At 43.9% G+C, this 288358-nt stretch overlaps 1 protein-coding gene and 4 long non-coding RNA genes across 18 annotated transcripts; 3 read left to right on the forward strand and 2 right to left on the reverse strand.

Annotated features, from left to right (window-relative positions):
• The first annotated feature begins 60351 nt into the window (after positions 1-60351).
• LOC144379243 (uncharacterized) lies at positions 60352-66927 on the forward strand. 3 transcript variants are annotated; one of them, XR_013441895.1, is made up of 5 exons: positions 60352-60617; positions 61426-61446; positions 64589-64980; positions 66026-66470; positions 66771-66927. It is a non-coding gene; the product is annotated as an uncharacterized LOC144379243 (long non-coding RNA). The 3 variants fall into 3 exon arrangements; XR_013441894.1 differs by having other exon boundaries at positions 66026-66927; XR_013441896.1 differs by lacking the exon at positions 66026-66470.
• An 8437-nt stretch (positions 66928-75364) lies between these two features.
• On the reverse strand, positions 75365-76975 carry POU3F3 (POU class 3 homeobox 3). The gene has a single exon (XM_036096549.2). It carries the CDS (start codon positions 76934-76936, stop codon positions 75437-75439), a length of 1500 nt encoding a protein of 499 aa, XP_035952442.2. The 5' UTR covers positions 76937-76975; the 3' UTR covers positions 75365-75436.
• Positions 76976-77149: 174 nt separating this feature from the next.
• LOC118538546 (uncharacterized) lies at positions 77150-79186 on the reverse strand. Its single transcript, XR_004918674.2, has 3 exons — positions 78898-79186; positions 78612-78671; positions 77150-77865 (listed from the first exon to the last, which is right to left on the reverse strand). It is a non-coding gene; the product is annotated as an uncharacterized LOC118538546 (long non-coding RNA).
• Positions 79187-79922: 736 nt separating this feature from the next.
• Positions 79923-188964, forward strand: LOC118538545 (uncharacterized). 12 transcript variants are annotated; one of them, XR_013441900.1, is made up of 14 exons: positions 81065-81200; positions 121566-121743; positions 122316-122545; positions 124891-124995; positions 125100-125344; positions 127458-127637; positions 129717-129859; positions 131590-131713; positions 159677-161441; positions 161591-161712; positions 163615-163676; positions 186350-186524; positions 186985-187184; positions 187616-188964. It is a non-coding gene; the product is annotated as an uncharacterized LOC118538545 (long non-coding RNA). The 12 variants fall into 12 exon arrangements; XR_013441901.1 differs by lacking the exon at positions 81065-81200 and adding an exon at positions 79923-80263 and having other exon boundaries at positions 161591-163676; XR_013441898.1 differs by lacking the exon at positions 81065-81200 and adding an exon at positions 79924-80282 and having other exon boundaries at positions 161591-163676.
• On the forward strand, positions 133586-136960 carry LOC144379244 (uncharacterized). Its single transcript, XR_013441909.1, has 3 exons — positions 133586-133797; positions 134205-134407; positions 135539-136960. It is a non-coding gene; the product is annotated as an uncharacterized LOC144379244 (long non-coding RNA).
• Positions 188965-288358: the final 99394 nt, after the last annotated feature.

The following is a 288358-nucleotide window of genomic DNA, read 5'->3' on the forward strand; positions in this document are numbered from 1 at the left end:
CCAAAAAAAAAAAAATTTTTTTTTTTTTTAAATCAGAAGTACTTTCCCAATTCATAAATCAACCTGAAATTGACCGTTCCCTACTGTTCACCTTTCCTGAGAACAGGGTGGGCTTTTATCTCAAATGTATGTACGTGTGTGTCTTATATTTCTATCAATTAGCTCCTAGTTGTAGAGAAAGATGATGTTTTTTTGGCTACAACCATCAGAACATTGACCTTGTTGCCTTGTGATTGTTATATTCATGGCTTTAATTTGGGGGCTACGTTGATACCAGCACTAAAAACTACTACTGATGACGTGTGGTTGAATTTCCTAATTTCAATTTCCTGAATCCAGTCATTACTACTTTTGAGAAATCAACAACCCATCGGAGTTGCTGGGCCCACTTGGCCCAGATACCGGTCATGGGGGTTCTGTCGCAGCTTCGCGAGGGAGGCGGTGCCAGTGGTTTGGAGAGAAACCCAAGCCCGTATCAAAGGTATCAAAGTAACAGCCTGAAAGGGTCAGCTGCCCCCATGCCGGGCTCCCCCGTTTGATTTCCGCAGGGCTGCTGGCTTGTGGTGGCGGCCCTTTCCCGGTCTCAGCTGACTGGCTTTCCACGGGAAGCCGCATAGGAAGAGTGCTCAGTCTGCTCCATTAAGTCTCCCCTGTGGCTGAACAGCAGTGCGAGCTGCTGTGGAGGGAGGGAGGCAGAGCTCCCCGAGTGCAGCTGGGTGCGTAGGTCGGAGCATGAAGCATCCTCAAGAGGAAAGGGAACAAAGATTTGGTTAAAAATGTAGATTCATGCATATACATCGGGAACAGGGCAAAAAAAACAGTAGCCCAACGCATACAACCCTCCTGCTCTCCTCCCCGCCGGCTTGTGATGAGCGTGCACGTTCACGACTGAGCAAGGTACACCCTCCCACCCTTCATGGTGTGGGGGGAAGCTTTCACCGTGCACATCCTTTCTATGTGGGAACTGGGTAAAAATGAGGGATGATCTGGGAGCCTTGCTAGCCAACATTCTTTTGAAATGCTTATTTCCCTTTAGAGATAAATATATGTGTGTGCATGTATATATACATACATACACATATATATACATACATACACACACATATATATTTATTTATTCAGGCTGACAATTCTTTTAAAACAATATAAAATTCCTACCTCATGTGTATTATCTATATCTTGACTGTATAACTTCCATCAACCAGTAAATTGAATAACGCTAAGCAAAAAGTGTGGTCCATTGGCTCATTTAAAAAGACCAGTTAGAAGAAGCCAGATAAATTCACACTCCCGAGAATTTAACTAAACTCCAAATTTCAACAATCTTCCCTAGATTTCCCTGAATCGCCACCTTTCCCACCGGCTGACCTTTTCTCACTTGGTCACACTGCGCACCGCCCCCCCCCCCCCCCCCCCGCCCCGGCCTTACCAATGCTGCTTTCTGTTCCCACTCTCGTGTTTGGTCCCGTTATTTAGGATTCTACAATGGCCGCACTGTAATCATTAGGCTTCTGACTCCAGTAAGTAATTTAAAAACTCAGATGAAAAATGACGCATTCCGCATCAAGCAATATTTGGAAGATATATTTACTAAATAGACGAGTTTGTACAATTTCGACCTGTTCTTCATGTCCCATTTTTCTGCCGCCCCCAGAAAATATATTAAGAGCTGGTTTTAAAATGAAATGATCCGATTTCTGGTCTTTGACTAAACAAAGATCTTAGTCCTTTTGGTTTGAAAATGGGTTGTTACTCCCATCCCTTGCCTGTGGAGAGTTTGCAATACAAAACTTTTCAAAAATACTTTATTTAAAATAATCTCCTAGGGGCTACCCTAAGTCTTCTATGTTCAGATATTAGAGCGCACTCAAAAAGTGAGTTGGCTTAGTTGAAAAGGAAAACTGGCCAAAGGTAATAACAACACCGTAAACAAAAACAAACACAAAAACAAAAAAAGGAAAGAATATGGGGAATAGAAAATACGCACGCACTGCTTTTTCAACACCTTTGAGTCCCCCTAGCTTTCAAGATAACTCTAAAAATATTGTCAAGACCTATAGTTTCCTGCAGACTTTCTCCCCATGAACGCCAAGAAGAAACAGTTAGCAAATGTGTGTTTCTGGTTTGTGGCAACTCCGTTCCAAAAGAATAATGAGGCATTGCTGTCGTAATGAGGAAGATTTACTTTAAAGGGGGTCGTCTGGGTAGTTGTCCCCGTCCTTACTTGCTCTTTGGGACTGCCAGCGCCGGGCAGGGCGGGCTTCTGGGCCGAGTGAAAGGCTCTGATTCTCGGCGGAGCCCAGCCAGCCGCCCGCCAAGTTGTAGTCCCTCCCTGCAGGTGTATGGGCCACAGCCCTAGGCAAGGCTGTCCCTGCCTTCCCCCAAAGGTCTCGGAGCCCTTCTGCAGCCCAGCTGGTTCCAATTTGAGGCCTACACTCAGTGTTGGAGCTGTATTGAGTTTCTTCCCTGAAACCAGCAAAACCTGCTTCAGCATTTTGCTTGGATTAAAATATTTGTCCCTTTTTTTACAGGGCAGAAGGAGGACTCCTGAAGCCTCCGAAGGAAGGAAATCATTACAGGGCCCTACAGAAGTAGGTCATGTGCTACAGCTGCTCATAGTTTAAGAGGAAGAAACATGGGACCTCAAACCTGGAACACAACTCTTTCAAAATGCTTGAGAGCAGCCCAAGAAAAACATCCTCCCGAGGCTTATCTAATAACCATGATCTATAATCGTCTCAATGTGTGCTTGCGTTTCCTTCGGAGTTTGCACCTACTTCCCAGAGCTAACGAGATGCTGAAACAGAACACAGAAAAGTTTAATGAAGGGGATTTAATAGTTTGTGTTAAAGCTAATATGGTCCATTAGGAGCTGTCATTTTTATAAACAATGAAGATATGTTACCCTCTCCTTTGGTGTAAAGTCATTCCATGCAGGACCTGTAAACATTCAGTAATGATCTGTAGAACATGCATGAAAGACAATTAAGGCGCCACTTGAAAAGCATCTTTTCCTCACATATTTGGTTTCTTGCTAAATAAACTCGTAAAGATCATACATGTGTCAGCTTACACTGATATTGTACAGAGGAACACGTGTGCGAGTTGCCTTCACAAAATCAAAGAATAGATGCCTTATAAAGTGTGTTTGGTTTCCATAAGCTTGGGAAGTATCAGAGGCGATTAGTTAATTTAGGATCGCAGTTTCTGTTCTTTAGTTCATGCTACAGTAAGAGAACGGCTGCTATGTTCTGGTGGTGTAGGGAACATAAAATTAACAGTTCACAATGCTATTAAAGGCGCAATGACAACCTTCGAAAGCTGTAAATAAAAAAGTTTCTGTAAAATCTACGTATTGCAAAGATAGTACGTTCTGCTAAGATCCAAATACCTTTCGGAATTTATTTTTTAATTGCGGCCGGCACCCGGCAGGGGCAGGGCTTTAGGAGTTGTATGCTTTTTGGAGACGAACTGAATGTACTTGAGAAAATGAAATCTACTTGACTCTCTCTGACTTCGTAAATAGAATTTGCTCCCTTGCTCTCCCTTTTCTTTTAAAGACAAATGGCTCCTTCTTATAGGTTTTCTGTTTGGCAGAATTTGATGAAAAATTCTTCCGACTCCTTCGCGTTTCCTTCTGTGGACAAGAGGGAAAGGTGGGGGGAGCGGGGAGGTCCAGATTAAAATTATGCTACCTATTCAGAGACTTGAAAGCTCCCGTGAAGAGTTTTGAGAAGTAGCCTCAGGCAGAACTTGCTATCAATGAAGGCCAGGAACAAAAAACATTTAAGAGCAGATTACAAATCCCTCCTAACAAAGCAAAATCAAATCACTGATCGATAAGTGCAGCTGGGTTTAAATTGTTTCCTTAAAAAGGCTTTAAAAACTTTTTTGAATGATAGGCTGGAGGCTGAACCTTTTATGCTTTAGAGCAAGTTCCTTCTGGAAAAGTCTTTCCCCTCTCTTCCAGGGAGGCCTCTCCTGGGACCAGCCAGAGTTCCTCTCTTCTTGCTAAACATGGCCCTGTGGCTGGAAAAGGCTGGCCACATGGTTTTCAAGAAAGGGAAAGATGTTCTTTGATGTATGTCAAGTGCTCTAAGATATTTTAGCGATTCGTCCCAATAGCCTAGCTCGATTCCCCATGGTCATCTCTGAACTATTTGTGAAATGCCCGAACTGGGGTGTCTCCTGTTGCTATAAAATCAACCTGAAGCCTAAAGAAAATCTTTAACAAAGAAAGGCCCCAGACACTAGGTCACTCAAGCCACAAAAATGTGCCCGGTAGATGCGGCGTGCTGTCTAGATCAAGGCCATGTGGGGCATGTGGAGACGTACCTCCCAGATCCACACTTAAACTCAGATGCCTAGCTCTTTGGGTGACTGAATTCAGAGTTTTTAAAAAACAAGGGGAGAGAGAAAAGAAAGGAAACCAATGAGCAAGTGGTGTTCAATTTATTCCCATATGTTCCAAATGGCACAGAGATAAGCAAAAAGGGTTCTGGTACATTTTTTAATGATTTCATTATCACCAGACAAGAATTGAAAGATTGTCCAGATGCTATTGGAAAGATAGAAAAATGAGATTAAAATGTAAAAATAATAATAATACCATGAATGGCTCCCTGCCCCTAGAACCGGCCAAGGCCAGACTTGATGTGATCTTTGAAGTCAGGCCTATTTGCAAAGCAGTTTATACAAAGGGAAAGTGGAGATTAGGTAGAAAAACTTGATTCTGGCCTGGCCCCCTCTTCTCTCCATGAGCGTCATTTGACTGGGGGGCGGGGTGGATTGTAATTTTAGCAGAAGAATCAGTGGGGGCAAAAGGTAAAGGGAGGCTTCGTTGTTCACATGGGCCTTGCCAGGCTGAGCAGTGTGTGGGTGGAGGGCGGCCCGGCCAGTGGCCTCAGATAGCCCGTGTCACACACACAAGGATCTGTGGAGGACAGGAATTACCCTGTTACAAGTGGGTCACAGACCTACTCCTTCCCTTTTCCTGGGCTCCTCCTCTCCCACAGTATTCACCTTGAAGCAACGAGTCCTGCACCATTACAAAATGTCCTGGCCACTCTCGTCTGAAGAAAGCTCTCCCTTTTCTGAGGGCTCCTTTCCTGCTCATGTAGAAATAAATGATTTACTGCCTAGCAAATGGTTTTATTATTGCTTCATGGGTATGCATGTCATCTGTCTAAGAAGAGAGTAAGCTTCCTGAAGGTGAGGACTGAAGTTTTTTTATTCCTGCTCTGGGCTCTATCGTCCCAATTGCTCAGTAAAAATCCATCTGTTAGGAACGTCTGGGTGGCTCAGTTGGTTAAGCGTCTGCCTTTGGCTCAAGTCATGATCCCAGCGTCCTGCTCAGCGGGGAGTCTGTTTCTCCCTCTCCCTCTGCTTGCCACTCCCCCTGCTTGTGCTCTCTCTCTCTGACAAATAAATAAATAAATAAAATATTTTTAAAAAATCCGTCTATTACTGGATGGTTGGTAAGGAAACTGGAAACAGACGGCCAATTAACATGCCCAGGAAAAGTACAGGAAAGTTAAAATCTTACCCAAGGACTCCACGCCTGTTTAGTGGTAAGACTTCTGCAAGTATCGCTTGAAGCCGCCCACCTGTGGCAGGATGGAAGAAGACTCTTTGGGAAAGAAACCTCCCTTTCACAGCACCGCCTGTCCCGGCAAGCCTTCCTCCAGAAATCCCCTGAGAGTAAGAACTTCGACTCCCGAGTCTGGATTCCAGGCCCTGCCGCCCTTTTCTTCCGTTAGGCTGAGACCTTCCACTACCTGGCGGAAGGAGCAGAACTCCCAGCTCCCTGAAAATATTGGAGTTGTATATGCAGGGGGCTCACTGTCATCTACTTTTGGTACGACCGCTACTTTTGGCTGCTCCATGTTTATTTGTTCTGCACGACAGATGCAGAGGACACGTTTGTCTCATGGCTAAAGCACTATCTGACCTGCCTTGCAAACCCCAAGAAAATTTCTCTGGCAACAGAGTTGTTTTCTAATCTTGGAAATAACCTCCCTCCACAAAATGTTACATGAACACAATAGAAATCAGTATGGCTATCTGGGTTTTATAGTTGAAACATTTTAAGGGATACTTGTAAATTAGGTTCTCAAAATTCTAACAATATCTACTTGTCTTTTTGCTTAGAATTCTTTAATTTTCTTTTATTTTAAAGATTTTATTTATTTATTTGAGAGAGAGCGAAAACACGATTGCGGGGCGGCGGGGGGGGGGGGGGGAAAGCAGACTCCCTGCTGAGCAGGGAGCCCAATGTGGGACTCGATCCCAGGACCCTGAGATCATGACCTGAGCCAACGGCAGATGCTTAACTGACCGAGCCACCCAATAACCCCAACTTTTACATAAGATTTTTTTTAATTTTAGATTTAATTTTTAAGTAATCTCTACATCCAACATGGGGCTCGAACCCACAACCCCGACATCAAGAGTCGTGTGCTCCACAGACTGAACCAGCCAGGTGCCTCTATAATTCTTTCACTTTTACCAAAAGACTTCTAATTTCCTGTTTCTGGGAATGGAGACAAGCAATATATAGAAGTGTGTTTATTCTGTTAAAGGTTGATCGCAGGGCTGCTCGTGCCACTGAAAACTTTTGCCTTTGTTCTTGGTGCATCTTGAAGGATGAGTCTCTTAGCCGTTAACTGTCTTCCTTAATTGGCGTGCCACGGAAGTTCTTTTTGCATGTAGTACAAATCACATTGTAAAGAGCAAGTTAATCTCTTTAGTTCAAAAACCATCTATTGAGTCGTTCATATGTACAAATACGAGTAACAGCAAAGCTGCACATAAACCCCATTAGTTGGGAATGTGGTTGTGTTCAGCTTTTCTTGCTCGTGCCAGTAACTGGAACAGAGTCTGTGGCTCCCATTTACACAGCTGGGGTGCTGCTTCCCTCAGCGGTTCATCAGGTGTGTAAAGGCAAGGTCATCCCCAGATTACTGCGGTTTTAGGCAGTACACAGAATTCACTAACACGGGGGTGGGAATTCGAAATGTAAGTTTGTGCATGGGTTTTTAGTCTATATGTGTCAGATAACTGCTTATTTTCCACTAAATAGACGTGCTCTGAGATCCTGGAGGCAGCTGCTGGACACCCATCATGATGGCATGTCTCATTTTTACTACTCTATGGCTTGGGCGGCCAGCTTCAAGATGTAAGTGAGAACGTCCATAAAGGGAGCGTGACCAGGATGTGGAAATGCCAATGAGCTCCTTAGGTCCCCAAGGCCTGTTGGAGCAGTTTTACCTGACTTTCAAAGCCCTCCCTCCCTCCATCAGTGATCCTCATGGAATTATCTGCCTTGTCTGTCCGTAGTCCAACACAGATGATTCGGTGTTTTCACCAACCTCGGCATCCTTTTGCTCTTGGACTTGCTCTTTGTGGCCTGGAAACTTTTTCTTGTGTCTGTCCGTCACCCTGGAGTCTCCCCAACCAATAACCTTTTACCTCTTCCAAAACTAACTTTTTAAAGTTTTCATGCAAGTAAAAACTCTAGTAAAGTACTGAGAAGCGTTTGTCAAATACCCCTTGTCAAATAAAAGCTGTTTAATCAAACTTGAGATGATGCCACCTGATGACAAGTTCTCACTTATTTCACTGTCTATTAAGGAGCTCTCCAAATGAACTCCACTGTAAGTCTGGTCCTTCGGGCTTTCTGAGATCCTCCTGGTTCTTCAATACTCAGTTCTTCAGTTTTTATTGTATTCTTCTACTTATTCCGAACAAGTGCATATGTATGCGTGCGTGCCTGTGTGCACATGTTATTTTGGGGACTATGAATTCCTTCAGGAGGACAAGAATTATCATCTTTTTAAAATTTTTTATCCTAAGTCATCTATAATCACAGAAGTCCTTCGATAAACATTGCCAAATTACTGGTAATTTTTTTAGGCAAAATTCTCATGACTTCAATAAAAACTTTACTGGGGAAGAAAGATAAGATAGAGCAAAAGATTGTGCTCTAGTTCTGGATTAGTTCTGGACTAGTTCAACTCTAGAGAGTGCATATTTAATAAGAAATCTTAATAAAGAAGAAGTAATGAAAAAATGAGTAATTTTATTTTATTTTATTTTTTAAAGATTTTATTTATTGGGGCACCTGGGTGGCTCAGTCAGTTAAGCATCTGCCTTCGGCTCAGGTCATGATCCCAGGGTCCTGGGATCAAGCCCCACATCGGGCTCCCTGCTCAGTGGGGAGTCTGCTTCCCCCTCTCCCTCTGCCTGCTCATACTCTCTCTCTCTCTCAAATAAATAATAAATAAAATTTAAAAAAATAAAAATTTTATTTATTTATTTGTCAGAGAAAGAGAGAGAGGCCAAGCAGGGGGAGTGGCAGGCAGAGGGAGAAGCAGGCTCCCTGCTGAGCAAGGAGCCTGAAGCGGGACTCAATCCTAGGACCCGAGATCATGACCTGAGCCAAAGGCAGACGCTTAACTGACTGAACCACCCAGGCATCTCCAAAATGAGGGATTTAAAATGCAGATTTTGTTCAGTGTTTCTAATTTTAAATAGGTTTTGAGGTGGATACCAGCATAGTTTGTCATCAGATAATGTAGTCTCAAGTAGAGCTGAAGAATTCTCTGTACATGTCCTATGAAGGTTATTCAGGCAATGTTTACCAAAGCTACCTCTTGATTGTTTTCTTTCATAAGCAGGAATAGGATTTTTAATTCCATTCTTTTTTTTACTTAAAACTCTCTTGTTTAGGGCGCCTGGGTGGCTCAGTCGGTTAAGCATCTGCCTTTGGCTCAGGTCATGATCCTGGGGTTCTGGGATTGAGCCCCGCATCGTGCTTCCTGCTCAGCAGGGCATCTGCTTGTCCCTCTGCCTGCCCGTCCCCCTGCTTGTGCTCTCTCTCTCTGTCTGTCAAATAAATAAATTAAATCAAAAAAAACAAAAACAAAAACACTCTCTTGTCTAGGAATTGGACTATCACACCAAAAAAAAAAAAAGAAAAAAAAAGTCAGGAAAGAAACAAAGGTCATCACCATTTTCCTGACCTTCAGGAAAACTTATTTTATTCAGGAAATAAAGAATTTCTGCCTACGTGGGTAAGAGATCAGAAAAAAAAAAATAATGGAGTTGTCCACAAAGATGAGGTGGAGATCACGTGTTCTCATCAGATGTCCTGGGACGGCTTTTGAATTTGATTTTTGAAATTCATTCAGATATACAAAGGCCCAGTGGAGAGTTCATAGAGCGCTGCGGTTTAGTGATCCAGGCGACAGTTCAGTGTCTAGTTTGGGAGGAAAGCAACTTACAAAGTCTGAATGGCGTTGGGAATGGGCTACCATTAATCCACTAAGAGATTTCTGTAGGGGAATTTCTGCAAGCTTCAGCTCATTATAATGAAGTAACAAATGCAGTTCTGCAGGGATACTTAGTAAAATTCTCGATGAACTAGTAACAAACCCAGCTCCTTGTACATCTGATACCATTGTATTTACCTAGTAGTCAGCAGAAGAGAAAAAAAAAAAAAACACAATGTACTATTATTTTCCTAAGTAAAAGCAAATGAATGAAAATCTAAATCATCCAAATTGTGCCGTAAAAAGGCATACTTTGACAGAGAGTAACAGTGGGAACTGCCTAGTTTGTTGTCTGAATTAAATACAAATTTACACACCCAAATGACTAAAATAATGAAAGTGATAGATTAGTGTATTGATGCATAATCGCTGTCTAGAATGCAGAACTTATGAGCAGCCTGATTTTGAGAACAATTACATGTAATTAAAGCTGTGCCGGTTACAAAAAAAACCAACAAAAAACCAAAAAAAAAAAAACAACAAAAAAACAAAACAAAAAAACCCTAAGAGAAGTCCTTTGTGTATACAATTAATTACTTTTTTTTTTTTTTCAAGGACGATAGCTCTTAAATACCTGTTCTGCTATTTATATCTGAGCCCATTCAGGAGGGATAGCGATATGAATATGGATTGCTTAGCCATGTTCTTAGAATGTGATTTGTAACTCATGCTTTTCAGTCAGTCTTCTTTAAACACCTTTATAAAATGATAACATCCCTAAGACTCTAACATAAGAAGGCTATTAAGATTCCTGCTTTCTTCATCATTAATAAAAACAAGTATCTAAGGGTCTGTGTGGCTCAGTTGGTTAAGCACCTGCCTTCAGCTCCGGTCATGATCCCAGGGTCCAGGGATCGAATGCCGCATCGGGCTCCCTACTCAGTGGGGAGTCTGTTGCTCGCTCTGACTCTCCCTCTGTGCTCTCTCTCTCTCAAATAAATAAATAAAATCCTTAAAACAAAACCAAAAAACCCCAAATATCTAGACCCAGCTAGGCAGTTTGTAAATCAACTTTTCTAGCTATGTCTCTGCTATCTGAAGGGTGATTCATGGTAAATACAGTGATTCTCCTGTGTGACTATATTCTTTTCCTTGTAAGGCCCCCAAATATGATTGTATTTAATCTGGACTCATGACAGTCCTGAAGTTCTGTGTCAATCTCACATAAAAGGTTGTGGTGGTTGGTGTCCGTGTCACCCAGACCCCCTTCCTTGCCTTTTGGTGAGGTGTAGGGTCAGCCAGCTGTCGGGGCTTTGGGAGAGGTTCTGCCACTGGTGTCCAGCTGCCTGCCAGGCTGCCAACCACCTTCCAGGACTGCCCTTATGGAAGACCAGGTGCAGTGACATCACCCATTCCCCCCGCTATCCTAGTTACAGAGTCAATTCTCGGTTTTCTAGAGCCGTTCTTTCAGATGCGTTCATCATTCAGAGTATAAGCAACAGCAGTTAGATTCCTTCCCTGTTGTAGAATTTTCTGCATGTGAATAACCTCACAAATCAGGGAGGGGGTTCTATGTCTAGATTTGGAGTGCAGGGAAAAAAGTCACCGGAGGAAACACCAAAATAAATGAGAATATGGATTTTATTCGGGCGGGTGACCTCTGAGTGGTGTTTCTCTTGTTTTCTGTTACTCGAGGTGCCTGTGACATTTCTGGAATGAAAGGGGATCTGTCATGCTTGACCATGCAAGATGGGAGGTGACACTGTCCAGGGGGCAATTCCTGGCTTCAGCCCTTAGTGCTCTAAGACCTTAAGAGACTTATCTTCTCCCAGGTCTCCACGGGTCCTATTGGAAAAACTACAGTAATAGCTACCCCATAATGCTATTGTGAAGATGAGGAGATACACATACTGGAGCCTTGCCAGTGCTGGACTCAAAAGAATTGAGTCAGCCTTAGCTGTTGTCGTTAATTAGTTGTATGTAAGGAATTAGTAAAAACACAAAAATGACTGATTACTTCATGATTATTTTACCTCAAATTCTCATCATAGTGATCACTCCTTTGGTTTAGGATATCGTGGCAGAAGGTCCTTACTGAGTATCGACCTGGTTATATGCTGAAGACATTTTCCTGGAAGGGCATGCAGAAAACTATTAATAGCAATTTCCTCAGTGGAAAGGATAGGTCAGGAGAGGGAAGAAGAACTCTTCTTCATCTTGTACATGTTCCTGTAGCATTTGAATTTTTACTATGTGCAGGTATATATTTTACTTTACCATAACAGACATTAACACCAAAGTGGAAATGCACTTTTCAGATTAACTAACGCTGCACAGGATTCTGGGAGATAAGAATGGTGTAGACGAAAGGCACTTTGGCCCACCTCAGGGCACCATGGGGACATGTGGGGGCCCCACACCCATTACTGACCTCAGCACACCCTAATACAGGGATTATGGTACATATGATCTGGGCTCGATCAGACCTGATATTGAACATTGGTCTGGATACTGGGGAGCTGTGTGCCCTTGGGAAAGCTACTTAATCTCTCTGTGTAGCAGTTCCCTCACCAGATATGTTTTAAAAGGAGGATCATAATGTCAAATTCTCCATTTCTCCACTTCTACATGTGTTGTGAATATTAATAAGCTCTGCCATAGGGTACGGTGGGGAAAGTTGGTAAATCTTTTTTTTTTTTAAGATTTGATTTACTTTATTTTTAGAGACAGAGAGCGCGGGGGAGGGGCAGAGGGAAAGGGAGAGAATCTCAAGCAGACTCCATGCCAAGTGCAGAGCCCAACAAGGGGCTCGATCTCATAACCCTGAGATTGTGACCTGAGCTGAAGCCAAAAGTTGGGCGCTTAACTGACTGCACCATCCAGGTGCCCCGAAAGTTGGTAAATTTTAGCTTCTTTCCCTTCCCTGATTCCTTGTCTAGTTGATTCATGAAACTTTTTTTTTCGAAAACATGGTATTTTTAATGAACTATTGGGACTTCGTCAAGATAAAAAGCTTCTGCACAGCAAAGGAAACAATCAACAAAACTAAAAGGCAGCCTACAGAAAGGTAGAAGATATTTGCAAATGACATATCTAATAAAGGGTTAGTATCCAAGATCTATAAAGAACTTATCAAACTCAACACCCCCCAAAACAAATAACCCAGTTAAGAAATGGGCAGAAGACATGAATAGACATTTTTCCAAAGACGTCCAGATGGCTAACAGACACATGAAAAAATGCTCAACATCACTCATCATCAGGGAAATGCAAATCAAATCTACAATGAGATATCACCTTACACCTGTAAGAATGGCTAAAATTAACAACACAGGAAACAATAGATATTGGCGAGGATGCGGAGAAAGGGGAACACTCCTACACTGTTGGTGGGAATGCAAACTGGTGCAGCCACTCTGGGAAACAGTATGGAGGTTCCTCAAAAAATTAAAAATATAAATACCCTAGGATTCAGCAATTGCACTACTAGGTATTTACCCCAAAGATACAAAAATACAGATTCAAAGGGGGTCATGCACCCCAATGTTTATAGCAGCATTATCAATAATAGCCAAACTATGGAAAGAACTCAAGTGTTCATCAACTGATGAGTGGATAAAGAAGATGTGGTATATGTATATACAATGGAATATCACTCAGTTATCAAAAAGAATGAAATCTTCCCATATGCAACGACGTGGATGGAGCTAGAGTGTATTATGCTAAGGGAAATAAGTCAGTCAGAGAAAGACAAATAGCATGTGATTTCACTCATATGTAGAATTTATGAAACAAAACAGATGAACATATGGGAAGGGGGAAAAAAGAAAAAAAGAGAGAAGGAAACAAACCATAAGAGACTCTTAAAGAGAGAAAAAACTGAGGGTTGATGGGGGATGGGCTAGATGGGTGGTGTGTACTAAGGGGGCACTTGTTATGATAAGCACTGGGTGTTGTATGTAAGTGATGAACCCCTGAATTCTACTCCTGAAACCAATATTGCACTGTATGTTAACTAATCAGAATCTAGATAAAAAATTGAAAAGAAAAAAATATATATATAATGCCTATTACCCCCCAAATCATAATAAATATTATATCTTGATTTAGAAACAATCAAACATGGTATTTTTAGAAGAATTCGCTCCCTGTCTCTTTCCCTCCCCTCTTTTTTCTTTCTCTCTCCCTGTCCTCTCATCACTGTGTTTGGTGTCTTAAAAATCTACCAAAAGAAGCATTCCCAGCCTAGTCCAAAATGTTTTGTTTTTTTTTTTAATTTTATTTATTTGACAGAGACAGAGAGGGAACACAAGCAGGGGGAGTGGGAGAGGGAGAAGCAGGCTTCCCGCTGAGCAGGGAGCCCCATGCGGGACTCGATCCCAGGACCCTGGGATCATGACCCAAGCCGAAGGCAGACGCTTAACAACTGAGCCACCCAGGTGCCCCAAAATGTTTTTTTTAAACAAAGGATTCCCCATCAGAAAACTCTACCTCAGAGCCGAACCCCACTGTGGCCTGGCTAACATCAAAATGGTTTTTTTAAACAAAGGATTCCCCACCAGGAAACTCTACCTCAGAGCCGAACCCCACTGTGGCCTGGCTAACGTTCTCTGATTCTGTCAGAGTGGAGGCTTGGAATGGCTGCCAGAAGCTACTCTTCCCTCTAAATCTGAGGAAAATGAGTAGTCTTTTTTTTTAACCTCCATTGGAGGCTAAATCATTACTAATCATGTGGCGTTCCTTTGTGGCCTTTCTTTTTGCAGTTTTAAAATTACTTTTGGGTTCAGGGACTTTTCTCGTATGCCTTCTCTGGGCTCTGCAGGGCACATGGCTGGAGCACTCAATTCTGCATAATCGATGGAGAGTCTGGTTGGTAGAGTCCATCCTCCCTGACTTCTTTTGCTTTTATTTTGAGGATTAGAATAGGGTTCAAGTCCAGGGAGCCAAAGGAAACTTGGCTTCCTTTTTCCTTTCTTTAATTTCCAATCTCTCCAGCACATCCCTTCCAACACCTGGGAGAGGAGTTAATTGTCCAGTTGCTCCAATCACTTGTACACATGACTACAAAACCCAAAGCCAGAAAACCCACACTACTCCAAGGTAGATCAGGAGCATTTGTGCTCTTTCAGGAATTACTTTCTTATCAAAGGGTTTCATGGCAGGACCTTATACAGCAAGTTCCCTCTGTGCACTTAAAGCTCCTGGATCAAAACATTTTGTGGTGTGAAAGTTGCCATATCTGTAATGTTCCATTCTTTATGCAAGTGTGATGCACTTAATAGATATACAAGGCTATGTTCACAATGCCTTAGGTTTATGGAGGAAGGTGTGTTGAACTAATCACCTTTTACAAACTGGCAAGTTTTGGGTATGGTTTGTGGAACTAGTGAGTAGTGTGGGCACTAGGGGCTGCATTTCATAAGCAAACAGACAGTTCTGTGCAGCTCAAAAGTGGGACCAACCCAAGTGTCCATTGACTGACGAATGGGTAAGAAAGACATGGTATATATATACACAATGGAATATTAGCCATGAAAAACAATGAAATCTTGCCATTAGCCAAAATGTGGATGGAGCTAAAGAGTATTATGCTAAGCAAAACAAGTCAGTCAGAGAAAGACAAATACCATATAATTTCACTCATGTGTGGAATGAAAAAAACAAAACAAATGAGCAAAGGGGGAAAAAGAGAGAGAGAGGCAAACCAAGAAACAGACTCTTAACTATAGAGAACAAAATGATGGTTCCCAGAGGGGAGGTGAGTGGGGAGATGGGGGAAATAGGTGATGGGGATTAAGGAGGGCAGTTGTCGTGATGAGCACCAGGTGACGTATGAAAGTGTTGAACCACTATATTGTGCACATGAAACTATTATTACATAGTATGTTAATTAACTGGAATTTGAATAAACACTTTGAAAAATGGGACCAACAGATGCAAGACTCCAGGAGAATGGCAAATTCAATTCAGAAAAAGAGATGGTTGGATCAAAAGTCGGAGAGTTGAGGTTCTGAAGAACTGGAAGTGGGAAATGAATTTAAATGCTTTTGGTTAAAGATTTTAAAGGAGAAGGATCAATAATTATTTCATATTTTTGAAACGTGGCACTTCTTGGAAATGAATCTTCCTCTTAACCCAAAGTGGTGAGAATAAAGGCATTTGAGTGGCTGCAGGGAAGGTTTGTTGGAGGCAAATGAGCATCTATGTCCCTTTAAAAAATTATTTTTGAGTCTAGTTAACCCACAATGTTACATTAGTTTCAGGTATGCAACAGAGTGATTCAACTTCTCTATACCTTATGCTGTGCTCACCACAAATGTAGCTCCCATCGGTCACCGCACAACACTATTAAATATCATTGACTATATTCCCTACGCTGTGCCTTTTATCCCCGTGATTTATTCAGTCCATAACTGGAAGCCTGTATCGCCACTTCCTTTCACCCATTGTGCCCGTCCTCCACCCCCCTTCCCTCTGGCCGCCATGAGTTTGTTCTTTGTATTTATAGGTCTGATTTGGCTTTTTTGTTTGTTTTTTCATTTTTTTTACATTCCACATGTGAGTAAAATCATATGGTATTTGTCTTTCTCTATCTGACTTATTTCACTTAGCATAATACCCTCTAGGTCCATCCATGTCGTCACAAATGGCATGATTTCATCCCTTTTTATGGCTGCATAATATTCCATCATATATACCTTCCTTATCCATTCACTTACTGATGGACTCTTTTTTTTTTTTTTTTAAGATTTTATTTATTTATTTTAGAGAGAGAGAGAGAGTGAGCAGGGGGAGTGGCAGAGGGAGAGGGAGAGAATCTCAAGCAGACTCCCCACTGAGCTTAATGCAGGGCTTGATCTCATGACCCTGAGATCGTGACCTGAGCTGAAATCAAGAGCCTGATGCTTAACCGACTGAGTCACCCAGGCACCCCTACTGATGGACTCTTAAGTTGCTTCCATATCTTGGCTATTGTAAATAATGCTGCAATGAACATAGGAGTGCATCTATCTTTTTGAATTAGTATTTTCATTTTCTTTGGGTGACCACCCAATAGTAGAATTATCCAGATCATACGGTAATTTCCATTTTTAGTATTTTGAGCCACAGTGGCGGCACCAATTTACATCCCCAGCAAGAGTTCCTTTTTCTCCACATCCTCGTCAACACCTGTTCTTTCTTGTGTTGATTTTACCCATTCTGACAGATGTAAGGTGATATTTCTTCGTGGTTTTGCTTTGCATTTCCCTGATGATAAGTGATGCTCAGCGTTTTCTCATCTGGATGTCTTTGGAAAAAAGTCTCTTGAGCTCCTCTGTCCATTTTTAAGTGGATTGTTTGTTAATAACCGACTGTGTTTGGAAGCAGAAGACGGGTTTGAATTTACCCCCCAATCAATTTTCTACGTAGCCGCCAAAATGCTTTTTTAACAACTCAGTTGTGATTATGTCCCTATCCAAGGCAGAATTGCCCAACAGCTTCCCATCATCCCAAAAGCCCCATGTCCACAGTATCAACTATATAGAGGACACCTATGTCTAGCCTCACCTGGGACAGTCTGGTTTGTGCTCTTATCCTGGTGTGAGTTTGATAGCACAACCTTCGCAAACACAAGCATCCAGTTTGGGCACTACCTGTCACCGCTGCACCACAGGTCTCACCTGGTGCCCTCCCGCATCCATCTCTGCCGCCCAGCTGCATGCGGGGGCAGGGCCTGCTGGTTGCCTCCATGTGTGTTCTCCTCCCCTTTCTCTTAGTAAGGGATTCCCTCAATTGTTAGATCTCATAGATTAGAGCCCATTTCTCCTCCCTAGCAGCAAGAGGCGACCATGTGATTAAGCGCTTGGCAAAAGGATGTGCGCCAAAGTGATGGATGCAAGGTCCAGAAAAAGTTCTTAAAAGGAGGACATGTGTCGATCTTCTTCCCTTTTCCTTATCCTCCTGCTTGAAACATGGATGTGGAAGTGAGCCTTCTTGGACCATAGACCCTAGAGATGACGAGACAACTGGGGATGACCAAATGGAACAGAACCACACAGCAGGTCCGGGTCACCTACCAATGGACAGTTACATGAGTGAAAATAAATGCCTACTTCACTTACATCGCTTTTAGTTGGGGTCCCTTTTACACACAGTTATACATACAGCATATCCAAATTAAACAGAATTTGCTACTAGAACTGTCTAAATATGGGTGTTGGCTTTGTGGTGGAAGCCGGTCCTAAGGATTTGGAAACTGCAGGCTGAGGGGAGAGCGACCCTTTTCGCAGACTACCTTGTGAAACCACCTCCTACAATAACCTGAAAGTCACATCACGTACCGGTCAGGTCTTAGCTCTGGGGGAAAGGGTGGAGAAACTGGGCACTCTGGTGGGTATTGGCTGCTTCTAGCAGAGGCCCTGAAAGGGAGAGATGAACTCAAGCTCGAGTTAGTCCGCTGGCAAGCAGTGATCGGGGGGGATTTTGTTCTGCAAATGGGCAAGACTCTGTCTGTGGCATAAAATCGGGGTTGATGGCGAGACCAAGTTTAAAAGCTAACTGTCACTGTGCCCCTAAATGCAGCTTGCTGTAAGCAAAGCTACAGGCTTAGGAGGAGATGTGGTAGCCCAAAGTCTTTTCCGGCATCTCTGAGCAATTTTTTTATTTTGTCAGACAGTGTGAGAGAGAGAGAGGAAAGATGAAAGAGGAAGAGGAGGAGGGGGAGGCAAAAGAAGAGGAGGAAGAGAGGGAGGGGAGGAGGAGGAAAGAGAAGGGAGAAAGGAGGGGGAAGGGGAAATGCCCCAGTCCGGTGTCAAACATGGGATCGAGAAGGTCTGGGCTCCCTCTCAAGCTGATCACTTCAGAGGATCTCAGATTGCTGTCATGAGGCTGAGAGAAGGAGAGGGGGTGGATCCGGGGCTAGTAAGTACAAACCAGAGGCTTGGGGCTTAGAGACCGTTGCTAACTGACCAAGGTGGCATGCACATGGCACTGACCAGAAGCAAATAGACCAGGGAATGACTGGGGGTTTTGAGGCAACTGTGTTGCCAAAGGAGTCAGATGTTTGGTTTGCCAAAACCTGGGACCGCTCAACCCCTAAAGCCACTCCTGGGCCCCCCAGATGGCTTAGTCAGGAAATGGGCTGTGGAAGCTGAACGGCTGTCAGGAAGGATCACCAGTGCTCATCTCAGACGCTCCACGGTGGAGAAGGACTGAGGCACGGAGGACGGAGCCCAGGAACCCAGGAGACAGTACTTGGGCTGCCTTCCAGGGGGTGGGAGCAGGCTCCAGATGGATTGACAGTACACGTGCACCCGCATGCATGTGCACACACACGTGAGCATACACACACACACTTTACTCCATGGCCCGGGCAGGTTTTTGTAAACTGTTTTATGAATAGGGGCCCCTGGGTGGCTCAGTCCATCTGAGCGCCCGACTCTGGATTGTGGCTCAGGTCATGATCTCAGGGTTGTGGGATCAGGCTCCACGTCGGGCTTGGCACTCAGCGGGGAGTCTGCCTCTCCCTCTCCCTCTACCCCTCCCCCCCTAAAATAAATAAATAGATAGATAGATAAATAAATAAATGTTTTATGAACAAGTGACCACTGCAAATTTCCAAATTTCCCATCTTTCTCCTTCAAATCTGAGTGGGGGTGTTATTATAGTTACTCCGTGTATTAGTTGGCTAGGGCTGCCTGAAAAACAGCACAACAGATATTTACCGTGTCACAGTTCTGGAGGCCAGGAATCAGATCAGGGTGTCGGCGGGATCGGTTCCTTCTGAGAGCTCAGAGGGAAGGAAGGCTCCATTCCAGGCCTCTTGCCCGGCCTCGGGTGGTTTGCTGGCAACCTGTGGCTTCCTTGGCACGCAGGCTCAGCCCTGTGTCTCCACCTTCACGTTCACATGGTGTTCTGTGGATTCTTAGGCCCCTGTCTTCCTTCCGCCATACTCTTACAATATCCTATGTTCTCCTTCATAGCACATAAATCAGTGATGACTGGTTGTATATGGAATTGTAAGTGGAACTGGATAATAGTTGTTCCTAGGGCCGTATTGTAAGCTCCTGAAAGGAAGGCAGAGTATGACTTGCTTGGTGGGTGGCCTCTGGGACAGCCCCAGTGATGCCCGCTACCAGGGACTCATGGTCTTGTGGAATGCCCTCTTCTTGAGTGTGGGCTGAACGTATTGAGCAATGTAATAGAATACGACAGAGGGAATCAGAAGGCATTGCTGAGATGAAGTAATAAGAAGGCTGTGGCTTCTGTCTTAGGTGCTCTGTCTTGGGTCACTCCTTCCGGGGGAAGCCAACCGCCATATTGTAAGGCAGCCCCACACAGAGAGGCCCACCTGGGTAAGCTCGGGAGCCGGTCCTTCAGCCCCATTCATGACTTGAGATGCCTGCAACCTTGCGAGAGATTTTGAGCCAGAGGCACCCAGGTAAGCTGCGCCTAGACACCTGAGCCAGGGAGCTGTGAAAAAATAAATGTTTGTTGGGCAAAGCTGCTAAATCTTATTAGCCAGCAATACATGAGCCATACACTTCCTCACAATGACATCCCCAGTACGTATCCCAAGGACACCGTCAGTAAATACTAGTTGAAGGAATGATGTATACATTCATGGGTTCTCTAATCAGGAGCTGTTATAAATCACTCCAGCTCTCTAAGTCTCGAGTTCTTCATTATTTTTTTTCTAAGATTTTATTTATTTATTTGAGAGAGAGAGAAAAACAGAGACAGCACAAGCTGGGGGGACAGGCAGAGGGAGAGGGAGAAGCAGGCTCCCCGACTGAGCCACCCAGGCACCCCTCGAGTTCTTCATTATTAAAATGAGTTATTCCTCTTAAGGATTAAATAAAACCTTATGCAGGTGTGTCTTATAAACCGTAAGAGATGGCACAAATAGTGGACTTATTTAAGTATTTGTGTCTCGTGTATGTTCCAGAAGTGACCGAAGGGGACCGACTGCTTGCTTCACGTGATGGCCACCTGGCTGTGGGCACACACTCCAGCATGTCCCCTACTATACAACCTGTGTGGTAATTTACCTTAAATACTTCACCATCGACCACGTAAGGCACTTGTACACATTTGCTTTCAGTGAAAACACCGTGAGTGCCTATTTAGCATTTGAAAGACCCTAATCAGAAATCCACACCCCAGGGGTGATGAGTTATAAGGTGGAGACCTTTTACCAGGAACCCACACTCCAGAGGCAAACACTTCAACTATCATTCTCTAAATTGCTGGAGAGAGTCTGCCAAACAGCACGATCGATTTTAGAAACAACTTTTTGTTGGTTGTTTCTACTGGGCAGCATTTAAGTTTGTGGTTGACTTGAAAAATGTGGGGGCTCTCCATTGCCTTGTGCCAGTAAGGATCTGGAGTGCTTTGGGCCCTGGTCATCCACAAAGGAGGACCCTGTCTGCTAGGCGGCCTTGGAGGACCAAGGGGCTGCATGAACGCCATGGCTTGGTCGCAGAGCGAACCTCCAGTCAGAGCTGAGGACAGAGAGCAGGGACTTCCCTCAGCTTATCTGAACGGGCCTGTATGATGTATTTTTTTTTCCAGCTTGTGTTTTAATAAGTGTTTGTGTGGCATGGTTTTGCCTGAGACTTGCTTTCTGTGTACAAAAGGTTGTGGGGCAAGAGACAAACAGCCTTCACCTACCTTGAATCACTGGACATGACTGAAATTCCCCCAGAGGACCTGACATTGCTGGACCACTGACACGTCTTAGGTTAGCTCACAAAACCCAGCATCGGTATGGCCTCACGGTCCGCTACCTGAAATGGGACACTGTCAAAACCTGTAAAGACCAATACAAGTTGGAAAGTGAATGCATTATTATTGAACTGACCGCCACCCCCCACCCCCACTTGCCCTCAGTCTCCTCAGATGGCGAATCCTGGTGGGAATTTATTTGCTAAAAATAACTCGGATTTCATCGCTCTTGCCTCTACCTTTATGTAAGACCTCTGCTTGCTGTCAGTCAGCCCCCCTGGCCTGCTGACCTCCCGGATGACTCTGCTGCTGGGCCATGTCCACCACACACCCCACATCCACTGGCCACAAGCCGTGTCTGCTCCCCCCATGGGCACAGGCCGTGTGGGCACCTCCCCACGCCTGAGGGGGTTCAGGGCCCCACCGATAGGTTGGCAGTCTGTCCCTTCCCTCAACTCTGTGTCACCCTCTGTCACCAAGTCCTGAAATAGCAGTGCTCCCAATTTGTAACTTGTCCCTCTAGCCACACTTCTGTGGGGGATCGGAACTTGTCTTTGGGTGGGAGAAGGGGCAGGAGACAGACGCTGTCTCTCTCCCTCCCTTTTCCACTCCCTCCTCCGGAGAACTTCACACCAGAACTTCACACCACTCTGCCTCCTCCTTCAGCTGCAGCCAAGTCCACGTGCAGCCTGGCTCCCGTCCGCCTGTCTTCCTTCTGATCACCAGACTTATCAGGACCCACAGACCCCTCACTGTGGGCACAGCCTGGCCTCCAGCTGAAATCTCTGCTCTTTCATTACTGTGATTTGATAGATAATACTTTAAAAACGTCAGGTCCAGAAGGGTCCTTGGTTATGCAAAGATAGGGAATTTTTGCCCTAGTTTTTCCTCCTAAAAAAAGCAGCTTTGCTTCTCAGTTGCTTCTCCTTTCAGCTTCCGCGGTACAGGCTTCTGAAGCTTGGGAAGAAATTATCAGCTCCCGTCATGAATCAACCCAGCACAGGAGTCAGGAAATACAGTCGAGGAAGTTCTTCAGAAATGTCAATTACACACAGGATCGTGGCAATAAGATCTGACGTCAATAATTAGCCCTCTGTTGAGTTAACAAGTGGATTACCACCATTTACAAGTATGAACCCAAGAATGTGCTGGAAGACAGCCTCTCCAAGATGTATTGGGACAGAGCCGCTACTAACAGATTAACAAATTCTGGCCAACAGACCAGATATTCTGTTGTTTGACAAACTTAATAAAACAGAGATGCTCATTGATCTTGCTTTCCTACTAAACAGAAGTATCCCAAGAACATATGCAGAGAGGATAAATAAGTATGTGGCTTTGACAGAAGACTCGGAATGAAAGCAGAATGTGAGGGACAATAAAAAATCCGGCTAGCGTCTCTGCACCATGGATAGGTTTCCTAGCTTAACACACTGGACATTCACCGTAATGAGACTTCATTCAAAGACAGAAGTTCTACGTGTATATATACAGGAATTTTTATTCTGTGTTAATGAATGATGGATAATGAAAATGTGCCTAGCTTTTGTTCATTTTTGAAGTACATATAGATCTATTAATCCAAATAGCAAGAATAAAATGATGATGTGAAAATTTATCAGACTATACACTTAAGATATATATGTGTGTGCGTGTTTTTGGTAGTATGTTATGTCTTGATTAAAAGTTTTTATTTATTTATTTTTTAATTCTTTTTTTTTTTAAGATTTTATTTATTTATTTGACAGAGAGAGACACAGCGAGAGAGGGAACACAAGGAGGGGGAGTGGGAGAGGGAGAAGCAGGCTTCCCGCGGAGCAGGGAGCCCAATGCGGGGCTCGATCCCAGGACCCTGCGATCATGACCTGAGCCGAAGGCAGATGCTTAACGACTGAGCCACCCAGGCGCCCCGAGGCAGAACTCTTTAAGAGGAAACACTGTAAGGGACGCCTGGGTGGCTCAGTTGATTAAGCGTCTGCCTTCGGCTCAGGTCATGATCCCAGGGTCCTGGGATCGAGTCCCGCATTGGGCTCCCTGCTCCGTGGGAAGCCTGCTTCTCCCTCTCCCACTCTCCCCCCCCCCACTTGTGTTCCCTCTCTTTCGCTGTGTCTCTCTCTGTCAAATAAATAGATAAAATCTTAAAAAAAATAAAATCACTCTTTTAAGTGGCACTCACCAGCTTTGGCATGGGAAGATGGAGACTGGTCCTCAAGAGTGGGTAGAGGGCCAAACTTCCATGAAGACAGAGTGGGCAGCGACGTAGGTGAAGAGATGTGAGCTCTGGTGAAGGTTTCCCAGCCCCCAACCCCTTTCTTTAATCAAAAAGCAGGCTTTGAGCTGCTACCTCGAGCTATGCTCTGGGCTGGGTGCCTGCCCTACCAACCTGAGCAAACACGGTCCCTCCTCTGTGCAGTGACAGCCATCAGACTCAGCGCCCTAGAAGGGACGGCTTCCCTGGCAGGGCAGGCCGTGGCTGCCATGGGGCTCCAGGCGCTGAAGCTGAGACCCAGGCAGCGAGGGCGTGTGGATGGTGTGAACATCCCAAAGGGCTGAGAACAGGAATTTCTCGATCACATGTACATGGAAGTTGGCTCTTAAATTATAAATATAGTAATATTATATAACAGCTTCCACTAGTATATTAATTAAAAAAAGTCTTATCCATACTTTTCTAATATGTTGATTACAGCTTTTCCCTCCCTTGCCTCCTTCCCTTCTTCCTCCTTCTTTCCTTCTTGCTTTCCCTCCTTCCCCCCACCTCCCACTTTCCCTCCTTTCTCTTTCCTTCCTTCACTCAAAGTAGAAGAGATAATATACCCCAAACCTAATGGCCGAGCACTCCGTGTGTTTGGGTCCCTGATAAGACCGGGTCCCCTGAATCAGCTGTTCCTGCCCTGGAGCTTGGAGTGGCTCCCCTCTCTATGGCTGTCCCCCTTCCCCTTCCACTTTTTTCCTTCCATTCTCCTCCTAACCTTCATTTTCAACCTGACTTGAAACACTGGGGATAAGTTGGGGATAAGCTAGCTACCACCTGCTGGGAAATGCACTTCTCACACGCATCCAGGGCATGGGTCCTACCATACTCCTCACCCCAGCACCCCAGCGTCCCCTTCATGCCTCCTTTCTGCCCCTTCCACCCCTTGACCATCACAGAGCATGGGCCCTGCCCCTTCATGGGCTCTCACAGCCAGCAACCCCCTTTCAACCCATACGTGACCACTCAGCACGTTTTAAACATGTACAGTTTATGTACAGTTTCTTAAAGTCGACTGGATCTCATTTTGCAAAAATAAATAAATAAATAACCATTTGTTAAGCTCTGAATGAATTCAAAATCCTCCCTCCATTTGGAGAGTTTTAGCCTCTCCTTCTGGTGCAATAGCAGTATTCACTAACCATTTCCGGAATACTGACTATATTCAGTATTGGGCAGTCTACTAGGCATTTCCCTGTCGCAAGAGTTGATAAGTAACTTCTCACTTAATCCTCACACTGGTCCTATGAGGCAGGGACTGCAATTTTAAAAATGAGCAGAATAAGACCCAGAAAGTTTAAGTGACTTGCCCACATCGCCTGGCTGTAAGTGAAAAGGAAGAAGAAGGCCTCCCAAGAGTGTGCTGAGAAGGGGGGGAGGGGGGGTAAAGGTATTTTCTCTTCCTGCCCACTTCTTTCATACCATAGAGAAGACACTGCTTGTAGATAACTTCGCTCCTTTAAGTCTTAGAGAAGCCTGAGAGAGCTGGAACAATGGTCATTACCTAACTTTGACCTTGACCTTGACCTTGACTGAAACCCCAAAGAAAGCAGAGCAGCCCAAAGAAGAGAAGAGCTTCAACCTCCCAAAGAAGCTCGCAGTCTCTATTATGGCATATGTTTTAGCCCTTAATTCTCTCATACCAGTATTATAATATTATTTTCCTCAGATACTTTATAATTACCCAAACCAACCTTTTATTGCTAATTATGTTATTTTTAGACCATCCATACAGTAACAAAAACCCATGGTGAAAAATTTAGTCAAGCACTTGGTTGGACCTTTTCTTCTTGCTTATGTAATGTCCAGTAATGTCAAATCTAATTTTTACAGAATGAGTTGGGCCCAAGTTCTTCTGTAAAAATAGATTTTTCAGGGAAAATGGGAAATTGACAATTTCCCTAAGAATCTTATATGAAGAAGTGCTCTCTTCTATTTGAATAACGACATGAGATTAAGCACTCCTGTATTCTTTCTTTTCCCCTTTATTAATGAATTAGAATACACAATTGATTTAAAATTAAATAAAATTCTCATCAGCATCATTCACGTCTTCATTACTGGTCACTTGTGCTTTGTAAAACTGGATTTCCATTTAAATGGTTTCATGTCAAAATGGGATTTGGCTGTGGCTGCCGGGGGGCCCAGCTGGGCAGCAGCCTGACCCGACCTGGTCCAGCCTGCAGTGAGGGCAGCCGGGGCAGGGGGCGGCCACAGGGAACCGGTCCGGGCAGCTGTAACAGGGTGCAGCCAGGCGGGGGCAGCGACAGAAGGACAAGCACAGATACAGAAGGCCATGGCCATCCGTGGCCATGAGCAGTCAACAACCACTTGGGTGACTCCCGATCAAGGGCTCCTGAGACAGTTCATCTAATGGCACCTGGCTTGAATCGACTCACACAGCGCCAACTGGTCCTCCCTTTGTATCCCGGCCTAGCATCTGTGGGTCATTTCCCGCATGTTTCTGGGCTCCTGTCCAGATTTTCAGGAGATCTCCTGGACAGTGGGGACCTTAGATACCCCCTCGACAGGCAATTTGGGAATTCTCCTTCCTGTGGAAGACAGACCCCTGGACTCATTTTAGGGCTCGGGGGCAACCGTTTGAAGGGATTTTTGTCTGTTGAGTCACTAATTGTGTTGAAAATGTGAGAACACAATGCTGCATGACTAATTCTTTTCTAATTCTGATGCTGTTTTCAAAAAGTGACAGGTTTCAGAATAACTAAATAATTTCTAGCGTCATTTTTTTCTCCCAATATTAGTATTACATGTGAAACCTGGTATTCTGAGACTTTCCATCACCCATCTGGTTCTCTAGGAATCTTTAAAAAGTGCAAGTACTAAAAAAAAGAAGGAGGAAGAAAAGAGAAAAAAAGAATGTTTTATGGGCTATACGTATGTCCATTTGGCCAAACAGTATTTTCTAGTATTATCAGCAGGCTATAATGAACTCAGCATCATTATCTAGTCTTAACAATTTAGGAAAGAAGTTAAATAGTGCAACATAATTGACGTCTCCATGCATTGCTTAGATTAGGGATTGAGTCTTGCATTCTTTGCTGTAGACCATTGGGAAGTCTTTTTAGTGAAACCACATTTAAACTGGATTGAAGCAAACCTGACTGGTTATGCTGTGGGTAAAAGGGAAATCCTCCTCCTTCTTGCTTGATTACATTCAATCTGAGCTTCCACTCTGCTGATACACCACCATTAGCTTATAGAGGATCATGTGATCCCAGTGGACCCAGATCATCACTTGGGAGAGCTATGCTCGTGGACACTCTTGCTGGCGGTCACATGCTCTTAAAAGATCACTCCAGTCTGTCTTCTGCAATTCTGTACTTTTTCTGTTAAACAATGACTGTACCTTCTCACCTTCTGACCCAGAGCCATGTTTTGAAATGAACGTACTAATTCTGCAGAGCATTTTATCAGCTGTGATTGAACTTCAGGTGTTTCTACAAAATTATCAAATTTTTACCATATTATAAACCAGTGTGGGGGCACCTGGGGGGCTCAGTGGTTAGGCGTCTGCCTTCAGCTCAGGTCATGACCTTATGGTCCTAGGATGGAGCCCCAAGTCGGGCTCCCTGCTAAGTGGGGAGCCTGCTTCTCCTTCTCCCGCTCCCCCTGCTTGTGCATTCTCTCTCTGTCAAATAAATAAAATAAAATAAAATAAAAAACCTATGTGATGATATGATTCTGAATCCTGTTTTTTTTTTTTTTTTTTCCCTCTTCTCTATCTTGACTTCACTTCTAGAGATGTTCTTTTTCCAAAGTGTATTCATCAATGACAGCCCTGGAAAGTGAACCGTATACGAGGAACCACCCACATGTATGGGTGCTCATGCAGATTGCTGCAAAGATTCTGAATAAAATATTAGCAAATAGAAAAGGCAGTCGATTAAAAAAATCAAGTGGAGATCACTCAAGAATGCAATAGTAGTTCAATATTAAGAAATCTGTTAATATAAATCACCACTTTAATAAATTAGTCACCAATCATTTGTTGATCCGAATAAATGCTAAAATATGTCTAAGAGGTAATTCTGATCCTGATTTTTTTAAAAACCTTCCTGTAATGGGTCTAGATTGACACTTCCTTAACATGATAAAACTACACATACATTCATTTCGATGTTAGTATCATAGTGTTGTGTGGTAAAGCCCTAAAAGACAAGTACTTCTGTTCAAGTCAATAGCAGGTCAAGGGTCTCCATTATCACCAATATTATTTAAAATTATTCCAGAAGTACTAGTTAAAGGAATTAAAATCACAGAATAAGAGGTGCAAATAATGCACCTAAAGAGGAGGCAACATTTTTATTATTTGCAGATGATATGATGTGATTGTACACCTTGGAAACCCCATGGGAATTAAATAAAATCTTATTTAAAAGTTGGGGCGCCTGGGTGGCTCAGTCGGTTGAGTATCTGATTCTTGATCTCGGCTCAGCTCAGGTCTTGATCTCAAGGTCGTGAGTTCAAGCCCCACATCGGGCTTTGGGTTGGGCATAGAACCTACTTAAAAAAAAAAAAAATCTTATTTAAAAGCAAAAGAAGGGGTGCCTGGGTGGCTCAGTCGGTTAAGTGTCTGCCTTCAGGTCAGGTCATGATCCCAGAGTCCTGGGATTGAGCCCCGCATAAGGCTCCTTGCTCAGTGGGGAGTCTGCTTCTCCCTCCTCCCCTCCCCCAACTCGTGCTCTCTCTCGCTCTCTCTCTCTCTCGAATAAATAAATAAAATTAAAAAAAAAAAAGCAAAAGAAATAGGTGGCCACTTAATGAAAAAAAAATTAACGGCTTTTAACCAAACCGAAAACAGAAGGAGAAAAGGGGAGACAGCATTCTTTTTATTTATTCAACACATTTTTCTTGAGGGATTCCTTTGTGCCAAGCCCTGGGGCCCCAGCTATGATCAAACAGGGTCCTCATTCTCCAATACCTGCCTTGTAATTAGAGGAGATAAACAATACATAAGTAAACAAAGAAGTAAATAGACAAATCAGACTTTTCAGACAGCGGTAAGTGCTGTGAAGGAATCCAGGAGAAGGATGGGATAATAGAATTAGGGACAGTGACAGAGGAAGGTGTCCCCTATGAGGTGGAATGTGAGCTGACACATGAAGGAAGAGAAGAAGCCGGTCATGCAAAGAGCTAGGGAAGGAAATGCAAGAGGAGGAAGGGAAGGAGCTGTAGGCAAAGCGCTCCCAGGGTTTGAGAGACAGGATAGATGCAGCACGGTGAGGAAGGGGCTCAGAGCCGGAGCATGCAGGACACCTTCAGGACGCCATTGAAGGACGGGCTTTCAGGAGAGTATCAGTGATGTCATTCAGTGCTCCCTTGAGAAGTTGACTCTGGCTGCTATGTAGAGAATGGATGGCAGGAGGTATGGGTGGAAAGAGAATAATCTTCCACCCAGATGAGAGGAGCTGGCGGTGGGGTGGTGACAGGGACACGCGCGTAGCTTTGCCATATATTTCAGATGCAGAAAGAATTGCCAGTACTTGTGAACAGATTGGTGTGGAGAATGAGTAGGAGGAGAAATCAGGGTGTAATTCAAAGATCCCATTCACAACAGAAAACAAACAAAACATGAGATGTCTAAAAATAAATTACACAAGAAATGTCCAAAACCTATGTGAAGAAAACTATAAAAAATCTGCTGAGGGACTACAGAAAAAAGGGAAAAAGGATTTGCATAATGGAGAAACAATTTTGTTCTCCCAGAGGGTATCAGTGCAATCTCAACAAAAGTTTTTTGTTTTTTTTTTAATATGACAGAATGATACCAAAGTTCATCTGAAGGAAATAATATTTATTTGGGAATAACCGCTACATCTGGGGGGAAAATAAAGGGCAGTGACAGAAAAGGTCTCTACCAGCTACAAAAACGTGAATAAAGCCACACTGAGGAAAACAGGGAGATCCTGCAGGTAGAGGAATAGACAAGCACATGAAAGGACCGAATGCCCAGTCAAGGAATTGACCCAAATATATCTGCACATTTTCTATATCATAAACCTGGTATAACCATGATGAAAATTTGGATTATTAAATACTTATTGTTAGGCTAGTTAACTAGGCCTTTGAAAAAATAAAGCCGGATCTCTATTCTGCTTTTGACAAAAAGAAATTCAAATGGACTAAAGCTATAAAGGGGAAAAGGTGAATACCTTTGCAATCTCAGGGTGAGGAAGACTTTTCTATGCATGCTACAATATTTGAAAGGAACGTTTGTCAATTCAAACTACATAGTAAAAAGTTGTTTGTGTGTCAAAGAAGCAAGAAGGCAAACCAAGTTAAAGTTTAAAATATAATTGAACTCATAGAATTCTGTGGGTTTATATCCCATCTATTTGCTCGCAACTTCCAAAAGATATCTCCAGCCAAATATTTCCACATTGTTGTGGGTTGAATTGTGTCCCTCCAAAACTATGGTGCAGCCCTAACCCCCGGAATCTGTGAACATGACCATATTTGGAAATAGGGTCTTTGCAGATGTCATCAAGTGGCGGTGAGGTCATCTGGATGAAGGTTGGCTCTAATTCAGTGACTGGTGTCCTTAGGAAGAGAAGAAAATGCAGTCGCAGTGATCGGCAAGGAAAGGCAGCCGTGCAAAAGCAGAAGCAGAACGATAGTGAGGAAACTACAAACTAAGGAATGCCAAGACTTGCTGGAAGCCTCCAGAAGAAGCTAGGAGAGACATGGAACGATTTCTTCTCTGGAACCTCAGAAGGCATGTGGCCTTGCTGACACCTTGACTGCTAACTTCTGGCCTCTAGAACTGCAGGAGAATACATTTCTGCTGTTTTCAGCCACCTGGTTTGCTGTAATTTGTTATAGCAGCCCTAGGAAACTGATGCACCCATTGATGTCTAGTATTAGGGCGTACCGAGCTTTGTTAAAATGAAACTTATCTGCATAAATAAAACATCGGAAATAACATACATCCAACAGTAACAGTGGCTAACTCTGGAGGGTGGGAATAAAGGGGACTTTAGCTTTATATATACTTGTATGGTCTGATTATTTTGCAAGCTGCATGTATTTTTTTTTTTTTTTAGTAGGAAGAGATTTTTCAGAGAAAAGCCTGCCACAATGCCATGAATGGAATCCAAAAATTCAACTGTGTAAAAAGGAAAGGTCATGTTATTGGGGGATTAATAGACCAGGATGGACATGAGCAGCTAGCCAGCTAAGAGTTCTGGGTGTCCAGCTGCTCATTCCAAGCCCAACTTGGTCCCAGCCGGGCCTTGTTGCCGTGATGGTGGTTGTCTGGATATGTTGCTTAAATATCCGTGGGGCTGATTTAAGGGCTTGGGCTGGCTGGGATTCCTGGAATAATGGCTCCATTCCTGGAATCTCCCAGTTAGTTAGCACCTGTTTCATGCATCCAACTGGGCAGACTGAGCCTGAGGACCTCAGCGGACACAGAGACCCAGACTCTACCTCTCTCCTTCCCAAACTTCACTTCCTACCATTGCCCATTGGCTTGGCTCCCCGATCCCTGCACTCCTCTCTCTGAAGCCACGGGTGCCAGGGCCTTAAGAACCTCAGCCTATCCCCTTTGGGAAGTTGGAATGCCTAAAAGTCAGGAACCAACAGCCAATCTCAATACATATCTGAGTTTGAACTTCGACAGGAAGTGTGTGTACTGTGTTATATATTGTACCATGACTTGGATAAAGAATAATATAAAATAATAGGAAATTATTGTGTCTCATATGATTCTAAGCCCCAGTCCCACCATCTTAATATTTTAGGATTCTTGTTTTAGATTCACTTTTCTTTTTTTTTTTTTTTTAAGATTTTATTTATTTATTTGGCAGGAGAGAGAGACAGTGAGAGCAGGAACACAAGCAGGGGGAGTGGGAGAGGGAGAAGCCGGTTTCCTGCTGAGCAGGGAGCCCGATGCGGGGCTCGATCCCAGGACCCTGGGACCATGACCTGAGCCGAAGATAGCTGCTTAACTGACTGAGCCACCCAGGTGCCCCTACACTCACTTTTCACAAATCATTGGTTATTAACTGGATTAATTTTACTGGATTACCATTTGCCTTATATGTTCAATACTTTACCATTTGAATTTTTTTGGTCAGTTTGTATATACATACATATACATACATACATATATACACTTATATATGTATATACATACACACGGTATATATGTGTATATATGTATGTGTATATATATACATATATATTTTATATATACATATATATTTTATATATGTGTATGTATTTTTTATATACATATATAATGTATATATAGATATGTATGTATACATTTTTTATATGTATGTCTATATATTTATATATACATATATATGAAAGTATATGTATGTGTATATATATTTCATATATATGTATATGTGTGTGTGTATATATATATATATAAATAAATACAATCTCATGTTCCAGAATTTTTTGTTTATCTATTTCAGTTTTGTTGTACATACACCTTACATTGAGCCAGTCAGCAGCGTCCGATAGACGATACACTAATAGGTTTGGATAAGTTTTCAACCTACTATAATTAGTCTTAAGTAACTGACCGTCCAACCGCCCCTCAACAGCAGCAGAATAAGGGGTGTTTCTTTAATGTGCCACTTTGGGCTACCTAAAACCCTGAGAATTCCAACTGCTGACAACTCACTGTTCTTCTGATGGAAATACCAGTTTTGTAAAGCTCTGTGAATGCTTTCCCGCCACAGTTTCCCACCCCATTTTATTTCACATAGCAGGCTCTCTGGAATCTTCTCCACCCCCAGAAAGCTAAGGTCATTTGTGCTGGTGAATTTTATGTGTCAATCTGACTGGGCCACGGGATGACCAGAGAGCTGGTAAGACATCATTTCTGGGTGTGTCTGGGAGGTTGTTTCTGGATGTGATTAGCATTTGAATTAGCGAACTGGCTACAGCAGATGGCCTTCCCCAGTGTGGGGGGGGCATCATCCAATCCATTGAGGGCCCGAAGAGAACAAAAAGGTGGCGGGAGAATTCACGCTGTCTGCCTGAGAGCTTGAGCTGGGACATCCGTGTCTCCTGCCCTCAGACTGGGCCTCACACCGTGGGCTTCCCTTGTTGCCAGGCCTTCAGACTCAGCCTTGGAGCTACGTCATCGGCTTTCCTGGGTCTCCAGCTTGCAGATGGCAGATCATGGGACTTCCCGGCCTCCATGTTGCATGAGTCAATTCCTCATGATATACATATGTATCTTCCAGCGGGTCTGTTTCTCTGGAGAACCCTGACTGATAAACCATTCCACAGCTACGGGCCCAATCCTTCCTACAACGTTCAAGCATTCCAACACTTCTCAGCCTTTCCATGTAGTCTTTGAACAAAAGGGAGCCAGAAATACTGGTTCCACCCTTCACCAGGCCAACTTGAGTGTCAAAGCCAAGTCAGAATCCCCAGAGCATCTTCCAAAGCTGAGGTAGGCGCAAGGCAAAGACTGGAAAGCCCATCCTGCCCCGAGAACACACAGAGTCCCCAACAGACAGCCGGTTCTCTAACAGAGAGGGGATAGGAGGGAGAGACTGCATTTATTAACCGTCCCCTTGGCCTGCTGCTGCCTGACTTCCTCTGGGCTCACCAGACGTGGTTGAGACGCCAGGCATATATGCATGCATGCTGCCATTTGCATGTCTGAGTTAAAGTGGACTTAATTAGGAGGGCTTACCTCAAATAAATGCTTAAATGAATTCTCTGAGCGGTGTAACATTTTTGTCAACTGCCTATCGCAGTGCCTTGTGGCTGAGAAAGGACAGGACGTATGAAGAGTGCAGCCGCTATGAAGTCATGTTTACACGCATTGATGTGCAGGAGGAAGAGAAAATGGGACTGGGGTCGAGCGAACTCCTGTAGGATAAATAGAGATAAATAATTCAGATTCTCATTATAATAGAGGCATATAGCTCTGGTGCATGGGAGCGCCCTGCCTTTGTGTGAATTGGTATGCAGTGGCTGTTCAAAAGCTATAGCATGTAATCTAGCATTAATATTAACATAAATCAGAGGCAGGAATTAGCAATATTTCCAAAGTCTTATAGGATAACTGAATTCACACTATATTGTTTAGTCCTCCTGGGCATTTTAGTAATCGTGTAATAGAAATGTTGAGGTAGTTGAGATATTCTTTATATGACTCTATGAAAGGATCTTTAACACAATGTCTTTCGTAGACAGTTTTGATAGAATGTGTTGAACAAAAAGAAATATGCCTATTTTGGTAATATGGGTATGTTTCATTAGCTCAGCCTGCAGCGATACGACATTACATTCTAAAAGGAATACAATTAATAACAATGAGAGATTTTTAGCTCTCAGAGTGTAGCTGGAGGAACCAAGCACGGTGTCAGGGCAATTAAGTGGAGGCCCTGCATTACCTTTGTCTGCACACCCTTAACATCACCCTGTCTCAATGTGTTGAATAGTTATTTCTTGAGCGTCGAATTTGTAATTTATTTTGATGTTTCCTATAATTCAGGCCAGCATTGTAAAAAAAATGATTTTTTTCCCCCTCTCCTTTTTATTCAGGTAGGAAAAAAAAAAATCTTTTAAAATAACCGGCTTGAAGAAATGAACATTTCTTTGGATTGGCACAGCATCCACTTTTTCTTCTATAAGGGAAATGACTGCAAGGAAGATGTACCGAGTACCCGCTGGGGACGAACCAGGATGGAGCAGCCCTCTTGGTACCAGCAGCAAAGTCGAGAAACACTTTAGAAGCAGGTAGAGTCCGTGCCTTATATAACAGCAATCCGGGGGAAAAAAGTTGCACTTTGAGACGATTAAAATAATCAGCTAGGATATTATTTTATTCAGTGTTAACCTTTATGTTTTATGTTAAATGACAGTGAAGGTTCTGGAACACGGTGATTCCCCAGAGTCTCGGTAGCCAAGATTTCTTTTATTTCTAAAGAGGTTTCATTTCACTCTGCAATGCTGAAACCGCTCTTGGCTCCATTCACTGGTCAGTTTTAATAGGCATAGCAAAAGATAAAATGCTTTGAAACATGAAAACTCTGGTTTTTAAAAACAGACGATGAAGAGGCTGGTTTAAAATCCCATTTCTGTGCGTCCTGTCTGCTTCAAGCTTTCGGAGTCACGGCTCTGTTTGGGCAAGGGGGGAGCTTGCAGGTAATTGGTGCTGAGGAGAGAGTGGGGGGAGAGGCAGAGAGAGAGAGAGAGAGAGTGAGAGAGGGAGACAGACCCCCACCGATCATTCTCGCTGCCCCAAATTTATCCTGACGGACTTTTCTTGGCGAACATCTACAGTCTGTAAGCAGGTGTCTAGAAATCCTGCTGCTGAGTCTAAGCCTTGGGGGGATTAATACGCAACTCCATTTCCACTCATGAGTAATGTATTAAAATTTTGTAGCTAATAAATTCTTAATCTGAGCGGCTCCAGGTTATTTCTTACTTACACAGCGGCTTGGTTAATGTAACACCAACCTGGCCGAGGCTCTGGCTACCCGTGATTCTCTTGTGCTGTTTTCCCAAGGCTTCCGAACGCAGTCGGCCGGAGCGCCGACTCCCCCTTCCTGTGACCACTGCTTAGGTCCTGCATATATGCAGAAGCACACGCCTCTTCAGACAATTAAATCACACCAAACTGCTCGGGGACTGTAGACCTGTGAGCGTTATGTGAGCAGTCCCCCTCCCCGGCTAAGTATTATTGACAAATCCATCAAGGGCAGTGATGCATTGGTTTCCACCTTACCTAGAAGGACACTAGGGCAACGGTGACATGCTGTCACCGTGGTAACTGCAGCCGAAGTGAACAGCCTGTTAGGATAGGTGACCTCTCCTGGCACAGCGCCTAGAGATGGAGCACTCGCCTGGCTGCCATGTCATGGGGACCCCAAGGAGCGGCCCAGTGCCCTCAAATTGATTCATTAGGCCCTAAACGTATCGATCGCTCCAATTTGCAGGAATTTATTATATTGATATTGGACTGATTAACATTTTGTGCCAGACTGGTTCGATATGTGCTTGTAACAGCTTTTAATGATTAATTGACTTTTATGATTCCATCTCAGGGCTGTCAGTGAGCTGTGAACTGTGGGCAGGCTCACTTCTGGGCTGTCTCTCAAGTGGCACAGGGCAGTGATTGAATACCTCGGAAATTAGTGTCCTTGCTGTCTCATTTTATGAAAGATAAATGCTATGACATTTAACGCAGACCTTAATTTAGAACAGAACTAAGCAGATCATTTTGCAATTTAATCATAAACAGGTAAATATCAAAACTTGTTTAGCATTTTACAAGTAAAGCACACAGAAAACAGAGGCAAAGCAGAGCAGGCGACCGGGAAGCCAGCAAAAGGCAAAATAAAATCATATGGGCCAGAGCTGCGCGGCATTTTAATAATCACGTAATTTATGGGGACCAACATCCGAGCCCATTTTTCAGCCCAGAATATACTGCTCTCATTCACTCAGTGGTGAGCCCAGGGCGTGCTGTTTGGCCCCGGGCTGAAAAGTTAGCATTTACCTTCCTGGCCGCCGGCGGCCCTGCAATATTGCCTGGTGAGTCGAGGAAAACGCGCTGACTGATGTGTCACAAAAGCAAATAACAGACTAAGGGACAGGCTCTGGTTGAATATGTGCCCCTGACATGCAATAAGGGGAATATCACATTCGGCATGGTTTATGTGTTACCTAAAACAACCATAAACATTATGAAAAGGCAGCCCGGGAAGATGAGATTTTATTGTGCTCTCTAACAACAGAGAGAGAGGAGCGCGCAGGCTGGGGGCTGCCAACTCACACCTTCTCGCATTCATATTTAAAGCATATTTCCTTCCTTTCATTTTAATTAAAAGACTTAAGTTAGGGAGAAACTGTCTAAACATCACGTCAAATTATTCATGTTTGTACATATAAGGAATAAAATAAAATGGTTCTGTGCACGGTTCTTTCTTCTTTTCCCCAACCCGTATTTTTCTATCAAGTGGCGCGGAGCGGAAGGACACTTCTACCTGACGTGCAGTCGCCAGCTGCTAAGGTGTGACCCGACGTAGGCCGTAAACATATTTTGTGGCCCTCTTCTGAGATACGCTCAAACCCCAGCATTGTTATTTGACCCACCCTCCTTGCCCGTGAGAGACATAGGGGGTCAGGGGCCAGGCACCGTATAGACACCGGGAAGTGCATCTTGTTGCTCCCTTCGCTTCCGGCCAAGGCCAAGGCCATCCCTCGTCCTGACCTTGCAGACAGACTACCTGACATCATTTCCACTTGTGCGCAGAGCTGTGGTTTTGTTTTCCTGATTCTTTTATCTGATGGAAAACAGAGCTTAACTGGGCTTCGTGATACGTGCGTATCTGCACACACACCCATACGGGCAATCTTTCAATGTATGTTCTTCACCTCCGTGGTCTGGAGCGCCCTCACTTCACTGTCTGTCCCAAATTCTGAGCCTTGCTTGTCATCAGTGGCCGTGGGCTATGCGTGGCCTCGCGATCCTACTGTTCAGTGCCCCAAGTGCAGACACGACCAGAGCATGGGAAAACCTCAAAGAGCCTCTCTCCTGTTTGGAAATTGAGAAAGCAGAAACATAATTGCTTTTGTTGGATCACAGTCCTGAATAGCAAAAGACGTTTTAAACATCTGCCCTTCCTTTGATTGGCTTTACGTCTTCTCTCTTTTTTGGCTACTGTTCATTATTCTGCATTATATTCATTACCAAGAAATCTTTTCCAAGCCAGTATTTTCATATGCTGAAGGACGACTTGGATTTGGGGTATTTAATCCGATCCAGCCCCACACAAACTCATAATAGACTATGACACACCACATATAGATAAATTCTATAGTGAGGGCTGTGTTTCATGCTTACGGATCTGGTTCTCTCCATTGTGCCAGAAATACCATATCCTCAGGCACAGCGCGGGGGGACATGGATCTCTTTCCAGTTTCTCCCTTTTATTGCAAAGGGGGGAAAGCAAGAATCTGGTGCTGTCCCAAAGCCCTGCTCTGGGTTCGTGCTGTCGTGCTCCGTAGCGGGGTTTCCTCCGAGTGTGTAAACACACACACACGCCCAGGCACACACTTCAATACCTCTGATCCGTCACTTGTGTCGGTTCTGCCAATCCCCCTCCATCAGGGAGGGGTTTGTCCTTTTGGTGTCACGTCGGCATCATATGCTCACTATGCTTCTCAAATTAGAACTCAGATTTCTTAACTTGGTCGAAACCCACTGGTTTCATCTGACTTCCATTCGTTCCACAAGGAGAATTTGCAGAAGCCGCTCACTACGCCCTTGCCTTTTTCCTTCCAATCACTAATCGAATAACTTTCTGTGTCTATTTTATCTTCTGTTTCTGCTGTCAGATACCTGTCATACTATTAGCAGGAATTCCATGAAAAATTTAACAGGAAAAAAAAATGTTGATTCCCCCACGTGGACTACTGGAATACATTCTCTCCACATCCTGTGGTTATTAGCCTTCAAAATGCTTACCTTTTAGTGAGCATTTTAACTCAGGCAGAGGAAGGTACAAGAAGTGTGGGCAATGGTCTTATGCTAAAATCTAACAGCTAAGTAAAATATTCACAAGTAGAACACATTCAAAGTTTCTTATTTAAAAACACACACACACACACACATACATTTTCTCCTCCCTACATTTTATTAGTGAGAGTTACCAAAGAACCACGAGGGTATGCTTTCCTTCACAGTCATGCAATTTGCAAACAACCTGTATTAGACATGTAATAGAAATTCTAGTACCAACTATTTTACATTTTTGATACTAGAATTTCAACGAGGTATTGACATTTTACTTAGCAATCATTGCCTTTAAAATTGACGGCCCAATCCATCACAGTGGTATGAAGATTTATTGTTTTACTCTATTCTGTAATCGTATTTGTGTGTCTCTCACATAGGTCAACAACACCCCCAGTGAAAGGTGCACATGTAGGCATATGTTTACTTCGTGTGTCAGTCAGTCTGGGCCACTCTGACGAAGTCCCCTAGACTGGGGGGCTTATAAACAACAGGAATTTCTTTCTCACAGGAGGCTGGAAGTCTGCCGTCAGCATGCGTGCTTGGTCGGGTTCTGGTGAGGGCCCCCTTCCATGCTGTAGACGGCCAACTTCCTGTTCTCCCATACAGTGGAAAGAGAGTGACCCAGCTCTCTGTCCTCTTCCTGGAAGGGCACTAATCCCAACCATGAGGGCTCCATCCTCATGACCTAATTAATGATCTCCCAAAGGCCCCACCTCCAAACGTCATCACATTGGGGACTGGATTTCAATGTCAGAATCTGGGGACAAGGGGACACAAGCATTCAGTCCACAGCACTAAGGAAAACATACTTTTTCCTGACATAGTTCACTCGGATTTTTAAATCTAGCAAAGTGTAGCTCTTCATCCTCAGAAGGCCTCAAGAGGGAAGCCTTTGTCTGCTTCCATGTTTTGCTGTCTGAAGGGACCCTGAAAATGTCAGTACACGTGCAGTGTGGCTGAATGTCTGCACATTTGGTTGAGACGCATACAGAACACGGGTTTGAGGTGACGTTGCACTTTTTATCTATGTGTTTTGGTGGTGTGCAGACAAAAAGACCCACTTCTGAAATGTCACTGACCGACCCTCTGCTCCTCGCTAGCGCCAGGGCCTGCTTTGCCTGAGGCCCCAGAACATCTGGTCACCTCCATGGTTGGCAGGGCCAGGCCACCCCGGCTCTGCGTTAGTTCTGGCCTTTCGAGGGAGTTTGTGGGTTGACGTGTGGCACTGTGGGTCGGTTTGGTGGCTGTGCGGTGGCTTGCCCCCTCGGCTCCCCCCCACCTTCTCCCTCTTCCCGGTGGGAAAGTAGGAACGGGTGAGCAAAGGGGGAGTTGAGGTGCCCCTTTTTTTGTGCCTCTCTCAGGTGCATCTCCATGAAAATGAAACAATCCTAAGCATCCTTTCTTTCAGCCATGAGTCCCGTCAGCCCTAAGTGCTCCGGCAGCCTTGTCGTCCCCCTGTGGCTCTCATCTGGAGTTTCTGACATAGGGATGCTGGAATGGGAATGGCAAGCTTGTAAGGAGAAAGGAAGAAATGGGAACATTGAGTCCAAAGCAGATGTAGGTCTGGCCCTCAGAGAAGGGTGGCCACCAGCCAGAGTCCAGGGCGCCTGACACTTGCACTCCAGCGAGCCAGTTCGGTGGCCCAGCTTTCGTGGCCTGAGATGATGCCCGAGGGGTGAGCCCCTCAGAATTCTACCCAAGTCCATCTTCGTGGAAACAGGCCTCCTTCTAGGAGGTTTTGGGCACAGATCCGTTTCCAGGAGGACGTGAGGGGGGAAGCGGGGAGGCAAGAGCAGAGCACCAAGATCAAAGTGAGCAGAGGGGCTGGGGAAGAGATGGACCTTTCACCGGGTCTTGGCTGTAAGCTGGGCTCTGTGCCAGATGATTTGCCAACATCATGTTTCCCGCGGTGTGCTTCTTGTGTCGCTGATGGATGAGCTGGAAAGGTAATCAAAAAATTAAGTAAAATACAGTTAATACAGAGATGTGGGGAGAATGATGCAGGTGTTATATAATTGGCTGAACTTCGAGAGCCACTACATTAGCTCCTGTCATCATCAAAGCTGTTGGCATCCAGGGGTCTTTGACTTGGGATCATATGGGAATCTTCAGTCCAGCAGGAATCCAATCCCATCTGGCCTCGGGCCCACATTTTTGGACTATACTGTGCCACCTGGGCAATACCCAGCCTGAGAAGAGCAGGTGGCATGGGTGTGCGGGTGATGGGGACCAGCATTCCCACGAGACACAGGCCTGAGGTAGCAGGATGAATTCAGGGACTCCCTACCCAGTCGTTTTGGGGTCTGGCATGAGGACTGGGGAGGGCTGAGCCACATACAGCCAGAATATCCCCAGTCCTTAGGTCACTGACGTCCTGCCTGCTTCACTGCATAGCAGCCTGTGACTTGTTCTTGCCTTACTCTTGGAACGGACTCTTGCCTTGGCTTTAGGGTTCCTGTTCCCAGCTGTCCAGTCTTCCTAATGCCGACTGTCCATCTACCAAGCTCTCCTGTGCTGAAAGCCAGCATCCCTGATAATCCGTCCTAGCCACCTATCTGCCAGAAGACACTGAGCTGCCTGCCTGCCTATAGGTCAGGGCCGGCCCCCTGGAGACTGTTCTGGAAGCTTCCTAGAGATGCATCCATACTCCCCAAGATCATCTGGCCTTCAGCCCTGTGTCCTGGGTCAGAGGCTTCACTGCCTGGCGAGTGCCGTTTCTGACACGGCAACCCTATGTGGTTATGAAAATGCTCAAGACCCCCGAATGGACAAGCTTTCCCTCCAATGTGTTTATCCAATACATCCAACCTTTGCCTCTGAGGTTAAAAGGAAGTGGGAATTGACATGAAGAGTGGCAGGAGCCGAGTAGCAGAATTTCTCATTTGAGTTGTTTATCTCCCGTGGCTCTGCAGCTTTTCCCTGGGTTTGGATATCTGGGAATAAATTCTTCAAATTGCATGTTAATTATCACATTTGTGGCTTCCGTAGTATCAGACATTTGCAGGAAATATTACAGTTATAATTTCCAGATTAATAAAACTGAAGACAAAGTTGACCCAGTGGACATAATTTACTGTACTTTTCAGAAAGCCTCTGATAAGGCCCCTCATAAAAGGCTATTAAGGAAAATAAACAACCATAAGGCAGAGAGTAAAATCCTATAAATTGCAGCATCCGAAGGAACTAAACCAAGTGAAGGGATTCACAGTGACCTGGTTGTATGTATTGTGTTATCGAAAATGCATGGGCAATTGGTAGTGAAGAAATAAAACAAAACTAAACTAAACAAAACAGAAAAACAACCTTGAATTTCCACTGAGTCTGATTGGGTTTGGAAATTGTCAGACCCTGTAGAGAAATAAACAAAACAGAGGCTCTGAGAAGAGCTCGGTACAGAGGTGCGTGTGAAATAAGAAAGATGCCTGAGGGACGGGGCCAGGGGAAAAAGGGTGCGCGCGCGTGTGCGCGCGCGCGCGCGCGCGCGCGCGCGCACACACACACACACACACACACACACACACACACACACCGTGAAATATCTGTTGTCTGTTCTGTTCTGTACTGGTAGGTTTACTTATTAGGATTTTTTGGTAACACTCTAGATAAAGTCCCTCCAGAAAATAGCATTAACAGAAAAAGAAAAGAGCATCTTCGGGTGTAAAGATGAGCACAGGCACAGAAAAAAGAAAACCTGAGACCCACAAACCGACTAAATAGCCCTGGGGGAGGCGCGGGAGCCTCCACGCCCCTGATCCTGCACACACCTGGCGGGGGCCGGGGGTGTTGCTGAGGCAGAGTCTCTAGGAGGACACAAGATAAGGCCGGCCCCCATCCAGCTCGTCTACTGTGGTAGGACTTTTGGAACCATGTCTCCGTAGATGTTTTAGACAGTCTGCTTCTTACTGAAATGGCCAGATGTCCTCTGTGTTAATTCTGCCAGCTACCCAGCCAGCGCCTTGGAGCACCTAGATCAGGAAGTGACCAAAGGACTGAGCAGGACGAACACCCCTTCCTTGCCCCACATGGAGGCAGATCCAGCTGGTGGCCAACAGAGTGCAAGAGAGGAGGTGGGAGCGGCCCTATGAGCTCTGTGACCAGACAGCTCTCCAGAACTCACCATCTTGGGTTTTCTTCACCTGTAGGTGGAAAATCTTGTTTCATGTGTTTCACAAAAGAGATGGGAAAAAGTAAATTAATCCCTTCCTAGCGGGACGTGAAAGCTCTTTTAAAAGTTAAATCCTTTGATTAAAACAATGTGACAGGATGGCAAATGCAGAGAAGGGTGTCTATGTAAAATTTTATTATTTAATAACAGTGCTTAACATGTATTGAGTGCTCTCTGTGGACCAGGTAGGGCTAGTGTGCTGTACATATCTGATCCCATTAAAACCTCAGAGATTTCCCCAAAATTCCATTGTACACACAAGGATGATGAGGCATAGAAAAGCTGAGGAATGGCCCCAAGGCCATGGAGTTAATTGGCAGAGGCAGAATCCCAACTCGATAGTCAGCTTCCGGAGCCCACCAGGTGACCTACCATCCTCCACAGCAAACATTCAGCATAATCAATATGCTAATACCTATATCCATATAATTTCATATAATATGTCCTATATATCGTATATGTAACTATGCTGTAAGAGCTAACATTATTTAAGCATTTGTAATTTACCTACTTGGTGTAAATTCCTTTCCATGCACATTTTTCAATCTTCATTCAACTTAGTGAAGTGGGTGCAATTATCATTATTGAAAGCTGTGCAGACAGTCTGTTTGGATAAATCTGGCCCAAAACATTTTCTTTTCCCTAGTTGAAAGGTCAACCATTTTCTCGTGCGGCTCACCCAGAGACGACTTGATTTCCCCATGTGGTCATGCCCCAGCAGCTCTGTTTTGGACTTGCTCTGTTTTCTCTACCACCCAAAGAGCAGGTCTGAGCAGCGCTGTCTTGTGGGTTTGGCCCAGGCCTTTTCAGGGTAAAATCCAGAGCCAGAGTGAATGCAAGGGCAAGCCATCCCACTAATGCCATCATAATACCACCCACCGCTGGCGATCATAATCATTTTAGGAGTATTTCCAACTCATCTTTGCCAACATGTGTTTATTCCATTTTCAGAAAGCGAGTGTGAGTGTGGGGACCTGTCACCAAGTACCAGACTCCTGAGCACACCGCTGAGTGACTCAGAGGGCCCTGAAATTCAAGCTGTAACCTGGCACCTGTGTGAGTAGGTGTATACATTGTCCGTTGTCTATAAAACTTAAGTCTTCAGGGCCACCCTCTCCTTACACATTTGTTATTTCCTATGAATAAACATACCATTTAAATGTAATGACCTCACTCTTATGTGGATGACCAAGCCCTGGATCTGATCACAGAGTGAAGATGACGCTTGCCGGTAAACTTCTCAGAGACAGCTGTCCTCTTCTGTCTTCATTGTCCTCTTCCACTACCTCAGTCTAAATCTTCACGACTGAAGGTATTAAATGCTGAAATGACTCGAAAGGCTCAAACGCTGCAGCTCCTCTCTAATTCCGGCCCTGGCTAAACCAACAAGCGGGAGGAAGCCAACTTGGCACAGTGCAGTCTGTTCTTCCGGTGGCCCTGGGAGGTGAGCAGGCGTTTCCCAGTCCCTCCTCTCTCAGAGGGGCCATCTTCACCTAAGACCTGGTGACAAAGTCACAGAGTGAGAACGTTAGAACGTACAGCTCACTCCTCCCAACCTTGCCATTGGATAGGTGAAGAGTCTACCACCCAGCAGCTTACAGAAGGCTCCGGGCACAGTGGGGCGTCCAGCCCAGGGCCTCATCTCTTGGCCTAGCAGAGTCCAGATGGCTTTGACCTGAGCAAAGGCATGTACTTCATTCAGTTGCCCAATGGAGAAACGTTGCTGGGGATGATTCTCTCTTTACAGCTCAGCTCAGGAATGCTGTGTTCTTCGGTGAGACATGTGCATAATGTGCTTTAGGCTGTGTCTAAATGATGTATTTCTCCAACCAAAAGTGAAAAATTCAGATGGTTTGTACCATATTTTTGTATATTTAGAAACAGCTGGTTGATTGACTGAATTTTTAATTTTTCACAGAAATGTTTGATGTTCGGGAGACTGTGCCTTTAAAGTCCTCTGAGGAAAGAAAAGATTTATATGAAAGTTTCTTTTTCCACAAATATTTTATACTTCACTGAATGACTATGAACAGAAGTTCAGTGCCTGAGATGATCCTTCCTCCCCTCCCCCACCACCTAAAGGTTTGTTTTCCAAAGTCATGGCCACCCACTCCTGCTTTGGGAATTTGCTCCTAAACCCTTCTTCCCTATTCAGCTGACATCAAACCTTTCTATAACATTTTGGAATTGGCTTTCCAATTGTTGCTACGGTAATTTTGAATAAACAAGCCTGAATATTCTGTCAAAATACTTACGTCACCTGGGCTGCAAAAAATAGGTCATTACCGATCTTCATGCCTTGCACATAATAGACACCCAATAGATATTCATTAGGTATATATTTGGATCAATATTAAATATTAACTAATTTGGGGGAGCACTTGGGTGGCTCAGTTGGTTAAGTGTCCGACTCTGGGTTTCAGCTCAGGTCATGATCTCAGGGTCCTGGGATGGAGCCTTGCCTCAGGCTCCACACTCAGCAGGGAGTCTGCTTGGGATTCTCTCCCTTTCCCTCTCCCAACCCCTCTGCCCCTCCCTCAGTCTTGAGCGCATGCACACGTGTTCTCTCTCTTTAATAAATAAATAAAATCTTAGAAATAATAAATATTTATTAATTGTTAACAGACTAAGATATTAACATATAATTACTTGTATGTGGTACTATAATATTCATATAAATCAATATATAATTAATAATATAAAATACATTAAATTGAATCTAATTGCATCCCTCAGGGCTAATATATATAGATAAGTAAAATGATTCAAAAAGCTACAAGACCCTGAATGGAATGGAGCTCACATTTGCTGAATACTTAAGTAGATGCTAAGTATGGTGTTAAATGATCTCATTTAGTCTTCACAAAAACCCAGGGGGTAGAGCCTACTGTCTCCAGCTTTACCCATTGGGAAACTCAAGGCTCAGAGAGGGGAAGGAACTCACCCAAGACTTCACAGCTAGTAGCTGAAGTAGTCTGAAAGTTAGTGGAGACTCTGGTTCTAAAGGCCATGTCTTTACGTCCTAAATGCTCCCTTGACCCAGCCCTTTCACAGGTCTTCAGTATTGATTTGTCCCCTCTTCTGGAGGTTTTACATTAGGTTCCCTTGGCTGGATTAGAAAGCAGTGCTTGGGCCAGGCCTCCAGAAGTCCACGAGGAACATGCACCCATGTGGCCTGTGAGTAGAAGAGGTGGGACGGGAATCTCTTGGCCTCTTGCACCCTGGGTATTGGATTAACTGGCTGTCCTTGCACACTTGCCAGCACCCAGCAGGTTTGAACTGATGGGATCATAACTTCCCAGAGTAATTTAAAAGGCACAGGATCAGAGGTCACGAGACCTAGTCCAGCCAGAGTGAAGGAAGTGTGAAATATCCAAGTGTCTTATACCAAATACTATTACTTAGAAGTCTTTGGGTGGTACAGGAGCCTGGGTGGCTCAGGCGGTTAAGCGTCGGACTCTTGATTTCAGCCCAGGTCCTGATCTCAGGGTGGTGGTCGTGATCTCAGGGTCGTGGGATCGAGTCCCGAGTTGGGCTCCGCACTCAGCGGGGACTCTGCTTGTCCCTGTCCCTCTGCCCCTCCCCCACAGCTCTCTCTCTCAAATAAATAAATAAAGTCTTTAAAGAAGTCTTCGGGTGGTGGCACTTCTTTTCCACAGGGGTGCTTGATGTCACTTACCCATCTCTTGTGAGACTCAGGCTGTTCCTCAGACAGGAGCCGGGCTAATGAAGTCCCTCCTCTCTGATATTTTAGTGTGGTCATGGAGAGGACAGGAAAGGGAGGAATGATAAACCTTGAGATGTGAGAGCCCCGCAAGAGTCAACCACTAGTGCAACATGTGCAAGGGCAGCCCCTCATAAAGCAGGGAGGGTGCTCGACACAGTGAGGAGAAGTGCTGAGATGACCTGTCTCCTTGTCTTACCTGGACAGGCCACGAAGTTCCAATTTCTTACCTTCCCTTGGGCTTCTGATAAGTTGGTGATTAAAAATCAAAACTCGGGGGCACGTGGGTGGCTCAGTCGGTGGAGCATCTGCCTTCGGCTCAGGATTCCGGGGTCCTGGGATGGAGCCCTGCGTCGGGGCTCCCTACTCAGCAGGGAGTCTGCTTCTCTCTCTTTCCCACCTCCCCCACTTGTGCTCTCTCTCACACTCTCTCTCAAATGAATAAATGAAATCTTTAAAAACATCAAAATGTAAATCAAAACTCATGAGAGAAGATGATTTAAAGATGAAAAGTTGACCCTTGCACAAGGTGGGAGTTAGGGGCAGTTGAAAATCCACATATAACTTTTGACTCCTCCAAAACTTAACTATGAATACCTACTGTTGGCTGGAAGCATTACCTATCACATAAACAGTTGATTAACACGTATTTTATATGTTATATGTATTATATACTGCATTCTCACAGTAGAGTAAGCTAGAGAATAAATATTATTGTTTTTTTAAAATATTTTATTTATTTATTTATCTATTTATTTGAGAGAGATGGGGAGGAGCAGAGGGAGAGAATCCCAAGCAGACTCTGCACTGAGCACGGAGCCCCACATGGGGCTCGATCTCATGACCCTGAGACCATGACCTGAGCTGAAATTAAGAGTCAGGTGGTCAACCGACTGAGCCACCCAGGCGCCCCTAGAGAAAAAAACATAAAGAAAATTATAAGGAAGAGAAAATATATTTACAGTCCCATATTGTATTTACTGAAAAAAAATCTGTGTATAAGTGGACCTGTGGAGTTCAAAGCCCTATTGTTCTCAGATCAACTGTATATTTGCTATATGTTAGAATTCTCTATTAGTTTGACATTTCCAACTTCTTCCTCACACTAAAGACTTAGCAGTTTTTGTAGAAGTTATAAACGCATTCAGTTTAGCATGCCTTTCCCTGCTGCTTGCTATGTGTCCTCCCATGGGTCTTGGTACCAGGTAGAGACAGGAAGGTGAGAACAACCGCTTCCTGCTAGGCAGTTTCATCACAATGGGGCCCCTTTCCATGTGGGTCTCGGGTTTGAAAGTGCGGATCATCTTGTTAGAGGGGAGGGGTCCCCCGTATGGAAAGGGTCCCGGCCCGCATGACTAGCTATGGGACCTTGGTCCCAGTCCTTTAATTTCTGACTTTCAGTTTTCTCATTTATAAAGCATCCACATATTATTTCTTTTTTGCACGTACATTCGAGATCACGAGTAAAAACAGTAGCACGCTCTCTGGCTCCTAGTAGGTGCTCTTATTATCACAGCTAAGAAAGCGGGGTCCTTCTTACACTGAGCTCCACACGTATCAAACTGAGAAAGGCTTCGACGTATTTATCAGAAGCCGGTTCGGTGTTGTCTTACAGAGCGTTATCAGAATTTGATTAAAGGTTACCGACGAGGACATCTGAAAACAAACATTTCAGGCCTTTGCAGCATTGATGCAAAGAGGATCCTCCCCCTCCCCCCGCCCCCATGTTTTCAGTGGCATAATTTGGGAAGCGCTGACTCAAAGTGTTTGGATCTGCGAGAGGGAGGTGGCATTGGGGGAGAAAAGAGGGAGGTCTCTTCGCCAAGATTTGCAGGTGTTAAATATAAACCCCAAATTGGTTACTGTGACTCTCCTGAGATTGGGGAAGGAAGTGGGTGGGTGGACGGGTGGGTAAGGAGTGGCAGAATCAGGCTGGGAACCAAGGAACTCCATATGATGAGTCTTAACAGATATTCCTTTCATATTTCCTTCCTTCTCCTGGGGGTGGGATTTACATAAGCATTTTCTTGAGTCCAGATCACAAAACCATGCCTTAAAAGACATGTCACTTTGCCTGCCCGTCATAAGAGGCCGGTACCTTCCAAGATGCAGAAATCCTGGATCAACAACAACAAATGCGCTCGCCGTGTTCTGAAAGCCTTCCAAATCACGGCACGAAAAAGAACGAGGCGATGGCAAACCCCACTGCCGGGCTGGCATCCGAGCTGCCCTTTTAATCAGGAGTGCTGTTAGCCTGCCGCGTAGCTGTTCACACGCGTCCTATTCAAACCCCGCATCAGCTTCGTGATTCCCTGCACAACAGAAAGTGATCCGCTAAGCCTTCCTAATAAACCTTAACCTTTGGAGAAGTGGTTAATGTTTGCCCCCTAAGAGCCTGTAAAAATATGCCCATTTCACACGCATCACGGGGCTGCCCATGGAAAGACTGAAGGGTGTGCTTTTCAGATGAACGGTGTCTTTTTCAAGTGCAGCATTGTTACGAAAGGCATATTATATCTGAAATGGATGCACTTTTGGTAGATAATGAATGATAGCACTTCCTTATTGTTGGTACCCACTCTCCACTCTTATGAAAAGCGGGTGCTGTAGAGCTTTTGCAGTGATCCTACAAAAGAAAAATTTTAGATGATTTAAATACCTGACTGTTCCTAATTGTTATTCAGAATAAAAGGTTGCACTTCTTAAGTGTTCCCCCTTTTAACACTGTTTTTAGTTCCTCCATTTAAAGCCTGAAAATAAAAATTCTTTTGCATGTGAATTCAGAGCTAGGTGTTCCTGGGGGCTCTGTCTTGGTGGCTGGGGGCAGGCCCTAGTGGGAGGGGGGCGGTCAGGAACACTGTATATCACCCTCAGAGAAGTACGTTGGCCTGGGGAAGGCCTTGGGGGACCAGGCACTTCGGCCCACATTTCCACATTTACTGGGCATCTATTATGTTCTGGCTGTTTCGAGGCTCTGCAGGGCACTTAACTAATATGAGATTTTTCTGCCTAAATTTCAGGTTTCGCTGGCAAGATATGGTGGAATCATTCCCCTGGTTGTGCTGTCTGATCCAGGCTTGAGGCACTGAGCAATTCCACATCTGAAAACAGCCCCACCCCGGTGGTTCCAGCCTACCTTGAAGGCTTGTAGATGAAAGTTTCCAGAGACTCTTCACCCTTACGTGGAGTCCCCTAGGTGCCTTATGATGCACCCCTATCCTCAGCCGCTGGAGGGAAATTGGGCTGAGTCTCTTCAGTCCAACCAAGGGTAGCTTCACCAAAATGTGGTTAGAGCAATCAAGAGCTAAGAATATTCTACTATTTAGGTCCCTGGACTGCCAGTTTTTAGTAATATATCGTTTGCCCTGAATCCCTTATGCTTAATGCTTATGTCAGTTTTCCTGCCCTAATTAAGGATAGAAACTCATATTTTGTTTTGTTTTGCTTTGGAACAGCCCGGGATGTGCATTCTTCCTGCATTTCATGTCTGCTTTGCTGCTCTCCTACCTTTCACTTAGACCTGGCAGTTCTCAGCACACACTAGGAATTTAATAAGCATGATTATGCGTCCTGAGCTGCTCAATTTTCAGTGATCCTTAGCTTCCTTGTTCTGCACCAGACATCCTCCATTTCTAGTTTATTCGCCTTACTGTCCCTTGGAATACCTTTAGGCTTTTCCTGTCTTTCTGGAGTTGTGGCTTCCGGGAGGGAAAACCCTCCACAATGAGATAATGATGAAGACTTCCTACCTGCAACCCTTTTAATACATTCTAGAATGGGGCTGGGTCTTTCTGCCATAAAGCAAGGCACGATGGCAGTCTCCTGTCAGCCCTTCTGAATCAGACAGGAGTTCATTGCTAGCTTAAGGCACCAAACCCTTGTGGGTTTTTCCAGAGATAACCAGTTTTGCCCAATTCAGCTGAGACATGTGTGCCCCGAAATTATCTCCATTAGCTACTGGGTGCTGGGTATGTTGAAGCTGGGCAGTGTGTTCTAGACTTCCTCAGCAAATGGGTTTCCAAAATACTTCAAGGGCTGGTTTTAGGCTCACAGAGAAGCTCTTGTTCTGTTGGCCCACAGTCATCAGTGGGATGCTTCGAGAACAGGCAGAGGGGCTGGTTCCCTGGGGTGGCAAGATGTGCCCGACCACCTTCAGGAATCAGCAGGGGACACACAGAGAGAAGCTTCCCTTCCAGCCTCTCAGACTCAAGAGGGTCTCTGCAAGCAGCTTCACGGTTTAGCAGCATTGAATTCCACAAGTTCTTACGCAGCCAGGCATCCTCTACCATTGGGTATTTTTATCCTCTGGTATGCCCCTGAATTGGCTCCCAGCAGAGTTCGGATATCACCCTCAAATAAATGTGTTTGGGTTTTCATTACTGTTCCAAACTAATTTTGAACTTAATTGTATACCATCTCTTATATACTCACATTCTTCTCTGTTAGCCCTTCCAGAATCCTCTCTCTACCGATCACACCGGATTGGTGTCATCCCTAACTTAATGAGCATGATCTCTATTCTAATCAGTTCCTACAGGTAAGAGCAATTCGACATCATCTGCAGCAATTTGAAACGGACCACTGAGGAGTCACCTAGGGAAGTGAGAGCTACAGAAAATGTTCTTTCCACCTTCCTCCCATGCCCTGTTTTTTTTTTTTTTTTCTTAGCTCTGTCCATCAGCTGCTGGCAAGCTTAGGGATTCTGAGAAAGGATCTCTTTAGGAACTGGGCTCTTTACTAGACCTAGTGAATTCTGACTTCTTATTAGTGAAGGGGCAAACATCCCCCTTACTCCTCCCCTCCATCTCCTTCCCAACAGCGAGAACCCGGATAATATTCATTCTCAAATGTTTGCAACTTTACAACACAACATGCCGATTTTCTGACAAGAAACATACGGTTGGTACGGGAGGTCCTGGAAATATGTTTCCCCTCTGTATTGGAAGTAGAGAATTGCATTCGTTAGAGTCTCCCAGGTGCTAAAGGAAGAGAGCTGGGCTGAGAATGGAGAGCTGGACAGAATCCAAAGCTGCTGTGTTATCTTCCTGACTCGCCTTTGCCAGATCTTCCGCAAGCGATAGCACAGTGCACAAAGCTCCCACCGAGGGCGGATCTGCTCCTTCCAGCCCTGCCTAATGACAGACCAACGTGCGTTCATGCCCAATTTGAAGGGGGAAAAAAAACAAACAAAAAACCAAACCCAAAGCTGTCAGTGTGCTGTTTCTATGGCCCAAAGGTAATCCAGGGGTCTTAAACTGTTGCACAAAGCCCCAGGGCCAAGGCTGCCACGGGCCTGGGGAGGGTGTTGTTCAGACATGATGCTGCGTTGCTGGGGCATCACACACCAGGGGAATTCCACCTCACTAACGGCCGGGCCCCTTGGGCTGTGCCTCTCACTGCATGCGGGTTGAAAAATGCAGGCTATTTTCCTCCACTACTTCCCCTTAATCCATTTAGGAGTCATCCCTGCTATTCTCCACAGGAAAGACCTGCTTTCCACAAAGAAGCCAAGCCCATCATCCCCTCCTCTCTGTGAGGGCCTTTGCCTCAGAAACTGATGTGGGGATAACTTTCCCCCCTAGAACCTATCTAGGTACCAAATTACATTTCGATAGCTATTATTTTCTGGATACTCAGTAGTCTTCTTGTTTACTGCTACCTGTCATTTTCACCTGCTGTTCTGGTATCCAATTCTTGCCCTAATCCACTTTGCAAAGCCTTCCCTTTATTCTGTGGTATTTCTTCTTGGTTCTTTCCTAGAGGGAGAGAGTTAAATTAAAATTTAAAAAGAAGAGAAAAGAATCGTGTGAGAAGGTGTACGCACCTCTCAAAGTGCTTTCCATGCGAATATGTTTCTGAATTCAGATTTTGAGTGTTTAAGTCACACAATGTCAGATGAAGATGATGAGCTCCCCTGGATTACTCAGACCATCAGTGAGTAGGATTTCAAAAGTCAGTGCGGACAATGTCCTAGTTTCAATATCCACTCTACAGAGATGAGGCGAGGTTGAAGGAAGGAAAAGGTAAATGAGACCATCCACGTCTTCTTTGCAGCCAGAAAGGTTGTGCTTATTAAGTCAGGCCAATATCTGAAATTTTAAACTCAGATAAGACTTAAAAAAACATACAGACAAACAACCTTTCACTTTGAGACGCTGCATATTTCTTAGAAACCCATTCCCTAACAGTAGATTTTATCTGCTCTAATAATCTTTTGCTGAGTCAGTAACTCTACCAACTGGACAGTAAGCAAGGTGTCAACGTGCTTCATTATTTCTCCTATAATTGTGGATTTTATTTCTTCTTCTTCCATTTTCAAAGGGAGAAGGGAAGAACAGCAACCTTGAGATGTAGTGGAGTGGAGTGAACAATGATTATCCAGGGACAAATATCCCAGGTTTGAGAATCCTCCCGTCCTAGCCCACAGACCAAGGGACTGGGGGACCCAGACCAAGGGACTGTTCTTTCTTCCTTAGGATATTGTGCAGGCAGCACTGACATGGAGGAGCTCACTGATTCCTGAGAACGTTGGGGGTCCCTCCCTTGGAACCCTCCCAACAAATCACTATAGTTAAAAACTATAAATCAAGATTATTTTACTGAATTCAGGCCAATTTATTGGTTTCTATAGACACACCCACGGCTATGTCAAAAGTCAAGGCAACTGGTTGAAGGGCCGGCGTGAATTTTATGTCTACATGGTGGGGAATGGCACACTGAATTTCTGTGTAACCACTGTATATGGAGAAAGAAGACTAGACATGAATAGAAGATGCGTGAATATCTCTTATGTAAGAGAAACTAGATGTGCTTCATCTTCTAAGAGTCTAAAGCGGACAGGAAAAAATATTTTCGCCCTATTAATATAATGTTGTTTTTGACACACACCCTTTGCCTCATTGACTTTTTAGAGCATTTAAGTGCTAAACTGATAAAAATCCCCCAGTCTTCTGCTCAGGGTCAAGGGCAGACTTGTACTAGTGTATCAAAAGGAACAGTACCCAGCCCACTGGTGCCCAGAACAGATGCATCCTGTCCCCAAGGCTTGGCTCAGGGCAGAGGCAGGTACGCTGCTCGCAGGCATCACTCCGGAGCGCAGGATAGTCACAGAGTTCTCAGAGGACAGGGCCAACCCAGACACACTCTGATCTTTAGGAGAAAAGAGGAAGGCAGAGGGAAGAGGTTTTCTTTCTTTTGTGGGCTCCGGTCCTCATCCCTTGGTAGGGAGAGGTGAACAAATCAGAATGGATTTGATGGCACCACCTTGAAGAAGCAGTACTAGACTGATCCGAACCCTTCCAGGGGAGAAATCAAGGGCACCAGCAGCGAACACAAATGCAGCAATGTATCTTGTATCTCGGTGGGGAGCATGGTCAGGCGCAGAGCCTAACTAGGAGCCTGCAGGAAATGGGAAGGGGTTGGGGGCCCTCAGCTACACGCCCTAGAACAACAGGTCTCTTATGGACGTTCACGGTCTCCCTCCAGCCAGCCCCACTGAGTTAATCATGCAGACTACACTCGGTCCAAACACAGAACCTGGAAGCAGAGCCAAGGGAGGGCTTTCTCCTCCCATAACGTTGGAGAGGGCATTGTTGTAGACAACGCAGGATGAAGGAGAGAATCTGGCAGGAGGAATCTTTTCTATCCTCCTGGCTGTGGAGTGAACAGGTGGCCCCAAATCTGTCTATGTGGTGGGGGGTGGAGGCGAGTGGGGAGAGGATGAATCTGAAAATATAATGTCCTGAAACTGAAATCCGAAACACAGAAAGGAGGGGGAATAAGTTATAAGGTAGTAGTCTCAAAATTTTCCACCAAAATATCACTAATGTCAGAAGAAAATGCACGTGCTTGGATGAGAAGGGGCAGGTATGTGTCCAAAGCCACCATTTCCAGCCACAAAACACATTTGAAGTCTTGGTTTTCGCCACATGCTATTGCGTAATAATAGATCCATGCTCATTTTAATATAAAGGTATATTTTGAAAGTATCTATCAGTTAAATTACTTGACTTGTCCCCCAAAGAATCACACAGTAAATGGATGCTCCGGGAAGACACACTGTGCTCGTCTGTGACTTGCTTTCTGGAACCCAGACACATCACCTACACCGCTCAGTAGGGGTGAGTTGAAAGGGCACAGCCACAGGACAGGGTTTCTGTTACGAAAACAAAGTCCAGGGGCCACGGTGACAGGAGGGGAGTCCACAGAGAGCAGGGAGACATGTGCCCGCTTTCCCGTGGCTTCCTCTCGCTTCACCACTCCTGCCCTGTTCTGCTCGCCAAAGGGCTATCTTGAAATGTCAGGGCCCGAACGTGGAAACAACTTGCTTCTGATCATTTCTCTTAGCCTAGCTGAGATGGGTCATTTGTTATTCAAAAACAAGACTGGGAAGGGGCGCCTGGGTGGCTCAGTCGTTTAAGCGTCTGCCTTCGGCTCAGGTCATGATCCCAGGGTCCTGGGATCGAGTCCCGCATCGGGTTCCCTGCTTGGCGGGAAGCCTGCTTCTCCCTCTCCCACTCCCCCTGCTTGTGTTCCCTCTCTTGCTGTCTCTCTCTGTCAAATAAATAAATAAAATCTTAAAAAAAAAAAAAAAAGACTGGGGAAAAAAATGAGAGAACAAATAGGAAATTAGGGATAAGAAACACAAAAAGCCGGGTCTCTCAACCCTTCCTCAATCTCTCACTTGAGATAATCACACTTCACCTCAGAGGACTGGTGGGGCTTGGCAGCCACTGTTCCCCTGTGGGACCTGGTCTCCCGGATACCCAGAGGAGAAGGAACTGGGTCAGAGCCCAAATGTGATTTAAGATGTGTATGTGTTATGTGTGTGTATTGTCCGTTCTTTGTGTGTTCTGTATCGTGTGTGTGTGTGTGTGTGTGTGTGATACGGTCCCCATTTGGAGACACAGTGCAGTGAATCTTGAGATCAAACAGAGCTCAAGTCTGATCTCTGCCACCCACCTAGAACCCTCCCACTTAGTCATGCAATCTGAGAGGTCTATTTTTCATCAGGAGATGGTGAGGAGAGGGTGGCTGGCAGATTAAAGAATCCCAACTCTTAGACGAGATGCCAACGCCTGGATACAGGATGTCTCAGCCCTGGAGTCTATCAAGTGTAAATAGTACTAGGTTCATGCAATAAATCCAACACTCACATAAGAATTCTAACTGTTGAGTAGTAAGAGTGCAGCCTTATTACAAGAGCACAATGCAGAATAAAAGCCTCGAGCTGCCACTGAGAATATGGAGGAGGTTGAGAATAGTTTGATTTAATTATTTCATTACAGTCTATACTATGGAATATGCAAGGACACAATATTTATATAACAATATCGATGATGTTTCTTAGGCTTTCCTTATATCACAGTAAAAAAAAAAAAAAATGGCAGAGAGGAAAAAGAATTCACTTAGTTGGAAATAACTCATCCTTATTTCCAGACCAAACCCTACAATTGAATTCAGTCTGGGTAAATTGCATGATTTTGTTTCCACTCTGACCTTTGGAATCTGGCTGATTAAGGCTCAGTCTGCAAGTGCAGCTGGTCCGTCCTTATACTAAACTGACCCACTAGAAGCCAGGCAACCAGCTAATCATCCAGTATCTGGTTAATTTTTACTGCTTCCAAGTTCTCAGATTGTTCAACTGCCTACATTCAGGTGCGTGAAGGAGCTTTTCCCTCTCCTCTTTGTCCTGCCGCACGCGGACATGAAGGACAGTCTTCAGTGGGGAAGGGTTGCTGTACAACTTAGAAAAGATTCATTGGCAGCGATTGAGCCTCCAGGCAATGGCCTCCCAGCCAAGCCCCACGCAGAGGGCACACACCAGCTTGCCTCTGATTCTCCTTCTCTCTCCTGTGACTAGAATGGAACCGTGGGAATATGGGTGGCCTTAGCCCACACTGTACCATCAGCGGAGAGCCTCATCGCAGACTATAAAAGGAAGACACCAAAATTAACCACAGGGTCCTGTCTGTGGTCTCTGGGTTTATGGGAAGGACATTTTGCAGGGTAACTGTGTGTTAAGGATGTACTTTGGCTATCTCCCCTGGCAGGGTCAGTTGGAGGGAGAGCTAATCACTCAGTAAACAGAAAGAAGAGAGATGCTTATACTTAATAAGCCATTGCAAATGGAAAAAGCAAGCTCCTACCCAATGTGATTCTCTCTAGAAACAAATGGCTTGGATCCAAACACTACAAAGCCCTTTCAGAATGCTGAGGGGTCTCCTGGTCCCAGCGCCCCCAGGACGTAATCCTTCTGCCTCGTCTCTTTCACATGGAAGTAGCTTTAACAAGGCAAGAGGAAATGATTGTGTGTGCATGCGTGTATCACAGCCGTGATTTTTTTCTTTTGTCTTAAGTTACGGAGCTCCTGATGTGCAGCGCATCCTTCTCTCTGGGGAGCAGACACAGCAATTAAAGGGGAGTGGCCAGACGAAGCATCGAGCCGAGGTGCTGGGGACTGCCTCCGCAGCACCCTTCCCCAAGGGGTTGCCCAGCCCCCTCCCCACACCCCCAGAACCCGGGAGAGCCACGGCGCTGCCGAGCTGTAGCTGTTCAGCAAGTGGCAAAGTTGGCCTGGTGGCAGAAGGGACGTCGCGGTCTCTGCCAAGCTTGCTGCTCTGGTTTCTCTCATCTCTGGCCTGTGCCAACCCTCCTGTCAGATGGAGGGAACAGTGTGCTTCAGTGGGCCGAGGAGAGCTCCGGCTAGGAGCCTCAGCCACGACCCTGCCACCACCGTCCCCTCTCTGCAGCATCTTGAGCTCGCTCTAGATATTTCCACTTAAAATGTGGGCAATAAAAACAGTAACCTGGGGGTGCCTGGCTGGCTCAGTTGGTAAAGCAGGCGACTCTTCATCTTAGGGTCCTGAGCTTAAGCCCCATGTGGGGGGAGGGAGAGTTTACTTAAAAAAAAAACAAAACCACTAGCCTGTTTCCCCAGGCACTACTGTAAAAAAAGAAGAAAGGATAATAGAGCACTTTGTAAATACACTACACATAAGTAATAAATAAGGCTGGCATGAGGTTACTGGCAGACAGGGCCAGGGAAGGAAGTGGAAGGATGCTTTGTGCAAGAGAGAACTCCCAACCAAGGAATTCTGGGACTAGAATGGCAGCTCCCCTGCTTGCACACTTGCTTTTTTTTTTTTCCCCCTAGGAAAAAGGACTTCAAAGATTTCCACCAGTCCACATGGCCAATGTCTGGGACACTAGCATCTCTTTCAATTGGAAGAAATCAAAGAATCCAGGAGGAAGACAAGCACCATTTCCCCCCTCTCGCCTCTCTACTTAAAAGAGGGTGATTCTCTGGTCTCCTTCTGGAAACAAAGAAAGGAACAAGGCTTACTAATCTATATCCCCTCCGTGTTCTAGCTTGTGATAAGAAAGTGATGCCAAAACATGGGCATCAAACAGTGTTCGTTTTGTGAGCTCCTCTCTCTTGGCCATTTTTAGAACTGGACTCAAAACTAAAGATCAGAGATTTGAAATAATTACCTGGATATTTGCACTCTGCTAAAAACCTGTGGCTAATTTGTCTGATTAGTGTTATTTCATTATGTGTGTATATTTACACTTGAAAAGAAGTTTTAAAACCACAGTGATATACCATTTCACACCCATCAGGATGGCTATTATAAAAAAAAAAAAAAAAAAAGAAGAAGAAGAAGAAAAACCCAGAGCATAACAAGTGCTGGTGAGGATGTGGAGAAATGGGAACTCTTGTTCACTGCTTTGGGAATGCAAAATGGTGCAGCCGCCGTGGAGAACGGTATGACTACTCCTCAAAAAATTAGGCGTAGACTTACCATATGACCCAGCGATTGCACTTCTAGGTATAGACCCCAAAGAATCGAAAGTAGTGTCTCAAAGAGATATTTGTACCCTTATGTTCATAGCAGCATTATTCACAATAGGCAAAGGTGGGCACAGCTCAAGTGTCCATTGATGGATGAATGAAGAAACAAAATGTGGTCTCTCCATACAATAGACTATTATTCAGCCTTAAAAAGGAAGTAAATTCTGACACGTGCTAGGATACGGATTAACCTAGAGGACACGAAGCTGAGTGAAGGAAGCCAGTCACAAAAGGACAAATACTGGATGACGAGGTACCTAGGGGAGTCAAATCCATAGAGACAGAAAGTACAATGGTTCCCCCAGGGCGTGGAGGAAGGGGGAATGAGGAGTTAGTGTTTCAGGGGTACAGAGTTTCAGTTTAAAAGATGAAAATGTTCTGCAGATGGATGGTGGTGATGCTTGTACCCAATTAGAATGTCCTTAATGTCACTGAAATATACACCTAAGAACGGTTAACAGGATAACTTTATGTGTATTGTACCAGAATAAAAAAATATTAGTCCATCTGATGTCATACTACTCTCATAACATAGTTGAGAGAGGAACAGGCTCTCTGATCTCCATTCTATAAACCCAAGGAAGGCAGGACAGGGGGCTGGTCACTGAGATCTACCACGTCCTCCTGGAATCTGGACTCCAGCCCAGCTACCTCCTGTCCGAGGCTGTCCACAGACCCTCCCTGCTTCTGGCCCTTTGCTTGGAGGCACTGGGGACAGGTCACCCCCATTGTTAAACCACAGGATGGCTGGCAGCTGTGGGATCTCAGGAGAGGGTGATCAGGCCTGACGGGCACCTCTCCTCCTCATCCTCCTTGTTTCACAGCGGGTCAGAGCTATCAGCCCCTCTGCCACCTTTGCAGACTCTGCAGCTCTCCTGACCTGGCAGGAGAGCATGGTCCCCGTTTCTATCTCCTGCGACTGAGTTCCTCATAGTGGCCTGGAACCTTCAGGAGAGGCCTGGAGCTCCTCAAATGCCAGCCACCTCCTGGGTACATGGGTCCTTCCCTTCCACTCTCCTCCTGCCTTCCTGGCCTTCACCACTTGCAAATTCTTCCCACTCTCCGGGACAGCTCTTCAGAACCCAATCCCTCCCTCCCTGGGGACATTAAAGCTCTCCTGAGGCCACCGCAGAACCAAACCTCCCTCACTTGAGCACTTCTTTGTTGTCGCATTACCGTTACCCTCTCTCACCTCCTTTCCCCATACCTCTGGAAGCTTCTTTGGCTGCTCTTCATTACGTGGCTGTTCTTTTCAGAAAACAGGTGTGCCCTCCCAGGGCTTCTTGGGACTTTCCATCACAGCCCAGAAGGAAAAAGAGAGAACTTGAACAACACCAGGACCCTATCAAGGCAGGTGCAGGACGATCCGTCCTCTTCTGTGGCCTGGGGGAACCCGGAAGAGAGGAGAGGACAGGGGCGCTGGGGACAGTCGCCGCCCGGCGGCCGGCAGACAGGCGGGCGGGCATCGCTTCCCTGGGAAAGTGGGCTTCAGAGGGGGGCTCCGGAGTTCCAGAGCATGTATGTCTGTGTGGTGCGGGGGTGGGGCGGGGGGATGTCTAGCCCCGATGTACGAGGAGGGTGGGGGAGAGGACCCTCCACGCCAGGCCCTCCCGAGCCTCGCGGGTCCTAACCTCCACCCAGCGCCAACTTTTTGCTGCTCCCGTTAGATGGCGCTCAAGACTTTCTAACCACTTGTGAAAGTGAGCCTGGTCCGGAACAAAAACACCGCGGGGTGTGAGTGTGAGTGTGAGTGTGTGTGATTGGGAGGGCGCGCGCGAGGCCGGGCACAGGCGCGGGCGTCGCCCTGGCACCACGCGGGGCCCCGTCGCGGGTCAGCCGGGCCTCGGGCGGGAGCGCGCTCCCAGGAGGGCCTCCGCACGGCCAGCCGAGAACTTTCGCCTTCTCCTCGCCCAAGTGGGAAACACTTGGGTTCGCTGCTGGGGCCCTGGCTGCGCTCCCCGAGAGGAGGCGGGCGCCCGGCCGCTGCCTGGGGAAGCCGGCGCGGTGGGCCTGGGAACGCGGGTGCTGGGTACGCGGGAGGAGAGGGCCGGGGTCGCGCCGCGGGGCGAGCTGGGGCGCAGACACCAACCTCGGGGCGAGCTGGGGCGCAGACACCAACCTCGGGACGCGCTCATCACCACCCCTTCCTCCGCCCGGACTTACGGCCCCAGCTCTCGTTTTAAGAGAAGAGGGCAGGTGCGGGGTTTGTCGTCTTAGCCGTTCAAAGGCAACCGTTTAGTGCAAGGTTTAATAAACTTAGTGCGTGCGTACGTCACCAACAACCAAGGGCAAACTTTCTTGCTGGCCCCAATGCAGGTTGAGCCCGAGTGCTGCAGTCTAACAGCCTCCGTTTTTAAAAAGGCCCTGGGTACCCTAGGACGTAAGATGCGATCGCTGATTTTAAAATAACCGATTAGTGATCCAGGTGGGAGCTTTGTCTCCACCACCGAGTGCATCTCTCCTTCCACGCCCTCCAAGAAAAGTGACTCGACGAGAAGGCGCTCCCGTCCCCTGATCCTCTCCTTCAGGTCGGTCTGAGCGGGCCCTGGAGGCGGAGAGGGGGATACGTCGCCCCAACCTCGAGAGCACACAGGAGCCGAGACCTTCCTTTGTGCCTCCCCTCGGCCGTGAACTTTGCCGCGCGGTCCGTTCTCCTTTAAGAAAGTAGCGATCTCTGAATATAACGCCAGCGGCGGCCGGCCAGGCGGAGGGGAGCCGGGGAGCCCACCGGCCCGGGTCCCCGCGCGCGCCGCGACCCAGGCGCACGGCGAGCGCGTCCACACCCGCGGGCCGCGGCGAGAACCCGGTGCTGGCAGGGCGGGGGCTAAAGGGAGCATAGGGCTGGGGAGCAAAGGGGCTAGGGCCGGGGAGATGGGCGCGGGGCGAGCGGGCTGTCGCGTTAATTTCCATAAGAAAGCTGAAATCGCGGTTGGAGGGAGGATTTCTCGCCCCTACCGCCCTCCCCCTAGTCCCGGTTTTCTGCAAGAAGCGGGCTTGGGAGATCAGAGCCCTACGTGTGCGCGCTGGTCTTTGATGGTATTGATAAAATGTGGTTTCAAATGTTGCCCCGACTGCGGCCGGTTTCCTGTCGGTGTGCGGAGTGGAAGGACCGCGCCGGGTGAGTCCAAAGCGCGGGGGAACGGGCAGGAGGAGCAGGGGAAGAGGAGAGGGAGAGCGGCCAGGAGGCGCAGAGCAAGTTCTCCGGTGGGGTTCTCAAAAGGAGAGCCAGGATGAACGAAGATCCCGAGGACAGAAGAGTGTGTGTGTGTTGGGGAGGGGGGGTGATCTGGGAAGAGGGGTCGCGAAGCCGCCAGCCCAGCCGCCTGGCTGGTGGGAAGGTCTGGCCCGCTCCAAAGACCGGGGGAAACTTTTCCTCGCCGCCGCAGACCCTCTTCCTGAGAAGGAATAAAGTGAACTTGCTCAAATACTCGATTCCACGGACGGTTCCGTTGTTCCTGCTTTCGCCTTGAGTCTCTTTTCGGCTTTCTGTGAACAACAGCCATGTGTCCTCAATTCTATAGTGTGTATATATATATATAATCTCCTAGGTACTTTATGATCCCATCTGGAGAAATTAAAACCCAGATCTGTAATGTTTATTCTTAGATAGTTTACAAAAGGCAGGGGAAAAAATGTGTGAGACGCATGTCTGCAAATATAACAAAAGTACTTTCCCTTCTGCTTGAAAAAGTTGCCTGCAAATGGCCTCCCTTTACTGGTTCTGGACCACCTGTACTTCCCTCAAGAAACTAAATGGGGTCAGGGAGAAAGCACCAATCAGATCAAGCAATTCAATACCAGTTATGTCTATTAGTGACTTTATTCCTCATGATGGGAGTGGAGGACTCCAAACCTGCTCAAGGTAATCAAACTGTTTCAAAAGTCTGCTACCTAAGGGTTTGTTTTTGTTTTTGTTTTTTTTACAGCACTGCACCCCAATAAAGGAGGTAAGATACAGGGAATATTTTCAAAAAGTTCTCCAGTAGGTATCCCATAGTCGATGCTGAATATATTTCTTTCAGTAAAGTTTATTGCTACTTCTGATAAATAATGGAGTCCACCTTTCTGGTGGGCATCTAGTTATGCGATGTGTGATAGCTGATGGGGGTTACAAGGTTTGGATGCAGAATTAGGGTGGGAAGGGTGTGTTCTCTCAACAGTTACTCTAGGACTGCTAAAAGCCCTAGAAGATTTTAAGGAGCAAGTGTTTTAAACCTTCAGATGGGGTAATGGATATTGGGATGGCTGGGAGGTGAAGAAGTGAGGGATGGTGAACTCAGGGAGCAAAGGAGAAATAAGGAACTTGGCCTAGGTTTTAAGTTTTCTTTTTTGCTCATGGGTTGAAATGGTTTGGGCCTGTCGAAAGCTGAGCGAGTGTTTGAAAAGTAAAGGTTCGTGAGAAGAGTCTGTTGGTGTAAGGGCTGCTGTGGTTCGGTTACTTTATTACTGGAGAAGGTGGTCAGGATTCCATAGCAAGAAGAAAGGAGGGGGCAGCTTGCAGGGGCTCTGGTCGCCACCATGAAGCAGGTGGGCAAAGCAGCCAGACCATTTTGGTGTGGGTCGCCTCCACTCATTGCCCTAGAATTCAGCCCCTGATATGGGCCTGTCAGGACGTTGGGTGAGTTGGGGCAATGAATTTCGGGTCTGTCTTGTTTGGGCCGTCTCCCCAGCACCTTGGCTCGTGGGGGGAAGCCCACAGCAGCAGCATACATCTGGTTCTGATGTATTTACCAGACTGGTATGGAAATGCCCAGGCTGCGTGGCCGAAACCTGAGCTGCTTGTGACAAGCAAACTCCTCTGCGAAGCGGCGTAAAAGTTTGGATGGTTTCAGAGTGCTGGGTGGCCCCTTCTCTTGATGTGAAGCACATGATCACCCCCTCCCCGTTCTATTTTGTTAGAATTAATTGCCCAGCAGTTAGGGCATCTCACACCTCAGCCAAGGAATACAGCCGAGAAGGACTCCTCCACAGGTAACAGGAGAGCGTGGGATTGTCTAGGACACCTGAAAGGTCCAAAAACCGCACCCGAGTGAAATGGGCCTGGGGTGGTCTCCTTCCACTGATGTGCATGCCTCTTCTGCCTGGCCCTGGCTGTGAGCAACCTACAGAAGACCCTGAGTCCTGAGAGTAAAACTACCCTGGCTTCCTTGAGTGGGCAGCGGACCCCAGAGGTAGATCTTCACAGGACAGCCTCATATGTCAACAACAAATTCCCTGCTGACCCCCAGGACACCATGAAAGAGAAGGCCAGGGCTGGCATGAAGCTCCCCTTACTCTCAGCCATTTGGGCCCTGCCTCCCACTGAGCCTGGCAAGGGGGAGAGGGGCAGGGCTTGGGGACAGGGCTCAGAAAACCCATTGTTCCCGGGCCTTGGGTCAGCGGCAGACAAGCCTGAGACAACAATTCCTGTGAGGAGGGGCAAGGGTGGAGGGTGGAGCTGGCCCTCTGGTCCTCTCTGGCTGTACTACCAGGAGTTCTAGGGCTCTGTGCTAGGAAAAAAGAAAGAGAGAGAAAGAAAAAAAGGAAAAGACCAGAGCTCTCTCCCCAAGTGCCCATGTGAACCATAGGAGGTGGCTCGGGGCCGGATACCAGAGGCCCTTTGGAGCTCGGACCTGCCCTGCCTTCCTTCCCCTAACCCCGCAGGAGGCTCACATCACTGAGGTCTGGTGGGACCTGCTTTCTCAGCAAACCTAGCTGGGGAGTCTGGTCAGATGTGGAGGCAGCTGTTCAAGATGTGAGGTAGGCTGGGGGAAGGAGTTTGATCTGTCTCCTGCACCCCACTAAATACAGAGAAATCTTGTTCCTTAAAAAGAAATGTTAGAGCTTTAAACTTTTCCCAGCCAGAAACCCACCTAGTTTCATCAAGGTCGCTTGTCAGCAACCATATCCCTTCCTGCCTCTTTTTTCTTTCTTTGTGGCCTAAGGTTGCATTTTAGGGGGCTTTATATAATGCTGCTCATGTCAGCAAGCCTCCCTGTCTCCAGCCTCACCCCATCTCCCTGCATGGAATTGTAGTCGGAAACCACACGCACACACAAATTCTCGTTAAAATTTTCTGCTATTCTTCCTGACTGGAAGAGTTGACAAGACATAGACATTAAGTTGCATAAAATACAGTGGACTGATCAGCCAGAATGCATCTCATTTGCACTTGTACGGAGCCAGGGGTAGGAGCTGGTGTCACTCACTGTCTCCAGTCCTCTCCGCCATGCTGGGCTGCCTGGCTGGAATTTTCTAGCAGGCCCCACTGCGGAGGCCATTTGTGAGGTCTGAGCCTCCGTCCAGCCCAGGTCAGCCAAGGGGGTGGGGGGTGGGGGCAGGTTGGGGAGGCAGAAGCCTCTGGAAGCCTGGCCTGAGGGCTTGAGCCAGCTTGGGAAGATCTCCCTCTCTGGGCTGCTCAGGGGGCTGAGAGGCCCTGCTGGCTGGGCGCGGGATGCCCCAGATCTGCAGGGGCTCCCTCTGGGTTGAATGAAAGTAAGGGACACCATGAAGGAGAGGGATGGTCACTGAGCACAGTTTCTACCCACTTCTACCCCTTTCCCCAAGTTTTGTTCTCATTTCCTCTTTTGTCCCCAGTGAAGGGGCGCCTGGGCCTGATAGGTTCCTTCACCTTCTCCTCCTCCTGACCTCAGAGCCTGGGGGCTTCTCCCTTTTCTTTAGTCTCCCTGAGCTCCACTCCTGGGCCCCAGAGTTACCAGAAAAAAATGCCTCTCTCATCCGCTCCCAGGGGCATGTGGTAGCTGCATGGAGAACCTCAGGATCCCTGTGGGGGCACTAGGGTGAAGTTTGGGGTCTTTATGCTGTTTCCCCTCACCACTCACAACCACCCTCCCGCTTTGGTGTCAACTTTTCTGGCCCAAGATGCTGGGGCTTCAGTTCCTATCCACCAATTCCTACCCAGCGCTTGGGCGCTGGGTCACTGCCAGGGTTTGGTGGCGGCAGGAGGCCTGGAGGTCATGGTGATAGAGGGGCCAGAAGAAATGGGGTCCTCTGGGAGCCTCAGTGGGGGTGGCGGGAGGCCCGGGAGTGTCCAAGCTTAGCCTCCGTGAGCACCCCCAAAAGCGTGTCCTGCTTGCTTTCCTTTCAAAGGCCATGGTGACTCGGACATCCTCCAACCCCAGAAGCTCCCCTTTCCTCCCGTGCTCTTCTTGCCCAGCAGGGAGGCTTATGGACTGCTTCTGGGCCTCCACCGCCCCGCCCGACTGCAGCCGGTGACCTTCTCGGGGAAAACCAAGGGCGAAGGATGTTGCCCAAGGAGACCACCGCCTCACCGGGCCACGGGAGGAACAGCCATCGACCAGGCCCTGCGGACCCAGGCGCAGCCACCCACCCATGCCCGCGGCTGCCTACAAGAGCGCAGGGGCCGAGGCTGTGGGGCTGGGCAGCCAGCCCCGCACCATTGACAGCCGCGGCATGTCTGTGGAGCCCGGGGGAACAATCAACGGACTCTAAGTCCCGGGAGCTGGGGACACGCCTGTAAGGTGTGTGATAATTTAAAGATCCTTGGTACTACTTTTGCATGAATCCTTTGTTACAGCTTTGTCAGCTCGCGCGCCTTCAGCAGCTCCCCCTCCCGGGCCCTCCCCCCATCCCCTCCTGCCCCCCCACCCCGCCCCCCTGCGGAGGGGACCTGGCACCAGGGATCTGCCCAGATCCACTGCCCAGCTCCACAGCCCCTCCTGCAAAATGCTTGTCCGTTGGTTGCCATCTCCCCTTCGCGCTTGGGGCAAATGAACACGGTTCCAACCGCCTTTGCCTTGGGAGGCTCTTCTGGAAGAACAGGCTTTCTGACTGTGACCTCGGACTGCTGCAGTGGTGGACTCCTGCTGCTGGCGAATGCGTGGCTCACCTGGCAGGGGCACCTGGGGACTTTGATGGGCACAGCAGGGGGCATGGGGGAAAGGGGGACCTGCTCTCCCAGAGTAAGTGTTGGAGGATTCCTTCAGAAAGAGCAAGGGTGAGGATAACACAGAGCTCGGAACTTACGGCTTCTCCTGGCTTAGGACCACCGGATCCCAGCATCCTTGGGTATGACTGCCCTCCCCTCCAAACCCCAAATTAGGCATGAGTCCTCTTTCGGCCAAAGCACAGCTCTAGGTAGGGTGTAGAGGAGGTGCAGATAAACTCACATGCTTCATCATATATGGCCACGCATTTCCCCATAGATTTCCTCTTTAATTTGTCTTCATTCCTCCTTCCTGGGCTGTTCTGCCTGCGCAGAGCCACTGGGAGAAAAATCAAGCATAAGCACCTCTCCCTGCAGAAGGTTCTGAATGTTATGTAACACTCACACGGGGTTCCTCAGGTTACCATTTTGCCGCAAATCAGCCGGCACATGGTTTTCTGGCCCTGAGGTGGGGGTGAGAGTGTCAGGGTGATGCTAATAGAGAGGTGGGGGGGGGGGCTTCATTCCCTGGAGACTTTTATTCCCCTCCTTGAAGCCCAGTTCAAGGCCCAGGAACAAAGTGGGCAAGTAACTGATCTGTCTTTTGGTCTCTCCTCTCCCTTTTACCCCCTCACTTGCAGGTCCTCCTCTTTGATAAATAGAGGAAAGCCGGTGGGATCAGGTACATATGTAAATAGTGCTGACCTCCGTGGCCCCTCCTCCTCATTGAAAAGCAGAAAGCCCATTTCAGGTGCTGGCTGCCCAGTGGCACCACTGATACCCCCCCAGACTTCACTGGACCCAAGACTCCTTACTCTGCATCCTTCTCTTGTTGAAAACATCCAGGACAACTATTAAATAGTTCTCAGAAGAGTTAAAGACATTTCTCGGGGTCGAAACCTTTTTAAAGCCCTGGAAGAATCTTCAAGGAGTACAAAGTATAATCAGTAGGCCCGCCTGAGCAAGTTTGAAAGACTCCCACCCCCCATCAAATGTTAATGTTCATTAAAAATACTTTGTAGATGATATTGTGTTCATTAATGGGTTTCTCCGCAATGTAACCTACAGATTCTCAAGAGCAAGCTAGTAAGACGTTTATTTTCATTTTGTTAGTTTCTGGGTGATACTACACTTTCTGATTAGACTTATTTAATTTCTTTTTAAAAACTCTGCTGGGGAGTTTTCAACCTTGGAAGTGTAAGTGAAACATAGATGCTCTCCCTCCCAGATTCGTACAGGGGGTGGGGGAGTGGGACAAAACCGACTCACACCTCCGAAGTTGGCCTGTCTGAACCTGGGTAGAGCGAGGACAGCAGGTTTTGGCACCTTTTATTTTGGTGCTGGCACAAAGTGAGCTCTTTGAAATGAATATCTATTCTATTTCAGTGTGCAGTGTTCCAGCCGACTAAATGGGCTTGCCTTCTGCCGAGAGGCAGTCCTGGAGGACACAAGTAATGTGCAATCTCCCAGGAAGCTCTTCATCAGAACATCCCTTGTCCTTTTGTTTTTGTTTTTGTATTAAAAAGATATTTTTGCTTTCCTCTCAGCGTCCGTCCTGTTATTTTGTAGCGACAACAATGAAACATGAACAGTTTATCATCCTTTTTGTCCTTTGTAAACATGTCATGTATTGGGATGTCACAAAGCCCCAGACACACCTCAGCGTGTCCTGTGCTTTTGATGTTTATTTGCTACTCACTGGGTCACCCAGAGACCCACACATGATTCTGCCTTCCCCCCAGATGGTTCTCTCTCCCAAACAAGGCCCCTCTTCCCAACTTGCAGGGACAGGGGATTCACTTAAAGGTAGCTTCTCAAATTAGGAAGGACCAAAGTCAGGTTCTCCAGGGAAGTGGTACTGGTTTATACTGGTATCTGGGCAGCCCTGTGCTAGCATCTCCCCAGGATAACTCCTCTCAAGAAGGAGAGGGAATGGCAGGCACGTTTCCACAGACATTTCTAAAACTATGGCAACTAAGTGAGTTTTACGGATAAAATTCTGATATATTCCCAGCCAGCTCAAGTCATTTAAATTTTAGTTTTGCTCACATGTATAGGCACGCACACGCCAACTAGGATTATGTTACCAGCACATTTCCACTGGACAACTCTGGTGACAGCAACCACGGACCAACAAACTTATTTTCTGAAGAGTGAAGAAGAAAAAAAAAAGCACTCCATACCTTTTAAATGGTTGTTTTATACCGTTTAACACCCCCACAAACAAGAATTGGCTAGACTTCCCTGCTTCTTTTTCTAGGAACAGGTAACTAACCATGCTCTTTCCCCTCCCCCAAGACCCAGCTATTTTTAAAAGCTAAAATTTCTCTTTTCCAAAGGGAGGAAAAGGAACGAATTCCATTAATGAATTACGTACATGGAATGTGGCTTGTCTGGGGCAATTGTATTTGTAAATAAATGGCTTCCTGTTTATTATGTACGTTTTACTGAAAAAAGGAACTCTAATGCCTCTGAGCACTTAACACAGCAAATATTTCAACTTCTGGTTTGATTTCCACTTTTTTTTTTTTTTTTTTTTCTATTCACTAGAAAGAAATCGGGTAAAACTGAGTCAGTGGCGGGGGGGCGGGGGGGGGGTGGTATCTTTACACTGACCGGGGAACTTTACACCTTTGAAGTTCTCACGTTTGCCAAAGCGCAAGGGGGTTTGGCTCCCGGGGAATGTTACTGGAACCAATCTGGAGAGTTTCACTTTTGCCCCTGGATCTTTCTAAAGCGGACCACCGCCTCCTTTTACCGCTTCAAAAGCAAAGCCGGCGCGCGCTCGTCCCTGCCGGCGGACTGGGCACCGACCTGCCGCCTGGCACCTCTGCCTTCCCCTGCGGCTCGCGCTCACCCGCCGCCAGCTCGGTATCGCCGCGCAGGCCCGGGGCCCGCAGTCCCCGGCCGGAGCCGGGGCCGGGGCCGGGGCCGGGGCGCGGGAGGTGACCGGGCCGGGGCCGGGCACACGCAGCCTCCTCCAGCGTTCTCCGGGCGCTCGAGCTTCCCCACACGCGGGAAGCCGAGGCGCGGGCCAAGTGCCCAGGGTTCATCAAACACTCCACCGCCGGGAGCGGCGCGCAGGGCCTGGAGGCCCGAAACTTCCACAAAGCCGCCAGCCTCCTCCTGCCCTGCCCCCGCTCCACAGCTCCGGCTTCCTGGATCTCGGCGCAGTCCCAAACAATGCGACCTACCCGCGCACCAGGCCAGTCCTCTCTGACCCCTATTCCCCCCCGCCGCCCCCCCCTCCACACGTTCGGACTGTATGTAGCAAAGGGTTAGAACCTCATTCTGAGCCAGCGCGTCCCCCTCCAGGCACGGCACCCTTCGGGAAGAGACACAAAGTGCCCCCCCTTCTGTAAATCCCAGGCTCTGGGCTGGGCCAGAGTCTTTGAAGACCCAGGGGGTCCAGCTCCGTCTGTACTTTTCTTCCAGGGTTCCGGGGCTTGGGGCAGCAGGGAGGTGGATCTCCGGGAGAGCCGGGGTCAGCAGGCCCTGAACTCAGCCCCTCTGAACTCTGCGGTCCGCGGAGGGGGAGGCGGTAACCGAATTCCGGGGAGAGGAGGCTGGACCCCAGCACGGAAAATCCGCAAATGTGGAACAGAGGTCGACGGGCATTTCTACCTTGAATTCCCCTATGCGTTCCAAAAAGTGTTCGCCAGGACCTCTGGAACCTGAGCCGACCGACCATCCAAGGAAACTTTCGCAAGTTTTCATTTCTCTCTCTCCTCAGTTTCTTAGGTTTTCTCCAGCCACCGGCCTTGTCGATTGCTCCACCAAGTGCCCTTTAGTCTCTAGGGCTCCCAAGGCCTGAGTATTTCCAGAATTATGACAATAATTGTTATTATCAGGCTGGGGAACGAGCGCAGGATCAGAGGACAGGGGACTGAGGGAGAGAGTAGAGATGTTGATGAAAAGAGATATTTCAACCTGTGTTTCAAAAAAGTTTCAGTTGACAATTATCAGGAACCCCGATAGACAACTCCATTAAAGAAAAAAATTTACTACTGCTCTTGAAAAGCCGTTATTTTTTACATCGCTTTTAGGAAGATAGATGAACAAAACATCGCGTTTCAAGCCATTTTGATCTGTAATTAAATGGCAGGATCGGTTTGTATTCTCCTACGGCTTTTACAGAAGTTGCAGTGATCCAAAGTCGGGTTGCTGTGTCAGAGTGGCATTTTATTAATGAGAATACAAAAAGCTTGCATATTCTTAGCCCTGCTTGAATTTAGTTGCTAAGCAACCGGTGTATGGTAATTCATCCGCGAAATTTAAATCTTTGAGAAAGGATCGTGCGTTTTGCTGAATGGTCGCCACGAGGAAAACAACTTGTGGGACTGGCAGCAGCTGTTACGGCCGGGCCGCCGGCCGGGCCGGGCCGAGCGGGGATCGGGCCACCCCACCGTGACCGCCACCGCCCCACCTCGGCGCCCGGCCGGCCCTGCGTCCCAGAGAGAAGCTGGGCTTCTGCCGCCCGCTGCCCCGGCGCTGCCCTCCTCCGCTCCTCGGGTCCCCATTTCCACTTGAGGCAGGCCCTGCACCTGAGCAAGCCATCTGCATCCCTAGGGCTTGAGAGTCCAGGACGCGAATTTCCGCAGCCCCCCTCCCCTCCCCAGCACCCACAGGCACGCGTCGCGAGGGCGCGCGCGCGCGCGCACACACACACACACACACACACACACACACACACACACACACTAGTGCGCACACACCGTGCGGCCGCGAGAATGCCAGTTGCCCTCTTCCCAGACCCCTCTGAGGTCACTTCCAGAGCCAACTCTTCCTTGAGGAAGATCCGACACATAAGACTCATAAAGAACGCAGCCCACAGCCCTCCAGAAGGCCAGGCGGCCGCCGCTGGCCGGCAGTGACATCATAGGCTCCTGCTCGCCACGCTCGCGCCCACATTTTAGGATACAGGAACAAACACGGATGTGAAATCAAGAATGAAAGAGAGCGTAATCTAATTAATAGGCCATGAGCCAGGCTAACAAAATCAAAGAATCTGATTACACAAGTACCCCTCTTGCTATCTCCGCTCCCCCACCCCCACCCAGGTCTTCCAGCCTTCGCACTATTTCCTTTCCTAGACTGGAAAGTTCAGGCAAACCCAGAGCCCTCTGATTTCCTTATGGAAATCAAGATCAAGCCCACGGTGGGGCTCCAGCAGTCGGGAGGTCACGTGGGTGACCTTCAGGCCCTCGGAACAGCCGCCCTGAGGAACTGAGATGACCAAGTGAACTACAGAACCCGGAGAGCTGGAGAGGTGGTCCCCACACTTCTGACGCGCCTCACTCTTACCAACATCAGCAACAGCAACACCTGTACTGAATGCTCATGCTGTCAGTAACGGGACTAGCAGAGAGAGGTTCTTCACTCACAGCCATTTCAAGAAGAACTATTTTTGAAAAACAAACATAACACAACTCTTTTTTTCTAATCACCTTGCTTCCGAGTGACTGATAGCCTCGAAGTCTTAACTCTCAACACCTTTCCCCCAGCATAGATGTCTGAGCACAGCCAGGTATTAGGTTTTATCACTGATACACAGCATCTGTCCTAAGCAGTCCAGTCAGTCACGTGCAATTCATGAAAGAAGAGAATTCTTTCATTTCTATCCTTCTGCCTTGAAAAAAACCAGGTCCACCTCCTAAATAATTAATTTCAAGTCTGCATCCAGTGCCAATACTTGTTGCATCCATTTTAGAGTTTGATTAATTACCCTGGAACTTGGGCAAACTAAACTCCATGTGGAGAGAATGTTTCTTCCTTCAATTTAGTTCTGAAAGCTACAAGTTATTGATGGCTCTTACTCTATTTACATACAATTTGGTGCAAATATGCCCATATCTTAAAATGCATTTTGTATAAATATATAAAAGTGTCATTTTTGATTTAGCTTGAAGAGGTTGATCATTTATTACAAAAATAAACGAATAAATACAACAATATATTGTTGCTTCCAACAGGATAAATACTTTACAAATATATAATTTAAAAAACAAATTTAATTGTTAAAATTATTTAAAATATTACACTTATCGATAAAACTATCAATTGTATATACTGCATTTAATATTAGAACCAATTATTCTCTGAATGTTGAAAACCATTCATACAAAACAGATTATGAGCATGGTAATAAGCAAACACTGGAGGCTACAGGGAAGCAGAGGGAATCTCTAAGATCAATAATGAACAGTTCTATTTTGGAACAAAGAAGTAGTCCTTGGCTAAGTACTTAAAAAAAAAAAAAAAAGGCAGAGCAACAACAGTAAAGTGACTATTTTTAAATACACCTTGAATGATTTATCGCCCAGACTTGCAGGGGAAGATGGTTGGGTGAATGAGGTGACAGGGGCTTGGACAACTGGTCAGGAGCCACAGGACACTGCAAACTATAAATGGGCCTAGCTCCGGATTAGCCAGATTGATGGAACAGAACTTTGTCACTTTCCTTTGGGTTGGAAGGGGAGGAGGGGGTGGATTGAAATGGAGGAAACAAATGGGCACTTTACGAAGCACAAGACACTTGCGCTGCAAAGGAACACAATGACCAAATTCATTAAAAAGATCTGGTGATATATAACAATATTTTCATTATTTACATGTGTAACAATATAAGCCTTAGCACAAAACCTCTCAGTTATAGCTGCCCTCTTTTGTTTTTCAACCATGAATTTCATTTTGTAAATACATTCAAAGGGTTGATTTAAAAAAAAATATGGTGTGCAAGTATGAGCTCACTTTTAAAAACGCAAAATGATGAAATAAAATGGGCTTTCTTTCTCATCTTCTCCAGTGAAAAGTTACTCTGCTACCCCTAAATCTGGGCTCCTTCCAAAGTAATCAGCAAAGGTTGCTTTTTAATAGAAAACAGTGTGAAATCTAATGTTAGTTCTTTTGTTGTCAGCCAAATCAAGTAAGCAAATACCTCCTAAAATTTTAAATAGACCCATTCTCTCTCTAATCAACCACTACCATTCCTGTAGGGAAAATAGGATTTCATCTCACATGCCAGTAGTATCCACCATATAAAAACCACCACACCCAATCCTCAGCTTTCTCATAAGGCCTTCTTTGCTTGCCCCCGTAGCCCCTCAAAAAAATGATGAAGTTTGTCCCCACTCCCGAACCCCACTCCAGGTTGTAAATTTGCTGGGCAGAGAGATTACAATAGCAAGAGAAATAGGAAACAAGAACGCAAAGAAAAGTAAATTGTGGTTTCTTGTTTTCATTTTTTTCCTTCTCTCTGTTTAATAAATATGGCCTTTTTCAGATTTCACAAATCAAAATGATTGTGATTTTTAGTACGATTTGGTGTTTAAAATAATGCAACCCAATACATGGCCATCTGGCTGGGCTTCATTTATGAAAGTGACACAGGGTCTGTCTGGAAGAAATGACTGTTTCTTGTTGCTCTCACAGTTTTCCGGGTTTTTTAACCCCTGCATCGATATCAGAGGAAGAGAGAGGAAGATGAGAGAAGGCAGAAAGTGAGTGACAGCCAAATGAGATTAAGAGGAAATTAATCCATAAAATCATTGCTTTATCACTCCCAAATACTTTTTTTAAGTACAATACGAAGGGACTCAACTGAGCAGAGCCTTTTGAGTCTGTCTATAGTACTCACAACCTGAGGCATTATACTTTCATTTTCCCACATTGTAAATATTGATACATTAACTTGATAAATGTGACCGCTCTGCAGGGTGTAGCTAAAGAGTGATCAAAAAAAGCTCAAAGCCCCAGCACCAGTAAAGAAGATACAGAATCATACTGGGGAAAGACCGGAACACAGAAATGTGGAGTCTTAAGTCTGAGCTGGTAATCACACTGAGGGTAATGCAGTGTGGCCCATAGTCAGGATTTTAGAACTACATTCTTCCAGTATAAGAAAAACAAACAAAACAAAACAAAAAACCAAAACAGCTTAATAATTTAAACTGAATTGCATATAGTTATTAATGGGAAGTAATTAATATAAAAATATTTTATAGACTTGTAAGCTTTTCTTTACAACTATTAGTCTTCAGAAAAAGAGGAAAGAAACTTAGCAGTACGGTTGGGGGGACGGGAGAGAAAAGAGAGGCTAAACTTGGGTGGGGGGAGAGCTCTGTATTAACCATTAATAACCAGTTGGCACATTTTTACTGGTGCTGTAGTCCAATCTTCTGGGAAAGATGATAAAGGACATCTCCAAGAAAAGGACTAGTCTTTAGACAATCTCACCTAAAAACACCCACTGAAACCAAGGGAGAGAAAAATGTTGTGAGATTTATGGATTAACAAGGAGTGACAACTATGTTAAAGTACTAGCGGTTTCTGTCATGTCTGTCCTTTACTCTCTATTTCCAAATATACCTTAGGTGGTGCTAAGTGCTATCACTTAAGGATTTGCATTAGTAAAAAAATATTTTCTAAAGAAATCTTTTCTTCCCACATAGCGTTTATGCATCAGACACAGACTATTTCATTCTAACAAATTTATTTTCTCGATCAGCTCTTACGGAATCACTACTCAAATTAAATTACAATCAAATGATCACATCAAAAGATACCCTTACTACCTAGCAACTGTCCATATTTTCATTTCATTTTGATTTGTGCTCGTCTGAAAAAAACACGTAATACAAGATCTGGGGAAAAATAAATTACCGTTTTGCAGCAGTTCATAAGTATTCTGAATAAAATATTAAAAGAAGTCATTTAATGAAAATATAAAGCAAATATTTTTAGATCAACAACGGATCTAACAATTCTATATTGCCGTCTTTTGAAAAGTCTGTTTATTAAAACCTACCAAAAACACTGCTTGGAAATGGCAGTATTATATAATCACATCCACAGCACCCATTCAATCAAAGTTGGCAACGGATTGAGGAGAGAAGTCCAGAGAAGTGCATCAGCTGGTGCTCAGTCCTTCTAAATCTCTTTATCTGAGTCAGTCCAGAAATAAAAAATAAAAAATATTAATAAAAAAAATATTAGCGGTGGAATCTTTAGGCCTCATCCACCCGAGTGACCGCCATTAAAGCCGGGGTTGGTGGCGGGGCCTCGCTCCGCGCCCAGTCCGCCCGCCCTGCCCAGGACTCGGCCGGGCCTCTCCCACTCCTCGGAGGACAACCCCTTCTCCCTTGCCCATCCCTCTGCTCTTTCGTGATGCTTTATTTCCAAGGTTACTTTGAGGATACTTTTTCTTTTGGCTTTGCTATTCAGTCTGTTAATTTCAGAAGCTGTGAATATTTCCTTTTTTTTTTTCTTCCTGAAGACTGTTCTTTGTTTTCTCCTTCCCATTTCATAGTCAATTTGTCCCCAAATGACTTTAACATGGCCAAGAAAAACAGGGCCCCGAGCACAGAGTCAACCCCTGATTAAACCCGGTGCCTCTGCTTTCTTTCAGGTCGCTCCCAGGAAAGAAAGTTTCGGTAGATCACTTTAGGCAGCCCTTTGGAGGGGGGAGTGAGTGAAAAGGAGAGAGGGGTGCTTTTTTTTTTTTTTTTTGCCTTTTTTTTTTTTTTTTTTTTTAAAGAGGCGAGGACGAGGCAGGTGCTAGGTGCTGTCCACCGTTGCCGTGTAGGACTTCCTAGGGTGGGAAAAACCCTCATGAGTGCAGTTTTGGTGCGCTAGGCATCTTCACCCTTCTTTAAAAAGAAAAAGAAAAACAAAAAGGAAACACCACCACAGTATAAACGAGATCTCATGATCGCCTCCTTTTTCTCTTCCGGTTTTGTTTGTTATATATATGTATATAAAACAGTCTGGGTATTTATTACGCTTTTGTTTTGTTTTGCCCCTCCTTCCTTGGACTTGAGAAATGTCTCCTTGGTTCGTCTCTCTCTCTCTTTTTCCTCCAAGGCCGGGCATGTTTGTCTTTGGGCGGAGGGGAGGGCGGCGGACCGGCCCGGGCCCGGTGCGGCCCCAGTGCGGGGTTGGCGCTGCGGCGGCTGCGGCGGCGGCGGCGGCGGCGGCGGCGGGGGTTGGTGGCGGTGCTGACAGCGGCTGCGGAGGCGGCGGCGGCGGCCCTCTTTGCGCTGCGCCCCTTGCCTTCACTGCACGCTCGTCTGCAGTCCGTGGTGCGGCGGCGGCGTGTCGGCGCTCACTGTGCCCACCTGCGAGTAGACGTCGTCGGGCGTCTGCTGTTGGATCCCGGGCGGCGTCATGCGCTTCTCCTTTTGGCGCCGGTTGCAGAACCAGACCCGCACAACCTCCTTCTCGAGCTGCAGGCTGTCGGCCAGGTTGGTGATCTCCTGCGCGGAGGGCTTGGGGCACTTGAGGAAGTGGCTCTCGAGCGCGCCCTTGACGCTCACCTCGATGGAGGTCCGCTTCTTGCGCTTGCGGCCCTGCGCCGCGATCTTGTCGATGCTCGTGGGGCTGCCGGTGCTCGAGTCCGCCTCCTCCAGCCACTTGTTCAGCAGCGGCTTGAGCTTGCACATGTTCTTGAAGCTCAGCTGCAGGGCCTCGAAGCGGCAGATGGTGGTCTGCGAGAACACGTTGCCATACAGCGTGCCCAGCGCCAGCCCCACGTCGGCCTGCGTGAAGCCGAGTTTGATGCGCCTCTGCTTGAACTGCTTGGCGAACTGCTCCAGGTCGTCCGACGTCGGCGTGTCCTCGTCCGAGTGCGGGTCGTGGCTGTTGAGTCCGGGCCCCGCGCCGCCGCCGCCGTGGTGCGGAGGCCCCTGCGCGTGGTGCGGGTGAGGCGGGTGCGGGTGCGCGTGGTGGTGGTGGTGGTGGTGGTGCTCGGCCAGCTCGGGCGTGTCCCCGCGCACCAGCCCCGGGTGCACCAGGCTCTGGGCGCCGCCGCCCGCGCCGCCGCCGCCGCCGCCCGGACCCGGGGGCGCGCTCAGCATGCCGTTCACCGTGAAGCCCCCGGGCTGCGAGTAGAGCAGACTCTGAGGCGGCGGCTGCTGGCCTCCGGCCATGGACGGGAGGTGTGCGGCGGCGGCGGCGGCGGCGGCGGCTGCGGCTGCGGCTGCGGCGGCCCCCCAGCCCCCCGGGTGGCCCTGGTGCGGGGGCGGCGGCGGGGGCCCGAGGTGTGGCGGCCCGCGGTGGTGCAGCGCGGTGCCCGCGTGCAGGTCGTCGCGTCCGGAGCCGCCCTTCACGTCGGGTCCCTGCGGCGGCGGCGGCGGCGGCGGCTGCGGCGGCTGCTGGGGGCTGCCGGCCATGCCCACGGCGCTGCCAGACCACGGCGAGCTCGCCTCCACGGCGGCGGCGGCAGCGGCGGCGGCGGCGGCGGCGGCGTGGGGCAGGGCTGTGACCCACTGGTGCGCGTGGCTTAGCATATGGCCGCCGTTGCTGGCGGCCATGGCCCCCTGCATGAAGTCGCTCTGGACCATCTTGACGGAGGACGGGTCCCCTCGGTAGGCGCCCGAGGTCACGGCGGCGCTGCCGGGCTGCATGCCGCCCCCGCCGCCTCCCGCGCCGCCGCCGCCGCCCCCGCCGCCGCCGCCCCCACCGCCGCCGGCTCCCGCCGCGTCCGAGTGTACAATGGAGCCGGCCGCCAGCAGGCTGTTCCCCGGCAGGTAGGGGTTAGAAGCCGCCGTGGCCATGCCGCTCCGCTCCCGCCACCCCACCGCCGCCACCACCGCCGCCGCCGCAGCAGCAGCCGCGGCCGCCGCCGCCGCCGCCGCCGCGCCCCCCCGCCTCCCGCCTCCTCTCCCCCCTCCTCCCCCGCCCCCGCCCCGGGCCCCGGCCGGCCCCGCCGCCTTCGCCGCCGCCTCCTCCTCCGCCGCCTCCGCCCCCGCCGCCGCCGCCGCCGCCGCGGCCCCCGGCTGCAGCTGCAAGGCCGCTCGGCAGGGCGCGGGGGTCGCCGGCCGGCCTTGGTCAGCAGCAGCAGCAGCAGCAGCAGCAGGAGCAGCGCTCTGGGGAGGGGGGCTCGCTTCTCGGAGCGCGCTCCGTGGCCGCCCCCTTCAGGGGGGGTCGTGGCCGCCCCCCAGCCCCGGCGCGTTCCGCTAGCTCCAGCGGGGCTCACCCGGCGGGGCGCGGGCCTGCGCTCCGGGCTCTTTGGCGGGGCGCGCCGGCTCCCGCTCCTCCTGCTGTCCTCCGGCGAGTGCGGACTCTGCCCCGGCGCGGGGCTCAGTCCACCTGCTAAGTGAAGATTTCACGGCAGACAACAAAGAAAGCAGCCGTTCCTTTCTTCCTTAACCAAATTATGGATGACCAGCAACCGGACCGCTCCTTCCCTTGCCCGCTCTCTTCTCTCCTCCTCAGGAACACATTTCACTGGTTTTCCTTTAGAGTAGTAAAACTTTTTTCGTCCTTGAAGGCGTGGTGATGCTGGCTGCTCGCGTGTGCGGAGAGGAGAGGCGGGCTCCTGCTCTCCTTCTCTGGTCCTTTCAAGTTTTGTTCTGTCCTAGGAAAACTTCTTGCGATGGTGCATTTCTCTGAAGTTGCTATTGCCGGAGCTCTTGGTTGCCTCTGAAACAAGAGTCCTTTTTCATTCTCCTCGCAACAGTCACAGTCTGATGCGACATCTTTCCTTTTGGGCAGAAATTAGGAAACAAATATAACAAGGAAAAAATTGAACAGGAGAAAAATGAGGTCGAATGGCTCTGTTACCTTGTTGCTGACGGTTGGGGTTGGTGTTTTATTTTTTTCCCAGCAGTTGTCTGGAGGAGGAGGAGGAAGAAGAGTGCATTGGTGGAGGTGGAGGTATGTGTGTGCATATAGGGGATCCTTGATACACAACCAACTCCAGCGGGCACGTTGCACGGCTCGTAGAGTGCACCGACGGCGCTGGCGCTGGCCGAGCCGGAGCGGAGTTGCAGCGGGAGCTCGCTCTGCGCCCTCGTTCGCGCTCTCTCTCCCTCTCTCACTTTCCCTCTCCCTCCCTCTCTCTCTCTCTCTCTCTCCCTCTCTCGCCCGCCCGCTCTCGCTGGGATCTGACAGTTCGCTCTCTGTCCCTCCCTCTCAGAGCAGGGACTGTCGAATGTTTACCCTCCGCCGCGAGCGCGCACCCACCACCACACTTTCCCAAATACAAGGAAGTCGAGCACCAGGGCCCCCGCTGATTGGCTACCCGCTGGGTGATTGGCAGGCCCAGAATGACTGGCTCAGGACGCGCGGCCCCCCTTCCGGCCGTTCCGATTGGTTGCTTTTTAATTTAGGCAGAGCGTCGTAGAAGCTGGAAATCTGTCGTCCCCCCCACCCCCGCCCAGCCTCCCTCCCCCTCTCCACTTTCTCCTCTCCGCCCCTCCCCCGCCACCCCCTCCGCCACATCTTAACTCTTAGTGTCCGGCCGAGAGGTTGGCGTTCTCTCCGCGGCTCAGGGCATTCGTTACCAGTCTGGGAGGGGGGATGAAAGGGGAGAGAAAAGGGAGGGAGGAATGGGAGAAAGGGGGGGGGGGTCGGGTTAGAATCAGAAGGAAAATGAAGAGGGGAAAAAAATCATGAAAAATAGCAACCTACCCACTTCACCTAGTACTGCGTTGTGTTGCCGCCCTCCCCGCCCCCCACCCCATCCCAGAGATTTGTAAAGCGCGCGGCATGGATGCACCATTCACGCTAATACCTATAGGCTGATGTATCCCCAGTGGTTTCAAAGTTTCCTTTTTCCTTCACCAGCCGGCCCCCGTCTCTGTCTCGGCGGGGGTGGAAAGGGAGAGCTCGCATCGTCAAGGGCTCGGGTCGTGGCCACGCTCCTTGGAGATCCGCCGCCGCAACTTTCCGCAGCCGCTTTGCGCCGGCGGCGTCCCCCTTTGTTTAAGTTCTCGGATGCCATCATCTGGGAAACCTGCAGCCCAGGACCAGCGCGGTGCCCGCGCGTGCGAGACGGACCGCTAGCTGCCGCGGCTCGCTCTCTCCCCCACCCCCTCTCTGCCTCTCCGCTCTCCCTCCCTTCTTCCCTCCCCCCTCCTCTGGGATTCAAGCAAGTAGCGAGCGTGTCCTTGTGTGTTTGGAGGGTGCCGGTCAGCAGAGCCCTGCGATGTATTTGAAAAGCTATCAGCTCGACCTTTCCCCATAGATCCATCGTAAGTGTATTCCACCCCAATGGCTCCGGGAATTCCCACTGCAGCAGGAGCCGGCCTAAAGAACCAGGATCCACTAGCCGCGCCCTCCACCGCTTACATTGTGCGTGTGTGTGCATATGTGTGTGTGTGTGTATATATATACATATATATATATACATATATATATATATATAGTGTGTGTGTGTGTATATATATATATTTTTTCTCCCTCTATGGTTATTAGTGGTGTTTTGCTTGCTCGCTATTCTTAGACACAGTGGTGCTTTTTCTTTCTTTTCTGTTTCAGATGGGTTTGCGTAGTGGATGGGCTGGCGGCGACAAACGCTTTCTCAGCCCCAGCCAGGCTGAAAGAGTTAAGGGGGACGGGAGGGGGCGCGCGCAGGGTAGGCGGGAGAAGCGGGGGTGGGGGGACGCGGCCAAGCGGAAACGCTGCACAGAGGAACCTCAGCGAACCAAGAAAAAAGAGAAAGTGGCAACGAAAACAAGGGCAAATTGAACCCTCCTCGGGGATTTCCAATGAACTAACCCAACTCGGACATTCAATAAATACATCGTTCCTAATGAGTGTGCGTGGGCGTGCGCCCCGCACCCCTGGCTGCGGGTGCGCGGGCCCTGCGCCCACCGCCCCCAGCCTGCTCCTGCAGCCCGCAGTCCCGAGCTCCAGCGGCGCCCGCCGCCGAGCGGCGGCCCTGGAGGTAGATGCGGAGCCGCCGGTGTGCTCCGATTAAGCTGTGAACGGGGCTGCCCTCTCCCGATGAATAATTCCTCTGGCTGAACGCAGTTAGGTGAACTCAGTTAAAGCCAGAGCTCTCCAGCCCAGCCGCAAGCTACGCCTTTGCGTGATCTCAAGATTAACAGTAGACGCGTAGGATTTCTGTAGGATCTCGTCCAGCTCCTGATTGCCGGGTGAGAGATACCGCCGTAGGTAGGTTTTTAGCAAAGCCATTATTGCTAAGGTACAGATCTGAAAGGCAGCGGTAACCAAACCCCAAACACAACGGATTTTCCCCCCTCTACGTCCCCCTAACGTTCCTTTTTTATATTTATGTATGTGTATATGTATATATAAAAGATGAAACACAGATTTCATTGAATAAATCTGAGATCTCCAGGTGCAGACGTTTGAATAGTCGGTGCCAGCACCCCGTGTTTTCCTTTCCTGCCGATTTTGCTTGGATCCGGCTCAAAAACCGAGAGAGTCTCGTGGTTTTGTTTACACTGAATGGGGAGGATAGGAACAGAGCCATGGGGCCGCCTTTCATTAATATACAGTGAGGATTTTGTCTAAATTACTGCTATGAATTTCACAGTACACGCTTTCAAAGGCAGTCTCAGGTGGCCTGATGAAACGTGATAGCGCCTCTGCAAACAGATCCACTTTCTTTCTTTTCAAGGAGGGTGTGTGTGCATATGGGAAGCCCCCCAAAACGTTGTGCTCCTCGATAACAGAAATACACTTCTGTTCCGAGGTCTGTCCCCTTCGTCCTCCCCCCTTTCCGCGTACTTAGTTCTCCCGAGCTCCCCAGCCTCCCCCCACCCAGCCCCACCCCATCCGCCCCCTCCCTTTGCCGAGTGTGATTGTTTTGTCTGGAAAAAAAATCCAAAGTATATAACAAGGGGAGAACAGTTAGTGCTGATTTTCATTTGCATACATTTTCATATATTTTGGTGAAAATAATAGACTGGTGGAGAGCTGGGTTTAGAGGAGTCAGTGTAAAGGGAAGACTAAGGATGCATCGGTTCTGGGGAGTTGAGAATATGCCTCCCCCCCCTCCCATGCACCTTTAAAAAAATAATAAAACATCTTCTTTTATTTTAAAATCTAACCCTGGAAGTTTGCTCGGTAAGTGCTTTTCATTTTCTTTACCTGCTTTCTCTCTTTCTCCCCCTCTTTTCCGGGTTATTTATGCTCTTGTAGGTTTGGGAGCTTATTTTCATTGCTTGGGACTAGAGAGGGTTCACAGAGCAACTGTTTTGAAGGAAGGAAGGGAAAGTGTGCTGGGGGAGAGTAAAAAAACTCAACCCTGCTAAAATATTACATAAAAAGATGGACTCATTCCAAAGCTCCCCACTGTGAGGCATTTCACTTTTTGGGGGGTGGGGGAGGAGAGTGCTATTAATTTTAATTGTTGATTGTGTGTGTGGGGGGGAAGCCCTAGAAAAAATGATTATAAAGCACGCCATATTATACATATTTCTTGCTTTGGGTTTTTTTTCCTAGCGAATCAGAACTGGAGGGGAAGATACCCCCTTTCTGTAGCCAGGGCTGATGTGGTGACCCGTGTGTGCTTGTCTGGGATTGTGGTGGGGGGATTCCTGCTGGGAGCAGGGGGATGGGGGGAGGGCTTGGCAAAGGGAGGGCAGAGAGCCGCAGTGGAAGGAAGCAGGGGAGGAAGAGGAGGCAGGAAGTCAGTGCACCCCTGGTTAATGCCGAGTCTGGGGAGCAGTCTTAGTTGCTGCCTCCCAGCTCGGTAGTGAAAGTCCATCAGAAAAGAGGGTGATCAATCAAAACTAACCAGGACATCCTACACTTTATTCCCAAAGGAAGCGGGACCTTTATTATTGAAAACTAGATTTTACTTTGTTTTCCATTTTGACAGCCAGCTTTGCACCCCCCCCCCTTGCCACTGTCCCTGGGTTTTGTAAAAATCGAGGGGGAACTTACTTGTGAGGTGCAGTTAATTAGATAAATATGGCTGTAGGAAATAGCTAGGCCAAGGCCAAGCCTGTGTGGGCACCTTACCTTAGTGAAATAGGCTGGAGAGGATTGTAAAAGCTTCTTGGTTTTGTTCTTTTTAAAGGAAGCCGCGTCTGGTGCGATGAGGGGGTAGAATCAAATGGCTGGAATTTTATTGCACTTTTGCCTCCGGAACACCTTACAATTTAAAATTTGTAATTTCTTTGGAAACAGTTGATGCCAAATCAGTGAAATGGTTTGTAAGGAGGGAGGAAGAGGTTTCAGTTGGGGAGGGGGGTAAGAATCGCCAGTTTTCCACTCCTTGTTTACGTGCTTGGCAGCATTGCTTTTGACTGGGGTTAACTCTCTGTGCTCCATTGGACCAGATGCCATATAGAGCTGCTCCCTGAAGATCATTTGTTTCCTTGATGGGGAACATTTCTGAGCAGAGCATATTGGTTGCCATAGAGAAAGAAATAAAAGGAAGAACACTAGTCACATTAAGCTATATGTTTGTGCACTGGGCTTTAGATAAAAGGACCTTGGTTCAGCCAAAGAGAAGAAGCCAAACTAGAGATTTCTAGCGCCACTAAAACTAGCTTTATTTTGTTTTGGACTTTTACAGTTGAAACATATAAGCTAATTTTATTGGTTGTTGTTAATTTTATATGACACGGTTTACTGAACAAAATAAACTTTGGAAGTGCTCAGGAGTCGCACTATTGACTTGTCAGCAGGGGGCGCACTGACTCGTCTTAGCAGGTAAAATGTAGCTGTTTGAAAAGCAAATCTGCTCCTCCAAACTTGCCAAAGGAACAAACACCCCTACCTTTCTATGCATATTCACAATGAGGAGTGAATTCATTACATAACACAGGGTTTTAAAAATGAGGACCGTGACCTCTCCGTCTCCCACCCATCCCTGTCTGTGAAATGGCCCTGAAGGAAATACAGTTAAAAAAAAAAAAAAAAAAAAAAAAACAAAACAAAAAACCCACAGAAAAGCCAAAAAAGCATTTGTCCATTTCTCTCAGTGAAGTGTATATAGGACTGGAAAACAGAATTGGGCTGTGAAAGCAAAAACATTTAAAAAATTATCAAGGGCATAGAATAAGTTACTTAAGATGCTACATTTCAGGTTGTATTTTTGGGGAAGCAAGTCAGTCAAGAGAGCAAAAATGCGTTCTAAGGTATTATCTGTTAAATAATAAACGTTCTTCAACTTGATACATGCTTTGACTTCTAAATAAAACTCAAGCTCTTGGAGATTTAGTCAAGGCTTCCAGGAACCCTTTTACTCCATTTGATATTTAATGGCTACTTCAATTCTTGCTAGTTCCTATAGTTGTAGAAGGATTTTGGATTTACCCTGGAAAGCCTCGTTAGGGAAAAGAAAATACAAAATAGCCATTGGTGAGAGGTAACTGTGGACTTGAAACTTTTTAGGACAATATTACTTAACACAGTTGAAGAAAAGTTTTAGTAGAGCACAAGGTTTCTGCCTCAGAGATTTTTAGATACTGCCAATGAAGGTTGGACTTTATTGTGGCAAAGGATGAAAAAGATGTGCGGAAAACTTCCTAAAATAGTGAAGGGCAAATCCTGACCGGTTCTGAGGAATTAGTCAGTTTGTCACTAACAATTTTCCCAAGGAGATTTAGAGACCATGACTAAGGAAGGGAAGCCATGAGTGACTGGAAGTGAGAAGCTGGCTTCCACGGTTCAGTGGTTCAACGCACCTGTGAATGTGTCACAGAGCCTGTTAGGAAGGGGGCACGTTTCGTGAAAGCCCCAATGTCCCTCTGGAAGAAGGGAAAAGACACCTTATTCTTTCAAACTCAACTCGAAGTCAACCAGGTTCCAGCCACCAGAAGTTTTTCCTTGAAACTAACTTGAAAAAGTCAAGGTTTGGATTTATAAATGGCATTTAATTCCAGGAGAGTTGAGAGATTATAGGAATAATATAAGCAAAGCAGATACTCTGAACAACATTTTAATTCATGATTTTCAAACGCGAGCTCTCACATTTGGAGTCAGGAAATGTACTGTCAGATTTGTGCTAATAAAACAAGGTGGAAATTTGAGGAAACTGTGTAATCTGAGTCCAAACATTGCTTTTTCTTCAGCTCTCCGGACTTTTCAGACAAAAGACTTCTGGGGGAGATTCACGTGAACTGGACAAATGCCTCCAAGCTCTAGTTTACTTTGTGCGCCCAGGGTCGCTAAATGCATTTAAAAATTATTAAGGAGAAAGGAAACTTTTTTCTATTTAGCCAGACAGTTTGGGGGAAAAAGCGATAATTGTACATATTTAGAGCGTGGTATTTTTTTGGTTTCAGGAGATCTGTGATTGTAACTATCTTGGCTGCTACTTACTTTCCTTTCTTGCAAAGGTACTTAAAGACACACACATACACACACACACATATGAAAAAGAATGTTCGCTCCTTGTGATATCTATAGTCTTAGGTTACCTAAAGTAAAAGAAACAGAAAATAATAATTCTGGGTAAAGCAACAAGTTAATTTGAGAACTGACATATTATAGAAATCTATAATGATTTGGAGGTGGAAACGATCAAGCTGGGTATGAATTATTTTGCTGGGCAAAACTACAGACTTTTAATTGTTGGGGATGGTGAAATTGCTTTTGCCAAACAAGAGAATGAAGAACATTACCTGGGTCAAACGTACAAAACACAAAATGGGTATTCACTCATTTGCTTCCATTTGAGAATGATAAGGTGCTCTGACACCTTAGCAGAGTAGAAGCACATTTGGCATTATCATTTACAAATTAAAATGTTAAGCATACTCACAACCCACACTGTGTGCCATATACAAAGGAAAGGGCTCTTCAACAGCAGCTTTTGGGTGGAAATGAGTATTTGTCATCTTGGCAGTGGATGAGTTGTTTCTTGGTCTTGCTAAGTTGTTTTTTTTTTTTTTTTTTTGAAGCCTGCTGATACCCCCCCTACCCAGCCCAGTTCTTTGTATCACTTTGATAACTGATTTATCTGATCTATAGGAAAGGAGCCAACACTTAGTTTTTTTCTTTTTTTTTTTTTCTAAGATGGGTTTGGAGGAGCAATTTTAAATGCAGACACTATAAATTCTCACCCTAAATAGTAAGAAGCTTTACTTCTGATGCTCGTAGGACTGCTTTAAACCACAGGCCATTTCAGATTGTGGAATCTAAATGAAAAAGGCACAATAAGTTGGTTATCGAGTGCATGCTTTTAAAACAACCCATTTCCAAGTGTTTGCCCACTCTAGCTGCATGTATGCACCTGACAAGTCTGGTAATGGAAACTACCAATCGCTAGGGAAGCCGTAGCTGACACAACGTGATGGACTATTCTTGCCTTCCCCTCTCACCTCCCACCCCCCCCCCCACTCCCAACACAATGGTCTTCTTCAAATTTAAATTCACAGGGCTAGGTAACATAGAACCCAGCTGATTGACCAGAGTGATGATGATGATTTATTAACCAAAACATGTGGGTATGTACTAGCTAGAAAAATATTCCAAGGTCAACTTGGGGTGTGTGTGTGTGTGTGTGCGTGTGCGCACGCGTGCGCATGCATTTGTGTCTGTGTTTTTAAAAACAAAACCCAGAAATATTAACTCAGCCTTGCCAGAGGGGTGGTTGGATTTTTGGAGCTTGTGGTTCTAACAGAACTGAACTCCTCTCTCCTTTGGGAGCACCCTCTATCCAGACCGTTCCCTATACATTATACAGTGTCTCCTTTCTGCCTTGGAACTGAGTAGTTTTGTGATGGGTAAGAGTCATCGTGGCACATCAAAAAACAATTCTTGCACTTTGGTGTCTCTGTTTTTTATTATTAGATTTTTTGGCATTTGAACTCAGCTATTGTCTGAGGAGCTGGGTGCAGCTTACCAGGCTGAAGGCTGCTCCTTTGGACATTTTCCCCAAATGGTCCTTAATGCAGTGCCTCTTCTGTGAATGTGGAAGTTCCCACTTCATGTCAGTCTCCCTCCTTAGGCCCACCCTGGACCCGTCAGCCACAGGGGGTCTTCCAGAAAGCGTAGCTATTTTGTTCACCTTTCAAATACATTCCCAACTTTAAAATACATTATCAATGCTTATTGATATTTGATACTTCAACCCCTATATGGTTTGCAGCAATATAATTTCAGCCCTATATCTGGTAAAGAGACTTTGACAGTAGAACTAAGTGACCTTGCTCACTGTAGCTTCATGTACTGGGGTTTGTCCCAAGTTAAAAGTGACGTATCCCCTATTTCTTTGAAGGCTCCCCTTCTCTCAGATTTTCTGTAGGGAGCCTGCTTACTCAATAAAGCCCAAGGGGAGGATCCCAGGCTTATAGTGATGCTTGAGAGACGTCAAATCTTAATTTAGCATTATATCAGGGTGCAAAAATCCCCATAAGTCACGGCATGTATTGTCCAAACGGCCTAGGCTGTTCCCTTTATTTTTCGTTCACAACGCAAAAACAAGTAAAACTTGACTTGGACAAACACTGACTATTGAAGTATCCTAAGTTGGAAAACACTACCATTTCCTTGCAGGGGTCTGACAGGCGATTCCTTGCCAGGGTTATAAAGTCCGATTGGAACTTTCCCTAGAAACTAGGTTTGCCTTGGGGGACACCAACACTCAAGGGCTCCATTGCACAGCAGAGAGATCTCGCACCCCCTCCCCACCTCGGCCCCCCATTTGTGGCTGTCAGAAGTGACTTCTCCCGAATAGGTGGCGACTTGTGGGGGCCCCAGGGCTAAGCTCCTCTTCCTTAGACTGCCTTTTATTTTTTTTAGATCACAGTGTGCTTAATAAAATTAAGAGGATCCCATTACTCCCTTTCTCCCTAAGCACTGCCCTGTAAGGTCTTTCAAACTGTCGTTTGGACGCCCACAGCGGCTTTCAGAAGTCAAATTAGCATTGCTTTTCTATGGAAAAGAAAAATGGAAAGAGATTTAAAAAAAAAAAAAAAAGAGGCAAAGGCAAAGGGAGAAGGAGAAGAGGTAAAAGGAGTAAGGTGGAGAAAAAAGCAGGGAGATTGGGGACCGAAAGGGACAAGACAGAGGGAGATAAGGGTGCGGGACAGCGAAGAGGTGAACGCTGAGTCACCCTAACAGGTCATTGGGTACGCAGGAGCAAGAAGGAGCAGCTCAGGAAAAACAGGGTGCAAATCGCTCCCCACCTTTCAGGCCTCCTTCCCGCTCCGCCGCAGGAGCGCAGACTTGGAGCTCGGCGCCGCCCGCCCGCCTTTGTCACGGGCTCGGTGCGCGGCCGCGGGCTCCCGCGGTGGGCTTTGTTCTGGTGGAGCAGGGCAGGACCCCTTCGCACCGCCGCATCCCCGCCCTCCCCGAGCTGGGGACAGTGGGGGTGGGGAGGGGGCGTAAGGGAAGGGGACCAGAGAAGCAGCAGCGGGCGCCTCCGAGCCTGGGATTTCTTTCCTTCGCTCCTTTCCGTAATTGAGCTGTTGTTCTCCCTTCGGGAGGGGGCCAGGGCTGCGCGGGAGGAGGGAGAGCGGGAAAGGGGGCGCCCGTTCTCAACCCGAAGCAAGGGTGAGGTGCAGCTCTCCGTGCCTGCGTCCGCAGATTTGTATGGTATGCATGTATGCATGGGTGGATGGAGACATGCATGTATGCATGAGGAGAACCACTGGATGTGATCCCACATTCTAGGTTTCTAGCCGAGGTTTTGGCAGCTGCAGGGCACCTCAGGTCGGTGCCTGGTTATCTCCTAAGATCTGCTCTCGAGGTGTTTTGGGGCCGCGGGTGGGCGCTGTGGACGCGCCCTGGGTCCGGGGACTGCCCACGGAGAGCGCGCAGATCCCTGTGGCGGAGGCCTGAGGCGGGGGACAAAGAGGCAGACACTGGGAGCAATCAGAGGGCAGGCGCGCACATGCACCCACGCGCGCACCCCACCCAGAGTCCCTCCCCATGAGCCCCCCGCGCCTCGACGCCCAGGGCTTTGCGTCTGGAAAGTTCGCTCCTTGCAGAGCCCGCTCCCTTCTCTCACCATTGCATTTGCAAACGGCGTTTGAACGTGTGTCACCCTCTCCCCAGCCACCCCCAAAGGTGTGGGCAGATTGCAAGAGTTACTGCTCTGTTATTGTTTGTCAAACAGGCCCTTTCTCTTGGGAGAGAGGCGAGGGGCATGTGGCGGATCCCGGGCCAGGATTACATTAATCAAAGCATTATTTCCCCAGAGAAGTGGAGCACAAATGAGAGTAAATCCTAATAAAATTGGATCGCGGAGAAATGGTACGCTTTAAGTAATCTGTACTGCCTGATAAAAATCTCACATTTATAAGGTGTGGGTCTTTAAAAAAAAATTCGCACACCTCTGGCCTTGGCTTGGCTGCTGGGTCCCGATCAGGACGGGGGACAGTTATTATCCAAAGCTCAGCTGAACTTCTGGAATGAGAAAGGGACGTGGACACCCCAGAGTTTGAGGTTTCACAAAGTCAGGTTTACTCCAAAGGCACTTTTGATCCTGGGCGCCCTCGTGGGGTGTGTGCAGAGTCCCCGGGACGGATCAAGCTCCCGCCTCGGTGGCCTGTGAGGACTCGAACTCTGTACCTCTGGGAGCGTGGCCCCTATTCTCCTCCCTTCCAGCGATGCTGCAGGGTGGGCAAGTCCCCGGGGGGGGGGGGAAGTGGGGGCGCAGAGCCCCGCCGAGCGAGAAGGCGGGCACGGCCCGCGAGCTGGGCAGGGGCGGGCGCGGCGCCGGCAGCCGATTCCCGGGTCTCCCGGTTCCCCAGCCCAGGACCCGCTGCATCCGCGCTCGGCCAGGGAAGGGGCGTGCATTTGAGGTGACTGCTGGGGAAGCCAAGGGCGCAGCTCGCGGGCCAGACTTCTGGTACTTTCGGGTCGTCCCAGCCAGGAAGCAAGGCTCGAACTTGATCCGCCTTCGTTCACCGAGTGGTGGGAAACTTTGCGACGCTTTGCGCGGCTGTGCGAGGAGAGAAAAGAAAGGCTCCCCCTCCCAACTCCAGAGTAAGGACTGAGCCAAGCCAAGCCAAGCAGCCAGGTGGCAAACTCCCCCTGCCAGCTCGTGGCTTCCTCCAGCCGCAGAGACCCGAGAGCGGGCTGCGACGCCCCGCGGCCTCTCGTTGGTGACAGCGTGCAATCACTCAGTCCCGCGTCGGGTGAGCCCCGGCCTCAGGACTCCGCCCGACCCTTTCCGCGAGGCGCGGGGGAAACCCGCTTCTGTCCGGGTCCTCCGCCCGGTCCCTCCTCGGCGCGGGGAGGCTGGCTGCTGGTTCCCCCACCACCCTACCTCTCCGGGGCGCCAACGCGCGGCGCCCCCTGCAGGCCAGCGCCGGGAGGAGCCAGCGCGCAGCTAGCGGGGGCCCCCGGGCCGCGTGGGTTCCCCGCGCTACCCACGGCCACGCCCACACGCGCGCGCACACGCGGCGCCACCGCCTCCTTCGAACGCCAGCTCCCCGCGGCGGAGGCGCGGCGGGGCGGGGCGTGAGGAGGGAGCGAGGGCACGCCGGGAGGCGCGGGGAGGGAGGCGGCGGCGACACCCCCCTTCACGGCCTGCTCCCGCCTCCTGTCCGGTCCACGCCGGGCAGCCCCCGCTCGTGCCGGCGGCCGCGCGCCTCGTTGCGGGCGCGCGGGCTCCGGAGCCCCGAGAGCCGCGCGGTGCGCTCGCGGGGGTCAGTGCCGGGCCAGGCCGCCTCACCTCCGGCGAGCGCGCCTCGGAGGGGCTTCCTCCTCAGCAGTCCGGCGAGCGGAGCGGCTTGGAGCGGTGTGCCGGTGCGAGTGTGTGCGTGTGCGAGGGCGTGCGTGTGAGTGCGGTGCGCGCGCAGGGCAGGGCAGGAGGCGGTACGGGATGCTCCAGTGCAAGCGTAACATTCTCAGCCTTGAGATCTAAATCTGCAAGCCTGGAGTTCACCCACAACCCCCCCCTTCCCAACACACACCCCATCTCTGCACGTGCGTCTCCTTCTTTTGCCTTCGTCCCGTCTGATTCCCAAAGAGATCCCTCTTGTGGTCCGGGGATATTCATGGACGCCCCGACTCACGTGAGCGAGGGTAAGACTGAAAGGGACAATGTTCGCTGAGAAATGCCACCGAGAGCGTTTCCATCATCCAGCCTGCTCTGAAGACTGGATTTCACTCACCGGGAAGCCACGGTTCAGGGGCTTGTGTATCTGCTTCCTCTCTGTCTTGGTCTTAAAAACTGCTTGGAGGTTGTTTTTATTTTTGGACGCTTAGGGAGGAGGTAGCAATCAATTGAAAATCACATGCTGGCTGTGTCTTTAGCTGACTAGTTGTGCTCCTGTTATGTGCCACTGTCCTCAGTCCCTTTCCAGTTTACTGGCTCCTTTCCAGTGATGGGCAATTTTGGGGGGAACTGAAGACACCCACACCTTTTCAGTTCTGAAATAATGACTCCCCTTTCCTCCAGTCTGTGATTTCCATAATTTCATACAAAACAGGGCTGTCAGTTATCTCTCATTAGAGAAGAGAAAAGCAGGCTAGCAGAAGAAAACTTGGGCCAGATGCAATCCCTCCTCCTTAAAACATTAACCAGTCCCATCCAGATTGTTCAACTCTCAAAGGGAAGACAGGGCAGAGAGAATGCAGAAAAAGGCTAAATATTCTCTCCATTACTGAGAATATGAACCCAAACTGTATTTTAATAGCATGAGATTCAGAGGAGAAACTTTATAAATACTTTTAATTGTCCTCTTTTTGGCCTCATGTTTGCATCTGAGGATTTTCAGTAATTTGGAGATACCAATGGCACATATATATTTTTTTATTTCTTGGATTTATTAATATTAGGTGTTTTTCCTATTCACCACAATTCTTTATAAGACCTCCTGTCCTGGAGAAAGGCTGTAAGTGAAATTTACAGATGCTCACCTCAAGAGACCTAAGCAGCTAGTATCTTGATAGAATTTCAGTTATTCCTTTTCACGGGTTAATTTATAGACGGCTAAATTTTAATAATGAACGTTAATGGTGAGATGTTAATGTTTAACGAGATGAGTTTTTGTTTTTGGAAAATCAGAATTTAGCTTTTCTTTGAATTATTTATCAAGCTGTTTGCCCATAGGCTTTCCTAAGAGAAGGGGAAAGTGCAGGGGAGGGTATCACTAATTTATTTAAAGCTTATGTTGACATACGATTATACAACTAGCCTTTTGGAAAACAGTAAATATCTAAACCATGTCTATAAACACCCACCTTTGGGACTGTGAAAAAAAGGAGAAGCTAATTACTTCCATAGAAAACAGCACTCAGTTAACAGTTAACTAAAATATTGTTTGGCAATCCTTAGAAGCTCCTCCTCCTCCTTCAGTATAGTACCCTTTGGTAATATACACATATTTATACATGATGTAAATATACATATGCACATGGGTAGATGTTTATGTACATAACATAACAACATATATACATACCCCAACTGAATGCATTTGCATATAACATGTCCATGTGTAATATAGCAAACTTCTACGATTAACAATACATTCTACAACAGATAGTCTTAAAATAGCTGGGAGAGTGAGTAAATCGTATTCCTATTGAAAAAACGTTCAAAATTTATTTTTAAATCTGAATTGAGCTAACTGTAGATGACCCCACAGAAATCAGTAAATAATACATGCATAGTATTAATATTTTAAGCACACCCCATTTAAAAGTACTACGAACTTAAAATAACGTGTTTTATGTAGAATAAAAAGGCATCATACTTTAGAATGCATATTTAAAATAGAAATAGTCTATCTAAATTCAGGTATTTTTTTCCCCCCTGCAAATTAAATACTGTTGCTTTAGAACAAAAATTAAATTCTGGATGCAATGAAAAAGAGCATTAGTTTTATTTTCCATTCTACTGTAAAGAAAACATTTTTAAGTATTTTAATTTTATGAGCCTTTATATCATCAAAAGACTTTCCGTAGTCTAGTGATAATTCAGAGCGTAAACAGGAAATTTGAAGCATATATTTATACTTGAAATGATTTGTGTAACATGGGATGACATGTTACCTATTTGCTTCTTGTTAGATAATATTCTGAATCTTGGCATTTTCAAAGGTTTTTTTTTTTTTTCTTAAAATAAGAATTACAGTTAAAATGAATACATTGGCAAGAATCCAAATACACTTTTGTGCCTTGTGCCGAGCAAATGTAAAGAAATGTTATATCTGAATGTTATGCTTTAAAAGCTATTTGTCCTAGTTAATAAAGAAATCAAAATGATAAAGTTTTAAAACTTTCTTGAAGACCATGATAGGAAGAGCTTTCTCACATAAGCTTTCTCACATAATGAGAGTTGCTTTTACTGATACCATAAAATATTATTTTGGTTTTTCTATGTTTATTTAAATGTATATTTCTTTCCTGAAAAACATATTTATGGTGCTGTTCCCTCATGTAATTTGTCACTTATTTATTTCAGAGAGAGTATTTCAAAGACTAATATCTCCTCAGTGGTATCTAAGTATTAGCGGTGAGCTTGTGTAAACAAAAATCAGTTTAGTAAGCTGCTTTTCCAGGTTTGTTTCTTAGTCTTTTTATTAAAAAGTTTGAAGTCAAAATGATGAAAATACCACAAGTGAAAATTTTTAAAAAGGAATATTGCTTGGAAAGAGGCAAAAAACATCTTACTCTAGATGGGGTTTTGAAATCAACTGCAAAAATAAGTTAGTCTTTTATTTTAGAAAGTTTTCTGTGTGATGGTGTGGCGTGATATGAGTAGACACAGGCTACGTAACTATTTTAAAATGCGCAACATTCATTCAAAAATTTGGACCAAGAGTCATTCACTACCAAAATGTAAAAGAATCTTTTCTGTCGATTTAATTAATGAAGTGGGTAAAGGACTATTTTAGTAGGCTCAAGTTACACATATAGAAAGATTTGTCAGAATAACTACTTTGGCATTCTGGGGCCTAACAGCAGACAGAACTATAATATAGCAAATAAAACACCCCAGACTGTAGGCATCCAAGATTCAATTTTATTAAAAAATTTGGCAGTTAAAGAAAAGAAAGAAAAATGCTTATTAAATCAGGGCAACTATAAAATGTTGACAGATCTCAAGTTTCATATCCAACGAGGCTCTTAGGAAACAGCTAGGATGTTGGTGGACTACAAGTTATTCTGTCAAACCATTTTTCCTAGCGAATTACCTTTTCAGTCCCCTCGAATTTAAACTCCCAACTTCATAGACTAATCATTTCCTCTTTCCCTCCCCCCCTTTCCTTCTCTCTTTCTCCTTCCCAAGCCTGTAAGCATTTGGGTGAAGCTAATGCAGTAAAGGTTCAGAGAGACACCCGAGAGGGATTTCAGGTAGTCAGCCTCAATGTTTAGACACTTACCAATGACACACATCGAGGGGAGATGTATCTGTACTCTCTCAAAACATTTATTATTTTTTTTCCTCATCCAACTACCAGCGTCTTTTAAAGAGAGAACCAGGCGAGGTCTACCGAAGGCAAAATAAATCAGAGAGTTGAATTAATTATCTGGAGAATTCAGGCTGCTCTCCCTTCTGCCTTAGCTATTAAGAAAAAAAAGAGAGAAGACATAGTGAAATTTCAACAATCTAGATTGGCTATCTGTAGTGATTAAATTTGTAAGATCACAGCTAATTCTGTGAGATACTGCTTGATTCTTCATTCTACCAATGTAATGAGAGATGGAACACACACCTGAATGGATCTCCGGATGAGATATTTACCAGATTCAAATAAAAAGTGTTGAGAGGCCTGACTTGCCAGGTTTGGCTGAGTGCGTTGATTGGATAATTGTTCACCTTTCTACTTAGCCGCACGAAAGGAGACACATACACATATTATAAAATATTTTAAATTAATGTTAAATAGTCCAACTGGGATCACTAAAGTTATTTACATCTAGCAATGGATTAAAATGTTAGCATTATATATGTAATGAACTAGAATTTTAGTCTCCTCGTCTGCTCTCACTTGGAAACATTTGCTGAACACATTTTCAAGGATCTTGTAGGGAGGGCAATTTTCTCAGTGTAATTTGAAAGGTGGTCTCCTTTTACTTTCTTACTTTACTTTTTCGGGGGGAGATGGGGGACAAAAAATCGAGAAAATATGAGAGGGCAATGTTATGTATTGTAGGTGGTAATTAGGCCCACAGACTATTTTAAAGTAGTTGGTAGAGTAGGCTAAGATTGAGCATGATTTGGGCTTAATCTAAAGAACATGAATAAACTCTAATTACTGGTAATTTTTAAAAAAGATACCTAGTTGCAAATATGATTTTAAAAATAGCATCTAAGAATCTCTATTAATAAGCTTTGCTTTCTCAAAAATTTCTGGAAAATTGTCACTATATTTTGCATTCATGTAATTAAACATGCTTAAGTATTGTTCTAACACATAAAGCATGAATACTCCATGAACAAATAAAAATGTAGGCTAGATAAAAATAAAATATTGCTGATTTCGTATTTGCTATAACTTCAGGAGGGAGTGGCCAGGTAAAAATTAGGGGCTAGTAATGCTTTATATTTATTCATAAAGTTTTATTACCCTGACCAAAATGATATTCTCTGGATTACTCCTAGAAAATTGAGATCATCTTTTGAAATTTTTAATGATTCCTATTTCTAGATGCACATAAAGATAGGGAAATACTTAATAGCTTTCATGTTTGCTTGCACGGAAATTAAACATACAGAAAGATTTAGCGAGTAAATGAATGATGCTTAATAGCTGGGCAGTTAGACCTAAGATTGTACTTTTGTTGTTTACAGCTATTAGTCATCCTACCCTATTTTGTTCCCTTGAGCCTCAAGAACTTATATAATGTGAAATTATTACAGAATCACTAATTATTCCTCACCTCAGACCCTTTTCAATGAAGTGAGGCTATCCACTAAAGATTTATGGCCAAACAGGATGATGAACTTATTATTAGGGAGCTCTCCTGTCATAAGAATTTGCAAGATTTTTTGGAAATAATACCTATAGGGACATTTATTTTGCTTCTTTCCTTTCTCATTTAAGAGTTAGGGCCCAATGCTCCATGTTGGCCGTTGATCACGGTGGAGGCTGTTGCGAGGTAGGCATGTAATTTCTTTATCTTTCACCTGCAAATTACACACATTATTTTGCAGCTCAAAATAAGCATTCCCAATGAGTTGCATTCAGTAAATGTCTTTCACGGCATTAGTACAGAACTGAGGTACAAAAGAATATTAATCTAATACATTCCAAAATTCAAATACTTGTGATTAATAAGCATTATTATCTATAAATAAGGCCCTAATGATACTTTGGCAGTGTTGTAAACACAAGAATCAGAGGCAATTATTGTCATTATTGTTCAGCAAGTACTTGCCATGAATACCAAATGGGTTTTACTGTCCAGCTACTTGGCAAAGAAAGGTTCCTATAAAGAAACAGATGTTGGCCAATCAGGACTGGCTACTATTAACAGCCCTTAGCCCAAAATGCAGAGTCTTTAAATAAAGAAAAAAAACCTCAAGACATCAAAACGGTTTTGTCGTGATTTTTTAAAAAATGCCCTTTTATAATAAATATAAAAGCATCTTGAAAACAATGCTGTTTTCCAATACTGACTTTGGTGAATTGGATGCGTTAGCAACCATTATGCTAGCCGGAAGTAAAGGTCTCATTTGTGAGGCTCTAGACCCAGTGGGATGAGGTGCCCTTGAAGAAAAATCAGTGGACAACAAAAAATAAATTGCAACAACATGAATAACCCTTCAAAGAGCACAGGCATGGCAATGTTTCTCTTTTCCCCTTCCTCAGGTTACACAGAGCTCATTCCCTCACTCTTCTCTGTTAAACAGGACCAGCACACCAGGCCTAGCTCCAACACGTGTGTGTGTGTGTGTGTGTGTGTGTTGGGCGGGGGTGGGGGGCTGCTGCAGTATGAGTTAAGCAAATTCCTCACGCTCACAGAGGAGTCCACACAGGCCCCTTGCCATACATTTTCACTCTGCACTCTGGGTCCTACAAGCCAATGCAGGACCAGCTTTGGCTGTGCCAAGGAGCTGATTTTAGCTTGCAGTCTTACTAAATTCAATGGCACTGGGTAACAGCAAGATTAGTTTTTGTGGAGGAACAAACAAACAAACAAAAGTTCTATATACATTTTGTATATAGGGATAGATGCATTAAGCATTGAATATAGATTTATTGTCTATTTTAAAGTTTACCTGGGCCAAGCCTTACGCTTTAAAGATGTTATAGGTCTGTACGGTGGGGATTGAGAAAGGATTCAGTTGGTTCCCCATGGCACTGGAGAAACTTACAGAAGAGTGGGGTGGCTGTGGGGTAGGTGATGTTTCGAAGAAGCAACATGTTTTTCAACCATTGTCACTGGCTTTCAGTTTTAGTGTGAGCATGTTGTTTGTGGAAAATGCACGATGGGATGGGACACTAGTGCACTGGAGGTGAGTGAGGGTGTTTTGTACGGACTCTCCTCTCCCCCAAGCCCCCAAAAGACACCTCTTTATCAGCACTTCCAGTTTGATGGGATTTTTCCCTTCTTGCCCTCAGGAAACTGAAACAAGGGATTCCATTGTCCTCGCAATAAACTGGATGGGGAACCAGGGAGAGTGTCAACCTATGAGATTTTCCTCTGGCTCCTACTGAGAATGTTCTTGCTGCCCTTAGCCCTTAGCCTGGACTTTTGTTATGGGAGGAAGGTCGCCATGCTCCGGGATGCAGGTGGCTGGACTCCAAAGCCGTTATTGACAAGAGGTCCTCTCTTCTATTTTCAGTTCCTCTAAATGGGCTGGAGGGAGAATGGTCCACCAGAATTCAGCAGCCTGTGCTCACTCTCTGAGCGAGCAGCAATAATAATAATGACCCAATTTTACTAAGGACTTAACCTGCGCCTAATGTGCATTGTCCTACTTAAGCCTCTAAGTGCCTGTTGTATTCCGATTTGACAGAGGAGCTGAGGGAGACATCTAAGGGGCCTAAATCACCTGTCCAAGGTCACGTGCTGGTGGTACCCCGTTTTGGTCCTGTCTCTTAGAGACAGTGTGTTTCTACCAGCAGTGCTTTACTGCTGTCCAAATTCTGGGGGACCCTGCTGCTATCTCCCCTTCTTGGAGTTCCCCAGATGTCCCCACTGGCAAAGCAGTCCTGTGACATTTGTGAGTGCAGCTGACACCCCCCCGCCCCCCCAGCCACAGGCTCATATCAAAACAAGGCTGGTCAAGGCTCTTAAGGCCACCTAACACAGCATGGCCAAACTCAGCCGCATCTCCCAGCCCTGTGTGGTATGGGAACAGAATAAGGCTCAGCCTATTAACCTGGAATGATTATCACAATTTGGTTTGGATGGCCCACTTCCACTGAAGTATAGCAAGTTATGATGAGGGTCTCAGAAAGTGCATGTGTGTCTATCTATAAATTCCTGCGCTGGATATACATAGAGCGATGTGTCAGTTTCTCTGTGTATGAACACCCTGGGGAAGAAAATAACCCGCTGATGGGAGGCACCGTACCCATACACGAAGTTGACTATGACTCTGGAGATCGTCTCTGCTCCCAAGCTGATGGAGGAGCCCACCGGGCTGTTTTGGCTGGTCTGTTCCGCACTGTGCACAGCTCACGGACACCTTCGCAGGGAGTGAGTGGATGCCTCGAAGCCACAGGCAGAACCCCCGTCTTAAGCCTCCTCACTGGTCTTGGCATCATTTGGGAGACAGTGGAGCTGTTTCAGACGAGCCTGGGCTAAATCAGGGGGGCTGGACTCTGTGCCCCCTTTCCCGCCCCCACAAGGGAGTGCTGTGACTCTGGGCATTATTCCTCATTACACTGACCAGGGGGCAGAGTGTGCAAATGCTGGTTCCTGGCGGGAGGGAAATGCGTGCTTTTGCCTGGGGTCTAAGAAGAAGTACAGTCCGTGGAACTTTGAGCAACACCCGCGCTCTACTCACAGCGACAGTGATATAAAGGTTGAAAAAAACCCTCAATAATGATTTCGTCCTAAATGAAATCTTCATTGCTACCACTGGCCCCCAAAGGGCAAAATGTTATCTGTAAAGGTTAGAGTGAAAAGGTTACTTGGCTTTTGGAAAATGACTTTCACCAATTAATTAATTAGCTATTAATTAGTTAATATTCTGCCTCATTCCAAGAGAGAATTTGACGCAATTTATAAAAATACATGACAGGCAGAAACTAAGGTTGGAAAAATGAGCCAGGGGAAAGGCAGCATAAACTAATGTGTACCCTCAAATTCTGTGCTCTGCTTAGAGATGCTAGAAAGTCACATAAAATGACACGAGATAGCATTTGCTTTCTCCATAGCAAAAAAATAGAAAAAAAAGCTATCAATCTGTGTTAACTTTTATTTGAAAAGACACTGCTTTCAAGATGAACTATCCATTGCATATGACTAGAATATATTTCCTAAACATCTTTGCTATATTTAACCTCAAAGACGGTGTTCTAAGAGAAATTTACTACGATCGCTTTTGTATTCAAAACAGAAAAGAGAATCTTGAGTCCATTCAAAATTTATATTGGAGAAATAGCATTATGATACTCTTTGGCAACTTCTAATGTTAGCAATTGGCATTTTACTTCCTATATTTACTTCCCATAAGATAATTTGACAGTTTGCAAAATATAGATCATGTCTGCTTCTTCCCAGTGAGTCCCAGGAAATCAGTGAATGATATATGTTTTTACTGTTTCTTCTGTTTTTGTTTTTGTTTTTTTTTGTTGTTGTTGTTTGTTTGTTTTGGTAGTCAAGAGGCAGATAGTAGAAAGAGCTCAGTGAAGCTCCTTAGATTTAGGGGTATCTCAATTCATGCACTAAGCCACAACTAGTTTAGTGATTTGGTTGTCTCATGTAACTCTTTTGCTCTCTGATTTCTCATCTGTTAAACCAGGGTAAGGGATTTAGTTGGTCTTTAGCTGCCTTTTCTAGTCATAAAATTCTGTTGTTTTGAATTTTCTGTCATCTAGAGAATCCATTAATGTAAGCATGATTTTTAAATATCTAGTTATATTTCAACTGCTATAGAACTTGCATGTAAAGAAGAATACAGGGCATTCTATTATGTGGGGTAAATCAATAAAATGAAAATGTATCCATTGACAACGTTTGTATTTTCACCTATTACAGAGCTGTGCCATCTCTTTGAATACAATACACTTTTATGCCCCATTAAAGCATGCTTGACATAGCTTTCAACTACTTGCAAATGCTGAGGAGTTGAAAAACATAACATTTACAAAAGATACATCTGGTGCATATTTATATGACTTGGAATAAGGAATCATTTAAATACTGCTGAGCCATCTCCATATTAGGAGAAAAGATATTCCATGTCCATATGTGAAATCGGTAGTAAAATACATGTAGGTTTAAATTTCTCTTATGCATTTTTTTTTACTTGACACATGTTAAAAATATGGAAATATTGATTAGGGCTTAATTCATCTATTTGAGCTGCTGCGATTGCTTTTCCCTTGAATTTATAGATCACATCATTAAGTCTAGTTTATATTCTAGAGGAGATGAGTTTTGAAAGGGGTTAAAAGTAGCACTTTCTACTTAGAAAAGTTGCTTCTTCAGGTGCAGGAATTGTTAATCTGGGGATCACGGACAAGTTCAACATCCAGAGATAAGCTTCAGGGCTCTCTGAACCTCCTGGATTTAAACGCAAACATTTGTGTGTGTATATCTGCATATGTTTTTTTTTTTTTTTTTTTCCTGGTAAAAGCCTAACTCACAATAGTGTCTTAAAGAGGTTTATGATCCTGGTATAGTGGAAAGACTTGATATCCTAAGAAATACTTGGGGTTACCTCTTACTAGTTGTTTAACCTACCTTCCGTGGCCACCTGTCTTCTGCAGGTCTTATCTGTAAAATAAAAGGGTTGCACTAGATAATTTCTGATGCTCTTTTCAGCACCTGTATTCTGTAGTTCTAAGTGGGAGACTTACCTCCATCTACCTAAATACTTAAGTTCTAATGCCATCAGAATTTGTTCTACTCCGTGCATTTATTTTTAGGTTGTTACTGTGGAGTTTCTGGGTGGAGTAAAGGTGAGTTATGCTGAGCAGTATGCGGGGCTGCATACATATCAAGTTGGGAAAAAAGAACACCTAAATTGTACAGCTTTTCTAGAATGCCATGTGGTACAGCATATGAAATATAACTTGTACCCTCCAGCTCACACACACTTTAATTAATGTTATGGGCTGTGCTTTAAACGGAGAGAAGTGAGAAAACCAAGGTTAAGGACGCTCTGTTCTTTACTATGTAGAAGGAAAAAAGAGACAGCTATGTAAATTAAGGATTTCGTATCTCCTTGTCAATTTCTTATCTGTTGTCAGTTCGAATGATTTCTGAATCAGAAGAATGCTGAAGATCTGTTTTCCCATCAATTTTGAGCCTAAGGAATTTGGAGCTGGAGTTCTGAGCCAGGAAACAGTCCTGTTTTGAATTCAGAGGCCCTACTGCTGAGCAAAGATGCCAGGCTGATGATAAATTCCAAAAGGTTCAGCTTGATATTTCAACCCCAGAGGTCAGAGAGGATTCTTGGAGTGGGCAAAGGGAGTAGCAGGGAATCTGCAGTTGCAGCACTTGGGAGAAGCGCAGCTCAGGCAGACTTGGGTGACATGGCCCACTAGGAGAGACCCACCTTTCCTAAGTGGAATACTGCAGTGGGCACTGCCGGCCTCAGGCTAGAAGGCGTCTCTACATTTTTATATATTTGACTTGGTGTATCTCCAACATCTAGAAGGCTTTCTAAATTTCTCACTTTACAGTTAGTTATTATGATGTTTCACAGGCCAAACCTCCAAAGCTGATGTGATCTATTGTGCAAAATTTCTTAATTTGAGAGGTATTGATTGGGCAGATTCTCCCACGTTATTATTTTTTTGAGCCCGTAAGATCAATCATATCAGTGTGGCCGCTGTGTGTGCGGACTAACTCCACAGGCACACCACAAACCAGATTCCAACCTCGGAGGCAAGCGCTGACTCCCACCTTTCTATCCTTGTCTCTTTCCCCAGATATTTTTCTCTATTGCAGATCTATTAAAACTCTTTCAGTATAGCAAGAAGCGATAACTTTTTCTGAGTTCAAAGCCCCATGGAGACTCTTTTTCAGGGAGGATGGCTTGAAAGTGTCCTGTAGAACCAAGACGGCTGCAGTCATGAACTTCATATGAAGTCCGATTTAGCTCATATGCATTATGATGTATCCTGATGACACTAGGAAACCAGAGATTTATTTATTATTAATTCGTATATCAAATGGTTGACAGAACTTTTCACGACCAATTGAAACGACAAAAAAAGACACGATTAAGGATTGAAATATCACAGACCAAATTTCGACGGGGAAGGAAACAAAAAAATTTTTTTTTTTTCTAAAGGACCATAACTCTAAAGCTCCAAAGCATTGTCAAAACCAGAAATACATCCTGCCCTGAATGTTTCCTTAAGCAATTAAGTTATTTATCTGTCTCATGGTTATTTACCTTGGTGGAAAGATGCGTTGACTCACCTGAGTACCAAGCAACCCCAGGAGGTGGGAGGGAGGTCAGAGTAAATTTGGCTAATGATATTGTGTTTTCGTCTTTGGAAGGAAGGGAAATAAAAGGCTGATGCTTAGTACTGATGCCATTGCGTCTCCACTGCAGAGATCTGAATGACTGAAGCTGTCCTGACCGAGAGCTCTGTGTTCTGTCCTCTCTGCTTTTCCCGAGTCCTGTCCCCCAGCCTGGTGCAGCAACTCCGTGGTTTGGTAAATGACACTTGAGCTTTCTACTCGGAATATTCTCCCGGGAGCCTTTTTGAGCATATCGGTAAAGCAAACCACAGTAAAATTGAATGACATGCCATTGATGACGTTAGCTGGTTTAGGTTTAACTGTAATTCATTCAGTCAATAATATATCTGTTTATTTTGTGTGCATAGACACAGAGTAAATCGTATTTTACTTCAGTGTCATAAGGACCTCGGGAGATGAAGTGTGTCCAAAGCACCTTAGGAAAAGCTGCCTTCCAGGTCAAAAGTATCCTTCCCTTCACAGTGACTCTGTTGCTGTGCAGCAGGAGGTCATAAGACATCCCATGAAATGGAAGGTGACAGAGAAACAAACAAAAAAAGATCTCTGGCACTCTTTTGCCGTGGACTTTTTAAAGTCCCTTTCCTGAGGTCCTGGTATTCCTACTGTAATTAACATACATTGTTTTGATTCAGAAACACCATTGGTTTATCACGATTTTTTTTCCAGTTGGATAGTATTATTCAGGGGGGATGTAATTCCATCTTGGAGAGGTGATGATTTGCAGAGGTGAGAACTGAAATCTTTCAACTTGGGTTTCTTAGGCTGGTGTCCACCTAGAGAATATTTTCTTATGTCTCTTGAACTTCTGTATTCATTTCATTAATTAATTAATTTAAGTGAATCACTGGGCAGTTTTTTTCTTACCCCCCCCCCCAGTTTTATTGAGAAATAATTGACACGCATCCCTGTCTAAGTTTAAGGCATATAGCATGATGGTTTGATTTACGTATATTGGAAAATGATTACCACAGTATCTTCAGCCAACATCCATCTTCTCATATAGATACAATAAAAAGAAAAGAAAGAAGAAAAAAGGAAAAGACTATGTTTTTTTTCGCTTTGTGCTGAGAACTCTTAGGATTTACTCTCTTAACTTTCTTATATGTCATACAGCTGTGTTAGCTTTAGTCATCTTGTTGTGCATTGCATCCCTAGTACATATTTATATTATAACTGGAAGTTTGTGCCTTTTGACCACCTCATCCAATACCCACCCCCCACCCCCCATGCCAGCCTCGGGTAACCACAAGTCTGATCTCTTTTTCTATGAGGGCTTTTTTTTTTTCCTTTTTAGATTCCACATGTAAAGGAGATTGTAGAGTATTTGTCTTTCTCTGTCTGACTTCCTTCGCTTAGTATAACGCCCTCAGGGTCCATCCATGTTGTCACAAGTGGTAGGATTTCCTCGATTTTTTTTTTTATGGCTAAATAATATTCCATTGTGTATATATCACAGAATTTCTTTATACATTCATCCATTGACAGGCACAGGATGTTTCCATGTCTTGACTTTGGTAAATAACGGTGCTATGAACATGGATGGGGGTGCAGATATCTTTTCGAGTTAGTGTTTTTGTTTCCTTTGGATATATTCTCAGAAGTAGAATTGTTGGATCATATGGTAGTTCTGTTTTTAATTTTTTGAGGATGCTCCATACTGTTTTCCATAGTGGCTGCACCAATTTACAATCATACCAGCAGTGTGCAGAGGTTCCCTTTTCTCCACAGCAATGCTAGCATTTGTTATCTTTTGTCATTTAGATGATGGCCATTCTAATGAGCATGAGGTGATATCTCCTTGTGGTTTTAATTTGCATCTCCCTAATGACTAGTGATATTGAGCATTTTTTATGTATTTGTTGGCCTTTTATATATTTTCTTTGGAGAAATGTCTGGTCAGATCCTTTGCACATTTAAAAAAATGGGTTGTTTTTTGTTTTTGCTATTGAGTTGTATGAGTTCTTTATATACTGTGGCTATTAACCCTTTATCAAATATATGGTTTGTCAATATTTTTCCCATTCTGTAGGTTGTCCTTTCACTTTGTTATGGTTTCTTTTGCCGTGCAGAAGCTTTTTAGTTTGATGTAGTCCCACTTGTTTATTTTTTATTTTGTTGCTTGTGCTTTTGGTGTCATATGCAAAAAACCATTACCAGACCCATGTCAAGGAGCTTTGTTTTCTTTTAGGAATTTCATGGTTTCAGGTCTTACATTTATGTTTTTAACTCATTTTGAGTAAATTTTCGTGGGTAGCATAAAACATGGATCCAGTTTCAGTACTTGTGAATATCCACTTTCTCTGGCACCATTTACTGAAGAGACTGTCTTTTTCCATGATTATTCTTGGCTCTCTTGTGAAATTTTAGTTGACTGTATATGCATGGGTTTATTTCTGGGCTCTCGATTCTGTTCTGTTGTTCTATTTGTTTGTTTTTATGACAGTACCATACTGTTTTGATGACTATAGCTCTATAGTATAGCTTGAAATTAAGGAGTGTTATGCCTCCTGCGTTGTTCTTTCTCAAAATTTTTTTTTTTTTTTTTTTTTGTATCTGGGATCTTTCATGGTTCCATATAAATTTTAAGAGTGTTTTTTCTACTTCTGTAAAAAATGTCATTGGAAACTTGATAGAGATTGCATTGTATCTATAGCTGGCTTTTGGTAGTATTGACATTTTAACAATATTAATTCTTCCAATCCATGAACACAAGATAACTTTTTATTTATTTGTGTCTTTGATTTCTTTCATCAATGTCTAACATTTTCAGAGTAGAGATATTTCACCTACTCAGTTAAATTTACTCCCAAGTATTTTATTGTTTTCAATGTTATTGTAAATGGGATTGATTTCTTTATTTCTCTTTCAGAAAATTCATTGTCAGTGTATAGAAATGCTACAGAATTTTGTATGTTAATTTTATATCCTGCAACTTTACTGAATTCATTGATTAGATCTGACAGTTTTTTGAGGGACTCTTTAGGATTTTCTGTATATAAAATTATGTCATCTGTAAATATAGACAGTTTTACTTCTTCCTTTCCAATTCTGATACCTTTTATTTATTTTTCTTGCCTAAGTGCTCTAGGAACTTGAACAGGAGTAGAGGGAATGGGCACTCTTGTATTGTTTCTCATCTTAGAGGAAAAGCTTTCAATATTTCACAATTGAGTATGATGTTAGCTGTGGGCTTGTCATATATGGCCTTTAGTATATTGAGAGATGTTTCTTTTATACCTAATTTGTTAAGAGTTTTTATCATGAATGGATGTTGAATTTTGTCAAATGCTTTTTTTGTGTCTCTTCAGATGATCATATGATTCTTTTCTTTCATTGTATTGATGTGATGGATTGCATTAATTGATTTGTGTATGTTGAACCATTCTTGTATCCTAGAGATAAATCCTACCTGATCATGGTGGAGGTGCTGCTGAATTCTGTTTCCTAGTATTTTATTGAGAATTTTGCATTTATGTCCATCAAGAATATTGGCCTGCAATTTTCTTTTGTAGTAGTGTCCTTTTCTGGTTTTGGAATCACACTGGCACTCATAAAATGAGTTTGGGAATGTTCCCTCCTTTTTGATTATTTTGGAAAAGACTGAGAAATATTGGTGCCTCAAAAATTGATTTTTGTAATTGGTCTATTCAGATTTCCTATTTCTCCTGATTCAGTCTTGGTAAATTGTATGTTTCTAAGACTTTTCCCATTTCTTCTAGGTTGTTTAGTTTGTTGGCATATAGTTGTTCATAGCAGCCTCTTGTGATCCTTTGAATTTCTGTGCTATCATTTTGTAATGTCTCATTTTTCATTTATGATTTTGTTGATTTGGTTCTTTTCTCTCTTCTTCTTGGTTAGTCTAGCTAAGGACTTGCCAATTTTGTTTAACTTTTCAAAGAACAGAGTCTTAGTTTGGTTAATCTTTTTTTTTTTTTTTTTAATTTTATTATGTTATGTTAGTCACCATGGTTAATCTTTTCTATTGTTTTTCTGTTCTCTGTTTTATTTATTTCTGCTATAATCTTTATTATTTCCTGTCTTTTGCTAACTTCGGGCTCAGTTTTTTTTTCTTTTTCTAGTTCCTTAAGGCATAGAGTTAAGTTATTTATTTTGGGGATCTTTCTTGCTTCTTAATATAGGTGTTTATTGTTACGAACTTTCCTTTTAGAACTGCTTTTGCTGCATCCCACAAGTTCTGATATGTTGTGCTTCTATTTTCATTTGCCTCAAGAAACTTTTTTATTTCCCCTTTAGGTCTTTTTTGATTCATTGGTTATCAGGAGAGTGTTGTTTAGTGTCCCTGTGTTCATGAATTTTCTAGTTCTCCTCTTGTTCTTGGTTTCTAGTTTTACGCCATTGTGGTCAGAGGAGGTACTTCATATGATTTCCATCTTCTTGCATTTGCTAAGATTTGTTTTGTGGCCTAACACATGGTCTATCCTAGAAAATGTTCCATATGAGGTTGAGAAGAATGTGTATTGTGCTGCTGTGGATAGAATGTTCTGTATATGTCCATTAGGTCCATTTGGTCCATAGTGTTGCTTAAATCCTCTGCTTCCTTATTGATTCTCTGTCTTGATGATCCATCTATTGTTGAGAGTGGGGTATTAAAGTCTCCAACTATTATTGTATTACTGTTTATTTCTCCTTTTAATTCTGTTAGTTTTTGCTTTATATATTTAGGTGCTCATACGTTGGGTGCATAAATATTTATAATTTTTATATTTTCTTGATGTATTGACCCCTTTATCATTATGTAATAACCTTTTTTGTCTATTTTTTCCATTTGTAGTTTAAAGTATATTCTGTCTGCTATAAGTATAGCTACCCCACTTCTTTTGGGTGACATTATTTGAAATGTTTTTTTTCTATTCCTTCAATCTTCTTCTAGCTTAAGGCTAAGGTAAGTCTCTTGTAGGCAGCATATTGTTGGATCTTGTTTCTTTCTTTCTTTTTTTTTTTTTTTAAAGATTTTATTTATTTATTTGACAGAGAGAGACACAGCGGGAGAGGGAACACAAGCAGGGGGAGCGGGAGAGGGAGAAGCAGGCTTCCCACGGAGCAGGGAGCCCGATGCGGGGCTCGATCCCAGGACCCTGGGATCGTGACCTGAGCCGAAGGCAGACGCTTAACGACTGAGCCACCCAGGCGCCCCTGGATCTTGTTTCTTTTTATCTTTTAAGCCATTCTATGCCTTTTAATTTCAATGCCTTTTAATTTCATCTATTTGTATTTAAAGTAATTACAGTTGATATTTGAACAATGCAGGGGTTAGGGATGCTGACCCCCTGCATAGTCGAAAATCAGAGAATAACTTTTGAAATTTCCAAACTTTGGGCACCTAGGTGGCTCAGTTGTTTAAGTGTCTGCCTTCGGCTCAGGTCATGATCTCATGGTCCTGGGATTGAGCCCCACATTGGGCACTGCACTCAGTGGGGAGTCTGTTTCTCCCTCTCCCTCTGCCATTCCTCCTGCCTGTGCTCTCTCTGTCAAATAAATAAATAAATAAATCTTTTAAGAAAAGAAACTCCCAAACTTTATCTACTAATAGCTTACTATTGCCCAGAAGGCTTACTGATAATTTAAACAGTCGATTAACACGTACTTCATATGTATATGTATTACATAGTGTATTCTTACCATAAAGTAATCTAGAGAAAAGAAAATGTTATTAAGAAAATCATAAGGAAGAGAAAATACATTCACGGTACTGTACCATATTTATTGAAAAAAAATTGTGTATAAGTGGATCCTTGCAGTTCAAACCTATGTTGGTCAAGGGTCAACTATATTGATAAGTAAAGACTTAACTATTGCCATTTTGTTAATTATTTTCTGGATGTTTTGTAGATCTGTTGTTCCTTGTTTCTTATCCTGCTATCCTGTTCGTGTTTTGATGTCTTTTGGTATCATGCTTTGACTTCTTTATTGTGTTCTTTTGTGTAGTTACTATAGGATTTTTCCTAGTGGTTACATGATGCTTACATGTAATACCTTAAACTTAAAACAACTTATTTTAAACTCATAAAAACTTGGGGTACCTGGGGGGCTCAGTTGATTAAGCATCCAACTCTTGGTTTCAGCTCAGGTCATGATCTTAGGATCATGAGATTGAACCCCATGTCAGGCTCCATGCTCAGTGCAGAGTTTGCTTGAGATTCTCTCTCTCCCTTTTCCTCTGCCCTTCTCCCCACTCATGCTCTCTCTCTCTCTAAAATAAGTAAATAAATCTTAAAAAAAAAACAAACTCATAACAACTTAACTTTAATGGAATTAGTAAACTTTACAGTTTTATTTTTCCTCTCCCTCACATTTTAGGTTATTGCTGTCATAATTTACATGTTTTTTTTCATATTGTATAACTAATAACAGATTATTGTAGTTATGGTGACTTTTACTACATTCTTTTTTTTTTTTTTTTAACTTTTAACCTACAGGTTTTTTTAGGGGGGAAGGGCAGAGGGAGAGGCAGATAGAGAATCTTAAGCAGACTCCATGCCTAGCATGGAGCCCTATGTAGGGCTTGATCCCACAACCCTGAGATCATGACCTGAGCTGACATCAAGAGTTGGATGCTTAACTGACTGAGCCACCCAGGTACCCCTAACCTAGAGTTGTAAGTGAATAATGTACCACTATTACCATATTGCAGAATCTAACTATGACTATATATTTACCATTACCAGTGATATTTATAATACCTTTTTATGTTTTTATATTGTTAATTAGTGTTCTTTCACTTCCACTCAAAGAACTCCCTTTGGTATTTATTGTAAGGCAGGTTTGGTGGTGATGAATTCCCTCAGCTTTTGTTTGTTTAAAAATGTCTTTATCTCTCTTTTGTTTCTGAAGAACAGCTTTACCTGGCATAGAAATCTGGGTTGACGGTTATTGTCTTTTGGTATTTTGAATGTCATTCCATTCTGTCCTGGCCTGAAAAGTTTCTGTTGAGAAATCCACTGATAGTCTAATGGGGCTTTCCTTGTATGTAACCTCTTTCCCTTCTTTGTTGCTCTTAAAATTCTTTTTTTAGTTTTGACTTTTGACAATTTACTTATAACATGTCTTGGTGTAGCCCTATTTAGGTTCAACCTACTTGGGATCCTTTGGGCCTCTCATGGATCTAGATGTCCATTTCTCTCCCCAGGTTTGGGAAGTTTTTACCCATTATTGCTTTAATTTTACTTTCTGTTCCTTTCTCTTTCACTAATTCTTCTGGAATTCCTATAACGGGAATATTGTTTCTTTTCATTGTGTCCCATAATTCATATAGGCTTTCTTGACTCTTTTTTATTCTTTTATCTTTTTGCTCCTCTAATGGATAATATCCAATGTCTTATCCTCCAGGTCACTGATTCTTCTGCAAGGTCAGGTCTGCTTTTGAAACTCTCTATTAAATTCTTTAGTTCAGTTATTATTTTTTCAACTCTAGAGTTTCTCTTTTCCTCTCTCTTTTGATAGTTGCTATTTCTTGTTGAGCTACTTATTTTGTTCACGTTTTGTGTTCCTAATTTTGTTTAGTTGTCTGTCTGTGGTTTCTTGTAGTTCACTAAACTTCCTTAAGAGGATTATTCTGAATTCTTTACCTGACAGTTCACAGATGTCTGTTTCTTTAGGGTCAGTTATTGGTACTTTATTAGTTTTCTTTGGTGGGGTTATTTACTCAATTCATTATGATCCTTGATTCCTTCTGTTGGGATCTTCACATTGATTGTGCTCTTGCTCCAGACTTCACAGGTTTGTTTTGGCAGAGACAGTTCACCAGTCAGCTCAGTTTGGGTTTCTGGGTGTGTCTACTGGTAATGTCCTTGGGAAGGTGGGGCATGCTGTTATGGTCTATTTTTGGGCAAGGCAACTGTTTGAGCTCTTAGGAATTGGATGGGGATGTATGCCCCTGGCTAAGACCAGTCAGCTAATATGACTAGCTTGGTTTCCTACTCAAGTGAGGCTGTAGGATGTAGGATGGGCTTCACGGTTGTCGGGATTCTCTGGTCGGGCTTACTAGATGGTCAAGACTGGGTATTATATTCAGCCATCGATGAGGCTATGAATTAGTTCCCTGGACTGGCGGGGAAGCAGGACTGAACCTAGAGCCTGTACAACTCATTGTTTGGGTGCCCAAAGCAGGTTAGAGTGTACACTGAATTCCCTGGGAAGGTGGGGCCACCAGTTTTGCTCTGCTGAGGGTGGAAGCCAGGACTGTGCCTTCTGTTCAAGTACCGTTCTAGGTCGGGCTGTGGAATGGGCTCTGCTGCTTCCTTTTGGCTCTGGTTAGATTTCTTGGTTGGACAGGTTGAAGGTTGTGTTCAGGAATGAGTGGGGCTAGGAACCATTCCCTACTCTGGTGCAGCAGGAGCAGCAGCTCTAAAGCTGGTAAAGTTCTTTGGTTATTGTCTCAACTCAAGCCAATTGACACCCCAAGTTCCCTGACCGAACAGGGTCACTGGCTTTTCTCTGCAAACTATTGGCTTTGCCAGGACAGTTTTGCTAAGTAAATATGAAAATGGCATCTGGATGAAAACAAAACAACACAAAACACTGATAGATGTTCTATCACCTCCAGTGAAGGCACTGAAACCAGAGATGTGAATGATTCTTCTAGAGACGTTATGTAGAAAACAGGACCATGACATTGCAAAAATGAGCCACGATACTTTTCTAAATGATATCTTTATGTTCTAGGTTGGAGAGTATTATCATTTAAAATGTAGAAACATTTTATTTTTTACTATTTGTTCTAAGAATACTGTACAGTGTCTGAAATTTCCTCTTTTCTTCATATTATGAACCAGGGAGATTTTTTTGATGGAGAAGATTGCTAAAAGAGGTTAGGAAATGTGCTTTTTCGAGGTTCAATTCTCCATAAGAAAAGGCATAGACTACTAAATTATCCAAATAAAGTGGCATGGGCTATTAAATTATCCCTCCAGTTTTGGGAATTTATGGGTGAACATTCACTATGCAATACTGAATGTTCATACTGTAGATCCAGAATTTTTTAAAAAGCCATTTTGCCAGTAATCTGCTGTGAGGAAGCAGTGCAAATTCATTAAAATTTAGAAAAGTACATCATGTATCTATATCCTTAAATGACTGGCCCGTTTGGACTGAAATGAGTGATAATTTAGCTATAAATTCCAGTTAAGGTGGTGAACCAGTTAACGCAGTAAACAAATTAAGTGGGCTAAATTTTAAAAAATAGATTGGATGATTAAAGTAGATAGATCAAAATCAAAGAATGCATATTCCGGACATATCCTCCAAAATGAGAAATTTCTTGTGCTGCCATTTCCAAAGAAGTGAAGAAAGAGATGACAAACATATTTTGTAATTATTTGAGACGAATGTGTAACTTTTGGGGTATATAAAATAGGAAAGTAAGTGGAGAAAAATACTTGAATACAAATCTAGAGGTTTACAACAAAAATATTTTTTAAAAGCCTGCATATGTTTTGAATATTAAAAGGTCTTCCTTTCTCTTATTTTGGTTATGCCTTTTTAAATGGCTAATGGATTTATCAGTATTCTTAACCTGAGTCAGATGATTTGGCCCCTTGGTGATTTTTCTAGTGCCTCTGATACTTATTTCAACTTGTTGTCTAAGGAGACGGTATGTACTTAGTTTTTGCAGAAATAATTTGGAGGCTTTCAAACTCTTGAGTTTTAATATTTTTCATTTTGTTCCTTGGTTTTTCTTCCCCTTTGCCTTTCCCCCTTCATCTTAAAGTTTAAAATTAATCTCCCATTCCCACTTCTGTTTTTTTCTTTTTGCTTTCCTTTGTGGTTCACTTCTTTTCCAGTGATATTGCTGGGATTTCTTCTCTGCCCCACTGTCGCGTTTCTCTTTCATTTTTCTTTTATGCATTTATTGACTCTCCTTTATCCATAGCATCTTCATCTCTCCCTGTTCCTTTTTCTTTTATGGACATAGTCATGTTGTCTTCTTTCTGTGGGGATTTCCCAAGCTATTGGAAGTTTCAAACCAATATACGTTGATGGACAACTGATCTTTCATACAGTATGGGATTTCTACTTGGTCTTCCTCCTAATTTCTTGTCCACAGTTGCTCGGGCTTGCCCTCTGTCTTCCTCATGGATGGCAGCCCTGTCTTCTTCACTTGCATGTTTGGACCCTCCTTTGTCTGGCCGGCTTTGGTTATACCTAAGAAACTTGAGGTTGAGAGTTCTGCCTTGCCAACTTAACATGGGCATTTTATTTTATTATTATATTTGTAGATTTAGTTCTAGTTAGCTAACATACATTGTTGTATTAGTTTTAGGTATACATGGACATTTTAGTACATTCTTCTCATCAGCTAAATACATGGTACCTCCCCACCCATCCTTTTTGGAACAGACCTGGCTGGTAGCAAGAAGACCCCTTAGATGGGAGGCACTGTGTGCATGTTGAGTCGACAGACAGACAGACAGACAGGGCTCAGACAGGGGCCCCCCGCTTATACTGTGTGTGTCACCCTGGCTAAGCCCCTGGATTCTCTGCACTTCTTTGTCTTGTTGGAGAGGAGGGTTTTTGTATGAATTTTGTACCTGGAGTACTTCCAGTAAGTTTTCATTCCCTCTGTCCTCACCTGTGGTAGCGACCTCAGAGAACTTCAGGCAGTACAAGTTGGACACAGTGGACACCGTGGATGTGGCAGAAGCGAGGGGGGGTAGAGAGAACGCCATTGCCCTTGCACTGTCAGTGTGTCCAAGCAGTATTACTGCCCATTTCGTTTCAGCTTGACACTGACCCTGAGGTCTGGTGAAGACCACCGGCCCCTCAGCAGGGAACTGGGGCATCTCTTTGGGCCACTGCCGCCGTGTGATTAATTTGGGAGGGAAGAAATGTGCACTAAAAAGCCACGTGGATATTATGAAGGTAATGGCTAGTAAGAGATCATCCTGAGTGTGGAAAATTGGAGCCATTCAGCCTCGTAGAAAGGAGGAGTTTTATGTTTCATTCCCCAGTTCAGAGAAAAGAAAACCTTTCCTTTTCTTTTCGTCTTTGTTGTTGTTGGCAAGACTCTGTAAGACTGCAACTCACATATAAGACACACTGGGCCAACTTTTCAAAGAGCCTCTATACTTTGCATGTGTTAGATTTTTCATGCATAGCTACAGCTCTGGGTGGTGGTGGAGCTTGTGGGGTGGAGGGGAGGGTGGGCACAGATGGGTTTTTCACATTTGCCACCTCACTTTGAATGTGTAAATGTACTAATTTTGTGAGATTTGGTTTTCTGAAAAGTGGAGTTCCTGAAGCAGACTTATATCTAGAGCACTGTCGTCTTTAAGTGAACAGTTCTGAAAACGATCAGGAATCTGCCTGTCTGCCTGGACAGTGGCAAGAAGGTGGTGGATTATTTGAAAGAGAAATCAGCCAAACAAGAGTTCCGAAGTGTCTTGCAGTTTGTGTGGGCTAGACATTAGTCTTGCAGTTGCATGTCATGCCTTTTTCCTGGGCACTTTTTGTCTCAGACGGACCTTCACTAGGGAATGATTAAATGTCTCAAAGTTAGTGATTTGATAACAGGAAGCCTGGCAGGTTTGATTTATTATCAGAAAGACCTAAATTCCTTCTTTCCGATGTGACCCCCAGTAACTTTAAACTCCCTAGTTTTGTCAATCTGCCATCAATGTCTGTTAGGATAGAGAAGGTTATGTTATGGGAGAAAATACCCATCAAAATCTCAGTGGCTTAAAACTACAAAAGTTCATTTCTTTTTTCTTTTTTTGGTTCTGTGTCTTTGCTATTTTATTTATTTATCTTAGCTTTCATTCCAGTATAGTTTCTAAAACTTTAATTGCAATATAGTTAACATACAGTGTTATATTAGTTTCAGATGTATGATATAGTGATCCAACCCTTCCATCCATTGCCCAGTGCTCATCACAACAAGTGCCCTCCTTAATCCTCATCACCTATTTCCCCCACCCCAGCCCCCACCCCAAAAGTTTATTTCTTGATCCCATTGCATGTCCACTGTGAGGCAGAAGGGGTGACAGCCAGCTGTAGACAATTAGGGACTCAGAATGATGGAAGCTCCTCTCTGCACCTGTTTCCACACTCACCATAGCGGGAAGAAGGGGACATGGCGAGGCTTGCCCTGGCTAAGTCTTCTGCCTAGAGGTGACACCTGCCACTTCTCACATTTCATTGGTCAGAAAGTCGCATGACCACACTTCACTTCAAAGCAGCGGAAGGGACATTCAATCCTACATCGAGCCTAGGAGGAGAAGAGAAATTAATAACTCGCCTATGACTACCTCATCAGCCATTAGACATCGTCATGCAGGGAAGGGATTTGTCTTGTGTTTATGGTAATTAGCACGGCCAGTGCTGATTTCTCTGCCCCGGACATTTCTGAGCGTTGGTAAAAAAGTGTTGTCACATATTTCCACAGTTGTCCTCATGAAGTGAATGTTCTGCATCCTTGGAAGCTTATAATACAGCAGCTTCAAGGACTATTGATACTTTGAAATGCTTTTGGTGACAATGTTTATGATGAAAATAATAGTGAAGAATAAAAACTTACCCACAGAGAGAAATCCATCCCTTAAGCAGTGCTTTAACTCACTCTTTCTTTTGAAAGTGTCTTTCAAGTCTTAATCAAAGGACAACATCTTTATGACCAAATTAATCAACATTTGATGGATAAGGAAGTTAAGGATCAGAGAAGATAAACTTCTCGGGTCTCTACGATAGAAGTTAAAGAGTTGAATTCATGTTGGGGGATTTTACTGTAGTCATCCAAACCACCTCCACCACCACCCTCAGTACAGACCACACTCCCCACCCCCCCACCCCCCCCACCATCACCACCACCCTCCCTACCCCCACCATCACCACCACCCTCCTTACCCCCACCATCTTTACCACCTTCACACTACAACTACTACCACCATCTAGTGTTATAAACGCAAACCGTATGACCCAAATAATGTTTCTTTTCAGACCAATCAGGGGGACCATAAAATTAGGTAAGATTTTTAGCAATTAAGTTTTTTTTCCTTATACATTTCATGATCCAGGAATTAAAAAGGTCATGGAAGAAGAGTAGCAACTTAGAACTACCTTGGGGACTAGGCTTGGACTAAATTTGTCTTTCTCCCTCTTCAATTTGTCTTCTTATTTTTCCCTTTCAATTGTCTTCCTGGGGTACTTTTTCTCACCCCTTTATTTATTTATTTTTTATCTATTTAAAGATTTTTATTTATTTATTTGACAGAGAGAGACACAGCGAGAGAGGGAACACAAGCAAGAGGAGTGGGAGAGGGAGAAGCAGGCTTCCTGTGGAGCAGGGAGCCCGATGCGGGGCTCGATCCCAGGACCCTGGGATCATGACCTGAGCGGAAGGCAGACGCTTAACGACTGAGCCACCCAGGTGCCCCTCTCACCCCTTTAAACTTGAAAGAGAACCAGCACTAAAAAATGCCACACTCCATAACCCTCAGGACCCAGAAAGGGGCGGTGTGGTAGTGTATTATGGTAGCACTTACTTTACTTAGGTATAGCCGTTTGAAGAGCACAGATGTGACCAGGATTTCTAAAGTTGGGGCTATTTTTCCTAGCAGACTCTGCTTAGAAACCAGCACGGGGAAGCTAGAAGGACAAGTCCGAAGCAAAGTGGCACAGTTGCCCAGTGAATCAGAGGGATTTGGCAGAATCATTGCAATCAGCAGGTCTCACTTCATGAATTCACCTGTCTGCCTTGATTTGGGTGTGATGCTCCAGGCCTCTGGAATAGTGTTCAGAGTGGGCTTTCTTTGGAGGTGATTCTCACTGGCCCCTGAACTGTGGAGATCAAGGTTCTGTCTTAGCCTGTCTGGCTAATGTGGGGAAGGATGGCATCTTGGACCCTTGCCCATGGCCTCTGTAGTGTTACCAACCTTCTGCAAGGCCTCAGGCATTTGTGTCTTTAAACACCCTTGCTGGCTGAGGTAGTGAGGGAGGGTAGAGAGATTCTGGCCCAAAGCTAACACCCTAGAGCTTTACTAACCCCCTTCCCCCCACCCCCAAATATTAACAAAACAAGAACGTTATCACATTACCAATCTGGGCTGCAATTGAATATTTGCCAAGAATTCCATGCTTCCACCTCACATAATACATTTTATTTTTCTTTTGGGGATATGTTTTCTGAATCAGTTTACTTCTTCGTGGTCCAATAATCACCAAATGGAATTCTCTCCATCTTTCATCTTTCATCATTAGGGGAAAAATACAGTATCATTTTCTGGCAAGAAATAAATATCTCAAAATGAAAGACAATATTTAGTGACCAAAAAAAAAAAAAAAAATCCCTGAAGAGCACTACTTTTCTGATGAATCAGAGCTGGAAGTGATTAAGGGCTCAGTGCATTAAAACAATGAGCACTCATGTCCATTCCTTCATTTTCATAAGAAAATCAAACATCCTCTTTTAAGGAAGTGGGGGGTTGCTTAACGAATCTTTCAAGTGAGCTATAGATAAGTGCATTGGCATGGTTTGAGGAAACGCATAGAGAAAATTAAAAATATTTATTTTATTGAACTAATATTCCCAGTTGGAGATTAAGGTAGAAAAATGGAGCCTACAACTATAAGGTGGATGCTATTTGGCCATTTAGTTTCCATTTATTTTGTTCCTAACTGTCAACTTGAACTTGAGTAGAAGTTTTAAATTGTAACTTACTAAGTGCTTAGAAGAGTGTTACTTGTATATGAGATGGGGTTGTCTCAGATTGTATTTTCAGGTAAAAATATGTGTGGTTTGATTTGATTTGAATTGGTGAATTTTTTTTTTTTATATGTCCAGAATTTGAAATTCCTGGGTATCTTCAGGTTGAGTAACATTTTGCTGTGTTGTAGAGAATTATGATTTCATGATTGTGTGAGTTTGGAAAGTTTCTTATGCCATTTAGTCATGGATTTCAAAAGAAAACATTTTAAAGGCATTATTTGGGGCGGGGGGAGCTCAGTGGTGCAGTCGGTTAAGCATCCGACTCTTGGCTTCGGCTCAGGTCCTGATCTCAGGGTCATGAGATCGAGCCCTGCGTCAGGCTCCACACTCAGCAGGGAGTCTGCCTGAAATTCTCTCTCCTTTCTGTGCCCATCCTGCTCTTGCGCACACACACTCTCTTTCACTCAAATAAATAAATAAATCTGTAAAAAAAAAAATAAAGGCATTATTTAGGAATCAGGGCTAGCTGTTTTCATTTCAGGCTGCTACCTCTTAGCTATTGGATCCGGACATATTATTCCAACCTGGTTGTGGTCAGTTCAGTCATCAGTGTCTTCTTCCCGGATGGACAAATGTAGTACTCTTTATTTTAGATTTATAAGGAAAGGGATATCTGGAATGCAGACCTGTCACATTGAGACAGTCACGTTTGCTCAAGAGGCAGATAGTAGCTACCATAGTTAAGCTTCCATCAGTAGTTACTATGTTCCAGGCAATAGACTAAGGAATTTATGTCCCTTATTTCTTGTGGAGACAGTTACTGTTTTGTAGTAACTATAATTATCATCATTTTACAGGTGAGGAAATTGACCTCTCAGAGAGGATACCTTACTTTCTCACGAGCCCCTAGCCGGCAAGTGCCAGAGCTGGGGTTATCCTGGTAGGTGCCCCGTTGGGCAACCCCCCCCCACCCCGGCCCCTATGTTGTGGGGCTTCTCTTCCAGTGGCAGAGACCCAGGTGTTTCAAGATGGTCTTAAAGCTCCTGGGGCAGAAGGTGATAAATGCAAAAGCAGGGTTACATCCCCGTCCTCTTCCAGTTCATAGAAATTCTCCTGCAAAACAACCATGCATTTGCAGGCCGGCTTGTCCATGGAAAAGCTGGAGTGGGCACACGTTCAATTCAATTCCCACTGTGCTTTCTCAGAGGTTCTTCCACAAGATTACAAAGACTGGGAACCTAGCCTATTATTATTAATAATTTTTAAAAGTTATTCTGGCTTCTTTCAGGGCCATATCAGTTTCAAAGATCACTGTCAGGGTGGGAGCAACAGAAGTTGAAATGGCCTGAATGCTAAATGTAGCCTGAGAGCGGAAACTTTGTTCTTCAGAGTTGAAAAGTCGGTGGAATATTCATAGAAATGTAATATGAGCACAGGATACCGAGTCAGTGTCAAAACTTTGTTCCAAACCATATTTGCTATTTGTAAAACTGGCTCCTCAGGGCCCGGCTGGGGGATGAGAGGGCAAATGGATTACAGCATGCCCTGAGTTGGGGCTGTGGGTCGGGGGCTCCCTTCCCCATGGGACTTTTCTCCACAGGAATTAGGGTTCAGGGGGGCAAAGGTAATGGGGTCCAGCCCTTCTAGGAGGACCATCTCTGCCTCGCATACAGAAACCATCCTGCCTCAAATACAGAAACCTTTCCACAAAGGAAAGATTTGTGCCTGAGTTTGAAATAGAAACTGTGGAGGGATCTATGTAATGTTTTGTACATGCCGAAGTGACACCGTTTGCTTTTTCCTTGAAGTTCTCCTGATCGAGATATTGATTAAAAAAAAAAAAATCATGGTGGCATAGATCCCAGTGAATATCATCTTCAGATGCTGGAGTTGTATCTTAAAACTAACCAAAGGACTCATCTACTGATGACCCAAATTTCCTTTCAAGAATTAACAAATTCTTTCTCGATTCCCAGCCCCCCCCCCACCCCGTGGAACTCTACTCATCTGTAGTTAATCTAAGAATTAACATTTAGCAAATTACTGCCTTAAATGAGGTATGTGCCTGGTGGCTTAGTTGATGAGAACCCTGTGCTAATGAGATCATGAGTTCAGTCCTCAGGAGAGCTGGTTCCCTTCACCATGGTCCCTGTCTGAACCCCAGCCAGGCCTCCAAATGCACACTGCTCACAAGTGGCCTTTTGGGGGAAGAATCAACACAAATTCTTCATCATTTGTGGGAAAAAAACCAACTCAAAGCAAATGCCTTGAATTAACTTAGGGCATGACAGCGATCCTATGGGCTAACGAAATGGTACCCTAGAGGCTGCGAGGGCTTCTTGCAGACCGTGGAGGTGCCACACTTCCTGGGGATGGCTTCCGGGCTGGGAGAACAGATGTGATGTGTGCAGGAGGCTCCAATCCTGCAAAGTTAACGGGGGACTGTCATGTAGGAAGGGTAGGAGGCTGGATGCTTATCCGTGGGGCAGACTCAGAGGGACACTTGCAGCGAGGGGGAGTTTTGTTGAACTTCCACGAATCACTTATTTAAAAGACAGATCATTCGGGGCCTTCCTTTTAATGTCAGTAGTCATGCAACCCATGGGACCATTTCTCCCACAGCCAGGCCACTCCAGCCAATTGTCTCAGGCAGGCAGGAGACACAGTTGCTAAGAGCTTGAAGAGCAGGGGTGGTTCTCACTCTCTCACTTTCTCTCCATTTTCCACTCTCACAAACCACCTTTTCAGAGCCAGGTCCAGGTCTGAGGCTAAATCTCACCCAAGCATGACCGGATGCATTGATATCCTCTGAGGCCATTTCTTGGGGTTAGGGAAGAATAATGCCTAATGAGCTCCAGCTGTGCCCGGGGGCATTGCCTGTTGAAACCAGCAACCCCCACTGGCTTTCTTCCATTTTCCAAGAATACCTTCTTCAGGGCAGTGGCCACCTCTTCTTCTTTTTTTTTTTTTTTTAATTTTTAAAAACTTTAACTACTGCATCCTTATCACCTAGCAGATTTCTTTGTGTATAGAAGTTCAATAAATATTTGTTGAATATTCAATTGTGCAACTGTTTCCATTTAGACAAAGGCAATGTTTTAAATGTTATAGTCTTATTTTTCTCTTTGCAAAATTATATGTGCTTGCTGGAAAAAAATTAGAAAATAGAGAATAAATATCACCCATAATGTCATCACTTGGAGATAGCCTTTCCTGGCATTTTGGGGTGCATGATATTTACATCTGTATGCATATCTATCATCTACGTGGGACTCAGACAATACGTATTATTGTGTAATCTTTTTTTTTTACTTATCTAAAAATCTTTGCATGACATTATATATTGATATTATATATTCTTCCACCTTATTACCTTTAATTTTTTTTTCAGAGCATTTTATTGCATGACTGGACTTCAGCTTAATCAGTCACATATTAAAATCTCCTTGTAGCTTAAACTTTCTGCATAGCTTTGTTTATTTCCTTGGGACAAATTCCGACAGGAGGAATTGCATGGTTCCACGGTTTTCTAATTCGCTGTGTGTTGGCAAGTTGTGGGTCAGAGAGGTGCCCCCAGTATGAACTCCTGCTTGCAACAAACAATGTAGGGTATTGCCACTCTCCTCCCTTGCTGAACAGCATTATCAGTCTTTTGTATATTCGCTAACTCATAGGCAGGAAGATATCAGTGTGCTATCCTTTGCTTTTCCTTTATCAGTAGTGAAGCTGAGTATTTTTTCGTGAGACCATTTTAAAGTCTACTTTGCAAGGTGACTGTTAATGTCTTTGAAAACCCATGTATTTTGGGGGCTAGTATTCCTCTCTGTTTCAAAAGGTTACTGTAAGAATTAGTTGAAGCAATCTATTTGAGAAAGTTTGCAACCTACAAAGCAATACACAAATATGTTGATCAGATTTGTGACCCAGTAGGGTGAGGGTCAGAAGGAATGGTCACCTGAAGGCAAATGGGCTGAGTAAATGGGTTCCAAGCAAAGGCCTGGGTGAGCTTTGCCAGAGGAGGGCGGGGGGAGGGACACCTGTGAAGAAAGGGAAAGGGAAAGGGAAAGAGGACGTGGCCTGAAGATTTGTTACTTTGAGAAGGTCACTGGAAATAGACAAGGTCAGAGATAGTACAGGGCTGGCAGCTCCAAGCGGGAGCCAATTAGACACAGAAGGGAGCCAGATGGGCGGGAGAGCTATAGGAAATGAAAGAGATGGTTCCCAGGGGTGGTCTGTGGTCTCCCTGGGGGGTGGGGTGCAGGCATCTCCTTAGATGTCCCTAAACCAGCAACGGAAAAGAGAAACACCAGCACACTGGAGTCCAGTGTGACCAAGACAGGCGTGTTTAAGAACAGGAAGGGAGACCGGTGCCACTGCACACAGGTGTGGTCATCTGCCCGGAGCACACCTGTGCTTTCCTGTAAATCCCGGGAGTCACCACACCTGAGAGAGGGAAGCGAAATGCACAAATCAGTGGTAATTAAATAAAGATAAAATACGGCACTAAAACTGCCCCAGCACGTATATGACCCCACTTATGTAAAATTATATATAAAGATATGTAATATATCATTGCAAATATAGGTTGTAAACATATGTATTACTATATAGAGAGCGTGTGTGTGTGTGTGTGTGTGTGTGTGTATTACTATATACATCAAATACATGGATATAGGCATATGTATGCTTGCCCATGGTCATCTCCAGAGAGTGGTAATGAGGCGAGACAGGGAGAAGGACTTATTTTTGCTTTTCCTCACATTTTTAAGTGTTTCACTTGTTCCAACAAATATGTATTCGTTCTCTAACTTGTACATGGTCGAATAAAGAAAAAAATGGTTAAGCCGAGAAAGACGTGTGAGGTGAGGATGGCCTGCCGCTCTCCCCTGGGCAGCGTGGGTGGGGATCGGTGAGGGCAGCAGAAGCTGAGGTCCCGGGCTGTCACCGGAGCCCCTGCCAACCTGGACAGAGGAACCCCTGGAAGCGCCTGAGAGTCATGCTTGGGCCCGGCAGGGCGCCGAGCTCGCTGGCATGTCACACTTAGATGACAGGGAAAGCCGTGCCTTCTTGGCAGGCAGGACTCTAGCCAACAGGTAAGACATTTCCAGGCCACCTGTTTCCAGATCAGGTGAGCATGGCCACCTGGCAGGGCGGAGGCACGGGTTCATTGCAGGGGAAAGAACTTGAGCTTGGTGCAGGAGGAAAAATGAGAACTTTTCTCCTTCAGTTCAAGGGCTGCCAGTGCAGCCATGAAACAAAGTATCTGACTGGGACTTTTTGTTATTTGACATCAGGTAAAGCTGCTTTAAGGCAACACCGTTTCCTGCCTCCTTTGTGTTCCCCTGTTCTGCGGTCTGGAGACAAAGTCAGGGAACAAGACTGAGCTGATCTCTGACTTCCTAGAGCTACACTTGAGTTGGGGAGATGGATGGATGGCACACGAGGGACCGAACAGAGAGAGTGTCACACATGGTAAGATTGCTCTGAAGGAAACCAAAAGGCGTGGCAAGCTCGGGGCTGGGCTATTTTGGATCTGGAGGCAATGGAAGGTCTTTTGGAGGAGAGGACATTTAAACTGAGTCAGGAATGAAGAGAAGGGGTCAGCAGTGAGTAGCCAGCTGGCAGAAGGGGGACCGGAGAGGCGGGACTCCAGCTCAGCCTGTTGGCCGAATGTCTGGAGAGCAGAGAGTGTGGGGAGCTGGTGAGGATGAGGTTTGAGAGGCCAGCAGGCATCCGATCATGCCTGGAACCCATAGGTGGGTCATATCTGGATGTTTGATTTTATCCTCAGTGCGAAAGCAAGGTAAAGTGTGCTTAGAAATCTGACATAATGATGCAGCACCCAAGCTTCACCTCAGCATGTGTAGATTTGTTGAATGAGTGCAAGATAAATAAATGGATTAATGTTCCAGGGTCAGAAAATGTCCCATGTTCATTTTATTTTATGATCTTTTAAATTTTATTTTATGTATTTTATTTTAAGCTATGGTTTTGACTTCTATTACATGAGCAATCACCCCCATTTCGATTTATTTTCACAAAAGACCAAGCCACGGTGATGTGAATGAAGTCTGATGCTGCGGAGCGTGCCTGAAATCAAAGGAAAGGTTAATGAGACGCCGTCTCCACAGCATGGAGTGTATGAAGCGCTTCCACAAATGGGATGCCGTCCATCTTTGTCATCCCCCGGCATGCTGGGCTGAGCAGGTGCTCCTGCTGTCTCCATGGTATCTCCAGATGAGGAAACCATCTCAGAGAAGTGAGACAAGACTGGGTAGGGCCATATCCCTGTGAAGCCAGCAGGCATCTGGGAGTTAATGTGAGGTAGAGAACAAGAATGGACGTTGAGCTTGGGCGGATCTGGTTTCCAGACCAGGCCTGCACTTAGCCGTGGTGGGGCTCTGGAATAGACACCCTACTGTATGATTTCCATGAGGCCCACTTTCCATTTTTAAAATGGGGGTAATACCATTTACCTCATAATATATTGGTGTGGATTAAAAGAGAAGCATTAGAATATCTGGCACGCAAGCGACACTCAAGAAATATTAGTTTCTATGTTCCTTTACCCGCAAAAATTTATTGAATCCTTCCAAAAATAGAACATCCTTTAGAGTAGAATCTTACCCATTTCTTTTTTGTTGTTGTTGTGGATGGGACATCCAAAAGGATGTTAGGGTTTTTTTTTTGGTTTGTGGTAAGCTGACTCTGCATTTTAAAAGGGAAAAGAAGGAAATCTGTAGTACCTCAAACAATGAGCCTTTTTAAAGCCTGCATTCGACTCCAATTTCAAAGAATATTCTTATTAACATACTTTCTTATAAATGGAGCGCTACTCATCAAATATTTATAAGTAGTAGCCCGAGAAGCCAGCACAGTGCTTGGCAAACCTGGGGACATTTCCCACGTGCGCTGTGGGATGGCGTAGGCAGGGGAGACCCTTTAATTTTGTGACATGGTTTGGGGGCTCCAGCGTGAGCTCCTCTTGGCATGGTTTCTTCCTGCTCTGGGCCTGTTCTGGAGCCTTTCAGGACTCCCACGTAGACTGTCCTTGCAGGCAACTCCCTTTGAAGTCCCCGGGAGCTCTTTGAATGGAAAACATACAGAAGGGGGGTGTTGATGCAAATAAGCATCAGACCTGATACACGTGGGGGAATAAAAGGTGCTTCTCACCCCAAATATTAGCTCTTTAGCCCAGAAACTGTGGTTTGATCATTAAATAAAAAAATCATCTCCCCCCCCCCCAATCTACCACCAAAGCTCCATCATCTGCCTTCGCTCAGGAAATGATAAACCTGCTAATTACCCGAGAGTTTTAATTAAGCAACAGATATAGACAGTGCAGGGCTCTGTTTTTACTTTAAACCTATCAATAAAATAAAATTCTCCATTCCAGAGCAACTTGCTAAATGAGAAAAAAAATAAACATTACTATCTTTTGAAATATCACTCATCGAGTGTGATAATTTAGAAAAATATCTCTATTAGAGATAGTTAGAGATATTTTTTGGTTGAAATTGCGGTCGCCGATGTAGCACAAAGCTGCAATTCGTAGACAGGTTAAGTAAATTAAATCACTCACTGTCTTTTTTTTTTCAATGGCTTTAAAAGTTAAAGGTAATTTGCAAAGAAAATGCTCAGTTTGAATTGGTTTGTAATATCTGTTAATGATCTTTAAAAAAATCCACTTATTCACAATCCGGTCCCTGAGGGAATTCCAGCGTGCTATCAGAAAAATTTCTTAAGTCTGAAATGTCATTAGCTAGTGATTCCTTTGAAGTAAAAAGCCCTGAAAAAATAAATTATATAAGGTATACAAGTGCACAGGACAATCACTTTGATGAATAATATCTGTGTTTTTCGTACCTAAAAACGCAACAATTGAAATCCAAGCTGCTAAATTATAGAGCTGTCTTCTGAATTACCTCGGTGGAGGTATGCCTGCTCTGTTTATTTCACACGTATATCGAGTTCTTCCATGTATTTATAGATTGTTGATGTAAAAACAGTAGTGTTGGAACAATTTTGATTATATTCATTGTGTTTACCTTTTGGAAACACACGGTGTTGCCTAAATACAGCCCCACAGGTGTTGCCGTCCAGAACTGAAACAATAGCCTGTTTCGGAGCCAGGTGCTCCGCACGGCGGGGCGAGTACCGCACAGCCCCGCAAATTGTCCAATATTGGATAACAGAGCTGTGAAATACTACACCGAAGGGGACATTTTCTTCCTGACCCTGGCTGGCTATCGTTTTTTTTTTTGCCTGGAAGCAGGGGAGTCTTTGTAATACGATATTAGTCAGTGTACCTACAGATGCTGGTGCGGCTGCTATAAATAGCTAATCTTTTTTTTTTTTTTTTTTTTTTGAGAGGAGTTGGATTTGAGTAAACCATTGGCTACAGGTTAATTATACATTTCGTAAGAAGGCATTTCCTTGTAGCCAGCCTAAATTTGTTACCTTTTAACCCTGCTTTTATATAAGGCTAGCCATGTATGAGCCCCCAGGAGGACCTTCATTAAGTCTTTATTTTATACATCGGGACTTTAACTTTTTGTTCTTCTCGCCCACTACTTGCCTCTTAGCCAAGGGACCCAGTTTTATTCATTTTTCCTCCAGGGGAAGGCATTCTGTTCTTCCTCGTCCAGCTGATTTATAATCACAGGCATGGTACTTCCGGTTTTCTGCTCTGTCCCTGACATCCGGAGAGCGCACTGAACATAGGTAAGAACAAGCCACTGATTGATTTTAATTAAGATATTCGGTAATATTTAGTCCATTTACTTCATCTAAGAAATGGAAATCAACACTTGAAACTTTCTGGGAAGCTTTCTTGGCGTTCTGTGTATGGAAGATTACAAAGAGTAGAAGCATTGGACTCAGTGTGTCATCCTGGAGAAGGCACGTCCTGTAACTACCTCCCGGGACAAGAAAGAGAATGTAGCCAACATTCCCGACTGCCCCCAGGACGGGGAGTCCCCTTTCCTCCTCAAAAATAACCACTCTCCTGATGTCCCACACCATAGATTTGTTTTTTGTTTTTGTTTCAACTTCATATGGATGGACTCCTATGGTAAGTGTTCTTTTGCGTCTGATTCTTTCTTTCAACATTGTATTTGTGAGCTGTATCTATGTTACTGGGCACAATTATATTTTCCTTGTTTTATTTCATTCCATTGTATCAATAATATACCACAATTAACCCTTTTGCCCTTGATGAACATCTGGGTTGTTGTCGGTTTTTGGCTATTTCAGAGAGCCACTATATGCTTTCTCATGCACGTTTTGGTGGGTGTGCATGCATTTCTTTTGGGTATGTAGACTCAGAGGGAAGTTACTAAATTGTAGGGCATGACCGTGCTCAGCTTTAATGATGTCGATATTCCAAAGAGGTTGTATCAGTTTCCACTCCCACCAGCGGTGGGTGAGAGATGTTCTGCTCTAATTCTTGTTAACTGGTATTCTTCAGTCTTTTTGATTTTGGTCATTCTGGTGGTATGTAGTTGAATCTCATTATGGTTTTGATTTCCCAGATTATTAAGAAGTTGAGGATCTTTTCATATACATTGGCCACTTGGAAATTTTGTGAATGGGCTTTTCAAGGGTCTTGTTCATTTTTCCATTACATTGTTCATCTTTTCTTACTGTTTTGTAGGGAATATTTATATATTCTGGATTATTATTCTGGATATGATCTTTTTTTTTTTTTAGAGAGAGAACACGCAAGCAGGGGTTGGGGGGAGGGGCAGAGGGAGAGAGGGAATCCCAAGCATGCTCCACGCCCAGAGCGGATCCTGATGCGGGGCTCTATCTTACAACCCTGAGATCATGACCTGAGCCGAAATCAAGAGTTGGATGCTTAACCGACTGAGCCACCCAGGCTCCCTAAGGATATGATCCTTTTTTGATTATATATATTGCAAATATCATATACCACTCTGAGTTTGACTTTTCACTCTCTATATGGTATCTTTGGATGGATAGAAGATTTTAATTTTTATGTGGCCTAATTTCCCAATATTTTCCTTTATAGTTAGTGCTTTCTATGTCTTATTTAAGAGAGCTTTGCTTATCCCATGGCCACGAAAATAGCCTTTTATATGATCTTCTGGAAGCTTTATTGTTTTACTATTCACATTTATCCATATGTCATTGATTTTTGCATATGGTGTGAGGTTGGGATCAAATTTGTTTTTTCCTCCATGATATCTACTTACTCTACACCATTAATGAAAAAGACTTCTTTCTCCAGTGCTCTGACATGATACATTGTCATAAACTAAGTACTCACTTTCTTATAGAATGATCATATGACACCCCCCCTACTTTATTCTGTCAGTATGGTGAGTTATTTAATAGGTTTTTGAATTTTTTTTTAAGATTTTATTTATTTATTAGAGAGAGAGAGAGAGCACAAGTGGGGAGGAGAGGGAGAAGAGGGTTCCTCAATGAACAGGGAGCCTGATGCGGGGCTCAATTCCAGGACCGTGGGATCATGACCCGAGCTCAAGATAGATGCTTAACTGACTGAGCCACCCAGGCACCCCAGGTTTTTGAATGTTAAACCAATCTTCCATTTCTGGACTAAACCCAACTTGGTTATGATGTATTATTTATTTGAAGTATTGCAGCATGTTTTGATAATTTTTACAACAATGTGTATGCGTGAAACTTACCTGTAGTTTTCCTTGAGTGTAATGTCCTTGCCAGATGAGTTATCAAGGTTTAGCCAGCTCATAAAATGAGTTGGAGAGGTGTCCTCTGTACATTCTTTAAAAAATTAAAACATAAGTAAGTCTAATCTAATATAGTTACTTAAAATATATGTAGTTTGTCCTGAGTATATTATTAGTCAAAGTTCTCCAGAGAAGCAGAACCAAATGTGTGTATGTGTGTGTATTTATTTATTTATTATAGGAATTGACTAGCACAATTATGGAGGCCAGGAAGTCCTACAATGTGCTGTCTGCAAGCTGGAGACCCAGGAAAACGGGTCATGTAACTCACCTCAAGTCTGAAGAACTGAGAGTCACAGGGGTCCACGTGGGGAGGAATTATGTAAATTCTAATTGGATTCTGAAGGCCCAAGACCCATAAGCTCTGATGCCTGAGGGCAGGAGAAGATGGATGTCCCAACTGAGTCAGAGAGAAAACTCACCCTTCCTCTGCCTTTCTGTTCTATTCAGGTCCTCGATGGATTGGATGATGCCCAATGCATTGGTGAAGGTGATCTTCTTTACTCATCTACTGGTTCAAATGCAAATCTCTTCCAGAAATACCCTCACAGACCATCCAGAAGTAATGTTTTACAGCGGTCTGGGCATCCCTTAGCCCAGTAAAGTTGACACATAAGAGTAACCAGCACAGTAAGTGTTTGTCACAATTTCTTTCATTCCAGGTTTCTGTATATTTTAACAGACTTGTGGCAGGAGACTGCTTTTGTGTGAGTTGCTTGGGGAAGAAAATGGAAGTTACACTACCTTCTGGGACTTGCAATCTGCTCGTGTGCCCAAGGCTGAAATTTGTTATTGCATCTCAATCCTGGGACCCACGATCAAGGCTCATCCTGGGTTTAAAGGAGGACCTGTAAGATGAGAAGCTTTTGGGACCTATGACAAGCATTCAGCTAAAACTCCTGCTCCCCCACTGAGAAACTTCAAAGCCAATTTCATCCACTTTTGACTCTTCAGTTACTGTTCCACAAAGGTTTTTTTTTTTTTTTAACTTTAATCCCCTTCAATACTGTTTATCTCATACCTTACCCCATCTCTCCATTCCTACTTGCTACTGTCCAAGTTCAAGGCCTTATCACCTCTTGTTTGGGCTATGGAATTTGTGGGACACCTAGTGTCCATTTCATCCCCTTCCCAGCCATCCAAGTGCTCACTCTAAAATGGGCAGCTGGCCATGTCAGTCCTTGTTGGAAACTGCCTGGTGGCTCTCCATTGCTGCATGTGAGGCAGTCCTGGCTCATGAACACGGCACACAAATTCTCCCCAAGACCTGGCTCTTGTTTACCTCTCCAGCACCTCTCTTGTTCCTCTTGGGTCTTTGCCTCACATTCCAGCAGCTCTACCTGCTTGCAGTTCCCAGTGTTTCCCCTGGGGTTCTTTGTGGCCCAGCTTTTGTGTGTGCTGATCTTTCTCCTGGGGATGGACTATCCATGTCTTTCTCCTGGGACATCCATTCTTTCACAATCAACTCAGGCCAGAGAACCTCGATCCCACCCAGCTGGGGCGGCACGGTCTCCTTTTTCATCCATGCCTCTGGCTTTGATTAGACTGTGAACTTCTTGAAGGCTGGGTTCAGATCTGAATCATTCCTCCATCTATAACTTGCTCTGTGCTGGAGGGTCACAGGTGTTCAATAAACAAGGATAGACTTAAACAGAAGGGGCAACACTTACTAGTTGACTAGTTTGGGATTCATTTCATCTTTTTTTTGGAAGCCCGAGATGGAACGCAATAGCCCAATGAGCAGGAGGGACACAGGGAGGCGAAGACTATGGAAAATCTGCAGATAGCTATCTCTTCCTGAACGACTGCATTCAGTTCAAATGATTAACACCCTTAGGATGGGATTCATTTTTTTGTAGAATGGATTAGTGACAAGGATTTTCTATAAAGATAGATTTTTTCCAGAGAAACAAATTTGAACACTTTAGTCCAAGAATTTAAATGAGGAAAAATAATCCTACTTAAAAGGTAATTTGACCAATATCCTTCCTCTTTTCTCTTATTAATAAAAGAGTTTACACAGAAACTCTATAAGGAATTGTGTAAGAGATTCACAAGGATCATTAAGGTCTCTACTAGACATTCACTTTCACTTTGTAAAATTGGCTATACCCTCAAAATGGTATCACATAAAAATGGACTTTCTGGGGCTCTTATATATGAATGGGTTTTAGTTGCACAGTGGTGCCATTCATTTTATTTGGCCCATCTATTGCAAGTACATTCTAAATTTGGCCTTAATTATTTTTCCTTTCACAAAAAATATTTTGTGGGATCTTTTTGAACCCTGACTACTTCCTTCTTGCCCCTTAAGACAGAATCCAGGAGTGTTACTTTTGTTCTCTTCTAATTAAAATAATTGCTTGGTTCCTTTTAACTAGATTCATGCAGTTATTAGCCTAATACATGGATGGGTGCCATGGGGTGCTTGAGAAACAAAATGAAAAGTGATCATGTAGCTTCACATGAAAAAGATTCTGTGGTGCCAAGGAGCATTATTCCTTTCAGCCAGCATTTTATAAGGGCCTTTAGTAAACCTGCCCCCCCCCATACCCTTACTAAAAGACTATTAAGTGAAAGAATGGTTCTATTTTCTCCATTAGGTAGACAGTGAACTCACTACAATTTGAAGAGGGGCACTTGATATGCTGGGCATGGCACAAAGACTGGGGGGCTGGTTTTAATCTCTGCCCCTGCTTTGTCTTTCAGAATAACTGCAATTGAAGGATAAATGCTCCATGTCTTCTCTGCCAGTTGGCGTTTATCAGAGGACACTGGAAGAAGAGGGACAAAGGTGCCTGGATGTATGTGTTCCTCAAGAGTTGTCACGACCCTGATTCTAAAAGGAAGTGGTAAAGTAATGTTTTTGACATCAAGATGATTCTGGAAGTGGATGCAGTTCAAGAGTTTGGCAAACACAGGCCTGCAGACTAAGTCTGACCTATTGCTGGTTTTTGTAAATAAAGATTTATTGGAACACAGCCACACCCATTAATGGATGGGTTGTTTGCCGCTGCTTTTGCGCTACAACGTAGAGCAGTAGCGACCTAAAAGATTTACTGTCTGGTTCTTTACAGAAAAAGTGTGCTGACTCTTGATATTGTTTATCCGATTCGCTGAGTACCTGTGAACTCACTACTCCCTGCCGAGAACGTATTTATAGGCATTTCGATGGCAGCCCTCATTTGATGAGATGCTGAGGGCCTTTCGTAATGTGCTTAGGTTATGGGTATTCGGTACTGGTGTATAGACAGCAGGAAGTGAGGCGGATTTGGGGCAGGACGTCATGGTTTGAGAAAGAGGCTCTGCCATTACTGTCTCAGTGGCAAGTCGCTGATCGTGGCTGGGCTCTTCCTGTTGGACAACAGGATTACTCTACTACTTGGAGAAGGTGCTGAGACTTCTGACGTGGTGTGCACCTTGATTTACTACTTCAAGACCTTATGGTCAACATTATGGACGTCTGCTTCCCAGCCAAAAGATGGGCACCCTTTGCCACCAGTTGGTAGTTGGATGGGTCAAGTGAGAGAATGTGAGTCCCAAGTGTTCCCTAAACCATAAGTGCTGTATTGGTGACATACAAAAACATCAGGATAAGTGTTGTTTCTCTTTGGCATGTGAAGAAATGAGACAGGCTACCAAGATCAAGTAGTCAGCCAGCAGAGGAGCTAGATGCTAGCTCTCTTGCTTTAGGTCACCGTTCTTTCTAGTATACCATGGGCTTCTTTCCACCATGCTTCTTTCCATGGTTTCAGAAATGCTCAGTTCTTTTGTTCATTTCTTCGTTCATTCATTCACTACTGAGCATTCTTTAAGAGCCTGCTATGAATGGAAAAGGAGCTGGGTGTTTCAGGGAGAGTGAGGACTATGTAAAAAGAGTTGCAAGACTCTTAGAATAATTCTGTTCTTGGACCCCTGTGGCTAGAATCCTCCAGAAGGATATAGATTCTTCTCTTGAGTTCCCCCGTCCTGCCCAAGGAGTTGGCCCTTATTTGTGATACGGAAAACAAGAAAGTAGATGGAATGAGAAAGGGAGAGCAATCCTGTCATCCAGCAGGGTTGCCTGACATGTCGTTTTATGTAGTGTGTGTGTGTGTGTGTGTGTACTGTTTATGTGTGTGTACATACCATGAAAGCAAAGAGAAAGAGGGATGCTGAAGTGTTGATAGCAGATTGTACCAGCAACTAAGGGAGGGAGACAATCTAGGTTTGGAGGATTTGCAAGTTAGGATTTTGTATATAAAGTCCAAGGGAATCCATATCAGAGGAATTTTCCAATATGAATTGTCCAATTAAATGACATAAATTAAACATGCCAGATGTGGACTTATTTTACCACACTGTTAAATACAGCTTTCATTCAGATTGTATTCATTCCATGATGTGTCTTGTAAGTTTTGAAATGATGATTATCAAATGTGCCTGGAGGAAACAGCTTCCACCAAAATATTAAATTTGCCTTGTCATGGTAGGAGAAGTGAAATTCTTGAAAGTTTCTGTTTTTGACCCTCACTGTTTTAACAGGGAAGTTTGCCAATATTTTCTTCATATTCAGTGTTGTTGGCTACTTGTTTTTTTTCAGGGTTGTCTGTGAGCCTAAGTCTATAATTTTCTGAAGCAAAGGTGCCGGTGACGTTGCCTCATAAAAAAGCAAACCTTCCAGAATCTTCCATTGGTGAACTGTCACCTGCAAAGACCTCTGAGAGGTACAGTAGAAAATTCTGCCTTATTCTCCTCTCTCTCCCTTTCCATAAGTCACTCACAGCCCTGCCAACTGAATTTGGAGGTGGTGCTATCTGATGCTGCAATTCATGAATGAAGCCATGTTACTTCTGGGATATTCCCAGGACCCGGGACGCTGCTGTTTTAAGAAATGTAATTTGGTTCAGCACAGAGAAAGCATATTCATAGCAGGTCTTAGCAGTGATACAGATAACACTTTTCATCTGTAAGAAATTTGTAAGCATTAACTAATTTATTTAACTTCCCTGTAATTGAGCGAATCTTCTTCCGTTTGCTGTGGGAAAACTCTTCCTTTTCTAATTCTAATCTTTTAGCAGATATTCTCCTGAAACCTTGTCACCATGCAGGAAATGTTTTGTAGAGGGGAAATAAGTCTTTGAACACGTGTAAAATTTCACTGAAATAGATGACCTCCATTTCCTCAGAGTAGAGCCTATTTTTAAATGATTAGACAATGCTCTGGGAAAACAAGTGCAATCTTGCAAACTGTGGGAACTGTTAACTGCATTACTCCAGCCACCATTCGTGCCACGACTGTGGGCAGTGCTCTCCAGGGCTTGCAGGTATTACTTGGGGTTTCCCAGAAAGGAGAAGTGGAAGAAAACCCATGTGCTGTCTCTCTCGCGAAGAGCTCAGTCCCAGAGTGGGATGGTTGGGGAGAATGGTGGTCAGGCTGAGACGAAAGGAGCAAATACAATGGTGTGTTATTGATGTGGCCCCAACTTGGCGTGAAGCATAACCGACTGCTCCATCCTTGGGATAGTGGTAGGCTAGATAGTGGCCCTCCAAAGAAGTGTCCGCATCCTGATTCCTAGAACCTGGGGATGTTACCTCTGTGCCAAAGACTTTGCAGATGTGATTAAGGATCTTGGGATGGAGGGATTGCCTTGGATTATCTGGGTAGGTCCGAAATCCAATTGCAGATGTCTTTAGAAGACGGAGGCACAGGCAGAAGTACAACTGACAGAAGAGAGGGCAGGGTGACCGTGGAGGTGGGGCTTGGAGTGATGGGGTCACAAGCCAAGGAATGTGGGCAGTCACCGGAAGCTGGAAGAGGTGAGGACGAGACCCTCCCCTGGAGCCTCTGGAGGCCTCACAGGCCCTGCCGGCGTCTCCGCCATACTGACTGCAGACTTCTGCAGTCGTATATCCCTGTTGCTTCAAGCCACCATGTTTGTGGTAATTTGGTATAGCAGCCATGGGAAACGAATGCAGGGACCATCCTCCCAGAGCAGAAGCTGTGAGGTCTCAGGGGAGACTAATAGAGGAAGGACAGCAAAAGAATTTATTTGCTATTTCCAACCACTGATTGGTGAACGGTTTTCCTCATGGAACATTAACAGACCGTTATGTCCCCCTCTTACCTCTGGGTTGAGTGTGGTTGGGTGCAGAATTTCTTTGGAGTATCTCATGCTTCAGGGGAAGCTCCAGGAAAGGAGGGCAGAGGCCAGCCAAGCAGACATGAGAAGGGGCTCCATTGGGTTGTGAATACTGAAGTCTGTGGCCTGGAAGTTGGGTGAAGCAAGCAGCAGAGAGTCCAGAGCTGTGTGGCCAAGTCACTGCCTGAGAGGTGGCATATAAGGGGGTTGGAAACAATGATCTCCTTGGTTCTCACCACAGCCCCATGAGGCAGGTCTGGTATGATCTCCTCAGCAGGCACTCATTCTCCAATCTTGAATAGCATGAGCTTCTGGAACTCACTGTTGCTCAGGGTTGCCTGTCTCATCTTCAGATTCGGTGACTGAAATCCTTTCCTTCAGTTGAGTCAAGACCCACCTTCATGGACGACTCCACGAGTGGCTCTAGTTTTACTTCTTGAGGCACATAACCTAAAACTCATTCTTGCACATGAAAGCTCTCTCCAAATATCTGAAGACAGTTTTTATCCTTTTTCCCCTCTACCAAGCAGAGGATGCCCCATTTCTTCAACTCTGGCCCTAGTGGAGGAGTTTTCTCTTTGTGGCTGGTGGCCGTCCCTGTCCCTCCTCTGAACATGCTGCAGTTTGTCTCCCCATAGGGAAGCTCACAGAATACACTGCGACTTCAGGTATGGTCTCCTCAAACACCCAGGGGTCTTTCCTCCTTGGTTCTTATGTCACTTAATGTAGCCAGAGATTGTTTTTATTTTATTTTTTGCCAAGCACATCACTTTTAGTTGTACTAAGCATAATTTTGGTTACAGTGCTTCTCACACTTGTGTACGGATGACTATGTAGGAGCATATGTTAGTGCTAAAAGTGCCCCCCAGAGCTCCAAAGAATGAATCAGTTTGCAAATGGTGTTACTGTATGGTAGAGATCAAAATGCCACCCCACGTCATGGCACATAAATATCCACAGTTTTATGCAGAATTGAGGTCAGTCGAGGGTTCCTATAGGCCAGTACCAATTGGCCATGTGAGATTGGGGGGGGTATTCTCAGCCATCCTGCTCTATCACCATCTTTCCTTCTCAGAACAACCAACCAACCAAACCCAATTCTGGAGCACCTCCTGGCCTGGAGGAGATCTACGCAGGTTGAGCAGGCAGAGTTCTACTCCTGGTCCCATCTAAGACCCCAGGATCTTCTGCAAGAAGAGCTATTACCATGGGCTAAGAAGGCCAGAGGACAGGTGCTTTTACATCCATTACCTGCCATCTTCACAAGAACCCTGCAAGGTAGATAGTACAGTGTTCGTTTTACTGATAGACCAGGCTCAGTTCAAAGGAACTTTCCTGAAGTTGTAGCATAGCAGACCTACAGTTGAGCCTCAGGTGGGCCAGCCTTTCTTTATGGTGGTCAAAATGATTTTGAAGCTGTACTCGAGGGGAGGGGGGTCCTTGGACCTCTGCAGGTGCACTGAGCCTTGAGCTGATCCTTCCAGGCCACCCGAAGGAGCTGGGGAGCACCGTTGGCATTAAAAGGCTCGGCCTCTGTAGGTTCTCCCTCAGTGACTGGGCCTTCTGGTGTCGTACATGTTAGGAAACGTCCCTGCTACATTCTGGCCGAGCCTCCACAGTTCACAAACTTGGGACTTTCTTTGGCTCAATATCCATTCACTAAGCACCTTCTGGGTCTCTTGCACAAGCCAGGGTAGAGATGGAAGAACAGAAGCCCTTGGCTTAGGTCATGCAGACTGGGAGTGCAGGGGTTTGAGCGAGGGCCTCAAATGTCTCGGTGACTCAATCTGATCCTGCAGATCTCAGTAGCATTTGAACTTCCTCTGGGCATCTACCCAGACCAAGGTGCTCTTGACCCCATGAGGTGGGATAATAGTTTATGAAGCGTTAGCCAACCTTTTACCTCTAGTATTTTTCTTTTCACTTTTACCTCATCCAAGCAACTAGGCCAGTGCCCACTTGTTTTGAGGGGAGGGAAGTGACCATGAAAAAAGGGCTTCCCCTGGTCGTGGCGGATTCTTTAGGTTGGCCTCCTCAAGCCTCTCCTAACTGGCTCTTTCCTGTGATGGAGGCTAGACACCCAAAGCTCACCTTCCTACCACCCTACAGATTGGAATGGGCAGACGCCCCCAGTGCTGAGTGTGAAACACAGACCCCTTCTTTCCTGGCCGGCTTTGTCCTGCTCCCCTGGCGTGGGATGCCCAGGGGCAGCTGTCATTGTTGAACAGGGGCCTGGCTGGAGGCTGGGAAGAGCCTGCCCGGTTGCTTGGCTGCACCCCTGAGCGCTGTGCCGGATTTCTGCTTGGGTCTCACAATAAATTTCTATTTGGCCAAGCCTCTGTTGTTGGGTTTCTGTGATGTCCTTCCAGACGTTAGGCTTACCCAGGATATTGTTCTGTTTTCTTACAGCCATGGGGGAACAGAAACACTTAGGGCCCTGCCGAAGAGTGGAGAGAACAAGTCTGTGCGGACGTTTCACACTCATGATGGTGGGGGAGGGGGCCGGGAGGAGGAGATCTATCCTTGGTCTCTTGACACCTGAAAGGGGCTGAAAGAGTGGACCCCAAGGGTGTCCAGGGTGGCTTGGGCCCAAGATGTGTGAGGACCAGGTAGGGGGACTGAGTGACATATCAGAGGCTGCCTGCACAGACACCTGGCATCAAAGCTTGCCGGCCGCTCCCCTACCATGTCTTAGAACCGAAGAATCCCGAGACCGTGGCCACGGGTGAGGCAAAGGTGGAGACCCCACGACCGAGTTTCTGCCACCCTGAAAGAATGTGGCTTCAAAATAGACATGACATTAAGTTATTAAAAACTTACCTTTTTAATGCCTGAGTTGTGGACCGGGCTGAGCACCAGCTCCGTGTTAGGACAGGTAGAACCCACAGAATCACTCTTTGCCAGGTTGAAATGGATGAGTCACGCTGGGTGAACCCTGGAGTCGGCCTGCCTCCACTCCTGCATGGGGGCCCAGTCTAGGGCCGGGCTGAGCGATGGGGCAAGGCTGCTGGGGTTCAGTTTCTGGGGTCTCGAGCTGACCTCTGGGATGGAGCCCTTGTTCTCTCTCGCAATCCCTGAAGTGCTTCTCAGTGCCCGGCAGGTGGATTCAGCCTGGAGACTCAGGGAGGGTGCGCAGAGAGATGTTTGTCTCTCTGTCCTCATGGAAATGCTGCCCAGCACTGCGAGGTGGAGGGGGGACAATTCAGCAAATCGGTTTTGATTCTGGAGATGATTATAATGAAGTCAAATCATTTCCTGCCTCCTTTCAAGGCTGCCACTTTTCCAACTTTCCATTCAATTAAATGCAGCTCATTTGCACAGCAGCACCGTGGTTCCTCGGTACTCTCAGAGCTGGCTGTCTGGCTTTGAGGGCTTCTGCACCATGTGACCTTGGGCAAGTCACTTCGTGTATCTCTGCATCATCTGTAGAACGCGCTGGATGATGGGACTGCCTCACTGGGCTGGGGGAGGGGTACAGCCCTGGGATCGGGGCTGGTGCTTAGCACACAGTCAGTGTGTGCCCGAGCAGCGGCTTGCCGTCTGCCACGCCCGGCGCTCAGCTTCCTCCCCCGAAGCCCCATCGGTCCCCAGGTGACAGGGACACTCGGCATCACTAGGAAAGAGCTGCGTCAGCAGACGCAAATCTGATGCTTTCCTTCCGACAAGAGCAGCGAGCAACAAGTCCATGTTTATAGCTCTGCCTAGGTGGCTACTGAATAGCATTACTTTTTTGGCTTTTTGTTTGAGAGGAGGGTGTTTGCTTCAGTTCACTCCCTTGTACTTCCTGGAAAGGTGATTTCTTTTTCTTTTCTTTCTTTCTTTCTTTCTTTTTTTTTTTTTTTTAGAGAGAGAGAGAGAGCAGGAGGGGCAAAGGGAGAGGGAGAGAGAGAACCCCAAGCTGACTCCCCATTCAGCGGGGAACCTGACAAGGGACTCGATCTCATGACCCTGAGATCATGACCTGAGCCGAAATCAGGAGTCAGATGCTGAACTGACTGAGCCACCCAGGCGCCCCAGGAAAAGTGGTTTCTTTATCACTGAAGGGAACCTTCTCCTCCACCCCTGTAGGGGCTTCCAAAGATTGCTGAGTTCTATGGCAGCGCTGAACTCCCCATCAGAAAGTCGAGTAGAGTTGGAGTAAGCCTTTAGAAATAAAATTCCTAATTGCATCAATTATGGTTACACCTTATTTCCTTTGCTTGAATTCTAATAGTTGCCCTATTTTGGATGATGATGATCCGTTGCTCCTTATCATAGCAACCCCATGCCCCCAATGCCCCCCGGGACAGGGTTCTCCGTGATAGTTGGTTTCACTCTGTTGCTCAGAAAGGCTGTATTCCAACGAGCTCCTTCCCTTCATTCATTATGCTGAAATCATATTTCTAGAGGACAGAGATGAATGCTGTGTACTTACCTGATTAAACTGCCTGTTGTTTTAAATCTATTTTCACCGACTTTTTTCCTCTGATAGACATTCAGTGACACAACACATTACAAATTATATCTGTATCAGTGGTTTCTTCTACTGTAGTTATGTAGCGCGTGCACGCACGTGTGCCCGCGAGTGAGCAGTGCTAACCAGTGGTCCCCTCTTATGATGGGTGTGAATTCCACAATTACAGAACAGTTGCGGCTTTGAAAAAAGCCAGGTTAGATCCTGTTTTATTGATCGGTTAGAAAAATTGCACCGTTGTGTGAACACCAAACATATAAATTACATTAAAATGAAAACGTACAAGGAAATGCTGTTTACCAAAGGCTTTTTACTGGAGATGCAGAGTCTCCATTGTCATGGGCAGTTTGGCAGGTCTTGCTTCTGGGTCATTTTCCGAGTATTTGTGCTGTTCAGCAGGGCCTGGGGATCAGGACTGCCTGTATTTTAGTCCTTGCTCGCTGACGTCATCAGAACCTCCATTAATCTCTGAGTTCTTTGCCCCCACTTTACCAAAAGAATAATGCCTCCCCCAGAATTACGCAAAAATCAATGGCAAAGTTAATTGAAATCTGGATCTCTTAATGTTTTCCTCTTTCTTAAGTGATGGCTTGGTTTCTGAAAAGTGAGGTTTAACTCAAAGGACGGCTTTAATTGAGGGTGAGTGAATTGGGAGGAGAGCGAAAGTAGAGGTAGATAATTTTCCAAGAGACTGAAAGATAGTGTTTGCATTTAGGATTTCATTTCCTTTCAAGTTTTACACTGGGGCTTAAGGAATGTTACCAGATGAGAAGAATGACCAGGGCCGCTGCTCTGTTGTCTCCTTAGAGGGCTGGAAATGCTTTGAAGGAGGCCGGCCTCTTCCCTTTCCTCTCAAGGGGCCAGAGAGAGCAAGAGGGGAGAGAGAGAGAGAGAAAGAGAGAGAGCGGGGTGGAGGACTTCCTGCCACCAGAAAGGGGTCAGCTCTTTTATTTTAAAGATTCTCCACTTTTCTGGTGATTGAGGCATTCGTATTATAGGGGTACAGGCCTGTAATTTGGCTTAATGCTGGCCATACTTGTTATATTTAAAACAGCTTATAATCCGCAGAGTAAACTCTTTTGCTGGATTCTCACACCAATTTGCGGAGGCAAATGCGACTGGTATTTTAATCTCTACTTTGCGGAGGAAGACGCTGAGACTCCAGTGGATTAGAATTTGTCCAAGATGACCCAACTGGTGAGGGGGATGCAGGTCTTTAGGCTCTTAGGGGAAGAGATAGGGGGTCAAGGCCCAGGCACTTACCTTGATGGAGCTCCTGACCGTGGGGTGGACAAGGCTCGTCTTCAGCCGGTGGGGACGCACACGGCATCCCTATAGTGCCCTCGCTTAGTGCCAGTCCGGCCACTGGGCTTTGCAATTCAGCATGCTGGTTCTGACTCTCATTGGGATCTTCCAAAATTTTCAGACAAAAGACTCGGAAAGGCATCTGGTCAAGCTTTGCAAGGGGAGAAAACTTATCCTCTGATTCCCGAAGCCCTGAAGTCAGGGATTTGATTATGCTTATCATGATCTCAGCTTCCACCGCTCCAAATGTGATTAGTTTTGTAATTAGTTAATGTCATTACCTGTCATCAAATCCAGACAATGTTGGACTCTAAAACCTCCCGTGGCAGAGAAACCCACAACCTGACATCTTTTCACTATTTAACACAGAGTTTCTTTAAGAATTCTGGCAACTGTCCCCTCTTTCCTAGACCACAGGTCTGAAAGTTAGGGGAAAGATGTATTTCTTGTGTTTCTTTAAGGCAATTTAAAATTCTTCGGTCTGCTTCCCAAAACTTTTCTTCACTCCAAGCAAAGCATAAATATAATCTTTTCAGCAAATCTTCTACCCCACCATATTTTCCTTCTTATGTATGTTGGCTATATTTTGCTTTGGGCAGAATGGCCAAAATAAGAACCAGTTTACCGTAGGGAAACACCCCGTTAAGAACTATTTTTACCTTATATAAAATGCTGTTTGTCTTATTACTCACTTGCTGTTCAGTACTGGGCAAACGGTTTTTCTTCTTTGCTTCTATTCAGCCATTCAACAAATTTTCTCCGAGTGTCTGTCATGTGCAGGTACTTGGGAATATGGCAGAGAACAGACGAGCTAAAATCCCTGTCCTCTGGGAGCTTACGTTCTAGTGGGGGAAGGTGGATAATAGGAAATGAATATTTCAAAGTCAAGTACACAGTATGTGGGCTGCACATTTTCCATTTGCCCCTCTAGACCCCCTCCTTCCCCTTTTACACCCCGCTCTGTGGAGAGTCCTGGGAAACGAGGTCGCTGAATGTGGCCTCAGTGGCTTTTTTGCCTCCACCATGGTCTGGCTGGGTCAGGAGCTGGAAACTGAGGCCCAGGAGAGTGAGGTCGGGGTACTGATGACCAGTCGGGCCCCCCCTGCCGGCCCGAGGGTGACACAATCGCTCTTCGATCCTGTAGGAGTCACCCCTTCCCCAGAGCTGCTTCAAGCCCAGGGGGGTATCTGCACACCACAGTTTTGGTTTTCTTAACCCTCGTGACACCTCTGTAAACAGATCCTTCGCTGGCCTCTCCCCAGTCACCCATTTGAATGAGCCCTCTGTCTCTCACCGGGACCCCGACTGCCACAGTAGGTCAGAAGACAATGCCACGGAACAGTGCCATTCATCAGCTATATTGCTGGCTGTCACGTGTGTATTTTTGGACTAAGTGTCATCAGACTTCAGGTTGCATTGCTCCCCTCTGACCCAGCACCTCCTGTAGTGTGAGGGGGCCCCCCAAAGACCTGCTCATTCCTAGACCGGTCCAGCAAGCCGCCGATAGCCTACAGGAAAGTGTAGGTCCCTGAAATGTGGTCCTCAAACCCTTCCCAGCCCTGCCTCCTGCCCTGACAGCCCTACTCTTTGTCCTGTGCTCACCATGTACTTTTATTCCTCTGTGATAAAGAGCTGGTTCAGGAGTCCTCTTAGAAGACTTTGCTGGCTGCACCATTTTGAGGAAGGAAATATATGTAAATATATAGAACATATATATATTTAAAGGTTGAAGTTTAATTAAATTTTCTAATTATGAAAAAAGCTCACGCTGACCGTAGAGAACACAAAGTACAGGACTTAGGAAAATTCATCTTACTCTCATCTGTAGGTACCACAAACATGTTGGATGTATTCAGGAGGCTTCAACTTTAGCTTTGAGGGGAACACATTTATACATTGCCAGGCCACCTCTGTTGACCAATGCCTTTTTGTTTTCTAAAGAACTTTTATAGATTCTTGGACCCTTTCGCCTGCCCAGTTCACACTGGCCTGAACCGTCCACTTAAGCCAAACCAAGTATTTTCCTTGTCTGTATTGAAGCTTATTGCTCAGGTTTGGGGAGTGAATCTGGGCTCCGTGCTCCATGGTTCATGGCGTCTCCTCCTCTTGAAAACAGGGTCCAAGGATTCAGAGGGCCTGGAGCGTGCCCCATGTTTGTGGGTGGTTTATATACTTATCACCTTCCTGCTGGAAACCCCTGAAGGATGCTGTCTGGTCAAGGAGCTTTGCTCCTTCGTAACACCCCTCCACCCCATCCCAGAGACTTCAGTGTGTGCGTGAAGGCCACATTAGGGTGCCCTGTGCAAAAAGCCCTTGAAATATGAAGTCCCCCACTTCTCTGGATAAAAGTGATGCAGAGAGAAAAAAAACCATAACAGCTTTGTTACCTGATGGTACTTATTAGTTAGCTTCCCCCAGAAACAGTACTGAGAGATTTCATGTGGATTTAAGTTATACTCGGGGAGAATTCGTCAACAAAAGCCACTGATTGAATACCATTCATATGTTCCTTTTTTTTAGTCTAAAATAGATGAAATAAGGATACTATTCTTCATTTGATAATGCACTCAAGAATCATTCAATATAAGTTTTCGTTTAAAACTCCCAGTTTCCAGCAGCCCTATTTAAAACATGTGCGTACGCACACACGCACACACACACGCGCGCGCGCACACACACACACACACACCCCAGTCTGGCTAAAAAATATCCTCAGGAAACCAGCCTGGAAGAACAGAGGGTGAAACATGAATGAGCTATTTAGCTTTTCTTGGAAAATGGCATAATTCTCAGAGGAATGAAAGGCCAAGCATTCCCCAGATTTTTGACAGGCACATGCGCCCGTCCACAAAATGCTGGAACCCCAGACACAGAATCTGGATTGATTTCAATCTCAGTAATTCAGGTGTTGGTGGCAGAGAATAAACACCACCCAGAAGGCAGCATCCTGAGTTACCAGAAGTTTCGGGTGCAATAAAATTTTCGGCAACACTTCCAGCTTCTTCCACATAGGGATAGTAAGTCAGTCATTCAGTTCACAGAAGCAGAACGCTTTTACTATTTGAAAAAGAAACCCCGAATCAACCAACATTTGGGACTAATATGCTGAACTGATTTATTTTTCTAAGGTCCTGTAGATCTAGCTTCAATCTGCTGGTATCCTTCTTTCGGTAACTCAGTGGAGTGCTTGTTGGGTGTTTGTTTGACTGACGTTAGGCAGTCCCAGTGCGTTAGATGTCGCTGGTTGTGGGAACGCACATTGCGATCTCCTGCTTTCAGGGAGCTTGCGATCCAGCCAGCCAGACGGACAAATACTTATGAAACAATCAGTGGATAGCACAAGGCATTAAATAGAAGATGTGGACAAGTGTGATGCAGGAATTGAGAGGAGAGAGACAAAGTGTACTAGACTGTTACAGACAAGGCTGTAGGCATGGGGTACAGGCTGGAGGAATTTGTATAGGGTGAGGAGGAGAGATGGTTTATCAGGCAGAGAAAAGCCACTAACTGAAAGAAAAATAAATTGAATATCCAGGTGCCTGGTATTTCTTAAAAAGAACTAAGATCTTCACATTCATGAGCTAATTCTAATAATAACCACATGACAAGGCATTGTAGCTCCCATTTTGGACATGAGCAAAATGAGACTTAAGGATATTAAATAATTTGCTCAAGATCACACTGAGGGAAGCTGCTACACTAGGATTGTCTCGGGGACACCGAAGACGTCTGCCTATTTATTTCCCTCGCTTCCAATTAGAGCAGCAAACACTCTGGTCAATTGCGTTTTGCATCTTCTTGCACAGCCAGTGAAGAAATGGATGGGAAATTTTAGGTGTGAAAACAGAAACCCATCTAGACGTTTGCTGAGCTTTGGAGCCAAAGAGGAAGGGAAGGATTGAGCATGTTGGAGTCTCAGCGCTCGAGGTAGCTACAGTGACTGCCCCCGGGGGGACGTGCGACCCCCTGTAGCTCCCATGTGGCAGTGGGGATCCTGGCAGGCGGGACGGAGGTCTTCTTCCTTGAATCAAAGACAGTCTGCACACAGGTTCTGCTGCCCTGGGGGAGAGGCCCCAGAAAGTTTTCTACTCAGAAAGGAGTCGAAGAACATATGGCAGATGGCTAGTTTTCCCTAAATCTGTCCTTCTTTTCTCCCTGGACATGAAGTCATTCAGCTGGAGACTCTACTTCCCAACCTCCCTTTCTGGACGTAAGATTAATTTATGTAGGGCCTATGAGATGTGAGCAGAAGCGATGTGTGCAACTTCTGTTTCTGGTCTTCATTGGAACTAGCTCTTCCTAGGCTTCCTCTCTTTCTCCCTTCCTGTGGGCTGGAACTTGGGTGTGCTGGCAACCCCATTAAGCCAAGCAGATGCTCAGTGCCCTGCAGGCTAGGGGGCAAAAGGAGGGAAGAATCTGGATCTCTTCGTCACTGTGTAAAACAGAACATCCCACCAGCCTCGACTGTCCAACTCCTGAATGTGAAAGAGAAAACAATTCGATCCTAGGCAACACTGTATTTCGGGGTCTGTTTAATAGAAGAACTGAGGTTTTCACCCTGAATAATACAGAACATTTCTGGGCTGGAGAGCAGGGAAATGATTTCAAGTCAATATCTTGTCTTCCCTCCTTTTTTTCCTCCTTTCCCTCCTTCCGCAAATATTACTGAGCCCCAGCTCTGTACCAGCAATGCTCAAGTGACAAAAGCATCATGTTCCTCCCATGCTGGAGCCTCCATTCCAGCAGGGAAGAGAGACAAAGCAAGCGGACAGACATAAAATTAAAACACCGACAGATCGGAATACATGTTGGGGTGAAGGACATACACTCGGGTATGGGATACAGATGACCGGGCGCGAGAAAGCCACTCCGGACAGCACGGTCAGGGGAAGCCTCCACGGGCAGGTGGTGTTTCAGCCGAACCCGAAAGGAAGACAAGAAGCCAGGCGTGCCGAAAGTGGGGACGGGAGTGGGCGAGGGGACGGGTGCACGTGCAAAGGCCCCAGACAAGGAAGAACTTGAGCACAGGGAGCTGCAGACAAGGAAGAGAGTGGAGAGAAAGTTCCTTTTGGCAGCTTGGCTGGGGGCTGGTGTTCCGGTGGCTCCTGAAGGGTTTTAACAAGAAGTGTCTTGTGTGTGGGGGAGGAGAGAGAGTGCACTCAATTGCTGTTTAAGGTCATTTTTTTCCCTGCTTTATAGACAAAAGGCTGTGAAAAGGTAAGAATTCCTACAGTTGGCACAGCCTATAGTGGTCCTAGCAGTGGAGATGTAGGTAGGTTAAAAAAAAATTGCATTCACATAGATGAAAAATGCAGCATAGGGAATGCTAAAGAAATCTCAGAATAATTTCTCTGATCATATAATATTTGAATTCAGGTAAAAAAAAAAAAAATAGGTAGAGGGGCGCCTGCCCGGCTCAGCCTTTAGATCACATGACTCTTGATCTCAGGGTCGTGAGTTCAAGCCCCGTGCTGGGCATGGAGCCTCCTTAAAATAAAAATAAGTACAGGTCAGTCGTTTGAAATTCATTAAAGGTGGAAGAGGGTTTCGTAAGCAATATGCTGTCAGTTCCCAGCAGGTTGGGAAATGCTGTTTTAGAGTTTAGAGGTGCTGTCATCTTTGTCAACATTTGTAGTTTGGGGTTGTGGGTAAGGTTGTTGAAAAGGGGATCTCCCCAGAGACGCTGAGCATTGCCATTTTTGGGGGTTGTAAGGGTTGTTGCCGTGGTGGGACTTTTGGAAGCTCCTGTGCCCTGGCCTTTGGAATTTCTCCCCCTGGTTTAGAGACAGTGAAGAAGGAAACGGGCACATTTCAATTTATAAAACTTTGCAGACCATTAAAGCTACCTGTTTTTTCTTAAACAAGTGAGGGCTGTATTTAAGATCACCGTTTCCTCCAAATATTAATTTTTCTGCGTGAGATTTTGCCTCTTAAAGAGCAATATCCTGACTCCTTTTGAAATAACTGTTCACAAGCAGGCTCCTTCAGGAAGGAAATAACAGTTCTCAGACTTGCAGAGGTCAATGCTGTTATTACTGGGGTGTTCTTTCTAAGGTTTTATTTCTCCCCAGCCTTATGGAGATAGAACTGACATATAACACTGTGTAAGTTCAGGTGTACAGCGTGTGGATTTGACACACTTACATACCGCACAGTTCCGAGGTTTTTCACAACTGTCTTCAGAAATAGGACATTGTTGTTTATCCTTTTTTTTTTTTTTTTTTTGGACAGAGAAGTGCTATCGGGGTCTGAAACAGACCCAATTAAGTATATTGCAAGACACTCTTTTGTTGGGTGAGGCTTTTTTTGAGCATCTAAGAAATCTCACCAGAAAAGAAGTCCAAGTTCTGGCTTCTGCACATCAGGAAATGGTTAGTGTGCCCCAGGCTCGCCTTACAGACCTGCTGGGGAGGAAAACCTTTCTTTCTCTTCCCTGCCCCCCATCCCTGCCCATCTCTTACCCCAAAGGATTCTCCGAGGGAACCGGGGTACGCTTGAATGCCCCTGGAGAATGGCCACTGTCTGTCCAGCTGTTCCCGGAATCGGCCTTGGAACCCGGCTCTCCTGGGGGCAGGAGGAGGGAAGAGGGACGCGGGGTCAAACATGGCTGGATTTCCTATGGCAAGGCTTCCTTGCGGGTGCTTTCTTCGTCTGCTCCAAGAAAAAAAAAAAAAGCTCCCCTGGAAGAGGGCTGGGAAGTCAGATCAAATGTACTGGCTCAGAGCCAAAGCTTGACTTGTCCCCGCCTGAGTCTCAGGCCAGGGACTCCACGTTCTCAAGTCTTCATTTCTGTCCCGTTGAAACTGATAGCGAAGGTTAATGAGATTAACGTGGCCAAACACTGCGGGCTTCTGAGAAAAGGAGCCAGATCGGTGCCGGCCACTGTGAACATAGCGGTGGGGCCGTTCCCGTTGGGGACATTTTCTTGAGCTCTCCTCGAGGAAAACTTGATTGTTGTGATTCAAAAGGGCTAGTCACACCAGTGGCTACTCCGTAAATGCCTGAATGAGTGCCTGTCTTATTTTATTTTATTTCGCTCCTGACCTTTTCACCAACTTGGCCCAACCCTTGCCACCTTTGCAAATATACAGTGATTAATATTTTCCGGGATGGGTCCTTTTATTCAGAACAGCCGTTGGGTCTGTGATGAAATGTAAAAGGAAGACCTAGTTGAGAACGAACCCCAAGCGCCGTATGGGGCCAGAAAGAGGAGCTATCTCTTTGGTTGGAGGCTTTCTGAATAAAACAGTCTCGAGAAAGGTGGGGAGGAGGGAAATGTTCGTGTGTGTGTTTATAAGCATTTTTAAAAAAAATGAAATAGAAGCGAAAGGAGGAGAAGGAGGAAGAAATTTTGGTAAATCTATAAAGTCGCCACAATTTATGAGAGTTTAAAAGGCAATTTCTTCTTAAGGGGCAAATTCCTAATTTCCCACATAAAAGTATGGGAATTGAATGGTAAATCCTTCTGTGCCGACAAGACCCCTGAAAAGAGGTATGAAAAAGAGTTACTGTTCCTCTTCCATTCATGTCTCTTGAAAGCCCGTGGATGTGAAACTGCCCTGAAACACACAGCGCTGGGTTTCAAAGCTGCCCGGATGACTTTTCAGAAATGATCTATTGTGGTGCTTTGTTTTGTCCGGGTCGCCCTCGTTTTGTTCTGCTCGGGCTGTATCGCTCTTCTGCCGCTGTCATTAATCCACCCTGTCTACTCCTCCCCATTCAGAGGCACATTTTACCCCTGCCCCGCACTGGGAGCCCTGGGACGACGTGGCTGAAAGGCTCAGCGTCGCTGCTGTGGAGCGACCAAGGCAGAAAGGCAAGGGGGCAGGGCGGGGTGGGGGGGGGAAGGAGCAGGTGGGGTGCTGGGTGCACAGGCTCACCTGGGTGGTGAGGGTGTCTGGGAAGAAAAGCACAGGGAGTGGGGGAGGGAGGGGAGCCCGCAACGTGAATAGGATTTATCCGTCTGCTGGGAGCCTGCGCGTGTTGGGAAAACCTTTTGCTTGCACTTGAGCTGTGCGGCTGAGCTGCTCGGGGAGGCCCTGGGAATGGGAGCTTGGGTAGCCTGCGAATAAAACCGCCCTTCATTTTCAGTTTTGCTTTGGTTAACTTGCTTGCAGCTAAGTAAATAAGCTCCTTGTCGCTCCAGGGTGGGCAGACTGGGATAAAATGGCAAAGGATACGATGATTCATAAAAAAGACAATTACAGCTGAAATCCGTTGTTTGGGTAGTCACTCAAATTTGGTTCCCATCCTTGTATTCTCTGGGACTTATCATTATATTCAATTATATTCTAAATAGGGAAGATATTTCTTTTTTACTTCTTCTCTGTCCTACACATCTCTCACTCTTAAGCGCAAGGGGGCTGCTCAGAAGTCCTGAAGGGTCCTGTGATATGCTGGGTTATAAAGTAGTAACAAACATCCCCCAAATATCAGTGGCTTAACACATCAGTTTGTTGCTGTCACCACACATCCAGTGGGGGTCAGCAGGGAGCTCTGCTCATCATGGTGGTTCAGGGACGTGGGGTGTTGGAGGCTCAGTCTCTACACCTTCATCCATGATCTCCGTGGACAGAAGTAGGTACCTCTCTAGGCTCTCACACTGGCAATTAAATTTCTGGCTCAGATGGTGCTTCTCCTAACAACTAGGTCCAATAGCTGCATCCTACTGGCTGGGGCCACGCAGCTCCCTCTTTGGTGTGCAGGAGAAGGAGGAGAACCAGCCATCTGCCAGGACAGATCCTGCATACGTTCTCAGGAGTCAGCAGAGGGCTGCATGAAAGAACAAAGAAGAGGGCAGCGAACCATTTTCAAAACTTCAACTGAATGATAAAGGTCAGGAATTAAACGTATCGAACACAGTATGATTTGCCCTAGCCTCCACTGCCATTTGAGCTGTGTGTCCTTAGGCAAGTTACATAACTTTCATCATGGATGAAGCGAATCAGTGGGTTTGATCGGTGGTTCTCAAACCCGAGTGGGCTTTAGATCACCAGGATCTTTTTAGGGCATTAAGGACAGGCCCCCACCTCCACGGTCTCTGATTCAGCGGGCCTGGGGTTGGGCCCAAGACTGCGCATTACCGACCAGTTGCCAGGAGCTACTGCTGCTGCTGGTCCAGGGAACACATTCTCAGATGGTCTCTAGATGCACTCTAGAGTCGGACGTAGAGAGGAAACGGAATCTTCCCTATAGGGAATGAGGTAGAATTCGTCGATGAGTTGACTAATAACTACAGTAAAGTTTTCGTGTTGCAATTTGACTGGAAAATGATTCACGGGAGCCCCACCAACCCTTACCCTTCTTGGAGAGCACATTTGCATGTTGGGTTGACACGTATAGTTTAAAGACACATCTCAATTACAAGATGTGGTCCAGACAGCTGTCCTTGTGGGGACAGAGGCGGCCACTCAACTCTGAGCAATTACTTAAAATTAGGCTTGTCAAATTTGTTTAGGGTGACCAGGCAAGTACATACGTTGACCTAATGTCACTCTTCCTGGAGAGACGTTGTAATGATTTTGTATATCAGTCAAACTATTTAAATACCAATGCCGTCTTCATGCCGTAATCAACATTCTGGTCAGATGTCATCTTTAGAAGCCCTTGGGGATTTGCATCCCTTAATTATTCTTCAATACCCAAACCAAGCATTCTTTAATTGGTGTAAATTGAACGGTGTTCCAGTGCAAACAAGGAGAGGGCACACTGATCAATGATTCCGTGCATGTCTATTGGAAAAAGCCATTGCCATTAGATCAAGTCACAAATCCGCAACTCCATTTGCTGCCGTGGAAACACCAGCTCACGGAGCCAGCAAATACTATTTCTACTTAAGCCATCACGATTGGCAGGCACGGAGTAAGTTGTGACTCCAAAAATCTCATCTTTCAGGGAAAGGGTTAAAAAAAATCCATCCTAAAAATACTTTCCTGTTCCGATGTCAGAAACCGCATTCGGGAGCCTTTTATTGAGAATTCAACTAGAAGTCTTTCTATCCTCCTGCGATTTGGCGTCTGTCTCTCTCTTTCTAAATTGGAAACAATATAAAATTTTTGTTAACTTGTCAAGCCGTTCTCTCCCATGATATCTATATTTTTTGTTCCTGGTAGTGCATGCTCCACCTAATCATACATCGGAACTGTGGTCGGGTACGTGAAGCAGGTGCTCCCTCCTACTTCTAATATGATTGAAAAAACTTAAGGCACGATACTTAAGAAGCCCAGGAAAAATCCTTCTGGTAAATGTGTCATGCCCACTTTTCACTCTTGTCTCTTTCTATCAGCTCTCTCAAATCGATTATCACTGGGCTGGGAAGAAAAAGAAGCAACAAGCCCATCACATGCCCCTGGCTCGGATTTGCCAGTCTTCCGCTCCCTCACTCAGAAGGCTGGGCTCTGATACTTGAGGTGTGGTGGCTACATGTGTTCATTTTTCATCTCTCTGGTTTTTGACAAAATGTGCTGGTTCTTGGGGCGGGGGGCAGCCTTTCAAGTTGATTTGAGTTTTAGAGTGGTCCAGGGCCAGATGCTTCCAGTGAGGAGAGAAGAGGAGTAGAGAGCTGTCAGCTTCCTCGATGATCTCTGTTCAGTTGCTTAGATGTCAAGGGGGGCTTCTGGTGGGTAAGCTTGTTTGGGAAGCACATCTCCATGTAGGGTGCTGTCATTTACCCACATCTTAACAGAGAGCATATTGCTTGTTTTCAGCAATCTAGCCAAAGGTTTTGAGGGCCTTGCTGCAGGCGTTATGAGGGGGTCTTAGACTCGGGGGGGTTCACTATCGAGGTCCACTGGAGGGTATCTGATGGCCATCTTCCTGTGCCTCGGGTAAGTTTCATGGACCAGAACAACACCCTTAAAATAAAAGCGCATTCATGCTGGGAAGCCGAAGGAGATCAATGTTCCTTTATTTGGATCAACGTTGAGAGTCTGAAAGAGCGGACTTGTAAATGGGCAGAAATGATCTGCCCCCTCACAGTTTTGAGGGACCCCTTAGCATCTGCCATGGGGTAGCTCCCCACCCTCCCTGCTTCATTTTTCTCACCCTTCCTCCCACAGAGACTGTTGCCTGGCTTTCTTCAGCCCTACGATGGGCACATGGGACTTGAGAGTAGAATCCTCAGTTATTCCCTTAGAAGTCATGTTACCTCCCTGGGTTTTGAGTTTGTCACTTGCAAAATGAGGGGGTCAGATGAAGTGGACTCTAATATCCCTTGGAGATATAACAGCTGAAGAGCTATTTTTTCCAGTACCAACTCCTGTGGAAGCCAAGGGAAGGGAGACCATGCTGCATTTCTTTGAAATCCATGGTCTGGCTCCCATTCGTGGAAGTGGGCATCATATGGCCTGGGATCACGTTTAAAACGGAGACTCTAGTTCAGGAGGTCTGGGGTGGGGGCTGTGACCTCGCTTTTCTGACAGCTCTCAGGTGATGTAGCAACTTGGAACAGTAAGGCCTCAGACAATAGGCTAAGTGAGGCGCAGGGGTGGGTCTGATCTGCTCAGCACTAGGGGCCCCCGCACACCCTGGCTCAGGTTCTATGATGTTTGAATAAATGAATGCTGTGGGGCATTGGGAGAGCAGGATAAGCCATGGACTGCTGATCCTATGCTCAGCTCTCATCCTTCCCATCTCCCATTTGACTTGTGACTAAACGGGCCCGATGCCTCGCTGGGCACTGTGCTTTGTGGGAGCGGGAGGAAGGTGGAGACCTAGGGGAGGCACTGGTGGGAAGAAGCAGGTGCCTCTGCTCCACGTTTGGCTCCTGACTCATCACCCAGAGGCTACAGCTCTCAAGCGTATACTCTTAGTGCTTTCTTTCCCTCTTGTTGGTTTCCCTTTGATGTCCATTTCAACCACTGCAAATTATTTAGAGGGAGTGCAGTGTTCCACATAGCATGACTGTGGCTCCAAACCTCACTGTTTTATGGAAGGAGCACTGGTCCGGGAGGCAAAGTATATGGGTAGCATTCTGGCTGGCCCACTAACTAGGGCAGTGAACGGCAGTCCGTCAAATGCTCTGAGCTCTGAAGTAGGAGGAGCCTTTCCAGCCTAATTGTTCACAGGAGATAATGTTTGTGAAGGTCCTCTGGAATCTGCAGCAGGTGGGTTAATGTGAGTTTGACTTTTCACTCTACTGTACCAGGGAGAGTCCTCTCTGGGGGCCAGAGCTCATGCCTCAGGCTTCTCTTGCTGCAACCCCAGACTCTCTCAGGTGTGAGCTTAGAGAAGAAAGTTCTCTTTCCCTCTCTGCCTCCCTCTCTCTCTTTCCCCTATTTCTCTCTCTTTCTCTGACACATGCGCGCACAAACACGGAAATGTTTGCTTTTGGTATGTAATCTATTCTTAGGGCAGGATTCTCCAAACTTGCCTGCTAAGAATCAATGTGGGCCCTTGTGGAGCTCCTCCGTTGCCAGGGAACTTCCCTGAGTCAGCAGGTGTGGGGTGGGCAGTGGGAATCGATCCTTCCACCCCGCCCTCTTTTCCTCTGTCGTTTAAAAGAGTTCCAATGGATTCTTATTTTCAGAGATGTTTAGGAGTGTTTAGTGCAGGGTACCTGGTGTGGCTGCCTTTTGGAAGCTTTCAAAAACCTTTGTGTCCAGGTTATACCCCAGATCAGAAAATCTGGGGATGGGACCAGGCATCGGTGATGTTTACTATCCCGCAGGGGATTCTAGTGTGAAGTCTGGTATGGTTTCTGACTTACTCCCATAGCCCAAGGAAGAAATCAGGGGAGCGCATCACTTTGTCTGTAGGCCAGTGATTTCCTAATGTGACCACACATTAGAATCGTCCAGACACATTTTAAAAATCCTGATGCCTAGGTCACACTTCATATCAATCAAGTCAGAGTTCTGGGGGTGGGAGCCTGGCGTCAGGATTTTTTAAAGATCCCAGGTGATCCCAACGTGCAACAGAGCTCAGATTCTATTTGGATGTAAGTTTCAGTGATGAACCATACGGCCCCTACCCTTCAGCCTTGCTGCTGCTGAGGACGTGCTACCTTTCACCCTTGTGTCTTTAATCACCCCCAAATCTGCTGGAGAGTCCTCTCTCATCTTCGCAGGCACTTCTTAGCAGTGGACCCCCTTAGCACCAAGCAGGAGGAAAATCCACCTGTCTCTGGCCTTCTTCCCCTCCTGTAGACACCCACATGCTGACCTAGGAGAGGGGGTTTCTTAGTGTATAGTGTTTTGTTTAATTAGGGTGAAATTCACATAATATGAAATTAACCATTTTAAAGTGTAAAACTCAATGGTCCAATTCACAATGATGTACAATCGCTCCCTATCTCTAGTTTCAAAACCTTTTATATTTCCCTGGAAAAACACATCATACCTGTCAATTACTCCCCATTTCCCCCTCCCTCTGGCCCCTGGCAACAACCAATTTGATTTCTGTCCATATGGATACCTACTCTGGATATTTCATGTAGATGGAATCATAAAATATGTGACCTTTTGTGTCTGGCTTCTTTCACGTCACATAATGTTTTCAGGGTTCATCTATGCGGTAGCATGTTTCAATACTTCGTTCCTTTTTATGGCTGAGTAATATTCCACTGCATCTCTGCCTGTTTTTGGAATGAAGTTTTCCCGGGCTCAGCCACGTCCCTCGATTTACATACTATCTGTGGCCACTTTTGCACTCTAACGCCAGAGCTGAGTGGTCATGGCAGACTATACAGCCCGCAAAGACTAAAATATTCACTATTTGGCCCTTTACAGAAAAAAGAAATTTGCTGATTCCTGTTCTAAATACTATTTTGGGGCAACTTTAAATATCATAATCCTGTGTATGGAAATTCTGAAGTTTCAACATAGTTGATTTTTTCTCATGACATAATTTATAAGTTCAGCTGGATGAACAAATGTGATAGAAAGGCTATGACAATTCTGAAAAAGATGGGTATTCGGCGACGACCTGCCCTACAACATAGTACATATGTCCTGGGGCTATATTAGCTAAAGGATGTGGTGCTAGTGCAGAAATAAGCAGGTCATGGAAAAGACTGGAAGCTAGGAAAGGGACAGAAACATATGATCAAGGTGGCATTTCAGGTCAGTCGGGAGGAGATGGATTAGTCCATAGAGGGTGTTGGACACGTCTCATTGAGACCAACCATGTAGAAATCCTGAAGCTGGATCCCCTTCTATTCCTTTGAAATAAATTCCAGAGGAATAAAATATTTATATGTATAAGAATGCATAGAAGTATCAAAAAAATTGGTGACTACCTTAGTAAGTTTGTAGTAGAAAGCTTCTTCTAAGCTTGATAGAAAAGAGACAATAGAAGGCAAAAGATTGATTAACTTGGCCAAAATTTGATAAAATTAGCTAAAATGGAAAACTTTTGGACTAGAAAAGTAATGTAAGTAAAACTTGAAAGATAAAACAAAATTAACCTCAGAAAAGTATTTTTTTTGTTATAGTCAAATGGTTAATGTCTCTAAGAGTAAAAAAATGAAGGAGAATCTGAACAGAACAAAATAAATAAGGGGGAAATATACAGACCAGTAATAATGCAGTGAATGCAAAAGGCCAGTAAGCATGATACTATGAGTATTCAACTTTGCAAATAGTTAATATCAATGCAACATTGGTTTAAATAAGATGTCATTTTTGTTGGTATTTATCCGATTGACAAAGATAAGAGCGTGGGGAAAAAGGCTCTGTGATGCCTTCTTGGGTTCAGTATTTTTGGTGGTACAGATCACATTTGTAAATGTAAATACCTTTGTAAATAACATGAGCAACCTGACATCTTGGACAGTTAGTATATAGGAAAACAACATAAAGATGTTCCTTGTGGATCCCATGAGTAAAAATTAGCATCACAAACAACAGAAATAGAAAAAAAAGGTGGTCTCTGATGCAGTGAAAAGCTGGAGACCATCTTAGTTCTCGCTAGCAGGTTTTTTTTATTTTATTTTATTTTAAAATTTATTTTATTTAAAAAAAATTAAAGGTTTTGATTTAAATTCCAGTTAGTTAACATACAGTATAATATTAGTTTCAGGTGTACAATATAGTGATTCAACACTTCCATACATCATTCTGTGCTCATCAAGCAGGCTTTTTTTTTTTTTTTAACCCACTTTATGGAGGGTGACGTGTACAATCTGTGCATATGTAATGTATACAACTTGATGAGTTTGAGGACAAGTATACGCCCATGAAGCCATCACTGACATCAGGATCATGGCCACAGCCACCACCTCTCAGAGTTTCCTCCTGAACCTTTTATTATTATCATTGTTATTTTACTTCTTTGTGATAAGATCACTTAACGTAGTATCTACCTTCTTAACAAGTTTTAAGTGTGCAATAAAGAATTGTTAGCTATAGGCATTATGCTGTATAGTAGATCTCCAGAATTTATTTATCTTGCAAAACTGAAACTTTGTACCCTTGAGCATCAGCTCCCTATTTCCCCCACCCAGTAGGATTTGATAAAATAATTTGTGATATATCCACATGATGGTTTTCCAAAAAGCCGTTGCAAGTGAGGTAGCATTTTCAACACTGATATAGATTCTAAGTACTCTGTTTTTTTAATCAAGTTTGTAATTATGTTTGCTTTCCTCTTTTATTAAGAGATTCATCTTCTGGATCCACTTAGGGGCAAAACAATGTACCTCATTGCCAACCTTGTCAAAGCGATGGCTATTACATACCTTTGAACATTTTACTTCTTTCTTTCTACCAGAGACATTACATTTAACATGTAAGACTTGAAACATACAAATCCATGTTTTAGGACCACGGACTTAAGTTCGTGTGTGTGTGTGTGCATGCGTACGTGTGTGTGTGTATGCACGTACACGTGTGCACGCGTATATTTGTGCCTGTGAGTGTACAGTCCTTGGAAAGCCTAGCATCTAGCGGAGGATGCTCCCACACCCCAGCTACCTAGCACAGTTCTGTTCCCTTTAAAGACAGATTTGGGGAATTAATAAACCAAGCGAAGACGTAAACTGTCTCTCTGAGGATAAAATCTTTCTGCCTGTAGGACTCCTTTATCTTCCGAGTAGAACAGCCTGGGCTGTGGATGCCAAGGGAAACCGTACATAAGTCTGAGAAAATTTGCCATTTGGCAACAAGCTCCATACCATTACTCAACCCTTTGGAAATTCTTGCCTTCCTTTTTTGAGTTCTTCTGGGGCCTTGCCCACTTATCTGGTCCTTTGGAATTAGTTCCACGTGGTAACCATGTCGCTGCCTGCCCACCTCACTCTCCACTTTATGTCCCCACTCCTTCCATCCACTTGGGCTGGTACAAAAGGCAGTGGTGTGCCCAGAGGCCTGGTGCTCTTGGTCCTACTTAGACATACAGGACAGGTTGCCTGAGAGCAGTGACCATCGAGCTTTTTAATTGCTCATCCTTATCACGACAATATTTTGAGCATAGGCTTCCAATACATGCTTATCTATCTACCTATCATCTATCTATCTATCTATCTATCTATTATCTATCTACCTACCTATCTATTGTGCACCTCTACTATTGTACTAATAGATTATATACATTATAAAATTTACATAAATGTGAAAATTCAAAACAATGGCATTAAAAAATGGAAGTTCCAATATTTTCTCGTCATGTCGCATGACCAACAGACCAGAGGGGGAGAAGTCTAACTTGGGGCCTCAAAGGCACTGCAAACACACGTCCAGGGCAAAGCTTCCTTCCCAGTGATCTGCCTGGTCCGAGCTGCCCCACTGGGCTGCTGTGAGCACGGGACACAAGGTGCTGCTGCAAGTGACTTGAGCTAGTTTGTCTCTTGGAGTTTCTTCCATGCCCTTCCCTCACTTGCAGGTCTTCCCCTTGCCCTTGAAGCTACACTTGTGTTGTCTCTCAAGAGCTCTGTTTCTCAGGACTCGTACTTGGCCAACGAACTCCTAAGCCATGCAGGTAGATCCAGCCCCTCTCCTCTGCCTTGTGGGCAGAGCCCCTGTTTGGAAGTACACTGACTGCTTCCTTAGCCGTCTTGAACTTGAACTTGTTCCATCTGTACAAACGCTGGCTTGGGTGGATGGATGGATCCATGGGTGGATGGTCTTATACGATTGGTCCAAAGCCTCAAAGAGCTTGAAAAGCAAGGATGCAGAGCTACACAACATGGGCTGGATGTGTGTGCTGGAATGGAGCACAACGGCTGGGTGCCTCTGAGATGCAAGTCCCATGGGAGCAGAGAATTTTCCTGACACGCTTCTATCTCTTCTGTCCTCAGCACCTAGAGCAGTGCCCGGCACAGAGGAAAGACTCTTTGAATGAATGAATGATACAAATGTTATCTTGGAGTGCTATCAGTCAGGAGAACTCTTCCATTGCTTGCTTTGGTTGGGGATCTAAAAAAACATCTCAATTCACACGCAGGTTGTTTTTCTTCCAAACTGGAAGAAATGATGCAAGGAAGCCAAGGTTTGGCTTTTGGGGATAACCTCGCTATTATTCAAATAGGCAACTGGGACTATTGGGTAAGAAAGGTTTATTTATTTATTTATTTATTTATTTATTTATTTATTTTTTCTGCCTTCCTTTTATTTATTTATTTAAAAAAAATTTTTTTTTATTGTTTTGTTAATCCCCATACATTACATCATTAGTTTTTGATGTAGTGTTCCATGATTCATTGTTTGTGCATAACACCCAGTGCTCCATGCAGAACGTGCCCTCCTCGATACCCATCACCAGGCTAACCCATCCTCCCACCCCCCTCCCCTCTAGAACCCTCAGTTGGTTTTTCAGAGTCCATCGTCTCTCATGGTTCGTCTGGGTAAGAAAGGTTTTAATGTCATTTCCAGCAGTTTCTCTAGCCAGCTTTGCTTGTCTCCATTGGCAGTCCTGGCTTCCTCTGAGACTTGATTTCATCATTATGCTTTTTTTCCTGGTATCTCTGGACCCATTTTTTTTCCCTGCTGACTTTCCCCCTTCTGTCTCAAAACTCTCTTAGTTCCTCCTTACCCTGCCCCCCTACCTTCCCTCACAAATGAACTTTTGCTTTGGGCTTCCTTTCTACTATACCCCCCTCCTCCTTCTAAAGGAATTAAAAATTAAGCATATTTTTTTATTGTGGTAGAAAACATAACTTAACCATTTTTACTCAGTCAATTCAGCAGCCTCAAGTATATTCACATTGTTGCGAAACAGATCTCCAGAACTTGCAAATCTGAAACTCTATACCCATTAAATGACAACTCTACTTTTTTCCCCTTCGCCAGTCCCCTGGTAACTGCCATTTTTAAAAAAGATTTTATTTTACTTATTAGAGAGAAAGAGAGAGAACACAAGCGGGGGGAGTGGCAGGCAGAGGGAGAGGGAAAACAGGGCTCCCCACTGAGCAGGGAGCCTGATGCAGGGCTTGATCCCAGGACCCTGTTTGGGTTATTGTTACTTTTTTAATTAAAAAATTTTTTTTAAGTTTTTACTTAAAATCCAGTTAACGTATAGTGTAATATTAGTTTCAGGTGTATAATATAATTGTTGTTCTTCAGTAGTAGTTCTTTATGTATTCTGGCTATTAACTCCTTATAAGATATATGACTTATAACTATTTTTTCCCATCTATAGGCTTCCTTTTCACTCTGTTGATTGCTTCCTTTAATGTGCAGAAGTTTTGAAGTTTGATGTAGTCCCAGTGTTAAGTGTAGTCCCAATTGCCTATTTTTGTTTTTGTTGTCTATGCTTTTGATATCATATCCAATAAATCATTGCAAAATCCAATGTCATAAAGCTTTTCCTTTATGTTCTCTTCTGGTAGCTTTATGGTTTGAGGTCTTAGAATTAGGTCTTTAGTCAATCTTGAGCTAATTTTTGTATATGTTGTAAAACAAGGGTCCAACTTCAAAATTTTGCATTTGGATATCCAGTTTTCTCATCACCATTTATTGAAGAAAGTCCTTTCTACCTTGAGTGGTCTTGGCACCCTTGTCAAAGATCATTTGACCATATACACAGAGTTTATTTCTGTTTTTTTTAAAAAAGATTTTATTTATTTATTTGAGAGAGGGAGAGAGAGAGAGAAACAGCATGAGACGGGAGAGGGTCGGAGGGAGAAGCAGGCTCCCTGCTGAGCCAGGAGCCCAATGTGTGACTCGATCCCAGGACTCTGAGATCATGACCTGAGCTTCAGGCAGTCGCTTAACCAACTGAGCCACCCAGGTGCCCTTTTTCTGGGCTTTTTACTCTTTTCCATTTGTCTATATGTCTGCCTTTATGCCAGTATCACACTATTACTATAGCTTTGTAATAGTTTTGAAATCAGGAAGTGTGAATTCACCAACTTTGTTCTTTTTTTCCAAAATGGTTTTAACTATTTTAGATCCATTGAATTTCTATCTGGATTTTAGGATTTCTAAAAATTTCTTTAAGTAATGCTTTTGGAATTTGGTAGGAATTGGGTTGAATTGGTAGATTGTTTTGGTTAGTATTGACCTCTTATCAATATTATCTTACAATTCATGGACATGGGATGTCTTTCCATTTATTTGTGTCTTTCATTTCTTTTAAAAATGTTTTGTAGTTTTCAGTGTATAAGTCTTTCACCTCCTTGGTTGGGCTTATTCCTAAGTATTTTATTCTTTTTGATGCTGTTATAAACGGAATTGTCTTCTTTAATTTACTTTTTGGGTTGTTCATTGTTAGTGTATAGAAACACAACTGATTTTTGTATATTGATTTTGTATCCCACCACTTTGCTGAATTTGTTTATTGGTTCTAACAGTCTTTTGTGTGTGTGTGTGCGTGTGTGTAGTCTTTAAGGTTTTCTACATATAAGATCATGTCATCTGTGAACAGAGATAGTTTTACTTTTTCCTTTCTAATTTATATGTTTTTAATTTTTTTTCTTGCCTGATAGCTCTGGCTAGCACTTCCAGTACTATGTTGAATAGAAGCAGACAGACAGGGTATCCTTCCCTTGTTCCTGATCTTAGATGAAATGCTTTCAGTTTTTAACCATTGAGCTGTGAGCTTTTCATTATGGCCTTTATTATGTTGAGGTAGTTTCCTTCTTTGCTAATTTATTTAATTTTTTTAATCATGAAAGTATGTTGATGTTTTTTCAAATGCTTTCTCTGCATCAATGGAGAAAATCATTAATTTTTGTCTTTTATTTTGTTAGTGTGGTATATTTATGCTGTTCTTTATGAAGTTCCTGGATCCTGTTAAATATCTCTTCCCAATCTTAAGCACTCTGATAATACTGAGTCTTCAGTAAAACTGTGGGTAAAGATTTTTGTCAATGTGTTATATGTTGTGATATAGTAATTTTTAAAACATATTTGATCCCTCTAGCACTCGTTATTCTGAGTTTTGTTTAAGAGAACATGACTCTGTTCTTATATGTTCACCTGGCCCTCAATTTACAAAACTTCTTTCTGATTTTTCTTTGGATTCTTCCCTATTTTTAATCTCTTCTCAAATCCTTAAGTAACCCCCAAAACATCCCCCAAAACCTTATTCTGAAATCTTTTCCTTTTCTGTGAAACTGCTCAGTATGGTGACTCACCATGGAGACAATGTTAAAATAATAGGAACTGGAACTTGACATTCCCCCTGGATGCCAATACTACCTTCTCATTTTGGGTATTTTCTGAATCTCTGCAACTTAGATGCAGGTATTAAGCATATCTCTGGTTATTGGGGCAAAAGAAAAAAAATCAAACAATAAGACAAAATAGGATGATAACAGGGCCTAGCAGACATTTGGTAAGATAGGAATTTTATTTTTAAAGTCAAATCATACTTTAAAACTTAAGGTTAATTTATCAATGCTTTATTTACAGATGTAATCAATTCCATTTGGAGAGACATGCCTAAAGAATTAGGTCATAATGAAGGGAAAACAACATGGAACATAATGTAAGAGCATAAAGCATGAGAACTGTCTTGTCCTCTCTGATATTTGTGATCCCCAAGCTCTGGGTTTTTTTTGAGACGTTGCAAGTAGGTAGAAATGATGGTAAAGGGGAGTAGCACAAGCTCGGTCACAAAATGCTGTCTTATCATAATTATTTTCTAAATACTGCTATAGTTACACTTACCTGTTATTAGTTATATATCACAGTGATGTTAATGACAATGGCATGTCTAAAAGGGACAGTTTACATAAAGCTTTCTATTTGAGGCCCATGAAAGCCAGCTAAAAAAATTTCAAAACTGCAGTTTAGACATTTTTAAATTAGGTAATTGGCAACTGTATCTTATTTCATCTTTTTGAGAGTTGTTTTTGAGAATCAGAAGGCTTTTCCCCCTCGTTAATGTCAAAGAAATAAACGTCTGCTTAAAACTGTTGTTTTGTGGGTAAAATAGTTCAGTCTTTGTACCAGTATTATAAAATTCTGGTCTGAATAATTCAGTTATGGGTCCCACATAGAATTTCCTATGAGAAACCCAGTATCTTACAAAATGATTTCTATTTCATTCATGTTTTAATTTGTTTTTCAGTAAAATTTGATCATTGGTAGACGTCAATGGTACCATGAAGCCTCAGTCAGTATGGAATACGTGATTTATCATTACCTACAGCTCTAGAAACTCTTCATCCCTTGAAAACTGGGCTGGAAAAGTGAAATAAGCAAGGCACCCCAAATTCCTGTCTTTTGTGACATTGCCAAGCAAGTGGGAATTGGCCGAGTTCTCTGAAGTGTTGTTTATCTCATTCTAATTTCCTGTGTGAACCTGGGTTTTCTGCCCGTCAGATGGAGTCGCGAGCTTACTGTGCTCCCTATTTTATGCAGCCAAGCTATAAGAGTATTAAATTTACCTTCAAAATCTTGGCTTTGTAGCTTCCACAAGCCGCAAGCAGGAATTCTTCTGGAATAGCTCCTTCAGGAATCTTTGCTTGACTGGTCCGGCTCCGAGGGGTTAGTTTGTGGCAAGATAATCTCTCGTAAGGGTCTTAGTTTCTGTCTTATTCGCTGTTACGTCCAAGCTCTTTTCTGGCAACAGATTAGGTGTGGGTGCAGCCACCGTGATCACGTCCAAGGAACTGAGGGGGTTTAAGTGCGCTAGGTAGAAGGACAAACTCAAGTCCTACTATAGGTGCCAGCACCTGAAACATTATAATCAGTAAAATGAATTTAGAAAGTTATGCTGACAAGAAATAACACGAGCATGCGGGGCCCCATGGTTACAGAAAACCATGGGGCTGTATTGCTCGGAAAGAGAAGTGGGAGAGTGGGGCCCCCAGAAAGGACCCCCGAAAGGCTTGTCAGACTCTTGCCCAATATTTCTTCGCTCCACATTATCTTTTCGGGATTTCTGTTGACTTAGGGAAGTGGGGGTAATTAGTTCCCTGCTGCTTCAGGAACTCTCCACGCACGTGTTCTCTGACCATGGCAATTTGCCACAGAGTATAAACCCGGGCAGAAAGGCTTGGTCAATCATTGGTCAATTAACCCAGTTGAGGAACCGGTTAAGTGGCCTGGCAGGGTGGCCAGTGACGTGCAGGCCTCTCCCGCAGTGGGTGCGACCTTCCCTCTTCTGTCTCTTCCTTGACAGCTGGGCTTCCAGAATGCTGTTGCTGGGCCACCTCCCTGACATCCAGTGGTAATTTTGGCTGGAAGGAGAACATCTGGGGAGGCTTCCTGTAGCAATCTCTGGGGGCTGAACGAGATAATCAGGCTTAGCAAATTGGGTTGACTAGACAATGAAATATTTATTGTGATTCCTCCCTTTTTTTTTTTTTTTTTTTGAAGTTCAAAAATCCTTGTCATCCCTGGGCTGAAGTCTGTGTACTTGACAGGAATTCACAATTAGATTAGAAGTGGCCTCTGCTACCACTTACTGACGACCTCAACCTGCGGCAGGCAGAAGGCAAGTGATTGTATCTGCATACGGGTTCCATTTAATGGAGTTTCCCCCCAATAAATCAGAAAAGTCCATGAAACAAAAGAGAGCAATCCAGAAAACCAGCCTGTGTGATGGTCTTTCATTAGTTTATGGTAGATGAGATATTTTCTTACATGGGTGAAAAGAGAGGCAAATAACTTTGATATTGTTCTAAAACAGACCTTTTTTACATGAATAATGTTCAGTCTTAAAGGTCCTTGTTTTAAAATTTACCTTGAATGTGTACCAAAAGCACATAGAGCATTGTCATTCAGACCAAAATGCTGGTTTCCCTTTAAATATTTAGATAACGGCAGAAAAATCACGCTACATCTGCCTCGTGTGGTCCGTGACCAAGTACTCTTTTCGAGTTAGTTGATTAGGTCTCGGCTGCACCCTCAAGCCAAGTCACATATCAGTGGAGAAGCATTTAGATTCGGCATCAGAGAGGGCTCAGCTTTCTGCCCAAAGTGGACAACTCTGTTTCTTCTATGCTCACACTAATTAGTAATTTGGCATCTAGAAGTTTCAATCAATCAGCAATCAACACTGATTACAGAGAAAGATGAAGACTTCTCATCCGGGTATAAGATGATGTCTGCTTGGGGCCTCCCTACCAGTTCCTGCCATTCCCCAGGGGATTCCGTGCTCCAGGGAAAAACCCTGGAATTCCCAAACCTGCCCAGATCACTTCTTCCTCCATGGCTTTACACCTGCTGTGTGCTCCTAACTTCGCTCATTGGGCAACCTCCTGCATATCTGCTCTTGGAGACCCCCTGCTTCCATCCTCACCTCTTCCTCAATACCTTTCTGAGCAATCTACTTTCCACCACGTTCTAAGGTGAGAAAGGCGTCTCTCTTTTGGCCTCCCATGTCATCCTCTTCATGGTTCTACAATATCATTTTTCTTCTTTCAACACCTCCGGATATTTATGGAGGGTCTCCCTTGCGGTAGGACCTGCTCGGATGGTGAAGATATAGACCCAGTTCCTGCCCTCATGGGGCTCACATTCTAGTTGAGGAGAAAGATTATAAATAGGAATATAAAATGACACTAGGGAGTATGATGACAAAATATACAGAGGTTTTTTCCTGTCTGACTTTCCCAGCACACTGTGAGCCAGAGCAGGTGCTGGTGAATCTAGCAGGGAGAGGTGCCTTCGTGTACATGAGGCATCAGGAGATATGAAATAAATGAGCAGAGGAAAGGAGCATTCAGTGGACCTTTATCTATGTTTCCAATCTTCCCAGCACTGCAGGATGTAAAAGGAATAAAAGCTAATTTTTCTCGTGTTTACAGGTGGAAAGTTTTCTCTTCTCAAAGAATATCTTTGTGACCTTTTCAGAGATAATAAGAAATTTTTCCTCTTACCAGGAAACAGCAGCTGGTCCATATAGAGAGGCAGATTGCTATAAACATCTCCTGCCTGTCATTGATTCATCATTCAGATAGATTACACACAAGACACGTAAAAAATGATGGTCTGCACCACAGGTTTTTATTTCTATTAAATTCTACAGCATATGATCTTGAACAAACATTTGTAGTCAATATTTGATAAAAGGTCCGATTCAATCAAGTAAATAAAGCATTAGAAAAAATAATTTCATTCCTTTGCTAAACTAAATCCATTAAGACTCTAACACAAGTAGAACTGAGGACAAAGAATATTTAAAACAAACCAAAACAAAACAGTGAGATCCATTGCACATTTGCATTTTGAAATTAATTGCTGCCCTAATTATTTGTCAGTAGAAGCATAAATTAAGCAAATATAACTTACAGTAAGCTTTTAGACACCCACAGGATTCTCCCCTCAAGAGTAAATTGTCATAATGGTTCAGTGTGATGGTTTATTTTTGCTATCTTTCCATGATTGAGGGAAGAGAGAAGATTGGGAATGGAGCTGTGGGGAAATGAAACAGGGACTCCAGACGAAGACGTCGACACAGGTAGGTACTTTTAATTTTCCCCTGTAAGGTGTGAGAAGGTAACAACCAATAAAGAATGTCGGGGCCAAGGGAAACCTTTGGAAACCCTACTGAAGTTGTACCTCCATTAATAGTAAGTGCAACTCCATGACCCCAACACGGAACCAAAAGGTAAAAAACGCAGTTAAGCGTGGCGCTCTTATTCATCGTGCCTTGCATAAATAGGATTGATTGGCTTGGGTATTTGCTCCATCTGCTTTCCCTTACACCATGTCAGTGGAGCTATCAGGATCTAGCACAGCTGGAATATTTTTTCTAGCCCACAATCAGGCATACATTGTTGGTGATCTCTCTGAAAAGCTTCCGAAACAACACAATGATGCTGAATAACAAACAGCTCCAAATCTCAATGACTGAAATTAACCACCATTTACGCCTATGCTTCCTGGGCTGCAGGTCAGCTGTAGCTTGGCTGATCGAGGCTGGTTCAGGTAGGTGACTCTCCTGCGGGTGGGCTCTGCAGGTGCATGGGCCAGTTGGAACAACTCCTTCATGCTGCAGTTCAGTTCCATTCTGTTTCATCTGACTCTCATTCTGCAAGGGTCATCTGACAATTATCTGGCTCATGATCTTTTCAAGGTGGAAATGGAGGCTCTCAGGGGAGAGTGCCTTACAGCCTAGGCTCCAAATAGGCATCGGGTCACGTCTGCCCATCTTTCATTGGCCAAAGGAAGTCCCATTGTCAAGCTCAACACCAGTGGGGTAAGACAGTAAATTCTTCCCGTGGAGGTCAGTGTGAGTGTGTTGGGGGGGGGGCGGGGAAGTGAGTATTTGCTGAGCGATAATTTAATCTACTACGACTATCCATATTGAAAGGAAGACCTTCATTTTCTGATTTGGGCCTTTACACATGAATTACTTGAAGTTTGCCTTTTTTTCCCCCTCATGAGTTTGTTAATTATAAATATGTTAGATTAGCTAGAAGGATCTTTCAGTAAGATAAAAATGGGGACGATTTAGAAAGACACCTGAATGAAACTCCAGGAAAAATGGCCTGATGTGGCCCAGTGGAGTCTTACCCTGCCGTTTGGAGAAGGGGTCCGTTGGATGTCGGTCCACAAGTCTTATCTGGCTTCGAGGCCATGCACTGAGCTGCGTGGTGTAGACCAGACAGGCAGAAATTTTGCCTCGGCAGATGTGTGCATGACTTCCCTGCTCTGATTACAGCATCACCTCTCCCCTGTCACCAACTGGCAACCCACGGCAAAGGATGTTTTTCTGATCATTTTGCACTCATTAAATGCAGCTGTCACAACAGTGGATGCGAGGATGCGTGCAAAACTTTTCTGCCACGTCAAAATAAAGCTGAAGAGCTTTTTAAAGAAGAGCTGAAACCTTTGAAGCCTATTCTCAAGGAATATTGGAAATATTGCCTTTTGTCGTTGACAATTGAAAGTGTTCCATCGCAACACAAATTAAATGTTGGCCCAGGCTAAGGAAGCATCGTCCATCAAAATTTCGTAGCAGAATGCATTTGGCCGACCACTGGGGTTCCGTTCCTGGGTCTGAATGACCTAGAGGTGCCATACTCATTGGAGTGGCTGATCCCTGCTAATGGTTTTAATGGGGTGGAGTAGTTCCCTGATCCTTGAAGAACTGTTACAAGATTGAAATAATCAGATGCCTCCTACATACCCTATTAGAGAAGTGAGACAAACAAGTGGATTCTGGATCCATAACACAGACCTGTTGATTAGACTCTCAGGGTGGAGGTGAGGGCCTTCTTTGGTCTTGGCTCACTCATCAGAATCCATTTCACTGATCCACAGACCTGCAAAAAGGACTATACCCTCAGTAATGTGCTTCTTGATGTAGCATCTCCTGAGCTTTCCTTTGTTTCCCAAGCACCAGTCTTATTTAAAAGTTGACTCTGGGTTTTGCTCTTCTAAGAAGCCTTCCATCTGCCCCCTCCATTGGGTTAGTAATGGGGCCATGGACGGTGTTCCCTCTATACCACGGCCCAGCTCTATTTCAGAGTAGTGACCCCTCTGTCCCTGTGGCAGCACCATCTGTTCAGGGATCCCCCACTCAACTGGGATTTTGAGAGTCAGGACTGGGTTTGTCATCATAGGTGCGGCCCAAATGGGGTAATACAGGGCTGCTCCCCCCGCAAATGGTGAAGGGCAGAAAGGAGGAAAGAGGGGAGGAAGGCACGCGATGGCATCAGACAATTTCAAGGGGTGGCTAGGCGCATCTTGCCTCCTGATGTTGCTTGTGCACATCAAGTAACAGAGATACAGATGTTTTCGCCTCCCCTCCTCCACCTCTGGGTGCACAGTACAGGTCCCTGGGTACATGCACAGTAATTATGGGTTAAGTAATAGGAGAAGCACTTACCCCCGGGGTGAGTGTGTCTGTCAGAGTCTGGTCAGGAAAATCTACCTCACAAGATATTTCTTATCTCCGAGTCTCCACCTAAGTTCACCTTTGGACAGAGACTAAAGGGAGCAGGAGAACGTGTCCCAGCCCCACAGCCATGAAGCAAGGAGAGAAGAGCGGGGGCTTGGTGATGGGCACGGGAGAGCCAAGTGGCCGAGCAGTCTGCAAGAGTCCAGTTCACTCCTCCGTCACAAGATGGGACACACTTGAGTGACCCGCTGCAGGGTCTGATGACCGCGTCCGCCTCCCTCGCCTTCTCGTGATAGGGGATGATGGCACAGGCGACTTCAGGGAACAAAATGTAAGGAATTGAGATGCCGTCTTCTGCGTGATGCCTCACTGGTGAGGGAATCCAAAGACCAGAGAGAAATGACGAGTTGAAAGGAATGGTGGATGAGAACCTAGCATCTCTGGTGTATGGGTCACTGTACCAGCGCTGAGCAGAGATCTGAAGTAAGAGCCAGGGGATGAGGCAGAGGGTAAGCAAGTGCGGAGCCCGGAGAGTGTTTCGCTGGCTTCGGTGAGTCCATGAGGGAAAAGGAGCCCCTGGTCCACACCACGCTCTACCTCGTCCTGGAGAGTGAAGAGCTCACTTCCCAGTTGCTTTTGTCTATCCGGAAGTATATTTTGATTAGGTTTTCTTACTAATTTGAATTTATGAGATCTCCTTTATAAACACTGCTCAGCAAACCAAGAAGCACCAGTTGTGTGTCCGCCGTGTGCAAGGACCGCTGGTTGCAGAGCTAGCTCCTTGCCTTCCTTCTGCGACTCACCTTGAACGTCCCCTCCACAGAAGCCGTCCTCACACGCCCACTTTGAAGTTGCTCTTCTCCATCATTTGCTATCTTAGGCGCTGGTGATTTTCCCTGCCTAACGCTAATTATAATTTATAATTAGTTCGTTTACCTGTTTAGTTATTTGTTTGCCTCCTCCAGAAGGGCAAGGCCAGCATCTATATCCTGATGCTAGCATGGTCCCTGGCGTGCCGTAGAAATGACGGACGAGCATAAACTAAATAAATATGCAGAATGTGTAGTAGAAAATTAAATAAGATCCACTGCTTTTTTTCTCAGACTTCTTAATATTGGGAGGAGACATAGATACGGAGAAATAACAAAACCGGGCATTGCAAGACAATCCCTTTTTAGACAGACACGGCGATGCATTCTAATAGAAAGCACTGCTGGTGATCTTGGCCATGGTGTGAGTTGCGTTGTTCTTCAGCTGAGGAGAAGGGTAAGCAGAGAAGCAGAGTGGGCTTGTGGGACTGGGTTCGTGGTAGGAACGGGGCCAGCATCCCTGACTCCTGAACGATGCACTTCTCACTCACTGTGGTTTGTGACCTCTGGTCTGTGTGTGTGTGTGTGTGTGGGGGGGTATGTGTGCATGGTCTTAGCCTGAACTGTCAGGTAATTTTGGTGTCACGGAGATCCAGCCTGTTTGGCGGGAGTTGCCCTAGATATCTTCTGGTCTGTCTCCCCATCTCCCTAAAGTCAAGCGGACTGTGCTATTTTCCTCCTCTCTGGTGGTCCATGTGCCTCTGTCGTTCTCAGGGAATGACAGTAGCTTCCATCCATTCCGTGGACGGCAGACAGTATTTAATTATTATTATTCATGTCTCTTGCCTCTCTTAACAGTGCTTTCTCCACACCTTTCATTTTAATAAGAAAGCGCTCACAACTCAGTATCAATAGCAACATTTTTGAGTATTTCCTGAAAACTCTTGAGGATAATTCAGAGGGCTCTGGGGTGTGGCAAAACCAAGACTGGAGCTCAGAGGGTTAACAGTGTTTGCCTGGAAGGGGACCCTGGACCCTGCAGCTTATGGGAAGGAACTGGCCCAACCCAGAGAGTCCCGGCAGGCAACCACGTCTAGTCGGGGGGACCACCCGGAACTCGGGAGGCTTTAGAATTGATATTTTCATTAATGAATGCTTCAGAAAGTGTACTGTCCTTAATTCCCTTCCTTGAAAGATGGAAACTTTAATGTGCAGTTAATTAAATGTTGTGTTGATTTGCAAGCCCTGAGCTCTCAGAGGCCTCGGGGAGGTGGAGGCAAGTTTAGAAATCAAACAACGGGAGGACTGGCTGTCCCCGACCTGACCACAGAGCGAGTGGCACTGTTTGCTCCAGACGCCCGGGAGGCGTTCGAGGCGCCCCTGTGGCCAGGACCTGCGTCCCGGCCCGGTAGTGCCCGCACGGTCTGTTTACCGTGGAGAGGAGCAGACCGGGGCCCGGCTGTTTTCAGGGGCATTCTGCCTCCGCCCCCCCCCCCCCCCCCCCCCCGCAATGCTCCAGCACTTCTTTGTACTGAGAGGAGCTGTGTCATGCTGGAATTCTTTTCACAACAAACTAAAGAACCCAGCTGTGGCGCTGGATGCAGCCGTGGAAGCCGCCGGCTTCTGCGTGCAGTCACGTAGGGGAGAGCAGTTCAGCTGCGGAGGTGGGCTCCGTGTCCGACACCGTGCCAGCCGGGCTGGGGGCGGGGGGCCGCATCCGCTCGCGGGTGGCTGGGGCTCGGCCGTCGGAGGACACCGGGGGCCTGGTGGATATTCAGGCACCGAGGATCGGAGGCTGAGCGGGGCAGGGCCTCGGAGCTCGCCCTCCCTCACTGCCACTGATCGACGCGGGGAAGTGTGATCGGGAAATTCAGTGGCTGGATTTCGCGAGCGGAAGTAGGGTTTGCTCCAAATAGCTAGCACCTGTTAACAGCGACAACCTTATCATCTGTTTGGCCCTGGCTAAAGGCACAACTTCCGCAGTTACCGAATGACATCTTGCAGGGTTATCTGCCACCAGAGCACGCTTTCCTCGACACCACGCCTGGCAAGAACAAAGCGCCCATACCTGATTCAGAGACCCTGGCGTCTCGTGTTGGCATCCGAATTCCTGCCTTGTAACTCTTCTGTGCGGTCATCTCGCTTAGGATGCCCTGAGAAGCTGCCAGAGTTTCCAGGATTGACTTTGGAAAGTGTTGGCGGTGCTACTATATTCTTATTATGAATAAAAATTTTAAACCCAAGCTGATAAACATATTTTTTTTCACACTGAATTCATCAGGAATACATTAACATTTTCTAAAAGGTAAAGACAGGAAAAAAAATGAAAGAATTAAAAGGAGAACATTAGGATGTATTTGGCCATTAGGATCCCCGTTTCCATCAGCTGCTGTTTATGAGCCAGAACCTCACCCCATGCAACTAACACTTGGGGAATTAGCCTATGGAATAATTATCACTCCTGATGAACAGAATAAGAGCTTGTTCCCGTGTGTGTGCAGAGCCATTCATCCTAAGGAAGAAATCTGGAGTGAAAGCTCACAGCATATTTTGCATAGGTCCTGTAAAAGGATCCAGGCAAAACAGGCTTTGCAACATTAGTTATGATCATATATGGAAAAAGCAGTTACTTTCTGTGGTGACATATGGCTGAGTTGGTACGATGCCCAGGAATCTCAGTGTCCCCCCGCCCGAAGAAGGGTGAGCCCCGGCTTCATCCTCTGCCCCGTTGTCACCAGGACCAACTGCACAGGCAGCTTGTGGAGACATCACCGGTGAAGTAAAATCACATCCACCTGTGCCAAGCCCAAAGCTGCTGTTGGGCTCTGGCAGTCAGCAGGTGTACTGTCCCCGTCTGCGAAAATGATTTTTCCTAAATCAGGGAAATTATGAATGGAGCCCATACCCATCTGCTTAAAATTCAAGCATGGTGACATCCCACAGGAAACAACACTGGCCAACAATGATAAAAACACACTCTTCTATTGTAACGGTGATCCTATCCTTAAATGATGGGAATTTAGACTCTTTCTGATAATATTCCATAAGCAGTAAACTCACTTCCGAAATTTCTGACATGGCCAGGCAAATAAATTGAGTCTTGTTATGGAAGAGACAGAGAGATGTGACCACGTGAAAGCGTGATATTCATTAAGCCACTCAGTCATTGATTGGACTGTTACTTGATTCAGTTAAGCCTCTGTGAGCAATAGGTCTTGCTTAGAACTGGGGACACGAAATGATCTTTAGCTTCAGGGTATCCAGTCTTGTAAGAAGGACGGTGATTCACAAGAAAGCTCCCGAGTGGTGCTTGCTTCAGTTATGGGGAAGCCTTGAGAAACCCCTTCCCCTTGGCTCTGGGGTGGGCCGGGAGGGACTTAAACCTTCTAAGTGACCCTGATTGCTGGGTACAGGTGGGGAGGGCAGTGCCACTGGGACGGGCCCATCCGGCCGAGACTCCTGCTCTCCTGCTTCACAGCTACACGTGATGGAGACCTCCAGATCTTGGCTTCCTCCCTCCCGAGACGGAGATGGCAGAGCCCTGCTGCTGCCCGATGTGCTGGGGCTTCAGTGGGGGAGTTTAGTGGAAAGAGCTTCACGGGACGCTGGTGGTTGTGAGCGCTCAGACAGTGTCAGCACCCTGTAACCGGGGGTGGGGGCGTGGGAGCTGGGCTTGGAGAGGCAGCCCCAGAGCCGGTGGGGGCCCCCATGGGCGAGTTCGCAGCACGGGGAAGATGCTGTTAGGTTTGTGTTTCGGGGGGAAAACTTTGGAGAGGTTTCTGTATATGAGGGTGGAGGGCGCTGAGCTGTGGCCAAAAGACCAGTCTGGAGGGTGCAGAGGCAAACTGGACGAGGCATTGTGAAGGCCCATCTCCAGGGGTGGGGGGAGGACCAGACAGGGGACACACTTGGAAAGTCAAATAGGAGGGAGGGACTGAGGAGAGAGACAGGGATGGGGAGAGGGGAGGGACCTGGAGGGGGAATGAGAGAGACAGAGACACACACAGAGAGATACAGATATAGAGAGGTAGAGAAACAGAGGGAGAAAGACAGAGAGAGAGACAAGGAGAGAGGGAGGGAGAAGGGACAATGGGGGTGTGGTAGGGGGGGACCGAGAGAGAGACTGGGGCAGAGAGAGAGAGAGATAGAGAGAGAAACACAGGGAGAGACTGGGGAAAGAGACAGAGAGCGAGATGGAAAGGGGGACATGGGGGAGATTTTGGTGATGAGGCTGAGGGCCATGACACTGACTGAGATTGCGCTGGGGAGGACGCTGAGTGCAAAGGGTGTGGGGAGGGGCGCCACACCCTCATCCAGAAGAGGAGCCGCCCCCTGACGGTGCACAGGTGTGTGTGAGGCGCTTGGCTTACCCCCCCATCCAGAAAGTCACCGCTGAGGTGCTTCCCGTCTGCCTGTTTGAGCATTCCCAGCTCCTCAAGGCTGACATGTTCTCGCTTTCACTCCGCGGCACTTGTTGCAGAGCTGAGTGCCCGGATTGGAGCGAGGCTCCGGAGGGTGCGAGCAGGCGGCTGTCCATGGAGCAGAAGACGAACGCTGCGTGGTGTGGGGCTGAACCGAGTCGGGGGATGGAGAGCTCAGCGACAGGTGCTTCATTGGCCATTCCGACTGCGGGTCTGTGTGGGCACAGCGGCATCCGCAGGCTCCATGCAGCCCCCCAAGCACCTGCTTCTTCCCTCCGTGCCCGGGACTTCCAGGTGCCACCAGACTCAGTCCTCAGTGCCTGCACACATTCTTCAACACCCGAGGAGCACCTTGTGCGGGGCTCTGTCTCGGGCACAGGACACCGGGATGCTCCAACCAGATGGGGTCCGTCCTCTCTGCGCTCTCGGTTAGGAGAGGAGCCTGGTGTTCTCATCTTTTCCTCCAACTGTGGCCTGAGGGGTTTGATCTCTCACTAGAGAAATTCCAGGCAGGCAGCAGGGTGTGAGTTGAGTACAAGGGGCTCATCCTCCCACTTTGAAGCCACAGCTGCTCTGCCTTCTGGTAGCACTTCCCTCGGCCTTGGCTTCAGAGGCCCCAGGGAGCTGTTTTCAGGGGAGTAGCTCCAGGTTCTCCCACAAACAACATGTTCCTGGGGGAAATGCAAAGAGTGTGGCCTCCAAGAAGAGATGAGGATATTGCCATCTCTTCTACAGGCTGGTGCAGACTCTTTAGGGATCGAATCCGCTGATTTCGGTAAGGAGTAGGTATGGCTTTAGCAGAAATGTCTCCAGCACTTTGCCATAAACATTCACGGAGCACTGTGTATAGGGACAGGGCCTGGGAGGGGGCTGTCAAGTGCTTCACCTCATCTAGGCCCCACCGCGAAGCCCTGTGAGGGCAGGGAGTACAGGGGACCCTTGAATGACATGAAACTGAACTGACATGTGGATTTTTTTTTCAATAAATGTATTGGAGATTTTTTGGAGATCTGCAGCAATTTGAAAAAACTCGCCGACTGACTGCGTAGCCTAGAAATACCAAAAAAAAAAAAAAATAATAATAATAAGGAAAAGGTATTATTGTAAGAATGCAGTATATAATACATATAATACACAGAATATGTGTTAATCCACTGTCTGCGTGATTGGTAAGGCTCCGCACCCACCAGAGAGCCCGACACAGGGCTCCATCTCACCACCCGGAGATCATGACCTGAGCTGAAATCAAGAGTTGGATGCTCAACTGACTAAGCCACCCAGGCGCCCCTGGAGATGGTTTTTGAACCCCAATCTTTGGATTCTGAGAACAGAATCCATTATGTTATAGCCTATTGCCTCTTCCATAGTTCTTGATTTTCAATGATTTTATTTTCTGCTCTTGCTGGGCACTTCAGTGGAGGAATAGGAGTTTGGGCTATTTGTAAATCAAATGAGTCCTCTTCTTGCATTCAAGTGGTATACTCCACGCACCTGGAATATCTTTCCTCTAAAACAGTGACGAGCAGCATACAGTCCTCAAGCTTTAACAAGACAACCCTTCATCTAATAATTTCAGGTACAAAACCCTTAGTTCAGGTTGTGGGGTCCTTTGGAATGCATACTCACTCCTTCAGGGGTGAGCTGGTCCTCCAGCTGTGGCCGACCCTGGCAGCCTGGGGCCCAGGATGAGCTCTAGACAGAAAAGTCTCACCCCAGAGCTGTGACATCTGAGGTCATGTGCATTCAGCTAGTGCCCCAGTAATGAGTCAAAGAGACACACACTTCTCTCCTATCCACACACATCCTTAAGGAAGGGTCTAGCACGATGTTCCCTTTTCACCATTTGATAAGTCATTAGTGGAGGAGGAAATCCCACCTGGAAATCATGTTGTTAGTCCTCCTTCCCTGTGCTGTTCATACTTCTTGGAATGCTCCTAAATCCTCAGCCAAATGATAGGTCCCCTCTATCTCCACTTCTCTAGCAACTAGAAGTCAACCATGAATCTCTGGGGTTGGACTTTGGTGCTTACCTCTACTTTGTTTATTCCTTAATATTTATGGAGAGAGAGATCATTCTTCTCTAAAATTCCCCTGTCTGCCCTCCCTCTTCACTGGTTCTTAGTGCACAAAAATGTGTTTAAAACACAAACATTTTCAGATTCTGCATTTAATGCTGCTCTTCACCAAGGTTCCCCTCCCCTGGCCTTCCATCCCTTCCCAACAAGTCCTTCACGAAGAGGGCAATAGTAAAGGAGTATCTGAAGTTTGGGCATACGTGTAGACACTGAAAAGTATTCTACACATGTGTATTTATATATGTAATTCATAAATCTACGCAGACCATACACGTTCCCCCCCCCCCCCCGAGTTATATTTCATGCTAAAAGCACAGGAGTAAAAAGAACTACCCGTGAAGAAAGTTCACTTCAAATGGCCACCAGCTCTTGAGGAAGTTTGTAGGCTGTATGTGCATTCCAGAAACAAAGGCCTGCCTCTGTCCATGGGTTAAGGGATGTTGGGAGGGCTGTTCCCTCCTCCCAGCATGGATGTGTGTCTTGTGCCTCCTGCCAATGGGAGAAGGTTCTTTGTCATCGCAGGGTCTTGGGCTTCATGGGACTAGAAGGCCCCAGTGGTGGGGACCGTGATGGTCAATATGAAGCAGCCAACCCAGACCAGCTTTTTCCTTGGTTCCATCCCCAAGAGGGCAGCAACAGGCTTCTTCACCCTCCTTCGTCTGTATCTCTTCCATATACAACTCTTAGCTCTGAGATTATATCCCGAAAAATATTGTTAGAGAACAAACCCTTGCCACCTTCTACCATTTCTGACAACTTTAGGTTAATGATCCGGGCCTGATAGTATCAAGTGAAATTCAAAGGAAAGTCACAGATGAAGAAAGACAGCCAGATCTTGTCCTCACTGTATGTGTGGTGCTCAGTTCACTCAGCGGCAACTGGGAGGAAATCTGAAAAGCGTTCAAAAGGGAAGTTGGTGGTGACGCTCACTTGTGAGGTCCAGGTTGCTGGATTTGCCTTGCCTGTAGTTAGATTTTGAGAGGCTGTTGCATCACGAGGCAGGAGCTCACTCTACCCCTCCTTTTCCGGGCTTGAAGACCATGATGGATCTGTTGGGCTTTCTCCCTGAGGAAATGCTACTGAGGGATTTGAGCCATGGCTTGGTCAGGTAAAGCTCATTGACGTGGTTAGGGTGAACAACACTCGGGGCTTTGGCCCTCTGTGGGACAGATGCTGAGTCGATGGCTACCTGGGGGTCACTGCTCAGATGGACGCTGTGGCCTTTCTTAATAAGAGCATGGGAATTGGCATGACATTGAGGTGGTCCTGGAGAAGATGTGTGGGATGGGGGGACTTGGAGGGTTGTCTCATTGCTTTCCTCTTAAGCTGGTGCTTTTGGGGGGGTTGGCAAGCCTAAGCCCGCCCACAGAGATGAGAATCTACAGAAATGGTAAGGCCCTCCAGGGAAGGATGGTACAGCCCTCTTTGGCAACCTCTGCTAATGTCCTAACAATCCTCATTGTCAGGACCTCCTTTCTTCCTATTGAACTTAAATTCTTCTCACTCCAGTTCAAGCCACTAGCTTCTCACTCCTTCCTAGATGGGGGTTAGGAACAGCTGGTTACAATCTTCTGTGCGGAAATCCACAGTTCTTGGAGAAATGAACACACACACACATGCACACACACACCAAAAAGCTCAGAGTTCTACCTTTAGGATTGTGTTTTCCCTCTGGAAAATATTCCCCAGATTAAATATAAATTAATTTTCAATTTCTCAAAAATCTTATTTCCTAGCTGATACCATTTCCATATGGATATTTTAAGGAAAATAGTGGACCCTTAAGTTCTGGAGTTTTAGAAGTCTTGCCAATAAACTTTTGAAAATATGAACTAGAAGTCTTCCTATGGAAAGACATGTCATAAATAAGAAGTTCTTGGAATGAAAGTGTCCGTGAACTTAAGGGTTTGTGCGATATTGTCTCCCTGAATCTTACGGCATCAGGAACTAGGTTTTTAAATTTGGAAAAATGTATGCACCATAGCAGCTTGTACTGTGTAAGAGGATAAGCTTCAAGGCTTGGCTCTGCTCTATTTTTTTTCCCATTTTTTTTAATTATGTTATGTTAATCACGATACATTACATCATTAGTTTTTGATGTAGTGCTCCATGATTCATTGTTTGCATATAACACCCAGTGCTCCATTCAGTACGTGCCCTCCTTAATACCCATCACCAGGCTAACCCATCCCTCACCCCCCTCCCCTCTAGAACCCTCAGTTTCTCAGAGTCCATAGTCTCTCATGGTTTATCTCCCCCTCCGATTACCCCCCTTCATTTTTCCCTTCCTGCTATATTCTTCTTCTTCTTTTTTTTTTAAACATATAATGTATTATTTGTTTCAGAGGTACAAGTCTGTGATTCAACAGTCTTACACAATTCACAGCACTCACCATAGCACATACCCTCCCCAATGTCTATCACTCAGCCACCCCATCCCTCCCACCCCCCACCACTCCAGCAACCCTCAGTTTGTTTTTGAGATTAAGAATTCCTCGTATCAGTGAGATCATATGATACATGTCTTTCTCTGATTGACTTATTTCGCTCAGCATAATACCCTCCAGTTCTATCCATGTCATTGCAAATGGCAAGATTTCATTCCTTTTGATGGCTGCATAATATTCCATTGTATATATATATACCCCTTCTTCTTTATCCATTCATCTGTCGATGGACATCTTGGCTCTTTCCACAGTTTGGCTATTGTGGACATTGCTGTTATAAACATCAAGGTGCATGTACCCCTTCGGATCCCTACATTTGTATCTTTGGGGTAAATACCCAGTAGTGCAATTGCTGGATCATATGGTAGCTCTATTTTCAACTTTTTGAGAAACCTCCATACTGTTTTCCAGAGTGGCTACACCAGCTTACATTCCCACCAACAGTGTAGGAGGGTTCCCCTTTCTCCACATCCCCACCAACATCTGTCGTTTCCTGACTTGTTAATTTTAGCCATTCTGACTGGTGTGAGGTGTTATCTCATTGAGGTTTTGATTTGGATTTCCCTGATGCCGAGTGATGTTGAGCACTTTTTCATGTGTCTGTTGGCCATTTGGATGTCTTCTTTGGAAAAATGTCTGTTCACGTCTTCTGCCCATTTCTTGATTGGATCATTTGTTCTTTGGGTGTTGAGTTTGATAAGTTCTTTATAGATTTTGGATACTAGCCCTTTATCTGATATGTCATTTGCAAATATCTTCTCCCATTCTGTCAGTTGTCTTTTGGTTTTGTTGACTGTTTCTTTTGCTGTGCAAAAGCTTTTTATCTTGATGAAGTCCCAATAGTTCATTTTTGCTCTTGCTTCCCTTGCCTTTGGCGATGTTTCTAGGAAGAAGTTGCTGTGGCTGAGGTCGAAGAGGTTCCTGCCTGTGTTCTCCTTTAGGATTTTGATGGACTCCTGTCTCACATTTAGGTCTTTAAACATTTTGAGTCTATTTTTGTGTGTGGTGTAAGGAAACGGTCCAGTTTCATTCTCCTGCATCTGTCCAATTTTCCCGACACCATTTGTTGAAGAGACTGACTTTTTTCCATTGGACATTCTTTTCTGCTTTGTTGAAGATGAGTTGACCATAGAGTTGAGGGTCCATTTCTGGGCTCTCTATTCTGTTCCATTGATCTATGTGTCCGTTTTTGTGCCAGTACCATACTGTCCTGATGATGACAGCTTTGTAATAGAGCTGGAAGTCTGGAATTGTGATGCCACCAGCTTTGCTTTTCTTTTTCAACATTCCTCCAGCTATTCGGGGTCTTTTCTGGTTCCATACAAATTTTAGGATTATTTGTTCCATTTCTGAAAAAAGTGGATGGTATTTTGATGGGGATTGCATTAAATGTGTAGATTGCTCTAGGTAGCATTGACATCTTCACAATATTTGTTCTTCCAATCCATGAGCATGGAACGTTTTTCCATTTCTTTGTGTCTTCCTCAATTTCTTTCATGAGTGTTTTATAGTTTTCTGAGTACAGATTCTTGGCCTCTTTGGTTAGATTTATTCCTAGGTATCTTATGGTTTTGGGTGCAATTGTAAATGGGATTGACTCCTTAATTTCTCTTTCTTCTGTCTTGTTGGTGTATAGGAATGCCACTGATTTCTGTGCATTGATTTTATATCCTGCCACTTGACTGAATTCCTGTATGAGTTCTAGCAGTTTTGGGGTGGAGTCTTTTGGGATTTCCACATAAAGTATCATATCATCTGTGAAGAGTGAGAGTCTGACTTCTTCTTTGCCGATTCGGATGCCTTTGATTTCTTTTTGTTTTCTGATTGCTGTGGCTAGGACTTCTAATACTATGTTGAATAGCAGTGGTGATAGTGGACATCCCTGCCATGTTCCTGACCTTAGGGGGAAAGCTCTGTTTTTCCCCATTGAGAATGATATTCGCTGTGGGTTTTTCATAGATGGCTTTTATGCTATTGAGGTATGTACCCTCTATCCCTACACTCTGAAGAGTTTTGATCAAGAAAGGATGCTGTACTTTGTCAAATGCTTTTTCTGCCTCTATTGAGAGGATCATATGTTTCTTGTTCTTTCTTTTATTTATGTATTGTATCACATTGATTGATTTGCAGATGTTGAACCAACCTTGCAGCCCAGGGATAAATTCCACTTGGTCGTGGTGAATAATCCTTTTAATGTACTGTTGGATCCTATTGGCTAGTATTTTGATGAGAATTTTTGCATCCACGTTCATCAAGGATATTGGTCTGTAATTTTTCTTTTTGGTTTTGGGATCAAGGTAATGGTGGCCTCATAAAACGAGTTTGGAAGTTTTCCTTCCATTTCTATTTTTTGGAACAGTTTCACAAGAATAGGTATTAATTCTTCTTGAAATGTTTGGTAGAATTCCCCTGGGAAGGCATCTGGCCCTGGGCTTTTGTTTGTTGGGAGATTTTTGATGACTGCTTCAATTTCCTTAGTGGTTATAGGTCTGTTCAGGTTTTCTATTTCTTCCTGGTTCAGTTTTGGTAGTTGATACATCTCTAGGAATGCATCCATTTCTTCCAGATTATCTAATTTGCTGGCATAGAGTTGCTCATAATATGTTCTTATAATTGTTTGTATTTCTTTGGTGTCGGTTGTGATCTCTCCTCTTTCATTCATGATTTTATTTATTTGGGTCATTTCTCTTTTCTTTTTGATAAGTCTGGCCAGGGGTTTATCAATCTTGTTAATTCTTTCAAAGAACTAGCTCCTAGTTTTGTTGATCTGTTCTACTGTTCTTTTGGTTTCTATTTCATTGATTTCTGCTCTGATCTTTATTATTTCTCTTCTCCTGATGGGTTTAGGCTTTATGTCTCTGCTCTATTTTTATTTCCATTATGGGTTACTTTTGTGTATTTTGACGAGATTCTACTGATGGAGGAACCAAGACTGTCCAGGTAAACGGTTGGCTTCCATTGGACCATGTTAGAAGCAATGGGCACGGGGTGAGTGGGGGTGACTATCCAGGTAAACGGTTGGCTTCTGTTGGACCATGTTAGAAGCAATGGGCACGGGGTGAGTGGGGGTGAAGAAAGAGTGCCCGGACAGCAGTGGGTGTCCCTGGAACAAACCAAGACCTTCGCACCCCTTCTTGGCTGCCCTCCTTCCTTTCCACTCCTGACACTGCCCTTTATCATCGTGGCCACCAGCAAACCCCAGAAATGAGAGGAAACCTGGAAGATGTTTGGAGAGTCCCCCACGGTGGGTGCAAATTTCTTGGGGGGGAGGGGACCACTTCTGATTTTGCTGCATAGGAGAGAAGGTAAGAATCATTAAGAGGAGAGAAGAAAGGGGGAGCATGGTGGAGAGAAGAAAGGGGGAGCACGGTGGAGAGAAGAAAGGGGGAGCGCGGTGGAGAGAAGAAAGGGGGAGTGCGATGGAGAGGAGAGGGAGGGGCAGAGGGGGAGGAAAGGTGTCCGGGGAAGGGGAGGGAAAGCCAGGGAAACAGCTCTCAGTTTCTGGGACTAGAAGCCAAAAGTAACAGTGACATCTGAAGGTGCAGCAGCCTCAGGGCTGCTAAAAACTTGCTCATTGCATTTGGCCCCTCAACCAGCTGACAGCTCGGCACCCCTCCCGCTCTGCCACCTCGCTGTCCCCCTAGGCACAGGGTCGCACAGGGAAACTCCACTTTCCATGTCCTTAGTGACTTCCCGTTCCCTCTCCATTCCCATCCAGACAGAACTCATTCAGGACCTCCCCGGCCTTCCCTCCATCTGGCTCCATTCCACTTCTTGAGCCCCAGCAGCTCCCCTAGCTCACAGCAGCACCCCGAACGCTCATGCTCTGGCTTCTAGCCTGCACCTGCCTCACCAGCTGCCTCTCCCACCACCCGACATTGAACCCAGTGCCTCTGCCACCCAGAGGTATGGTGCCCCCCCCCGGGGCCAACCAGGCTTTTCCTCAGAGCGTTGCACAGGTTGCGCCCTCTGTCTGGAACAAGAAAACCACCACCACGGAGGAGCTCATGTGAGCACAGGCACAGGCTAGCCTTTCACCCTTTGAGGTAGGCACCAGGATCATCTCCGTTGTTCCAGAGGAGTAAACTGAAGCTTTGAGGGGTTCACGGGCTTAGGGCCATCTGGCCTCTGTGGGAAAACCTATTAGATAAGGGAAGAGTGAGGGGGAGAAAAAAGAACTAGCCCACACTGAGCACCTACTGTGTACCAGAGCTATGCCAGCCATGGATGTGTGTTCCGGACCTAAGATGCTATGACTTGAATGCCAAGCTGCCCCATTTTTCTAGAATAGAGATTTTTGATCTGTGTTTAGTTAAAGGAGAGACATCCTGTCTTCTGCAGACTTTGTTAGCTTGTTTTTTATCTGGTGTGATAAGGTAAAAGAATTTCTCTGTCTGCCTCTTTCCTCATTGTCAACCTTTTTTGTTCCTTTGCTTGCAGCTGTTGTCTGTCTTTGAGGCTCACGAACCACTGGCAGGAAGAGCTCTAGAGAATTTGGGAAGAAGGGGGGGTGGGGAGGAGAGACAAAGGTGTGTGGTTTCTCAAGAAGCAGGGAGACATAAGGGAAGTAGAAGTGTTCTCAAGTGTGTCGCCTGCAGCCTTGTCAGGGAATATTTCTTTAGATGGCTTCTTCTTCCCCTCCCTCATGCCCAGCTGGTTCTTCATCATTTTTTAACATCTCTTTGGGGACAGGGACATGAAAGTGAACAGCAGGTCAAAGTCAGGAATTCGGGGTTCTGGGGTGGTCTGGTCTGATAGGCTCCCTTCGTCTGCGGCTGTGCCCTTCATGGGGGCAGGTGAGGCTGGTTCACAATTCCGGTCACATCACCCACGGCTGGATGACAGCATCACCCCTTCATCTGTCCATTTACATTTCAAACCAGCACCTGCCTGCTCTTGATTAATTATTTAGTAACTCTGGTCACTTGTGAGCATTTCTGAGCTCATATTTCACATAAAAGGTCCATTCCTTTTTTATCCAAATCTTTTTTCCCTGGATCCTTGTGTAGTTTTCGAAATGAAATGGTCCGTATTCCTTTTGAGCCCCCAGCACCGACGTGTTGGCTCCTCTTCTTGGCAGCAGTACACCTAGATATTGGGTTAACCGGGGGGAGGGGATCTCCCGTCGGGCTCCCCCTCTCTGCCTACCTCTGACCTTGGCCAACTCCCCCTCATGGGAGCTCCATTTTTAAGTAAGTAAATAAAGGGGCTTGGAATGCTGAGTCTCAAGGTCTTCTCTATCTTTAATTATTGAGGGGATCTATGAGAAGTCACAGAGGGACATGGGCTTTAGAATTCAAGAGAATTTGTGGGGGTCTCCACTGGCTCTGGCACTTATTTGCTTATTTCTGTGAGACATTGGATAAGTTAGGTCATCCATCCACGTCTTACTTTCTTTACTTCTACAATGGGGGTGGACATATATAGGTGGCAGGGTGGGGGTGGGGTTTAACAGGAATGCATGAAACGACACCAGCCACAGGTACTGAGTGTGGACTGTGAGGAAGATGGCGTACTAAGGAGTTAAACTTGACCTTCTCAAACAATGCAAATAAAACAGTTGGCACAGAATCAACCTTCAAGAAGAGTTAGGCAGTTTATTATGGGGTTACCTTGACCCCAGGCAAAATTCTTAACCATACCAGCTTGGGGTAGTGGGAGCACCACATGGCCAAACCACCTCAGTTCTCAGAGTTCGAAACAGGAGGTTTGTCCTCTGAACTTTTGAATTCTGGTTCTAACACTTATTAGTTGTGTGATGTTGGAAAAATTTAATTTTCCCCAGCCTTAGTTTCATCATCTGCAGAATGGTTCCGATTCAACCTAGCTCAGAGGGGATATGGTGAAAAAATTAAATGCCAAAGGTGGAAACATCTGGCAGATAGTAGGCATGCAACTGATGACTTTGCTTTCTTAACATCATGATAAATTAAGGTCTGTTCATAAATGAGTTCCGATCAAATCTCAAGACAAAGAAGGAAAGTCCAGATTTTTTCTGATTTGTCACCAAAAGTATTATTAGGCTTTCAAGAAAACAGAGGGCATCCTTCATCACATAATAAAACTGAATCTACTGTTTTTCTGGCCAGAAAAAAAAAAAAGCATAAATACAACTGACGTTGATTCTCTGTGCATATTGCGGCTTGTCTCCCTGTTTGATAGTTTTCGGAAACCAAAAGTCCATCTGTCTCGAAGACTTTCCTAGTCTCTAGAAGAGAAAACACGGTCTCGATATAGTCGTGCTGTTTCATGTGGCTGCCTCAGAGCCCCCTTGTACACTCCCCTTCTGCTGGCAAGGGCATGAAGCCAGGATGCTGATTTATGGCTGCCTCTGTCCCGGCAGGTTAACCCCTATCACCGGTCACGCTGCTGTGTTAATTTCATCACGGCCTTCCCCCGGCTCTTCCGTGGTGAGAGCACAACAGAGGACACGCAGCTCAATGCACACTGCTCATTGATGCCCATGTGAAAAGAATAGCTAGAATGTCCTGGACACCCGGGCCCTTCCTTCCACAGTGTTTATACAGTCCCGAATCAATCAGAGAGCCACCAATCTATTAAGCCCATTAACACACAGCACACTGCATTACTTGATGGAGAGGCTTGTGCTTGAGAACGTTAAAATCTTGACTTATTTTTCCAGTCCTGGCCCCCCTTTTACTCATTAGTTCTGAGCTACACACTTTGTATTTCAGTTCAAATGTCCCCTTACTCCATAAGAGGCAGAGAGAGAGAGCAGACTCTGGGGAGGTCAGCAGGGACCTAAGTGGCAGGAAGGCAGAGTGGAAGGTGGAGCCTGGGGAACCCTTCCTCAGGACTCCTCCCTCCATGTATTCGTGGCTGCTCCCCTAGCCCACCCTCCCTGGCCAGTCTCAGGTGCAGCCCCAATCTCCCTATGACATGGCAGATACTTCAGTCGTAGAGGTGTGGTTGGCAACCTTCCGGACCTTATTTCCTCCATTTGAGATACCAAGAACAGGATGACCCATGCCTACTTGGCAAAGTTTGTTAAGAAGATGAAATGGAGTAATACCTGATGATGTTAATAAGAGAATAAAACAGCATAAATACACAGGTGTTAAAAAGAAATCTCTGCCAACTGAATAATAATAATAATAGTCGGAACTCCATGGCCAAACTCTGCATGGCTGGCAGTCGTGGTCCCAGGAGGTGGGGTGGTGGCCTGACCCTGTCTGGTGACCTCCCATCAGTCGTGGGGGATACTGGCATGTGGAACGGCCAGGGCGCCAGGTGCCGCCTGGCTGGAGCTGCTTCCCCCTCTTCCTCTCCCTTTCTGGCCCCGGTCAGTAGCACGAGCCACTGCACCAGCAGCCGGTATCTTCAAGACGTGGCTTCTGGGGATGGGGGGATGGAGGGGCCGGCTGAGTGTGTGGGGTGGGCGCTGCCCGCCTACCTTCCACGATGACTCAGAAGGAATACCGAATACTGCTTTACTCTGGGTGAGTCCTAGACAGTGCTGAGTTCCTGTGTGGGGTGACTCTTCTGCATGGAGAGAGGCCAGAGGCCTTTTTTGAATAATAATCGCTTTTCCTATATCTTCTCATGGCTGCTGAAGGTGTCCCATGGGCCAGCGCACTAGGCAAACATGGCAAAGCTCTGAAACTTTGTCGTGGTTCCCATTGTTTTTGTTTTGTTGTTGTTGTTGTTTTTGTTTTTTAATTAAGTCTGGGAAAACTGTGACAATATCCAGGCACGATGGATAATAGTCAGACTGACACTCCATCTTCATTTTGAAGAGCATTTAAATGGGGAATGAGATGATAACACTGTTAAAATAAGATTAATGACATAATAAATGCTAACATCCCCGACGATGGCAAGAAATATAACGAATGGCCAAGGCGGGTGACGTGGAAATGTTGCCGGTGACCACATAGGTAGAGAAGGTTACTACCATGGAGGCTGAAGTTGGGCTGTGCATGAAACGGGATCCAGAGTCACTAGCCTCAGCAAGATAGAGCTTATTTTCCTTTTGCATGAAAGTCTGGACGTAGATGGTCAAGGGCTCTGCTCGTCTTACCCTCCACTCCTTTGTGTCTCTCTTCGAGAGTGAAGATAGCTTTGCTTGCCTGGCACACTACCCTCCAGGGAGGCCCTTCCTCCATCTCGTGCTGCTTCTTTCTTGTGCTTGCGTGTGAGCTTCCATTCCCAAGGACATCTCTTGGTCCAAGGTAACTGCTCCAGAGCTCCCTAACACACCTGCATTCCTGCCACCAAGAAAGAGGGATGGGGAGGATGTGGCAAAGGGCAGATGCCCGCTGTTACCTGCAGAAGGTTCCCAGAAGCTCCTACACAACACCCTCATCTACACCCCCCTGCCCAGGCCACAGTCCCGTGACCACACCTAGCTAGCTCTGTCCTATAGCCAGTGCTTTGCAAAGACCAAATCTATGGAAGAAGTGGAGAATATACTGGGGGGAGGGCACTGGTGGTCTCTACTCATCATGTAATTTCAAGACTTCTAGAAAGTGCCTTTTGCCTTCCCTTCCACTTAGCTGATGCCTAAAGTTTCTCAACAGCATTGCGTCTTTCTCTAAGACATAGTGGACTTTCTTATACTATCACCTTCTCCAGGTCATTTGTAGGGTTCTTGGTGCTAGTTCTTTCCACCTCAACCCCCGTCCCAGCAACCCCCCTAGCCCAGCTGAGCTGGTATCATGGTAATACCATGTCTTTCTGCTGTCCATGTTAGGAGAGGGTAGTAGCTATTATAACAACCAACACGTACTGAAGCTTACAACACACCAGATCTTACACTCACAGTTTAGGTTTTTTATTTATTTTTTTCTCATTTAGCCCCCAGCAAAGCCCCAGGAGATGAGTGCTCTTAAAAGAGATGCGGACCTAAAGCCAGGATCCACACTAGCCCTTGTGCTCACCATTATGCCACACGGCCTCTCCTTTATCCTGTCTGATCTCCAGGTAAGGCCAGGCCCTATGTGGATTCTAGCGAAGGAAGCACATTTTTCTGGGTCTTGGTTCTGAGTGTGCGAGTGTGAGGAGTGGAGGTGCGGTTACCAAAGCTATGCTAAATATCCAAATGAATAGGCAGTTTGGTAGGTTCCCTAAGAGGTGAACGCAGGTGGACTTTTGCCATAGGTGTTCGGGAGATGTAATGTCAAGGCACTAGAAGGGACACTAAAAAAAAGAGGTAATTGCTTCACTCCAGATGCATCTGCTTCCGTCTGGTGTAGCTGGAGCCCTTCACCAGCCTGCATTCTGGCACAGTGAAGATCATGTCCCCGTGGGAGCCAGCTGTGAGCAGGGTTCCTGCCCTTGGGGATCTGGTCAGCTTGGACTGGAATCCTCATTACATGTCTTTTTCTTAGCGCTTGCTTCCTTAAGCCTTTTTTTGCTTCAATGCCCGGATGCTACTTTTCCTACGTCAGTGTTTTCCATCAAAGGTCACTCTTACCCATACTGTTTCGGAGTTTAGTAGATTCATCAGAGACTAGAAGGATTTCTAGGGAGATATCATTCTGGCGTGAGGTCTTCTTTGGCCCCACCCTCCTGCCTTTCCCCTCCCTCCTCTGGAGTAACTTCAGCTTTATCTGTCGAACACACGATTCCCCAGCATTTGTGAATTTATATCCAACCACTGATTAAAGCATTTTCCTCACAAAAACTGATTCCTTAGGCTATCCGAGATTCTGGAGGAGGAAAGGTTCCCTTCTCTTGTTACTCTTGATGTTTTGGTGGCTAGACTGATACAGCAGGAATTCATCTGTATCTTCAGGTAAGAAAGAGATGACACGATGTTGGTGATGAAAGAGCCTTGGCCTATCATGTGGGCTTGAAGGCAGGGCCTCGGGATCATGGTGAGTTCATTGTCCCTGAAGCAGTGGGACTTGCTGTAGTCTTCAGAGGTGGCAGTCACTAACAATTTTAAAGATGGTTGCCATGAAGACATCTGCTCCACAGTGTATGAGTTTGGCCATTGGTGGGAGTGATAGAGATGCCTAGTGCTTTCCATATCTGGTCTCCCTTCATTCCTGAGCACATGGGAAGGCTCAAGCTGCCCTGAAAGTAGCTAGAGCCCATGGGACTAGATCTGCCCAATGGGCTCTAGTGAAGAGACTTGTCATTTTTGGTCTCAGGCAGTTAAGAGTTTTCCATACTCTTCCTTGTGAGCCATGTGTTGAAATAATAGCAGAGACATTTAGGAGGAGCCTGGATCCTTGAGACAGTAGGTGGATGAGAGCCCTGCTGACCTGCTTCGGACTTGGCATGCACAAGATAGAAACTTCTCTCAGGTGATAGGGGTTCAGAGAAACACCAACAGACAGAAGAGCTCCTGCTATTTTGGCCTTTGTTACCATAGCATGCCATAGTAAATCCCGAATACAGGTAAGATGGAATTTATATAGATTGTGCTCAGCTCTACCAGTGAGATATTCCTGGATGTCTAATAGATTCCAAAGTTTGGATGGTCAGGGGATGTTTTGGGATTAGAAGAAAGGAAGAATTCCCTGCATCTTTTATTATTTCTGTTTTTCTTTTTTTCCCCTTAAGTGGCCATCATTTCCAAGACACTGGGTGATAAGGCGGCTGGTGCTGAATAGAAACACCAACAGAGAATTGGAGAGAAGCACTTGGTAGGATGGTTCCCAAAAACCCCCTCAAGCCTCTGCTTCCCTAATTGATATGCTGTTCTGGAACAATTCTGCCTGACACGGTGCTCCGGCAGGTTAGTAAAAAGGAGAATGTGGTGCTGAATCCATATGTTGCCATCCCACCTTTCACAGAGCAGCCGAGAATCCAGGCTCTGTTTCCACTACTAATCACCAAACATAACAATTAAACACTTATCACTCCAGACTAGAAAACCCCAGGAGGATACTCTGTGTCCATTCTGTTCAAGTCTGAAATCTGTTGTGGATATTGGCAAAGTGGCACAAGCAGTTAGGGAGGTGGGAGAGGGGACGGCAACCCCAAAGATGATTAAGGTAGCAGAGAATTCGCACGTTCTGCTCTTGGAAGCTCAAAGAGTGCCGAATATGGTGCCTAATACACCACAAAGTATTTATTTATGCAATGGTGACTCTCAGTTAAGAATGAACATGTTCATTAGTAGTAGAGATTGTTTAAAAATGCATTCTGCTGTGCAGAAAGAGTATGTGAATCCTTGTCCTTATGATCTTCTCCAGCACAGAGAAAGGCAAGGATCGGGACAGCTCAACCTACATACGCTGTGCGTGCCTCCCCGTGATGATCCAAGTTTAACTCTCTGTCCGACATTCTCTGATGCTGTTCCTGGGGATAGGGACACTCCAGCCACACAATCGCAGCTGACGACATCTGCAATCTTTCCTTCTAGTGATGAAGCCAATCACTAGAAGGCGAGAGGGTACGTAAGCAATCCTACCCATCCTTGTGCATTATCTGTGCAGCTTCTAGAAAACTATTTTTTGATAGAAGGAGGCACTGAACTAATACAGGAATATAAGAGGATATACTTTGCTAAAGAGGAAACCTCCTTCTAACTCCCAGACAGAATCCAGAGCTTCTGTCTAACTAAACCCTTCCTTTCTAATCTGACTTTTTGGAGTTTCACCTTAGAATATGGGAAAGGGTCTCTTGAATTTAGTACCTCTCAGAGAGAAAGGTATGTCTTGGCTCCCTCAGCAAGGAGCTTCGGGCACTGTCCCTGTGTTCAGTGACCCTGTCCCTGATGGTGAATTCTCAGGTTCTCCAGGTGGGTGGGCTGCCAATGTTTACTTGTTTTATTGAGAAAGGAGAGACTGAACAAATGAAACCTTTCTACTTTTTTCTTTCCAGGATGCTCTCCAGGACAATTCCTGTGAGCCTGACTCAGAAGACCAGCAGTCTGTCCGTGAACCGGTTACCCTCGAGAATTTGATCTTCTTTCCGCAATATCTTGTGGTGGCCACTTCTTCCTCTTCTCTGACTTCCTATCAGCTTTTCTTTTTCTTTTTTCTTTTTAACCAGGTTTTGTTACAATTTATTTTTATTTTTTAATTTAATTTAATTTTATGATGTTATGTTAGTCACCATACATCATTAGTTTTTGATGTAGTGATCCATGATTCATTGCCTTCGTATAACGCCCAGCAGCTTTTCAAATGGTGGATTTAGAAAAACTGAAGTTATTCTAGCATTGATTATGTGGTCTCAGATTCTCACAACTAGTTTTGCTCCAGATGAATATTGGGAAGAGTTTGGTAGCAAGCTATATGATGAGGGAGGAACACTGGAATGGGAGCCCAAATGTGTTGTAAACTGGGGCAGGTTACTTCATCTCTCTGACATTTTGTTTCATCCACTCTATATTAGAATGTGGATTAAAATGCGCCTGACTACCAAAGCCTATAAGTCCTAAAAACTGTGCTCCAGAGGAGAAAACACACACAGGCAAATGTGTATTTATTCACTCTTCCACCATGCTTTTGTAGACTGGTTCGAGAGAGTTCTGAATTCACCTAGTAATAGTATTATCTTAATTTCATATTGAAGACACAGTTCCAATAACTTAACCATAAGACTTGTACACTGGCTGACTTCCATCCTTTTCCTAATAAAGTAGATTAATTAATCCAGACAATTACTGTCAAGGAAGGGAGCAAGGTTGGACATTCTCTAAGAAATTTGGTGGTTGTACATCTGATATGGTTAATTTGCAAGACCTCAAATGGAACATTTTAATTAATTATTTCGGTTACTATTATATTTAGATAGTGCTGGTTGGGTGTAAATCTATTAAAATTATAAAGTTTGGGTCAATTTACCAATGAAAAGGATGAGCCTCCTTCTACCTTTTCTTTTTTCTTTCTGTAACCATAGCAATTAGAGAAATTATGTCATGATATTGGGCAAATAAATTAGTCAATCCCAGCCCAAAAGTAGTTGAAAAGCAAACCATTAGAACCCTCTCCCAAACAGAGGCCTGTCGGGAAGCAATGCATAAATAGAGCAAAGCTTATGAAATGAAACAGACAGGATATAAAATTTCCATATACACAGTCCCCCAACAAGGACTTTTCTTACGTATGTCGCCATTACCTTGATAAGATTGGCAGTTGGCCAGTGGCTTTATAAATTTAAAGCAAATGGTGACAATTAGGTCCTTAGAGTACATCCCCATTCCTCCTTTATTCACTTCAGGTTCATTATTTTGGATTTTTCATTTATATTTTTGTGTTTATGGTCGTTGGAGGAGGCTGAGTACTACATTTTGACAGTGGAATCTGAAAGAGTCACAATTCTAAATTCTGGTAAATACTTCTTGATCATAAAAAGATGTCTTAGTTTTAACTTAGATTACTATCTCATTGGTCAAGCCCTTTGGATTAGATTATATTTTATTGAAAGGTCAATCCCCCCAATTCATGGTATTGAGGTCTACTTTTCAGAGGTTCAAACTGTGGGTGGTTTAGTTCATATCCTTTACCACAAAATGAAAATTCTGGGATTCTCATCAGCTTTCTCCCAAAGCAAACCTTTAAAGCTTCCCCAACACATGTAAAAACCAAACTTTATGAGGATCCAAGACCAGCCAGGAAATTTTAACAAAGACTAAATTTTAGAACAGCTAATCTTTAGTTGTGCAAAGGACATTGCTAAACTTCTGGGTTGGAAGGTATCCTGATCTACCTAATTCTATTTATGAAACTGCATATGTGCTTTGAAACTCCATTTAGATCCAACTCTTTCAGCTAGAGATGGAAACCATATGTGTGTCTAAGGCCCATATGTTAGGGCTTGGAGAGTCTTAGATTTTGTTTTGATTTCCAACTCAGCATCATTTTCAGATTTGGAGGCATCTGGGTATGTCCTTGACCCTCTGTGTCATGCGGCGATATTTTTGTTATCCATTCTTCTTCTTCTTAGATGATTCCCATTTCCATATGCTTAGAAAGGTGTTGTGGCCTTTCGTCCTCAAAAGATTACTCTAAGGAAAACAGAGAATCAAAGTAAATATGTGGAAAAATCAAGTTCACAGTCTTACACCTGGGTGAAACAGTATTTTGTTTATTGTTTACATGAATTCATTAGGACTTCTTTTTTCCTTCGCTCACTGTTCCTTTTGTGTAGTGTGGACTTCCATTTCTCCTGCACACGTGCCCAAGGATTGTAGGCATACCCCAGTGGGAAGATGGCTGGCTGACCCCCAAATCTATTTCCCCATTCTTTTGAGGTAATAATCTAGTTGCAGTCGGGCATGTGGCCTCTCAGCTAGGGACTGTCTTCCAAACCTCACCGGTAGGCATGTGCTGAAGTTCTTACAGATGAAATGTGAGCAGTAGGGATAGGAGACATTTCAAGGCCTATGCCCTAACACACAACCTTTCCCTTTGGTTGGTACTAAAATACAGAATAGCTTAAAACTAGCTTCAAATGCAGATGATGGCGGTATCCCGGGGGTTGATGGATAAATGCAATGGAAAGAACTGAACTCTTCTAATTTCTGCAAGGAGCAGAGCCACCTGCTGACCCACCTTACTATTGGATTGGCAGGAAAAAAGCTTCTTTGTCCTTAAAATTAGCTTTTACCCTAAAATCATGTGTAGAGCTTAGGGCTCATGCAATGATATAACTAAAGGAAAAGAAATTCTTTTCTGCATAGAACCCAGAGAGATTCTTAGGTTGTGGGGACAAGGATTCAACAGGAAATCAGTTCTCTGAACAAAATATTTAGACATCCATTTGGGGAAAAAAATAGCCACTGGTTACTTGGCCTGACGGTATTGAGAGTCAGAAGAGTTGTTTATTCAACATAGGAACTCATTTTTCTTCTTTGTTGGTTGGTTACTTAAAACTCTACTCATGACATTTTTAACAATTGAGTTAATGACAGGGGCAGTCGTTGTTTAAAAACATCTCTTTAGTGAAAGGTGCAGATGTAAGAATGAAAAGCAAAGTAAGATTTTCTTGAGGGAAGAAGATCAGGGATCTTCTCTCGGTAGCTCACCTCCCCAGAGGCAGGGCTTGGTGGGCAGCTCCTGGGGTCTGGCAGGTTAAATCCGGTGGGACCTCAGTCTATGATTTTGCCTGACTTAGCCTCAAGTCCCTAAACTGTAACATGTCAATGATGACACCCACCTCATTCATTTTTACGTTTGGTAGATCATCTGCACTAATATCTCTGTGGTATCCGACACATAGCATGTGCTCAGTAAACGATGTTCTGAGGTTAAGGGTGACTTCTCACAAGTTCCCATTGCTGATGGTGGTTACCGGGTATGGGGTGTCGAGGCAAGGACAAAGATCTGTGTTTCCATGAGAGCGAATAAGGAGGGGTTGGACTTTCAGATTGGCTTTCTTCTGATTTATTCAAGATTTCAAGAACCAAGGGGTGCCAAGCCTTTGAAAGATCTCAAAAGATTAAGATGTTTTTAAACATAAAAAATATGCTATATGGGGAGCCTGGGTAGCTCAGTTGGTTAAGCGACCAACTCTTGGTTTCAGCTCAGGTCCCAATCTCATGGGTGGTGAGATTGGGCCCCACTCGTCTGGCGCTGCCCTCAGCGGAGAGTCTGCTTAAAGATTCTCTCCCTCTGCCCCCCACCCCAGCATGCTCTCTGCCCCCTAAAATAAATAAATCTTAAAAAATGTGCTCTATATTTTTGCATTTTTCATAGTATTTCAGGATTTGCATTTGACTTGATGCATCATATTTGATTGACAGAGTGTAGTCCAAGGGAATGTTTGAATACACAAACACATTGTTCAATGGGACAAGCTTGTGTGATGTTTATAATGGTATCGAATATATAAAAAAAGCACTGTCTGGGTATTTTGTAGACAGATGCCATGTACCTTTTTTTTTTTTTTTTTTTGTACATTGTATGGTTTAATCAGATGGTACAGTGGAGGGCTTTGTGCAAAATGTGGTAAGTGGTAGGAAACAAAGGGTAAGCTCTGATGTAAAGACACTGAGGGCTGTGATGCAATTTCTTTTTCCTTTTCTTTTGTTTAAAATCAATTAATTAACATATAGTGTATTATTAGTTTCAGAGGTAGAGTTTAGTGATCCATCAGTTGCATATAACACCCAGTGCTCAGTATATCACGTGCCCTCCTTAATGCCCATCACCCAGTTACCCCGTCCCCCATCCCCTCCCCTCCAGCAGCCCTCAGCTTGTTTCCTAAGAGTCTCTGGTTTGTCTCCTTCTCTGATTTCATCTTGTTTTATTTTTCCCTCCCTTCCCTTATGTTCATCTGTTTTGTTTCTTAAATTCCACATATAAGTGAAATCATATGATAATTGTCTTTCTCCAACTGACTTATTGCACTTAGCATAACACCTTCTATCTACATTTCATTTTTTTAAGTAAGATTTCATTTTTTTGATGGCTGAGTAATATTGCATTATATATATATGTGTGTGTGTGTATATATACACTACCTCTTCTTTATCCAGTCATCTGTCAATGGTCCTCTGGGTACTTTCCATCATTTGGCTATTGTGGACATCGTTCTATAAATATTGGGGTGCAGGTGCCCCTCCGAATCACTATGTTTGTATCCTTTGGAAAAATACCTAGTAGTGCAATTGCTGGGTCATAGGGTAGCTCTATTTTCAACCTTTTGAGGAACCCCCATATTGTTTTCCAGAGTGACTGCGCCAGCTTGCATTCCCACCAACAGTGTAGGAGGGTTCCCCTTTCTCCGCATCCTCACCAACATCTGTTGTTTCATGACTTGTTAATTTTAGCCATTCTGACTGGTGTGAGGTGGTATGTGAGGCAATTTCTATTCAATCTTCCATGTACTTTGATTTTGAAGACAAATCATCATGACCAGGCTCACGTCTATCTTAAAGCTGCATTAGGAGTGACTTTCCATATGAAAATTCAGAATTCGAGAATCACATGTTTGCCCTGGGATGATGACAGGTGTGGTTTTAGAAAATCAGTTGATTGAGAAGATTTGGTTGTAGTTGAAATGGGCATATATATATTAAATATTTAGATTATTAAATAACAATTGAGTGCTGAAAAGTATGAGTCCAGAAACAAATACATATGGATTTACAAATCTACAAGGATGCACTGTACATTCAGTGACTGATTTATTCATTTGATAAGACTAAGACAAATGTTGTAGATTTATCATCCATGGACCAATTGGTCTCTTTAGCCCTGTGGCCTACCAACTGTATCTAAAACCTGACCAACCATCTTGCACATGTCTGTCATTAGGCTGCAAGGAAAAACAAGCATGAGAGGGAGGTGTGGATTGGTGGATTGCTGTTATCATTCCAGGTAAGACAACTCGACATAGCCCTTCTGATGAAGAGGTACAAACTTGCAGTTATAAAATAAATAAGTCACAGAGATGGAAAATACAGCATAGGGAATATAGTCAATAATATTGTAATAACATTGTATGGTGACGGATGGTGCCTACACTTATCATGGTGAGAACTGAGTCATGTTATAGAATTGTCAGTTGCTATGTTGTACACCTAAAGCTAACATATTACTCTATGTAAGCTCTATTTCCATAAAAAAAGAATGCAATGGACCTATTTGAAGGCTACATCTCCTGTTTTCCTCCTACATCTCGGGCTGCCCCTTCTGGGGCTCTTAGTCTCTTAAACGAGGGTTTCTTCAAGGCACCTTACAGACCGTCACAATTTTTTCACTCGATCCCCATCCTGGGAAATCTCATCCATTCCTGTGGTTTCAGTTTCATTTATACTCCGTACCTGCGCCCTCCAGTGCAGAGCTCCCTACCAAACTTCTGATGCATCTTCAGATTCACTTACTTATTAACATGCCTGTCTGTCTCACAGCCCCTCAAATTCAAAATGTCTAAATCTCATTTTATCACTTCATCTTCACATCTTTCCTCTAAGTCTCTGTCTTCACTGGTGCTCCCTCTTTATTTTCACCCAAGATGCTCCTTCCCTCAACTCCATCCCACAATCAGTCAATCCATCATTCCATCATAGATCAGTCAAATCTCCATGTTCCTGGGCATTCCTTCATTCAGGTCCCCATTCATTTCCCACCTGACTTTTCCTTCAAATTTCCAGTTTCCTCCTGCTGGAGGATCCATTGCAATTCCCCTGCCCATACTTTTCCTTCATACCATTTATCTTGTTTTGCAATCATATACTTGTGTGACTATGTGATGCTCATCTCTGTCTGTAAATGTGAGTTCCAAGAGAGCATGGATTGGACCCATTTTGGTTCGCATTGTCTGGTTACCTAGCAGATGGTAAAAGTTTAGTTCATATTTGATATTTGTTGAATGAATAATTGAATTAATCTGGTTTCTTGTTATAGTCTGATCACACACTCTGTTTTCAGTCTTTCTTTTATATATTTCACTTACCATCTTGCAAAACATCTTAAAGCACATCTAGTCATGCCATGGCCCTCCATATCATCCTTCAATGAATGATAAAATCTGAACCTCTCCACACACTTTAGATTTTCTTTCTTTCTCTTTTTTTTATTTTAGAGAGAGAGAGTGTGAGAGAGAGAGAGAAGAAAGAAAGAGAGAGAAAGAGATTACGAGCAAGGGGGAGGAGTAGAGGGAGAAGCAGACTCCCCGCTGAGTAGGAAGCCCGATGCAGGACTCGATCCCGGGACCCTGGGATCTTGACCTAAGCCGAAGGCAGACGCTTAACTGACTGAGCCACCCAGGCATCCCACACACATTAGACTTTCATGATTCATCCCCACCAAAGTCTCCAGTCTCATTTCTTTTGTGCCAGAGCGGAGGAAGGGACAGAGGGACAGAGGGAGGGGAAGAGAGAGAATCCCCAAACAGACTCCACACTGAGCATGCAGTCTGATGTGGGGCTCAATCTCAGGACCTCCAGATCACAACTTGACTGGAAATCAAGAGTTGGACACCCAACCGACTGAGCCACCCAGGCACCCTGCCTTTCTTTTATTTTTGCTCCTTGCCTCCTTCCTGTCTCCCATCCCCATCTTCTTCTGCTCTCAAATCCTCCTAGCCTTGCTAACTCCTCCTCATCCTCCAGATCTGGACTTAGATATCACCTGTCAGGAATCTTTTTGTGACCTTCCAAGATGCTTCATGAACTTGCTTGGTGCCTCTGCAGTAATTTGCATATGTCACCATACCCTGAATAATAACACTGATCTGTTATGTGTCTTTCTCCCCACTGTACCCTGAGAGTAGAGTCCAGCACCTGGAAAAAGGAGATGATCAACACATGTTACTAAGTGAATGACAGATGGATGTGTAGCTCTGAGCACCAGGATGCATGGTGCTTTCGAGGGACAGGGCTGTCTTGGAATAATGGTGAATTAGGACTAGTGTAGACACATGGCTACCTTGGGCCACTGAGTCCTGCAAAAGTTGCTCTCAGTCTAACTGGATTCTCCTGCTCCTGCTCCCCCACTTCAATAATTAATAAGAGAAAGGATGAGGGAGTGAGGGAAAGTAGTAAGTGCACAATGAGGAAGGAGGAGTGAGGGTGGAGAATGGATAAAAAATATACAGAACGACACAAAGACAGTGATAAAGAGCTTAGTGGTGTTATCGCTCATTATAGTCTGAGTGATTTGTGGTCTAAATTGTTCCATAGTGACAACATTACTGTGTGATGGAGTTCCCTGACTTTGTTTTATTGGGATGTGGTTACTCTATGGAAATGGCAAAATTCTTTGGTACTTTGGGGAATATGGATCTTAATTCCAGTGATCATTCTAATTCTTAATTCTAATTCTGGCCAATCACAGAACTGCCTGTTGTCTTGGTCCCTTTATTTTTTTTTCCTCATATAGCTTAATCAGAGTTGGATTTTCAGTGATAACTTGCTTTTTTTTGGTACCCAGGGTAATTTTTAGAGCAGCTTGAGCTTGGTTAATATTTAAAACTTCAGAGGAATATGCAGCAGAACTCCTCTTTTCACTTATTGGTAACTTTCAAAACATTGTGCCTCTTAATTGAAATTTCCATGCTTAGTAACAGCCCAAACTAAAACAGTTTTTAGGAAATCAACAGTTAACACATTTCACATACTTTTCAGGTAAATTGAAGATGGATGGTATTTGTGCTTTGTGAGTAACATTTCAGTTTTTCTAGTTACTAGTGAAACAAAACACCTAAATCTAAAAGCCCAGAAATACATAGACATAAAGGTCAGGGAATTTAAAAACAAACACTTTAATTAAAAAGAAGCTGGGGCGCCTGGTGGCTCAGTCAGTTGAGCATAGGACTCTTGATTTCAGCTCAGGTTATGATCTCAGGGTTGTGGGATCGAGCCCCAAATTGGGCTCTATGCTCAGAATGGGGTCTGCTTGTCCCTCTCCCTCTGCTCCTTCCCCTGCTTACAAACACACACTCTCAAATAAATAAATAAATAAAATCTAAAAAAAAAAAAGAATCAAATACTGTTAATCTATCGCTTGGTCATTGCTGATTTCCTGTATCCTGAAGATCTATCTTTATCCCCAGTTAAGGCTATGTCTGTATTTAATAGTGAAATATGCAGTGAAAGCAATAAAAGTAATTTGTACTATTATGTTCACTTGAGTTCAATTCAGCAGATGTTTCTTTTTAAATATATATGTGTATTTCTTAAAATAAAGATTGTGTATATTTAAGGTGTATGACATGATGATTTGATATACATAATACAGTGAAATGATTACTGGAGTAAAGCTAATTAACATACTATCTTTTTTTTAATGGATAAACTCCCCCCCCAAGATTTATTTATTTCAGAGAGAGAGAGAAAGCGTGAGCAGGAGGGGCAGAGGGAGAGGGAGAGAGAGCATCTCAAGCAGACTCCCTGCTGGGTGTAGAGCCTTTCGCTTGACTTGATCTCATGACACTGCGCTGAGATCATGACCTGAGCTGAAACCAAGAGTCAGAGGCTTAACCAACTGAGTCACCTACCACCCCTAACATATCATCTTCTTATATAGTGATCGTTTTGTGTGTTTGTGTGTGATGAGAGCACGTGAAATCCACTCTTAGCAAATTTCCAGTATTCAAGATGGTTTTAGTCATCACCCTGTCCGTTAGCTCTCTAGACTTGCACATCCTACTTAACTGTGACTTTGCACTTTTTGGCCAACATCTCCCCATTTCCCCCACGTCTGCCCCCCTGGTAACCATTGTTTTACTCTTTGCCTCTATATATTTGACTTTTTTAGATTCCACCTGTGAGATCATGCACTTTTTTTTTTTTTTTCTGTGTCTGGCTTATTCCAATTAGCATTATGGCTTCCAGGTTCGTCCATGTTGTTGCAAATGGCAGGATCTCCTAATGGAATTATATATATATACACCACAATTTCTTTATTCATTCATCTGTCAACATACATACACTTGGGTTGCTTCCATACCTTGGCTATTGTGAATAATACTGCAATAAACGTGGGGGTGTAGCTATCTCTTTAAGGTACTTATTTCATTTACTTTGGTCATATGCCCCAAAAGAGGGATTGCTAGAGCATATGACAGTTCTAGTTTTAGTTTCTTGAGGAACCTCCACACTGTTTTCCATAATGGCTGTACCAGTTTCCGTTCCTGCCAAGCATACACCAGGGTTCCCTTTTTTCACATCCTCGCCAGCTCCTAGCTTTTATTTCTTTGATAATAGCCATCCTAACAGGTATAAGGTGATAACTCGTGGTTTTCTGCAAACCCTTCTGGAGTTCTCACTCTCTGCCAGGTATTGAGATAGTAGAAGGGATTAAAAAATGGTCATACCTTATCTCTGCTTTTGAGAAACTCCGTCTCCTGTGTGGGAGACCTGTGTCTCAGTTTTCTATGGCTGTTGTAACAACTAACCACAAACTTAGTGGTTTACTGAAAACAACACACATTTGTTATCTTACAATTTTGACAGAAAGATGTCTGAAATGGGTCTCATAGGGCTGAAAGCAAGGAGCAGGAAGAGCCGTGTTCCTTGTGAAGGTTCTAGGGGCGAATCCACTCCTTGTCTTCTCCAGCTTCTAGAGGCTCTCACATCCTTGCCTCCCGGCTGCATCGCTCTGATCTCCCCTTCTGTCCTCGCACCTCATTTCTGCCCCTGACCCTCCTGCCACGCTCTTATAAGGACACTTGTGGTTACATTGACCCCACCAGGATGAGCAAGGATAATCCCCCTATCCTTAATTTAGTCACATCTGTCATGTCCCTTTTGCTGTGTGAGGGAGCATATCCATAGGTTCCAGGGATTAGGTTGTGTACATCTTTGAGGCCATTATGCAGCCTATTACCACATGTATACCACCAAAACATCATATGCCTATTTACATGTTCCTAGTAACGCCCTTCCCTTCTGCAAATAGTAGCAGGCAGCTCACGTAGTCCTACACACCATGCCCTGACCACACAAACTAAAACGCAAGATGACAAGCAATGTAAGATAAGCCCTGCCAAACATTCCTTTGGAGAAAACACTGGAAGCAAAGGCTTTGAATTGTAGGTCATATAGCAACTTGACCTTGAAGTATAGGTTGATGAATTAGAGTACTCGAGGTACAGAGCCATGGAGAAGTGAAGCCGCATGGAGTGTCTGGAGAGTAGCAGGCAATTGGGTTTGGTGGAAATGAATGTGTGTGTGTGTGTGTGTGCGTGCGTGTGTGTGTGTGTGTGTGTGTGTGTGTGTATGTAAGGGACTGGGGACCAGGTCAGGGGGTCATGGATGACAGGAGACCTCATATTGAGCAAGGAGAGAATGGTACCTGGGCTAGAGTCTCAGGGCAGACTAATATTTGGGGGACAGCCAGAGAACGTGTAGGGAGTGAAAGAAATCAGGAACATTCTAGAAGGAGGAGGACACACTGGTCTCATGGAGCCAGGGAGGAAATTGCCAATCAGCACAGACATTTGCTGCTGTATTTCTTTATTCTCTGAGATGAGAAATAATGCTTTGCTTTTTTGTTGTTGTTGTTGTTCCTTGTAAGAAACTTACAAAAGGAATTCAATGAAAAAAAAATAGCTAATTTATTTGTGGATCCCAAAATTTGGTTTAGACCAACCAATAGCCATAGCAGGAGCCTGGTGCTCCCCACGAAGGCTCCCTTACTCCAGATACTTGCTCCCCCTCTTCAAATGGTGCTTTGTCCAGGCTGCATGCAACTCCTGGCCTTCTATCATAATTCTAATGACTTTTTCATTGTCAAACAGAAGGGCATAAAGTATCAGAGATGAAAAAGACAGCTTCTTGAGAGTCAGAGAGAAGAAAAGCATTGAGGCAATGGTTTGGATACTTGAAGCCAAAAAAGTAAATTTTCTTAATTACCTGAAGATTTTTAGATGAATGGAAAACTTTACACTGGGATTATTCAGAAAACTGATTCGGGACTTCAGACTGCATGGGTAAGGGTTTCCAGAAATGAAGTTTCTGTTCCTCCAAATTGTCCTGTCTCCTGCGCCTGACTAATCATAGCGGCGAAAGGGATAGATGTGGAGTCTGCTTGTCTGGGCTCACATCCCTGCTCAGCTCTGCTCACTCACTGTGTGACTTTGCTCAAACTGCTAGGCTTCTCTGTGCCACAGTGCCTTCATCTGCAAAAGGGAAAAATGATAGACTGTCCTAGCCCGGGTGCTCCTAGAGGCTGAGTTTGAACAGAGGGATCTACCTGAGGTGTTTATGTGAAAACGGGACCCCCAACAGCAAGGGGGAGGACAGTGTGCTCCCAGTGTTAGATGGGCTTGGGCCAGGTCGTCATGGTTTGAGGAAGACGCCCTAGATGAGATCTTTGCAGGTCTAGGGGGAAGAGGAAGGCTGCTCTCCTCTGGCAAGAAGGACATTGCCTCTGCTAGTGCAGAACCCTGCAGGTCAAGACTCTCAGGCTCGGGGTACCTGGGTGGCTCAGTCGGTTGAGTGGCTGCCTTCGGCTCAGGTCATGATCCCAGGGTCCTGGGATCAAACCCCGCATCGGGCTCCCTGCTCGGCAGAGAACCTGCTTCTCTCTCTCCCTCTGTCTGCCGCTCTGCCTACTTATGCTCTCTCTCTCTCTCTCTCTGTTAAATAAATAAATAAATAAAAATTAAAAAAAAAAAAAAAGACTCTCAGGCTCAGGGGCCAAACACCAACCCCCCTTCCCGGACTTGGACACAGGAGACCTGCCTTAGCTGTGCACTCTGTCTCCTCTGGGTTCCCACCACCCTTCATTTGACCGTGACTGTGGTTCTTAGTGGTCTGCTTACAGCTTTTTCTCCTCACCTGCTGCCATAAAAAGTCTCTTGCTTTCAAGCCTATCTTGCAGTAAGCGCTGACTATCCGAGTCTATTGTTTTACTGTTTGATTTGGGACTTCCTCATATTCACTTAGAAAAAATTAACAGACTTAATTTTTTTACGGCAATGTTAGGTTTATGGATAAACAGAGCAGCAACTATAGAAGAGTTCCCGTGGACCCCCTCTACCCATCCCCCACTTGCACCTCCCTGACAGAATTTCCTCCATTAGCCATATTTGCATTAGTGTGGCACATTGTTACACTTGATGAGCTGGTGTTGATAGGCTCACAATATCAATAATACCAATAAAATTATTTAACTACAGTCCATGCTTTCCATTAGGCTTCACCCTTTGGGTTGTACATTCTATGGCTTTTGCCAAATGCACGATGACATGTGTTGTTTTCTTTTTTTTTCAAGATTTCCAAAGCAACACCCCCTCCCCCCCCCCGCAATATTTAAAGTCACCACTGCCCTGCGCCAGGTAGGTGCCAGGCTATTGTTAACCTCTGCTGCACTCTCCTCCCAACCCTCCTCCCGCCAGTCTCAGGTGAGAGTCCCAGGGACCGTAATCGGCTCACCCCACTCACCCCCAGTGATGACATCCTTCTTGCCACCTGATGCCCAGTGATCCAGCTCCACTACGTTATCCTGAGCAACTGCTTACTAGAACCGCCTGTTACCCAGTGTCCCAGCTTGGATGGTCCGAAAGCAGAGACCACAGACAAGGCTGATGTGTGAGCAGTTGATGGGAGCAGGAGTAGGGAGCTGGGGGAGAGAGGCTTGGAAGGAGGGAGAACCTGTACCGAGGAGGTGACTGAGGAGGCCGTGGTGCATGGCTGACTGCTCGGTCCTGGGGACTTTGTGAGATGTGTCTCAGAGCTGTATGCCTTTGACCCCAGAGTGGCCAGCAGCCTTGCCCTTCTGTGTGGCATGTGTGGGAGCGCTGAGCAGGGTTCTGTGAGCCCATCTGCGGCATCAGAGGAAGCCAGGATGGGAGGGAAGAGGTGCAGGGAGCAGAAGCCCCGTCACAGTGCACTTGAGCTTGTAGCCCACGTGCGAGGGGTCCCTGCAGCAGTGTTGGGCTGGGAGTGGATGGGGGTGGTAGCATCTGAGGTTGCAATGCTCACGGGGGTGGTGTGAAGTCACAATAGAGGTATGTAAAGGACCCAGGACATCACTGGTGTATGGTGAGCTCTAAAGAAACATTGGCTCTGATGGTGATGATGATGGTGATGATGATGGTAATGATGATGGTGATGATGATGAAGGTGATGATGATGATGATGATGGTGATGATGACGATGGTGATGACGATGGTGATGACGATGATGGTGATGATGATGGTGGTGGTGATGATGGTGATGGTGATGATGATGGTGATGATGATGGTGATGACGATGGTGATGATGATGGTGATGACGATGGTGATGATGATAGTGATGATGATGGTGATGATGATGATGGTGATGACGATGGTGATGATGGTGATGATGATGATGGTGATGATGATGGTGATGATGATGATGGTGATGATGACGATGATGGTGATGATGATGGTGATGATACCATCATCATTATCATTATTACATGAAGAAAAAAGGAGCAAGCAGCAATGTACACACTGAGTGTGCTTGTCTCTCTCCTGGGAAGCTGTCATATACTATAGAAGGGTCCTTGATGTTCCCTGACATCAACTGGTTTTTGGCAGCCCTTGGTCTGAACCTGGTCTCCTGCACAATTCAGATTTTTAAAGTAGGTGCCTCTGAAAGGTTCCAGTCAGGCGCTGCACCGTCTTATCCAGGGACAGCTCCACCGTGCCCTCCAGTCCCACTGCTACCTCCCGGGTTCACCCTGAAAGGTGACATCCTCTAGTTAGTCCTGACGTTGGTGTGCCGGGAGTCATTGCTGGTAGTCTAGAAGAGTTAGGAGCTTCCATGGTCTGGGTGTTGCCACCGTTTTATTGTAACTGAGTATGGCCAGGGGACATTGGGAATGGTCAGAGCAATCCTCCTTGCGAAACTGAATCTGAAGAAAGGGGACAAAAGAGGTGGGGGCTCATGGAATACCTGCGGAGGTGGGGGTGGGGGTGGGGCATGGGTCCCCTATGGGAGAAGCTGTTCCTAAACTGTGCTCTAGGTGGCGCCATTCACACCAGACTCCATGAGAATGGTGTCCCTGGAAGGTGTGTAATGACCTGCCTGCCCGGCGGGGCAGTGGCTCTGTTCTTCGGCCCGGTCACCAGGGAGATTTGAAATTTCCTGGGTACGTCTGGTCTTGCTCAGAGGACTCAGCAGTCCGCCCCTGTTGCCTGCTTTTGTTTTTTTTTTCAAGCTTTTCGCTTAGATGGCTGAGCAGCTCTTCCTACCCCCAGTGATGGACAGTATTTTTTCCTTTTGGGTATTCTGGTATACTCTGCCACAGCATGCTTGCTTCCATCAGTTAAAGATCAAATTTAGAAGGCTATATGGTCACAAATAAGGAGCAAAATTTTCATTGAGTCTTCTTATCTTGGTTTCATGACTTATAAAAGGCAGTTTATTGGTTAAAGAAATGTTCTTAAGGATATTTACAAATACTCCAAACATTTTCAAGTATGTCAAATATTTCCTAATATTCCTATTATGAACTTACACCAGTTGATAGCTTTTTTGTTAAGTTTATAGAAAAATGAAAAGACATCATGGTTAAACACCAAATACATTATGACTAGGTTGAAAACAAATTATAGGAATTTAAAGATTAAAAAATGAATGACAGGGATTTAAGATGTATGTGCTCACAATGTTCTTAAATACAAGACAATTTGATTCTAGATCATATTAAGCCTAGATCAATTCAACCGAAATCCTTTTTGCAATGCGTGAATGTTACAACAGTTGCCAGAATAATACATATCTTCTACCTATTTCACCAAAATATTGGGGTTTTTTGTTGCTGCTAACGGAAAGAAAAATACGTTTGTCAGCCGTAATGAGTTCTAAAGAGGTTCTATAAACGCGGGTGTGCCTCGAATTAAGAAGGCCAGACATTTAAAGTTGACCTTACAGAGCACATAAATTAGAGGGTAATTACTTAAATGTTCTTCAGTTTGTGAAAGGATTTACAACAGGGTTCCTCTAAATAACTAACTCTCTAGTGAATTTAAATTGCTGGGGGGTGTGTGTTTTAAAATTAATTCCTGTTTTTTTTTTTTTTTTTAAATTTAAAGAAACACACCTGTTGCATAAAACAAGGTGTGTCCGAATTAAGAAAAGCTGAAGGGCTTTTCTCCATGTTAAGCACGTTTTTAGATTGCATTATAACTCATACGTACCAAGCCTCCTTTTGGGAGGAGGGATTTTTCAACAACAAACCTCAAAGTCACTGCTGAACTCACTTCAGGGAATTGGGAATTGGGTGGCACAGGGCCTTCAGGTTCATCCTGGTGGTAGGAGGTTCCACGGCATTCCATTCAGACTTAGGGCTGAAGGGAAGGTGGATATTTTTTGGAGCTCAAGGTATGCCCTGGGCTGAGCCTTTCTGTCTTGGGGTGGGAATTCAGTGGACGTGATCCCAGAAGGTGAAGAGCAGTGAAGAACAGGAGGAGAAACTATTGACCTTGATTGGAACCTGGTTCTGTGACCCTGAGTAAAGGTTTAACCCTCTCTTAACGTTAGTTGCATCACTACTTAAAAGGACATGAGGATTCAGCAAATGATGAGAAATGCTTCCCTTTGAGACTGCTGTTTGCTGTGTCTACACAATAGATCTAAGTTCCATTTAAAGACCAACTCTGAGGACTATTATTCTTCAGGAAGTTGATCTTTTGAAATCATAAACGAATTCCTCCCTCTTGAGACCTTGTAGGTGGCTTGTCTTTCTGCCTGTGCCACAGCTTGTCTCCAGCTAGAGGCTCTATGAGTCCATGATTTGGCACGCAGTGTGTGCATTGGACAGGACCAGTTCTGTCCTTTTGGGTGGAAAGAATAACTTCAGGACTGAGGCCCAAGGTCATTGTCCCCAAGCTTTGGTCTGCTGCCAGGCACCAAGCCAAGGTAAAGTGTTCATCATTCATTTATTCAAGGAAAGTTCCTATGTCTCCTACTTTATGTTACCCACTGTTGTCACGGCTGGGTATATAGCAGTCCACGAGACAGGAAATACCTGTCCTCACTGGGGGAGATAGGCCTTAGGGCATAAAGCAATCAAATACAGAATTCTTCTTTGCAGAATTAGAAAAAATAAGGAGGATGTAGTATGTTTGTCATATGGTCATATGAATTTAAGGTAAAATATTGCCTATACACCAATATTATATATCCTTAGTATTTCAGAATTTAAATTTTATTTATATTTATGAAATAATTGTGATATCAGATGGTAATTAAAAAAACAGTAAAGTGAAAAGTTCGTGAGCTAGCCAGCCTCCAAGATTGTCCCCCACAATCCCCACCTAGCAGTACTCACACACTCATGGAGGATTGGTATCGGGTTGGTCTATGTGAACAATGGAATATAGCAGAAGTGAAGGCAGTCAATTCCAAAATTAGTTTCTAGAAGACATTGTGGTTTCCATTGTGGTTGCTTTATTTTTCTTAGATCGTGGATCTGGGGAAAATCAGCTGCCATATTGTGAGCAGTCTGATAAAGAAGGCCAGGTGTTGAAGAACAGACAAGGAAGAAATAAAGTCCACCACCAACAGCCATGGGAGGGCACAGAAGAAAGTCCTTTAGCCCCAGTCAAGCCTTCAGATGATGGTAGCCCCCGCAGATGTAGCAACTGCACTTCATGGGAGAGGCTGAGCCAGAACCTGTCCCTTCCCACCACCACCCCCACACACTGAATCAATCCTGGTCTCCCAACACTTAGAAACCGTGAGATAATGTTTGTATTTTGGGGAAGTTTGTTATGTAACAATAGCTAACTGATACAGTTTAAACCCTATTGTTCTCAAATAATGACAACTCAAAAATGTTGCAATTACTATTCCCTAAGAAAACAGATTCTTCTTGTAAAACACTATGGGCAAAATGATACTCCTTCGTATGATACTATTGATCATTTTGTGTGTTCAAATGTCCCTAGCCCTTGTTAGGGTTACTACTGTTTTAACATATCACACATAATTATACATCAACTATTACTTCGGCTTGATTGCATATCTGGCTGAAGTTTCATCCTGTCTACTTTTCTTTAGCCAAACCCTACCTCTTTTTGGTCACAAATAATGCTTTTAATAGCAGTTATTAGGTGGACAAATAATACAGTTTTTTAAAATCTAAGTTTCCCAGCGCCTCTGAGAAGTAGAAGGAAGATGATTTTACACCTGTAGTTGCAGTATATTTATTAACAACACCCCCATTCACTGTTAGCAATGCCCAGGTTTGGAGAAGTCATATGACCATCCTAGCTAAAAGCAAAAAGCTCATTCGTTTATCTTATGTTTTCTCATTTTGCTGATTTTCTTTGGTGGGGACTTGAGCTCACTTTTGAGGGTGAATGATGGGATGATGAACATGCCAATATCTCTTTTGTGCAGTAATATTTTCCCTCCTGATGTCTGTGTGGAGAGAGACAAGGCTCCCCTGGATTCACAGAATTTCTAGGCAAACACCATTCATTTTCAAAGTGGTGGCAGAGTCCAGCACCTGCCGTAACAGTATTAACCACAGTGATGATAATTGATGAGTTTCTTTGCTTCCGTAAGTGTCCAGGGAGATGCAGTGAGAGTGATTCTTCCAGGGCAGAAAGGAAGTGTCTCTGAAGGCTGTTGTAGGGCTATTGTGCCCCCTGCTTCCCTAGCATGCCCGAAGGGGACAGGCCTGGAAACCAATCAGCCCCTTCATCAGCACATGGGTGGCCTGCAAGGTTTGCCCTCAGACAACCTGGGTGGTGAGCAGGGTCCCACCAAGTGGGCAGACCTGAAGCATACTGGACATTAGGGTGGATTTGATTTCACAGCTGAGAGGGATTCCTCCTGCATGTGGATTTTATGGCATGGGAAGTTAGGCTGCTGGAGGAAGGCCAGTGGGGAGAGGGGGAAAGAGCACAGGATTTGGAGCCGGACCAATCTGGACTTTGGTTCTAACTCTAGCCCTTATTTGTTATTGACCTCAGCCAACCTGCTTGACCTTGGCAATCTCTAAGCCACAGTGTCTTTGTCTCATAATCATGACTTGCAAGTGTCATACCTAGGATTAATCAGGACAAGTGTAAGACAGAACACGGGGACAGGCATCGTTAGGGCACCCTGGCTGATTTTTGTACAATGCACTCTGATGACAAATGGTTTGAGGAAACTTTTCAATGTCGTTTGCCCTCAGCTCGGGCTCGTCTTCAGGGTTGCTCCTCCCTTCTACCTGGGACATCTTTCATCTTCTCTTTGCCCATCTACATCTTATCTATCTTTCCCTTCCCTCCAATCTCTACTGATTTCTCAATCTCTCTCCCTATCTCTTCATCTCTATCTTTGTTCACATCTACATTGAGCTCCGCAAGCCTAGAAGGTAATGATTATCTACACCATTTGAATTTGTCTCTTCCTCCTCTCCATGCTGCTAGAATGCTTTTGAGTATCGGGATCGTGTCTTGAAGGTGGTAGGGCTCGAGCTATGTGAAAAATAAATACTGATTGGGTGTCTTTTTTAAAAAGGGAGCTCTAACTGTAGAGGGGATATTTTTATTTCGTGCAGCACCCAGATTCATATGAGCAGTAAGTAGAGGGTTGCACCAGTGAATTCCCTGAGACATCCCAACAATTGAGTGTTGATTTTTAAAAACCCAAATACGCAGTCAATGACATTGCTTTTTTTCTCCATCTCATAAAAAATTTGATAGTGAAGCAATGGCTAGAGACATCAGGCCCAGGAAGTTTTTAATACCTGAACATGGCAACTGGGCAAAGAATGGCTTATTTATAGTGGTCCTCTATCCATCAAATGCGTCTGTGGATTTCAGTGTCTCTTGGCTCAGCTTCAGACATGGCAGGAAGTTGAGAATGTGTGCCATGGAATACAACAGGGTAAGTGTCAATCAACGGAAAGGAACTTGCTCGAGGCAAGGAGATGGCTGGGAGATGATGTGCTGCCGACGGCGCCAGCATTTGCTCTGGACCAAGGAAGCCAACTTCTGAAGTTAGATAAGGTGGCAGTTAGAGGGGTAGAAATAAAATCCAGAGTTTTAAAAAGAAAGAATAAAGATCAGGAAACTATTTTGAAGTTCTTATGTGACAACATCCCTGGATCTAAACTATAGCAGGAGGAAATAATTTGAGACACTTGTCATACGTTGCAGTTGAACTGTGACCACCTTCTGACATCACTAGCGGCTCCCTTGTGACATGCAGAAGGGGCAAGAAAGGGCAAGAATCAGGAGAGAGCACCAGTGTAACTAGGACCAACTTTAGAAATTAATCATCAAGTCCAGTCCTTCCCACTCAATTGAAACTTGTGTAGGGCAGGCCTGTGTCTTCTTGTCTTGGTCTTCTTAGCATTGATGGCATCCAGTGGGCACTCAATAAACAGCTGTGAAGTCAATGATGACCAAAACATTCACTGTGACTTTATTCTTATAACTTAAATTATAAAAAAATGCATATATTACTTCTTAATGGGAAATCTGCCAAAATATACAAAGCACTTTAATTTAAATTTTTATTGTTATGTTAATCCCCATACATTACATCATTAGTTTTAGATATAGTGTTCCATGATTCATTGTTTGTGCATAACACCCAGTGCTCCATGCAGAACGTGCCCTCCTCAATACCCATCACCAGGTTAACCCATCCTCCCAACCCCCTCCCCTCTAGAACCCTCAGTTTGTTTTTCAGAGTCCATTGTCTCTCATGGTTCTTCTCCCCCTCCGATTTCCCCCCCTTCATTCTTCCCCTCCTGCTACATTCTTCTTCTTCTTTTTTTCTTTCTTAACATATATTGCATTACTTGTTTCAGAGGTACAGATCTGAGATTCAACAGTCTTGCACAATTCACAGCGCTTACCAGAACAAATACCCTCCCCAGTGTCCATCACCCAGTCACCCCATCCCTCCCACCCCACCCCCCACTCCAGCAACCCTCAGTTTGTTTCCTGAGATTAAGAATTCCTCATATCAGTGAGGTCATATGATACATGTCTTTCTCTGTTTGACTTATTTCGCTCAGCATAATACCCTCCAGTTCCATCCACGTCGTTGCAAATGGCAAGATCTCATTCCTTTTGATGGCTGCATAATATTCCATTGTATATATATACCACTTCTTCTTTATCCATTCATCTGTTGATGGACATCTTGGCTCTTTCCACAGTTTGGCTATTGTGGACATTGCTGCTATAAACATCGGGGTGCACGTAGCCTTTCGGGTCCCTACTTTTGTATCTTTGGGGTAAATACCCAGGAGTGCAATTGCTGGATCATATGGTAGCTCTATTTTCAACTTTTTGAGGAACCTCCATACTGTTTTCCAGAGTGGCTGCACCAGCTTGCATTCCCACCAACAGTGTAGGAGGGTTCCCCTTTCTCCGCATCCCCGCCAACATCTGTCATTTCCTGACTTGTTAATTTTAGCCATTCTGACTGGTGTGAGGTGGTATCTCATTGAGGTTTTGATTTGGATTTCCCTGATGCCAAGCGATATTGAACACTTTTTCATGTGTCTGTTGGCCATTTGGATGTCTTCTTTGGAAAAATGTCTGTTCATGTCTTCTGCCCATTTCTTGATTGGATTCTTTGTTCTTTTGGTGTTGAGTTTGATGAGTTCTTTATAGATTTTGGATACTAGCCCTTTATCTGATATGTCATTTGCAAGTATCTTCTCCCATTCTGTCAGTTGTCTTTTGGTTTTGTTGACTGTTTCCTTTGCTTTGCAAAAGCTTTTTATCTTGATGAAGTCCCAATAGTTCATTTTTGCCCTTGCTTCCCTTGCCTTTGGCGATGTTTCTAGGAAGAAGTTGCTGTGGCTGAGGTCGAAGAGGTTGCTGCCTGTGTTCTCCTTTAGGATTTTGATGGACTCCTGTCTCACATTGAGGTCTTTCAACCATTTGGAGTCTATTTTTGTGTGTGGTGTAAGGAAATGGTCCAGTTTCATTCTTCTGCATGTGGCTGTCCAATTTTCCCAACACCATTTGTTGAAGAGACTGTCTTTTTTCCATTGGACATTCTTTCCTGCTTTGTCAAAGATTATTTGACCATAGAGTTGAGGGTCCATTTCTGGGCTCTCTATTCTGTTCCATTGATCTATGTGTCTGTTTTTGTGCCAGTACCATACTGTCTTGATGATGACAGCTTTGTAGTAGAGCTGGAAGTCTGGAATTGTGATGCCGCCAGCTTTGCTTTTCTTTTTCAACATTCCTCTGGCTATGCGGGGTCTTTTCTGGTTCCATACAAATTTTAGGATTATTTGTTCCATTTCTTTGAAGAAAGTGGATGGTATTTGGATGGGGATTGCATTGAATGTGTAGATTGCTCTAGGTAGGATTGACATCTTCACAATATTTGTTCTTCCAATCCATGAGCATGGAACGTTTTTCCATTTCTTTGTGTCTTCCTGAATTTCTTTCATGAGTATTTTATAGTTTTCTGAGTACAGATCCTTTGCCTCTTTGGTTAGATTTATTCCTAGGTATCTTATGGTTTTGGGTGCAATTGTAAATGGGATCGACTCCTTAATTTCTCTTTCTTCTGTCTTGTTGTTGGTGTATAGGAATGCCACTGACTTCTGTGCATTGATTTTATATCCTGCCACTTTACTGAATTCCTGTATGAGTTCTAGCAGTTTTGGGGTGGAGTCTTTGGGATTTTCCACATAAAGTATCATATCATCTGCAAAGAGTGAGAGTTTGACTTCTTCTTTGCCAATTTGGATGCCTTTGATTTCTTTTTGTTGTCTGATTGCTGTGGCTAGGACTTCCAATACTATGTTGAATAGCAGTGGTGATAGTGGACATCCCTGCCGCGTTCCTGACCTTAGGGGGAAAGCTCTCAGTTTTTCCCCATTGAGAATGATATTCGCTGTAGGTTTTTCATAGATGGCTTTTATGATATTGAGGTATGTACCCTCTATCCCTATACTCTGAAGGGTTTTGATCAAGAAAGGATGCTGTACTTTGTCAAATGCTTTTTCTGCATCTATTGAGAGGATCATATGATTCTTGTTCTTTCTTTTGTTAATGTATTGTATCACGTTGATTGATTTGCGGATGTTGAACCAACCTTGCAGCCCAGGGATAAATCCGACTTGGTCGTGATGAATAATCCTTTTAATGTACTGTTGGATCCTATTGGCTAGTATTTTGGTGAGAATTTTTGCATCCATGTTCATCAGGGATCTTGGTCTGTAATTCTCCTTTTTGATGGGGTCTTTGTCTGGTTTTGGGATCAAGGTAATGCTGGCCTCATAAAATGAGTTTGGAAGTTTTCCTTCCATTTCTATCTTTTGGAACAGTTTCAGAAGGATAGGTATTAATTCTTCTTGAAATGTTTGGTAGAATTCCCCTGGGAAGCCATCTGGCCCTGGGCTTTTGTGTTTTGGGAGATTTTTGATGACTGCTTCAATTTCCTTAGTGGTTATAGGTCTGTTCAGGTTTTCTATTTCTTCCTGGTTCAGTTTTGGTAGTTGATACATCTCTAGAAATGCATCCATTACTTCCAGGTTATCTAATTTGCTGGCATAGAGTTGCTCATAATATGTTCTTATAATTGTTTGTATTTCTTTGGTGTCGGTTGTGATTTCTCCTCTTTCATTCATGATTTTGTTGATTTGGGTCACTTCTCTTTTCTTTTTGATAAGTCTGGCCAGGGGCTTATCAATCTTGTTAATTCTTTCAAAGAACCAGCTCCTAGTTTTGTTGATCTGTTCTACTGTTCTTTTGGTTTCTATTTCATTGATTTCTGCTCTGATCTTTATTATTTCTCTTCTCCTGCTGGGTTTAGGCTTTATTTGCTGTTCTTTCTCCAGCTCCTTTAGGTGTAGGGTTAGGTTGTGTACTTGAGACCTTTCTTGTTTCTTGAGAAAGGCTTGTATTGCTATATACTTTCCTCTTAGGACTGCCTTTGCTGTATCCCAAAGATTTTGAATAGTTGTGTTTTCATTTTCATTGGTTTCCATGAATTTTTTTAATTCTTCTTTAATTTCCTGGTTGACCCATTCATTCTTCAGTAGGATGCTCTTTAGCCTCCATGTATTTGAGTTCTTTCCGACTTTCCTCTTGTGATTGAGTTCTAGTTTCAAAGCATTGTGGTCTGAAAATAGACAGGGGATGATCCCAATCTTCTGGTACCGGTTGAGACCTGATTTATGACCTAGGATGTGATCTATTCTGGAGAATGTTCCATGGGCACTAGAGAAGAATGTGTATTCCGTTGCTTTGGGATGGAATGTTCTGAATATGTCTGTGAAGTCCATTTGGTCCAGTGTGTCATTTAAAGCCTTTATTTCCTTGTTGATCTTTTGCTTAGACGATCTGTCCCTTTCAGTGAGGGGGGTGTTAAAGTCCCCCACTATGATTGTATTGTTGTCGATGTGTTTCTTTGCTTTTGTTATTAATTGCCTTATATAATTGGCTGCTCCCATGTTAGGGGCATAGATATTTACAATTGTTAGATCTTCTTGTTGGATAGACCCTTTAAGTATGATATAGTGTCCTTCCTCATCTCTTATTACAGTCTTTGGTTTAAAATCTAATTTGTCTGATATAAGGATTGCCACCCCAGCTTTCTTTTGGTGTCCATTAGCATGGTAAATGGTTTTCCACCCCCTCACTTTCAATCTGGGGGTGTCTTTGGGTCTAAAATGAGTCTCTTGCAGACAGCATATCGATGGGTCTTGTTTTTTAATCCAATCTGATAGCCTGTGTCTTTTGATTGGGGCATTTAGCCCATTTACATTCAGGGTAACTATTGAAAGATAGGAATTCAGTGCCATTGTATTGCCTGTAAAGTGACTGTTACTGTATATTGTTTGTGTTCCTTTCTGGTCTATGTTGCTTTTAGGCTCTCTCTTTGCTTAGAAGACCCCTTTCAATATTTCTTGTAGGGCTGGTTTCGTGTTTGCAAATTCCTTTAGTTTTTGTTTGTCCTGGAAGCTTTTTATCTCTCCTTCAATTTTCAATGACAGCCTAGCTGGATATAGTATTCTTGGCTGCATATTTTTCTCATTTAGTGCTCTGAATATGTCCTGCCAGTCCTTTCTGGCCTGCCAGGTCTCTGTGGATAAGTCTGTTGCCAATCTAATGTTTCTACCATTGTAGGTTACATATCTCTTCTCCCAAGCTGCTTTCAGGATTTTCTCTTTGTCTCTGAGACTCGTAAGTTTTACTATTAGATGTCGGGGTGTTGACCTATTTTTATTGATTTTGAGAGGGGTTCTCTGTGCTTCCTGGATTTTGATGCCTGTTTCCTTCCCCAAATTAGGGAAGTTCTCTGCTATAATTTGCTCCATTATACCTTCTGCCCCTCTCTCTCTTTCTTCTTCTTCTGGGATCCCAATTATTCTAATGTTGTTTCGTCTTATGGTATCGTTTATCTCTCTAATTCTGCCCTCGTGATCCAGTAGTTGTTTATCTCTCTTTTTCTCAGCTTCTTTATTTTCCAGCATTTGGTCTTCTATCTCACTGATTCTTTCTTCTGCCTCATTTATCCTAGCAGTTAGCGCCCCCATATTTGATTGCACCTCATTGATAGCCTTTTTGATTTCTACTTGGTTCGATTTTAATTCTTTTACTTCTCCAGAAAGGGTTTCTCTAATAACTTCCATGTTTTTTTCAAGCCCAGCTAGTATCTTTAAAGTGATGATTCTGAACTCTAGATCTGACATCGTACTAATGTCCGTATTGAGTAGGTCCCTGGCAGTCGGTACTACCTCTTGTTCTTTTTGTTGAGGTGATTTTTTCCGTCTTGTCATTTTGTGCAGAGGAGAATAGATTAATGAGAGAACAAAATGCTAGCAGGGTAACAACGTCCCCAGAAAGTATACTCTAAACAAATCAGAAAAGACCTGAAGCAGTGGGAAAAGAAAGGGAAAGAGAGAAAAAAGAAAAGGAAAGAAAAAAAGAAAAAAGAAAAAGATAAAGATAAAAACAAACAAAAGCAGAACAAAACAAAACAAAACAAAAACAGAATGTGATCAAATATGATCAGGCTGGATTATAGATCAGTGCCACACACTAGATTTTGGGTGTATTTTGGTCTGTTAAAAGAAAGTCCCTCCCAAAATTTTAAAGAAAGAAAAACTTATATATGTACAAAAATAAGGGTTGATATGATGAAGGGATGGAATATGACTGTAAAGATGGAAATTATAAAAAATTTTTAAAAAGGATTTGAGAAGTTGTTTGAAAAAAGAAAGAATAGGATTAAAAAAAAAAAGAAAGAAAAAAGGGAGAGAATGTGATCAGGCAGGGGAGTAGAAAAAAACCATACACTAGAGATTTAGAGTATATTTTGATCTGTTAGAAGAAACTGTCTCAAGATTTTAAAGAGAGAACAACTTATATATATGCCAAAAATACGGGTAACTACTATGAAGGGATAGAATACGACTTTAAAAATGAAAAATAAAAATGTTTTTTTTTTTTAAAAAGGGATTGATAAGATGTTGGTTGAAAAAGGGAAAAAGAAAAATTCAAAAAAAAAGAAAAAAGGAAAAAAGAAAAAAAGACAGTTAAAAAAAATAATTAACTTTGAAAGACTAAAGAATCATGGTAAAAAAGCCATGAATTCTATGTGCAGTATTCCCCTAGCACTGGAGTTCTGCCGTTCTCATTGATCGGTAAACTTGGTCTTGGCTGGCTGTTCTCGCTGATCTTCTGGGGGAGGGGCCTGTTGCCGTGGTTCCCAAATGTCTTTGCCGGAGGCAAAATTGCCCTGCCCTTGCCAGTCCGGGCTAAGTAATCTGCTCGGGTTTGCTCTCCGGAGTTTTTGTTCCCTGCAAGCTTTCCGTACAGCTTTGGAGGCGGAGAGTGAAAATGGTGGCCTCCCAGTCTCCGCCCCGGCGGAGCCAAGAACTCGGGGTCCCGCTGCTCAGCGAGCCCCCAGAGAAAAGCAGTCAGTCACTCCCGTCTCCCCGGTCTCCGGCCACACTCCGCGCTCACCCGGCCTGTGACCGCGCCTTTCTATCTGGCACCCGACCCCGGGTGGAGTCTCCAAACCCAGCAGATCCCCACGGTGCACTCCCGCGCTGCTCCTCCCGGGGGAAGAAGGTGAGTCTCCCCGGATCTGCCGCTTGTTGGGTCCCTGCTGGAGGAGCAGTGGCCTGACTGTGCTGCAGATCACGGTTTATGGCAACCCCGAGCTGAGAGCCCGCGCCTGGGCTCCGTCTCTGCAGCCGGCTTCCCCGCTCCGATACCTGGGAGCTCTGCCGCACTCAGGCACCCCCGGTCTTTCTGTGACCCCGAGGGTCCTGAGACCACACTGTCCCGTGAGGGTTCCACCCCCCACTTCGCCACCAGAGTGACGTCCCTCAGCGGAGCAGACTTCTAAAAGTTCTGATTTTGTGCTCCGCGGCTCTATCACTTGCCAGAAGCGGCGGACGGAGGCCCCTCCCCCGCCGTCTATCCTCCCGAATATCGCCTCGGATTCACTTCTCCGCACGTCCTACCTTCCAGAAAGTGGTCGCTTTTCTGTTCAGAGAGTTGTTGCTATTCTTTTCTTCGATCTCCTGTTGAGTTTGTAGGTGTTCAAAATGGTTTGATCCCTATCCAGCTGAATTCCTGAGAGGAGACGAAATCCAGGTCTCCTACTCCTCCGCCATCTTGCTCCGCCCCCCCTACAAAGCACTTTAGAGTCTTATCTACTATTCCTTATTCCTTCCCCTCTTCTCCAAGTACATGAAAAAATAATAAGCATCTATGGAAAGTTAAATTCTAAGCTACATGTATCCCTGGGTTGTGTTTTCTTTGAGAAACATACATTCACTCTAAATTCCAGGAGATGTTTCTTCTCTGTTGAAAGGTAGACTATCATTCTGAAATTTCTGGGATGAATTTGATTATGTAGATTGCTCTTGTTCATTTATTAATCACACAATTTGTTAGAGATTGGGGTTAAGTTCAACATTTCCAGATCGGAAAAATGTATTTCTGTGCATTCATTTTCTTCAGATCATCCCTAGAAGAGAGCTCTGTGTTACAGAGCACAGATAGTCAAGGGGATTTTGACACATTACTATTTGGTAATGCACTTCTACTATTTGATCAGTTACTGATCAGTTTCAAACAACCAAAACCCACCTAGCTAGTTTAAACAAAAAAGAGTTTATTACCAGTTACTTGGTGCTGACAATCATTGGAAGGCTGGAGGATCCGTTTTTAGACTGAGCCCGTGGGGAAGAGAGGGAGCATTCTGCCCTTCATACTCGGGCTTCTGAAGAAATAAGGCCCAAATCTGCAGGCCCAGGAAACCGATAATTTTGAGGGTGTGGGGTGTTTTTTTCTTTTTTAATTGAGTATAGTTGACGCACAATGTTACATTTGTCTCAAGTGTACAACATCTGACAACAACTCTATACGTCACGCCATGCTCACCACGAGTGTAGCTCCCATCTGTCACCATACAACGCTATTACAGTGCCATTGACGATGTTGCCTATGCTGTTGAAGGTGCATTATTAAGTGGAAAAGTGAAAAATGCCAACCTTACTCCCTTCTCTTGCATGCTGGACTGGCATTTTCCAGCAAGAAAGAAACAGTGCCGCATGTTGGTTGCTGGTCCGGAGCATATACTGCAACTGTAAGACAGAACCTTAACTTTGCAAGGTGTTGCTTCTCTGTTGGTGCCACTACCGAGGCGTTGGTAGGCAATTCTGGGGGTTCTTTAAGGCCAGCTGCTTCTGGGGATAGAAGGCATGGTAAACTTGGTGAATCCTTTGAGTGCCATCCTACTGTGTCACTTTCTTTGCTGTAAAATCAGTTCCTTAATCAGAAGCAACGTGTTGGATACTCTGCAAATAGTGCATCCAATATGTCCTAGGGGTTGTCGATAGAAGGAAGGTGAGAAGCAAAGGAAACCTCCCTTTCCATATGTTTTCATGCCAGAGAAGACACCGAGGCCCCTGCCATTTTGGAAGGGGTTCAGTTATAACTCATCTGCTACCTGGTGGCTGGCTGCACTTTGACTTCTGAGGCCAGCTAGACCAGTCTTGTTGAAGAGAAATCCACGATCACCTCCATTTTTGCTACTCTAGCTACTTAATGCATGAGTCCATTGAGAAAGCATTGGGGTAGTTGGAGAATGAGGCCGACAGATGTCCACAGGATCCTGTCTTGCTCCTCTGATGATTGAGAACCTCTTCCACAGGAGACCTTTTGGTGAGCATTCACATCCCACTCTGAGACCATTCTAGCATATTCATTCATATACCTATTCTCCAAACTACCTTGTCACTCATCATTTACTCTTGGTTTTACCAAACCTTTTACCATATGGCTAAACCATTACCCATGTCCCATGAATTAATGTAGATCTGTACCTCTGCTTATCTTTCTAGACAAAGTAAAAAACAAAACAAAATAAAACAGAAACAAACCAAAACCAACCAGATTCGCCACTTGAAGTTCTGCTTAAAAAGGGGGTTTCCTTTTTCCATTGTCTCTCAGGGAGTGTGATGTATGAAAAGTCCACTCATGACTGTTACCAGTATTATCATGTAGGCCAGTCCATAAACCAGGCTCCATTTTTTTTCTTTTTAAGGCAACTTTTCATAAAGAACTCCCCATAGGTCTTGAACCTGACATGCTTGAGTGCTGGGTACATCCAACTTCATGGCTTGGTGACTCAAATAACACCAAGTTCTGGATGGTCAGTTAAGGACACATGGTTACTCATTGTCCCATAGTCAAGTATGCAGTCTACCAGGATTCAGAAGTGACCCAAGGTCTGTTTCTCAAAAGGAGAATAATTATATTCTTGGTAACATAACTTTGCTTCAAAGTCTTATGAGTTTGGAATATTATTGTCTTAATTTGGGTCTGTACAGTACCCAACTCTGCCACAGATGCTTTGAACACAACTAGATCTTCTGTATCTCAAGTTCTGAATGTTTGCAGTTACCAGGGCCCTCTGGAAAGCCTTCTCTTGTCCTGGGTCTCCCTAAAAGGTGGTGCCCTTTTGGTTTATTTGGTAAATGGATAGAAGCAACACCAGTGAATGTAGTATATGTTGCCTCTAAAGTTCAAGGAGGCCACTTTCTTAGTTGCAGTGGGTTCACGATGCAACATTTTACTTGCACTTTGAAGAGGCTTTCCTGGTATGTTCCAGACACCTGGAACTACTGAAATTTCGATGTAGGGCCAAGTCTTTGAATTTTTATCTCCTACCCTGGTGCTCCTGTGCCTCACCAAGGAACCTAGCGTACCTGTTATCAACATTCTGCCTTATGCAATGTCAGATGATCAATGTCTCCATGGGATCAATTATGACAGAGTGAGATAAGAGGGTGTGGTGTACTTTTTCCAGGTGAAAGCAAATTACTTGTAGAGAATTTGTAGTGAGTTACTGGGAAAGAAAAAAAAGTTCATTAGATTGATAGATGTATACTGGGTACCAGGATCTGTTGAGTTGCTTCAATAATGAGATTACTTTAGGAATAGCAAGGAACATTTAATATCACAGTCTGACCAAATTTTTGAAAATCCAACGTTTTTCAAGATCCACTTTTCTTTTGCGTACACTAAATGGTTGAACTCAGTGGGCTTGGGATGGAATGACTAGACCAAAGTGACCTTTTCAGGTCTTTGATGGTGGTTTTTACCTCCATGATTCCACCTGTGATGTGTGGTATTGCTTTTGGTTTACTATTTTGTGTGAAGGTAATGGTATGGGAATACAGTTCCAAAGATTTCCACTTGGCCTTTCTTATGCTATGGCTCAATTTCCAACCACATCTTATCCAGTTTAGGAAGGAGGCACCAACCACAGGATGGGTTCACAGATCTCAAACCTTATCTTTCTAACTCTTCACTTGACTGGCGGACCACAGTGGTGTTCTGGTTCCCTAGGAATTGGCATTCACTCAGAGCCAGCATCTAATAATCCCTGAAAGATATGGGTATTTTCTTTTCATCTCTGATTCTCAGTTTCTTCATCTGTAACACAGAGAGGAATACCACAACTACTAAAACATTTGTCTTGAGGATTCATGAGAGGGGAAAAGCAAAACTCTCAACAGAGCGCCTGGCACAGGGTTCGGGCTAAAAATACTAGTAAGTCTACCAGGATTCTTGATGATGATGATGAGGATGAGGATGATGGTGATGATGGTGATGGTGATGATGGTGATGATGGTGGCGATGGTGGTGGTGATGATGATGGTGATGGTGATGCAGATGGTGATGATGATGGTGGTGATGATGGTGGTGATGATGGTGATGGTGACGATAACTCTTTTGAAGCCACGTAATATAAACTTTTGCATCTTTTTCCATTTAGGTGATGAGCAATTCTCATTCCATGGATTTTTGGTATTTTACTGTTTTTGTTATTACTATTGTCAAGTGGCAAAGAAAATTCCACACTTGGGAAGATATATCACACTAAAAATTTGAGAAACTGGGTCATGTCAACTTTTTTGGTTTGGAAAATTTGAGGTTTGCTTTTTCCTGCACTGAAAGTAACAGTGCATGGCAATGCTGTTCAGAACTTAGCACTCTGGTCAATGGTTTCTTCAAAGCCTGACTTCTGCACTAGACCTCAAGTTCCCTGAGGGCCAGGGTCAAGTCTGCTTGTTCCCTGCTATAGCTCTATCATGTGCCTGGCTCTAGGATGTGCTCAATAAATATTTGTTGCTTGAACAAATAAATGACTACCTGTATATGTCTTTAAAGCATGTTATTTGCTTCTTCCTCCCCACCTTTTCAAGCTTCCAGCTACATCAAACGTCTTGCTCTTCACTGAATACACCAGGATATTTATTCCTCCATACCTTTCACATGCTTTTTAAAAATTTTTTATTTTTTATTTTTTTATTGCTGTTCTATCTTCTACCTTTCTGTCAACTGGAAACTGTCATGTAGACTTCCTGCAAGAAACCTTTCCAGAAAGTTCATTAGCAGTGTGAACAACTCTCTCATTCAAGCTCCAATAACATTTTGCATTTGCTCTTAGCATAATCCATATTATTTTGAACCTTATTTATGTGTGCACACTTCTGCCTTCCCATGTAAACTCTGCCCAGCACAGTTTCTGACACGCAGATGTTCAGTAAATGTAGAATGAAAGCATGAGGCTCAGTTTTGCCCTTCAGATGGGGGAGAACAGGGACAAGACAGTTTCCTGGTTCAGATGGGGGCAAACATTGCCCAAATCACTCTTTTATGATCCCTTTTAGCTGTAAAACAATCAGGACTCTTTCTGCACAGTTAAAACTCCTGGACAATTGTTATTCCAAGTTGGCAATGGGAAGAAAGGACAACTCCTGGTTTCCAAGGGTCATATTTTCTTGTTGAAAAGCCAAAGTTTCAAACAGCATGTTTTTAGACATGGCTTAAATCTTAAGGAAATAATTTCTATATTGGAAGAATATGGACAAATTGTGCAAAGGATGAAATTCTTTAAAAGGAAAGGGTGGATGGATTGTGGAACAAACAAATTGGGGTGGCACTGAAGGGTTTATCTGGTAATCTGCTTTGTCATTTTCATCTGGTGGAATCAGGATAAGCATCATGATGCCCCATATAGTCTTCTTTTAAATAAAGTTAGGAGAATGGGGATAGTATTTCATTTCCTGAAACACATCAATGGAGTTTACATGGCTCATTAAATATAACTTCAATTCTTTGACAAGGTTTTTGAGCGCAAGACAATCTAACATGTAATTTTATTAATTTTGAAACATCCCCTTTCCCAATAGAAGTGAAGAAATGGTTTAAAGAAGTCTATGGAAAAAAAATCTCGACTGCAAATAATAGATAGGTTATTTTAGAGACAGGGGAGAAAGAATAGCAGCATTCCGCCAATGAATATTGGAGTTGTGTATTTTAGGGTAAGTTACAAAGGAGACAATGTGTTGGAGCAGGTATTTGGAGGTATTTGGCATGGTTGATGGCAGCATTAGAAGAGAAGAAGATGCTGAGAGGGTCTTAGGTTGGCAGAATAATCAAACTAACAGAGATGGAGGGATGTAAAGCTTAAGGGAGGCAGATGACGCATGTGAACGGATTAGTATTCTCAACTTTTACTGTTAAGATTGGACTAATAAGCCCACAAAACACATACAGGTGTGGCCTTTAATACACAGTCTCATGCAATGAAGGCAGGAAAATAAGCTTAAAAACTTATTGCTATTATAACTACTTGGCCACGAGGTACCATAGTATATTGCATACGTCACAGAGCCTGACTGCAGATTTCAAAGCCTGGCCCCACTCCTTCCTTGGACAAGTTACTGGATCTCTCTGTCTCTGTTTCCTCATCAGTAAAATGGGACTGTGAAATCAGGGCTGTCCCATGGATTAAGTGAATAATATTTCTAAAACACTGAGCTCATACAGCTCTTTGCTGTTCTTATTATGCAAATTATGCATCATTATTTCCATTAATTTTGTGGTCTACATTTGTATATAGTTATGATTACATAAGGGCTTTTTATATAGCCAGATGAATTGACACTGGGCTCCTTTTTAACTTTTCTGTGACATTTGGTCACTTGAGATTTAAGTTTTGCTCATGGTTACCTGCTGAAAATATGAATTTCATAATAAATTAAGAGATACTTTTATTTATTTAATTTTTAAAATTAGATGCCTTTATATTCATCCAGCTTTCATTCCACACGTAAAGTTTACTGAGTGCCAATTATGTGTCAGCCAGGCACAGTTCTAGAAAGACAAAGATTCCTGCCCTCCTAAAAGATTTCTGAAAACCAAACAAAAATTCGGTGCCCATACTTTTTACAAGCAATTTATCAGATGTTGGGGCTGACACCATAATGAAAGATTCTGGAAAAAAAAATTAAATGTTTAAAAGGATATGAGGCAAAAATCAAAATTACATACTCCTAAATGATATGAAGACGTGTGATGAATAAAAATATGTTGTATTTTGTGTCATAAAAGTTATCCAGATTTCTAGGTTGTTACCAGATGCTAAGATTTAGGATCTTTTACTGTAGAGATGAAATAACAGAGTTGGAGGAGAATGAAAGCCAGTCAGACAAAAAATAATCCTGGAAGCGTAATTAAAACCAACAGTTGAAAAATACGAAAGACCGAAAATTTATTACCAATTAAAATGGAACATTCTAATGAAGTCCAATGCTCCTGATTTCTCAGCATAAAAATCAGAGATTACAATCACCAGAAATCAAGAGAGGAGAAAAAAATTGAACCATATGTGAGTTTATAATCTTCTAAGAACTGTCCACGATGAATCTTATTGAGTCTTTACATTCAAGTCTAAGGAGAATTGTATTCTCCTCACTTAGGAGGAGACAGCAGAAGATTTGAAAGGGTGAGTCGCTTTCCCTGGATCACAGGGTTGGAATGCGCTGGAGTGAGGGTTTGAACTTGCCCTATTTTCTTCCAGAACTGAAGCATGTTTTTAACAAATGACATTCGTTCCCATGGGGCTGCTCAAAAATTATATTTAGCTCTTAAAATTATTCATTCTCAATTTATCATAGTTTCATCTTGTTGGTGCAATGGTCTAGCGTAATGAGCACCCTCCCATTCTGCTCCTGGTTCAGACTGGACTAGCACTGAGCCAGCAAATGCTCATGTGCCATGCATACAACCCTCCAAGTCCCACCGAGCAGCATCACATTAGATGCTCATTTAGATTTTACGGATATTAAGATAAATAAGACAGAATTCCTGTTCTCAAAGGACTTATGGTATGGTCAGGAGACAGCTTAGCAGATAATTATGAGATAGCAAAACATGTCGTATTGATTATTATTAAACTCCTTTATTCAATTGCTTTAAATTAAATGCAAAGAAACTGATCAAGTGTTGACCACAGGCAAAGAGACTGTAGTTTCGGAAATGATCATGTTCTGGAAAAGTTGGATGTATCCATATGACACGGTGCCATGAAGGGGGCATACGGGTGCCTGCACACTTGGCATTTTCATTAGGACAAAACTGGCTTAGCCTGAGACACACTTAGCACAGCATTTTAGGAAAGCTCACCCAAGGAATTTTTCTATGTAGTTTTTAGCAAGAACAACATTTCCACCTGAGCTTCCCAAAGGCGGATGTGCTTAGGTTGGGAGATCAAAGGAGCTATTTCCAATTAGGACAGAGGCACAATTTGTTTGACTCAACCCAAAGTTGTTAGGGCATTATAAGTCAAAGTCAAAGTTATGACTCAAAGTCAGAGTACCTATTGTTTGACCATTAATTTAGAATATTGGTGTGTCCAATATATATTTAGCGTATGGTGCCCTAATAACAAGACTTGTCTACAGGCACTAAATGATATTGAAACAACACTTAGTTATGAATTGATATATCTTTATTTAATCAGGAGACCAAGTAATATCCAGAACTGTTAAATTAGATAATTGCATGCATAGAGTTAAGGGTAGCTACTATGAGATCATTGCCCTAAAATTGTGGGTTTTTTTTTCTGGAAGATTACTCTTTTGCATCTATATTTTGTTTATTTTAATTTAACTTTTAATTGTGTTAACCTATATACATTAGGGATTTAAGATTAATCTGTAGAATTCCAAGTCACCTGTCCCCATATGCTAAACAATACAAAAATTATAGGGTATGTTATATCTATAGAAATAGATATATAAATGTCCTGATGTTTTAAGTAAAGCAATATGCACTTTTTATAGGGTGTCAAGACCTTATTGAAAGAGACTTTTGAAGCACAGAAAACTCAACTGCCTCTTCATTTCTGAGATCTTAAATTCCACAGAAATTAAATCTGACGTAATTCATTCAGATCAGTTTTGCTATCAACACCACCTTGTGCCCTGGGACAGTCTGTCTGGTGAAGGGGCTTCCTTCATTAGTCACCGTGCATCCAGCAAGCCAAATCCAAATCTGTGTGGGAAAAGTAATGAGATATTTTAAGCAGTGATAAGAACATCACAAATAATCAATTTCTATGGCATTACCAGCTGCCTAGTCAAGGAAAAGTCTATAAACGCAAGAATTTATTACAGAATATCAGCCAGCCTATCAGCCATTGATTCTTCAGTGTGCACAGATTGCTGGGTTTAAAGAGAGATCTGTAAAGATGCTCACCTTTAATTTTTTCCCTCAGATAAAAAGAAGGCAAGGTGATCATAAAGCCCTCAGTATAAGCAAATGAGGGACTTTACAGTCGTAAAGATGTATTGTGAGACTTTTCACCAAAATAGGAAGCCAGCAAACTGCTCAGAGGTAATTAGATACAAACTGATGCCCACCACTTCATAAAGAGGGACGAGCTAATTACAATCACAATACACCGTGCTTAGAAACATTTATTGCGCTTATTTCAGAGATGTTTATTTCACCTGAAAGAAAAGGATCACAAAGGCATTTCTGTGTAATCAAAACAAAGATCATCTTTTACCGACCATATTTATTTCAATTTCTAAAGTTCGTGGCAGACAGCATTTTAATCCACTTTAACCTTTGGGCTCCTCACATGTTTAGAACTAACATCGTGGGGTGCCCGGGGGGCTCAGTTAGTTAAGCGTCTGCCTTCAGCTCAGGTCATGATCCCAGGGTCCTGGGATTGAGCCCCGAGTTAGGCTCCCTGCTCAGGGAGGGGTGGGGGGAGGGGGTCTGCTTTTCCCTCTCCCTGTGCCCCTCCCCCCTCTGCCCCTCCCCCCTGCTCCTGCTCTTTTTCTTGCTCACCCTCGCTCTATCAAATAAATAAATAAAATCTTAAAAAAATAGAAAAAATAAAACTAACATAGCTTAAGAAAAAACACACATATCCACCTCCAGCTTCTCCCTTCCCCCCACTGGAGACAGAATGAAATACAATAATTTGACACAATAATTTAACCACAGTTTTTCTCTGAGAAAGGAATTCAACACTTATATATTCATTAAAAGATGAAATGTGCAGTTAATCTTCAAAACTGAAATGAACCACAAAGATCCAAAAGAACTTTCCCAGCACCATTTTGTATATGCTGCCCTCATAATGAAACATGGAATATTCATTACTGCAATTAAAATAACACCAATTAGAAGCAAAATGTAAGTTGTGACTTAAAGTAGAAAGTGGAGATGGATTAATAATATTCCTATTATTCAGGTTGACTTTGAGTTATTAAGATGGAATATAAGGCAAAAAACTTCCATCCTATACCCCAAGTTAATTTTCTTCTAATTCTACCTGGAATGTGACTTCTGTGTTATGTAGAAGATACCTGAAATTAAAGTTTAAGTAGAAGAAGAAGGAAATTAAAAGAGTTAAGGGTAATTGTAAGTTCCTAAGAATTCGGTGGTGGGAGGTGGGTGGTGTGGACACTATTCTGTGCAGGGAAGGAGAGACATGCACACAGAGAGAGGCACTTGGCAGAGTCCCTCCCTGGTGGTCCCTGGCACACTGACCACCTGGTGCATGGAGTTCTTTGTACCGTTGGGAGGAGAACTCCACAGCCAAGTGCCATGGGATCTGTTTTTGACCCTTTGTGGACATCCATGTGGTGCAGCCTCCAAAATGTCAGGGGACAGAGTTAGCATCTGCTTCCTGGAGAGGGCAAATCATAGAACATATATTTACTCTAAACTATAGCTTTCAAAAAATGTAGCTTTAGAATATGATAAGATATTTCCTCACACTAGAACTCTCCCTTCACCCCAAAGATGTGTCAAATGGAGTTGAATGCATATATACACCCATATGCACCTTATTTCCAGAGTAGGGTAATTTCAGCGTGTCCTTTTGTACTTTGGAGGAAATGCCAGCAATGTTGAAAAAGGATGCTGACCAAAAATCATGAGCATATTACTACTCCAGGTTTTTTCCCATAGAAGATTTAAATTTAGAACCCATTGAATTCATATTTTATTTTGAGGCATAGGAAAAATACACTGCACGTCTCATCAGTAGTTGGGATGCGACTGGAGACTATCTCTCAAGTTTATCAATTACTGAATGAAAGGAGAGATATAATTGCTCCAAGTTTAAATTCTTAAAGACTTAAGTTGACAGACATATTTTTATAACAAAGAGCTACAACAAAGCTCTGGTTGAGTTTACAACAATGTCAAGATATGCAACAAAGACCCTTTTCAAAGTACCACGAGCCTTATTAAAATATCAGCCGACATGTTTTTTATGCGATTCTTTGGTTTTTTTCAATATTTACGTTCTCGAAATGGGAAAATTGTCGAAGCCAAGGTGACAGTATCACGGAGGAGTGAGAAAAATGGTTTTCTATAAAGCACCAGCACCATCTCAAACTGCTCGCTGTCTGTCGGTCAAAACTGCAGACTTCGCAATAAATCGGAATTGAGAGAACCAGGCCACACTGCTGAAGGTACAGGCTGGCTGGGAAGGGCACCGTCTCCCACCTGGGAGATCAAGTCTACAGAGAACACGTCCAATGGAGCCGCAGACATGACCACTGACCCTGGAATCTAGTTGTGTCGCCCAAAGCCGCATAAGTGGGAGGTACTATAATGACACAAACATGCTTTCTGCCCCTCTTTTTGAGTGTTCTCGCAGTGAAAATAGCACATGTATGATACAACAACCTTGAGAGAGCACAAACTTCAGGGAAATGTTACCTTTTGCGCTGCAGAGGATTCATGAGTTTTCACCAGCTGCCCGAATCTGTCCGGACATGTTCCAGTGCTCCTCCCGTTAAGACTGGCAATTAAACAGAGTGTGATAGCTACAAGACCCCAAATTTGATTCCATCCTCTTCTCTTTGCAGAGCTCAGTTTGATTTTTTTCCCGCTAAAAAAATGCATACGCATATATCGCTGATACATGTGTGTGTATTCTTGATGCACCTAAGCAAAAGTGAGAATTTTGTAATAATAAAATATGGATTCCCTACCACGAAAGAAAATGCATTTTGCAAAAGTACAAATTCTCCATGGTTCTTTTAAACAACTGTGTGTTTAAAAATACACCTATTTTGATAGTGTCTTTGAACTCCGTCTCGTCTTGTCTACATATGTTGGCACAAAAGTTCCCAGTTGGTTTACCACTGAATGTATAGAGAAATGGAACGTGAGCTTTCAAAGACTCAAAGGGGTAGTAATCTGGAGAGAGGAGAAATACAAATAAATAAATATGAAAGTCTTGCAAGTCCATGACATGCTACAAAGAGGAAATAAAAGAATCATCTGCAAAGTGTTATCAAAATATGAAAAGAACCTTGAAAAGGAGCGCACTCTGTGTTTATTCAAGGCAACTCTGTTTGCTGAAATGAAAAATGCATTTCAGTCAGCAAGGGACTGGTAGGATGCACAGATCGTCAGGGGAACTGAAAATGGAGCAAGAATGACCAAAGTTAAGAGACCCAATGACTCGTGACATCTTCCCTTAAAAATAAAATTCCCAAATGGGAAAGGGTTAATAAATTTTAAGATCACTCACTGATTGGCAACTCAGATTTTGCTTTATTAGTGAGGACAAGTAAATTTTATGTGATAGTTTGTTGTATTTAAAGACAGTGTAAAACTCTCATTGCAAACAGTTGTTTACAGTGCGTTTTTCAGCGCCGAGCTGTTTTAAAGCTCAATTGTGCATTTTGCAGATAAAGTGGGAAAACTAACTGAAGGCTGTATTGTAAGCAGTGGTTGCCGTGGAAACCCCAGTTTCAAGAGCTGGTTCTCCATTACCACTTAATTTAGGCTTCCTAATTGCATTCCACTAAATCGGTAGCGACAATATCTGCAGAGCAAAACTGCATGCCCAGTCTAGCGCAAACCTCTTTGAAACAGGCTTTTTGAAAGCCAGGAGCTATAAAAACTCAGCATGACGTGGAGCATATGAGAAACCTGTAGTTCAAATGTACTCCTGCCTGCTTTCTCATCCTTGGTAACTTCAGTGCGTTCCACACCAATCTATTAGTTCAGTCTACCTTAAAGATCATAAAGCTCTGCCATGTGGAAACTCATCTGTCCAGCAACACATTGGTGCAAAATAGATTTAATTGTACTCCCAACCCGGTATCATGTCCATCTTATTTTACTACACACCAGCAGGTAGCCATGCACACAGTCTCACTTTCCTTGAACTGCCCTTGCTCCACAATAGGAGGAGAACAATACTTTCTCAGCTTAAATTATTTGCCAGTGTTGGTCTGAGCGGAGAGCTAGACCGCCCATATGTGACTTGAAGAGAGGCTTGTCAGAACCACTAGACATAAAAGCATTCCAATTATCGACCACACTGCTTTAATAGACGAGGCAACTAATATGATAGTGTAAGTGACGGTACCAGTGAGGAGCTCTTCGTCACTGTCAGATTAACACTTGAGTTAAACTCTTGTAAATCAGTCACATTATGCCGCTGGTGGAGGAATAAACACAGCCCTATTATGCTCAGGATTCCAGAGGGTTCTCTCTGCAAAAGGAGTTGCACTGGATGCTCTATTAATCTGAATTTTGTCATGTTTATTATTTCGCAATTACTAATGTGGGGAACGCTGGAAAGACTGAAGTCGCCTGCGATCAGATTCGGAAACGGAAGCATGTGGGTTGGGTGGCAAAAGAGAGGGCCAGCCTGGCTTCGGGGCCCGGGCACCGGGGAGCACGGTGGGCATTCTGTGCGGGGGCCAGAGGGAGAGGAAGCGGGCTCACCCCTGATTGACAACGGGATCCCACAATTCGCGGTTTCTCTTTTCACAAGGAACGCTTTCAAGCAAAATGCCTGGCTGTTTTGGAGTACATGACTTCGTGCCAATCCACGACGCAACTCATCATGTCCTTGCTCAGGTCCCGAGGATTTGGCATCTACCGTAGAGGCGAAGAGACTCTTTTGCTCCGGAGAGACAAGTAAACAACTGCAGCGTTTTATCCTCTCCCTGGCGTCGGTGCGCGTTGCTAAAGCAGCCTGGAAGCGGCTGCCAAGCACTCCACTATTGTCTTCCACCTCCCAAGGTTTTGAATGCCCTTGCTCTCCCAACTGTGGGTCTTCTGCAGGAATGAATGAGGCATTTTCCAGGACAAGACTTTATGAATGAGACAGACTGTGTATTACAAGGCAAGAGGCTCCGTGAATTTCCTAGATTAAGAAAGCCAATGTTAAGGGAGCTCTGCATCTCTGTTCCAGTGGGAACGTGGAGAGGAAGAGAAATAACATGGTCCGCCAGACTTGGCCAGAAAGTCTCTCTACTGAGTCACGATAGAAAGAGGCCGGGCATATAAGAGCCCTGCCCCGGATGGATTCTGCTACGGGGCCGGGGGCTGTTCCGAGGTGGTGGGGAGAGGTCCCCACGGCCCTTGGACCATTTCAGACTGCGGGCAGATCCGGCCACTGCTGTAGGTGTGGTGGGCTGCGCGCGCGCGGGACTGCACGTTGCCTGCGCGTGAAATACACCGACTTACTATCCTGGGACTGAGAACATGTTATTTTGGAGACTGAGTTCCTGTTCTGTTCTAGTCATCCTCAGTCGTTTAGACCTGATCAGGGCAGTCATGTCCTAATTCCCTAGAGGGTCCTTAAGAAGGCCCAGGTATCCACTCGGAGGAGTGCTGAGCACCCCTCTCTAATTATGATGATGAACTTGGATGTCTGGCACTTCGGTGTCCGGTGTCTGGCCTGGTCCATTTCCCTTCCCTTCGTTTCTTCCTCACCACGAACAGAGAAGAGTAAACAAGCACGTTTTGCATAATCACCTGGATGTCGCCATCCTTTAATTAAACCAAGAAAAGCCAGTGGCCACCCCCTCCATGGCCCCCACCCCCGACCTCGCTCCTGCCCCCCAGTTCTGGCCTGCAAAACACTCAGAAGCAGCTCCCAGAGGAGCCAGCGGGGACCCAGATCAAGGAAAAGTAGAGGCAACTTTGTTCAAGCATCAGGTTCCTGCTTATTTCCTCTCACGCTGCCCTTATGGAAACGTCTCTGATTTTATCTGTGTTCTCCCACTTTGCCCCTGCTTATCTCTGATCCCCCTCACGAAACTAATGAAATAAAAGACTAATGTTTCCTTCTCATCCTTAACAATTAATGCCAATTCTAAAACTTCTTTGATCTCCTCTCCATTATCTTAAAACTAAACCCCAGATCTTTGGGCTTAAAATCAAGCCTTGTTGCAGTACGTAGCCCAGGTTCCCTGTGCAAAGAAAATCACAGAGCCACAGAAGATGATTACTGCTGAATTACAAACCACAGAGAATTGCATAAATAGTTATGAGGGAAAATTGCAGGATAATGCTGCTGATAGAATCAATAGCATCCTTGATAGTAATATACCCAGGGGTTCTATATATTATCTATCCACTGAAATGTCAATATAATGAAACCTACAGAGGAATTTATATCAAGATCTATTCTGTGTTAATTCCCAGGTGAATAATAAATCAAATTGGATATCTCAAAGATCTTCTCTCATCGACTTGTTTAAGAAACTGGTTAAACTGGCCATCTTGCCATTCCAACTAATGGATGTTAGTTTATACAGCATTTTAACCTTTTGCCCATGATAGTAAAGAACAAAATGGCTCTTTTTATGTATTCCCTAAGTAACTGGGGCCTGTGTAATTATATTTACCAGAAAATGTTTTATATTTGTATTATGTCTCTTTGAAGCCCAGGGCTTAGTAAGGGACCCAGAAAAAGTACGGGTCCCTATAAAATGCTTTTTGGAAACACAGATAGGCATCGATTGGGCTTTCTTTATCTTTAGCTATCTCTGCTCATTTTCTCTTTTCTTGCCGTGTAACACGCTTTATATTAATCACTGTGAATTTTCAGGTGTTATAGCAAACTATAGACATTTTTGTAGAAAAATTAAATATGCATTTCAAGCGGAAGGCTTTTGTGATCCTCAGTGACACTATAAATGAGACCTCTGTGGGTCTTATTGTCACGTCAGGTATTTTTGCAAGTGGCAAGAAGGCTCCCAGCTCACTAGGGGATTGCTGATTAAATCTGATTCACACAAACTGAGCTTTCACATGTATCTCTTTCAAAAAAAAAAAAGATTTTGGAGCTTCACATCATGGTCTCCACATTGAATCAATATTCAGTGTAACAAAATTCCACAAAAATAATTATTTTTTTCTTTCTTTTTTTTCTTCTCCCTCCCTCCCTCCCTCTCTCCTTCTATACATCTTTGTGCTATGTTTGTTTGTTTTAATAGATATCTATTCTGATTCAAATAATAAGGCAGCTATTTTCTATGTGTTTTGGGAACCAAAAAATGTTATCAGAAGTGCCCACAAGGTAAATATCTGAGCATGGCCTCGTGTTGGTGGCTGAATCTGGTGAAGCAGCCGGACTGTTATCTGGTAGATGTCAGGATCTTCAATAATCTGCCATTGTCCTTAAACAAAACTGAAATGATCGGTTCTATTTGAAACAAAAAGATAGTCAAGAAAACTTGTTTCAGTAAGTTTGATTGAATACTTTAATTCTTAGAAGGAAAAAGAAAATGGAATCTGGGCAGGCTTGGCTATGCAGTTGGCAAGATCCTGGGCAAGATGAAACACAGGGCCCTCTGTACAAAAATTAAGAACCATAAAACGGCAAGAGCAGAGCCTTGATCCAAGCACGGACCCTTCTTGTCTGGCTGCCCGGGGTACCGGCCTGAACTTGGCCTCAATGGGATTTAAGCCACCCCCCACTTTACTATCTGTGTGCTCTTGACCAAGTTAACCTTATTTAGCTTAGGTTTTCTGGTCTTTAAACATGCTTTCCATCACTCTTGCTGTGAGCCTACAATGTGAAAGTGCTTTGCAAAGTTTAAAGCATGATATAAAACTATGTCTTGTCATGCAATTATGTTACTATTTTTTCATCATGGGCTTATGATTAGGGCTGGGAATGCACAAGATTATGATGTAACCAAATGCTGTCTTCACTTTTCCTTCTCTGCCTTACAGTGAAATGACTTGCTGTTCCTCCAGCCTCCTTGGGCTTCGGATCACATGAATATACCATCTGGTTTCCCCATGAAACAAAACTCAACAACCGCCTTCTGCCCACTGTCTAAGGTGCCCACTCTCACTAGTCACTGGGGCCCGAGAGTAAGTTAGCTACTGAGAACTTGTCACCCTGAGTGGATTGTGTGTCTGGGCATAACATCACGAAGTCCCTCTGAGCCATTTTCCTGAGCCCTCAGAGCACAAACATCACACACTCCGGTTGAACCCTCATTAAGTCAGAAGAACATTCTTCCCTCAGATGCAGGCAGGGAAATGCCCTGGGACACGAATGTGTTATTTCCCTTGTTGGGAACCATAGCCACGGCTCCCACGTAAGATGAGCAGCTGTAAGAGGGAATGGGGACACCTCGTCAATCCCCAGCCTGCTTCTGAATGTCTCTGAAGAAGCCCCCTGACCAGACGAGGGCTCCCCGAGGATAGATGTTTCCATCGCATCTAAGGCAAAGGGACCAGGCCGAGCCCTCCTTTTTGCCAACATCCTTCTGGCTGGTTGCTTATGAAGTGGAGACACAGGAGACTCCGAGCTGAATCCTTTATCAATTGCAGCAGCGTAAGTGAGTCTAAGTAGCAGCTTCGCGGACTTCTCCATAGACCCTTGCTGGTGTGCAGGCTTGGACTGCTGAGGCCCCTAACCATGGAACGTCTTCAAAATGACAGGTCCCATCCCCAAAACCAATGTGGGCAAAACCTACCATACACAAATTCAAAAGAAAACACTGGCACACTTATGTCATAAACCGTGAATGCCATTGATAATAAAGAGCTCTGCAAATTGGAGATGGAAATTTGAGGTGAACGATCTGATGGCAAAATGGGCAAAAGATGTAAGCAGGTGGTTGACAGAAACAAACGAAATTAGCATAATTTGTGGGTGAGACTGTGAGGAAACGGGCCCTGTCATATGTTTGCTGGTGAAGATGTAAAATGGTACATCTAGGGAGAGGAATTAGACAATGTTTAGAAAAATTATATATGATTTTACCCTTTGATCGAGAAATCTCACTTCCAGGAAGCTATGCCATAGATAAACTGCCAAAAATACAGGGAGGCATATGCACAAAATTGTTCATTCCAAAATACTAGTATTAGCAAAAGATCGTAAATAACCCAGGTGTCTCCATTTATCTGGGACTGTGGGAATAAAACAACAGAGCATCCAATTTACAAAGAAATTCTGTACGGCCCAAAAAATAGGAATGAGAAAGAGCTCTATACATGGAGAGAAAGCAGCAAACACAACCCGTTTGCATAAAAGAAGCAATATAAATATATTTACCAATTTGCTAATGTTTATTTTCAAAAAGCAAACTGGAGAGATAAACCAAAAATAAATACAAGTCATTACCTAAAGGAGAGGGCACGGGGGGACAAGAGGGAAACGAGATTTCTCTGAATCATGTCACTATTTTGCAGACTGAAAAAAATACACAATTTAAATTTCAAAACGCACTGAAATGAATGAACCCGCTCTGTCGCCGTTTGGTGACATTATCACACAGAGAAAAGAAGGCTTTCAAGTGACTTTAGACGGCATTATTTAACCTGTGCATCCACAGTGGAATATTTTATAGGGTCAATAGAAGTGTAACGCAGTGTTCAACTCCATGCAGTAATCTCATTGTTAGCAGTAATATTGGTAATATCACTCTGGGCTTATTTTACGTACTTTGTAGGATAAAGCAAATGAGTAACTTGGAGCCAATATTTTTAGGGTAAGAGCAAAGACATGCGAGGGTAAAATCAAAGGAGACAAGCAAAGCTCCTGCAGTGTGAATTGAATATTTCAGCATTTACTCAATTAAAAAAAATTACGGATGTGGGCAGTGGAGAGATAAAGTTGATGATGTTTCAGGGTACAGGCTTGCAATGAGTAGTAAACAAGCCATAGTGACCTAATGCACAGTAGAGTGAATCTGAGCATCAGAAAATGATGACTAATTAATTAAAATACATGAAATATGAAAAATGTGAACTCTCAGTGATCCTAACAGTACGCGGCTAAAGACAACAAAACCATGCACACGTACATACAAAACAGAACAATTTGTTGGTAACCATTCCAGGTAACTAAGATATCAAATCCACGGAATGCTGGCAACTAAAGGAAAAAAAACAAACATTTATCTTATATTTTGTGCACAGATATAGCAGCCTTAGTTGATGAAGGAAAATATTCTACAAAAAATGTGGGGGAGGGGGCGCTTGGGTGGCTCAGTGGGTTGAGTGTCTGACTTCAGCTTAGGTCATGGTCTCAGGGTCCTGGGATTAAACCCCTGTCGGGCTCCCCGCTCAGTGGGGAGTCTGCTTCTCCCTCTCTCCCTCTTCCAGCTCGTGCGTGCATGCGTACACTCTTTCTCTCTCTCAAATAAATAAATAACATCTTTAAAAATGTGGAAAATTCAACTCAATTTTTTAAAACAAGATTTATTTATTTGTTTATTTATTTATTTAAGAGAGAGAAAGAGAGAGAGATAGAGCATGTGAGCAAGGAGAGGGACAGAAAGAGAGAAGCAGGCTCCTCACTGAGTGCAGAGCCCAACTCTGGGCTCGATCCCACAATCCTGAGATGATGACCTGAGCCAAAATCAAGAGTTGGATACTTAGCGGACTGAGCCACCCAGGTGTCCCTAGAATGTCACTTTTTGCAGCATGTAATGAATGATCTGACTTGAGCAAAGGTCATTGATAGAGGAAAACCATTAGATGGAAGTGTGATGGGCACTTCATGGTGGAAAGATCAGGCTGTCACCACCTGATCCCTCAACCTGTAATTGTGATTGATGGTGCTTCCAAAGATGGGGCCAATAACTTCTCCCATCCTCTTTCCTCATGTGACCTGTGACCTCCCCATCAAGAGATGAAGTCTCTTCCCAATCATTTTGACCTAAGCTGACCTTATGACTTGTTCTGACCAATAGAGTGAGGTGGAAGTCATGCTATGTACCTTCCAAGGCGGGACTTTCAGAGACCTGCAACTTCTGTCTTTATCACTTGGGACACTCCCTCTTCAAAGCCTGTTGTTTCATAAGACTACCTAGAGATCATCGTGCCATAAGGAAGCCCAAGCTAGTCATGTGAAAAGGGAGACCACATGGATGAGAGCTGAGGAGCCAGACAGGTAACCCTGTTGAACTTACCAGCCCAGCCCAGCTGAATGCTGTAGAATGAATGATCCCTGCCAGTGCTGCATGGATGATCAGGAAAAACTGCCCAGCCAAGCTCTGCCACTATGCGTGGAATTGTGAGCAAATAAAATGGTTATTGGTTTAAGCCACTAAGTTTTGGGGTAGTTTGTTGTGTAGTAGCAACAACATAATTAGAAAGTCACTGTTTTGTGACCTACAATGAAGTATCCAATTCAGGCACAGATTATCAATGAGGAAATCAATACATGAGTTTGGTAGAGATTTTTACATTGGAAAGAGCAGGCTCTCATCATCTGAACATCACCAAGGATGAGAGAGTCAGATAGTAGGTGCTTCTTAATGTGATGCAAGAGGGAGTACACAACTTGGGAAATCTTCTTCTCCTCTTCTCTTCCCCCCACACCCTTCTCCTTCCTCCTCCTCCTCCTCCTCTTCTTCTTCTGGGAAATATTCTTGTAAAGAAGGCAAAACACAGGAGACTCAGAGTTGAGCTTGAGTTCAACCTAATAGATTCTTTTCAGTGAACTCCAATTTATAGAAAATATAGAGATAGAACTACAAGTTAAATGGCAATGAGAAGAAATGAACAGATGAATCCAGGGGGAGAGATTTGTACAGGACAACAGACCTGGCTGATCTTCAAAGGGCCAGTAACATTAAAAAAAGAAAAAAAGAAAAGCAGTAACTCTAGATCAAAAGAGACTTAAGAGACTATCAGCCATAGAATATATGAGTCTTGTTGGGATCCCGATTCATTCGCGCCAAGTGGCAGGAGACACACTGAGATATTCAGTGAAATCTGAATATGGAATGGGTGTTACATGACACCAAGAAATTATTTTTAATTCTTTAGGGTGTGATAATGGTATGGTAGTTATGTAAGAAAATGTCTGGTTTCTATTTTTCTTTCTTTTTTTCGATAAAGCGATATGTGCTAACTATGTAGAGGTGAAATGACTTGAAGGTTGAAGTTTATTTTAAAATTCTTTACCAGTTAAAGAATAAGGAAGGGAGGAAGAAAGAGAAAAGGGAACAAATGATACAAAGTCTTGATAATAGTTGAGTCTTGTGAGGAGATACAGAAACTCATGATATCAAAAATCTCTCTACTTTTGCTTATGTGTGAAAATGTTCATAATAAGATTTACGTAATGAAAATCTACAAAATATGGAAATTTATATACCTTTTATATGCTAGCTTAAATTATATCAGTATTTGCTTGAATCTAGAACTATATTTCTCCAAGGAAAAATTTATTTGTATTTATTCTTTTTGATCAAGGTAAAATTGGCATATAACACTATATTAGTTTCAGGTGTACAACATAATAACTCCATCTTTAAATGCACAAAGTGATAAGTCTGGTTACCATCTATCATCTATAATTGTCTCCTTTACTCATTTCACCCACCCCCTAACCATCTTTCCTCTCTGATAGCCACCGGTCTATTCTCTGTACCTATGAATTTTGTTTTCTTTCTTTCTTTGTTTGGTTTTTTAGATTCCACATCTAAAAAAATCATACTATATTTGTCTTTCCTTATCTGACTTACTTCACTTAGCATAGTATCCTCTAGATTCATCCATTTGTTGTAAATGGCAAAATTTCCTTCTTTTTTATGGCCGAGTAGTATTTATTATACATATGCCCCATCTTCTTTATCCATTCCTCCATCAATGGAGACTTGCATTTAGCCCATCAGAGGCAGGCAGCTCCTAGTTTCAGGCTGATTGGAAGTCAGACCCTCAGGCAACAGGTTTTAAAGTCTGCATACGTATACAGTCCTATGAGACCATCATTGTAACCCTTGCTGGTCTCCAGAGCAGGCGATTTGGAGGTGTCCATTGGTGACAGTTGCAAAAATTGGGACTCCAGGTGAGTGCCTAAGCTCCTTTCTGGAGGTACCAGGGAGCTGTAGAGAGGTCAAGGGCAAGTGCCAAGATGGTGTCCCCCGATCTACATTCGCCAAGAGCTGCTGCTATGCAGCCTCTAGATGGGTAGGAAACCTGAAGTTGCCCTTCAGGACAAGTAAATAGGCCTTTTTCCCAGGAAGACTGGGGGTGTGTTTCAGTTCGCTGTCTGTGCCGTGCTCTGGGGTGTGGGAACCTTCCAGTAACTCTCTCTCCAATTGTTTCAGTCCCATAGGGCCCAGCAATGCAGTACCCCCTGGACGCCAGAGCCAGGCACTCAAGGAGTGTTCCCTGCATGGATTGTGGGAAGGGCTGCCAGTGTTGGCTGGTGTGGGCCGGGCTGCGGCGGAGCACTAGGGAGGGGTAAGCCTGCTGGCTGTAGTGGGGCCATGGGCAAGCCTGCTGGTATGAGCTAGGTAGAGGGAATGCAAAAATGGTGCCCACCATCCCCTCCATCCCCAGAGAAAGTCCCAATAGACCTCTTTGCCTCTGGCAGACACTTTAAGATTGACTAATTAATATTCTTCACATATGATCTAGATGAGTGCATCTGCAGGCAGGCCCTTTAAGAGTGGACTTCCTCTTCCCTTCAGCCCATGCTTCTCCTAGACATAAACCACATTGATTTTCAAAGCCAGATATTTTGGGGACTCATCTCTCTGGTGCAGGTCCCAAGGGTTGGGATGCCATATATAGGGCATGGATCCCTTGCTCCTCAGGAGATACTCCATATTTGTGAGATCCCTCCTGAGTGTGGGTCTCTGCACCAGAGGTGGGGTTTTTGGTGAGACCGGATCTCTGTCTCTCCTACCTATCTCATGTGGTCCTTTTATCCTTGTGGAGGAGCTGCTCAGCTAGCTTTCAGGTCTTTTTCACAGGGAATTGATCTATGTGCAGCTGCAGATTTGGTGTGTCTGTGGGAGAGGTGAGTTCAGAATTTTCCTACACTGCCATCTCGAACCCAATCCCTCTAGAATTGTGACTTTAAGTTACCAATGAAATAACTTAATGTTTCTTCCCAAATATTTAAGTAAAACTGACCTTCCAGAAACATATGCTACCCCTTACATTCAGGTAAGAAGCCAAGGCTTCTTATATCTTTATCCCTTAACACATATTCTCCTATTACTTGGTTCTTGTTCGTTCTTGTTCTGCTGGTTTGGTATTATGTTTTACCTAGTTAATTATTTAGTTAGTTGTAAGTGCTTCTTGGACATCGATAGGGTATGAAGAAAAAAATTTAGTGTAAACATGAGTATTGACAGCCTGACTTTTAATAGCTGGATCAAAGCACAATATGATACCCGATGTGGGATTGGAGCCCATCTTCCTGGGTTCAAATCCTGGCTACACCACTATCAGCCATGTGACCTTTGGCATGACTTCCTTCTCTGTGTCTGTGTCCTCATTTGTAAAATAAAGAGAAAGCTATCAGATCCCATTTGTTGACCCAAGTTCATAGCAGCATTATTCACAATAGCTAAATGGCAGAAGCAACCCAAGTGCTAATTGGTGGATGAGTAGATAAATATGGTATGTACATTTAATGGAATATTATTCAGCCTTAAAAAGGAAGCAAATTCTACCTTGTATTACAACGTGGATGAACCTTGAGGAGATTATATTAAGTGAAATAAGCCAGTTACAAAAATATGAAAACTGAATGATTTTACTTATGTGAGCAACCTAGAATAGTCAAACTACATAGAGTTTGTAAAGCAGAATGATGTTTGCCAGAGTTTTGATTGGGGGGGAATCAGGAATTAGTGTTTAATGGACAGACTTTCAATTTGGGAAGAGGAAAGAGTTCTGGAGATGGATGGTAGTGATGGTTGCATAATAATGTGAATGTACTTAATGCCACTGAGTTATACACTTAAACATAGTTAAAATGGTAAATTTTATGTTATGTATCTTTTACTACCATTAAAAAGAAGAATTGAAAGCTCAAAAAAAAAAAAAAAAAAAAAAAGCTGAGCAGCTCCTATGAAGAATTGTTTTGAGAATCATTGGCAGAGGGGTGTCTGGGTGGCTCAGTCAGTTAAGTATCCGACTCTTGATTTCAGCTTAGGTCATGATCTCAGGGTCGTGAGATTGAGCCCTGCATTTGGTTCCACACTGAGCGTGGAGCCTGCTTGGGATTCTCTCTCTCCCTCTCCCTCTGCTCCACCCCCCCAACCCTGATCATGAATGTGCTATCTCTCTCTCTCTCAGAAACAAAAGCAAATCACAAAGAATCATTGGCAGTCACAGAGTGGGAATGTGTAGATGAGTATCTTCCACATAGCGAGTGCCCTGTAAGTGGCAACTATGCCATTATGAAGTTTATTACTATTACTTTCCTTCTACTCCAAAGACAAGGCACTAATTCAATAAATGAATGCACTGTAGGGTTGGGACTTTTGGAGGGTGGGCTCAGACTCCTCAGACAACCTAATGAAACTTATGAAGCCTCTCTCTCTCTCACAACCCTGCTCCGCACAACCATTTTGCATACATTTGATAGATTCTCCTTCCCCAGCAGAAGTCAGAATCCAGGGACCCCGGCAAAGAACCCCGGCTTTCATATGTTAGTGACCAAGCTGTCTGAGGAAAAGTGTTTGTATTGTAATGGAGATCTGTTGGAGAAGAAGCCATAACACAAAGGAATGACGCGATGGTGGAATCTTCCTTCCTTCCTTCCTTCCTTCCTTCCTTCCTTCCTTCCTTCCTTCCTTCCTTCCTTCTTCCTTTCTTCCTCCATTCCTCCCTTCCTCTCTTTCTTTCGTGTTTGTTTTTGAGAGAGAGAGAGAGAGAGAGAGAGAGAATGCGCGCGTGCGTGGGCACGAGCTGGGGGGAGGGGCAAAGGGAGAGGGAGAAGCAGACTGCCTGCGAGCAGGAAGCCCAATGCAGGGCTGAATCCCAGGACCCTGAGATCATGACCTGAGCGAACAAAGGCAGACGCTTAACCAACTGAGCCCCCCAGGTGCCCCTTTTCTTTTTTTTTATATAGTGGTAAAATATACATAACATAAAATTTACCATTTTGACTATATTTAAGTGTATAGTTCAGTGGCATTAAGTACCTTCACATTGTTGTGTGACAGTCAGCATCACCATTCACAGAACTCTTTCATCTCCCCCAGCGGAAGCCCTATCCCTATCACACATTAGCTCCCCTTTCCCCCTCCCCCCAGCCCCTGGCAGCCACCATTCAATTTTCTGTCTCTGTGAATGTGACTACACTTGGAACCTCACGTGAGTGAAATCATAACAGTGTTTGTCTTTTTGTGACCAGCCTATTTCATTTATCATGATGTCCTTGCGGTTCGTTTGTGTTGTAGCACGTGTCTGAATCTCCTTCTTTCTTAAGTCTGGATAATATTCTGAATGATGGAATCTTGACAGGTTGGTAAGTCTGAGGGGTGGGGACATGGATGAGTGTAGGTGACTATCTACACGAGGAAAGAATGCTTTCTCGAAGGTTTTTAAATCACATTGTGGAATTAGTTGCCTATTTTGCTGCTCTCTGAACCCAGTCCAAGCCTGTTTGTTGAAAAAAGTGTTCATAGAATTTATGACCCTTGGAAATGGGAAGAATTTACAAGGGGTCCTTGAAACAGCATAGATTTGGAACCACTGTATTCAGAGTTCATTTAAGACTGTTCTAGTGGCTTCAGAGACTGAAGGCAGCTTCCCAATGTCACACTTGCTTTCTACATGACGGCTTTTCACCGTATGCCATGTTTTCTTGGCATTCAATATGCTTATATATATTCAAGATAATTTTTGGTCTTGAGAGCAAATATTTACTGGATTATTAGCCAAATGAAAAGAAAACAAAACATGACCTTCTAGGGCTGAACCCATATCTAGGATGTGAGTTTAAGGAACATAAACTCCTCCACATGGAAATCGGCATCAGTTGGGTACAGGCCTGAATGTATAAATTCCGTGGGGATTTTCCCGTCTCTCCCTACATTGCTAATATTCAAGAAAAACAATGATGTGTGTGGAACCCAATGAGATTAGACTAAAACCCAGAATAAATAAGGATTTTGATGTCATCCTTTCCTGACTCATGTCTTGCATGTTTTAAATTCTCTTGGCCCCATAAACACATTACAACTAATTATGGCTGAAGCTCAAAAGGCTTGGGGGTTGAGTACACAGTGGATTCCAAGGCATGAAAACCTAGCTCAATGCCTCCACGTTGGCAAGGGCATACTCCTCTTCAAGGGCCAAAAACACTGGGGAGGTAGGGAAGTAGTTTGCAGCCAAATACAGGGAAGGAGGAAAGAGAAATAGAAACCAATCATCCATCATCACGTCGTTAAAATCGCTTGGGGTTTTGGTTTTCCTTTAGTTTGTCCATTTATTGTAACAGCTGGAAGGGTGAGCTCAGCTGACTTAAAGATATTTTGTAGGAATAACATATTTGGTGACAACTCAACTGTTGGAAGCTGAGCAAAAGCCGAGAGATTAAAATCATAGCTAGATATTTGAGAGTTCTCTGACATCATAGAGAAGAAATAGAAGAATTTTCTTCTTTGATCTGATATGTGATGTGAGTGTGATCAGTTATCAGTTCTGGAAACTGAAACACAACAGCAGAGAACAAGGGGGAGTGCCCCTAGAGCTTGTGACTTGCTAAAGGCCTAGAGCTTGGAGGCCAGGATGGGCTAAGCCACCGGGAGTGAGGGGGTGGGGGTGGGCCCAGGGCCTATGGTCCACATTGCTTTGAGAGGCTCACAAAAATATTTGCATTTCTCTTAAACTCAGAAGAAAAAGAAATGAATTTTGGGTCAAAGACAATGTTTTAATATATTATGTGAAAATATTTATCTTTATAGCAACACAGTTGGAAGACACAATTTCTAATCTTATTTTTATGGAGGAAAGGTCCCACAAAGGGCAAGAGAGTCTAGGTCCCATGAAGGCCATAATGAGGTTCTGTGTGAAGTACTGGGATGTGGTTCTATGTCATCCATCTCAGTGCTTCTACTGACATCTGGGTCTTGGAAGGAGCCCCTGGAGGTGAGCAATCTCTCTTAGCCATATGTCTGTGATTCCAGAGAGGAGGATGACATGGACTAAGAGCGATTTGGATTTTGACCATTTTCCTTTGAGGTTCAGTTACTATGAACGTGTTTGAGGTTCTTTCTCGTTGAGGCCAATAATCTTGTTTCCACCCAACTCTTTGACCTGTAGTGGGAGGAGTAGACTCTCTTTTCTGAGAGAGGAATAAGGGGATTCTCAGTCTCCAGGGAACTAACAGTTAATTCCCTCCAGCATCTGGAGCACCTAACAACGAACCCTGACTTCTTTGGCCTGTATCTGGCTGTGAAGTGGGGGAGGGGTTGAAGGCCACTAAAGTAGCAACTTAATGACTTGTGTCCTAATTCTGAATTTCCCACTTACCAACTGTGCAACATTAGCAACATTTGCACATTAGAATTCTATAGAATAATGAGAATAATCATAAGTGTGCAGGTCGCCTTCTGTAGTTGTTATGGAAATCAAAATGAAATAATACGTGTGAATGTGTTTTGTAAATTTGGGAAGTTTTCTCCTATAGGAGAATCTGTGAGTTGTTTCACACGTGATGCCTTTACAGGTAAAATGAGGGGGATGGACCTGGCTTCCAGTTTAGTTCAGAGGACGGTTTTGTAGATAGGACTGGTCCGCATGAGGGAGTGTACTGAAGACATAAATGCTCCCCATGGTTGTAAGTCATTGCTAAGCGATTACCTTTATCTGCATATCATTATACTGAAGACAGACTCTAGTTAGAACACCCCAGATATGTACGTTGGATCTAAAAACTCAACTCAAGAGCAGAACACTTGCATTTAGCCCATCGGAAGCAGGGTTTGAAATTCTCCCCCGTGGGGATGCTGAGGTGGTCCCCTGCCCATGGGTCTTGGTTGACACTGCTCTGGTGCACATCCGCTTCACCTTTCCCCTGTGTGCCCATACACGGGTCCTTCCTCATTACATAGCAACTTGCCCACTCACAGCAGGTATGGTTTTGGAAAGAGCCTGAACTTACTCATGGTGATTACCTCTTCCTCTGGCTCAGTTTTTAACGTGGGGAACTGTAATCCCCACCTGTTAGAAGGGCTCAGCTCCCCAGGGAGAAGACAAATAAATGGCTCCATGACCATTTCAGCCTACGGGAAGTTAGAGCTGCAAACCCAGACAGAGGGGTGGTCAAAAGGGAACACAACCCATCTCCTGGAGGGGTAAGAAGACAAAAGTAGTTGAATAGGAAGGCAGGTAGGGTCTTGCCTGGATGGAGTCCCATTTAGTGCACCTAGAACATAAGGCCACTGTACAGTCACATCAATTAATAAAAGTACAAACTACCTCTGGGACTCCATGCTAGGTTCACCTCTGGGACTCCATGCTGGGCCCACCCCTGGTTTCCATGCTGGGCTCACCCCTGGGACTCCATGCTAGGTTCACTTCTGAGACTCCATGCTGGGCCCACCCCTGGTTTCCATGCTGGGCTCACCCCTGGGACTCCATGCTAGGTTCACTTCTGAGACTCCATGTTGGGCCCACCCCTGGGTTCCATGCTGGGCTCACCCCTGGGACTCCATGCTAGGTTCATCTCTGGGACTCCATGCTGGGCTCACTCCTGGGGCTCCATACTAGGTCATCCCTGGGCCTCCAAGCTAGGTTCATGTTTTCTCATGGGCATTCTCTCCCATGGATGCTCCCATTCATGTTCTTGGATCAGACACCACTTCACACACAGGACCCCTACATTGGCAGGCTCCCCTAAAATCCTCCACATTTAGTTTTTCATAACTGATTTTAGAATGTTGGTCTTGCATCTGTGGTCCTTATGCTTGTAAAGCCAGACCTTTTCAGGACTTCTGCAGTGACTGAAATCGAGAATACATTCTGGAATTTATATTTCTTAGTGTCTAATATGGTCAGAGTAATGGCTTATTGATTCTCTTTTGTAGATTGGTTCCTTTTTAGTATTCTGGAAAATGATTTTAATTGAAGATATAGTTGGGAGTCTCAAGATTATATGGCTTGGGGCTGGAAAGTACCTGAGTGTCTCTCAGGGTCCCAGAGTTTCATTGAGCAGCCCAGAGGCTACACCTTGAGGGTCAGAGGGAGGCTGATTGGGTAGTTCTAGCAATTCCTCTGCATTTATTTTCTGTTTTAATTTCATATACCATTTCATTAGAGGAGAAACCCTTGCCAACAAGGGAACAAGTGAATTGCTAGAGCTACATGCTGACGAGTGGAGGGGCCAGGACTAGAGCTTTGATTCCAATCCCAGGTTGTTCAAGGGGGGCTTCAGAATAGCCCCGACTCTATATAGATACACATATACATACATACATACGTACATACACACATGTACACACACGCATACACATACATACACACATACAACTCTGTATTACTGAGATTCATTTTGAGTTTGGGACATTAAGCTTTCATTTCTCTCTTTAGCATTTCTAATTTTAAGGAACATGTATGTTTTGGTCTCACAGTTTTGTAATGGCCTTCAAGCGAACATGGTATCACTTGGGCACACTGGATCAGCATCGTGGCTCTTCAATGGGTGTGGCATCTAGGGCCCTGGAACTTACACACAGGGTCAAGATAGTTCAAAATTCTTTTGCCAACAGTGGACCCGAGGGCTGAAATGATCTACTGTTCTACCAGAGGCTTGGTGGGTAAAGCCTAGGTGCTTTGAAAGGGACATGGCTATCCTTCTTACAGATTCTCAAATCTTTTGAAATGCTTTGTTGATCATCAGGACCACGTTCCCAAGAAATATATTTCCTGAGTTTGTTTTCTGTTGAAGCAAAACTACCTTTACATGTCCTAGAATCCAAAAGGTGAGGCAGAGCCCGTCAACAGGAAGACGTGGAAGTTGGACACAGACCGGAATCCTGACTTGGGGCATTTAGCTATGTCACTGGTCCGTGTTGCTTTATTTCTTCTGGAATATGCAGAATTGAATGCCCTTCATATGTTTATGCTATGAATGAACATATTCAAAAATATTAAGTGAAATACAAAGCATGATGGGTATGCAACAAATGGGAAATATACAAATATCGGTTTGTCAAGGATCAAAAGATGAATATTTATCTATCTCCCCCCCCACACATACGTACTTATATAATTTTCCATATTATTTCAGCTTGAGGGATGCTCACACTATTTGGCATATACATTTTGAGAAAAAATAGTTTTAAATCATGATATAACTCTATTTTTTATTTATTTGTCTATTTATTTATTTATTCAATAAATATTGAGTGAGTGTGATGTCTACAGACACCATATTCAGCACACCGAGATAAATGAGTCTTTGTACTTTGCTTCTAATCTAGTAACAACACAACAACACTTTTTTGTAGTCACACCACTTTTTTATTTATCTTGAAAATTTCAAATGTCAGAAGCAAATTTCTCAGCAAACTACAAGACAGTTTCTGATGAGTGTTCAAGCATTTTGTCTTGAATTCATATTATCAACTTGGTATCTCTGCTGTGTTAAGAGATACTCATGAGACAGTGAAAAGGATAATATTAAAATAGATTAGGTGATTGTAATTCAGTGTCTATAAAAAGCTATAATCTAAAGGCCTAGAAAGTTTATTTCTATAACTACTAAAATGTAAATGGACATTCAAATGTAGCATTCATATTTTTAGCCAAACATAGCTTTTATCACATATAAACAAACAAGTAATCCAAGATTGTCAAAGAAGTTGTTAGAAGTATAAAATGACTAATTAAAATAAGAAATACCGGTCTTATTACCCTGCAGTGGTCTGGAACTGAATTGAATGCTGTTTGATTTAGGAATTATAGCAATTCATATCTTAAGGGCTCTGGAGTCTTCATCAAACCACGGAAAATATGGTACATTAACTCTGGAGACCATACACAGAGATGCTAAGCTAAGGAACATTCTAACCAATGGAAATTTCTAGAGGGGGAGTCATGCTTTTCTTTCTGCATTCCACGTTTGATCTGCTTAGTTTTGGGTAACCATTGTTCAACACCCAACATTTTAGTCAAGTTTTTTTTTTTTTTTTTTCCTGAATTGGTAGCAAATTCTCCTATTTTAGAAAATCACCTGTTCAACAGGCATATTTCCTTGTTCCTCAATACGGGATTTTTGTGGGTCTGAAATGGACATGGTGACTAAAAACCTATGAAACTTAATAACAGGGCAACCTACGAAGCCCAGCCCTACTTTTGGGAATTAGGAGTATCAAAGTATGAATTTTATTAGAAAGCAAAGGTGAGTTAGGAAAAATACTTAGTCTGAAATCAACCAATGAAAACGTATTGGAGTGTATTTCTTCTGCAAATTCAAGATTTATAGTGGGGTCTTGGAAGTGATTTCTCTCTGCTAGTCCCCACTCTTGAATGTGACTTTTTAAGGTGTAATTTCAATTTTAAATGACCCATCTTGCATTGATAATGAGGTTCTGAGAGTCTTTTTGTGGACTTGAATTAACACCAGATGAAATTTTGCCATGCGTATTCCACTGTAGTGGGAAGACAAGTGAAAAATGAAAACAAAGTTCAGCACACATCGGCAAAATCAATGCTCTCAGGAAACCTCCTTCCTTCTTTGCTGCTTTCCCGTCTCTGTTGCTACTCTGTCCCTCCCCCCACCTTTTTTTTAAAGATTTTATTTATTTATTTGAGAGAGAGAGAGAGACAGAGAGAGAGAGCGAGAGCACAAGCAGGGGGAGTGGGAGAGGGAGAAGCAGGCTCTCCACTGAGCAGGGAACCCGACTCAGGGCTCAATCCCAGGACCCTGGGATCATGACCTGAGCCAAAGACAGATGCTTAACTGACTGAGCCACCCAGGCAACTCTCTGTTTCCCTTTTACATGCCTCCTTGTCTCTTTCCCTTCTTTCTTTCCTTCTTTCTTTTGTACTGACATTAATGAATGAATATTTCATTTGTAATATTCTTTTTTAATTTTTAATTTTAATTTAAATTAAATTTCGTTAACATATAGTGTATTATTAGTTTCAGATGTAGAGTTCAGTGATTCACCAGTTGCATATAACACTCAGTGCTCATCATGTGCCCTCTTTAATGCCCATCACCCAGTTACCCCATCCCCCCACCCACCGCCCCTCCAGCAACCCTGTTTGTTTCCTCATAGTTAATAGTCTCTTATGGTTTGCCTCCCTTTCTGTTTTTATCTTATTTTATTTTTCCTTCCCTTCCCCTATGTTCATCTGTTTTGTTACTTAAATTCCACATAGGAGTGAAATCATATGGTATTTGTCTTTCTCTCACTGACTTATTTCGCTTAGCATTATACCCTCTAGGTCCATCAACGTCATTGCAAATGGCAAGATTTCGTTCTTTTTAATGGCTGTGTAATATATTTTTTTTACCCTAAGAGAATGATCATTCTGCCTCTTCTTTCTGAAATCCGAATTTTGATTTTTTTAGTTAAATTGACCTCTTTTAAAATACATCATTACCTATAAGAAGTTCTCTCATGGGCTAAAAATCTAGGCTTGTGTTGCCAATGTACACCTCCAAATTTCAATAATTTGATATATCTGTAGCTATAGAATTAGTGACAAATAGTAGATATCAATTTTGGAAAATAGAGGAAAGCAGAATAATCTGTGAGAAAGAAATTTAAAATCCCCTTGAAATATGTGGATAATAATTCCTGTAGGAAATGTTTCTTTACTTGTATTGGACTTGGCATTTGTTTATCAAGTTAATACAATTTATCCAATATTTACTAAGTGCCAATTATGTGGTATATGATGAAAAGAAAAAACATGTATCCAAATGAAATTCTTTGGTACACCAATCCAGGAAATGGTATATGTCTTAGTACCGACATTAGCCTAGTGTCACTGAAAAATATTAAACTCTAGGGGCGCCTGGGTGGCTTGTTTGGTTAAGCGACGAGCTCTTGGTTTCAGCTCAGGTCATGATCTCAGGCTGTTGGATCGAGCCCCCCATGGGGCTCCACATTCAGCCAGGAGCCCGCTGGAGATTCTCTCTCCCTCTTCCTTTGCCCCTACCCTTCCCCTCCCTGGCTGCATGCACGGGCGCACATGCACATGCTCTCTCTCTCTCAAATAAATAAATCTTTTTTAAAAACAGAAAAACATTAAACTCGAGTTTTAGAAGTGGTATTTTTTTTGAGAGAGTGTGCTACTGTGTTTTTACAGAGCACGGTATCACGTGTCACTCCAAGGAGCACATGAGAAGGCACTGAGACACCGCACTGGGTTGAAAGGTCATAGTTCAATGTCTTAGTCTTTCCTCTTTATACCTAGCAATATCACATAATTTGGTGGCCAGCCATATGGCCCACTTATTACTGAATAAAACCAGAGGCCCAGAATCAATGTATCTTGAGTAGAGAGATAGCTGATCTCATTTGGTGAGCCATACTCTATACCCATATTGAGGATTTTTGGGTATTTTACCTGTGATTTAAAATTTGCCAGATAAGTACATTTAAAAAAGATAATTTCACTTCTTCCTCAAATTTTTTTCTTAATTGATTCACAGGCCAAGTCTTACATTTTTAATTCTCCTATTATTTTTAGAGTATCTACATATGTTAAAATTTCCCTTACATCCAGGATTCAGTAAGGCGTCAAAGATAGGCAGATACATGTGGACAATGATGGAGCTGTGAAAACATTCAAGCTCTAGCATTCACCTGCCTGTGTCTGTATCCGGGCTCCATCCCTCAGCAGCTGGGCAGCACTGGGCAAGTTACTGACCCTCTCTGTGCTTCTATAAAATGAGGTTAGTAACAGCTCACTCACAGGGTTGTGAGGATTAATACATGGAAAGCATTTAAAGCAATTCCTGGGACAGAACAAGTGCTCAATAAATGCTTATTATTGTTACTGTTACCATAATTATATTAAAAGGTATAGATAAATTTAAATCTTAATGAGTATAGTCAAATTCAGTCTCACAGGGACACTTTCTTTTGAGTAAAGAGAATGTATTGCCTATGGGGAAAATAACACGGCCTGAATTAATCATTACCAACAGCAATGATATCTAAATACAGACACTTTGCAGACAGCAACAGATGGAAGGCAATAGTTCTGTCATGATTCACCTATTTTGTTGGTAATTTTTCTCACTGCACGGTTACTTCATGACATTCTGAGGTCCTGCATCTTGAAAGAATCCTTCCTCTCCTTATTTGCAGCATCTTATCTCCTTCCACCAACTTTGCATCTCCTTTGGGGTCGAGGGTGGTCTTCTCCTCACTTCCCCCTCCCTCTTGCAGATTTCTGTGGCACACCTGGGGCGTGCACCCGTGCTCCCCACGTTCTGCGTGGAGGTCAGGGTCCAGCCCAGACTGCACTGCCGGGTGGAGCTTGGACACGTGGAGCTGCAGGTGCTCAGCAAAAGGAAACAGGTGTGGAGAGCATCTGACTCGCTTCTGGTTACCATCCATGGCTAAGCACTAGTTCTTACACCTAAACTTGTATTGAACTGTTGAGACAAAGGATTGAGACAAACCATGTGGAAAATGGGGCCAGAACAAGTACCTGATCCCACTTTTCTGAATTCCAACTCAGAGATTTGTGCATCAGCTTTCCAGCCCTTGGGAGTGGGCCCGAATGTTCGTTTGTGCCTTCTCTCAAAATTGCTTAGTGGCAAACACCGGGTACCTATGGCAACCACAGAAAAACGAAGGAGTCTGGAGGATGGCATACGGCCATAAATCCCAAGTGAAGCCTTGTTTGTCCCTCCAGAACCACTCAGTTAAATCTCAGCCCTAACATTAGCTGTGTCTCTATTTGCCTTTATAAGATTGGTACCTTGGTAAGGGAATACTGTTTTGTTCTTTATTTGATGAATTTCCTAAATGCAAGAATTTTATCTCTTAACAATGTTTGTGTTCTATATCCAAGCTGCTTTACAAATATGAACAATTTTCAACAATGTAGTAAGCACAGTATTAAAAATCATATTTTAATGGACTCTACAGACCTAAAGATATATATATATATATATATATATATATATCTTTATATATATATAAAGATATATAAATATATATATAAATATATAAAGATATATATATATATATATATATATTTATATATATATATATATTATCTTAGAGTGTTAACTGAAGACCTCAGCGAAGAGTCTATGGAGCTAATGCTTACAGAGTCTGTTGTTCTTGTCCCAAAGTGTAGAGAACCATGTTCAAAACCTCATTTAAGCTCCGTGTGATTCGATGCAATGACATGAACGTCACGCGGAAAATGATTCAAATTCTTCCCACCACAGGGGCGGGGAAACCACTGCTAAGATGCATTTGGAAAGAGAACGAGGCCACATGAACTTTCCAAAGCCCGAACCCGAAGATTGAAAGTTGATCTGCCCCTGTAAATCAACTGAGTGCTGAAATATACAGATCTCCAAGTGGTGAACACATGTCCAGAGCTGTTCATATGCACTTTCTAAAAAAAAAAACAAACACCAAAAAACCAAAAAAACAAAAAAAAAACCCCAAAAAACCAAAAACCAAAAAAACCCCCAAAAGTGCTGTGAAAGCTTGGGTGCCCAAAGCAAAAGACCAAAACCTAACCAAAAATCAAACCCTTAGACTACATTCATATTGAGAGACTGGAACTGCTAGATGTTGAGCCATAAATACTGTGCCAGAAAAAGCTGATTAAAATGATATTAATGGAGCCTTATATTTTTCAAGATACCTGTCCTCTGTAAACTGAGCAGTTTGAGTGGGTGCCTGGGTGGAAACTAGGCTCAGTGACAATTCTATCAAGATCAGAAAGGAAGAGACGAATAGATGGTAACTGGTAATTAGTGAACTAAAACCTAAATTGGAACACTCAGACACAGAAGTACATTTGAACGATTCTGAACTTTTGAGAAAGGAAATCCAATGTGATAAAAAGGCCCTTCAATTGGCAGCAAGAATTCCTCTCAGTTTTCTGGGTACAAATGCTATCACGTCACATCAAATTAAGCAACTGGTTAATAAAAACAAATTCCTTTGAAGTTGCTTATTATTTAAGTGGCCCAAATTAATGGCAGTCACCTCAACCTCAGTTTGGTGGTTCCCAGTGACAATGGAGTCGTCGACGAAGCTGCTCTCCTCGCAGGTTTCTGGGTGCTAGCTGGCTCAAGGGGAGCCGGTGGCTTTGGTAACTTGCCTTCACGAATGGCTCGGACTCTTCCTTCTTCAAAACGATGAATTTCTGGCAAGGTCAACATGGGATACCCTTTAGAGTTAGAGCTTCTGCAAATTTCCCGCAAGCCCAGAGGTAGCCAAGTTCAGATACTTCCCTTAGTCTCTCGATGTTCCTCCATCTAATCTGTGATTGGCCTTGAGCCAGAGTTTTTGTCTACAACCTCATCCTCAAAACACAAAGAGTGCAGGGCTATTTGTTGGTCCTTGCAGTGGAAATCCTTTACTTTCCTTCCTGCTTGGTACTATGTAGGGAAGCCGCCAAAAATGTGTTTTTTGTTTATTGGTAATGGATCTTGTTGGAATTAAATTACTTAAGAATGTGTCTATTGCAATTAAAAGAGGTATAATGTTTATCTTAACATTTTGAAGTTTGGTTACTCTTGGAGCGTCAGTTTACATGAGTATAAATAGGCGATAATGAACATGATGAAGTATTCCATAGTAAAACTGTAGCTTTCTAGGAAAATGTGAATGTGGTTAGTCTCCCCAGTATCAGCTGCAGGACAATGTAAGATATTACTTTTAGGGTTTAGTTTCTGTATGCCTTAAATAGTAGGTGAAGAAAATTGCTCCATGAAATTTTCCCACTTGAAATCTCAGCAAACGCATCGACGACAGGTTAAGATCTGATTGTGAAGAAACCAACTTGGAAATGGTTGTGGGAAAATAAAACTAAGCATTTGGATTTAAATTCTTTGCCAGAAATTTTGATTAAAATCATACTGGTTAGGAGAGGAGCATTTTGGATCCAATAATGCATTCCATTCTATGTCCTGGGGGCCCCACTCGATGTACTATTGTATGTGCATATGTTGACTTAGGGCTCTGTGTCCACAGCACTTAACTTCTCTTTCTTCTCAGTGACTTGGTCATCCCCTAAAACTCCACAGGGACCTCTCCTTTCTACCTCTTACTCATTTTCATTCCATCTGTCTTATTGTCAAGTGGCATGTCTTACTGCCCCCTGCCACAACCCTTAGTCTGTTTTCTGGGGTCTCTGTGTCCACAGTGGGCAGAGCCTATATATTGGAAACACAATTTGCATCTCTTCTTTCAAGTTCTTAACATGACTGGGCCCTTAATTTCCCACTCATCCTGTGGCGGTCACACCTTCCACACCCAACAGCGCAAGGGCCAAGCTGAAAGAAAGAAATCAAACTTTCCTCATCCCAGGGAATACTTTCAAACCAATTCAATAAATCTTTGTGGTGTGCTTATTATATTCCAAATACTAGGTGCTATGGGCTGGGGTGGGCAGGGAGAGTAGTTCCAGAAACACAAATAAGAAAGTTCCAGCCATTGACAAGGGTTGGTGGAGGAAAGCAACCTGCACACAAATCACTGCATAAGATAGAACGCTGGGGGCGCCTGGCTGGTTGAGTCGGTTAAGTGTCTGACTCTTGATTTTGGCTCAGGTCGTGATCAGGTTCATGAGATGGATCCCTGCGTCCGGCTCCTGGCTGGGCGTGGAGCCTGCTAAAGATTCTCTCCCTCTCCCTCTGCCCCTCCCCACCGTGCGCTTGTTCTCTCTCTCTCTCTTGCACTGTCTTAAAAAAAAAAAAGAATGCAGAATAGAAAGGAGATGTGAAGTGTTATAGTTACTGAATAGGTAGCTACAGCTTCTCAGTGTAAGGGTAGAGGAAAGCTTGACAGAGAAGTTTGCCCTGCTGATGGGTTTTGAAATGGGGCTGGGGTCTTGGTGTAAGGGAAGATGCCAGAGGCACAAAGACCAGGAATCAGAAATGAGTAGGGTGAGACAGGCCCTGATTTCGAGTGTACGGGAGGGGCGGGGGAGGGCAGTGAGGGATGGGCCGGTGTGGTGGGTGGGGACCACTGTGGAGGACCTGCACAGAGTTTATGATCCCATTCTGAGCCATCAAAGGATTTTCCAAATATCTCATTTTCTAGAAACTACATAGAAGCATAAGGAAGAAAAATATAGCTCGTATCTTTCCTGCCTAGAGGGAAACTACGCTGATATTTGGAGGGGTTTCCTGCTCATGTCTTTGCTATGAATTTTAGAAAAACAATTAACATCATATAAATGTTCCCAGTTATTTTTACAGAACTTTGTATAAACACTCTGGTATTTGTTTTAAAAATTCAATCTGATATAATTTTAGTGGCTATATAATATCCCCAATTAACATACGCTTTTCCCTTTCTGCAGGGTGACCTATTGGGGTGGTGCTAGCAGTCAGCGCAAAAATTGTAAAAAGGGATCGCAGAGTGTACATACGAAACCTTTGTTTTCATAAGACATCGTAATCAAACCTCTCTTTCGTCCTTTTCATTATTAGAAATTTATGCCACTTGATTAAAACTCAAGGCAACTCTGGGCCCCCGATGCCTCCTGGACCACAGCCAGCTTCCTGGAGGATTCCAGAAACTGCACTACCCGTCCTCTCCCTCTTCCCGGTGTCATGATTTCCCCGCGAGCCATGCAGGGGCCGTTCCACACACTTCTCTCGGAGGTGTCTGAGCGGCACTCCTCCTCGGCCACCACGCCCCCCAGGGAGGGGCCCCTCCTGGACGCGCACTGCCCCTCCACTTGCCATGGTACCTGTGGCCCAAAACACGCTGTTGCCTGGAGGATGCTCTGATGAAGAAACCTATCAACCTTCAGACAGCTCCGCATCTTCCAACGCAACAGCCCCGCGCTCGCACAGCCCCGCTCCCGCTCCCGCTCCCGCTCCTCGGACGTCAAGGCTGGGGAACCTCTGGAGCAGCAGCTTATGCTCCTGCTGGTGGCTTGTTCCTGCCTAACTGGAGCTCCTGCGGACAGTGGTCTGATTTCAGGTGCCCAGACTCAGCAGAGCCTTCTTTCTCCCTGTTCACTTATCCTTTGTCATCCTTATTACTAGTGATGATATTTCATCCTTATTTACTTCGAATTGGCTCCGACCACAGCCAATTATTCCATGTTTTCACTCTCTTAAATGCCAATTTTCACCTCTGCCCAACTCACTCAGAGCAGCTTACTTTACCTTCTATTAAGAAGACTGAAAACACCTAGAAAGATCGCTTTTTGCATTTTTTACTCACCCTTGAACATAGCCCTGGATCAGTGCTTCTCTCCTGCTTCAGAAAACACCCCATGAAACACAGACGTGCCAAAATATATAAAAGGCGAGAAACAAATGGTTCATTTTCAAAATCGAAATAATGAATGAATCGGTAAAAAAACCAAACCAAAACAAAAAGCTGCCTTCTGTTTTTGGCAAATAAGAAATGCCCACTTCGTTTCAGCAAGAATATGATGTTGAATTTCAATCATTATGGCAATTATCTCATTTTGCACACTACCGAAAACCTTTTAGAATCTGGTTGCAAAAGTGAAATATGTGTTGTGAAAATTTGGAAAATGACAAAAATAATGTGAAGGAAAAAAATAACCTACGGAAATACAGTGGACAGTGTTAAGTAGGACCAAGATTGTCTGGGATTAAACACTGACTACTTACTAGCTGAATGATTTCAGGCAGTTGAATCTCTCTTTGCTCTGGTTGCATCATTGTTACAATAGGGATCAAAACAGGATGCATTCTGTGAATTATTTTGGCGACTAAATAAAATAATTAATTAAAAGTTTAATCACAGTCCTTTGCATTTAGGAAACCTTGATCAATGTAGATTTTTATCCTTTCTTCCAATGTTTATATATAATACACATATTACATATCACACATGTACACGTATTTATGAAACGGGTCACATTGCATTTAACGTGCTATGGCCTACTTTTTAACTTGACATTATCTTGTCAGCATTTCCCTGAGCTATTTCGCATTCTTTGAACACATGGTTTTTAATGGCTGAATAGCATTCTGTTCTATGGATTTACTATAATTTTACTTAACTAAATCTCTATTGTTGGTTAATTAGGCAGCGGCAATTTTTTGCTATTATAAATAGCATTGCAGTGAACATCCTTGTACATAATCCTTTGTTTGTTTCTCTGATAATTTCCTTGGGATAAATTCCAAGAAGTGTAATTATTAGGTCAAAGGACCAGAACATTTGTAAGAATCTTGATCCGTGTGGCCAATCTGCTCTCCAGGAAGTTTGCCCTAATTCGTATTCTCTGTAGCAATATGTAGGAGTTTTTATTTCAATCACACCTTGACCAGTGATGGGTAATGCACAATATCCATTTTGGAGACTGCTGGCCTCCTTAGTAACAGGAAACCTTAGAGCTCTATCCATTTGTCAGCTTCGTTCAGTTTTAGGAGTGAGTCTTTGGTGAGGTTAGGAGAACAGACCTTTAGGGGAATTACTTTTAGGCAATTCCTCCCAAAGTGCTAAAATGAACTTCGAAGACTTATAAATATGCAAAATTAAGTGCAATTTAATTAACAATGATCAACCATTAGTTAATCAATTACCAACAATTATTTTGCAGATGAATACTATACTTTTTAAATGCCTATAAAACTAATGTTATTTATTTGAGAGTTAATCCGTAGTATCTGACCTTAGCAGTTTTACTGTCCCTATAACTTGTGGGATGACAGCGTGGCCCCAGGACCTGAAAGTGAGCCTTGTGGCTTCTGCCACAGCAAGATCAAGTCTGGGTACATGCCACTGGGTATGCCTAAGGGCTTGCTCTTGACATCTAAAAAGGGACCAAAGGGAAGTCTTTTTTATTCATAATACACTGCTTCCCGAGGGAATCGGTGGAGAAGCAAGTTGGTGATGGGATTAGGTGGGGGTAAATGAATTCAGCAAAGCGGACCCCCTCGGAAGGTGCTGGAGTTACTAATCTTGAGTCCCTTTTCTCACTCTCTCTGTAACTAGTAAGGTCCACACACTAAGTTACATCCACCATGTAAATGTGAATTGTGTGTGTGTGTGTGTGTGTGTGTGTGTGTGTGTGTGTGGTGTTTAAGCTATGGATTTTGTTTGTTTGGAGGAACATGCGTGCACCATTTAGAAAGGCGGGGACGGATACTTGCCTCCGGGAGATGGGGGTTGTAGTATGTGTTGCGTCTTGGCCTGTGTACTGAGTTGGGCAAAAGAGAAAGTCTTTTATTGTGCCTGTGAGTGTGGTGGCAACCACCACATTTGTCTGAACAAACGAGAAGCAGTTTCTCTGTGCTGTGGGGAGCTGATTGGAGCAAGGCATTCTCCGAGTGGAAAGCCGGTAGGGGATGGGAAGTGGGTGTGAGTGAGTACTGCCAGCCATCGAGTTGGGTCAGACAGCTGAGGCCAGGCTGGAACAGAAAGCCAACCATTCAGAACGGTGAAAATCCAGGAGACAACTCATAGCCGAGATGCCCAGAAAAAGGCAGAACTCATGTAAATAGAGCTCAGTAATAGACTGGCTGCGACAAAATGGTGGTTTTTTAATTAGATTTAACTGGATTTCTTCATAACTTGCTTAACTTTTTTATCATGTTGTTTTGGTCACAAGTTTGAGTTTGTTTAGTATACATCTTTTTATTAAAACTATTTTAAGGGGCGCCTGGGTGGCGCAGTTGGTTAAGCGTCTGCCCTGGGCTCAGGTCACGTTCCCAGCGTCTTGGGATTGAGCCCCGCATCGGGCTCCCTGCTCCGCGGGGAGTCTGCTTCTCCCTCTTCCTCTGCCTGCCTCTCCCCCTGCTTGTGAACTCTCTCTCTCTGTCAAATAAATAAACAAATAATTAAAAAAATAAAAAAAAAATTTTAAAAAGGCCCCAGTTAGATACTGTCTGTTATAGCAACAGGGATTAATTTTAATTTAGATGCTTTGGTGATAGGCTGCTGTACCCGTAGAGCATAATAACGGGTGTTTCCACATCACACCGTCATCACTGACTAGATTAACACTGTAATTTCTCTAAGTCTTTGGTAGCTTTGTTCAGCAAATCCCCTAGATGGGCTGCTTTGCCAAACACACGCTTTGAGTTTGATCCAGACCGCGCCTTGATTTCCCGAGGGCTTGGGGCAGTTGTCCCTGTGAGCACAGGGTGTCCCACCGAGGTGGCTGAGAGTGCACCATCCAGTGGGCTCTGTAGCTAGAATTCCAGGGAGTCAGCCCAAGTGGGGACTTAGGACTCTGATTTCCTCTCTAAGCCTTGAGTTTGTGCTTTTGGCACATGAATCCTTCTTGATTCTTATCTTAGTCTGTAAATAGCACAGAAATTGCACATGGAAAAATGGAACAAATCATACTTTCTTTCAAAGGGCAAATTAAACATTCCATAGAATAAGGGAAGAGTTGTTAGCAGGGGGGAAAAATGCACCCTTGCTAGGGCCAGTGTGAAAAATGAGTGGAGTCAATTGGACTCAAACTCAACCTTAAAGAAAGTTTTGAGTATTTTCACTTTTTTCTTTAACCACCCTCTTAGCCTTCCTGCCAAATATCAAATCCTGAGTTTTCCGAAGGTTTGAAAATATTCCCATTAATTTTTTTCTCTCATAGCCCTGTATTTACCAGGGCTTAAAATGGAAATACTGAAACCCAGTAATAAGGGCACTATGGTATTCCCGGTCTGTCTGAGGCCAAGCACTCCTGGCAAGATGCTTAGGGAGTCCCGTTCTTACCAGGCTCCAGGGGAGTTTTCAGTTAGAGACGGTTTTGAAAATTCGGATTAATTTAGAATAAGCAGTTTACTTCAAGAAAGGGAGTGAGCTATTTCTTTGACTGAAGAAAAAAAAAAAAAAGATAAATTTGTGGTTGAAACTCAGAAACTATCTTCCTGAAAGGGAAGAGGAGACGAAGGAACCTTCCTCTGTGAGAATGACCTTGGAATTGCAGGCTCTTCTCGTTTTTGTGCAGGAGATCCTGGCTATGTCAACTATGATTTGGTCGGGGTTCAGGAACACACACGGATTGTTGCTCGCCGGTGGGATCTGAGAGTGTCACCTTTCTTCTTCTGTCCAGGGTGCCTTCGAGAAGCATCTGTTTAAGATACCGGCGTGTTCTGACTCGGTGTGCACGCCCCGCACCCGGCCCCCCTGCACAGTTCACAGCAAACGCCTGGGTTGTTCAATGGGTGACTAGACAGATGTGAATGAGGGAGAGAAGGCTGTGCTTGGAAAGAGAATGGCTGGCTCTAGGTTCTTCTGAAGAAGCTCCGATGCAGGCAGGCCGGGTCTTGACCACGTGTGCACAGCTGGTCAGCAGTCCGGTTAGGCCCAGGGGCTGGATGCCGCCCCCCCTTCCGCATCTGTTCACCAGCCCAGCCAGCTCATGCCTTTCCCAAAGACTGCTCATCTCATCCCAGCCTTTAATTTTAAAGCCAGCCCCTCTGCTGGTCCACTTTTTCACTTACAACAGCAGCAACTCTCCGGTTCCCACCCTGATCCACTCCTCCTCCCCACCTCTCTTAGCTTAGGGCGGACATTTCTGCTGCTTCCTCACTCCCTGCCTCTAAGCAGAGTCATCACCCAGCTGTCCTCTCTTTCTCCAGGAGGGGCAGCTCTATTCTTTTCTGGAGGAGATACCTTCCACCAGGGTGTCAGGGCCATTTTCTCCCACCTTGCGACGGTGTAGGCTCTCTCTCTCCCTCTCTCTCTCCTCTCTCTCTTTCTCTCTAGTCTAACTGGGCCCCGAGCCATTCTCTGGATAGGTTGTACTCCAGCCTGTGGCTAGGGCTGCTCAGACCTCCCCTCCTCTGCATGGGGAGCTCTTCTAGAACTTCCTTCCCCGTTTGCTTGCCTATTATTGCTCAGGGACATTTGCTCTTAATATGCCAATTAGGACATTAAGAAAAAGTTCATTTCAGAAAATATGGGAAAATAAATTATGCAATGAAACAAAAATCACCATAGTTCTATATATCATTTTGGCTAGTTTCATTTTTTTCTAGGTATTTTAAAAGCAAACTGATAATCCCATAGAATAAAAAAACCCAAGTGTGTATGCTATTTATTTGATTTAAAAACATGTGTGCTCTTTGTAGAATATATGAAAAATGTAGAAAAGCCTGGAAGGGGGAAATGTCCTAGAATTTCACCCTGCATTTCAGTGTACTTCCTTAGAGTCCTTTTATTCCATGCATATATAAAGAGCATACTGTATGCGCAAATTTTTGAGAATCACCTGGCACCGGAAGACTCACAGGAGTCTTGCCGAGGGGAGTTTAACAACAGATTACAGTTACCCTGGGTGCCTCAGTACTCTTTACCAATTAAAAGAGAGAAAAAAAAAAAATACCACGTGGTTTAGGTCATTCTTATAAAAATGCCATAAATCATGACTCAAGTTTTGGGAAATAAAAATGCTCACTATATTATTTTATTTACAGATATCATGGAAGGAAAAAAGTGCTTTTTAAATTTAATAGTCCTATGTCTCAATTGCATAATAAGCTTAGCTGGGATGGAACCTGATCTTTTACTAGACCGAAAGGCAGCATTGTTTAGTCGCTAACCATAGCATGTCCCTGGCTTTATGGCCAGCTCTGCGACTTATTAGCTGTAACTTATTAGCTGGTGATAGTATGAATTCTTATCTTGTCCGTCTCCACAGTTGTTTTAGTGAGAAGCTGGGTAAATCAATGTCAATGGCCACTGCTGGCCAAAAACCTGGTGGTGTTTCCTCTTGCAGCGTTCTCTCTGGCGTCCCGGATCTGCACCCCACTGCCGTAAAATTCATTTCTTTTTTGTGCTTTTATAGAATAGGTACTCAAGTTCTATCATAATACTTATTTCAATGAGCATTCTAGTTATTTGTTTAAGTGTCTGTCATCTCTCCTCCTCTATTTGCCAATACTGTGAGCATGTGAGCTTATTAAATATGAAGACTTTTTTTTTTTTTTTTAAATCTTTGTGTTATCAGAACCCTGCCTGGACTGAGTGGGTGCCTAATAAAAGTGCCTGTCAAATGTATAAACCCCCCACCTCTGGCACTGATTTTCAAACTGAAATGCATGGCTTCATATTTATTCCTCCTGCATTTTACTTTTGGGCCTCAACTTCTCAGTGGTGTTTATTGTTACCCTGTGGGAGGATATAGCCAGAAAGAAGTCAAAACAAAGCAAGAAAAAACTCTACATCAGGAGGGTGCAGTGACACGGCTTGCTTAAACAACAATTACATCAGCGAATGAGGTGCAGTGGAATCTACAAAGATAATAACAATGAAGATATTACTTATTATAATTTGTTCATATTTTCCAAATGAGCCAACTGGGGCTCAGAGAGGTTTCACGATGAAGGACAGCGCAGAGAGTTAATGGCGGGACAAAGCCTACGACACATTATGTGGTGGGAATAAATGAGTTTCTTGAGATACAGTGATGAGCAGAAAATGTTAGGTGAGGAAACCTTATAGAAATGGCATCATGAGTTGTATCTGGTAGTGAACACACTAGAAAATAGAATTTCAGGGTGCAGAGCCATAGTAACATAGTAACTGAGAATGGCCAGGCTCAAGCCTTGAAGGAGACTGGGAAACCTGAGGGTGACCAGATGTATGGCACAGAGCTGTTTTTCTTTTCTTGTTTACACTTTATTTATTTTGAGAGAGTGGGGGCGGGCAGAGGGAGAGGGAGAGAAAGTCTCAAGCAGACTCCACGCTGAGCAGGGAGCCTGACACGGGGCTGGATCCCAAGACCCTGAGGTCGTGACCTGAGCTGAAATCAAGAGTGGGGCGCTCAGCCAACTGAGCCACCCAGGCACCCCCAGAGCTGTTTTTCTTACGTAGCTTGAAATACCTTCTTCCCCAGACCTCAGCAATCGGCTCATGTATCTGAGCAGCCCACAATTTTACGGTTTCTGAAATCCCTACTGCCCTCCTTGCTCACCTCCAAATTCAGAGGTTCTAGAATGTAGCTGAAGGAGTTACAGAGGTGATAAAGGCAGTCAGCAGAGAAATCCGGTCACCCATGGGTACTATGGTCTGAGTTTTAGCAATTCCTAACTTTGTTAACATACGTTGGTACAGAAGCATGAAACATTGGTTAAACTCTTTTTACAAGATCTGAAAATAATTTTTTATAAATGTAACCATTTTAAGTTGTTCATTTTGAAGGTATTTAGTGTAGTTGATGTGATAGAAACTTTTGACTTTTCAATGAGAGGGAATATGGAAAAATAAAGGTTTCATTAAGGATGCAAAAATACACATGATCAGAAAATTTTCCAAGTGAAGGTAACAAAAGGAATCTAAAGAACTTTCAAACTTGCAGATGAAAAAACCTTTAAGGTTTGTGTCAGAACTGGGCATGTGGTGGCCAAACTTTGAAGGCTTTTGCATCCCTAATGTGGTTTCTAAGTGCTATCAATTAATAAAATGTATGCCATAGCAAACATTTGGTAAATATTTACTATCATTGTTTAATTGTACTTACCTCAAGGTTTTTTTTTCCTTTCACTTCTGGAAAAACATGATATAAATTGCAGTGGAAGTTGGCAGCCACACAGATGTCGGAGAGTGAATTTTGGATGTTTGCAGGTTGTGAATATGTGGAATTTTGATCTTGAATGGGAACTTAACATTGCAACCTTACGTGGTTGGAGAAATTTTGCAATAGCAACCATTTCACATTTGCATAAACAGCTTTATTATAGCTGGAATAATATAGAGGAAGAACACAAATTACTCTGACCAGAGTGAAACCTATAAACCAATCACATTTGAATGAGGATTTTACTTAAAATCATAGACTCATCAACTTCAAAGTGCTTTTATCTTTCACAAGAGACAAATTTAGCCTGTTATGAATAAAATCCCTTAATATCGGCATTTTCTGGCTGGCATATGCGTATTGCCTCAATGGAACTTTAAAATAAGACCACACATACCAAAAAAGTAAAAAAGAGGGAAAGAACCAAAACATTTGATGAGAAAATGCAATTTTTCACTCTAAATAGTAAAATAATTGAGTCTAACGTGTTTATTTTAATTGAACTTTAAGCCTCTAATCCCTTTCAATTCTTGATTTCCCTCTAAGGGTGCGGAGGGTACAGAAACAGCTAGAATCTTTCGAAATTTATCCTTCTCTTACCTTCTGTTGGTGTTGGCACCATCTTTCCCTCTTGGTTGGTGGCGGTACAGTTTTGGTGGTGCAAACTTACAAGTATTTTGTTAAAATATTCAGGGAGTTGGGTAGCTACATTCCACATGTAACAAATTACAAGGTGTTCTTCTTGATTAATCAAAATGCTTTATAATACCTTTTTAAGCCTAAGGTTGAAAACAATTTGTATATCACCATCGAGGTATGATACGCATTTGAAGAATTACGTAAGTTAGTTCAGCATTTTGGATAAATGTTGGATTAATTATTTGGCTCCTAGGAAATTTCACTCAGGCATGTCTTAGTGGCCTACAGTTTGAAAATAAAAAGCAATTGAACTGACATACTATTGCACGATATTGCTATTTTTATTGTAACTCTAAGTCAGTTTTATATAGCAAAATTCCGAACTTCAATTGAGGGAACCTTTATAGTTTTTAATATGTTTTAACTCAACTTGTTATTAACTCCGTCTCTTAAAAATATTAATTTGTAAATTTGAAGGGAATGAAACAAAATTGTGTAACCATTTGAAAACCCGTAAAGCCATTTGAAACGAAAGCACTCATCTACAGAATTTCATTTTTCTAGTCTCGTTCAAATTGATGTTAACTTGTCAAAGCCATTCTAATTTTTATGTATTTTACTCACTCTTAAAACACTGAACGGTGCTTTGGTTCCTTAAATTCAGAAGTGGAGTACTAATTCAGGAGACAGAGATGCAAAATTGTGGAAGTCTTTGTATTTTTCCCCTGACAAGTCAGTGGCTTGTGCAGATGTAAGGGGGAAGATGGCATTTCCAAACTGGAGATCTTTTAAGGGAAGGAATGAGCAAAGATGAAGGGAATTCTGCTAATGCTTCTCCAAATACCAGCTGCAGATTGGAGTACAGCTCGGCTGATTTTAGTCTTTATTGTAAATTTGAAAACTGAAATTTGGTAACAGATTCTAGCTGGGTGTTCACTTCTTTACACATTTGGATTTTTGCTCAGAACCCTCTGAAATAAATACAGATATCATCCCCATTTTACAGATGGATTAATGGAGGAAGAGAGTGGTTATGCAACCATGGTCGGCAATTTGAACCCAGGCAGCCTGCCTCTGGAGCACTCATTCCGTTATCTTGTCTTGCTCTAGTTGAAATCAGTATGGCTGCATTATTGCTTTGAGTCCTGAGCAAAGAGTATGACAAGGAATTTTGAATATCATTAGTTTTTTGAAGATGACCTGACAATAGAAATAAGCAAAAAGAATGGATTTGAAATCACATGGGATCCCATTAGCAAGTGATGAAGATGACAAAGCTTTTGGAGTATGGAATTTGAGGTTTTCCAGTAAGTACGGACATATCTGCACACAAACATGCATTTGCTGACCCCTCAGCTTTCCTTAGGAGAACAGCGTCCAGGACTCAGCCCATCCTTGTTGCTTCTCATCTTGGGGCGTCCATACTGCACAGAATTGCGCAGTGAAGAACAGCTCAATAGCAAATCCACATGTCATCTCTGCAAATGTCTGCCCTTGTGTGTGTGTTGACTTTTTTTTCTTCAGATCGTTGCTGGTCCTTTTTTCTTCTCTGCCTACAGTGTCTTAATATACATAGCATTTTTCTCTCCATCAGGTGTTACAAGGCCATCGCATAACTTTTTTAGTTGCTCTAGAGGTGGACTGGCTAGATCTTGAAGGCACTTCCAAGGGCTTCCAAGTAAATTTTCTTGTAGCGAGTAACCTGTATTTAGCACAGATGATCTCAAATGTACTCTTCAGAATTTGTGCATCTCCTCAAACTTTCTCTCTTTCTGTGGCACTTATTAGGACTACTCACCAAATATTTTCAATTTGCTGCCTCTGGGTGCATTGTAGGATTGTACTCTCTGGCCTTCTTGTGATTGTGGGGGGTCATGTGACTGATTCTAGCCAATGAGGTGATTGAATTGATAGTTCAAGACACTCTCGAACACTGGAGCTCACATGAATGTAAGTCACATACATAATTTTAAGTTTTTTAGGAGCCACATTAAAAAAGTATAAGAAACAGGTGAAATGAATTTTCACAAGCTATTTTCTTTAACCTAAGCTATTCAAAATAGATTCAACATGTACTCAACTAAGGTTAATGAGATATTTTATATTCTTTTATTATTATTATTTCTACAAGTTTTTTGAAATCAGGTGCATATGTTAGACTTAGAACCATCTAAATTCACACAGGCCCCATTTCATGGACTCAAAGCTGCATGTGGGTAGTGGCTACTGTTTTGGACAGTGGAGCTCTCTCCCTCTGCCACAGTGATCGGTGGTGGTCGGCCATGTTTCAGATGGTGGCGCCTTCACCCTGAATCACAGAGTGAGGTCATGTGGGGCAGAGTCGCGGTTGCTGCAAGAGGACCCCGAAATGCAAGTGAGGATTAAACATCTATTGTTATAAGCCACTTAAATCCTTAAGTATTTGTAATATCACAACATAAACTAGCCCATCCAACCTGTTTCTTCTTTCCTCAAAGTACAATCATACCCTTTATGTTGTTTCTCACCCACTTTTGTATCTAGATATCCTTCTACTTGGTATGAATTTGTAGCCACCACCACATCTTTTCTCTTGGTTATATCATAATGCATTTTATGCACATACCAGAGTTTATTGAACTAGTTGTCCCATTGTTTTGGATTTAGAGTTGTTTGTAATTATTCGCTATAAGGAGCAATGCTATCATCATCATCCTTATAATTAAGTCTTACGGAACAATGATGACTTTTTTTTTTTAACACATACTTCTAGAAATGAAGTAGCTGGGATAAAGGGCACAGCACTTTTTATAGTGTTTAATAATTACTTGTGGTTATTTCCTCAGGAAGTATTAGTGTATTCTCTATGACCTGAAGCATGGCACAGGGTATTTTAACTTTAATTTCTTATTGCAGTTAAACACCTCTTTGTGAGTTGGACAATTGTATCTATTATTTTGCTAAGTGCTTGTTCATATCAATTCTCCTTTTTTCCCTGAGTTGTTCATTTTTTTTATTGGGTTGTGATAATTCTGTCTGTATGCACGATATTAACCTTTTGTTACCATAAATATTCTACACATTCCTCATTTGACATTTTTCTCCAGTTTTGAGATTTTATAAAAATAGAAAAATATGACTTTAAGTACATTTTAAAATATAATTTGTCTTTAAATTTGGTAATTGTTGTTCTTCAGAAGCAAACTAAATAAAGCATTACTGAACATGTAGTTAATCATTACATATCTGCCCTCTTCTTACAAAGCCACATGTAAAACCCTCCTTCATCACGGAACAAGACACACACTATAAATACTAAACCTCTGAGTTGTATATAAATAAATAAATTCCCCCTCTAAGTTGTGTATCTATTTTCTACATGTAAAATATATAACACTTAATATTTCTACAACAATTTTAAGTTAACTATACTAAGCACACTTTCTGGTTTGTTAACGTCCAAATCACTTTTGACAAAATTCATATTAAGAAAATGAGAGTTGATTCTCCTTTCCTACTTCCCCATTTTGCTCCAGTGACTAATTGCGAATTCTTTCTAAAGGATTCTAATCTGCTCGGTGGTCGCTGTTATCATTCCATGCTTGCAATATCCGCCTGTTGTTCTTGGAAAAGTGTACTGTGAACTACAAGCTTATGCTATTTCTTAGCACTTGTATGTCATTCTTAACACACATAAGATGATTTGCATTCATTTGTAATCATTGTTCTTTGCAAAATACTGGTAAGAGGGTTATTATAATAACCGCCATTTTGCCCACAGGGAAAGTGAGACCCAGAAAGGTTAAGTGACTTACCCAAAGGCATACAGTGAATTGATGACAGAGCCAGGATTGCAGGCGAGAATCCTTAGAGGTTGTCCATTGTTGAGAACACTCAGCAACAGGGCCTCTTGGCTGTGTTTTCTTTCTTATTATTCCTTCACCACATGAACAATTCTTCTAGGACACGTGACATGCTTATAATACAAGGTTGGAATAATAATATCTCTCATTCCGTTTGGTCTTTCTCTTTTTAAATGTATTATTTCAACAACCTGGAAGCAGGTGGGAAATGGAGAAATCATTCAAGCTTTTTACATGGAACAACGAAGTGGGACCATTGAAGAATCCAGAAGTGTATCTAGGTTTTTCCCTTAGGGGTTGGGAAATGCAGTCAGGTGTAAAAGATAACCACGCACTTTCCTCTATCACATATGTTTCAATAATAAGAGGGGAAGAATAGATATTAGTATCACAAATAAGTGCTGTGATTTCAAAGGTCTTTTTAATTGTCTTGAGTGATGAACAATGTACAATGGAAAGTCTGTAGGGATATTAATTTCAACTTATCCCTCAAGTTTATTTTCCATTCAAACTTTTTTTTTTTTTAACCACTCCAGGTAATAGCAACACTATTAAACTGTCAAAACAACAGGTTGTTAGTGGAAAAAGGTTTTTCAGCTTCAAGTCTCAGGGACAAGAACACTTTGCAATGTCCTGCTAAAGTGTTGACCTAGTATTGTTTTCAACATAAGATTTTGGAATTCTTCACTTGGGTTTGCCTCTGAGGATCAGTGTTGTATTCGTAAAGAAAAACAGGCTGTAACTTAGAAATGAGTATCTCCCACTCTCCCATAGCCCCATTTCTATTTGAAAGAAAATTTGTGTTTGTCTTATTTGGAATACTGTTTGTGACTAGTTTTTCCTAGTTTGAAAGATGTGCGTTTGGCTTCTCTTTCTAGATAAATTATGAGAAAATGTGATTTTTTAATAGGAATCTTTAGAAAGCACCTGAAGAATGTAAACAAAACTGTTGTCCAACTTAATTTGGAGCCCTAATTTAGAACATACACCTTGGTTTTTGCCTCCAAATTGTTTTTCAGTAACTCTCTGCCCCAAGAAGTTATCAATTATCACCCACCCTCAGGAAGCAAGCCATGTATTCCAAGATAATCAGATTAAGAGGGAAACTCAATCCGATTTACCTTACAAGTAAGTTTTCTTTTTCAAACTTTCAGGGATAACCCTTAAATACATATTTATCTAATTCTTTGGTTCGGTACGAAGAATGTTAGGTCACATTGCTTCCTGGAGAGGCTACTCAGACACGTTTCCTTTTTCCTTATTCCACAGTGCTCCTCCTATACCAGGAAAAATGAGGTAAGAAGAATAACTCACCCTCTTTTAGGCAACTTTAGGCTTTAGGTTTCAGAGAACAGTAAAGCAGAAAATCAATCAATCGAACCAAAGGTGGTTCATATCTTTTATATAAAAGCATAACTACCTCCTCTCTTGTGATCTCCCCATCTCCTCCCTGCCTTTCCACCCACCACCTCCAGTTTGGTGTGGCCACACCCCCTGTGGACTCCACAAAGCTGGGAAGCTGAGAGATGGGATTACCAGTGGGCTTCCTCTGTCTGGATTCTGGGGTGCGGGGTGGGGGGTGGGGGCGGGACAGGTGGATCAGATAACATCCCTGCTTCTTCTCTGTGGTTTCCTGTCTCCGTGGAGGGTGCCTGAAGCAGCGGGCAGGGGAGGCTTGGCCACTGCATGGTCCGCACCGTGCCCTGGGGCAGTGGAAACCGAGGGGTCCTGGCTCCAAGGAGACCAGGGAGGGCCATCTTTGCAAACCCATATATAAATATTTTTTAGCAGCATAGCTTGGGCCTTGCGCCGTTCCTTATGGGATGTGAGTTAGACCTTTAAAGAGAGAAGTTGGGGCAGGCAGGGAGGTACACGAAGTGCACAGTGTTGGGCCGAGTCTGTTCTCACTCAGGATAACAGTAAACCCACATGGTCATCCCCTGCCCAGTACTCCACTGACCCTTTGTCCTCTATAGGGTCATAGTCTTATCTCCAAAAGAATTAAGAAAAAGAGGGAAACCCCGACAACCACAGCGCGTCCAAACGCAGTTTCGGCGGTAAATAGTGACCATGCCTAGCAGTCAACTCTTTGGGCTCATTTAATTGAAATTCGTGAGTTTGGGGAGGTCATGATTGGTGGAGGATTTTGGCAGCCCCAAGCCTGCAATAGACCGAAACTCCGGAGTCATCCTATTAAAACCAGATATCTGGCCACATTTGTTGATGTGAGTTTGGCAAACATTTTTTTTTTTTTTTAAATACAATTTTTTTTTCCAGTTAAAAGCTCACCTAATCCTGCTCATATAAGCTTCCCTCTCTCTCTCCAGCTAGTTGCCCTTCTTTTTCTCTATCTGTTCCCTGGAGAGATAAAAAACAAAAAACAAAAAACAAAAAACAAAAAACAAAAAAACCCCACCCCATATTGATGCTAAATGAAAACCAGAAAGAGCAACCCTCAGTCACTTCTTTCTCTGGGATTGAACAAAAATTATTGTTTTTTCTTCCAAAACTGTTTTGGTTTACAATAATAATAATAAAAAAACACTTCAAAAGATACTTTGCATCATATGTATATCTTCCAGGACAAACAAGTGCACACCTAGTGGTTTTCTTATCTTGTTCCTATCTGATAAGATCTGTGCAAATATCTTTCAAAAAAGAAAGCAAGAAGCAAAAAGAAAAAAGAAAAAAAAAAAGGAAAAAGAAAATCCTTTGTGAGCAGCAGAAATCTCCTCTTCATTCTGGGCCATTCCTTTCTCTGGGGTGGAGAGGGGGAAGGGGACTTTCTGGGCCAGGCTGGCCCTTGCGATCCTCCGACTCTGGGGCCTCTCTGGGCCCCCCGACTTCAGCTCCCACCCATTCATACTGCTCGACCTGGGAGCCCGGGTTCAGCGCCCCCCCTCCCCTGGAGTTCACCCTTGGACCCTGCTATTGTCCCTCCCGTCTGACCTCTGCTACTCTAAGTTCCAGCAAGGTGATCTGGAAAAAACACCACTGGCTCCCTGGCGGGCTCCCGGACTCGTCTTTTCGCGCTCCCGGCGGCGGCTCTTTCCTCCAGGGGACCACCGAGCGCTCAGCTTTGCACCGCCAATTTATGGCGCTGTCAGGGGCTCGGGCGCCGCGCCCATTGTGCGGGGCGCCGGGCCTGACCCCGCCGGCAGCTCCGGGGAGCCCGATTGTTCCCTCATTAGGGCGGCCGGGAGCGGCGGAAAGGCGGGCGGCCCTTTCCCACAATCGGCGACAATGTGCGGCCGCAGACGTGTCACTTTCGCAGGCGAGGAGAAATGGAGAGGATGTGCCTCCGAGTGGGCTCCGGGCACACGGCATTCCCATGCCGCCGGGAGGCGGGGGGGACCCGAACCCGCGAGCCCCCCGGACCCCTCGGGGCTGTAGTCCTTTTCACGGGGGTTTTGGTGGGGGCGGTCAATACCCATAGGAAGTGTGCTGGGGGAAGCAGCGAGAAACCCTTCCAAAGAACTCAATCAAGAGTTACAAAGAACCAAAAGACAGTCGGTGAACCTGGGCACAGTGGGTCTTTGTGCACAGGGGCAAGGATTGCCCAGATGTAAACAGAAGGCTGAACCCTGCCCTGCCAGGAGCTGGGCCGGTGGCCACCGGGAGGAAGGCAGAAGCAGGGCTGAGCAGTGAACCAGTCGCTAGGAGATGAGCTCTTGCAAATGTTTCTTTATAACGAGGAGACATCCGCTGTGTGCAGCAAGCCCCTTTCTAGCAGGGCTTCGAGAGCCAGTTGCTTTTTCCTCTTTAGCGTTGTCTGTCCGGACTGTGTGTGTTGCTATTGCTCTTTCCGAGTCAAAGTGTCTCCCAGAGAGGTGAGGGAGCCTCAACTCCAGACGGTCACACTGTCACCTTCCCTCCTGGCCAGCAAAGTGAGGAACCCGAGCCCAAACCACCCTTCTCTCTCCCCCGCCCGCCTCTTTGGCCTGTTCCATTGAAAAGGCCTCCTCTAAAACTGCAAATAAAGAGCCTAGCTTCAGAGAAACCGGGCAAAGGCTCAAGGGGAAGGGACAAAAAAGAACCATCTCTGTCCTCCCCTCTTAGATGTATACAAAAGGCTATGCTCCGATTCTTAGGTCTGTGAAATGCTATTTGAATCGAACACAATACCCGCCTCACAGGGCATGCCTGGAAAGCTATTTCAGGCAGCCATAACTTAGGGTAATTCTCTTCAGTTTATAAACATCATTAACTCATCCTATGAGATGATGCAAAAAATATTGAACATTTTGCTTTTGTACTTTTCAAAAAAGTGGATTCTGGAGCTCGAGCTGTGACTCTGCCTCAGGAAGGAACCGTGTTGATTAGCAGGTGATTTAAAATCGCACACCCGGAGGAAAGCTGAAGGCAAGAAGTTTCAGGAAGGCTGTGCGCAGAGTTGTCACTTTAAGACTCTCCTCAGCACAGTGCTTTCAAACTGCAATTGTGTTCATGTCTTTAGTAGAATATAGGGTTGAAAAGAAAGTTTACATTCCAAGATGCAATTTGTGTAAAAATGTGTATTCAAAGATATCAATTGTCTGTATTGCAACGCCGTTTAAAAATTCTAAGTCCTCCAGAATTTTAAATTACTCTTGTAGGGGAGCTGAAGATATTTTCATGATTGTAAAATCATGGGAGTGAAACTTTTTTTTTAAAAAAGGATGAAGTCTCATCTCCGAAGTGCATCTTTTTCTATGATTTTGTCTAAGCTACCAAAGCTTTTTTGACCAGACAAAAAGGGCTCCAGGCTCTTGTTTTTAGTCTTATAACAAGAACTGGGTGGGGGTGTTATCACAAGGCAATTTGTGTAGTTTATAAAATTCATCGCAAAGATTAATTTGGTTGTGGCACTTTTTCTTTTCTTTTTTTTAGCAGATGGCTTTCTGTTCACTGTTAAGCTTAAACTCAAATGTGTAAAGTTTTTCTTTAAAAAAAAAGAGTGGTCTTAATTTGAGGCACGTTGTGTGTATTCTTGTAGTTTATGATGGTTGGTTTTTGGTGACGGGGGGGTGTTTCTTTTGAATTTCTAGTTTTCCCTAAGTCTGTTAAATTTCACTGTTCTCGTAGTTCTGAGCTAGTAAATCTGCACTTGATCTGGGCCCAAACATATTTTGATTGTAAATAAAAAGTCTTCTTTTATGAGGATGTTCACTTCACAGCTTGAGCAGTGTAATTTTTATACAGGTCTCAGCAATCAATAAAAAAGCCACAGGAGGAATGATTTATCTTGTTGGTTACAGAGACTGTCACCGAGAGAAATTGTAAAAGATCAATTTACACAACCTGGTGTGAGAATGTTATTGATATAACACGGTTGATCGGTTTCTGGTTGTCTATGCACAGGTGCCGCGGAGGGAGTATGTCCTGCGATAGGCCCACTGGCCAAGGTCTTAATAGACTCGGCGCTCCAAGAAATGGACTGAGAACCAATGGGGCTGAAGGTGTCCAGACCGCGCGGGGCTCAGCAGCAGAGGGGACCAGGCATTGGCTGGGCTCCCATTACTTCGTTAAGCGGTGTCACGCTTCCTCCTCTGTCTCTGTCTCTGTCTCTCTTTCTCTCTCTTTTTAATTTTTTTCCCTCCTACTGTGAGAACTGTTCACTTGGAGACTCCCTGTCTTAATTACAAAGAGCCCTTTTAACCATAGGTCACAGGACTTGGCTCTCTTGACAGGAAATAAGGAAACAAGCTACCTTCCTGGAAAAAAAAAAATCAAACTTCCACTTCTCAAATTAGTTAAATGAAGCTTATCAACGGTTGGGAGTTGAGACTTTGACAGTTGGCTAATTGCAGTTGGTACATTAACTATGTTTTAACCAGAGCTGTTGGGGATGTAAGTAAATAAAAAAATAAAGCCTAGGCACTTCCAGGGGAAGGCAAGTGCTGGCGAAATGAAGAAAACAATGTTAGAGGATTTAATTTCAGTCTTTCTGGCTGTAAGTATCACAATAGAGAATGGAGTCCAGGCCTTTAACATTTTAATTAAATAGATTTACAAGCATTAACATTTTTAAAAATGACATTGAAACCACTTTCCATCTGAAGAAGTTCCCTCTCTCTCTTTTGATTCTACCTTCAAAATATCCTCTGCCTATATAGTTTTGTATGAACTATGCTGTGGAAAATCTACCTAGTAAATATCTGGTTCGCGGTCTGTATGCAGCAGTCTCAGATACAGAACGTTTTCAAATGAAGATAAATCTTAGTGGAATTGGTTTATTTTCCGATTTGCAATTCTTTAACATTATTACAGAAGATGGAATATCAGTTACGGTGAAGTAAAGAATAACAGCAACCATGAACACCCACTCCAGTGGCTTCCTTATTGAAAGACTATTGTAATAAGGCCAAGCAGAGAGAAAGGCAACCTAGACTTAGGAAAATATAACTTTTTTTGTGTTTTTGCATATTTAACTTATCATTTGCACTCACATGTAATGTCAAAATGTTAATTATAATGTAATGTAGCCGGAGTTACAGGAATATAAAAGAATGAAAAGTCGAAGAAGACAAATGATTACATTCTTCCAGCTTAGATTTTAGCTATAATTTTAGTAATATTCTCTCATGTTATTTTGCTTTCTAACAGATTCCACAGTTCCTTATATCTATATATGTGTATGTGTGTATATATATATATATGTCCATACTTGTTTATTGAGAATCTGAAGTCTGTCTTTGTTTTTTTCATGTCTTTGCAACACACACACACACATCTTTCACTTGGAAAATGGATGAATCTCAGGCTTTCTGAACACCTATTTAAAAGGTAAGAATCAACTAGTTTCTATGCATTCTATTAGATCAAATTTTAATTGCTGAAAGTCCAATTAGTATTTACTTGCTTTTGTTAACAGAAGAGTGAATAAATGCGATTTTGCTTTCATATTCCTGTATATTAAAATTCCCTAATAGCTCTCATTGTCTTTTCATTAGCTAAAATTCATCCTCACATTCATTATCAACCGAACACAAACAAAAGATCGCTCACAAAATCTGCCCTCCCTTCCCCCTCCCCCCCAGGCTCTTTCACGGCATGTGGATATTCCTATCTCAGTATCAATGATGCCTGTAATCGGCATCATACAACTTTGCTGCTTCTTTCCTCTTCAGGGCTATAAATGAATCAGCGCTCATATTACATAGCTGGTAAGGATGCGCCAACTCTACAGTGGGAGAAGTGTTCCCCTCTAGCTCAGAAAAATCGCTCCTCAGTATCTTCACATCTGGAGAGGACATGCTTGCTCACATCTTCAACCCATGTCTTTTGTTTTCTTTCGTTCTGTTTTAATGCAGTTTCTGTTCCTGCCAAGCTCCTGATGGCCGCAGGCCCCGCAAAGGTCTGGTACTGACTGTTCTCTGCCCTAGCCCTCTTCCCACTTCCACCCTCCTAACCAGATCAACCCCTCCCCGACAGGATCCCACAGATCCAAGTTAAAATGCAATTTCCTGCTTTTGATAAGTAGACACTATCCAGCCAGAACAAAACAGAACACTCTGATACAATTGTCTCATGGCCAAGGGGGAAGGCAACTCCCACCCTTCAAGTCTCCCCTCATTTAAGCCAAGCAGGAAATGCAATTTCTGATCTTTATTCCTGCATTTTTCACCAGACTCCCCAGAAACATATTGACAGGGTCTCCACATGCAAATCATTCGGGGAGCTGGGACCAAGATCTCAATCACGGGGAAGTTGTAGACAATCCTACCCACCCTATTAATTCAAACATTAATGGATATTTCCAATCTTGAATAGGCAAATGATCAGAAGAACCCCAGTTCAACAGCTCCAAAATGTATTTTCATACCAGACATAGTTGTCTACCAGAGTGTGCCTTATCTTGGGAGGGTGTCAAACTACCTAGAAATATGGCCTGACTTTTGCCAAATGACTTTCTGTAGGAGCTTTCCAGCTGCATTATCTCTCCTGAAGACTTATCAGTTCTTATTCAATAATCATTAATATTACTGGCTCCCCCTGCTTTTCCTGGAGTAGCTGAAGGACATACGGTTATGAATAAAGTCTCCTACTGCATACAGTGCATACAGTAGGACAAATGGAAGGGAACTAAGTAATTAATCAGCCAACACATTTCCTCTACACGCGAAGCACTTTGGGCACCCTCAAAGGAGTTACAGAAGAATGTAAGATAGACTCTTATCTGAATGAGCCTATCAGTTGGTTGGCCAGAAATTGTACTCAGTGACAAAGAATAATATGAAGTTGGATTGAACTGACTAGGTGTTTTCCAGGGGAATGTGACATCAGTAACGTTTGGATTTATTAGGAAAGCTTTCTAAGATAGAAAGGATTTGGTCTGAAGGCAGGAAGAATAGAGAGGACTAGAGGTGGAGAAAGAACACGAGAGATGGTGTGGAGGCAGGAATGAGTCCAGCCTGATCTGGAGGCCATATTATGATGGAGACCATTAGACAGAGTCCATATTATCGACTGGGTGGTGATGGTAAGCAGGTTGGAAAGACAGGAAGCCAGGTTATGAAGAGTCTCCATAGGTATTTCCTTTAATAAATGCCCAGTAATTAAGACAATGAGCTTAGATTTGAGGTGATATAATGTGAATCAGTGAGTGCTTCCGTGTAGTAGCATGACTTAAAGAAAGAGAGCATTTCAAGATATTGCTTAGATATTGGTGGGCTTGATGTCTGTCGGTGTGTGTGTATGTGTGGTGGCTGGTGGGAGGTGCCAGGAGCAGAAGGGACAACTATAGGTAACCTGCAGTCAACCAGGGGAGAGGTGAGGAGAACCTGAACCTGAACTAGGATGTCAGGGGGGATGAAGAGAAAGGGATAGTTTTGGAAACGTCAGAGAGAAAAGAGCCTGCACTTGCTAGGCAGTCAGTACAGAATTAATGACAGCATAATGTCATTGGACTAATATTGAAGGTAAGGAATAAATCCAAGATGGTACCAGAAGGGGTGACTAGGATCATAGTATACCGCTGGCAGGACTAGACTTCTTGATTCGCCTAGGGAAGAAATACATGGCTTGGGGCATGTACAGGGAAGAAATTGTAACCATTTCAAATGAAACATCCAGTGGGAAGTTAGACTAGACATTGGTTGAAAAAGTACGTCCACATGTGCAATTATGAGGATTGCCTATGAATCCATAAATCCAACAAACCATGAATGTAGGCTTTACCTATATGCTTCTAATGTGGGTTTGAAGAGGAATGGGATACCTTTCATCACATACTTTGCAGATTACAGTAGGATAGAAATAGCATACAAATACAATGTATGTCATTTAAGAGAAGTCAAATAAAATCTTTTCTGATGGAACCATGTTCTTTTATTATATTTTTGAAAGTAAAGAACTCATTCTATTCTAGCTTTTTTTTTTTTGATGAAACATAAAGATGTGTGCATAGAGAAACATGAAAAATGCAACCTCTCTTCCCGCTAAACAAAGTGCCATCTAAATGGAAGCTCTCCACACTGAACTCATGTTTCACAACCAGGAGTTTGTGAACACAGAAAAAAAAATCTTTTGAGGGAAAAGGAGTTGTTGAGTGAGTGAGTGACGTAATAAAAGCAGGACTCAGGGTCAAATGATCAGGCAACAAATTTCAAGCATGTAACTAGGCACCAGGGCGCTCATCAAAGGCTGGCTTGTCTAGGAGAGCTATGAAGATTTTTCCCAAATAGTACCTTTCATCTGATCTTTGCCAGAATTAGCTATAGAAAATAGAAAAAAAAATAAATTGCTTATGTAGCAAGCATCTGCAATGACCATGAATTTATTTTCTGGTCACATAAAGAATATTTTAATTTTAATTCACATTGACACCACGCAAGGTAGACATTAGTGATGTTGGTCGGGCACAGCTGAGACATACGAACAAACTAGTTATAAAATTTCACTTTGAAATCCTTTAAAAAAACAAATGCATTGAGTCCTAAGTGCCAGTTCCCTCTTTTCCAGGTTTGATCTGTCCCTGGGTAACAGAACTTTAAATCATTTGTGAATTAATGCTAAGGAAACAAAGGTACAAGATAGGCATGCTCTACTGAACACAGGTACAAGAACGAAGGGAAACAAGGAAAGAGAAATAGATTCGTGATAAATGCTTGGGCTCATTGAAAATTCTGACACCAGAGATGAGGACATTCAACCTGTGGAAATTAATCAGAAGAACTTTCCTATGACTAAACCTACAGCTCATTTTAAGTGCGAGAAAACTAGGCTCATGTGAATATCCTAAAAACCTTTGTAATCAAATGAGACCAAACAACACTGATGTCCTTGAAGAGAAACAAATAAATTTGATTCATCAGTTTAGTAGAATAAACTCTTCATGCGTGATAAAAATTTTTAGTAAATTGAGAACAGATGAAAATGTCTCAAACATATGGAGGACTTATTAGAACCCAAGCCCGTGGACTTGGAGAGACATTTTTATAGTCAAGAAGAATACCAGAAGCCCTCTCACATGGCTAGGTCTAGACAAGGCAACATGACAGATGTCACAGAAAAGAGAATCTGAAACAGACGAGTAGGCAGCAAAAATATTAAATAGGGCTTATCATTTTGGACATGCTTTTTTTTTTTAATTGGCTTGAACAGAAAGATCTGTTTGCATTTGATTTTTCTTGATTTTTATCATGAGATTTCAGTGAATAGTGGCACTGGTCCTTTGCTGTGTGTTTTTTACCGTGATAAAACATGCATAAAAAAGTTTAGCATTTTAACCATTTTTAAGTGTGCAGTTCACATTGTTGTATAACCATCACACCATCCATCTCCAGAACCAATCCACCTTCCCAAACTGAAACCCTATCCCCATTAAACATTAACTGCCCCCCCCACCCCCGCCCTGGCCACTAAACTCCTCACCTCAGTCTCTGGTAACCACCACTCTCCTTTCTGCCTCTATGAATTTGACTACTCTAGGTACCTTATACAGGTAGAATCACACACTATTTGTCCTTTCGTGCCTGGTTTATTTCACTTAACATAATGTCTTAATGTCAGAATGTCTGCAAGGTCCATTCATGTTGTAGCACGTATCAGAATTTCTTTCCTTTTTAAGGCTGAATAATATTCCCCTGTATGTATAGACCACATCTGTTTCATCATTCATATGTTGAAGGACAGTTGGGTTGTTTCCATCTTTTGGCTCTTGTCCATAATATTAAAAAGAACATACAAACAGCTGTTTGAGTCTTTGATTTCAATTCCCTTGGGCATATACCCAGAAGTGGAATTGCTGGATTTTATGGTAATTCTGTTTAATTTTTTTTGAGGAAACACCATAGTATTTCCCACAGTGGCTGCACCCCTTTATGTGGCACAAAGCTTCCGATTTCTCCACATGCTCACCAAGACTTACTTTCCAACTTTTTTTTTTTTTTTTTATAATCACCAACCTAATCAGTGTGGGCACTGGTCCTTCAGAATCCTCCTTTCCATGTGAATTGGGACACACATCATTTAGTTTTAGCCAATTGGTTCCTAAAGATAAACATCTAAATAAATATATGCTGAGGAAGCACGCATCCCAGATGATAAAGACAAAGCACGATTCTTTTCTTTCTAAGGGAGCGGGATGCAGTCATGCGACCATTATGTCATCATGTAATAGTGCATGGAGAAGAAGCCGGTGGGGAGGGTTGTCCATTGCCTTGAAGGCACTGATGCACTAGGGTCTTATGGTCCTACTGAGTTTCAGAGCTTCTTGGAGTCCCTTTTTTAAATCCAGGGAAACGAGGCTATTTATTTTTGTGAATGGTCCCATTGTCTGGCACTTGTTGGACTCTCATTCCTCAGACACTGAGCTCTGTGCTCACCCTGATTCCTTCAGCCATTTCTCTTCCTTCCTCCTCTCAAATCTTCCACCTCTTCATACTCTCTTGAGAAATAAGAAAGTTGCTTCTTATTTATGTATATTTTTTCCTTGCGTCATTCCATATGGATTCCAGATACTCTTTCAGTCAGGTGGCTTCAAAGTCAAGCTGAGGGATGAGCTCTTTGTTGAAGGCCAGTGCATTTCAATCATCTATTGGGCAAAAAAAGGGCAAATTAGGTTCTTAAAGTACATAATAGAGATCAGATACAGTCCTGGCCTTCACAAGCCCAGGGTGTAATAAAATAATGTCCAAACCCCATTGCCACTGTTCCTGGCGCACGCAGGTCCTAGAAACAATTCCGATGTACCTTCTTAAAACGTAGCATTTATAAAGAACTCATAAAAGTCCACTTACTTGCACTATGTAATTTGAGCACATGTCTTACATAAACACAACAGAGACGAATTCTTTACTTTCCTCGTTTCTTCATTATAGAGAAGGGTTGTGCTTTCAAATATGTATTAATGATATTGATAATAATGTTGTAAGATGTAAATCCTTTGCATTACCTGTGCATTTTTTCAACGTGGAGAGCCACGTCAGAGAGCATTCACTAAGATATGCTGGATCGTAAAAGAGAAATAGCCAATAACATTATTTGTTAAATAAGTGTATTTGAAAATACAGTTTGAAAATGTTGCAGTTAGAAATCACTTTAAATAGTCTCTTGCTATTTTCTCTACAAAACAGAGTTGCTCTAAATACGGCCAATAAGAGCTATGGCTCTTATCTAAAAAAGAATGTCTTACATTAATAGGAAGTGTTTCTCATTTTCTTTATTTTAACAGCACAAACATTGAAGCCTTCTTTCCAGAGAAAAGGGAGAAAGAGAGAGTTTGGGGATGGGAGGAAGTCAGAAGGGGCTCCCCCAAAAAACCCATCTTTCACTTCCAATAGGTCTTAATGTTTAAATCTCTGAAGTTTTCTTGTGTGTGATGAAAAGCAACAAATTTATCTTTTTCCATTTTCCCAAAGGAGGTTGACCCAAATCCAATAGCAGCAGTTGAAAAATTTCTCTAAGCTTTATCAAATGGCCCCTACAGAGCCCAGCTTAAAATTAAAAGCTCCCCCTACCACAGGGAATATATGTGACTTTAATAACTGAAATGTGTTTTTACTTTCTATTACAGAGGTCAAAAGGTTTCTAAACAAACCAAATTTATCAATTATTTAGAGCTGATTTCTTCTGAAGTGGTATTTCTAAGATATTATTTGGTGGATAAATTCAATGTTCTAAAGCCAACAGCAGCATTTTATTCATAACAAATTCCCACTAAACTGAATTTGCTGGGGCAACTTAATTTCCACTATCGTGTTTGCACTGTAGAAATATCAACTGAAGTGTTACAGTGCCTAACTAGTGGGCTTTTCAAAGAAAAATTCCATATAAGCATGCTTATTCAGCACCCCTCCCCCGGCTTTCTGTTTATTGCTTAAGAAATGAACTGCCTTTTCTATCTACTGGGGTTTAAAAAAAATTTTTTTTAAGCTCCTGAAACATTCTTCAAAACCACAGAGACACCTTTAAAGTTAAAAACAATATCTTAAACTACATTGTCATCCTAGCCACCAAAGAAAAATGAGATTGTTGTCAAGGTTTTGATTAAGGAGCTTTTTTTTTTTTTTAAATGAAGGAGACATAGGTTTGCGTGTCCCCACACGTGTGCCAACAAACACACACACATGTGTGTGTGCACTTGGAGTAGGTCAGGGTCTCTTCCCCCAAATTCTTCTGGAATCTTGATGGACTACTTGGTTAGGGCTCTATGTTAGAGAATTCAATAACAGTTTATAGAGCAACTGCTCTTGATTCTTAACACAGTGCATAGCCCATGTAAATATTATGTTTATTATATACTAACTAAACATATATTGGGTTTCTGCCTAAAGTCTGCCATTTGGTGTATGCAGAAAACATTATAGAACAGTTCATAAATTCATTTGAAGCTGTGCTAAATGAAAGCAGCCATCCAGAAGCTGAAATTTTTTCATCTTTAAAATAGCAGGGCTTCCCGGCTCGAAAGCAGGAGGTTTATTTATGCTGGTGAATGCAACACACCAAAGTAATCAAGGAGCTACGCTTTAGATTCTGTTTTAATGAAAGCAAATTTCGTTAAAGCGGAAGACCCAGTTATATTTCCCTTATCAATACAGGCTTTTATTTTATTGCTTTAGTATCATCATTATTATTATTATTTTTGTAAATTCAGAATAAAAAGGGGGAAGAAAGCCTTTCCCTCTCTGATACCTATTAGCCTGTTCAAGATGGAAATAACAGCAATTAGGTTTTCCAGACATCCACTGATAAAGATAAATGGAAATGAAGGTGGAAAAAAGAAATGTGAAGACAGGCAAGCCATTCTACATCTTAGGGAACAGGGTGGCTGGGGGTGGGGGGTCGGGGGAGGTTGGTCAGAGGCTAGCCTGCTTTCATTTCTGAATGGCTGGCTGACATCCAACCACATCCCCAAAGGCTCATTTCCACCCCCGTGCGGGCATGGTCTGTGGAGGGGAGTTGGTGGTCTCAAGTCGAATACCAGGAAGGATGGAACGGGTACCAGTGTGAAGACCGACTGAAGAGATTTTGACTCTCACGTGTACCCTTGGTTCCTGGAACTGGTTCATGGTAGGTTTGGCTGAACTAAACTCCAAACATAACATTTGGGATTTTCACTAGTTCACTGAGTTGACAATTTCAGCCCTGAAGAAACAGAAGACCAGTGTTCTAGGTCACTGTTGCCATTTTTTATCACCACTTCCAAGTGCGTATTAAAGTGCTTTTGATGGTAAGCAAAGCTTGGAAACTAACATGGCAGGAGAAAAGGAAGAAGGTTGTCTTGGTAACAATCTTCGTGAGGTCCAAAGGTCGGGGATGTTGTTATCAAATCAATTAACCAACATATATATACATTTTTTTCCCCACGAGGGCAAGGGATTTTTGTCTGTTTCGTTTGCTGACATATTTTAAGCACCTGGAACAGTGGCCGGCATATAGTAGGTACTCAGCAAAGATCTGTTGACCGAAGGCACCCATCATTTGTTTGAAATGGTGATTTTCAACTTCAAAGCTATGAGCATTGCTTTTCCCAAGTATTCACATTGCGCTGGAACTTTAAGGCTTCTGGTTTAATACTTTAGAGTAGTTGAGGCTCTACTTGCTCATAAAAGGAAACTTGACCCTATGTAGGCAGATCCCATTTTGACCCTGTTTATATAAAATATTCTCTTGAGAGGAGCAGGTTCCATCAGTTGCTGGAGTATCAGGTCAATATTTGATAAATTCTGCCTTGTGGAGAATCAAGTGGTAACAAGGGGAAGACTTCTCTTCTTTCTGGTTGTTAACATTTTAGGAATTGGTATTTGCAACTGCTCAGATGTTCAACGTGGATTCCTACAGTGGTGCTTCTTTATGAGGTTATAGCAACCACGTTCTAAAAATATCACTGCAACTCAGAGAGTCCAGAATTTTTACTTCCTTCACTGATGACCTTCCCACACATCATTTGAATGCTTTGGTTAGAATAAAAATTTGTCCCGAGAACTGTAGACTTCAGGTCCTGGATGAGGTAATTAGAGAGTAAAGAATTCACCCTCTCAAAACCAGAAGGAGTGGCCAGGGGCTGGATCCTGATGTTCTTAAAATATCAGGTGACCTTGGGTGGCTCCTTTCCCCAATCTGAGGGTTTGCAGTGCCTATCCTATCCAGATGTTTGATTATGAGATAAAAATGAAGATCATGAGTACAGTAATTTTTAAAAAAATACTAAGGTGTTCTTGCACAGTTGATGATCACGTGTGGGGTAGGCACTCTATCAGTGCTTTGGAGATCTCGGTAGAAGGACAAGATGTCTGATCTGCTTTTTTTGCCACATAGCAGGAAATGTACATCTCAGACAAGGACAACTAAGGACAGAGGACCCACCTTGGTTCCTGAAACTACCAGGAAGGCTCTCCTGCACAGCATGCGATTGGTGGAGAGGCAGAAGAGGAAACTGCAGCTGCCAGGTATGATTCTACCCTAGCCCTCCTACGAGGAAAGGAGAGGTGGACCGGAAGCAGTTTTGCTGAGGAAGGTGGACTGGAAGTAGTTTTGAATATTGTTACCCCCTCAGACTGTAGCAGCTTCGGGTGCTTCTCACAAGTGCTGGTACCCCTGATGTAAATCCCCTGTGTCTTCCTGCCTCCATACCCTATAAGCACAAACAGAAGTAGAACCTGAAAACTGGAGGTTTTCTTAAGTTCTTGCCTGGTTGTCCACTTAGTTCTCATTTTTAGTGTTGATTCTAGGTAAGGAGAGGATGGAGCCCTTAGGGCTTTGGCTAAACCATGTTATTTTCCAAGCTGGAAAACCATGAAACTTCATATGATCATTTTTTAAGGAATGTGACAGTAATAGGACATGGCACTGTGCGAAGACAAAATTGAGATATCAGCTTTTAGAAAATGATGCTAATTATTTTTATTATTACTGTTAATGTAATTTTCCACTTAAAAGAACAGTTTTTCTAAGCACCGGGAAAAAAGTCAATAATTTGTGGCCAATTGGGCTTTAAAAATCATCTTTAGTTTTCTAATCAATAAATAATTAGCCAATTAGTATACTTGTGTCCCAGCATTGGTAATAGATACTCCTTTGCCCCCCTCCCCCAACCCTACACACTCCTACTGTCAGGACAAATAGATTGTCACACCAGCATATAAAGGGGTTCACAGAAACATACAGAACCTGTGAATATGTAAGGCGTTGACAGGACAGCTTTTGACAATGTGAATTCTTAGTTCCTATTTTTGTTCTCAGACCTAGTTTACCAATCTAGGCTCCAATATTTATAACATAGGAAGATACTACCTTGAATGTAGGTCTTATGCCTAATTCCTACTGGCTTGTAAACGTTGCTCAGTGAGTGTTTTAGTGTATTTGGATTCAATTTTCTATTGATAAATATTTTACTCAGTTGTCATGATTATCTTAACATGGAGACAAGTAGATACTAGGTTAATCCAAGTGTTTTTAGAGACAAGCTGATAAATTATAGAGAGAAGTGTTGATTTTATTTGCAACACAGAACTAGGAAGCCATTCAGTTTTCTAAAACTTAGTAGAAACAATAAGTACTTGTCTTTCCACATAAATGTAAGCCATTCGATGTTTTACGTATTCCTAAAAAGAATGGCAGAAGTTCTGGAATGGTGTAAATCTATCTTTCATTATTCCAATTAGAAAACAAAACACCCCAGTTTGAATGCAATGGAGTGAATGTTTGTGGCCCCATTCCGACTACCCAGGAAAAAAAATTATATGTTGAAACCTAATCCTCAACGTGATGGTATCTGGAGGTGGGGCCTTTGAGGGGTAATTAGCTCATAAGGGATTAGTGCCCCTATAAGAAGACAGGCAAGAGGGGTGATCTCTCCCTCCCTAACGTGGGAGGATACAATAAGAAGAGGGATGCCAGCAAACAGGAACCGAATCTGTCACCACCTTGGTTTTGGACTCTTCCAGCTTCCAGAACTGTGAGAAATAAGTTTGCTGTTTAAGCCACCCTGTCTGTTGTAGTTTGCTAGAGCAGCCCAAGCTGACTAAGACATGGACTAACCCTGCTATGTAGAAATCCTGAAGGTCGCTCTCATTTTGGTCACTCAAAAGGAGAGAATTCTCTTTAGTGCATTTTATTTGGAAAATGTTCTGTTATGGATCATCATGATCTTGTTTACTGTCCGGTCCTGAGTACCCAGTAGATGTCAGGTGCTTGAAACCTCGGTGTGGGTGGTCAAGTGTTCACTACCCGCTTCAGCTGCCAGCTTCCCTGCCCCTGACTCACCAACTTCCAAGAAAGAGCTGCTATTTGTTGATCATATGGCAGAATGCGATTTTTCCAGCAGGCGCGGCCACTGCAAGTTTAAATTCAGACCCATGGATTTGCTTCTGTCTGGTAAGCTGTGTTCTTTCTTTCCTCCTGGCTGCAGAAGGGGAAATCAGGCTGCTTTTGTACCTTTCTCTCTTCCAACAACCCTGCTTCCATCGATTACACACATACACACACACACAGAGGGAGGGAGAGACCTGGTTCAACTTCCTCCCTCCCTCTACTGTATCCACTACTCTACTTGGAGGCAGGTTAGACAGACAGATTGGTTTTGGGCCTGGATTGCTCTGGCCTCACAAGAGAAGGGTTACCCTAATTTTACTTCCTGCTACCACAAGGACGTATCCCTCAGGTACTTGGTGTGGAAGAGCTGCGTCGTTTTGGGCAGGGGTTCAGGCATTCTGGGGGGCCCTTAGGCTAGTACTGTGGAAGTCTCATTGTAGCTTTTATCGGATTCTTTATCTTCATTGTCTCCAAATGGCCCGGAAAGGTCTTAGTGTCACCCTTTGACCAGCGAGGAAACTGAGGTTCAAGACTTGTTCAAAGTCCCCTAAATGGAGAAATAAGATATAAAGAAGTAAACAAACACCAAAGCAGAATTCCGGTATTGACTAACGCTATTCAGATAAGGTTTGCCAGGGCAGAGTCAGTGATAGGGATGGGGCTATGTAGTTTGGATTGTTGGGGAAGGTTTAGAACACATAAAAGATCATCCTGGCTTGCAGTTGAACGCGTCCTGTGTTGGGGTCACGTCAGACAGATCTAACTCTCAGCGGGGGAGTTCAGTCAGGGAATATTTCTAAAGAGTTTGATCCACTCCCTGTGTAAGCTATGCTTTCCTTTTGAGAACTTTCTCTCCCCCTGCACATTTATATTCTTGTGAATTAAAAATTAAGGCTATGTTTTCATGGGCTAGATGAATGTTAAAAAACATGTTCTTTAGCCAAGATGTGAATTTCCAAGATATTATAGCTTGGTGTCAAAGGCCAATGTCAAATGTAATAGAAGCAAGTGAAAACTCAAGTACTTCCGGTTTAGGAAATGCTCAGTGATGGAATGGGTCCAAGAGCTGTTTTGACATACTTTGCACACTTGCACACATGGTTGCTAGCTCATTTGGTGCATTTGTGCAAATTAGGAAAATGTCTCCCTTTCTCCATTATAGACCCAGCCCCACGTCCAACCACATGGCTTGGTGCCCCAAGAGTGGGCTGTATTTCAGCTTTCCTTTCTCGGCTCTACCAGGTGCCCTTGGGCAGGACATGGTGTTCATGACTTTATGACAGTTCCTGACCTTTTAGACAATAGTAATAATTGCCTACATTCTTACGGCCCATCAATGCAATTGCACAAATGCCATCTCATTAATTCCCCAAATTGGCTTGGGTGATGAATGAGGCAAAGATATTTATCCTCACTTTATAGTTATGAGATCAACGTACAGAGAAGTTAAGTGACTCCCTCAAAGCCACATGGATCCTAGCTGGCTCTGACTAGAAGTGGAGGTAACTGACCTTTGGCCTTATTCCTTCAGATTTATTGAGCAGCATCCAAGCCAGAGACACCCATCCATTCATTCATTTAGTCATTAGTCATTCAAGATTGCAAGTTCGTCGGAGAAGGGCTCTACCTCATTTATCTGTGTGTTCTGCAAACCCATCATAGTGTTTGACACGTAATAAGTACGCAATGAATGTTTGCTACATGAGTGACAGAAGCACTCGTTGTTCTGGTCGTGACATTACAGGCATGTTCTGCTGATACACTTGGCTGCAAATGGCGAGTCAGAAGCTCCTCCATCTTTTTTTGCCGCCCAAACTGTAGGCGTGGTCAGCATCACACAGACCCATTTGTCCTACTGCAAAAGCCAGTTCACAGCTGCGCTGGTCAAAGCTCTGCGGAAAAGGGAAGAAGGCAGTTGAACGCTCACCCTGCTAAATAGACAGATGCAGGTCTGAGAGGCTGCTTGGGAGGTAATGGATCTACACCTTCTGCTGCCTTCCGAAAACTGGCATTCCTGAAGGAATGAAACTGCAGAGGCAGGCATCTGAGAACTAGGGCTCCTTTTCTAGAAGATGTATGATCACTGAGGTTTGCAGCAGCATTTCCGCCTGCTTATAGCCTGATAGTTTACCGATCACATCTGTCAGGTCCCTAGGAAAATGGAAAAATCACGTTGGAAGGCTCAGAATAAACCAGCTCAGACCCCCCCTCTTCCTGCCATTTGTTGGGTTATTAATAACATCCTGTTAGAATCTTCAGAGCCTCAAAGAGGAGGAGACTTGGCTTCTCCTAGTGTCCTCCGTACCACGAATTGCCTTTCTGAAGATGCTCACAAGATTATGGGTGAAGCTTTGGAATTCATTAGCCAAAAGGGACAGTCAATCCTCACAAACATGAAGGGCTTTTTGTGAATAACACCCAGTCAAAATAATGAGAATCACACCCACGGTTATTTTCCATAGGTCTAAAAATATGGAGAACCAGTGAGTTACTCTTACGCAGCTCCTAATAATGTCATAATTGAACGATCTATAAACGGCATTTTGCAAAGGAACACTGAACAAATGCAGCTGAACGCTCTTCTATTGGGATCTTTTCTTTCTCACAATTAAATGTCATTATGAGGGATTCTACTCTATTTTATACGTAATCAGGACTTGTAAAGTCTCCACATAAACAACATTTTTATTTTATCAGAGTTCATTATGAGAAACGACTACTGTATAGAAAAATGTCTGAAATTATACTCTGGACTAGGAGTCAGGATTTACTAAGCGGAAGGGTAAAAATGGCAGCGTTGCCAACCAGGCATACCTTTGCAATCTGGCGCATTTCCTTATGTGGCCTTGCTCAGGCTTATAAACCACTGGAATCAATTTCTTTTAAAAACACGTTTTTCAGAAACTTATTACGCACTTTAGAGATATATTATATACCTTCAGCAGCAAAAGAAGAAAAATTACAGGTGCAAAAGCAGCCCATTTTTCTAGCAGCTGAAAATGATGCTGTGTACTAGTCACAGGGGAACGGTAAAAATTATACTCCGACAGCAACAGGGCAGAAGCCCACAAAGGCACAGCCGAGCGAGTGGCACGGCCAGGGAGTGCACTAATAAATCAAGATAATTCTCTGCCTGCCTTGAACTTAGACCCGGCTACAATTCACTGGTACAGCCGGGAAAAAAAAAAAAAAAATTCTGTTAGTGGAATTCAGCTTTACTGGGGGGACGTGATTAGTCACTGGGCAGATTGAGCCTCGATTGCATCTAAATGGTCCACTTTATGAACCATTTATCTTCTGCTCAGACCATTTTCATTACACCAAAAACTGATGCTGAGCCACCAGCTGTAAGATACAGCCTGGTGAAAATTAATAACCTTTTTTTTTTTTTTCCCCTTCTGCAGGACTCCTGCATATGTGAGTAGGAGCATTTATCCCTGTTTTGTTGCTATTTGCATCCCAGCATCCCTGGCAGTCTTTCAATTTTCTCAAGTCTCTTAGCCTTTGGCCCCTGTTTCGCTTTTGCAACACAAACAATCCATCCTGTGCATTTAAAATTCTCTTAGCGCCCTGACATCACGCTATAGCCTTAGAGCAGGGAGCCGTTTACACAGAAAGGGCTCTTATTAATTCCTCTGTCCTGCTTTCCTGCTAAAATATAGGGATCTTGAGATTACTGCTGGGTCCCTTAAAGACCATTTAGAGCTATGCAATTTAAAAAAGGAGACCTTTATTAATACCTGCTTAGGCTACTGACTGTGGGGAGGGCAAAGGAGGTCTGGCTGTGATGGAAGATAGTCTCTTACTGAAGCAGAGTCACGTGACCTGTAATTCACGGCAGCCTATTGAGTCTCGCGTAGCCACTGAGATATAAGCTGATATGATTACAATAACACACAATGAAATTATGGAGTATTAATGGTGCTTAACCACTGTCAGGCATTAAGCAGAATTAACAGGAGTCTTTTTCTGAACAGACATAGTTTTGATAGGGCTGATTAAGGATTTGGCTATCTAAGGAAGCTCATTATGGTACTAATTGGGCTACAATGAGCCCAAACTGTGTTGTTTTGGCATATTTCTGCATGGGGCCACATGTTTGGTGAGAAGCTTGGAGCTCATCGCCTCAGCCCCAGCACTGTTGGACGCCATACAACTTTCGTTTCCTCAAGCAGATTTTGTGGCATCTTCTGTCTTTCTGGTTTGTCCTTTGAAGTGCGCCGGAACTATTTTGATAACCGGTTTTCTTTCGTCATCACAAAGGCTAGCCTCTCGCTGGAATTTGCTAATAAGTTTACAGAGAAATATCTTATGTCTGAGGGAGGATTTTCTGGTGATTTTTGAAATTCTTCAAAAAAGATAAAAAAAAAAGATCGTAAAGTTTAGGCTGAAGATGGAACGGTCAGTTGAATGACATTTTATTTTTGTGACTATATTATGCTTTGCAATTTCTTTCTTCAACAGATGTCGTGTGATGGCAGCTAGAGGATAATCTCACCGCTTCCTTAATTTTTTAAAGATTCTTTTCCACCATGGCCTATCTTTGATAAAGAGAGAGATTCTTGACTTTGGAGCACTGAGTTAGTTTCTTCTGCTCGACAGAACACTCAGCAAAGTGATTTTAGAAACCACTTCTTGAGATGGACGGCTTGGTAGTGAGACTCGAGATTAAAATGAGCCACTGACTGCAATGAACTTGGACAACGGTTGTGGAGCAGGTCCGTCCCCTTTGGCAGCACGGTGTATGGAGCTCACCCTGGGCAGCCAGGACCACTGCATGACTATCTGCTCCACCCTGACGAGCTCCACGCTCCCACGCTCAGCTCTGCAGTTGCAATGAGCCCCGGGGCTGATCTGCATCAATTGCTGGGATGGCCAAATGGAACTGATGAGCTGTGTCCATTCATTTGTCTAGACGTGGCCTCAATTGGCCAGCTGGGTTTGCACGGCCTGTCCGCTTGACAGCTGCTAACTGTCAATGGGCCATATGTAGCCATGGAAAGTTGCAGACTTTGGAATGCTCAAGGGCAGGGACCAAATTCCTTGGGGAGAGAGGTTTTCCACAAGGATGTCTGGGGGCTCTGATGAGCCTACTCTCCCCAGTGCCCTTTCTCACAGACTTCTGGCCAGAAGGACAGTCGCTGGCCCCAATTAAAAACTTTGGCCAAGCAACCATTTCAAAACTCTGTTAAGTATTAAAGTTTCAGAGAGAGGGGAGAGCTCAAGAGATTGCATGGATATTAATAAAATCTTTGGTGCCACTTGCCTCAGATGTCTCTCTTCAAAAGTTTGGATCTGACTTTTAGTTTAGAAATTGAAAGGAAGACAACTTCTTGGCCTTTCAACATAATAAACTAGCCAATGTTGTCTCTAATGAGAGAGTGAAAATGGCTATATATATATATATATATATATATATATATATATGATTTATTTACTTATTTTAGAGAAAGAGAGAGTGCATGTGTGAGCAGGGGGAGGGGCAGAGGAAGAGAGAGAGACGCTGACTCTGCACTGAGCTGGGAGCCCGATGGGG

Source organism: Halichoerus grypus, chromosome 10 (genome assembly GCF_964656455.1).
Source record: "Halichoerus grypus chromosome 10, mHalGry1.hap1.1, whole genome shotgun sequence".
NCBI classification, from domain to species: Eukaryota; Metazoa; Chordata; class Mammalia; order Carnivora; family Phocidae; genus Halichoerus; species Halichoerus grypus.

Excerpts from the sequence above, each read along its gene's own strand:
- POU3F3 (XM_036096549.2), bottom strand. The coding sequence starts at position 76,936 with ATGGCCACGGCGGCTTCTAACCCCTACCTGCCGGGGAACAGCCTGCTG.